General features: G+C 42.7%; 3 protein-coding genes across 8 annotated transcripts in view; all 3 read right to left on the bottom strand.

The window, feature by feature from the left end:
* Window positions 1-52,819: 52,819 nt before the first annotated feature.
* nrn1la (neuritin 1-like a) lies at window positions 52,820-183,506 on the bottom strand. The gene is made up of 3 exons (XM_034177266.1): window positions 183,132-183,506; window positions 89,653-89,803; window positions 52,820-54,031 (listed from the first exon to the last, which is right to left on the bottom strand). Exons 1-3 carry the CDS (start codon window positions 183,181-183,183, stop codon window positions 53,737-53,739), a joined length of 498 nt encoding a protein of 165 aa, XP_034033157.1. The 5' UTR covers window positions 183,184-183,506; the 3' UTR covers window positions 52,820-53,736.
* Window positions 183,507-184,180: 674 nt separating this feature from the next.
* On the bottom strand, window positions 184,181-270,814 carry edc4 (enhancer of mRNA decapping 4). 3 transcript variants are annotated; one of them, XM_034177262.1, is made up of 30 exons: window positions 270,610-270,814; window positions 260,938-261,100; window positions 259,980-260,091; window positions 256,851-256,950; window positions 256,521-256,707; window positions 253,839-253,986; window positions 253,179-253,283; window positions 250,554-250,666; window positions 250,341-250,424; window positions 250,153-250,248; window positions 248,851-248,950; window positions 246,032-246,212; window positions 244,025-244,091; window positions 243,644-243,729; window positions 236,542-236,717; window positions 236,005-236,081; window positions 230,777-230,906; window positions 230,398-230,693; window positions 230,018-230,248; window positions 228,863-228,964; window positions 228,086-228,229; window positions 227,372-227,408; window positions 220,835-220,982; window positions 220,357-220,512; window positions 217,121-217,236; window positions 216,871-217,036; window positions 204,834-205,020; window positions 202,708-202,927; window positions 198,276-198,439; window positions 184,181-185,120 (listed from the first exon to the last, which is right to left on the bottom strand). In XM_034177262.1, the coding sequence occupies exons 1-30, from the start codon at window positions 270,695-270,697 to the stop codon at window positions 184,934-184,936; spliced, it is 4,167 nt and encodes a 1,388-aa protein (XP_034033153.1). In that variant the 5' UTR covers window positions 270,698-270,814; the 3' UTR covers window positions 184,181-184,933. The 3 variants fall into 3 exon arrangements, with proteins under 3 accessions (XP_034033153.1, XP_034033155.1, XP_034033154.1); XM_034177264.1 differs by having other exon boundaries at window positions 228,086-228,160; XM_034177263.1 differs by having other exon boundaries at window positions 236,542-236,714.
* A 10,344-nt stretch (window positions 270,815-281,158) lies between these two features.
* nutf2 (nuclear transport factor 2) overlaps window positions 281,159-288,358 on the bottom strand; it is a 13,088-nt gene continuing 5,888 nt past the window's right edge. For all 4 annotated transcript variants that reach the window (XM_034177260.1, XM_034177259.1, XM_034177258.1 and 1 more), the window contains 4 exons: window positions 286,191-286,313; window positions 285,933-286,004; window positions 285,570-285,668; window positions 281,159-281,985 (listed from right to left, as the gene is read on the bottom strand). In XM_034177260.1, the coding sequence (XP_034033151.1) occupies window positions 281,872-281,985; window positions 285,570-285,668; window positions 285,933-286,004; window positions 286,191-286,289 (384 nt within the window). In that variant the 5' untranslated portion in view covers window positions 286,290-286,313 and the 3' untranslated portion in view covers window positions 281,159-281,871. The remainder of the gene's footprint in view (window positions 281,986-285,569; window positions 285,669-285,932; window positions 286,005-286,190; window positions 286,314-288,358) is intronic.

Below are 288,358 nucleotides of genomic sequence, written 5' to 3'. Positions count from 1 at the left end.
CATTCAGGGCTCTTGCTGGGAACTGCTTCCTCCCTTTGGTTGGGTCAGAGATAGCCTTCATGGCACACTTTGCAGAATTTGGAACTTATCTTGATATGAAGGCCACCAAGCTTGGCCTTCAGCATGCCACTCCTTTGCTACTGGGCCAGTCGAGAGGTCATCAACGGCCACTATTAGGTACATGCTGCAAAGTATTCTGTAAAGTCACAGATGGAACTGAAGTAAGAGGTTTCACATGAGTACAGTCATTAAATAGGCATCAGCCACAAAACAATTTAAGTGGTCTATACAATGGATATACTGGTCTACTACAGCAGAAGAAATATATTATTAAGAACAGCAGAAACAATGAGAATGAAATACCCCCAGCTGGGTCACACAAGGACAGCGTGCTGACCCAGGGCAAGTACAACAGCATGTTGAAATGCTGTGACCATGCAACAATACCAACAGACCAGACACGACAAACAGACATGTCAGACACGTAATGGGACACAGACAGGGTTTGAATGGGACTCAGTCCATATGTAAGAGAGTCAAAGCTACAAATGGTCTTCCATGAGGGATCAGCAAGACTTCCCTTCTACCTGTTCAACTTGGCATAGCTGTGTCATGTGTAAGAGTCTGTTCACCAAGTACACTCAAATGTCATGGAAGGTGTGGGGTACCCAGGATAGTTGCTGGGCAAACGTTGTGTATACCAGGTTTATTTCCTCCTTTTTTGACAATTATATTCCTGATATTTGCAACTTTACTCTGAATGCACACGTGGATGTTGGCCCGGTCCAGTTTAAGAGTGAAGGGTTCGGTTTTGTACTCAAAACACTGTTGTGCTCCAAAATTCATGGGTGGCAGTGAACCGGAGGAGTGCCTTCTCCTCATACCAAACCCCCTCACTCTCAGCACTGAGACAGACCCTCTTTCCAGAAGCCTCTTGACCACCTGAGAGCAGGGAGATTGTGGCTTTCTTATGAGCCTCTTTAGGGCTTTCATGTGGTTTTCAAATCTGAAAGCACTGAAGGATTCTAGTCTTCCATGTACCTTGGGCAAAGTGCAAAAGGTTGCATGTTGTAGATGTGCATGGCTCTGTACAATTTTCTGAAGTGCTGCACAAACAGCACAAGAGCACTGTTGGCATACTCTGTGTAAAGGCCAAGCACCCTGTTGGACAATATTAACACTCCAATAAAAAGCAGCAAGAAGCGGTGGTACAGTGCAGTGTTGAGGAAATCCTTGAAGAGCACAGGACCAATGTAAGGGCCCTTCACACATAACATGATTTAAGTCGACTAGTGCACGAAGGAGGAATTGCATGCCAGTTGTGAAAAATTGGAGCTGCCTCCAACGCCTCGTACACGTGTCACTGCAACTATTTGCGCACACTAGTGACTGTGCATCTTGAGAGCCCATTTGATCCCTTTCGCAGCAGGTGTTGGCCAAATTCCAGGTGACACACACGAACATCGCTGACTTGGCACTTAGAAAATGTGTGGCCATTTGTGCTATTAACACGACAACAGTCAGCAAACGATCACTTCTGAGCTGGATGTGAAATTTGTCTAAGTGCCCCCACGAATGTGACTTTGCAAAAAGCAACACACATGCGGCCTGCATGTGTATCGCACGTGTGTCGCGCCCCCCCCCCCAAAAAAAACACATGTGGCATTCTTGTGGTTTGCCCCACTGGTCCCCCCAACACATGTGGTGTGCCAAGGAGGGGGCACACTTGCATAAAATGTTGGTATGTATGCTGCACAGACATGATCACATGGGAGCCAGACAGGCAGGCCTGAGCGCACACAGCACAGCGAGGTGCCTGTCAGCTGCTGACCAGAGACTCACTGACAGCTCACATAACACACAGTGACACATTGGTGTGTGTGCTGGATGGACAGGGGGTGTGGCCACCGACAGCCACAGCTATTAAGATTTCTGGTTCTGGACGTCCCAGTTGGAGAACACGTACCGTGTTTGGATGGACATAAACTGTCCACTGTGACACGCGTGCTTGCTTGTTGTCTTCATGTGTACATACATTGTTGTGACGGGCTGCAGCGAGCAAGCGCACAGCGCGCATATTGACAGGCTGCCCCAGGTGATACGGACCATCAGATCATAACACACAGCGGGCGATTTGAATGTCACGTCACCCACATGAGCTCTGTTCCACTTGATATGGTGTGTGTCCAGCGGCGCGGCGTCCACAAGACACTCGGGGCAGGCTGGACACGCTGTCAGCAGATGTGGACATGATAAGAGCGCCCTGCTTCATTCATGTCATTTCATGACTGTACGTCTGTGACCATGGGTCATCTACAGAGGAACAGATGGTTCATACTTGGACAACCCCAATTCCAATGAAGTTGGGATGTTGTGTAAAATGTAAATAAAACAGAATACAATGATTTGCAAATATTCAATTGAATACACCACAAAGACAAGATATTTAATGTTCAAACTGATAAACTTTATTGTTTTTGTGCAAATATTTGCTCATTTTGAAATGGATGTCTGCAACACGTTTCAAAAAAGCTGGGACAGTGGTATGTTTACCACTGTGTTACATCACCTTTCCTTCTAACAACACTCAATAAGAGTTTGGGAACTGAGGACACTAATTGTTGAAGCTTTGTAGGTGGAATTCTTTCCCATTCTTGCTTGATGTACGACTTCAGGTGTTCAACAGTCCGGGGTTTCCATTGTTGTATTTTGCACTTCATAATGCGCCACACATTTTCAATGGGTGATAGGTCTGGACTGCAGGCAGGCCAGTCTAGTACCCGCACTCTTTTACTACGAAGCCACGCTGTTGTTTCTGCTCACCCCCAGCGTTCTTTGTGGTTTGTGTCACTCTGTCTTTGTCAGGCCTGTGTGCGTGTGTGCATGTGTGTGTGTGTGTGTGTGTGTGTGTGTGCGTGTGTGTGTAAGTAAGTAAGTAAGTAAGCTTTATTTATATAGCACTTTTCACAGACCAAGGTCACAAAGTGCTTCACACGATATAAATAGACAATAAAAACAACACATACAAATATAGAACAATAAAATAAATTGACGCTAAAATGCCAGTTTAAAAAAATGTGTCTTTAGTTGCTGTCTAAAAACATCCACAGAATCCACTGAGCGAAGAGAACAGGGAAGCTCATTCCAGAGGCGAGGTGCCACAGCTTTAAAAGATCTGTCCCCTCGAGTTTTAAAACAAGTTCGGGGAACCATCAGCAGGTTCTGATTGGAAGACCTCAAACTCCTGCTGGAAACAGAAGGCTGGATCAGGTCCTTAATGTATTCCGGTGCCTGCCCATGTAGAGCTCTAAAGGTCAGCACGAGGATTTTGCAATTTATCCTGTAAAAAACAGGGAGCCAATGTAAAGACTTGAGGACAGGAGTAATATGCATTCTCCTGTGGGCGCAGGTAAGAAGTCGTGCAACAGAATTTTGCACTACCTGCAGGCAGGCCAGCTCTTTCTTATTGAGGCATGTAAAGAGACTGTTACAATAATCAAGTCGTGAAGAAACAAATGCATGCATGTGTGTGTGTTTGTAGGCATGTCTCTGTCACTGGTTCTCCCTCAGAGCTGTTTCACATTCCCAGTCACACCTTCCGTTACTCGTCTGCTCATCTCTGTCTCACTACTTAAGTTTGTGACAGTGTGGTCATCAGTTGCTGGGTTTTTCTGGTTCACTGTGTTCCTGTTTGGTTAGTTCTTCTGTGTTTGTTCATATCTACTTCTGTTGTTGCTGCTGACTCTCATCCTGTGATCCTGTTTGCTTGGACTGTTCAATACCTCTGGACCCATCAGCATATGGTAAACCAACCATTGAGCTTTTTTTCCTACACCTGTCTGGTCAGTGACTGCATTTTTGGGTTCAATACTGCCACACCCTGACAAATTTTCTTGTTGGTGGGACAAAGCACCGGTGTCCTCTGGTTCAGGCTGAGAAACACACCAGGAACAGAACAACACAGAAGGACTCAAGCCCAGTGCCAGAAAGAAAATATTAAGGGGGCAATGAGTATATCACAGGGGGCGGGGTCGCCCCCCCCCCCCCAAAAAAAGTGTGCACCGGAGAGGATGTGCCTCTGAGCGTGCGTAATGAATTGGGTGCACTCCTGGAAAGCTCATGTATTTAGGCTACACCGTTGTAAGAGACTGAGTAAGAGTAAAGAGTGATGACAGTACTTTTTTTATTATTATTTGAACGTATAGACCCTCGGTCAAGCGATCTCCTGCATACCACAAAACCAAACCAACTGATCTGAGAAACGACACGAGACAGTAGATTAACCCCACATACAGCCCTCCATCACAAGCGCAAACACAGCGCAATTGGGCATGTGCGCCACTCTGTGGCACAGAGCCCAACTACGCATGCAGTCACAAAGTTCTTCTGAAAAACTGGAGCGATCTGAATTCAGTTGGATGAATATGGGTGTGTGTGTGGGGACAATTCACCTCGTTCACAACGTGACAGAACTTAACGATGCGCTGTTACGCGCAATAGCGCGCAGCAACACAGAACACTATTCTTGACCGTGTGTAATGGTTCCTGATAATTCTCCAGCAACACGTGCCATTAATCGTAACGTGTTGTAACAGGTTGCAGCAGTTCCTGAGGACACCTGACGCCTCTGCCCCGAATCATCACATTCGTGATCAGCGGCCAAGAATGTGTACTTCGTGGCATTCGTGACTTGTCGTCGTTATGTGTAAACGCAGCATTAACACCCTCCCCAAGTGAGTCGTGCTGCATGATCTGCCTTTTGCTTGGTGGACTTGACGAATCCCAGGAACTCCAGCTCTGACACTGCTTGAATAAATCGAGCATGCATTAGTTCGTCCACCTTGCCATAATCACTGGACTCAGGATCCTCAACCCTCAACCTATCAAATTGCTTGAACACAGACACACGCCATATCTGTTTGTTTTAAAATTAATTACTTTAGCTAATTAATTTGGTTTATTTGTTAAATATGTGATATTATTGAATAACTAATATTTATATTTTCCAGTATTTCTTTTTCTTTCTTTTTTATTTTTATTTTTTGATAACTCTCACATCCGAGGGGGCCGGGTTGATGACGTGAGGGGGCATCGTCCCCAAACGCCCCCTCGTGGCGCCGGGTCTGGAAGGACTTCTTTAAAACCGCTGTGTTTCTTCCGCCATGACAAAGAATTAACGTATTTCCAGACGTTGTTTTCCAAAATAAGGGCGCTACATGTGGGACGTTTTCGTGAGGGTGTGATGATGAATCTGGTGTGATGATGAATCTGACTGAAATGGCATAACGGGTCAGATTAAGAGTTTATACTGACTCAGTGGTTATAATATTTGAAACAGTCTGAAATTTTGAACTGTTTCAAAATTTGAGGACTGCAGCTTTTGCTTTAGCTGCTGAGCCAATCAATAATCAATACATAGCAGCGGGTTAGCACCTCCCTTTTGTAACCATTCCATAATTTTGGGACCCCAGCTGAAAGGGTTGGTTATTTTGGTACCCATTCCTAAATCTGGATGTGGAAATGCACAACATAGCATGCCGTACCGCTAAGTGACAATGGGGCTATAGTGTGCACGCAAGAGAATGCGCATCAAGCGGCAAAGCCAACTGTGTGTCATCATAATTTAATGTGACCTGTGTTGTGCAGTCATGGTTTTTGATGCATCGCTCTGAACACCGTTTCGCAAAGCTTATTGAAAGTAATGGCTTTTAGAGGGGCGCTCGCCACATATGTGCACGCAGTGTAAAAGGCCCTTTACATTGAAAGAGAGGCCATGTGATCACATGTGTCAAATAAATGAATTAATTTGTTTCATGACTTCCAAAAACATCTCTATCCCAAGGCTACGCCCTATCAGACAACAGGTGGGAGCTCATCATTCAGCAGACCCTGCTAATGCTGCCTAGCTATCGTTAGCTGGCTAGGACATTTAAATGAAATGATAATGTCATTGTGGTTCGTATGCTGGAAACACATTTGGTTGAAGAATTTGCTGGCCAAAATAGACATTAGCTGGTACAACATAAGACTAAAATCATTTCTAAGGTGACTGACTGTTAAAGCTAAACAAAATGTCCGCGCACCATATACGGTTGCAACTGTAACTGGTTAAAGTCCGACACACCGGTTTGAGACTTACTACAAATGCATTTACAGTCACGTAATTCAAAACATATTTCAGCATTTAAGAGACAACTTACCTGAAATCTAAATTAATGCTGCTCCTCACGTCCGGCGTGTGCATCCTTCTGGTAAGCGGCAGTAGCTGAGTGAACAACACTGGGGCGGAATCAGAATCTGATGGTTTCTCAACCTATCTAGCAAGCAGCTCTCGTGGTGCAGGGAGGAACTGCTGCATCATCTAGCGAGCAGCTCTAATGGTGGAGGGGAAGAACTGCAGCATCGGCTCCTCACCGACCTAACCTCGATCAGTCTGAAACAAAGCCTGATGTATGATCTAAAACGGGCATTGCAGAGATGTATGTGTGGTGTCAGGGACATCTATGGATTGATAATCATGGGACCCTCATCCCTGACCTCTGTTCCTGATTTCGATCTTTCTTTCTGATTTAGATCTTGATTTGTTTGATCTCTCATCTTTTATCCTGATTGCTGAATTTTTGATTCCTTGACAGCTCTAGGTTTTCTTTGTCGTTTGTCTTTCTTTGAGCCTGCCTTGTGATTAGGGTTCTCACAATACCAAAAATTTAATAGTTAATACCAACATCGGTGAAATTACATGATTCTTGATACCTAATTCGATACCAGGGTTTAAATATAAATATATATATATATATATATATATATATATATATATATATATATATATATATATATATATATATATATATATATATATATATATATCCTGTAACATTTTGTTCCTCTGTGGGGATTTAACCCTTCATGCCCCAGCACTAATCGACACGGGGTCAGAAGGGAATCTACTGGATAGTAGATGGGCGAAGGAGGTAGGGCTCCCTCTAGTGGCCCTTCCTTCACCTTTGAAGGTATGGGCACTAGATGGCACCCTTCTTCCAATAATAACACACCAGACACAGCCCTTAACACTGGTTGTTTCTGGAAATCACAGGGAGGAGATTGTGTTTTTTGTAACACCTTCTACCTCCAGAATTATTCTGGGTTATCCATGGATGATTAAACACAATCCCCGGATCGATTCACTGACTGGGGTTGTGGCTCAATGGAGCGAAACCTGCCACCGGGAGTGTTTAAGATCCTCGGTCCCTCCCGGTGAGACTGCTAAAGAGGAGGTCCAAGTTCCCCCCAATCTTACGGCGATGGCGGCTGAGTACCATGATCTTTCTGATGTTTTCAGCAAAGATCTGGCACTCACGCTTCCCCCGCACCGACCGTATGATTGTGCCATTGATTTGGTTCCGGGCGCTGAGTATCCGTCCAGTAGGCTGTACAATCTCTCACGTCCTGAGCGTGAATCAATGGAGACCTACATCCGGGACTCTTTAGCTGCCGGGTTAATCCGGAACTCTTCCTCCCCGTTGGGTACAGGTTTCTTTTTTATGGGCAAGAAGGACGGCGGACTCCGTCCATGCATTGATTATAGAGGACTGAACGAGATTACGGTTTGCAACCGATACCCGTTACCTCTATTGGATTCAGTGTTCATGCCCCTGCATGGAGCCAAAATTTTCACCAAATTGGATCTTAGAAATTCTTATCACCTGGTTCGGATCCGGAAGGGAGACGAATGGAAGACGGCATTTAACACCCCATTAGATCACTTTGAGTACCTGGTCATGCCGTTCGGCCTCACTAACGCCCCCGCGACATTCCAAGCATTGGTAAATAATGTCTTGCGGGACTTCCTGCATCGGTTCGTCTTCGTGTGTCTGGATGATATCGTCATCTTCTCCCCAGACCCTGAGACCCATGTTAAGCATGTACGTCAGGTCCTGTAGCGGTTGTTGGAGAACCGGCTGTTTGTGAAGGGCGAGAAGTGCGAGTTCCACCGTACTTCTTTGTCCTTCCTGGGGTTCATCATCTCCTCCAACTCCGTCGCACCCGATCCGGCCAAGGTAGCGGCGGTGAGAGACTAGCCCCAACCGGTAAGCCGTAGGAAGCTGCAACAGTTCCTTGGCTTTGCAAATTTCTACATGAGGTTCATTAAGGGCTATAGTTAGGTTGTTGGTCTCCTTACAGCCCTGACCTCCACAAAAGTCCCCTTCACCTGGTCAGATCGGTGCGAAGCCGCGTTTAGGGAGTTGAAACGCCGGTTTTCGACTGCACCAGTTCTGGTGCAGCCCGATCCTAACCGCCAGTTTATTGTTGAAGTGGATGCCTCTGACTCAGGGATAGGAGCCGTGCTGTCCCAGAGCAGGGAGTCCGATAAGGTTCTCCACCCTTGTGCCTATTTCTCCCGCAGGTTAACCCCAGCAGAACGGAACTATGACGTCGGCAATCAGGAGCTCCTGGCAGTGAAAGAGGCCCTGGAGGAGTGGAGACACCTGTTGGAGGGAGCTGTGGTTCCATTTACGGTTTTCACTGACCATCGGAACTTGGAGTACATCCATACCGCTAAGCGTCTGAACCCCAGGCAAGCCCGCTGGTCACTGTTTTTTGGACGTTTTAACATCCAGATCACCTACCGTCCTACTGTCCCGGGTGCACGAAGAGGAAGTTAAGACAGAGCTGTCGGATCCACCAGACACCATCTTGCTATCGTTGCCACCCTCACGTGGGACGTGGAGAACGTCGTCAGGGAGGCCCTGACCCGTCACCCGGACCCCGGTGGTGAACCAGCTAACCGGTTGTACGTCCCACCAGACGCAAGGGCTGTGGTTCTGGACTTCTGTCACGGTTCCAAGCTCTCCTGCCATCCAGGGGTGCGAAGAACAGTGGCAGTGGTCCAGCAGCGATTCTGGTGGGTGTCGATGGAAACCAATGTCCGGGAGTACGTCCGGGCCTGTACCACCTGCGCCAGGAGCAAGGCTGTGCACCAGCCAGAAAAAGGATTCCTCCAGCCGTTGCCCGTACCTCGACACCCCTGGTCACACATAGGCCTGGACTTCGTCACGGGCCTCCCTGCATCCCAGGGAATGACCACCATCTTGACGATAGTGGACCGGTTCTCCAAGGCGGCCCACTTCGTAGCCCTCCCGAAGCTTCCGATGGCCCAGGAGACTGCAGACCTCCTGGTCCACCACGTCGTGCGTCTGCATGGTATCCCGACGGACATCGTTTCGGATTGTGGACCCAGTTCTCCTCGCAAGTCTGGAGGAGTTTCTGTAGGGAACTGGGGGCCACCGCAAGCCTGTTGTCCGAGTACCACCCCCAGACCAACGGACAAGCAGAGCGGGCTAATCAAGATCTGGAGCAGGCCCTACAGTGTGTAACCACCGCACACCTGACGACCTGGAGTCAACATCTGGCCTGGATCGAGTATGCCCACAACAGTCAGATCTCATCGGCGACCGGCCTCTCCCCATTCGAGGTATGTTTGGGGTACCAGCCCCCATTGTTCCCGGCCGTAGAGGGAGAGGTCGAGGTCCCCTCGGTCCAGGCCCATCTCAGAAGATGCCGTCGGGTGTGGCGGACAGCCCGCTCTGCCCTTCTGAGAGTCCGGACGAGGGCGAAGGACCATGCAGACCGTCGACGCGCCCCGGCCCCCGCTTACCAGCCCGGGCAGGAGGTCTGGCTTTCCACAAAAAACATTCCACTGAACATTGACTCACCCAAACTGACAGATCGCTACATCGGACCTTTTTCCATCTTGAAGGTCATCAGTCCAGCCGCAGTGAAGCTTAAACTCCCAGCTTCACTGCGGATCCACCCCGTGTTTCATGTGTCAAGAATTAAGCCATACCACACCTCGGACCTCTGCACCCCCGGACCAGCGCCGCCTCCTGCCCGACGGGGTCAGGGTTACCAGTATCTGGTGGATTGGGAAGGGTACGGACCCGAAGAGTGCTCCTGGCTGAACAGGAGCTTCATCCTGGATCCGGCCCACCTGGCCGATTTCTACCAGCGACACCCCGACAAGCCTAGTCGGGCGCCAGGAGGCGCCCATTGAGGGGGGGGATCCTGTTGTGTGGGCTGCCCGAAGAGGAGGTACTGCTGGCTCACCACCAGAGGGCACCCTGCCTGTCGTCTGGTTTCAGGCACCAGAGGGCGCAGTCGCCTCTCAGGAGCTTGTAGCTGAGTTTGTGGGAAGTTTGGAGGAGTTGACATCTCCACTCCTCACTTCTGACTAAGTATAACCATTGGCACTGCACATTCTCCAGTTTTCCTCTGCACTCTGGGAGTATTTGGATTTATTCCTACAAGAGGATTTCTGTGAGTTGCTGACTGTTTGCTGGGTGTAAACACACCCACCTTTAACCTGTGTCTGTTCCTGCCAGCAGTACCGGATCTGACAGCTGGAAGCAGTGGCCACCTGGGGACTCAGGACTTGGCGGGTCCGGTGTGTTGCCGGTCTCCGTGGGTAGCTCGTGGGTCCCGGCTCTTCTCTGGATAGGCGTCGCCTACCCTTGGGCCTGCCCACGCGTCATCTTTTGTGTAGCATGATTGACAGACTAAAAGCAGTATTGGACCTGTTGTGCACATTTGCAGCAATAAATTGTATTTATTGGCATCTCTATTGGCCATTCATTTACGCCCCCTGGTGTGGGTCCGTGCATTTCACTTTCCCCAACATATATATATATATATATATATATATATATATATATATATATATATATATATATATATATTTATATATATAATTTTCTTAGGGTTGTAAATTTTTACACTGTACACAGATGTTATGATATTAGCAAAATAAATCAGCATCTCATTGTCATAAAATGTAATTTCATAGACTGTCCACACTTAAAATTTTTATCATTATGGTTTAAGTGAAATTGTCTGAATATGAGGTCTATTAGAAAAGTATCCGACCTTATTATTTTTTTCAAAAACCATATGGATTTGAATCACGTGTGATTACATCAGACATGCTTGAACCCTCGTGAGCATGCGAGAGTTTTTTCACGCCTGTCGGTTACGTCATTCGCCTGTGGGCAGTCTTTGAGTGAGGAGTCGCCCACCCTCTCGTCGATTTTTTTCATTGTTTAGGAATGGCTCAGAGACTGCTGCTTTGTTTGATCAAAATTTTTTCAAAACTGTAAGGCACAACTGAGTGGACACCATTCGATAAATTCAGCTGGTTTTCGGTAAAAATTTTAACGGCTGATGAGAGATTTTGGTTTGTAAGTGTCGCTTTAAGGACGACCCATGGCACCTGATGGCGATCTGCGCTCCGAGGCGGCGGCGTCTCGCTGTTTCAAGCTGAAAACTTCCACATTTCAGGCTCTGTTCACCCAGGTCGTCGTCAGAGAACAGAGAAGTTTCAGAAGAAGTCGGCATGAGGAGTTTATGCGGACATTCCACTGTTAAAGGAGATTTTGTAATGAAAGAACGTGCGGGCAGATTCGCATGTCGGGCCGGACCCGACCGTGGGGGGTCGCGACAGGAAAAACACCTCCGTTGGAAACCTTAACGGACAAGTTGGAACATGCCCAGCTGTTAAACAATTTCTCAGATACTCACTTGTTGAAAGCCATCAAAAGCCGCCTGAATTTTACAAATGGTTTTCAACACGGAGGTGTTTTTCCTGTCGCGGCGCAGACGGATTTGCATCGTCGTCACGGAACCGACTCAGTGAATTTGCCAGCACGTTCTTTCATTACAAAATCTCCTTTAACAGTGGAATGTCCGCATAAACTCCTCATGCCGACTTCTTCTGAAACTTCTCTGTTCTCTGACGACGTCCTGGGTGAACAGAGCCTTAAATTAGAAAGTTTTCAGCTCGAAACAGCCAGACGGACGCCACCTCCGACCGCGCTGCGCCGATCCACTTTGTGAGCTGTCCTTAAAGTGAAAGAAACTCCACAATCTCTCATCAGCCGTTAAACTTTTCACCGAAAACCAGCAGAATTTCTCGAATAGTGTCCACTCGGATATCCCTCACAGGCCCTGAAAAAATTTTGATAAAGCAACGCGTGCCGTCTCCAGCAGCATCTCAGACAAAGGATTTCAGCTGAGAGAGCTGGACCAGTGCTCACTCAAAGACTGCCCACAGGCGGATGACGTCACCGACACGCGTGAAAAAACTCACGCATGCGCACGAGGGTTCAAACATGTCTGGTGTAATCGCACGTGATTCAAATCCATATAGTTTTTTTTTTTATATAAAACTGCCAGTTAATTTTCTAATAAACTTCGTATATGAAGGCACAAAAATTAAGTTAAAAAAAAAAAAATCACGAATTCCAGTGTATCCTTCCCCCAGTGCTGAGCTCACTGCTGCCCAACAAATGCAATGACAAATGTCAAAAAATAATTGTCTGTTTAAGAAAGAAATAAAGAAAGAAATAATGTCACTTGCCCCTTTATTCAAATCCATTTCTTTAATAGTTAACCACTACATTAGTCAGGCCTCATGGTTTATAATCATTTTATCACACATGTGTTTGTTTGGTTTCAGAGTGTTGATGCCTCGGGTACAGAAGTGTGGGCACCAGAGGAATATCATCTGTCTCATTTCTGGAACTTAAAACCAAGGGAACAAAGTAACAGCACATCTTGTGGTGTGCACATGTGCTACACTGAGTTTCTGTCCATTTTTGAACTCACCACCCAGAGAAATGCTGTTAAAAACAAGTTCACATACAGAAAAAAACACTGTGATTTATACTCCAGTGTGACTCATAATCCAAAAAATGTGGTACATAGTTTGAGGGGGGTTGTATGTTTTAATAGTGTTATTTCCTACTTTACTGTGTCGTAGTCTTCAAAGTTCATTCAGTAAAATTCCAGCTCCGAACAACACACATCAAAGATGGGTGTTTGTGTTTTTGTTGTTAAAAATACGTCATCATCAAGAGAACGATGGGAACAATCGTGTGGAAAGTGCCACCTGATTGGCTGGTCAGACACATACTGGAAGCAGCGTCTGTAAAAATTACACTCGTGTGTATTCTCTGTGGAGAGCCACGTCTGGGACCCCTGAATCACGCGGTGGCACTGCTGTGACGCAATGCAGCAGCAATTCTGGGGTGACACCAACTCTGGGTTGTGCAGCGCCCCTGGTGGCCAGATGGGAACTGCAACTTTACACACATTAAATTTCAAGTCCTATGATGTCACTATCAATATAATTTTACATATTTGTAGTATTTGGGACACCTATGAATTGTTTTTGAAGACATCATTATTCATTGTTTCTTTATTATTATCCAATATTTCATATAAATATTGAGCCTGTTGTGCAACAGATGAGCTCAAATATTCAAATCCTTCCTGATTTCACCCAGAAAAATTGGGTCAAAGTTGGACAGACTGAGCAAGGTTCAGCAGGAGCTGAAACTGGGTTTTCGGTTGCGTGGACATGTTTATGCACAGCTGGAATTTTACAGTCAAAAGCAGATTTTCAGCTGAACAAAGGCTGAACATTAAACAAGAAACCTGCAGTGTGTCGTTTCCCAGGTGAGTCGGTTTTGTCTGAATGTTGTATAGATTTAACTGCAGCATCTGCAGCGTCTGTCTGGACCTCACTCGGCTTTGTTACTGCTGAAAGGTGCAGAAGTGACAACGGGGCCAGAAAGCAATGATCTGATATTAATGCCTCTCAAATCTGCAGAAGAAATAAAAATCCTCTGTAGCAGAAGGAAAAAAGCAAATTACACATCACGAGGAGCTGCTGTGCCGAGAAACAAAGACTTTAAGAGGGATACTGTCATAACCCTGTGAAATGTATGATCAAAAAAGTGGTTTATCATAAATATATTGTGGTGTTAATGTGACAGTGATGTATTGGTTATAGAGGAGTTTCCCCTTCGCTGTCCAGTTGAACCTATTTGTTGGAGCAGAATGCTGCCGCTGGAGGCAATGAGGTGGACAAACCCACACGGAATGCTGGAAAATGATTCCCGGCTCTTCCCCGATCAATAACACTGCTGAAAATCACTCTGGAATCACATTTGTCCACCGACTCGACATTAAAACAAAGTTTTCACATCGGCGCCTTCAGTTTGTTAAGACATTTTCAGTGACAGTGGTGCTCCAGCACCGCGAAGAGTTTCAAAATGCAGTTTAATGAATTGAATACACGCCAACTTAAAGCTACATTGAGCATAATTTAGTGCCATCTAGTGGTGAGCTGGCAGATTGCATTATGCCATCCCCAGTCACAATTTTATTTTATTTGGTTCTTTGGCGATGGGGATTCATGCTCCCCGTGTCTTCTCTTGTGATAAACAAAATGTATCATCCTCAATTTTACAAAAAATTAGGGTTATTAACCGCACTAGCTTTCCCTAGCAACCACTAGACAGTGTTTAGTGAAGCAACCGCTGCTTCCTCGTCTTTTTTATTTTGTCAGTCTTCTGCCCGCATTGTAAAATGGGAAGGTGAAATATGTAGGTCCTTTTTAAAGCTACACTTTTAACATGGTGCTGCAATATGGCAGCCTCCACAAGGGGGCACAATCCAATGTAGATCTGAAGGGCTAACTCATGAAAATGCATCGACAGGCAGTTACAGGTAATTAAACACTAATGAACAGACTGTTATGAACGCTACATTGCATTTCTGTGAATAAACGCCCCTAAATCTTACACACTGTAGCATTAAGAGTGAGAACAGAACTCTTGAGGGCTGGAGTAATTTCTAAACCTTTGCACTCAAATGGGAATTTCTCATATAGTCTCCAGTGATAACAAAATGTGACCATAGGTCAGTATAGGAGTGTAAGTCTACTGGTAAATTGAGTGTTGGGTCCTGGCTCAGCTCCTTCTTCACCATGAGAGTCCGGTGTTGCCGACCGGACGGTCCCCCCTAAAAATCATCCACCCTGCCTTCATTGCGCATGTGTCATTTTGGAGATCAGCAGCATCATTTCTGAGTGTCATCAGCGATTCACTGATTATCACCTCGTTTCTGCTTCAAACTGACTTTAGACTGATTTAAGAGGTTTTACATTGTCATGTGACGATTAATAATCACATTATTCCCTTTGATTGGTTGACTACCCTGACGCATGCGCAATGAAAGCAGGGCAGACCAATTTTTAGAGGGGACTATTTGGTCGGCGACACCAGAACAGCATCCATAAAACATCATGCGTCGTCCCAACTCAACTATCGATCTCACACTTCAACTTATCCCTGCTTAGAAACAAGACCCCGAGTTACCTGAACGCTTCCATTTTCAACCAGATGCTGTCACAAAACCACCAACATGCACCAATCCATCATCATGACAACAAAACATGTCAAGACAGCGGGGATATTTTGTAAATACACCACAGTGTACTGACAGACATCTGCAAGATGCCAACATGACTCTTCAAGTCTTACAGTTGGGTTCTCATCATGGGAGGCAGTAAGCATGAAAGCAGTAAATGTCCAGTTTCATGGCCAAATGCTGGATTTTAGTTTTGTGCAGCTGCACCAATATGACAAGTACTCAAATGCCTCACAAAGACCTCGATGCATCAGTGGAGATACTGTGAATGTGCAGCAATGTGGAAGAAAAACAACCTTAAGGTGTGCACTGTCACATCGAACTAACAGCACAGCAAAGTCCGAGTCCAGCAACATTCAAAGATCAAGAACCTCTGGCTGTGAAACCACCACCGATTTGGCTAAGGCAAGCAACCTTCTGTAAAAAGGTTCTATGCAATTTCAGGCTGATGAATCCACAAGCACTGCTGCAACTGTACATGGACCAGGGACTTAAAATACATCTTAGACCTTCAGGGTCATGATTGCCTACTGTCTGACCACTTTCTCCAGTTAGCATGGTAACCATGGTAAAGTTTACTTTGCTGTACTTGTACAGGTCCTTCTGGAAGGTCATGTATGAATGTTCGTGTGCAGTTTTCTAAGAAGCCATCAAGAATCAGGCCAAAGATTAAGGTAAAAACTTTTACATAAAAACATCAGTGGGAATTTGCAACCCACAGATTAAATTGTAGTATACAGATCAACAACCACCTGAGATAAAGTTAACATAATGTAAGGTCACAAATCTCCCACTGTTAAGATATTGGAGCTAAATTGGATTTTATTTGTTTCTATTTCCTCCTTTCACACAGTTGTTGAACATCATTCTTTAACGTTGGGCTGCTTCAAGTTAAATTTGCTGAATTTCAATTCAATTTATTTTCATTTATATAGCACCAAATCACAACGAAGTTGCCTCAAGGTGCTTCACACAAGTAAAACTAGGAAATTGCTAAACATTGAGCTTTTCACTGATGCAAGGCAATCTTCAAAGGCTTTTGTGAGTATGAGATTACCAGCAGTTATTGGCATGTATAACTGAGTATCATTAGCATAGCAATGAAAGTTAATCCCAAAATGCTGCAATATGTGTCCAAGGGGTGCTATATAAACGGAGAAAGCAGAGGGCCTAAGACAGACCCCTGTGGAACCCCAAATTTCATGCCACTAAGGTGAGATGTAGTGTTATTGTACAAAACACAGTGAGAACGATTGGTCAGGTATGATGTCAACCATGCAAGGGCACCTGTTATGTGCCGACGCGGGTTCAGGAGCGGACCTGCGTCTGACTGAACCCAGCGCTAAATAACCAGAAAGCGGTTCCAGAAAAAACAAAACAATTTTATTTTCCCCCTTTTGTGCAATACTCTGTGTACAAACATAAAAGTGCGTTTATCTGGCGGAGTGAAGGACGGCGCGCTCTCCAGCGCCCAAAGGGATCGAAGCCCGGCGCTTCTGGACTCAGATTCACCGCCAAACACCCCCCAGGTGGACACGACAAACCGATTCTGTGAAGGATAGAAAAGGTGAGGTAAGTCAGCAGCTACAACTAATATCCTTCAAAGGCACACACTATCAGCAACACATTCAGGTCTGAATTTAAGCTTTATGTAAATGAGCAGCTTCTCACAACAGGTGGAGGATCATCAGTCCGCACGCCACGGCAGTGAGAAGCGAGCTGCACAATTCTCATCAATGTTCAAATATACTGCGTAACAAAATACCACATTACTATTAACATTTATTCAGACAATCAATCACCTCTGATGTGTGCTGACAGCATGTGTCCCTCACCCGTCCTCCTTCACAGGCACGATGTGTCAAACCCAGGCGCGGTCCTCAGCGTCTCACAAACGATCATCACAAGGTCGAGTTCCCGGCAATTCTGCTTGAATCACACATGGCTTAAATGCAGAACGCCATCTCATTATCTGCTTCAGCTGAAAGTCTTTAAGGTTGCACGTGAGCATCATCCACAGGTGCTGCATATCACGTTGATGAGGGTGAATGACTCTTCTGCCAGCACCTTCTCCACAGACAAATCAGTTTGCATACCACCTGGAGAGCAAAGAAAAGAAAAGAACACCAAAATGTCCAGCCACACCCCCCCAACACACAACACACGCCCAGTAATCCCAGAATGATTCTCCAGCCTATCGAATAGAATATGGTGATCTACGGTATCAAATGCAGCACTGAGATCTAACAGCAACAGAACTGTAGTGGTGTCTGAATCCATTGCAAGTAGAAGATCATTCACCACTTTAGTGAGAGCTGTTTCTGTGGAATGATATTTTCTAAAAGCAGACTGCAGTGGCTCAAAAAGATTATTCTCAGTAAGGTGGTCCACGAACTGCTGTGATACCACTTTTTCCAGAATTTTTTATATCAGCCTATATTTTTTCAATACCCTAGGCTCAAAATTAGATTTCTTAGGTAATGGTTTAATCACTGCAGATTTGAAACATTTAGGAACAGATACAGAGGTTAATGAGAGATTAATCATTTCCAGCGCAGTCGGCCCAAGAGTGGGCCACAGGTCCTGAAGCAATTTTGTTTTTATAGGATCAAATAAGCAGGTTCTGCTTTTTGTAGACATTACGAGTTTCATCAGCACACCTAGTGAGATACTATCAAATTCTGTAAATCTAGGTAATACCTCAGTAGTGGCGCCCACATCAATAGCAGGGTGTAGTGGCTGGATTAAGGCATGCCGGGATATGTTTAACCTGATGTCTTCTATTTTCTTCTCAAATTAATCCAGGAAATCTTGTGTTGTAAAAGGAGAGCGAACTACAGGTGGTTGTCCATGAATAAGTGTTGCCACCGTGTCGAACAAGAACTTTGAGTTATGCTTGTTTTTGTTGATCAAATCAGAGTAGTAGGTCCGCTTTGTAGCCAGTAGTGCATGCTTATAGTCTAAGATAGCATCACGCCACGCAAGGTGGAATACTTCTAATTTTGAACTACACCATTTTCGTTCTAGACCTCTAGCCTTATGCTTGAGGTCAAGCAGGTAATCATTGAATCAAGGTGACTGTGTTTTGGGGGGGCGTGGTTTTAATATAGGTGGCGCAATCATGTCAAGTGTTGTTTTAAGCACTGAGTTTAAAATGTCCACAAGACTGTCTCCTGATTGGGCATTTTGCAAACATGAAGCTAAGATATCAGGCAGTCTAGCTTTGAGGTCAGTTGTAGGTGAGGAGATGATGTGTGATAAATAGGGTTGTTGTTCCACTAAACACGGCAGCGACACTGTAAAACTAATAAATGAGTGATCAGACACCACTGATGTAAGAGGCATGATGTCAATATTCGTGACAGCAATACCACGTGCGAGAACCAAATCCAGGGTATTTCCACTAATGTGCGTTGAATCCTAAATGTATTGCTGGAATCCTAATACATTCATAATTTTCAAAAATGATTTACAGAGGGGATCAGAAAGCATTTTTCGATGAATATTGAAGTCATCAATAATCAGAATGTTATCTGCACTAGTCGAACAGTTTGAGTTGAATGCACCAAATTCATCTAAGAATTCAGAGTATGGGCCAGGGGGTCTATATACAGTGACAAAGTAATATGGCTAATTTTTATTCTTGTGACCTTGGCAATACGTAGCATCATGGGCAGAGCGGAGAATCAGATGTCCAAATGAATTATATTTATGACCCCCAACAGCAAATAAACAAACCTAGATTCATAAATAAGAGCCACACCCCAACCTTGCTTCACATCATGAAGGATGTGACTAAATGTGTACGCTGGTGGGCAGGCCTCATTTAAGGGGAGGACAGCTGTAGGTTTAAGCCAGGTTTCACATAACCCAAAAATATCTAAGTGGTGATCCATAATTAGATCATTAATCAACAGTGATTTTGAGGACAGTGATCTTATGTTAATAAGACCCAGACTAAAGACCTCAGTGGGGTTGATAGTTGGACTGTTTGAATTTAGGGGTGGTTCCAGAGTAGCATACGAGGTCTGTTAGAAAAGTATCCGACCTTTTTATTTTTTTCAAAAACCTGATGGATTTGAATCACTTGTATTTGCATGAGCCAACCTTGAACCTTCGTGCGCATGCGTCAATTTTTCACGCCTGTCGATTGTGTCATTTGCTGGTAAGCAGCCTTTGTGTGAGGATGGGTGTAGTCTCTCGTCTGATTTTCTTTGTAAGGAAATGGTGGAACAACTGGACCAGCGCAACTGCACCAAATTTTGCCAGAAACTGGACGACAGCCAGGTGGAAACCCATCCATCCATCCATCCATCCATTTTCTTCCGCTTTACCCGGAGTCGGGTTGCGGGGGCAGCAGCTCAAGCAAAGCCGCCCAGATCTTCCGATCCACACACACCTCCCCCAGTTCCTCCGGGGGAACCCCAAGGCGTTCCCAAACCAGCCGAGAGACGTAGTCCCTCCAGCGTGTCCTGGGTCTTCCCCGGGGCCTCCTCCCAATGGGACATGCCCAGAACACCTCTCCAGCGAGGCGTCCAGGGGGCATCCGAAAAAGATGCCCGAGCCACCTCAACTGGCTCCTTTCGACGTGGAGGAGCAGAGGCTCGACTCCGAGCTCTTCCTGAGTGGCTGAGCTCCTCACCCTATCTCTAAGGGAGCGCCCAGCCACCCTGCGGAGGAAACTCATCTCGGCCGCTTGTACTCGCGATCTTGTTCTTTCAGTCATGAGCCAACCACCTCATGACCATAGGTGAGGATCGGAACGTAGATCGATTGGTAAATCGAGAGCTCTGCCACAATTTCTTGGATAATCACATGACTGAAAAGCCACCGAAAGCCGTCTGTATCTTCTGAATAGTGGAAGAGGTGGGCATGTCACAACATGTCCTGTGAGACTTCAACACAAAGGCGCTTTTGCTCCTCCAGACACGGCTTTCTAAAAGAGCCATCCTCTGTCCCAGCATCGTGCAAGATTAATGTGAGGTGTAAAACAGTGTACTTTGTGCATCAGAAAATTCAAGAGTGTAGCCAAGCTAGCGTGAGCTAACCGCTAACGAAAATGCTACCTACTCCTAACATTCACACAGGAACAAAATAATCCACAATTCACGGCAGTTACACTGAAAAACTAACAGAAGTACTAGACTGGTAGTAACACTAACAACAACAGCAAAAAAAGCTGGCCTAGTTAGCGTAAGCTAGCTGCTAGCGATATGTTAACTACTCCTAAGAGTCACACAGGAATAAAATAATGAGCTAAAATTAACAGCAGTTACACTAAATGCTAACAGAAGTATTAGACTGATAACAGTAATAAAAGAAACAATTACAAAAAAGTGTAGTTTAGCTACCGCGAGCTAATCACTAGTGAAATGCTAAACAATCCTAATATTCACAACAGGAAAAATTTAGTTAAATAAGATTCACAATAGCTGCACTTAAAAGCTAAAAGAAATGTAAAACAGAAATAGAAGAATCGAATACAACCTTGTTGTGATTACAAGGGTGTCACTTCAGCACGCAGTCTGTTGGAAGCAAGTTGGCTGAAAAGAGGAATTAAACCTACAACCTCACAGTAAAGCAGGCAGAATGGCGTTTGTTTTCCGGGGGAGCACTGGTCTCGCTCAGCGCCTCTCTGATGTGATCACATTTCTGATCCCCGGCCAGACGGAAACATCTGTTACCCACCAACAGAATAACAAGCAGCCTCAGCAGCCTGCAGGGTCCCAAGGCATGAAAAACACTTGGCATCAGCGAGGATTGTGACTGTGGCTGGAGAAACCCGCTGGTAGAGCAGGAACCTCTGAGGACTTCACACCTGGGCCACATGAAAACAACCGCAGAACCTCAGTGTAACTTCTGCTCAAACAGCAGGTTATTCAGTCCATAGATAGTTTAAAAGCACAAAAGACTGCTTGCGATAGTTCAGATTTAGCATAGTGAGTATGCTAGGACCAACCCCTTTGCACTCCCCTGGAACCAAAGCACAGCAAATTTTTCTAGGTTCCTTCAACCCAAAACAGTCTAAGTTGAAAATCATTCTTCACTTTATCAGTGATGAAGTCCTTTGAACTCTTTCACTATAGTAGAGTAGCTGGGACAACCACCTTTGTCCCCCAAGGTCCAAGGTTCCTTAACTGAACAGAACATGCTTAAATGCACCTGTGACTTCGGGACGAAGTCAAAAATGGTGGGGAGATATGTAGCGGGATGAAGGTCCCGGGTCCTGATTGAAAAGACGTTCCTGCTAGCTTGGCTAATGGGGAATTCCCCTTTGGCTGACCTGGTAGAGGAATGGTCTTTAGTGCGAGCCGTTTGGGTTCGATCCCACCGCCGTCCCAGCCACAAAGGTCCTGCAGTCACACAAATATAACTGTGCGTTCCATTTGTACTCAAAGGTCTGAATTTCCCAGTTACACCCCTAAAGTCAGAATTCCAACTCATCAAGCCATTCAAGAATCCAAAACACAGTCTAAGCTGAAAATCTGTCTTGCTTCACATTGATCGTCAGTGCACAACTCCTTTCTAATAGTGGGGGGAGGTTCCTTTAAATAACTACATAGAAGTAGGATGTTACCAAAACTAACTGTGCGTTCCATTTGTACTCAAGGTCTGACTTTACCCGTTACACCCCCTGTGAACATCCCCTGAACTCAGAATTCCGTCTCATCAACTTCGAACCTTACATTCACCAGAGTTCATGATCTAATATAGCTGCTCCCAGCAGCAAGTCATGAAACGATTTACGGGTTTTTAGCATTTCTGTCTTTTTTGTTTGTGAGTGTCCATTTTAATAAACTGTGCAGACAGTACTGTCCTACAGCTGTCTGTGGACATGTTGCTGTGGTATTTATAATGCCCGTGTGAATGTGTTATCAACTGGCTGCTAATATTGGCTAAGGCGGTAGGTGTTGCTAACAATAATAATAATAATAATACATTTTATTTGTATTGCACCTTACATTTCAAAGAAATCTCAAAGTGCTACAGCAAGGATTTAAACATCACAACAACATAATGACTGTCTACGTCATTATGTTGACTGTCCTTCGCGTTGAAAGGAGCCAGCTGAGGTGGTTCAGGCATCTGGTAAGGATGCCTCCTGGGTGCCTCCCAAGGGAGGTTTCCCAGGCATGTCCATCTGGGAGGAGACCCCGGGAAAGACCAAGGACTTGGTGGAGAGATTATATCTCCACACTGGCCTTGGAACGCCTCGTGATCCCCCAGTCAGAGGTGGTCAATGTGGCATGGGAAAGGGAAGTCTGGGGTCCCCTGCTGGAGCTGTTTCCCCCGCGACCCAAACCCGGAAAAGTGGTTGAAGATGAGTACTTCTATTTTGTCATTTGAGGCTTAAATGGACCACAATGGAAATAAGTGTTTTCACTTTCTTGTGTCATCCATGTATTTTTAACATATTTACAATTATATGCACTTACACCCATGCTTTTAATATAAAAGATGATTTACTGTCCCCTATTGGAAAGGTGTGTGAGTCCAAAATGTAATCAGCAATGTCCATTGTTCAGTATTGTTAGTTAATATCCCTAATTTCTACAAAATATTAGTCCAATCAATGTTCCATTTTGGCAGCGTTAATCCTTGACTATAAATACATAAGCATACCACACGGCAAATGTCAGCTCACCACTGTTTGTCCACAATCAAAGTTATACGTAGCACACACCTGAGAGGTTTTTGTCTTATCTGTGGTCTACTGCAAGCAGGTGCTTTTAATTTTACACGCCCGCAAACAGAGATGTGGCGGAAAACATCAAACGCAGTACAGGCTTCACTCGTGGTAATGGCAACATGACACTTAACTAAACTGACTAAACCAAATGAACTACAAAAACACAATAAATCAATAACACTAACAACACTGTTAAAATACCATGAACCACAATAACAACTAAAACCCCCAAACCTCAAAGTCCCATAGTGCATTACAGCACAATGTCCATTGTTCACTGCTGTTAGCTAATATCATTCAATTCTCAAAAACTATTAATCCTATCAATTTTCTATTTTTGCAGCATTCATCCTTGACCCAAAATGCATAAGCATACCAAACGGTCAGCTCTTCTTAGTCTCTCTGTGATCGAAGCCGCACACACACCATGCCACCAAAACCATTTCTTCTTTAAAACACATTCCTTAAAACACATAAAGGACTTAATTTTTGGAAATACTCCATGAGAAGAAAGTATTAGGTTACAATAAATTTGTTTACTACTACCACTACTACTAATACGAGCGAAGCACCACGCAGTGGTGCGAAACTCACTCATGGTACAGCGAGTCCCAAACAGGAAGTGCCAAATATTGAGTCCACAGTGAAACAGGAAATGTCAAACACTTCCTGGATCAACACTTCGTAGATTGACAGATGAGATCCCATGGACTCTCATGGGACCTCAGTGGCAAGTTCACACTGAAAAAGAAAGCACTAAATTTTGAGTCCACAGTGAAACAGGAAATGTCGAATGTTGAACATGTCCTGGCATGGGTGGAGCTAGAGCGGAGGCCAGGGTTGTGCTGGACTCCCCTGAAATCTGACTGGACCCAGATGATTGACATGTCACATGACGAGTCACATTGACTACTAGGTTCTTCCTGTCTAGTTGGTGCTGTGTACCATTATAAAGTTCTAATCCACCTTAGTAGAAGAAGAAAAATGTTTGCCTTAGATTTGAACTGAACACGTCATTTGAACCATGGACTAATAATGACACCAAAGTTATATTGGTGAGTAAACAGCCGTATTTTATGCAAGAAATGAGGTTCAGGTTGTTAAAAGCGGCATTTCTCCTTTAATTCGGGTTGCCTTACATATCCATGTATCTCAAGTTATTTTTAAATGAGCAGACGCTGTTGATTAAAAATAACCTCTTAATTTTGATCTCTGAGTGACACCAAGATGATGCATTTCACTTAAAAATACACATGCCACTGACTGTTTCTCAACTGTAGAGAGTGACTATTGACCTGGTAACCCGGCAACCCACAGTGGAAGTTTGCTATTTGCCTGGCGGACGGCTATTGTCTCTCTCTGTCCAGTGTGAGGAGCTCAGCACTCCCCTCACACTGGGCGATTCAAAGCTACAAATGTCTACAACTTGATATAAATGAATTAAAAATATCAAATCAGCTTCCTGATGAAGTGGTGTAGAGGAGGACTTTCTTAAAAAGAAGACCTGAAAGTTCAGCTACAATTTGACATGAAAGAAACGTTTGTATTATTGTAAAGTCTAAGACATATTCAGTGACTTGGAAATGTTCATGTTTCCATCCCCTGACGTGTCTGAAGAAAACTGGCAATAAAACAATAAAACTTATTTACAGGTTTTATCAAGTTTTAGAGATTTACTTTCAGTTTGAGTTTGAGGAAGATAATTTCAGACATTTTTATTCTTTATATTTTTTGTATTTTAAATGGTATAAACAAATTAAAATGTGTGAAATTCCAAGTGTTCCAATACTTCTGGAGGGCACAGTATCCTAACCTTATAATGAGTGTGGTATTATTACTGTTGTTTTTAAAAGAATGTTTAATTTTCACTGTTGCTGCACTTTGCGTCAAATCATAGTCATATCGCGTATCAAATTGATATGACAATATTGAAATATGATAATTTGACCATATTGTGCAGCTCTACTGTCAACTAGCTGAAAACTTTGAATATTAATTTACATCTACATTTAAAAACTGCTTAAAGTGGCAGGGGGTTAAAAGGACTGTAATTAGGGGGTTCTGTGGGGCAGAGCCCCCCCCAAAAGCAGAATGGCAAAAAAAGAAAACTTCTTAAAAGGGAAGGGGGGGGGGAGCAGAGGGCCCCTAGAAGCTGAAAGGTTTTAGTCATACTCGTGCTCCCAAGAACCATTTTACTGAAAAAAGTCTGAAGGACCTAAATGACATGGTGAGATGGTGAGGAGCTTTGTTCTTTCATGCCCGCGTCATAGACATATTAATAATAAATAAAATAATAATTTTATTTAAATTATTTAATTTTATATAGCACTTTAACAACATACAAAGTTCTTTACAACATAAAACAGAATTTACTAAAATAAAAGCACACAAATAGGAACAAAATTTAAAACCAGTAAGATACAAGTTGGCCATCATCAGCAAGTCATCATTTGGACCTAAATAATGTCCTTTATGGGTTTTAAAATGAAAACAGCGTCCTAAATGGCTGCCAAACAACTTTTTTCTATTAAATCTCCCTAAACAGCAGAGCAACAAACAATAGAATTGACTGAATTATTGCAATATTGTGGCGGCCATATTGGATCCTATCTTGAATATCTGTCTCGAGACCCGTCTTTATTTTTTAGGAACATCTTGTGCTTTGAAGTCATCTAAGGACCATTAGACCTTTTTATTGGGGGGGGGGGGTCCCTAGCTCCCCAACTATAAGTTTAAAGTACTAGAGCGCTGATAATCAGTGTGAAGCTGGCCAGATTTTCAACTTGAAAAGATTAAATTAAAGATGCTGTTCAACATAAAAAAAAACAACTTATTTTGTAATAATGACAGAACATTACATCTCACTGCTTGTATGATGACATAACCTCGAATCTGAACTTCAAACATTGTATGTTTAACCACGGTTTTCTTCAAACCACTCGACAATAAGGAAAATATATGAAAAAAAAAAACACAGTTTCTCCAGCCACAGTTAATACACTGTACATAACTATAATCTGAAGGTAGAATTTTACATTTTAACGTGATTGAATTTACAAAATGATTTATGCTGAATTACTTCAATTCAAACTTTAAAAGTCAATTGTGTAAATGAATTAACTTTGGTTTTACATCATCCTGTTGGGAAAATGCGTCATTAGCTTAGCATAACTTTGACAGCTCCGATCACTTGGGTGACTATTCCTCAGTGAAAGCAAAAATCAGTGTCGTTACAAAATCAGGAAATACTGGGGCTGAATCCAAAAACATTTTCTATCTAATAAGTACACTTAAAGAGATATACAGTATCCTCGGGGTGACGCCTCTGCTTCACTATCTAATGACTTGGCCTTGGCTTAGTTCGGTGTCAACGACCGAACGGTCCCCCCTAAAAGTTGGTCCGCCTTTTGCATCTGCACATGCGTCATTAGCCGTGGTTCGTGGATTAAAACCTCGTTTCTGCTTAAAACTGCCTCCAGTCATCATCTATCTCAGCGACAGATATCTGAAGCTTTTGTACAACAATCATTTCCACATAAATTCAGCATTATTTCATCATAAAAGGCGGAGGAAGCGATCAGAGCACCACGGCTAAACAAACTTTTAGCTGATGCGTTCACTGCACGTCGGTTATGGAATTTTGATGAGTTTCTGCTTAAAATGGCCTTGTTTCTGCTTAAAACTGACTTTAGAATGATTTATCATCTCTTGGTTAATAATCATATTAATCCATTTGATTACTTTGAGTGAAGAGACTCCGTCTCAGACGTGCTGCTGTGGTCTAAAATGACGCATGCCCAGATGCAAAAGGCGGACCAATTTTTAGGGGTGGACCGTTCGGTCTGCGACACCGGGCTCGAGGCTGCTGTTTTTTGCTGTTTTTCGCATGGTTTACTTCTCAACAAAAAAGTGTCCCTGACAGTAACTTTCTGCATAAGATGGTCTATGTGCACAATGCTTGAATGCACTTTTTAGACACTGCAGTACTACAAATACATGGACGCATGCTATGCTATGCTACAAGTGCTAACATGTAAAAATCTTCTGAAACAGCCTTGTCACTACCCGAGCATGATTATCTTCCTTTGCCTGGGTAATGTATTGAGTCACAAAAGATTATATAAGGCCACGTACGACTCACTCGACTGTGGCTGGAAATTACGCATGAGTCTATGGGAACAGGCTGCGGCAACTACAATAGACTTTGTAGGATACTCGGCCTCGAGTTGTTGTGACTCTGTCTTGGTCTTGGCCTCAGAAACTCAGGACTCGACCAACACGGATCCTCAAACAGTTCATTTTCTTGGAGGAGAGTCAGCAGCAGAAGTCCCATTCGGGTTTTTGTTTCTGAAGCATTTGATGAGCCTCAAGTTATTTCGAGCATTGAGTCAGATTGTTGGGAAATGCTAATTTTAGTTCTGAAAAGACAAGTTGCATTTGCCATCTGGTTTCCACACTTTTGGCTGTACTTGGAGGCATTGAGCCTTTGGCAGCGTATCGTTCTGGGGAAGTACTTCTGCTGGAATTTTACACAACTTATTGTTGAGGCTCAGTGATTCACTAAAATCTGAGTCCAGACTGAACTGTTGCCAGATTCATCAAAGCCTGTTAACAGGTGCAACAGCTCAGTGGTTCTTGATTGGAGAAGGTACTGAGCCTGGACTCTGCAGACATGCAGCAGACACACCCCTGGAGCTCTGATGTCACAGATGTTACACGGATTTTACAAAAGGCCAACAAACTCAAACATCATTGCAGGCTTCATTCACACTTTTGTGCAACCACCCAAGGTCGCTTCCCTGCATGCTCCGCAGCCAGGTGAGGTCAAAAGTCAGGTATATGTGCATGCACTGGTGGCCTGAACTACCACACTGAAGAACTACACCGGGTGTTGAATGACGACCGTGATCCATACTCCTGACAGTATCCATCAATCTGTCACAGCCAGGTGACATCCAAGGCTCCTTTGAAGAGACCTCGTACCAAAGACCATCCGTTCAGCTCACTGATTCCCGTCCAAGTCTCACAACCATACTGTAAGTCTGGAATTGAGAGGACCCAAAGACTTGGACCTTTGATCTCCTGCAAAGGTATGAACATCAAGAAACACCTCTGTCCAGTGACATCATGATTCTACAAGATCTTCCAAATGTCCCTCACCCCCAAAAATCCCAGACACACGATCGCTACAGCCGAGGTCATCTCTCTACAAGTTCACCACATGCAAACTGATTTCAGGAAGTCACTGGAAGCCTTTAAGGTCAAACATCTGACAAAAGTCAGACTGCAGAGGTTTGTTGGACTTTTATCTGTTAGGCAGCAACCAACGTAAATTAAATCTGCACAAAGGGCAGTTTAGCTGTTGGCATTTGTCCTCTTCACCATGTTTTCAGGTTTATTAAGTAGGAATTTGTTAATATTCCCATTTTCATTGCTCCGCGAAGGCGGACTCTGCAGACTCCCTCAGACTAATGAGATGCACGGAGATGAAAACGGATGACTTTTAGCCACCATGTGGTTCTGTGTGTGTGTGTGTTTTCAGTGTCCAACAGACAGATTAATTCAAAGGCAGAGCAGAAGCAAGAAACAGCACAAACAGTTTAAGGAAATCTTATCAAAAGGACTGTCGGGTCTCTGAGCATGCAGTCAGAAGTATTTGACCCCGGAAGAGCAGAGGGGAACCGGAAAAGTCTGTGTGGACTTGTAAAAATACACAAAGTTCCCGTCTGTTGACAGTAGTCCCAGGTCTTGGCAGTAATTACAACCCGAGCAGCAGCAGCAGTGGAGGAAGCAGCACCAGGAGGCGGGCACAGCTCGGTGGCTTAGTGGCACTCCCTCGTGGAGACTCCTGGTTAACGTCTTGCTGGTTGGGCGAGTCGTGCGGGGAGGCCGCGGCTATGGCATATCTGTCGCGGTTAGAACACATGTCATACAGGTTTCCGGAGAACTGCATTTTCTTGGACTCCTGGCGGAGGGACTCCCAGACAGCCGCCGCTTCGTCCGGACAGCCGGCCATGGCCACGTTGGCGCAATCATGGAACTCATCCCAGGACCTGCAGAGGCAAAGAACGCGAGGGATCAAAACACCAAACGCAGTCTGTGGAGAACATCTGAGATGTTTGGTCAAAAATGCTTCAGCACTCAGTGGTTAGCAGATAGCGGGACGCTGCAGCGGGAACATGGCGTCTGATAAAAAAAACTACACTGCATCTGTTTGCCACATACAAACATACTGGACTGTTTGGCAACAGAAGTCTCTCTCTCTCTCTCTTGTTATAACACTCGCACAGCCCGGCTGTAAGATTTGGTAATGACAGTGATGTGGGAAATGTACGATGCTGTGTTTAATTGTGAGAGGGTCACTGTGAAGGACCAGGTGTTAAGTGCATGTCCCACCATTAGTGGGGAGTAAAAAAACATCAAGGGCCCAACCTAACAACAAAATCAACAGCTGCAATGGAAGACTTCAGTGTGGTGAGAAGAAAACACTTTGTAGGTGTCAACACCTCACCACGATGTGCACTGGCAACGTTCAACATCACTTTTATTTGAAGGAAATGAGAATTCATACAGAAATTCTGAGGGATTTCTGTGTGTGTGTTTGGGGGAGGGATATCATAAAACAGGTAATAAGAGCAATCAGAGATTTCTGACATCCACCAAACCTGATCTGGATCATCTCCAAAATTCAGTAGTCTTCATGGCCTAATATCTATCTGTGGTGCAAATTTGGTAAGAATCTGTGAAGTAGTTTGAAGTAATCCTTCTAAGCCTATATAAAGTAAAATCTTGATCCCGAATCTGGATCCCGATCCAGATCACCTCTAAAATTTAATGGAGTCTTCAATGGTCAGTTCTGGCGCACCCTCGACAAGACACATGCATGCGGGCTGGCTGGACACGCGCCAGCAGATGTGAACACAATGAGAGGGAACTGCTTCTCATTCATGTCATTTCATGACTGTATGTCTGTGACCATGGGTCATCTACAGAGGAATAGATGGATCATATTTGTATTGTCCGCTTGATAAGAGGGATTCAGTATAAAATGCTGTGTTTTTATTGTGTATGTTTTTTTTTGTTTGTTTTTGTTTTTTTAAAATATGTGAATCTCTTTGTTGATTTCAGGCATTTTCCCTGCACCATTTACAAACAAGTGATGGTAGCCTCAGTGGTAAAGTTTTCAGGCTGGCAATCAGTAAAATGCAGGTACAAATCCCGTGTGTGGTATTTTTTTAATGATTATTATTATTCCACATCAGCGGCACAATGTGGTTCCACAGGTACCAGCTCTCTCTCACACACACACACACACAGAGCAGGAGGAGGAAATCTCCTGCGCGCACACACACTGCATCAGGGAAACCATCTGTGCGTGCACACACACACACACACACACACACACACACACACCACACACACACACACAACACACACACACACACACACACACACACACACACACACACACACACACAGCATCAGCGAAACCTGCTGCACACACATATAACACCCTTCAGCCTGGTCAGTCAATTCTGTGGATTTTAAGGGGAACATGTGCATGCTGATGTAGTGAACCCACAGTTTTTGGTGTGCATGTGTGTGTGTCTGGCTTGTGTCCAGATCTGCACATTCTAACAGCTGCTGCTGCACCAGCGCAACTTACCTGCGGAGGGGCGGGACAACTGCGGAGTCATAGCATCTGGCTGTGTGTGTGTGTGAGAGAGAGAGAGACAAACAGTTTGTGTTTGCATGTGTGTGACGAGAGAGGGAGCGGTGGTGCCAACGTGCCCAGAGTGCATGTGAGTGTGTGTTGCTGTCACAGGTGGTGCAGAGGCAGCACAAACACGTCGAGGCCTCTGACAGACAACCAGCTGCTTCCACAGTAATAAATCCTCCTGAGGCCTCTTCTGTTCTCTTCGTGCTCCTGCTGACAGCCCAAAACCCACTTCTGAGCTGACTGATTCTTACATCCAGGTCATTTTACTGTTGACTCAGTTTTATGGAAAAAATATTTACATTTCAACTACAATCCAAAACTCTGAAGGAGTTCATCTTCTCCACTGTGTGCTTGCTCATGGGCTGACAAAGGTTTAGACCTCGCTCGTATGCAGTGCCTTGAAGTGAAGCTTGAATGGTTTGGAAAATGCAAGTTAAAAAAAATTGTAGCAATCCTTAAATTTATTTAGACTTCTGTTTCTTTGCAGACAATATGGACGAAAGATATTTCATGTTTTTTTTTTTTGTGCCAACGTCATATCATTTATTAATATTGATCCATTCATGCATTTCAAGCCTGCTATACTTTCAATTTCAATTTATTTAATTTATATAGCGCCAAATCACAGCAATGCTGCCTCAAAAAAAAAAGTTGGGACACTACATTGACCACTTTGTAATGTTGTTAGTCCTTCTAACACCTTAAGGATGTTTTGGCCTTGAAGATAAGTGATGAAGATTTTCCAGTGTTGTCCTGCAAAACATGTATTTTAAACAGGGTTGTTACTGTTGCATTTTTCCATTTTAAAATTCTTCACACATTCCCTGTTGGGGGCAGGTCAAAACTACAGGCGGAACAGTCCTGTATCCGTACCTTCTTCTGTGCAGCCGTGCCTTTGTAATGTGTGCAGAATATGGTTTTGCATTGTCTTGTTGAAAAATACATGGACGTCCCTAGAAATCTGTCTTGACGGCAGCATGTGTTGCTGAAAATGTCAAAGTACTTTTCTGCAATAAATCAATGCCACTTATGTACATAAGGCTTCTTTTTTGCACAGTAAAGTTTTAAGTGGCATTTGTGAATATAGTAACTCCAAATTGTAGTCCTTGACAAAGGTTTCCTATAGTAACCCCTTACACATGTGGTTTTATCAGCTATTGATGAATGGCAGTTCCTGATGCAGTGCCGTCTGAGAGATCAGCGATCACGGGTGTTCCATTTAGGCTTGTACACTTTTCCTTCACTCACTGAAAGTCCTCCAGATTCCTGGAATTCTTGAATAAGATTCTGTGGTATTAGCGGGCGAAATATGCAAATCCCTTGGAAAATTGTTTTTAAACATTTCTGTAATTTTTTCATGCATTTGTTGACAAATTGGATATCCTTTTCCCATCTCTGGTACTCAAAGGCTCAGCCTTTCCTGGATACTGCTTTTGTACAAAATCATGATTACAAATAGAATGAAGTTGACCAAGTTGTAAAGCAAACTGACCGTTTTTTATTCTACTGAGTAGTTGGCACCATACAAAAAGCACCACATCTAAACAGAACTAAGACCCGTCCCAGCAAATGTAATATTGTTACCTCTGCAAAGGAGGTTATGTTTTCGGTCGAGTTTGTTTGTTTGTTTGTCTGTCTGTCTGTTTGTCAACAGGATAACTCAAAACATTTTGAACGGATTTTGATGAAATTTCGTGGAGTGGTTGGAAATGACAAGAGGAGCAAGTGATTAAATTTTAGTGGTGATCCGGATCATGCTCAGGATTCTTCACCATTGCGGGATAGGGGGAATTTTGACATTCTAGTTTCTAACTCCACAAAAAATGGCAGAAAGGCTTGAAAAAAAATAGGGTGTAACATAGTCAAATGTTCTATCAAACAACAAAGTTTGGTGATGATCGGATCCGGATTCCGGATCTGGTGATCCAGAATATGCAAAAATATAGGGAAAATAGAAAATGTGTCAGTGTGAGGTGACAAATGAAGCTAGAGATGCACAACTAACACCAAATTGTAGCTGAATCTGTACTGATTCAGTAAGGTGTCATCAGATTTGATGTAGCTTCAAATGTTATGGAGCTAGATCCAGAAGAAAACCGCCATTACCGAAAAATCATTTTTATACAATAAATTTTGAACTAATAAAGACATAAAAGTGATTCCAAGTTCTTGTGGTATGTTTTCATGGTCAAGGATGTCAAATATAAAGGAAAGAAAAGTGTATGTATCATAGTTTTGGTTGTAACACAATTGTTGAATAGATCACTGTGCCAAGGAGGGAATCTCTTTAGGGTCAGTGACCCTATGGCCTTGTGTAGCACATGCAACACTTAAAAAATAGTTCTATTTCAGAATTTACTGTTATTTATTAGAGAAGTGTTTCATAAATGTTAAAAATTTATATATTTGCAGTTTAGTTGAATAATAAATGAATTTTGTCTCATTTGTTTTTGTCTATAAGCACATGCAATATCAATATCAGTGCTCAGATGACAGTAGCTTCTGGGAAAGGTGCAAGTTGCAATAAACTGTGATGCCAAGCATTAAGGATACATGCTATCCAGTCAGAGCAGATGAAACTTTTTTTTACTAGCAAACATCATTGTTAGACTTTTTTAGGTTCAATGATTCCACGGCGTGTAGATGTTATGGCGTCAGTGACCCCATGGCCTTGGCGGAGGTTTGCACTCTCTGAGTGCTTCTAGTTTATAATGTTACTGTTGTTCTTCTTTTAGCTTGAAGCACTTTTCATTTTTCTCAGTTTTTTCAATGAATTTTAAACAAGAGTCCCCTGACAGCAACAATATGCACCACTGGAAAATGCTGCTTTGGTACAAGTGCTTACTGCATTCTGATAACATTTCAAAGTATCTGATAGTTGATTTCAGAATGCAGACACCAACTCATGAAACTGGCAGAGTCTGGGTTTGTTAATCCAGTGTAAGGACGGGCGGAAGCCCGTCACCAGGAGTGGCTGGACCTGCAATACAGACTCCCAAACTAGGCCCAGGAGTGGAGGTAATCATGGTCTTTATTCCAGCATCAGGTTTGGTACACATGTAATCAGTCAGCGTGGCAGAGGTACAAGAAGGGTCAGGCTGAGACGCAGTCATAAACGAGCAGGGTTAGAGGCACAAGCAACACACCGACATCCGGGATGAGCCAAGAGGCATGGTCGAAGACAACAGTGAAGGACTGTGGGGTTTAAATACATGTGGACTAATTAGTAACAGGCAGTGGTGGGCACAGATTATTCGATAAAAATTAACTTCGATAACAGATAATAAGATAACTGAAAAGTATCTTTGCTAAAGATAAACCGATAAACCACCCAAAAATGTATCGGAAGTTACAGATAATTGATAACCGATAAATTCCGGTGTTGTCTATGGGACATTCGCAGTTACTAAAGAGCTGAAATTGATTTTTAACACGATCGCTTTTGAAAGCATCAAAAGCGGTAAAAGACCTAAAGAATAAGCAAGAAAGTTTGACCATGCTGCCCCCTGCAGGAAGCAGCACAGAAAAATCCTGAGAACACCCACAAATCAACTCTTTACTAATCATAATCACTTTTCTTTCAACATTCTGCTCCTACTGGAAGCTCTTGTTTACAACAGCGCTCCCACCACAGAGGCACCACCGAGAGCAGCCATAAGGTCAGCTCCCTATCAATTTCAACACTCCGGTCAGGTGGAGGTCTTGAAAAATAAAGTCATGCTAACTTATGGTTTTTTTTGAAAATACTGATAGAATAACTCCATTAATGTCAATTCTGGCATTTGTACAAAGTTAAAATATAACATATATCTTTTAATGTTGAATAAGGCACTAATTCTGAGGTTTTGTAACAAACACAGACCACAAAGCATTCTGGGTAAAAGTGCTAAACAGTGATTGGTTCAGTAATCCATTATGTAAACCAACACATTAATGTGACGTGTGTCGTGTGTTGGTTTAAAGATAATGTGCTTTTGTAAAATATTCCATTTTTTTATGTAAAAACAGGCATTTTTACGGAGCCCTGGAAGTGTCATTGCAATTGCATGTTAAAACTTTTATGATGTTGTAAAACATGCAGTCAATATTAGTAAGTAAGTAAATTTATTTATATAGTGCCTTTCACAGACATAAGGCCATGTACACACGTTGTCGGGTATTTGTAAAACCGAATATCTTACCCTTTCAGTTTGGGGAAAAAACTTCATCCACACTACGTTGTTTAAAAAAAAATCCATCCACATCGAACCGTATAAATGTGTTGTAATTAGTCTGCCAAACCTTTGGGTGGCTGGTACTGATTAAAATTCCATCCAATCAGGAGCCTTATTCTCTTGTCGTCACTTCCACAAAAACTAAAAACATTGCGCCAAGCAAAGTAGCAAAGCAAAATAGAACAGAATAAACCCAAGAAAAATAGCTAATAAAACAAAGCTGGAGCAGACGGTGAGTAAACAAAGGAGGAAAAATTAGGATTGAAGCCCAGAGCCAGCCAAATCGTGACAGTCCCCCCCCGCGGACAACCCCGGTGGCCGCAGAAAGGGACCACCAGCACCCCGAAAAGGGAGGGAGGCGGGGGACCCAGGACGGGGAGCAAAAAGAGGTGGGAGGCCCATCAAAGGCCGGGCACCCCAAGGGTGACCGACAACATGACCAAAAGGGGGTAAGGGAACCCCAGGCTGACAAACTGGACAAAAAACCCCAGTATGTGGCCGGACACCTCTGTACAACTTGGCACCTAAATAAGCCAGGAGGCTGATGTAAGACCAGGTCCGGGGGGCGGCCATGAGGCTTACCAACACTATTAACTGTATTCGGGAGCCGACTAGTGGGAACACTGGCCTCTAAGGCAGAGTCAGAAAAGCTCACAGGGGAAGTTGTAAGGCTGTAACACCTGAAACCCCATAGGGAAAGAACCAAATGTGTATAGGCGGAGCTCACAAAACAGGGAAGCCATAGAGATAGATCCAGAAATAGAACCCCAGAATTTACATAAACCCAACGAGTAACAAAACCATCATTACCCTCCAGAATACCATTCCTGACATCAATCGATTCCAACTGAGTATTGGACCCGGAGACTTACTATACTCGGTGGAAGCTTAACTAGCTTTATCAGAGCGTAATAGAGGACACCCAGAGAGAGTTCAAATGAGGTAATCAGGTGCTTAACCCAAAAGCACAATGCGTTTAATACCCAAATCATCTCAAATATCCAATTAACAGAAAATATGCAACTTAGCTCCAAACTCCGAACCCAGACAATAAGCCATTCAACAGAGTCTGAGAACCAGTATTGCAATATGTGCTGATGAGAGCTTAACCAGTCAGTCAAAATGCCACAGAGAGCATCTAGAAAAAGCTTCCAGGAGACAGTAAATTGCTCAATCCAAAAAAACAAAGAGTCAATTATATAATTGCATGACAGGGAACAAAGCGAAGAGAAAGAAATCTGCCCAATAAATGAGTGTATCTGGAAAACCTTTTCTCTCACAAAATAATGACCTTTTAACTGAGACAGCCCCCAGAAGGAAATACTGGGACTCATTACTACACACATGAAAGCATTAATTGCACCAGCAGCTTACATGAAGCACTTCTCAGACTCTGACGTAGCCAATCAAACAGAAATCCCACAATTTCACATGGAAACCGTTTCAGAGTCAGACGCAGTATCTTTAACAGATTTCTGATGGAGTTACAGGCAAGTAAACACAGCACCATAAACCAGATGGAAGAAGAAAAGTCACTAACCATCCCGCGGTCGCAGTTTACTGTGGTTGTGGTCAGGTCCGGTACTAGAGCAGGCTGATGAAGATCAGGAATGGCGGCCCCGTTTGGCTGCATGTGCATGTGAAACGCACTCATAGGTGCTGCTGTAGACCATGAAGCTGGGCGCGTGGCACCACCGGTGAACACCTGTGATGATTCAACTGAGATCTCGGGAGCAGCAGGTCGGAGCTGCATCTCCAGCAACCTCGCAGCGATGCACGCTGAGACTGAGTCGCCTTCTGATGATATAGGGGCGGTGCAGACAGATGACGAAGGTAAAAATGAGACAATAGTGGAGAACGCAGCGACGACATCAGCTGACGCCGCCGGGGTGTCCCTCACTGTGCGCGAGGAGGCGGGGCTGACTGCTGCCATTGAGAAAACGGCTGGACCGGCTGGGCTGGTCAGCAGTGTGTGTCATGCCCACGGGTGCCAACGCTGGAAGAGAAGAGGCTCTTTCAACAGCTGCTGCGGGTGGATCCGTGGCGGAGCTGGTCACGAACGCAGGCAGCGAACTGGCAGGAGCTTCACGTGCCGTCATCAGCGAGGTGGCCGCGATGCATGTGGAAGCAGTGTCTGTGCAGGCTGCTATTCCATGTGCCGCTGCGCCGAATATCACCACCAAAGGCGAGGAGTGCGCCGCGTCCACTGCTGGACCCACAGGACGTGGGCAGCTTGACTTGGTCAGGGAACATGGTCGCCTCTGGGTTCCTGGAAGACGTGATCTCGTAGTAGCTGGAGCTCGTGGTTCTGGCTGTGGTGTTCGTTTTTTCCGAGGCGCGGGGACCGGCGCTACATGGAGCGGTCGCGCTGTGGAACCAGCGACCAGAATGCACAGCTCAACAGGAACTTGCTGCGAGGCCTCGCGCACCACTTGGATTTTCCGTGGTGCTGGCTTTGGGGGAATCTGGAGTGTGGCTGGATCTTCTGACAGCATTTCAGGCACATAGGGCAGCAGGTAAGCAGCTTTCTTTGGTGTAATGTCGTACCAGGCTGGAGCGAGAGCAGCGTCTGAAAGCATAATGACGCGGCTCCTCGTAACAGGCGGCAGTGAGCTCAGACTCGACAAAATGTCCATGGGGTCCTCAATGCAGGAAGGGGCCTCACCCTGCTCAAACATCTTTTTAATGTCTCTCAGCTCAGAGAATCTGGTTAGTAGCTCTGGTTCAGCGAAAAAATGCGCTTTTTGCCCTGCTTACTGTAGCAGTCCTGACAATCAAAAAATAAGTCCTGTATCTTGAATAAGGATGTTGCCATGTTCTGTAGAGCTACCTGCTCGGACTCACAATCTTCATCTTCGTCACATCCGTCCAGTCAGATTCGTCGTCCTCTGACGGCAGATAGGCCTCCAGATGCATCATCCAATCTGGACATTTCTGTAGACAAAAATGTCATCCAGGCTCAGAAGATCTGGGAAATAATCAAACAGCCATGGATTTGAATTCACAAGATCCCAGGCTTGGTCAAGATAATCAAATTTCTCTCCAGGGGTGTAGCAGTCACAAAAACAGACAAAAAAAATGAGAGGTCAGAAAAAATCCTCTTTATCACCTCAATATCCGGGAGTATGGCAGCAGTGTCCTTGGCAGGAGTGGAGTCTGCGGAGTCAATATTCTGGCCAGATTGTACTGTCAGGACGGGCGGAAGCCCGTCACCAGGAGTGGCTGGACCTGCAATACAGACTCCCAGACTAGGCCCAGGCATGGAGGTAATCATGGTCTTTATTCCAGCATCAGGTTTGGTACACATGTAATCAGTCAGCGTGGCAGAGGTACAAGAAGGGTCAGGCTGAGACGCAGTCATAAACGAGCAGGGTTCAGAGGCACAAGCAAACACCGACATCCGGGATGAGCCAAGAGGCATAGTCGAAGACAACAGAGCAGGATTCGTAACACGGCAAGACACGGCAGGACTATGAAGAGTGCTGGAAAGTGTACAAGACAACAGTCTGGCAAGGAAGTGAAGGACTGTGGGATTTAAATACATGTGGACTAATTAGTAACAGGTGATGTTAACAAGGTGCATGTGAGAGAAGGAACCAGAAAGGGGGCATGGCTAATGAACAAAGATACTATGTTGTTCAAGACAGTGAGGAAGAGAACACAAGGTGGAGAGAAGGAAAGACAAAGATGTGTGAACAGGAGTCAACAGTGTGACTAAAGGGAGTGAGCACAGTGGCGTGATGTAAAAGACAAAGACACAGGAGCAGGTGCAAGAGCATGAGTGAATGGAAACACAAAGCAGACATAAACAAGGTGGGAGACAAAGACATGGGGCAGGTGCGTGAGTGAAGATAAATAAATGGGATGAGAGAGAACAAAGACTGAGACTTTAAGAGGGATACTGTCATAACCCTGTGAAATGTATGATCAAAAAAGTGGTTTATCATAAATATTTGTGGTGTTAATGTGACAGTGATGTATTGGTTATAGAGGAGTTTCCCCTTCGCTGTCCAGTTGAACCTATTTGTTGGAGCAGAATGCTGCCGCTGGAGGCAATGAGGTGGACAAACCCACACGGAATGCTGGAAAATGATTCCCGGCTCTTCCCCGATCAATAACACTGCTGAAAATCACTCTGGAATCACATTTGTCCACCGACTCGACATTAAAACAAAGTTTTCACATCGGCGCCTTCAGTTTGTTAAGACATTTTCAGTGACAGTGGTGCTCCAGCACCGCGAGAGTTTCAAAATGCAGTTTAATGAATTGAATACACGCCAATTAAAGCTACATTGAGCATAATTTAGTGCCATCTAGTGGTGAGCTGGCAGATTGCATTATGCCATCCCCAGTCACAATTTTATTTATTTGGTTCTTTGGCGATGGGGATTCATGCTCCCCGTGTCTTCTCTTGTGATAAACAAAATGTATCATCCTCAATTTTACAAAAAATTAGGGTTATTAACCGCACTAGCTTTCCCTAGCAACCACTAGACAGTGTTTAGTGAAGCAACCGCTGCTTCCTCGTCTTTTTTATTTTGTCAGTCTTCTGCCCGCATTGTAAAATGGGAAGGTGAAATATGTAGGTCCTTTTTAAAGCTACACTTTTAACATGGTGCTGCAATATGGCAGCCTCCACAAGGGGGCACAATCCAATGTAGATCTGAAGGGCTAACTCATGAAAATGCATCGACAGGCAGTTACAGGTAATTAAACACTAATGAACAGACTGTTATGAACGCTACATTGCATTTCTGTGAATAAACGCCCCTAAATCTTACACACTGTAGCATTAAGAGTGAGAACAGAACTCTTGAGGGCTGGAGTAATTTCTAAACCTTTGCACTCAAATGGGAATTTCTCATATAGTCTCCAGTGATAACAAAATGTGACCATAGGTCAGTATAGGAGTGTAAGTCTACTGGTAAATTGAGTGTTGGGTCCTGGCTCAGCTCCTCTTCACCATGAGAGTCCGGTGTTGCCGACCGGACGGTCCCCCCTAAAAATCATCCACCCTGCCTTCATTGCGCATGTGTCATTTTGGAGATCAGCAGCATCATTTCTGAGTGTCATCAGCGATTCACTGATTATCACCTCGTTTCTGCTTCAAACTGACTTTAGACTGATTTAAGAGGTTTTACATTGTCATGTGACGATTAATAATCACATTATTCCCTTTGATTGGTTGACTACCCTGACGCATGCGCAATGAAAGCAGGGCAGACCAATTTTTAGAGGGGACTATTTGGTCGGCGACACCAGAACAGCATCCATAAAACATCATGCGTCGTCCCAACTCAACTATCGATCTCACACTTCAACTTATCCCTGCTTAGAAACAAGACCCCGAGTTACCTGAACGCTTCCATTTTCAACCAGATGCTGTCACAAACCACCAACATGCACCAATCCATCATCATGACAACAAAACATTGTCAAGACAGCGGGATATTTTGTAAATACACCACAGTGTACTGACAGACATCTGCAAGATGCCAACATGACTCTTCAAGTCTTACAGTTGGGGTTCTCATCATGGGAGGCAGTAAGCATGAAAGCAGTAAATGTCCAGTTTCATGGCCAATGCTGGATTTTAGTTTTGTGCAGCTGCACCAATATGACAAGTACTCAAATGCCCTCACAAAGACCTCGATGCATCAGTGGAGATACTGTGAATGTGCAGCAATGTGGAAGAAAACAACCTTAAGGTGTGCCACTGTCACATCGAACTAACAGCACAGCAACGTCCGAGTCCAGCAACATTCAAAGATCAAGAACCTCTGGCTGTTGAAACCACCACCGATTTGGCTAAGGCAAGCAACCTTCTGTATAAAAAGGTTTCTATGCAATTTCAGGCTGATGAATCCACAGCACTGCTGCAACTGTACATGGACAGGGACTTAAAATACATCTTAGACCCTTCAGGGTCATGATTGCCTACTGTCTGACCACTTTCTCCAGTTAGCATGGTAACCATGGTAAAGTTTACTTGCTGTACTTGTACAGGTCCTTCTGGAAGGTCATGTATGGAATGTTCGTGTGCAGTTTTCTAAGAAGCCATCAAGAATCAGGCAAAGATTAAGGTAAAAACTTTTACATAAAAACATCAGTGGAATTGCAACCCACAGATTAATTGTAGTATACAGATCAACAACCACCTGAGATACAGTTAACATAATGTAAGGTCACAAATCTCCACTGTTAAGATATTGGAGCTAAATTGATTTTATTTGTTTCTATTTCCTCCTTTCACACAGTTGTTGAACATCATTCTTTAACGTTGGGCTGCTTCAAGTTAAATTTGCTGAATTTCAATTCAATTTATTTTCATTTATATAGCACCCAATCACAACGAAGTTGCCTCAAGGTGCTTCACACAAGTAAAACTAGGAAATTGCTAAACATTGAGCTTTTCACTGATGCAAGGCAATCTTCAAAGGCTTTTGTGAGTATGAGATTACCAGCAGTTATTGGCATGTATAACTGAGTATCATTAGCATAGCAATGAAAGTTCATCCCAAAATGCTGCAATATGTGTCCAAGGGGTGCTATATAAACGGAGAAAGCAGAGGGCCTAAGACAGACCCCTGTGGAACCCCAATTTCATGCCACTAAGGTGAGATGTAGTGTTATTGTACAAAACACAGTGAGAACGATTGGTCAGGTATGATGTCAACCATGCAAGGGCACCTGTTATGTGCCGACGCGGGTTCAGGAGCGGACCTGCGTCTGACTGAACCCAGCGCTAAATAACCAGAAAGCGGTTCCAGAAAAAACAAACAATTTTATTTTCCCCCTTTTGTGCAATACTCTGTGTACAAACATAACAGTGCGTTTATCTGGCGGAGTGAAGGACGGCGCGCTCTCCAGCGCCCAAAGGGATCGAAGCCCGGCGCTTCTGGACTCAGATTCACCGCCCAAACACCCCCCAGGTGGACACGACAAACCGATTCTGTGAAGGATAGAAAAGGTGAGGTAAGTCAGCAGCTACAACTAATATCCTTCAAAGGCACACACTATCAGCAACACATTCAGGTCTGAATTTAAGCTTTATGTAAATGAGCAGCTTCTCACAACAGGTGGAGGATCATCAGTCCGCACGCCACGGCAGTGAGAAGCGAGCTGCACAATTCTCATCAATGTTCAAATATACTGCGTAACAAAATACCACATTACTATTAACATTTATTCAGACAATCAATCACCTCTGATGTGTGCTGACAGCATGTGTCCCTCACCCGTCCTCCTTCACAGGCACGATGTGTCAAACCCAGGCGCGGTCCTCAGCGTCTCACAAACGATCATCACAAGGTCGAGTTCCGGCAATTCTGCTTGAATCCACATGGCTTAAATGCAGAACGCCATCTCATTATCTGCTTCAGCTGAAAGTCTTTAAGGTTGCACGTGAGCATCATCCACAGGTGCTGCATATCACGTTGATGAGGGTGAATGACTCTTCTGCCAGCACCTTCTCCACAGACAAATCAGTTTGCATACCACCTGGAGAGCAAAGAAAAGAAAAGAACACCAAAATGTCCAGCCACACCCCCCCAACACACAACACACGCCCAGTAATCCCAGAATGATTCTCCAGCCTATCGAATAGAATATGGTGATCTACGGTATCAAATGCAGCACTGAGATCTAACAGCAACAGACACTGTGTGGTCTGAATCCATTGCAAGTAGAAGATCATTCACCACTTTAGTGAGAGCTGTTTCTGTGGAATGATATTTTCTAAAAGCAGACTGCAGTGGCTCAAAAAGATTATTCTCAGTAAGGTGGTCAACGAACTGCTGTGATACCACTTTTTCCAGAATTTTTTATATCAGCCCTATATTTTTTCAATACCCTAGGCTCAAAATTAGATTTCTTAGGTAATGGTTTAATCACTGCAGATTTGAAACATTTAGGAACAGATACAGAGGTTAATGAGAGATTAATCATTTCCAGCGCAGTCGGCCCAAGAGGTGGGCCACAGGTCCTGAGCAATTCTGTTTTTATAGGATCAAATAAGCAGGTTCTGCTTTTTGTAGACATTACGAGTTTCATCAGCACACCTAGTGAGATACTATCAAATTCTGTAAATCTAGGTAATACCTCAGTAGTGGCGCCCACATCAATAGCAGGGTGTAGTGGCTGCGATTAAGGCATGCCGGGATATGTTTAACCTGATGTCTTCTATTTTCTTCTCAAATTAATCCAGGAAATCTTGTGTTGCTAAAAGGAGAGCGAACTACAGGTGGTTGTCCATGAATAAGTGTTGCCACCGTGTCGAACAAGAACTTTGAGTTATGCTTGTTTTTGTTGATCAAATCAGAGTAGTAGGTCCGCTTTGTAGCCAGTAGTGCATGCTTATAGTCTAAGATAGCATCACGCCACGCAAGGTGGAATACTTCTAATTTGAACTACACCATTTCGTTTCTAGACCTCTAGCCTTATGCTTGAGGTCAAAGCAGGTAATCATTGAATCAAGGTGACTGTGTTTTGGGGGGGCGTGGTTTTAATATAGGTGGCGCAATCATGTCAAGTGTTGTTTTAAGCACTGAGTTTAAAATGTCCACAAGACTGTCTCCTGATTGGGCATTTTGCAAACATGAAGCTAAGATATCCGGCAGTCTAGCTTTGAGGTCAGTTGTAGGTGAGGAGATGATGTGTGATAAATAGGGTTGTTGTTTCCACTAAACCGGCAGCGACACTGTAAAACTAATAAATGAGTTGATCAGACACCACTGATGTAAGAGGCATGATGTCAATATTCGTGACAGCAATACCACGTGCGAGAACCCAATCCAGGGTATTCCACTAATGTGCGTTGAATCCTAAATGTATTGCTGGAATCCTAATACATTCATAATTTTCAAAAATGATTTACAGAGGGGATCAGAAAGCATTTTTCGATGAATATTGAAGTCATCAATAATCAGAATGTTATCTGCACTAGTCGAACAGTTTGAGTTGAATGCACCAAATTCATCTAAGAATTCAGAGTATGGGCCAGGGGGTCTATATACAGTGACAAAGTAATATGGCTAATTTTTATTCTTGTGACCTTGGCAATACGTAGCATCATGGGCAGAGCGGAGAATCAGATGTCCAAATGAATTATATTTATGACCCCCAACAGCAAATAAACAAACCTAGATTCATAAATAGAGCCACACCCCAACCTTGCTTCACATCATGAAGGATGTGACTAAATGTGTACGCTGGTGGGCAGGCCTCATTTAAGGGGAGGACAGCTGTAGGTTTAAGCCAGGTTTCACATAACCCAAAAATATCTAAGTGGTGATCCATAATTAGATCATTAATCAACAGTGATTTTGAGGACAGTGATCTTATGTTAATAAGACCCAGACTAAAGACCTCAGTGGGGTTGATAGTTGGACTGTTTGAATTTAGGGGTGGTTCCAGAGTAGCATACGAGGTCTGTTAGAAAAGTATCCGACCTTTTTATTTTTTTCAAAAACCTGATGGATTTGAATCACTTGTATTTGCATGAGCCAACCTGAACCTTCGTGCGCATGCGTCAATTTTTCACGCCTGTCGATTGTGTCATTTGCTGGTAAGCAGCCTTTGTGTGAGGATGGGGTGTAGTCTCTCGTCTGATTTCTTTGTAAGGAAATGGTGGAACAACTGGACCAGCGCAACTGCACCAAATTTTGCCAGAAACTGGACGACAGCCAGGTGGAAACCCATCCATCCATCCATCCATCCATTTTCTTCCGCTTTACCCGGAGTCGGGTTGCGGGGGCAGCAGCTCAAGCAAAGCCGCCCAGATCTTCCGATCCACACACACCTCCCCCAGTTCCTCCGGGGGAACCCCAAGGCGTTCCCAAACCAGCCGAGAGACGTAGTCCCTCCAGCGTGTCCTGGGTCTTCCCCGGGGCCTCCTCCCAATGGGACATGCCCAGAACACCTCTCCAGCGAGGCGTCCAGGGGGCATCCGAAAAAGATGCCCGAGCCACCTCAACTGGCTCCTTTCGACGTGGAGGAGCAGAGGCTCGACTCCGAGCTCTTCCTGAGTGGCTGAGCTCCTCACCCTATCTCTAAGGGAGCGCCCAGCCACCCTGCGGAGGAAACTCATCTCGGCCGCTTGTACTCGCGATCTTGTTCTTTCAGTCATGAGCCAACCACCTCATGACCATAGGTGAGGATCGGAACGTAGATCGATTGGTAAATCGAGAGCTCTGCCACAATTTCTTGGATAATCACATGACTGAAAAGCCACCGAAAGCCGTCTGTATCTTCTGAATAGTGGAAGAGGTGGGCATGTCACAACATGTCCTGTGAGACTTCACACAAAGGCGCTTTGCTCCTCCAGACACGGCTTTCTAAAAGAGCCATCCTCTGTCCCAGCATCGTGCAAGATTAATGTGAGGTGTAAAACAGTGTACTTTGTGCATCAGAAAAATTCAAGAGTGTAGCCAAGCTAGCGTGAGCTAACCGCTAACGAAAATGCTACCTACTCCTAACCATTCACCAGGAACAAAATAATCCACAATTCACGGCAGTTACACTGAAAACTAACAGGAAGTACTAGACTGGTAGTAACACTAACAACAACAGCAAAAAAGCTGGCCTAGTTAGCGTAAGCTAGCTGCTTAGCGATATGTTAACTACTCCTAAGAGTCACACAGGATAAAATAATGAGCTAAAATTAACAGCAGTTACACTAAATGCAACAGAAGTATTAGACTGATAACAGTAATAAAAGAAACAATTACACAAAAGTGTAGTTTAGCTACCGCGAGCTAATCACTAGTGAAATGCTAAACAATCCTAATATTTAACAACAGGAAAAATTTAGTTAAATAAGAATTCACAATAGCTGCACTTAAAAGCTAAAAGAAATGTAAAACAGAAATCAGAAGAATCGAATACAACCTTGTTGTGATTACAAGGGTGTCACTTCAGCACGCAGTCTGTTGGAAGCAAGTTGGCTGAAAAGAGGAATTAAACCTACAACCTCACAGTAAAGCAGGCAGAATGGCGTTTGTTTTCCGGGGGAGCACTGGTCTCGCTCAGCGCCTCTCTGATGTGATCACATTTCTGCTCCCCGGCCAGACGGAAACATCTGTTACCCACCAACAGAATAACAAGCAGCCTCAGCAGCCTGCAGGGTCCCAAGGCATGAAAACACTTGGCATCAGCGAGGATTGTGACTGTGGCTGGAGAAACCCGCTGGCTAGAGCAGGAACCTCTGAGGACTTCACACCTGGGCCACATGAAACCAACCGCAGAACCTCAGTGTAACTTCTGCTCAAACAGCAGGTTATTCAGTCCATAGATAGTTTAAAGCACAAAAGACTGCTTGCGATAGTTCAGATTTAGCATAGTGAGTATGCTAGGACCAACCCCTTTGCACTCCCCTGGAACCAAAGCACAGCAAATTTTTCTAGGTTCCTTCAACCCAAAACAGTCTAAGTTGAAAATCATTCTTCACTTTATCAGTGATGAAGTCCTTTGAACTCTTTCACTATAGTAGAGTAGCTGGGACAACCACCTTTGTCCCCCAAGGTCCAAGGTTCCTTAACTGAACAGAACATGCTTAAATGCACCTGTGACTTCGGGACGAAGTCAAAATGGTGGGGAGATATGTAGCGGGATGAAGGTCCCGGGTCCTGATTGAAAAGACGTTCCTGCTAGCTTGGCTAATGGGGAATTCCCCTTTGGCTGACCTGGTAGAGGAATGGTCTTTAGTGCGAGCCGTTTGGGTTCGATCCCACCGCCGTCCCAGCCACAAAGGTCCTGCAGTCACACAAATATAACTGTGCGTTCCATTTGTACTCAAAGGTCTGAATTTCCCAGTTACACCCCTAAAGTCAGAATTCCAACTCATCAAGCCATTCAAGAATCCAAAACACAGTCTAAGCTGAAAAATCTGTCTTGCTTCACATTGATCGTCAGTGCACAACTCCTTTCTAATAGTGGGGGGAGGTTCCTTTAAATAACTACATAGAAGTGAGGAGTTACCAAAACTAACTGTGCGTTCCATTTTGTACTCAAGGTCTGACTTTACCCGTTTACACCCCCCTGTGAACATCCCTGAACTCAGAATTCCGTCTCATCAACTTCGAACCTTACATTCACCAGAGTTCATGATCTAATATAGCTGCTCCCAGCAGCAAGTCATGAAACGATTTACGGGTTTTTAGCATTTCTGTCTTTTTTGTTTGTGAGTGTCCATTTTAATAAACTGTGCAGACAGTACTGTCCTACAGCTGTCTGTGGACATGTTGCTGTGGTATTTATAATGCCCGGGTGAATGTGTTATCAAACTGGCTGCTAAATATTGGCTAAGGCGGTAGGTGTTGCTAACATAATAATAATAATAATACATTTTTATTGTATTGCACCTTACATTTCAAAGAAATCTCAAAGTGCTACAGCAAGGATTTAAACATCACAACAAACATAATGACTGTCTACGTCATTATGTTGACTGTCCTTCGCGTTGAAAGGAGCCAGCTGAGGTGGTTCAGGCATCTGGTAAGGATGCCTCCTGGGTGCCTCCCAAGGGAGGTTTCCCAGGCATGTCCATCTGGGAGGAGACCCCGGGAAAGACCAAGACTTGGTGGAGAGATTATATCTCCACACTGGCCTTGGAACGCCTCGTGATCCCCCAGTCAGAGGTGGTCAATGTGGCATGGGAAAGGGAAGTCTGGGGTCCCCTGCTGGAGCTGTTTCCCCCGCGACCCAAACCCGGAAAGTGGTTGAAGATGATACTTCTATTTTGTCATTTGAGGCTTAAATGGACCACATAGGAAATAAGTGTTTTCACTTTCTTGTGTCATCCATGTATTTTTAACATATTTACAATTATATGCACTTACACCCATGCTTTTAATATAAAAGATGATTTACTGTCCCCTATTGGAAAGGTGTGTGAGTCCAAAATGTAATCAGCAATGTCCATTGTTCAGTATTGTTAGTTAATATCCCTAATTTCTACAAAAATATTAGTCCAATCAATGTTCCATTTTGGCAGCGTTAATCCTTGACTATAAATACATAAGCATACCACACGGCAAATGTCAGCTCACCACTGTTTGTCCACAATCAAAGTTATACGTAGCACACACCTGAGAGGTTTTTGTCTTATCTGTGGTCTACTGCAAGCAGGTGCTTTTAATTTTACACGCCCGCAAACAGAGATGTGGCGGAAAACATCAAACGCAGTACAGGCTTCACTCGTGGTAATGGCAACATGACACTTAACTAAACTGACTAAACCAAATGAACTACAAAAACACAATAAATCAATAACACTAACAACACTGTTAAAATACCATGAACCACAATAACAACTAAAACCCCCAAACCTCAAAGTCCCATAGTGCATTACAGCACAATGTCCATTGTTCACTGCTGTTAGCTAATTCATTCAATTCTCAAAAACTATTAATCCTATCATTTTCTATTTTTGCAGCATTCATCCTTGACCCAAAATGCATAAGCATACCAAACGGTCAGCTCTTCTTAGTCTCTCTGTGATCGAAGCCGCACACACACCATGCCACCACAAAACATTTCTTCTTTAAAACACATTCCTTAAAAACACATAAAGGACTTAATTTTTGGAAATACTCCATGAGAAGAAAGTATTAGGTTACAATAAATTTGTTTACTACTACCACTACTACTAATACGAGCGAAGCACCACGCAGTGGGGCGAAACTCACTCATGGTACAGCGAGTCCCAAACAGGAAGTGCCAAATATGAGTCCACAGTGAAACAGGAAATGTCCAAACACTTCCTGGATCAACACTTCGTAGATTGACAGATGAGATCCCATGGACTCTCATGGGACCTCAGTGGCAAGTTCACACTGAAAAAAAGAAAGCACTAAATTTGAGTCCACAGTGAAACAGGAAATGTCGAATGTTGAACATGTCCTGGCATGGGTGGAGCTAGAGCGGAGGCCAGGGTTGTGCTGGACTCCCCTGAAATCTGACTGGACCCAGATGATTGACATGTCACATGACGAGTCACATTGACTACTAGGTTCTTCCTGTCTAGTTGGTGCTGTGTACCATTATAAAGTTCTAATCCACCTTAGTAGAAGACGAAAAATGTTTGCCTTAGATTTGAACTGAACACGTCATTTGAACCATGGACTAATAATGACACCAAAGTTATATTGGTGAGTAAACAGCCGATTTTATGCAAGAAATGAGGTTCAGTTGTTAAAAGCGGCATTTCTCCTTTAATTCGGGTTGCCTTACATATCCATGTATCTCAAGTTATTTTTAAATGAGCAGACGCTGTTGATTAAAAATAACCTCTTAATTTTGATCTCTGAGTGACACCAAGATGATGCATTTCACTTAAAAATACACATGCCACTGACTGTTTCTCAACTGTAGAGAGTGACTATTGACCTGGTAACCCGGCAACCCACAGTGGAAGTTTGCTATTTGCCTGGCGGACGGCTATTGTCTCTCTCTGTCCAGTGTGAGGAGCTCAGCACTCCCCTCACACTGGGCGATTCAAAGCTACAAATGTCTACAACTTGATATAAATGAATTAAAAATATCAAATCAGCTTCCTGATGAAGTGGTGTAGAGGAGGACTTTCTTAAAAAGAAGCCCTGAATGTTCAGCTACAATTTGACATGAAAGAAACGTTTGTATATTGTAAGTCTAAGACATATTCAGTGACTTGGAAATGTTCATGTTTCCATCCCCTGACGTGTCTGAAGAAACTGGCAATAAAACAATAAAACTTATTACAGGTTTTATCAAGTTTTAGAGATTTACTTTTCAGTTTGAGTTTGAGGAAGATAATTTCAGACATTTTTATTCTTTATATTTTTGTATTTTAAATGGTATAAACAAATTAAAATGTGTGAAATTCCAAGTGTTCCAATACTTCTGGAGGGCACAGTATCCTAACCTTATGATGAGTGTGGTATTATTACTGTTGTTTTTTAAAGAATGTTTTAATTTTCACTGTTGCTGCACTTTGCGTCAAATCATAGTCATATCGCGTATCAAATTGATATGACAATATTGAAATATGATAATTTGACCATATTGTGCAGCTCTACTGTCAACTAGCTGAAAACTTTTGAATATAATTTACATCTACATTTAAAAACTGCTTAAAGTGGCAGGGGGTTAAAAGGACTGTAATTAGGGGGTTCTGTGGGGCAGGAGCCCCCCCCCAAAGCAGAATGGCAAAAAAAGAAAACTTCTTAAAAAGGGAAGGGGGGGGGGAGCAGAGGGCCCCTAGAAGCTGAAAGGTTTTAGTTCATACTCGTGCTCCCAAGAACCATTTTACTGAAAAAAGTCTGAAGGACCTAAATGACATGGTGAGATGGTGAGGAGCTTTGTTCTTTCATGCCCGCGTCATAGACATATTAATAATAAATAAAATAATAATTTTATTTAAATTATTTTAATTTTATATAGCACTTTAACAACATACAAAGTTCTTTACAACATAAAACAGAATTTACTAAAATAAAAGCACACAAATAGGAACAAAATTTAAAACCAGTAAGATACAAGTTGGCCCATCATCAGCAAGTCATCATTTGGACCTAAATAATGTCCTTTATGGGTTTTTAAATGAAAACAGCGTCCTAAATGGCTGCCAAACAACTTTTTTCTATTAAATCTCCCTAAACAGCAGAGCAACAAACAATAGAATTGACCTGAATTATTGCAATATTGTGGCGGCCCATATTGGATCCTATCTTGAATATCTGTCTTGAGACCGTCTTTTATTTTTTAGGAACATCTTGTGCTTTGAAGTCATCTAAGGACCATTAGACCTTTTTATTGGGGGGGGGGGGTCCCTAGCTCCCCAACTATAAGTTTAAAGTACTAGAGCGCTGATAATCAGTGTGAAGCTGGCCAGATTTTCAACTTGAAAAGATTAAATTAAAGATGCTGTTCAACATAAAAAAAACAACTTATTTTGTAATAATGACAGAACATTACATCTCACTGCTTGTATGATGACATACCTCGAATCTGAACTTCAAACATTGTATGTTTAACCACGGTTTTCTTCAAACCACTCGACAATAAGGAAAATATATGAAAAAAAAAACACAGTTTCTCCAGCCACAGTTAATACACTGTACATAACTATAATCTGAAGGTAGAATTTTACATTTTAACGTGATTGAATTTACAAAATGATTTATGCTGAATTACTTCAATTCAAACTTTTAAAAGTCAATTGTGTAAATGAATTAACTTTGGTTTTACATCATCCTGTTGGGAAAATGCGTCATTAGCTTAGCTAACTTTGACAGCTCCGATCACTTGGGTGACTATTCCTCAGTGAAAGCAAAAATCAGTGTCGTTACAAAATCAGGAAATACTGGGCTGAATCCAAAAACATTTTTCTATCTAATAAGTACACTTAAAGAGATATACAGTATCCTCGGGGTGACGCCTCTGCCTTCACTATCTAATGACTTGGCCTTGGCTTAGTTCCGGGTGTCAACGACCGAACTGTCCCCCCTAAAAGTTGGTCCGCCTTTTTGCATCTGCACATGCGTCATTAGCCGTGGTTCGTGGATTAAAACCTCGTTATGCTTAAAACTGCCTCCAGTCATCATCATCTCAGCGACAGATATCTGAAGCTTTTGTACACAATCATTTCCACATAAATTCAGCATTATTTTCATATAAAAGCGGAGGAAGCGATCAGAGCACCACGGCTTAACAAACTTTAGCTGATGCGTCACCTGCCCGTCGGTTATGAATTTTGATGAGTTTCTGCTTAAAATGGCCTTGTTTCTGCTTAAAACTGACTTTAGAAGGATGTATCATCTCTTGGTTAATAATCATATTAATCCATTTGATTACTTTGAGTGAAGAGACTCCGTCTCAGACGTGCTGCTGTGGTCTAAAATGACGCATGCCCAGATGCAAAAGGCGGACCAATTTTTAGGGGTGGACCGTTCGGTCTGCGACACCGGGCTCGAGGCTGCTGTTTTTTGCTGTTTTTCGCATGGTTTACTTCTCAACAAAAAAGTGTCCCTGACAGTAACTTTCTGCATAAGATGGTCTATGTGCACAATGCTTGAATGCACTTTTTAGACACTGCAGTACTACAAATACATGGACGCATGCTATGCTATGCTACAAGTGCTAACATGTAAAAATCTTCTGAAACAGCCTTGTCACTACCCGAGCATGATTATCTTCCTTTGCCTGGGTAATGTATTGAGTCACAAAAGATTATATAAGGCCACGTACGACTCACTCGACTGTGGCTGGAAATTACGCATGAGTCTATGGGAACAGGGCTGCGGCAACTACAATAGACTTTGTAGGATACTCGGCCTCGAGTTGTTGTGACTCGTCTTGGTCTTGGCCTCAGAAACTCAGGACTCGACCAACACGGATCCTCAAACAGTTCATTTTCTTGGAGGAGAGTCAGCAGCAGAAGTCCCATTCGGGTTTTTGTTTCTGAAGCATTTGATGAGCCTCAAGTTATTTCGAGCATTGAGTCAGATTGTTGGGAAATGCTAATTTTAGTTCTGAAAAGACAAGTTGCATTTGCCATCTGGTTTCCACACTTTTGGCTGTACTTGGAGGCATTGAGCCTTTGGCAGCGTATCGTTCTGGGGAAGTACTTCTGCTGGAATTTTACACAACTTATTGTTGAGGCTCAGTGATTCACTAAAATCTGAGTCCAGACTGAACTGTTGCCAGATTCATCAAAGCCTGTTAACAGGTGCAACAGCTCAGTGGTTCTTGATTGGAGAAGGTACTGAGCTGGACTCTGCAGACATGCAGCAGACACACCCCTGGAGCTCTGATGTCACAGATGTTACACGGATTTTACAAAAGGCCAACAAACTCAAACATCATTGCAGGCTTCATTCACACTTTTGTGCAACCACCCAAGGTCGCTTCCCTGCATGCTCCGCAGCCAGGTGAGGTCAAAGTCAGGTATATGTGCATGCACTGGTGGCCTGAACTACCACACTGAAGAACTACACCGGGTGTTGAATGACGACCGTGATCCATACTCCTGACAGTATCCATCAATCTGTCACAGCCAGGTGACATCCAAGGCTCCTTTGAAGAGACCTCGTACCAAAGACCATCCGTTCAGCTCACTGATTCCCGTCCAAGTCTCACAACCATACTGTAAGTCTGGAATTGAGAGGACCCAAAGACTTGGACCTTTGATCTCCTGCAAAGGTATGAACATCAAGAAACACCTCTGTCCAGTGACATCATGATTCTACAAGATCTTCCAAATGTCCCTCACCCCCAAAAATCCCAGACACACGATCGCTACAGCCGAGGTCATCTCTCTACAAGTTCACCACATGCAAACTGATTTCAGGAAGTCACTGGAAGCCTTTAAGGTCAAACATCTGACAAAAGTCAGACTGCAGAGGTTTGTTGGACTTTTATCTGTTAGGCAGCAACCAACGTAAATTAAATCTGCACAAAGGGCAGTTTAGCTGTTGGCATTTGTCCTCTTCACCATGTTTTCAGGTTTATTAAGTAGGAATTTGTTAATATTCCCATTTTCATTGCTCCGCGAAGGCGGACTCTGCAGACTCCCTCAGACTAATGAGATGCACGGAGATGAAAACGGATGACTTTTAGCCACCATGTGGTTCTGTGTGTGTGTGTGTTTTCAGTGTCCAACAGACAGATTAATTCAAAGGCAGAGCAGAAGCAAGAAACAGCACAAACAGTTTAAGGAAATCTTATCAAAAGGACTGTCGGGTCTCTGAGCATGCAGTCAGAAGTATTTGACCCCGGAAGAGCAGAGGGGAACCGGAAAAGTCTGTGTGGACTTGTAAAAATACACAAAGTTCCCGTCTGTTGACAGTAGTCCCAGGTCTTGGCAGTAATTACAACCCGAGCAGCAGCAGCAGTGGAGGAAGCAGCACCAGGAGGCGGGCACAGCTCGGTGGCTTAGTGGCACTCCCTCGTAGAGACTCCTGGTTAACGTCTTGCTGGTTGGGCGAGTCGTGCGGGGAGGCCGCGGCTATGGCATATCTGTCGCGGTTAGAACACATGTCATACAGGTTTCCGGAGAACTGCATTTTCTTGGACTCCTGGCGGAGGGACTCCCAGACAGCCGCCGCTTCGTCCGGACAGCCGGCCATGGCCACGTTGGCGCAATCATGGAACTCATCCCAGGACCTGCAGAGGCAAAGAACGCGAGGGATCAAAACACCAAACGCAGTCTGTGGAGAACATCTGAGATGTTTGGTCAAAATGCTTCAGCACTCAGTGGTTAGCAGATAGCGGGACGCTGCAGCGGGAACATGGCGTCTGATAAAAAAAACTACACTGCATCTGTTTGCCACATACAAACATACTGGACTGTTTGGCAACAGAAGTCTCTCTCTCTCTCTCTTGTTATAACACTCGCACAGCCCGGCTGTAAGATTTGGTAATGACAGTGATGTGGGAAATGTACGATGCTGTGTTTAATTGTGAGAGGGTCACTGTGAAGGACCAGGTGTTAAGTGCATGTCCCACCATTAGTGGGGAGTAAAAAAACATCAAGGGCCCAACCTAACAACAAAATCAACAGCTGCAATGGAAGACTTCAGTGTGGTGAGAAGAAAACACTTTGTAGGTGTCAACACCTCACCACGATGTGCACTGGCAACGTTCAACATCACTTTTATTTGAAGGAAATGAGAATTCATACAGAAATTCTGAGGGATTTCTGTGTGTGTGTTTGGGGGAGGGATATCATAAAACAGGTAATAAGAGCAATCAGAGATTTCTGACATCCACCAAACCTGATCTGGATCATCTCCAAAATTCAGTAGTCTTCATGGCCTAATATCTATCTGTGGTGCAAATTTGGTAAGAATCTGTGAAGTAGTTTGAAGTAATCCTTCTAAGCCTATATAAAGTAAAATCTTGATCCTGAATCTGGATCCCGATCCAGATCACCTCTAAAATTTAATGGAGTCTTCAATGGTCAGTTCTGGCGCACCCTCGACAAGACACATGCATGCGGGCTGGCTGGACACGCGCCAGCAGATGTGAACACAATGAGAGGGAACTGCTTCTCATTCATGTCATTTCATGACTGTATGTCTGTGACCATGGGTCATCTACAGAGGAATAGATGGATCATATTGTATTGTCCGCTTGATAAGAGGGATTCAGTATAAATGCTGTGTTTTTATTGTGTATGTTTTTTTTTGTTTGTTTTTGTTTTTTTAAAATATGTGAATCTCTTTGTTGATTTCAGGCATTTTCCCTGCACCATTTACAAACAAGTGATGGTAGCTCAGTGGTAAAGTTTCAGGCTGGCAATCAGTAAAATGCAGGTACAAATCCCGTGTGTGGTATTTTTTTAATGATTATTATTATTCCACATCAGCGGCACAATGTGGTTCCACAGGTACCAGCTCTCTCTCACACACACACACACACAGAGCAGGAGGAGGAAAATCTCCTGCGCGCACACACACTGCATCAGGGAAACCATCTGTGCGTGCACACACACACACACACACACACACACACACACACACACACACACACACACACACACACACACACACACACACACACACACACACACACACACACACACACACAGCATCAGCGAAACCTGCTGCACACACATATAACACCCTTCAGCCTGGTCAGTCAATTCTGTGGATTTTAAGGGGAACATGTGCATGCTGATGTAGTGAACCCACAGTTTTTGGTGTGCATGTGTGTGTGTCTGGCTTGTGTCCAGATCTGCACGTTCTAACAGCTGCTGCTGCACCAGCGCAACTTACCTGCGGAGGGGCGGGACAACTGCGGAGTCATAGCATCTGGCTGTGTGTGTGTGTGAGAGAGAGAGAGACAAACAGTTTGTGTTTGCATGTGTGTGACGAGAGAGGGAGCGGTGGTGCCAACGTGCCCAGAGTGCATGTGAGTGTGTGTTGCTGTCACAGGTGGTGCAGAGGCAGCACAAACACGTCGAGGCCTCTGACAGACAACCAGCTGCTTCCACAGTAATAAATCCTCCTGAGGCCTCTTCTGTTCTCTTCGTGCTCCTGCTGACAGCCCAAAACCCACTTCTGAGCTGACTGATTCTTACATCCAGGTCATTTTACTGTTGACTCAGTTTTATGGAAAAAATATTTACATTTCAACTACAATCCAAAAACTCTGAAGGAGTTCATCTTCTCCACTGTGTGCTTGCTCATGGGCTGACAAAGGTTTAGACCTCGCTCGTATGCAGTGCCTTGAAGTGAAGCTTGAATGGTTTGGAAAATGCAAGTTAAAAAAAATTGTAGCAATCCTTAAATTTATTTAGACTTCTGTTTCTTTGCAGACAATATGGACGAAAGATATTTCATGTTTTTTTTTTTTGTGCCAACGTCATATCATTTATTAATATTGATCCATTCATGCATTTCAAGCCTGCTATACTTTCAATTTCAATTTATTTAATTTATATAGCGCCAAATCACAGCAATGCTGCCTCAAAAAAAAAAGTTGGGACACTACATTGACCACTTTGTAATGTTGTTAGTCCTTCTAACACCTTAAGGATGTTTTGGCCTTGAAGATAAGTGATGAAGATTTTCCAGTGTTGTCCTGCAAAACATGTATTTTAAACAGGGTTGTTACTGTTGCATTTTTCCATTTTAAAATTCTTCACACATTCCCTGTTGGGGGCAGGTCAAAACTACAGGCGGAACAGTCCTGTATCCGTACCTTCTTCTGTGCAGCCGTGCCTTTGTAATGTGTGCAGAATATGGTTTTGCATTGTCTTGTTGAAAAATACATGGACGTCCCTAGAAATCTGTCTTGACGGCAGCATGTGTTGCTGAAAATGTCAAAGTACTTTTCTGCAATAAATCAATGCCACTTATGTACATAAGGCTTCTTTTTTGCACAGTAAAGTTTTAAGTGGCATTTGTGAATATAGTAACTCCAAATTGTAGTCCTTGACAAAGGTTTCCTATAGTAACCCCTTACACATGTGGTTTTATCAGCTATTGATGAATGGCAGTTCCTGATGCAGTGCCGTCTGAGAGATCAGCGATCACGGGTGTTCCATTTAGGCTTGTACACTTTTCCTTCACTCACTGAAAGTCCTCCAGATTCCTGGAATTCTTGAATAAGATTCTGTGGTATTAGCGGGCGAAATATGCAAATCCCTTGGAAAATTGTTTTTAAACATTTCTGTAATTTTTTCATGCATTTGTTGACAAATTGGATATCCTTTTCCCATCTCTGGTACTCAAAGGCTCAGCCTTTCCTGGATACTGCTTTTGTACAAAATCATGATTACAAATAGAATGAAGTTGACCAAGTTGTAAAGCAAACTGACCGTTTTTTATTCTACTGAGTAGTTGGCACCATACAAAAAGCACCACATCTAAACAGAACTAAGACCCGTCCCAGCAAATGTAATATTGTTACCTCTGCAAAGGAGGTTATGTTTTCGGTCGAGTTTGTTTGTTTGTTTGTCTGTCTGTCTGTTTGTCAACAGGATAACTCAAAACATTTTGAACGGATTTTGATGAAATTTCGTGGAGTGGTTGGAAATGACAAGAGGAGCAAGTGATTAAATTTTAGTGGTGATCCGGATCATGCTCAGGATTCTTCACCATTGCGGGATAGGGGGAATTTTGACATTCTAGTTTCTAACTCCACAAAAAATGGCAGAAAGGCTTGAAAAAAAATAGGGTGTAACATAGTCAAATGTTCTATCAAACAACAAAGTTTGGTGATGATCGGATCCGGATTCCGGATCTGGTGATCCAGAATATGCAAAAATATAGGGAAAATAGAAAATGTGTCAGTGTGAGGTGACAAATGAAGCTAGAGATGCACAACTAACACCAAATTGTAGCTGAATCTGTACTGATTCAGTAAGGTGTCATCAGATTTGATGTAGCTTCAAATGTTATGGAGCTAGATCCAGAAGAAAACCGCCATTACCGAAAAATCATTTTTATACAATAAATTTTGAACTAATAAAGACATAAAAGTGATTCCAAGTTCTTGTGGTATGTTTTCATGGTCAAGGATGTCAAATATAAAGGAAAGAAAAGTGTATGTATCATAGTTTTGGTTGTAACACAATTGTTGAATAGATCACTGTGCCAAGGAGGGAATCTCTTTAGGGTCAGTGACCCTATGGCCTTGTGTAGCACATGCAACACTTAAAAAATAGTTCTATTTCAGAATTTACTGTTATTTATTTAGAGAAGTGTTTCATAAATGTTAAAAAATTTATATATTTGCAGTTTAGTTGAATAATAAATGAATTTTGTCTCATTTGTTTTTGTCTATAAGCACATGCAATATCAATATCAGTGCTCAGATGACAGTAGCTTCTGGGAAAGGTGCAAGTTGCAATAAACTGTGATGCCAAGCATTAAGGATACATGCTATCCAGTCAGAGCAGATGAAACTTTTTTTTACTAGCAAACATCATTGTTAGACTTTTTTAGGTTCAATGATTCCACGGCGTGTAGATGTTATGGCGTCAGTGACCCCATGGCCTTGGCGGAGGTTTGCACTCTCTGAGTGCTTCTAGTTTATAATGTTACTGTTGTTCTTCTTTTAGCTTGAAGCACTTTTCATTTTTCTCAGTTTTTTCAATGAATTTTAAACAAGAGTCCCCTGACAGCACAATATGCACCACTGGAAAATGCTGCTTTGGTACAAGTGCTTACTGCATTCTGATAACATTTCAAAGTATCTGATAGTTGATTTCAGAATGCAGACACCAACTCATGAAACTGGCAGAGTCTGGGTTTGTTAATCCAGTGTCAGGACGGGCGGAAGCCCGTCACCAGGAGTGGCTGGACCTGCAATACAGACTCCCAAACTAGGCCCAGGAGTGGAGGTAATCATGGTCTTTATTCCAGCATCAGGTTTGGTACACATGTAATCAGTCAGCGTGGCAGAGGTACAAGAAGGGTCAGGCTGAGACGCAGTCATAAACGAGCAGGGTTTAGAGGCACAAGCAAACACCGACATCCGGGATGAGCCAAGAGGCATGGTCGAAGACAACAGTGAAGGACTGTGGGGTTTAAATACATGTGGACTAATTAGTAACAGGCAGTGGTGGGCACAGATTATTCGATAAAAATTAACTTCGATAACAGATAATAAGATAACTGAAAAGTTATCTTTGATAAAGATAAACCGATAAACCACCCAAAAATGTATCGGAAGTTACAGATAATTGATAACCGATAAATTCCGGTGTTGTCTATGGGACATTCGCAGTTACTAAAGAGCTGAAATTGATTTTTAACACGATCGCTTTTGAAAGCATCAAAAGCGGTAAAAGACCTAAAGAATAAGCAAGAAAGTTTGACCATGCTGCCCCCTGCAGGAAGCAGCACAGAAAAATCCTGAGAACACCCACAAAATCAACTCTTTACTAATCATAATCACTTTTCTTTCAACATTCTGCTCCTACTGGAAGCTCTTGTTTACAACAGCGCTCCCACCACAGAGGCACACCGAGAGCAGCCATAAGGTCAGCTCCCTATCAATTTCAACACTCCGGTCAGGTGGAGGTCTTGAAAAATAAAGTCATGCTAACTTATGGTTTTTTTGAAAATACTGATAGAATAACTCCATTAATGTCAATTCTGGCATTTGTACAAAGTTAAAATATAACATATATCTTTTAATGTTGAATAAGGCACTAATTCTGAGGTTTTGTAACAAACACAGACCACAAAGCATTCTGGGTAAAAGTGCTAAACAGTGATTGGTTCAGTAATCCATTATGTAAACCAACACATTAATGTGACGTGTGTCGTGTGTTGGTTTAAAGATAAATGTGCTTTTGTAAAATATTCCATTTTTTATGTAAAAACAGGCATTTTTACGGAGCCCTGGAAGTGTCATTGCAATTGCATGTTAAAACTTTTATGATGTTGTAAAACATGCAGTCAATATTAGTAAGTAAGTAAATTTATTTATATAGTGCCTTTCACAGACATAAGGCCATGTACACACGTTGTCGGGTATTTGTAAAACCGAATATCTTACCCTTTCAGTTTGGGGAAAAAACTTCATCCACACTACGTTGTTTAAAAAAAAATCCATCCACATCGAACCGTATAAATGTGTTGTAATTAGTCTGCCAAACCTTTGGGTGGCGGTACTGATTAAAATTCCATCCAATCAGGAGCCTTATTCTCTTGTCGTCACTTCCACAAAAACTAAAAACATGGCGCCAAGCAAAGTAGCAAAGCAAAATAGAACAGAATAAACCCAAGAAAAATAGCTAATAAAACAAAGCTGGAGCAGACGGTGAGTAAACAAAGGAGGAAAAATTAGGATTGAAGCCCAGAGCCAGCCAAAATCGTGACAGTCCCCCCCCGCGGACAACCCCGGTGGCCGCAGAAAGGGACCACCAGCACCCCGAAAAGGGAGGGAGGCGGGGGACCCAGGACGGGGAGCAAAAAGAGGTGGGAGGCCCATCAAAAGGCCGGGCACCCCAAGGGTGACCGACAACATGACCAAAAGGGGGTAAGGGAACCCCAGGCTGACAAACGGGACAAAAAACCCCAGTATGTGGCCGGACACTCTGTACAACTTGGCACCTAAATAAGCCAGGAGGCTGATGTAAGACCAGGTCCGGGGGGCGGCCATGAGGCTTACCAACACTATTAACTGTATTCGGGAGCCGACTAGTGGGAACACTGGCCTCTAAGGCAGAGTCAGAAAAGCTCACAGGGGAAGTTGTAAGGCTGTAACACCTGAAACCCCATAGGGAAAGAACCAAATGTGTATAGGCGGAGCTCACAAAACAGGGAAGCCATAGAGATAGATCCAGAAATAGAACCCCAGAATTTACATAAACCCAACGAGTAACAAAACCATCATTACCCTCCAGAATACCATTCCTGACATCAATCGATTCAACTGAGTATTGGACCCGGAGACTTACTATACTCGGTGGAAGCTTAACTAGCTTTATCAGAGCGTAATAGAGGACACCCAGAGAGAGTTCAAATGAGGTAATCAGGTGCTTAACCCAAAAGCACAATGCGTTTAATACCCAAATCATCTCAAATATCCAATTAACAGAAAATATGCAACTTAGCTCCAAACTCCGAACCCAGACAATAAGCCATTCAACAGAGTCTGAGAACCAGTATTGCAATATGTGCTGATGAGAGCTTAACCAGTCAGTCAAAATGCCACAGAGAGCATCTAGAAAAAGCTTCCAGGAGACAGTAAATTGCTCAATCCAAAAAAACAAAGAGTCAATTATATAATTGCATGACAGGGAACAAAGCGAAGAGAAAGAAATCTGCCCAATAAATGAGTGTATCTGGAAAACCTTTTCTCTCACAAAATAATGACCTTTTAACTGAGACAGCCCCCAGAAGGAAATACTGGGACTCATTACTACACACATGAAAAGCATTAATTGCACCAGCAGCTTACATGAAGCACTTCTCAGACTCTGACGTAGCCAATCAAACAGAAATCCCACAATTTCACATGGAAACCGTTTCAGAGTCAGACGCAGTATCTTTAACAGATTTCTGATGGAGTTACAGGCAAGTAAACACAGCACCATAAACCAGATGGAAGAAGAAAAGTCACTAACCATCCCGCGGTCGCAGTTTACTGTGGTTGTGGTCAGGTCCGGTACTAGAGCAGGCTGATGAAGATCAGGAATGGCGGCCCCGTTTGGCTGCATGTGCATGTGAAACGCACTCATAGGTGCTGCTGTAGACCATGAAGCTGGGCGCGTGGCACCACCGGTGAACACCTGTGATGATTCAACTGAGATCTCGGGAGCAGCAGGTCGGAGCTGCATCTCCAGCAACCTCGCAGCGATGCACGCTGAGACTGAGTCGCCTTCTGATGATATAGGGGCGGTGCAGACAGATGACGAAGGTAAAAATGAGACAATAGTGGAGAACGCAGCGACGACATCAGCTGACGCCGCCGGGGTGTCCCTCACTGTGCGCGAGGAGGCGGGGCTGACTGCTGCCATTGAGAAAACGGCTGGACCGGCTGGGCTGGTCAGCAGTGTGTGTGTCATGCCCACGGGTGCCAACGCTGGAAGAGAAGAGGCTCTTTCAACAGCTGCTGCGGGTGGATCCGTGGCGGAGCTGGTCACGAACGCAGGCAGCGAACTGGCAGGAGCTTCACGTGCCGTCATCAGCGAGGTGGCCGCGATGCATGTGGAAGCAGTGTCTGTGCAGGCTGCTATTCCATGTGCCGCTGCGCCGAATATCACCACCAAAGGCGAGGAGTGCGCCGCGTCCACTGCTGGACCCACAGGACGTGGGCAGCTTGACTTGGTCAGGGAACATGGTCGCCTCTGGGTTCCTGGAAGACGTGATCTCGGTAGCTGGAGCTCGTGGTTCTGGCTGTGGTGTTCGTTTTTTCCGAGGCGCGGGGACCGGCGCTACATGGAGCGGTCGCGCTGTGGAACCAGCGACCAGAATGCACAGCTCAACAGGAACTTGCTGCGAGGCCTCGCGCACCACTTGGATTTTCCGTGGTGCTGGCTTTGGGGGAATCTGGAGTGTGGCTGGATCTTCTGACAGCATTTCAGGCACATAGGGCAGCAGGTAAGCAGCTTTCTTTGGTGTAATGTCGTACCAGGCTGGAGCGAGAGCAGCGTCTGAAAGCATAATGACGCGTGGCTCCTCGTAACAGGCGGCAGTGAGCTCAGACTCGAACAAAATGTCCATGGGGTCCTCAATGCAGGAAGGGGCCTCACCCTGCTCAAACATCTTTTTAATGTCTCTCAGCTCAGAGAATCTGGTTAGTAGCTCTGGTTCAGCGAAAAAATGCGCTTTTTGCCCTGCTTACTGTAGCAGTCCTGACAATCAAAAAATAAGTCCTGTATCTTGAATAAGGATGTTGCCATGTTCTGTAGAGCTACCTGCTCGGACTCACAATCTTCATCTTCGTCCACATCCGTCCAGTCAGATTCGTCGTCCTCTGACGGCAGATAGGCCTCCAGATGCATCATCCAATCTGGACATTTCTGTAGACAAAAAATGTCATCCAGGCTCAGAAGATCTGGGAAATAATCAAACAGCCATGGATTTGAATTCACAAGATCCCAGGCTTGGTCAAGATAATCAAATTTCTCTCCAGGGGTGTAGCAGTCACAAAAACAGACAAAAAAAAATGAGAGGTCAGAAAAAATCCTCTTTATCACCTCAATATCCGGGAGTATGGCAGCAGTGTCCTTGGCAGGAGTGGAGTCTGCGGAGTCAATATTCTGGCCAGATTGTACTGTCAGGACGGGCGGAAGCCCGTCACCAGGAGTGGCTGGACCTGCAATACAGACTCCCAGACTAGGCCCAGGCATGGAGGTAATCATGGTCTTTATTCCAGCATCAGGTTTGGTACACATGTAATCAGTCAGCGTGGCAGAGGTACAAGAAGGGTCAGGCTGAGACGCAGTCATAAACGAGCAGGGTTCAGAGGCACAAGCAAACACCGACATCCGGGATGAGCCAAGAGGCATAGTCGAAGACAACAGAGCAGGATTCGTAACACGGCAAGACACGGCAGGACTATGAAGAGTGCTGGAAAGTGTACAAGACAACAGTCTGGCAAGGAAGTGAAGGACTGTGGGATTTAAATACATGTGGACTAATTAGTAACAGGTGATGTTAACAAGGTGCATGTGAGAAGAAGGAACCAGAAAGGGGGCATGGCTAATGAACAAAGATACTATGTTGTTCAAGACAGTGAGGAAGAGAACACAAGGTGGAGAGAAGGAAAGACAAAGATGTGTGAACAGGAGTCAACAGTGTGACTAAAGGGAGTGAGCACAGTGGCGTGATGTAAAAGACAAAGACACAGGAGCAGGTGCAAGAGCATGAGTGAATGGAAACACAAAGCAGACATAAACAAGGTGGGAGACAAAGACATGGGGCAGGTGCAGTGATGTGAAGTGAACATAAATAACTGGGCATGAGACGAGGAACAAAGACTTGATGGGAGGTGTGGAGTGGAAACAAATGGCAAAAGCAGAACAGAGCTAAAATGGAAATCAGGGGCAGAATATGATGCAATAGCAAACCAGACATGAACATGAGAACTGAAAGAAAACACCAAGACAAAACTGAACTGGACCAAAACTGACCAAAAATAAAACAGACTGTAATAAAACCTGACACCAAAACACAACAGATAATATAACAAATGAGAAGAACAAAATAAACAAATGGTAAACAATAGAAACATAAACTGGCTGAAAATACAAGAACAGAACTGGACAATGGCTAAAGTATAAAAGTAGCAAAGTTGCAAAGCAAAATATAACACAATAAACCAAAGAAAAATAGCTAATAAAACAAAGCTGGCGCAGACGGTGAGTAAAAGGAGGAGGAAAAATTAGGATTGAAGCCCAGAGCCGGCCAAAATCGTGACATCCAGGACCATAACTCTGCCAAAATGTGTCAATCTTGTACAATATGAAAATATGTGTATTACTAACCTATAACAAGGAATTGTCTAAGTTTCCCAAAATTACAACTAAAAATGTGAGAGGAGTTAATTTCAGAATGCAGGCACCCACTCATGAAACTGATGGAGTCTAGATTTGTTAATCAAGAGCCATAACACTCTTAAAATCGGCCCAACTTGAGCAATATGAAAATATGCGTTTTACTAACCTATAACGACTTGGACCAAGTTTCATGAAATTCCTCCTAAAACTGTGAGAGGAGTTGATATTAGAATGCTTCTAACCTTTTTGGGAGGGAGGGACGGACGGACAGACAGACGGATGGGCGGAAATCGCCATGACATGATGCAAAGCAGCGGGCCCCGGCGGCGTCTCCGGACGCGTGCTGAAAGACTGTGCAGACCAGCTTGCTGGGATTATCACCAAAGTCTTCAACCGGTCCCTGACACAGTCAACTGTCCCATCATGCCTGAAGACCTCCACCATAGTCCCCCTACCCAAGAAATCCCCCATAACCAGCCTCAATGACTACTGGCCTGTTGCACTCACACCGATGGTGATGAAGTGTTTTGAAAAAGTGATTGGAAGTCACATCATGTCATTCCTAACCTCCACTTCAGACCCAAACCAATTCACTTACAGGGCCAACAGGTCAACAGAGGACACCGTGACCGCTGCCCCCCACACCACACTGACCCACCCAGAGCAACAGGGTAACCACGCCCGTCTTCTCTTCCTTGATAATAGTTCAGCATTGAACATCATCCTCCCCTATGGCCTCGTGAGGAACCTGCTGAACTTTAGTCTACCTCATTCCACATGTCTTTGGATTAAGGACTTTCTGTCAGATTGCTCACAGACGGTCAGGACTGGCCCTCACATATCCACAGCTCTCACATTCAGCACCAGTTCCCCTCAAGGCTGCATGCTGAGCCCACTGCTGTTCACCCTCTACACCTCTGACTGCACCCCCATCGACACCAGCAACACCTTCATTACGTATGCAGATGCCACCACAGTGGTCGGCTGTATCACTGGAGGAGATGAGTTTGCCTACTGGGAGCTGGTGGAACAGCTGATGCTGTGGTGTAGAGAAAATAATCTGCTCCTGAACACATCCTTATGCAAGGAGCTAATCATAGACATGGGTCTTAATGTCTCAGGAGAGCAAACACCATCCTAAAGGACTCATCCCACCCTGGACACTCTCTGTTTGAGCTGCTGCCATCAGGCAGACGGTACAGGACCATTAAAACAAGAACAAATAGACTGAAAAACAGTTTCTGCCCAACTGCTGTTAGAGCTTTGAATGCCACTGGAACCAAACAGCCAGGTCACATGACACACTTGAAATGAGGGAAATATTTGTTTATGTGCAATATCCACTGCCAATGAAATATCCACAGTTTGTCCATACTTTTCTATTCAAAAAAAGTAATCTCTTTTTTTATGTACTTATACAGTATATATATTTTTTCCTTTTTTATTTTCTTCTTCAGACCTTTCGACTCAGGTTTATATTTGCAGTGAAAGGCTTGAACCTTACCTTTCGTTGTACCCATTACAATAAAGAATCCGTATCTGTATGACATAATCCCCCTTCGGGCCTTTGGGGGATAAATAAGCAGCGGTGGTCTTGGTGGCCACCAGACCGAGGCTGTAGAAATCAATAATTTGGCAAAAAGTTCAACTTGAGCTACATGCAGCGTCAACCCCACCAGCTCGTAGCTCCAGTGAGAGCCAGGATATTGTCTTTTTTTGTGGCAACTATTGAATCTGCACACAAAAGTGTGCAGAAGAAGCTGCATGACACTAAATGAGCACTGGCTCCGTGTCCCCCCCAGTTCCATTTGTGGCTCCTTTTCTGAACGGCGCAAGAAAAACATAAGACCGAAAATAACGATCGACACTACAACAGACATGATGTCATTTCAGCCAAGTTACAGTAACAGCTGGTTGTTGATGTGGGAAACCTGCAGGATGAGTCACAGCACAACACAGCTCCCATATCACCAAAAATATTATAGACTTTTCCATCAAGAATTTACAGCTTATGTGAACTTCTGTCCACTCAATATTCCAGCATGCACTGTAGTTACCCGAGTCTGACTTGTGCAACAAAGGTTGAAAAGAAAAAAATGACATACATGAATGGACCTTTATTAACAAATGAAATGAAGCTGACAAGAATAAAAATATGAAATCTCAGATTCACAGTCTGCAATGAAATAAAGTCAAAGTAAATATAAGAATCACTGGGTTTTTCCATATTGTCCCAACATTGTCTGATTTGGGGTGACGTTGTATAAAAGCCTCAGATAAAGGAACATAATGTAAATAATCTCACCATCATAAAGGAGAAGAACCCTCACAGACTTGATTACAGATAAAATTTTAAGGTTTGCAAAAAAATTAAGCGAAGTAGATCTTGCAAATATGACATAAACCATTTTGAAAACCTGTAGATGTTAAAAACAATCAATTGAATGAGTACAGGTCATTCTTATAGAACACATCAGTGATCAGGTTATTAATCCTGTGGATTTTAATAATTGATAATCACAAAGATTAAAAGCTGGAGCTGTGACACCGAACAGACGGTCTGCAGTGAAATGTTTGGAAACTCCTTTGAATTCTTACTGATAATATCAATCCATTTCGAAATCCTGCTGAAACCTCAAACAGTTTTGTGACTATTATGTCCAAGGCTGATCTCTTAAAAGCTGTACAAAGATGCTGCAGCCTTTCAGCTCTGCACAGTGACTGAAAATACAGCAAGATATGAAAAGAACCCACCTATTCTAAGAGTGTGACAAACTTTTTAGAATAAAACTGCCATGATTAAGCTACGGCAGTCTTCGCCAGACAGACCTCACCCCGTATGCTTTTTATTTCTTTAAGTGACTATTTTGAATATGTACACTTTTTATTGTATGTAAGCAGCCAAAGCTGTGGCAGATGTCTAAATCACATCTCCTGTTTCTGGGTACGTTTGACTTAAAAAAAAAGGGTGGGGGGGGGGGGGGGGGGACTAAATCACAGTGCATCCAGAACACAATGCAACCACCCTGAGTCCTTGGTCCATCCCACCCTCCTTAAAGTCGCCACTTCAAATTAACACCTTCATTCATGTGATCCTGGATTGTAGACTTTATCTACAACAATTGGAAACCCAGGCAGCGGGTGAAATATCTAAAAAACAAAAAACAAAATCGCTTTTACCCTTAAATCTCTAAAACCAAGCAGTAATGAGGGAAAGATGCAAAATTTGGGGGGAATATTATGGCATCTTTGTTTGGCGGTCGCATCCTAAATAAGCAGACGATGACTTTAAACCGAGACTAAAAAAAGAGCTATAACAAGATGCGATGAAAGCATGAAAGGCCTTTTGTAAATCTGTGGAGGATAAAAATATAAAGGCTGCTGTGAAAGCAAATGCAGCCTTGTGAAAGAGAACCTGTTGAGATATTCAGATGATTCAATCAATCAATCAATCAATCAATTTTTTTATATAGCGCCAAATCACAACAAACAGTTGCCCCAAGGCGCTTTATATTGTAAGGCAAGGCCATACAATAATTATGTAAAACCCCAACGGTCAAAACGACCCCCTGTGAGCAAGCACTTGGCTACAGTGGGAAGGAAAAACTCCCTTTTAACAGGAAGAAACCTCCAGCAGAACCAGGCTCAGGGAGGGGCAGTCTTCTGCTGAGACTGGTTGGGGCTGAGGGAGAGAACCAGGAAAAAGACATGCTGTGGAGGGGAGCAGAGATCGATCACTAATGATTAAATGCAGAGTGGTGCATACAGAGCAAAAAGAGAAAGAAACAGTGCATCATGGGAACCCCCCAGCAGTCTACGTCTATAGCAGCATAACTAAGGGATGGTTCAGGGTCACCTGATCCAGCCCTAACTATAAGCTTTAGCAAAAAGGAAATTTTTAAGCCTAATCTTAAAAGTAGAGAGGGTGTCTGTCTCCCTGATCTGAATTGGGAGCTGGTTCCACAGGAGAGGAGCCTGAAAGCTGAAGGCTCTGCCTCCCATTCTACTCTTACAAACCCTAGGAACTACAAGTAAGCCTGCAGTCTGAGAGCGAAGCGCTCTATTGGGGTGATATGGTACTACGAGGTCCCTAAGATAAGATGGGACCTGATTATTCAAAACCTTATAAGTAAGAAGAAGAATTATAAATTCTATTCTAGAATTAACAGGAAGCCAATGAAGAGAGGCCAATATGGGTGAGATATGCTCTCTCCTTCTAGTCCCCGTCAGTACTCTAGCTGCAGCATTTTGAATTAACTGAAGGCTTTTTAGGGAACTTTTAGGACAACCTGATAATAATGAATTACAATAGTCCAGCCTAGAGGAAATAAATGCATGAATTAGTTTTTCAGCATCACTCTGAGACAAGACCTTTCTGATTTTAGAGATATTGCGTAAATGCAAAAAGGCAGTCCTACATATTTGTTTAATATGCGCTTTGAATGACATATCCTGATCAAAAATGACTCCAAGATTTCTCACAGTATTACTAGAGGTCAGGGTAATGCCATCCAGAGTAAGGATCTGGTTAGACACCATGTTTCTAAGATTTGTGGGGCCAAGTACAATAACTTCAGTTTTATCTGAGTTTAAAAGCAGGAAATTAGAGGTCATCCATGTCTTTATGTCTGTAAGACAATCCTGCAGTTTAGCTAATTGGTGTGTGTCCTCTGGCTTCATGGATAGATAAAGCTGGGTATCATCTGCGTAACAATGAAAATTTAAGCAATACCGTCTAATAATACTGCCTAAGGGAAGCATGTATAAAGTGAATAAAATTGGTCCTAGCACAGAACCTTGTGGAACTCCATAATTAACTTTAGTCTGTGAAGAAGATTCCCCATTTACATGAACAAATTGTAATCTATTAGACAAATATGATTCAAACCACCGCAGCGCAGTGCCTTTAATACCTATGGCATGCTCTAATCTCTGTAATAAAATTTTATGGTCAACAGTATCAAAAGCAGCACTGAGGTCTAACAGAACAAGCACAGAGATGAGTCCACTGTCCGAGGCCATAAGAAGATCATTTGTAACTTTCACTAATGCTGTTTCTGTACTATGATGAATTCTAAAACCTGACTGAAACTCTTCAAATAGACCATTCCTCTGCAGATGATCAGTTAGCTGTTTTACAACTACCCTTTCAAGAATTTTTGAGAGAAAAGGAAGGTTGGAGATTGGCCTATAATTAGCTAAGATAGCTGGGTCAAGTGATGGCTTTTTAAGTAATGGTTTAATTACTGCCACCTTAAAAGCCTGTGGTACATAGCCAACTAATAAAGATAGATTGATCATATTTAAGATCGAAGCATTAAATAATGGTAGGGCTTCCTTGAGCAGCCTGGTAGGAATGGGGTCTAATAAACATGTTGATGGTTTGGATGAAGTAACTAATGAGAATAACTCAGACAGAACAATCGGAGAGAAAGAGTCTAACCAAATACCGGCATCACTGAAAGCAGCCAAAGATAACGATACGTCTTTGGGATGGTTATGAGTAATTTTATCTCTAATAGCCTTTGTGTGTCAGTAACCAAGGAAACTAATTGAAAAGTATTATTTTGCTCCTATTTGTGCTTTTCAAAAACATGATCTAGGATGCCAGCATGCGTTTGTGTTAGCTTGGGAAGGAGTCGCTGTCTGCAGACTTCATGGTGACTTCATTACGAGGTTTGAAGTTGATTTTAATAGTTTATGAAATAAAACCTTTCATTAAATGGACTGCATTTATATAGCACTTTTCCATCTGCATCAGATGTTCAAGGCGCTTCACAATAATGCCTCACATTCACCCCGATGTGAGGGTGCTGCCATACAAGGTACTCCCTACACACCAAGAGCAACTAGGGGATTAAGGACCTTGCATAAGGGCCCTTAGTGATTTTCTGGTCAGGCTGGGATTTGAACCGAGGATCCTCCTGTCTGAAACCCAACGCTTAACCACTAGAACATCACCTCCCATTTTCATTTTAAATTCATTTTCTGCCATTTATCCAGGTCCGGGTCGTGGTTGCAGCAGACTAGGCAGTAGGGATGTATCGGGCCCGATCACGTGGTTTCAGACTTGCTCGAAATCGGATGTTGCATCCCGATCAGGAATCCGATATAGATTTTATCCTCATTATTTTGATCAGCGCTATTTCAAGCTCATTATTGCAGTTTAATGGGCCTTTCACGTGTCGGAAGCGTCAGAGGCGTGAGACGCGTTGCTTTTTAGAGGTGTCAGAAGCGTCGCTTTAGCTCGCCTTTTGTCGCAACGCTTCTGACGTGAGCGCGCATTGCTGCTTGTCGGCAGGCTGACGCGGTCTAAGTTCAACCCAATCTTTTTTTTTTTTTTTTTTTTGAACAAAAGAAAAAACACGAGTTCAACCGGACATTCGCGCACATGTGTGCGGCTGAAACCGATTCCAGAGGAGAAAAGGGAACAAGAGTTGCGCAGTGAATTTGGGAAGAAGAGATGGAATTGTAACCCGGACAGAGGTGGGGGGAGTTACACGCGCAGTTTCTTTTGCAGAACTGCTGTTAGTGTGTTTACGCGCTCAGCCTGACGCCTCGATGGAACGACAAGAGGATGATGGACACTTTCCCACTGAAACTCTTGCTCAGTCAAACTTCTGTGCGCAGCAGGACCCGGTGCTGACCAAGTCCTCAGGACAACGATCTGTCATCTGATTAACAAAAAGTAAAAAACAAATTGTCCTGTGATCGTTTGTCTGCAAAACGGAGCGAGAGATGGTGTGCGCACGAGCGACGTGCACACTCATCACATTTAGGAGCGCGTCTTAAAGAGCTTCCGTCTTCATTCACGTTCACTGCGCTGCTCTGAACTTGTTGAACACTGATAAAGCATCAGAGCGACACTGAGGACTGTCAGGACGCCAAATGTAAGTTGTTGTTTTTTTTTCCTTTTACTTTTCAAGTTGACTTTTGAACTTTTGACGCTCTGAGCTGTGACGTAGCTTCACGCTGTCCAATAGGAACGATGCGTCGGGCCAAAACACGGAAGACTAGTGGCAGAAGCCACTGATCTGTACAAATGGTAAATGGACTGCATTTATATAGCGCTTTTCCATCTGCATCAGACACTCAAAGTGCTTTACAATTATGCCTCACATTCACTCCAATGTCAGGGTGCTGCCATACAAGGCAGCTCACTACACACCGGGAGCAATAGGGGATTAAAGACCTTGACCAAGAGCCCTTAGTGATTTTCCAGTCAGGTGGGGATTTGAACCACAGATCAGTGGAGAAACCACGTGTCTGAAGAAAAATCCTTGGAAATGTTTTCTGTTGTTGTTGTTTGTTACCTCAAAATTTCTGATTACTGTTTAAAAAAGTTTAGAACACTTGTTATTAAAATAGCTAAATCAATAAATGGTTCTTTAAAAACCTTTCATCTATAAATTAAAACCACCTGTTATTTCAGATTAGATAATTTCTTGTTTAACATAAGGAACCTTTGACATTTATTTGTAGACAAATAAAATAACGTCAGAATTTGTACATTTTTTAAGTCTGGTAGATTATTACTTGATTGTTCAAGCTACCTCAAGGAGAAGTGCACTGTTTAAGTGATAAATAATAAAATAAGGTGATTAAAATGAAATTATTATATATTTAGCATTTGTTCATTGTTCATTCAGTTTTTTAAAGTATTGGATCGGGACTCGGTGTCAGCAGATACTCAAAATCAGATGACTCGGAATCGGATCGGGGCCAAAAAAACCTGATCGGGACATCCCTACTAAGCAGTTAATACCACACTTCCCTATCCTTGGCCAAATCCTCTAACACTTCCTTTGGAATCCTGAGGCATTGGGCCTCATTCTCCTAATTGGACTTGGCTGGAAGACCTCCCTAGGGAGATGACCAGGGGACATCCTCAACCAGATGCCTGAACCAACTCAGCTGGCTCCTTTGGATGTGAAGAAGCAGAGGTTCTACTTCAAGTCCCTCCTGGATATCCAAGCATCTCACCCTTTTCCAGAGTGTAAGCTCAGATACTCAATGCAGGAATGTCATTTCCACTGCCTGCATTCCTGACCTTGTTCTTTCGGTCATTGATCAGAACATAAATTGACTGGTACAACCCCAATTCCAATGAAGTTGGGACGTTGTGTGAAATGTAAATAAAAACATAATACAATGATTTGCAAATCCTCTTCAACCTATATTCAATTGAATACACCACAAAGACAAGATATTTAATGTTCAAACTGATGAACTTTATTATTTTTGTGCAAATAATTGCTCATTTTGATATGGATGCCTGTAACACGTTTAAAAAAGTTAGGAGAGGGCAACAACAGACTGGGAAAGTTGATGAATGCTCAAAGTACACCTGTTTGGAACATTCCACAGGTGAACAGGTTAATTGGAAATAGGTGAATCTGGAGAACTTGCACTTAACTGTGTTAACTGACATTGGTTTTCTGAAGTGTTCCTGAACCCACGTGGTAAGATCCTTTACACAATGATGTCAGTTTTTAATGCAGCACCACCTGAGGGATCGAAAGTCACGGGAATTCAATTTCGGTTTTCAGCCTTGCATACAGTTGTATGCAAAAGTCTGGACACCCCTGATGATTTTCAGGATTTTCCTTTATAAATCACTGGTTGTCTGGATCAGCAATTTCAGTTAAATATATCATATAGCAGACAAACACACTGATATTTGAGAAGTGAAATGAAGTTTATAGGATTTATGGAAAGTGTGCAATAATTCTTTAAACAAAATTAGGCAGGTGCATACATTTGGGCACCCCAACAGAAAAAGCATATCAATATTTAGTAGAGCCTCCTTTTGCAGAAATAACTTCGAAACACTTCATATAGCTTCCAATGAGAGTCTGGATTCTGGACGAAGGTATTTTGGACCATTCTTCTTTACAAAGCATCTCAGGTTTGTTGGTTTCTGAGCATGGACAGTCCGCTTAAAATCACACCACAGATTTTCAATAATATTCAGGTCTGGGGACTGAGATGGCCATTCCAGAACATTGTACTTGATCCTCTGCATGAATGCCTTAGTAGATTTTGAGCAGTGTTTAGGGTTGTTGTCTTGTTGAAAGATCCAGCCCCGTCGCATCTTCAACTTTGTCACTGATTCATGAACATTGTTCTCAAGAATCTGCTGATATTGACTGGAACCCATGTGACCCTCAACTTTAACAAGATTTCCAGTACCTGCACTGGCCACACAGCCCTACAGCATGATGGAACCACCTCCAAATTTTACTGTAGGTAGGTTGGAATACTGTGTTCTTTTTCAGCCATGCATACCGCCCCCCTTGTTATGTCCAAATAACTCAATTTTAGATTCATCAGTCCACAGCACCTTATTCCAAAATGAAGCTGGCTTGTCCAAATGTGCTTTAGCAAATCTCAAGTGACTCTGTTTGTGGCGTGTACACAGAAAAGGCTTCCTCTGTATTACAGCATCATACAGCATCTCCTTGCGCAAAGTGTGCTGTATAGTTGAACGATGCACAGAGACACTATGTGCAGCAAGATCATGTTGTAGATCTTTGGAACAGGTCTGTGGGTTGACTATGACTGTTCTCACCATCCTTTGCTTCATCTTATCTGAGATTTTTCTTGGCCTGCCACTTTGGGCCTTAACTAGTACTGTGCTTGTGGTCTTCCATTTCCTCACTATCTTCCTTACAGTGGAAACTGACAGCTGAAATCGCTGAGATAGCTTTTTGCATCCTTCCCCTAAACCATGATGTTGAACAATCTTTGTTTTCAGGTCATTTGAGAGTTGTTTAGAGGCTCCAATGTTGCCACTCATTAGAAGAGATGCAAAGAGGGGAAACATTCACAATTGGCCACCTTAAATACCTTTTCTCATGACTGAATTCACCTATGTAAGGAGGTGAAGGGTCACTGAGCTTACCAAAACAATTTTGTGCCTAATTTTGCTCAAATAATTATTGCACACTTTCTGTAAATACTAGAAACTTCTCAAATATCCAACCTGGTCTCACGGCAAGTTGTGATTCTGCAGCACGAAATATACATTAATCTATTGGTTCATGATATTGTGATGAAAAGCTCCTCATTTTCGTCACAGCAGCACAAATTCATTCTAATTCATTACATGATGGCTGCATGAAATTAAATGTGAAATGGGAGGGTCGGGGTGGTTATGGTTAGGGTTGGGGGAAGGAGTAGGGTTAGGTTATGGTTAAGGTTATGGTTGGGGTAGGAGTAGGGTTAGTAATAGTGAGTTTAAAAAACGCTGTCACGAAAATTGGACTCATTTCGTGACAGGAGCACGAAAAAAAAAGCGTGAGACTGGGCTGCAAATATCAGTGTGTTCGTCTGCTATATGATATATTTAACTGAAATCTCTGATCCACACAACCAATGATTTATAAAGTAAAATCATGAAAATTATCAGGGGTGCCCAAACTTTTGTATACACCTGTATGTTCTAGCAGGAATATAGTAGGGATAATGGAATAAGTGTGTGTGTGTTGAGGGGGGGGCACGGCATCACAATTGTGACTCCACATCAGGATGTCGGTCAGTGGTCAGAAATGGAGGATGGAATCATATAACGACCAATCCAGTGGCAAAATGGAAATGGACAAATCCCAAATGCACTTGGACTGTAGACCATGCACCTCAAGATAGAGCCCTAAATGCACAATGTTCATTAGCATACAAAATTAACATTTTATAAACAATGCTTTTACGGTCACAATTGTATTTTGTCCTTATGTGAAAATAATCTCACACACACACATGCATATATATATATATATATATATATATATATATATATATATATAATGTATGTAAACAAAGGTAAGTTAGTTAGTGGACATTTTTGTAAATATTTGTAATTGTTGTTGACCTGAGGGTTTTATATAAAATATACTGTACCTACATGGGTTTAACATACACAATACATTTATCATACATTTTCATAACGGCACTTGCACTTTTTGATTCACATGCCCTTCATGTAATATTTGCACATTATAACTGAATGTGTATTTTTGTTTGTAATTGCTGCACAGAGTGTTCATTTTTAGTTACTTATCTTCTTTGCTTCCTGTGTTCAGCCAAAAGAGTCCTCCTGACAGCACAAACACCTTAAAGCCCCCGTCACACACCTTTTATTGTGGCCAGCCTGAGGCACACCTGTGCAAAAATCATGCTGTGTAATCAGCATCTTGATATGCCACACCTGTGAGGTGGGATGGATTATCCTTACTCTGATCCTTACTCTGGATGGCATTACCCTGACCTCTAGTAATACTGTGAGAAATCTTGGAGTCATTTTTGATCAGGATATGTCCTTCAATGCGCATATTAAGCAAATATATAGGACTGCTTTTTTGCATTTGCGCAATATCTCTAAAATTAGAAAGGTCTTGTCTCAGAGTGATGCTGAAAAACTAATTCATGCATTTATTTCTTCTAGGCTGGACTATTGTAATTCATTATTATCAGGTTGTCCTAAAAGTTCCCTGAAAAGTCTTCAGTTAATTCAAAATGCTGCAGCTAGAGTACTGACGGGGACTAGAAGGAGAGAGCATATCTCACCCATATTGGCCTCTCTTCATTGGCTTCCTGTTAATTCTAGAATAGAATTTAAAATTCTTCTTCTTACTTATAAGGTTTTGAATAATCAGGTCCCATCTTATCTTAGGGACCTCATAGTACCATATCACCCCAATAGAGCGCTTCGCTCTCAGACTGCAGGCTTACTTGTAGTTCCTAGGGTTTGTAAGAGTAGAATGGGAGGCAGAGCCTTCAGCTTTCAGGCTCCTCTCCTGTGGAACCAGCTCCCAATTCAGATCAGGGAGACAGACACCCTCTCTACTTTTAAGATTAGGCTTAAAACTTTCCTTTTTGCTAAAGCTTATAGTTAGGGCTGGATCAGGTGACCCTGAACCATCCCTTAGTTATGCTGCTATAGACTTAGACTGCTGGGGGGTTCCCATGATGCACTGAGTGTTTCTTTCTCTTTTTGCTCTGTATGCACCACTCTGCATTTAATCATTAGTGATTGATCTCTGCTCCCCTCCACAGCATGTCTCTCCCCTCAGCCCCAACCAGTCCCAGCAGAAGACTGCCCCTCCCCGAGCCTGGTTCTGCTGGAGGTTTCTTCCTGTTAAAAGGGAGTTTTTCCTTCCCACTGTCGCCAAGTGCTTGCTCACAGGGGGTCGTTTTGACCGTTGGGGTTTTTCTGTAATTATTGTATGGCTTTTGCCTTACAATATAAAGTGCCTTGGGGCAACTGTTGTGATTTGGCGCTATATAAATAAAATTGATTTGATTTTGATTATCTCAGAAGAGAAGTGCTCGCTAACACACATTTTAGCAGATTTGTGAACAATATTTTAGAGAAATAGGTCTTTTGTGTATATAGAAAATGTTTTAGATCTTTGAGTTCAGCTCATGAAAAATGGAAGCAAAAACAAAAATGTAGCGTTTATATTTTTGTTTGGTGCAGATGATAGGTATGTGTGTGTGTCTGCGTGTGTGTGTGTGTGAGCGAGAGAGATCTAGCGAATAAAGTGGACCCCGCTGGGTGATAAGAGATGTACAATAAATAGGATTTCTATTTCATAACAACTTTACATTTTGGTAAATCTATTAGAAATGCACCCTTTATTCTGTAAAAGGTTTTAAAGTGGGCACTATTAGTAACAATGTTCCTTCATAAGGCTTTGCAGCATATCAGGATTTGGAGCCATTCTATCTGTGGCACTAAATATTTCTTTTTCACTTTATCTGCTGGATGATTTATCAAGTGAATGTTGTGGAAGCTGCATAATGCCTATTGTGAATAAGTGGAATAAAAGCAGCTCTGCGCTCCCGAGAGAGCGCTGACAATAGTGCAGCCTTGGCCTAGATGCAAATCGGAGTGAACTGTGCATGTGCATGTTTGAATGTGCATGTGCACGTGGGCCTTCAGAGAGCGTGCAGTGTGCTCGCTATTCATTAAGTGGCTGTGATAGAAGCGCTGAAACCATGCAGCAGGAAGAGAAGAAATGACAGAGGAGAAGAGGAAGAGGACAGAAGAAGGTGAAAAAAGGGGGAAAGGTGTGAAGGAAGTAGTGAGAACAAAGAAGAGGGAGAGAAAACGAGAAATGAGTGAGGCAAGGACACAGTGTGGATATGAGGGGTCTTTGTTTCTTTTGTTTGTGCCGTTACGTCCCCGCGTTAGGCGCCCGGGTTTGTCGGCTGATGTGTCTAATTGGTACCTCGAGGAATAGAAGAGACTTAACAGCAGTAGAAAGTTACCACGGCTGAGCTGCACACACTTCATATACGTCCTCATCATTAATACAGACTGACTGTGACTTCAGGTCACACAGCGGAACCAGACAATAACCAGTCAGCTACGTCTGTGGGTCACCTGACCAAAAGCTGACAAATATACTAAGGTAATCCACGTGGATAAAGCCAATGTAATCTAGCCAAAAATCCCCCAAATAAAAATACTTAAAATATAATTTAGTAAATTTATTAAATTCATGAGGTATATATTTAAAAAATAACAACAGCAAACTATTTTAGTAGGTTTCTTATTCATAGTATTTATGAACAAGAGTGCTCTCAGAATACAAAGTCCCCCGTGGACAGAAGTACTTGCGACATTCTGATAACATTTCAAATACTTGTACTAAGTTTCATGAAATTTGTTGTAAATGTGCAAGGAGTTGATTTCAGAATGCAGGCACCAACTCATGAAACTGGTGGAGTCTAGATTTGTTAATCAAGGGTCATAACTATGGTAAAATGAGCCCAACTCGAATGATATGATAATATACGTGTTACCAACCTATAACAAGGACTTGTACCAAGTTTCATGAAGTTCCTCCAAACAAAATGTGAGAGGAGTTGATTTCAGAATACAGGGACCCTTTTTGGGACAGACGGACAGACAGACAGATGGAAATCGCCACAACATAATCCCCCTTCGGGCCTTCGGCCAGACGTTTGTTTGCCTCCAGTCCCCCTGCTGTCCCACCTTTTGTCTTGTGCTCCTGTGACGGTGTTAGAACCCCCCTAGAATTCCCACATGTCATTCTCCCTCAACTTCTGCTCCACTTTTCTCCTGTAGGTGTCCTTTGTATCACCTCCAGCTCCGCTGATTTTATTGCATCTCTGTCTTTGATCTTGAAGGCCACCTTCTTCCTTCCATCTTCTTGTTGAGGACAGCTTTGACCTCCTGTGTTTGTTATTAGGGTAACAACGTATCTTAGCAGGACAGACCAGACGTTCAGGTAGTCTCTCAGGCAGTGTGTAGACACCTCAATGTCTTTGCCATGAGGGTCATCAGCATGTCCCAGGCCGTGGCTTCAGAGCAGTTCATCAGAGTGTCCATCTACTGTGACTGCAGATGGACCAAGTTATGAGCTGACTTTCTAAGGTGGAGGGAGGAGGGTGACTATGTATGCATTTGTAACCCAGATGGTTACAAATGTTGTTTATTTAATTTCACCTTTCTCTTAATATTATTGTTAATATTATTCTTAATAATAATAATCTTAGTGTTGTTGGTATTATTCTTGATAATAATGAGTGATAATGGTTAAACCTTGCATTGATGTCAATGAGTCACACGGTCACGTGACCGGGCAGAGACACTTGGTTGGGCTTATAACCCGGAAGTGAGTTGCTGCCGGTAGAAGCGCAATTGAGGGACACGCTTGGGGAAAGTTTGCTGCAGTTGTTGTCCACCAGAACCGTCGTTGCCGAAATGGAGTTTAGAACCATTTAGAAAGACGGAATTGGTAACTGTTGCCATTGTTAGCTTAGCATCCTATTTGTTTCAATGGATTAGCTTACCCTGGCTGCCTCTTTCATTTTATATGGCGCAGTTAGCATTGGATTCTAAGGGCCCTGTCCCACTGGGGAGAGGATTAATTGCGCATGAATTGAGTATACAAATTGCGGGCGTTCGTTGTCGTCCGCAACAAAAATGGCCAAAAATGACAAATGTCCCAGTATGAATTACGGATATATTAATAATATATAGCGAATATATGATGAACAATCACGGTTATATAACGCATGTAGTGAGGAAACTGATCCGACACACTGAGATTATCACGGCAGTATTACGGGTGTATTATGAATGCATCGCGCACGTGTTGCGCGTGCACGGCATCTGCATTGCGGTCATAAAATAAGCGCACTCGGGCCGTCGGCATCACTATTCACACCAACAATACAGCCTCTGGAGCAAGTGCTGGACTTAGACAAGTTGATCACAGAGTGTTGTCATACGAGGGTTAACTGTTCATGAGTTTGAGGGGGAGGGGGGAAGCCGCTCGGGGTGTGAGACAGTGTTTTTTTTTTTTTGAGTGAGTTGTGGCTAAACAGCAACTCTTCCTTTTGTTGGTGTTAAATAAAAGTCCTGGATTGCAGCAGCTATGTCTTTGTGGATCTACACAGCTGGACCGGCACTGACTGGCAGGTATGTCGCTTTCTGCCACATATAGTACTTTGGGTTTACGTGACGTGTTTGTTTTGCATTCACAGATTGGCTGCAAAGCAGATGTTATAAAAACGCTTTATTCGTGGCCAATCTATATGCATTCACTACAACATATTTTAGTTTGTGATGTGGACATGATGGGCACGATATATATCTGTTTTACACACTGTCCCAGTCCGCTGTCAAGCCGCAAATCCCCGTTAGTTGCGGATATCAGAGGTTAATGGCAGATATACAGCACATAGAGTGAGTATGTATTGTGTATGAATTGAGTATGAATGGAGTATGTAAGGCGGATGTCATCTGCAGACATGCGTGCCTCTGCGGATGATCACGGGTGTGTTCGGATGACGGCCGACTCATACAGGCATGTTACACAGATGTTGCGGATGTTTGGCGAATATGGGCCAATTTTGTGCGCAATCCATACGCAAATCCTCCTAAACGCCAGTGGGACAGGGCCCTAAGCCCGATTTCTCCAAATGTTCTCAATGAAACTACTTGATATTAATGGTTTATGTCTACTTTAATTGTGATTTGACTCTGAATGTATTTCAAGGCATTTTAGCACAACTTTTAATCAACCGTTGGTGCCAGTAAGTTAATGCACTGTTATACTTTGCACTGAGAATGCACTTTGGTTTTGATTAGTGCTTGAATATTTGACACTGTTATTTATTAATAAAGTGAATACTTTTTGATATAACTATTTATATGGAAACTTATATTGTACAGTACTGGATTTTGATACATTATTTATAATACAACTTGTATTATTTATTGATATTGTTAATGATGATGTGCACATGGATTTATACTGGTCCTGTTTTATATTGGCCAGGTGTTGATGGCGAGCTGGGATCTGTCTGCTTAAAGTCAACAAAAGCCTGAAGCCTGAACTCAGCCCAAAGACCACCTGTTGAACCACATCTGCTCTGCTCTGGTCGGGTAGGAGGCTTTGCAGCCGTCCTTTTCCTGAAGTCCCACCACGACTCACTGTTCTCGCTCCCCCCACTTCATAGACTGTCACAAATTCCCCCATTTGTGCTTGGATATACCTCTGGACACTTTTTTTTCCCTCATTTGGGCCATGAACTGTTGTGCTGTGGACTGTGACAGAAAGCCACATGGACTCTTTTGTGGTTTCATGTGAAACTTTGAAGTTGCATTTACAAGAATGTGAGTAATTTATGTGAATGGCCATTTGAATTCAATTCAATGTATTGTATGTTTTGTCTGTCATATTTTTTTTAATACATGGTACCAATTAAATTTAACGACTTGTGTTCTGTCTCACTCTGCTCCAAGAGTCAAATCTAATATCTGAAATCAAGCCCAGAAAAAAAATCTATATTATCCAATAGTTACAGATTAGTACATTTACTGTACTTTATTTAGTGTAACATCCTGGTTATACATTCCTGACATGAGCGTACAGTAAGTCAATTGTCCTGTTATTCCTGGTGGGACAGTCCACAACCTGATGGAATGCTGCCAGAGCAGAGTCCAGGGTAGCATGATTAAAATGCCCTGAAATAGTCACAAACACCCCCGGGATGCTGTGTCTGCAGCCTCACTGTGACTGTGTGGACGTGCAGGCAGCGGCTGCAGCGGCACACGGGGGGATGTAAACACAGAGTGCAATCACACGACTGAACTAACGTTAGTACGGCCGCAGGCTCACGGCTAACTAACAAAGAACAGACAGATTTGTGCGTTACAGAATTATTTTATCAAGCTAGCTAACCTGGTAACCCACTGAAGCACGTTGGTAAGGCTAGTTAGCTTGCGTTGTCACAACCTAGATAATAACATTAATTACTTGCAGCAGGTTCTGGCGTAGTCTCCACTTTAAGGCCCGGTCGCATGGCACACGGCGATCGCTGAACAAAGGAAAAAAAGTCCTAAAGTCACAAACGGTCGAGAAAAAGTGGATGAATGAGCTGGCACTTCTCCCATCACCAAAAAGCCTGCGAGTGCAGAGCGCATAAAAGAACGAAACAAAACTGAAACTAACAAAAGAAAAATGAAGCGAACGGCGACATTGACGCTTTAAACAAAATCAAAACATTCATGATGATGTTACTTGACAGCGAGTATCAGACCAAGCACCAGCCTGTGAGCATTTCTGCAGCCAACGTGTGCTCTCCATAGCACCTGCAGGTGCGAGAGTTGTCTTGACAACAGGTCTGTCACAAAAAAACGTGTGCACACATGTTGTCATGCCGTCTGTGGCTGGAACGTTCCAGCCACAGACGGCATGACAACATGTGCGCACAGCCGTCTGCAGCGCACGTTGAAGTAGTTAAATAGTTAAAGTAGTTGATCAAACGTTCTTGCCGCTATTGTTTCTGTGTGAAAACGTTGCTTTTCGTCCCACACATGGACGAATCACGTTCAGCTCTTCGGATCTTTAGTTATTGATCTGTTCAGTTATCGTCAATGTTCGTGCAAGACGACGGACTTAAGATGTTGGACGAAGTTGGATGACAATCAAACGGAACTCTGACGGTACAGAAACTATGCAAACGACAAGGAACCGTCAGGACAGAAAGCAAAATGGATTACGGACACTCTGAAGTTGTCGTCAGGATTCGTTCACATTTTTCAACAGTTTGAAAATTCTGACAAAACGCCAGCTACAGGAACGAAGCTGGACGACAGTTAAATGATGTCTCCAAAAGTCAACGTAAGTCCAGATTTTTTGTTTCATTTTGTCCTTCGTTAGTGCCGTGTGACCGGGGCTTTAATATTAGATCATCCCTGTCCCTGGAGAGTTTTAAATCCTCTTCAAAAACCTATTTCTTTTGTCTTACGTTTCCTGAATGAGCGATTACATCTCTATTTCCTACTACTTTGTACTCTTTATTTTACCTTGTCTTTTATTTGATTTACTGCCTGTTGTAATTTTGTTATTTTTAATTTATTTATTTACAATTGGGGGTAAATTAGTGCCCATTTTTTAATTATGTACAGCACTTTGGTCGACTGCTGTTGTTTTAAACATGCTTTAGAAATAAAGGTTTAGTTGAGTTGAGTACTTAACGCTACAGCATGTAGGATTTAGGGGTGTTTATTAGCAGAAACGTAGCATCCATAACCATCTGTTCATTAGTATATAACAGCCTTTCTCAAAGAGTTTTCCACAGACCACCGGTGGTCTATGAGCGATCCCTAATGGTCCGTAAGTACATTGGTTAAAAAAAATTCTTACTTCAAAGTGTTTCCCAAATTGTTTAAAAATTAGTCCAAAGTCTTATAGATAGTAGCGTATGTTATTTTCATATGCAAATCCAAACATTTGAATTTGAATGGCCTGTTTTGTGACACTAGTACGGCTATGTTTTAGGTTGTAATTCATAGTATCCTGATGGGGTGGTCAGCAGACCTGTTGTTTTTGGATATTTGGGGAGTGGCCAAGTGGTTAATGCGCTTGGTTTCAGTTCAGAAGGTTCTGGGTTCAAATCCCACCCCTGCCACATTTCTCCATGTAATGTGGAGTTGCGTCAGGAAGGGCATCCGGCGTAAAACTGGTGCCAATTCAACATGCAGATCCACCTTGGATTTGCTGTGGCGACCCCAAGTGCAAACAAGGGAGCAGCCGAAGGGACTTACTAGTTGGTCCGAAAGACTTTTAAAATTGGTTAAAATGGCCTTGGTCTGCAAAACTTTGAGAAACACCGGTGTACAATTACAAGCAAGAACAAGTCAATGTGTTGTCATGAGCCGAGAATCTTTCCTTCATATTCCTTCATGTTTACATGGAGGCTGCCATGTTGCACCACCATGTTGGTACAGTAGCCCAAAAGGGTCAAACTTCCACATTTTGCAGAACGGTTTCAAGACCCTGGACATAAAAAGAGAAATCCCTGGTCGATTCCCTGTATGCAGTTTCCTGGATGCTAGTGCAGGTAAGGGAGCACGAATCTCTGTCACCAAAGACATAATGCAATCTGCAACCTCACCACTAGGTGACACTAAATCTGACATACTGAAGCTTTAAAGGGAATTGCATTGCGCATTGTGAGGGAAGATTTGCAATGCCATTTTAACCCTCTGACCTGTTTGCCGGGGTATGATCCCTCACGCAGGTGCCTCTGTTTTGAGGACTCCAACAGCTGGAGAAGGTGAAGGACACACCCACCTTTCACCTGGCCGTGGCAGATAGACTCTTACTTTCAAATGGCGTGGATGCAGGGTGCAGACCTGACCTTAAATATCAATAAACATCAAGAACTTGAATTTAAATTTTTTTCTGCTAGAAAAACGTTTGACACTTTGGAAGCTGATAAAGAAACAGATATTTGGGTGCCCAATAAAGTGACTGATTCCACGTCCACAGTCACATTCAGAATAACACTGTTAAGTTTTCTTCAAAGACTGTAACATCGTGCTTTGTAGAGCTTGAAGAAAATTTGACTGAACAAAAGAAAATCCTGCCAGGATTCCCTGGAGTTCATTTCTGGGAATCACACAGAATGTGGTACGAGGAAACGGTGCTCTGTTAAAATAGCTAGTGTACCAGCTGTATTATATAGAGCAAACAAGTTCTTTTAGTTTGCAGAAGCATCATTCATAACTTATGTGTGTGGGGAGAAAAAACACGGCCGGTTCTGTTCTACTGGCTTACTTCATCACGAGAAACTGTTTCAGCTGTCAGTTTCTGCAGCATAAAGCGGTTTGAGTGGAACCACTTTGGTAGGTGTTTGTAGTATTTGTGTACAATCTGCCAATATGATGAGTTTAATATGGATAAGGTATAAATTTAACTAGACAGAAAAACCCATCTCAAACCAGAGATCCTATTATAAGAGTTTTCACACATTTATGCCTCCTTGCTTTGGAGCTACGGCTTCATAGAAAGATGGATGGCAGAGGAATGTATTAATAGAATAGTGAGCGGAGATGACAGAAGGGCAGAAATGATGAATTGATACGGGATGTAAAGATTCGGAATCGTGAGCAAAAAGGAAGAAAGGACAGAGATGTTCTGCATCTTTAACCAACATCATCACTGCTCGAGCTGAAACAGTGACAGAGTTACAGAGGCAAAACATTCTGGAAGTAATGGAAATGCAGTGCAAGAAACGCAGTGCAGGAAACACAGTACAGGAAACGGAGCACAGAAAATATAGCAGAGGAAAGTGCAGGAAACACAGTGCAAGAAAGGCAGTGCAAGAAATGTAGCACAGAAAACACTGTGCAAGAAACGTAGTGCAAGAAAGGCAGACAACACGGCACAGGAAATGCAGTGCAGGAAACACAGCACAGAAAACACAGCGCAGGAAATGCAGTGCAAGAAACGCAGAACAGAAAACACAGCGCAGGAAATGCAGTGCAAGAAATACAGTACAGGAAACAGTGCAATAAATGCAGTGCAGGAATTCAGCACAGGAAATATAGCAGAGGAAACGCAGTGCAGGAAACACAGCACAGAAAACAGCGCAGGAAAGGCAGTGCAAGAAATGCAGCACAGAAAACACAATGCAGGAAAGGCAGTGCAAGAAACACACCACAGAAAATACGGTGCAGAAAATGCAGTGCAAGAAACACAGCACAGAAAACAGCACAGGAAATGCAGTGCAGGAAACACAGCCAGGAAATGCAGTGCAGTAAACACAGCACAGGACACAGTGCAAGAAAAACAGCACAGGAAACACAGGGCAAGAAAGGCAGTGCAAGAAACACAGAACAGAAAACGCAGCCAGGAAATGCAGTGCAGGAAACGCAGCACAGGACAAGAAATGCACCAGGACACCCTGAGCCGGAGGTCGATGATCGACTCTGTAGTCGTATCATCTGACCTTCGGTCACGTGTCTCAGACACTCAAGTGAAGAGAGGGGCTGAGCTGTCGACCGATCACCACCTGGTGGTGAGTTGGATCCGCTGGGAGGAGAGGAAGCCGGTCAGACCTGGCAGGCCCAAACGTATTATGAGGGTCTGCTGGGAACGACTGGCGGAACCCTCTGTCAGCATGGTCTTCAACTCCCACCTCCGGGAGGGCTTCTCCCAGATCCCAGGATAGGTTGGCGACATGGAGTCCGAGTGAACCATGTTCTCCACCTCCATTGTCGATGCGGCCGCTCATAGCTGTGGTCACAAGGTCCCTAGTGCCTGTCGCGACGGCAATCCCCAAACCCGGTGGTGGACGCCGGAAGTAAGGGATGCCGTCAAGCTGAAGAAGGAGTCCTACTTGTCTTTGTTGGTAGGTGGGACCCGAGAGGCAGCTGACAGGTACCGGCAGGCCAAGCGTGCCGCAGCACGTGCGGCCGCAGAGGCAAAAACTCGGGTCTGGGAGGAGTTCAAGGAGGCCATGGAGGAGGACTATCAGTCGGCCTTGAAGAAATTCTGGCAAACCGTCCGATGCCTCAGGAGGCGGAAGCAGCTCTCCACCAGCACTGTCTACGGTGCGGGTGGGGAGCTGTTGACCCTGACTGGGGATGTTGTCGGGCGGTGGAAGGAATACTTTGAGGATCTCCTCAATCCCATCGTCACATCATCCGAAGAGGAAGCAGAGACTGGGGACTCAGAGGCAGACTAATCCATTACCCAGGCCAAAGCCACCGAGGTGGTTAGAAAGCTCCTCGGTGGCAAGGCTCCTGGGGTGGATGAAATCCGTCCTGAGTACCTTAAGTCTCTGGGTGTTGTGGGACTGTCTTAGCTTAGCTTAGCTTAGAGATAGGGTGAGGAGCTCGGTCGCTCGGGAGGAGTTCGGAGTCGAGCCTCTGCTCCATGTCGAAAGGAGCCAGTTGAGGTGGCTCGGGCATCTTTTCCGGATGCCCCCTGGATGCCTCGCTGGAGAGGTGTTCCGGGCACGTCCCATCGGGAGGAGGCCCCGGGGAAGACCAAGGACACGCTGGAGGGACTACGTCTCTCGGCTGGCTTGGGAACGCCTCGGGGTTCCCCCGGAGGAGCTGGGGGAGGTGTGTGTGGATTGGGAGGTCTGGGCAGCTTTGCTTGAGTTGCTGTCCTAGCGACCCGACTCCGGATAAAGCTGAAGAAAATGGATGGATGGATGGACTTTGCACAGGACACGGAGCTCAGGTATGTTGTGCAGGAAACACAGCACTTAAACTAAGCATTTGAGAGGAAATGTGGATAGCATCTTTCAGTTTGAGGACTGGTTTTTACTTATGCACTTCAGTCAGAGAATTATGGGCAATCAAACAAAGCAGAATTTTGATGCACTGATGTGCATTCTTGCAAACTCTGTCTCAACAGTCCACCATCACTGGTGAGTGTTGAAATAATCTGAATGGTGGAATTTACTGCTGTGGTCACGTGATGTTTGGACCAGAAGAAATTAACAGATGGGAGTTTCTCAATTTACCAAACATCAAGAAACACAGACAAATTTCAGCTGCATTAATTCTTCATGGCTGACATTCAACACAGAACAAAAAAGGTATCCCAGTGCAGTAAGGAGTTGGGATGCCAATTTGTAGACCTAGATTGAATTCTAGGTCACGCTACCTGTCTGCAGTCTTCACCAAACACTCCATCTGCATCATCCCAGTCTATCCAGCAGGAAGTGAGTACCAGCCTCAACTGGAGAAGTAACCTGTGATGGACTAGCCTCCCATCCAGGGGGAGTCGTAGACTCTCATCCAGTTGAGTGACCATGCTGACAAATGAGGGAAGCCACTCATACAACTCTGAAAGAATTCTAGGCTTCTGTTGATGTGAGTTGAGAAACTGGGAATGGTGCATCATTTTCCTGCTGCATCCCCATTCAGAGCTTCATGTTGGAATGCAGTAGAGAAGGCTTGTAAAACAGGAAAATAGATCAGATCTAGGCTTGGATTTCCAATGTACCTTCTGGCAAACCAGCTGCAATTTCGCATATTCTTTTGAAGAAAATATTCCTCTGTACCACTTCATTGCAAAGCTCTATAACTGGTGCTGCAACAGACAAAAGCTGCATGATGTACAATTTCTCCAACCACAACCACAGAAGCCTATAAGTCCTTCAGTGTTGTCTGGGTGTCTTGGTGGCTTCCCTCACTAGCCTCATTCCAGCAAGGTTCATTTTTGAGACCTACCTACTCTACGCAGATTTACCACATAGCAAAAAAAAGCTGTGTCTAAAAACAAGATAAAAACATAAAATCTGAGGGAAATTATTTTGCTGCATGGACAGATCATTTAACTTGACAAGACGTCTTGAATTAAGATGGTTAAATCTACGCATATCAAACACTTAAAATAAAAGAAAAGTAACCCGTAAAACAAGATAAATTACCTAACAAAATCTAAAGTTGTTTTTAATCTTGGTAAGAACCAAATAATCTGCAGTGTACTAAGATTACAAAAAAAATTAGATTTAGAAGTGTTAGATAAATACCTCCACCAATGTTATGTTTTCACCCGTTTGTTTGTTTGTCTATGAACAGCTTTTGAACTCACAATTTTTCATATATCATAATAAAGTTTTTACTGAAGATTGACATCCTGCTAGGCAAGAATTAATTCAATTTTCAAAGTCATAGGTCAAAGGTAAATGTCAGGGAAAATACTGGAAAATTGGAAAAATCCCTCTTTAACACTGAACAAATTTTCAGAAATTCATAACTGTCAAAAAAGATCAAATTTCTTTCATATTTGAGAGTGTTACGTAGGATGGTATGCTTTATCACCTGACAAAGTTTGATCTGGATCAGATCCAGATTACAGATTTTGTAGCCATTTAAATTTAACATTGAAAATCCCATTAATGTATATTTTACATATATTGCAATCAAAAGTGCCTCAGTCACTCTCATTTATGACAATGAGGTGCAAACTAGCACTCTCAACAAACCGTTTGATCCGCACCTGATCCAGATTGCAGATTTAGCGGTTATTTGATTTTAACATTGAAAAACCCTTTTGATCTATATATTTTGTATTATATTTTATCTTGTAAAAATCCACATCTAACAGGACTTTGGCCTTGAAATTTGTGTTGGTGGAGGTTTGTGCTCTGCAAGCGTGGTGCTGTGGTTCATCATCTTATTTTAAGTGTTTGACCTGGTTATTTCTACAGTTAACAATCTTAATTCAAGACATTTTGTCAAGTGAACTTATCTGTCCGTGCAGCCAGATCATTTCCCTCAGATTTAGTGTTTTTATCTTGTTTTTAGACACCATCCGGTTTCTGATTTGGCGATGCACATCCCACAGACTGTGATACATGTGACCCTAACTGGCTGAGTTCATGGTGCGCGCACACACACACACACACACACACACACACTTCGACCTCCAACGTTAAAATGTGCAAGAAGGAAAAGGAGGCCTTAAGGACACATGGTCGGTGTGGAACGCTGCAGGCTGCAAACTGCTGAGTGCTGCACCGTGAGTCGTGGCCTCAACAGTTTCTGTCGTCTCAGCAGGAGTCTCGTTTATTTAGTTCCCACCACTGAAGCGTCTGAATCAATGCGTTCAGCAGCTGTAACGCCTTTGATTGTTTTAAACCTGACCTCTGTCACTTTGTTTACACTCCATTTAACGCTGCACGTTGACCTGCAGAGAAGCTTTTCTTCTTGCATGAGAACAGGAAGCGACTATGAGGGATTAGAGAGCCGAGACTTTGATCTGCAGCCTGGACCTGCTTTATCGACGGTGGAACTGTAGAACGCTTGTCTAAACTTTTCTTTCTGCCAAACTTTCATGATTTCCCTCGGAGGAGGTCCACGCTCTCCCCACAGAGCTCCAAACCGGCTCTCCTGTTTCAGGCTCAGGAACTGAATATGCACAGCTTCGGCTGCATATCTGAATACTAAAACTCTGCACACCTCCAGTCTAATGCTGCTTTCTGGGGTTTTTCAGCAGGTTTTAACGGTGTAACGTGTAGCTGCACTGACCTGCAGATGGAGTGTATCTCGTGCGTGTCCTCGTCTTTGCGGGCGCTGTCCGTCAGACTGTCACCCAGAGCCATCAGACACTGAGCGAAACCTTTATAGATGAAGTGACACCTTCTGGGTGAAGACGCATTAACGGTGCACGGACCCAGCACTGGACAAAAAAAGAAAAGGAAAGACATCAGTGGGCTAATGTACACTCTGCACACACTACACACACTGCAAACTCTGCACACTCTCCACACTCTGAACACACTACTCTCTGCTATACACCTTACACATGCTGCACACTCTACACTCTCTGCACACTCTGCTCACTGTACACACTCTGTACTTTCTGCAAACTCTACACACTCTGCACACTCTACACACTGTACTTTCTGCAAACTCTACACTCTCTGCACACTCTACACAATCTACACACTGTACTTTCTGCAAACTCTACACTCTCTGCACACTCGACACACTCTGTACTTTCTGCAAACTCTACACACTCTGCACACTCTACACACTGTACTTTCTGCAAACTCTACACTCTCTGCACACTCTACACACTCTGTACTTTCTGCAAACTCTACACACTCTGCACACTCTACACACTCTACTTTCTGCAAACTCTACAGTCTACACACTCTGCACACTCTACACACTCTACTTTCTGCAAACTCTACAGTCTACACACTCTACACTCTCTGCTCACTGTACACACTCTGTACTTTCTGCAAACTCTACACTCTTTGCTCACTGTACACACTGTACTTTCTGCAAACTCTACACTCTCTGCAAACTCTACACTCTGTACTTTCTGAAGCTCTGCACACACTGCACACTCTACACACCGTGCACACTCAACACACAATGCACACTCTACACACTCTGCACACCCTACACACTCTGCACACCCTACACACTCTGCACAATCAACACACTCTGCACACCCTACACACTCTGTACATATTCAAAAGTCCATAATGGTGCTTTTGACTACTCATGATTTCATCTCATAACTTCTGTGTGACTTCATTATGAATCACTCACAAATATTTTTCTGATCAATGTATGCTTTTTGGATACGCCCCCTGCCCCCCGTGACCCTTAAATGAAGTGCATGGATGGAAGTTCATCCATTGTGGATCCTTGGTTGCTCAGATATACAAAAAAAAAATGTGGTTTTGGACCATGTTTCTATACCTTGATCTTTGACTAAACTACTCCACAATCTACCTCTGGATATCAATCTAAGTCATATCCCCACCACGTTTGATCCAGTGAGGCATCTTTTTTTTGTTGAGATATACATAAAAAGGTATTTTCAGACCATGTTTTCTTTATCCTTGACCTTTGACCAACCTAATCCAAAATGCAATCACCTCTAGATATCAATCCAAGTAATATTCCCACCGTGTTTCATCCGTGCAAGCATTTTGATTGTTGAGATGCACACAAAAAGCTATTTTTGGACAATGTTGTTCTTGACCTTGACCTTGACTTTAGACCTTGGCCCAAACTACTCCAAAATTTAATCACCTCTAGGTATCAACCCAAGTAATATCCCTACCAAGTTTGGTCCATCTCGACCTCTTGGTTGTTGAGATATACACAAAAAGTTGTTTTTCTGATCATGTTTTCTTGATGCTTGAATTCAAAATACACACAACAGTGAAAACGGTACCTTCTGTCTTCACTTTGCTGACACACAGCATCAAAATGACAAAGATTTTATTGCCACACAAAGACTGAGTGGAAGTTGAACTGGGAAATCAGTCGACAGCTGAGATGTGTGTGTGTCTGTGTGTTGTTGAAACACAATGATATGAGACAGTTTGTGCAGTGAGAGACTTGGCTGTTTGTATCAATAACAGACCAAGAGACTGAATATGATCCATCACACCCACAGAGTTCAGTGTCTCCATCCACATTTCTTTCTGTTGCTGATCTTTTGCTGTTTCAAATCCAAAGTTGACCGATTGCTTACTTCAAACATTAACAACTTATTCACCAGGAAATTCATTCTGATTAAGTTGGTACTCCGTGAATTCCAAAATAAGTCCAGAGAATCTGGGTGGACCATTTGCTTCTCAGGGGGTCTTTTCTGCTCTCTGGGACATCCTGAAAGTTCATAGGAACCCAAAGAAGCTACTGAACATAATAGTGAATGATGGTGTTCCTCTGGGATGTAGTCTGGCTCCTACACTGTTTCAAAGCCTGCACGGACTGTACGTTGGGTTGAGCTGTGAAAACCAGCGACTGTGGTGCTTTTGTTGGCGAGGAAAGGATTACTCACGATGCTGTGATCTTTGTGGAATCAACTGATACCCTGATTGCAGCACCTGAGGAGCTGAGTGAGGATCCAGAGTGTCTGGGTTTGTAATTGTCCTGGATCAAGACTAAGATCCAGGCTTTTTAAGGACTACTTGGACTCAGCCATCATAAGTGTATCTGTATGTGGTAAAAATGTTGAACTTGTAGAAGCATTCACTCAAGTCAGCAGTGATGTCCATGTCTCTGAGTCCTCAGCCTTTGACACTGGGAGGCCCCTGGGAAGATCTTGAGTCTTGATGGAGTCATGAGTCACCTGGACAGAGGTGTTTGGTGATGCCGATATCTTTGCAGGAGAACAAAGTTCCACGTCTTCAGAGTCCTGGTGTTACCTGTCTTAATGTATGGCTGTGAAACTTGGACGCTAACCAGTGACCTAAGTAGACAACTGGATGTCTTTGGGACAAGATCTCCAGAGGATTCTTGGGTATCGCTGGAATGAGTTTGTATCATGAGCTGTTACTTAGAGAGACTAAGATGAGGAGCATCACTTGCACTGAGAGGGAGTGTCAGCTTTGACATTCTGGCCATGTGGTGCGTTTTTCTGTGCGTGATCCACCACATAGATGTCACAACACTGAGGATCCCAGTGGCTGAAGAAGGCCAAGGGGACACCCAGAATTCAGCTGGCTGCAGCCTGTAGATGGTTACTTTTGAGATGTGGGGACCGGTTTTCTGCCGGGGCAGTTGCCAATTCCATGGTGTCATGGATGCAGTGAAGAACTACATCAGTGTGCGGTCCAAGACATGGCTTAACTTGGGGGGTTTTCTGACAAACTGTTCGAGAGCATACCAGGCTCAGCGTACCAGGGGAGAACTTGAACAATTTCAAAGTGGATTCAAGCAATGTAGTTGAGCATTTACTAAATTGGGATGAGTGCTGAAGAGATAATCCACATTCTCATCATTTCTCATGAAGGTCCAATGTGGCTTCATCTACTAGGCGAATGATGTCCACAGTTTCCAGGGATGCCATGGGCATAGCGGGCTTGGATGACATTCCAAGCGGCCAAATCAGCCTCTGACTTGGTGATCAACTGTAAACTGGTTTGTAGCTTTTGGAATTTTAGCAAAACAAGTCAGGTATCAAAGAAAACAAAATTAACCAGCACGTACACGGATGAGGTGGAATTAAGATATAGTGCTGACACCTGCCACTAGGAGGCGATGGAAAACGTGGGGCTTCTCACGAGCGTAACCCTTTTTGTGGCAGAAGTAATAAATGAGAACTTCCCTTTAATTATTCCTGCACTGAAATAAGTAAACTAAAGGGCCCAGAGAAGTTTCTTCCACAGCTTTTAAATCAAGTCAAGGACTCACGTGTGAACTGTGTGCATGCAAAAACGCCCCAAAAACGCAGTCTCACAAGTCATTTAGTTTGTACAAACCTATTTACAGCAGCTCACTAAAGCCCAGAGCTGTTTGTTGAATCCGGCTGCAGGAGGAGAACATTCAACTGGAGATGAATGTGTTTGCTCGATGTGTTTTAAAATAATAATTAGCAATCATTCAATGATTTTTGCTGTAGCACAGATGCTGTTGCCAAACTGGTTTGAAATGATGGTGAGCTCAGCTTTCCCATATACGGATACATCTTTGGATGTCGATACTGCTGTTTGACCTCAGTTTTTCATCTGCGTCCTTTCAGACCATCGTGGTGGAACGCTGTGTCAGATTTCAAAGTGGTCCGTGCTGGTCTCGAGTTTGGGAATGGCTCCTCCACGCAATCCAACCTTTAGGAGCAGTGGGCAGCCACAGTCTAGTACCTGTGGATGAACTCCACTCCACGGCTGAAAGCAGCACGAACCTAATGAGTATGTTTTTGTTTCTGCATGATGGGAGGAAACCAGGGACCCTGGAGAACATCCACACACACACGGGGAGAACACGCAAACTCCACAGAGAGAGAAAGAAGGACGGTGTGTGTGTGTGTGCCAAGCCACTTTCCCACCATACTGCCCAGAGTCATAGTGGAGTTCCTCTGTGGTAGAGAGTGGACCCGTCCAATTTATCAGTTGGTTATTGATATCGGCCGATATGAGGCTTTCACACACATATCTGTCTTTGTTGATTTGAAAACTTTAATTTTAACAAATGAACAATGCAGAAAATCCCTTTGGTTGTTGGAATTTGTGTCATTTGCAGCATGGCTGGGACCCATCACCCCTTTGTCACATTAGTTATAAGAGACAGAGGTAAAGCGATCAGCTGCCATTCATTTTCATTCAGAGGGGGCGTTTTATAGCAATAACAGACAAGTAGTCGCTATGCCGCCAGCTAGGTGGGGCCAAAATAGACAAGTCTATTTTATGCAAACGCTGAGTGATGCAACACGGCAACTTTATTTTTAACGTATAGTGTTGTAAAAAGTAAGTTCCTTTGGCTGCTCCCTTGTTTTCACTTGGGTGGATCTGCATGCTGATTTGGTACAAGTTTTACACCAGATCCCCTTCCTGATGTAACTCCACATTACATGAAGAAATGTGGCAGGGGTGGGGTTTGAACTGGGAACCGTCAGCACTGAAACCACCTGGCCACCACCCACCACCAATACCGATGTATCGATATTGTAATTTTTTTTCCAGCCTCCAAAAATCCATAGCAGTCAGGCTTTCATAGATCATTTAAACAATTCCAGCATCTCAGTTTGGTTCAAGCCAAAATTCTAACCATTTGTTTACTCTGTCAGAATAACCTGTAAATAAAGGAGCTCTGCAACAACGTTGAACATCACATCAATGTGACAGACAGCGGGTGTGAAAACTCTTAACCTGAGCTCCTGGGAAAGAAACTAAACTGGTCCCTCCTACCGACAGTGTCAAAGAAACAACGCGGCTAAAGAGCCGCATCACCCCAGCTGAGCTTCATCGTGACTTAACAGTCAAGAAGTCTCTCCGGAACCATAAGTTCAATTTAGAGCTCACAAGGAGTGAGGATGGACACGACAAGTGATGATTAGCACAGCATCCAGCAGGGACGGTGCTCCCAAACACGCCCGACTGTCCTGCAGAGTCTGACTGTGACGAGGAAAGGAAATGGCTATTCACACGGCGGCCATGCGAATAACTCTCATTCCACTATTCGGCCGGTAAGACCCTGGTAGCGAAGTCGGGAACTATGAAAGTGCTAATAATAATAATGATCTTTATTTTATTGAGGGTTTACAGTTAAGAGTAGAATGTAGATTGACAACAACCAGTTTAATTAATATTAATCTTAAACCTGACCCTCATTTTGTGATGGAGGGTTTATACAATATGAAATGGATGATTACATATTAAAATTAAACATGCAATTTACAATATAAGATATGCACAATAGACCTACAGTATTAATATAAATGTATAAAAGCATGGTAGTTGCAGTATATAAGATTAAACATTTTATTCTAAAATTGAGATATTAAAACTTCAGGTAGACATATAAAACTGATGGGTTTTTGTTGTAAAATCTTTGAGTCTCAGCAGTTCTAATACTGACAGGAAGATAACTGCATAATACAGCAGTATATGGTAAAGCTTCTCGTGTCAGAGTATCAAAAGACAGTGTAGGCCTATTCTTAGCCCTTTCTTACAGGATGTATGATATTTAAATAATTTTTACACGTGTAATCCTTAGGGATATAGTAAGTTCTCATTTTCAAATATCATTTTGTGATGCAGACTGTGGACTAGATCTAGAAGTGTGAGACATTTTCGCTTTGATGCTTCCTGTGATGCTCTTTTCGTTGTATGTATGATGAAAACTGTAAAGAAGACATCTTCAGCTTCAAAATAAAAAAAATCATCAAAATCGGACAAATATTAAAGAAGTTATGACATCTTGAACGCAATATGTTTGTTTATACAAGTAGTTCCACGGTTTGCCACCAGAGTCTTGCTGTACGAATAGCGAAATTTCAATTTATTTTCATTTATATTGCGCCAAATCACAACAGAGTTGCCTCAAGGCACTTCACACAAGTAAGGTCTAACCTTACTAACCCCCAGAGCACCAGACCAGACTCAAAGGGGTGACCCTCTGTTTGGGCCATGATACAGACACAAATTACAGAACAATTCACAGAACAGTGTCTATTGTTCCTGTTCTTCCTGTCTATGGCTGATGCTGAGACTTTTATTCATGCATTTGTCTCTTCTAGATTGGACTATTGTAATGCTCTATTTTCTGGCTTACCGCAGTCCAGAATTAGGGGTCTTCAACTGGTTCAAAACGCTGCTGCCAGACTTTTGACACAAAGCAGACAGTTGGACCACATTACGCCCGTTTTGGCGTCCCTGCACTGGCTTCCAGTTGCTGCAAGATCGGATTTTAAAGTTCTGTTATTAGTTTAAAAAATTGTTCATGGACTTGCACCTCCCTATCTGGCTGACCTGGTAAAGCCCTATGTACCAGCTCGGGCCCTGCGTTCTCAGGGTGCAGGACATCTATGTGTTCCCAGGGTGAATAAAAAGTCTGCTGGTCACAGAGCTTTCTGCTACTGTGCCCCAGCTCTGTGGAATGAGCTCCTGGCACACATACGACAGTCGACTACTGTGGAGACTTTTAAGTCACATTTAAAGACTCATTTGTTTTCCCTGTTTTATCATTAGTGTTATGATGTGTTTTTATTCTTGTATTCTTTTATGGTTTTGTCTTTTTATTGTTTTAAATTTTTAATTCAGTTTTTTATGTTGTGTGAAGCGCCTTGAGACGATTTCATCGTGAATTGGCGCTATATAAATTAATAAATTTGATTTGATTTGAAATTTGAACAATTCACAAAATGAATATACAGGAAATGCTGTTGGTGCACAGGACAGGAGGGTCTCCAGCACAAATACAACTCCCATCTCTGGATATAGCTGCACCTTAAACAGAGAGAAAAAACAGAATCAGGCATCAGAAAGACAAGAAATACTGTATAATTTGCCAGCATTAAACAACTAGAAAAACAGGAAATACTAAGGTGATCGCCGGCCACTAGCCCTAAACTTCACTAACAGACCCAGAATTTAGGTAAAGTTGAGGCTGCGTCACGCTCCGTTTATTAATAAAATGAATTAAAAGAGTAAAAAGTGTAAAACAAAACTATACCAGTATGCTAACCATACGAAAGGGAAAATAAGTGCGTCTTAAGTCTGGACTTGAAAGTCTCCACAGAATCTGATTCTTTTATTGATGCAGGGAGATCATTCCACAGAACAGGGGCACAATAAGAGAAAGCTCTGTGACCTGCAGACTTCTTATGCACCCTAGGGGCACAAAGCAGTCCTGCACCCTGAGAATGCAGAGCCCGGGCCGGTACGTATGGTTTAATTAGGTCAGCTAGGTAGGGAGGTGCCAGTCTGTGAACAATTTTATAGGTTAGTAGGAGAACCTTAAAATCTGATCTCACTGGGACAGGAAGCCAGTGAAGAGAAGCCAAAATGGGTGTAATGTGGATGAACTTTCTGCTTCGTGTGAAATGAGAGTTATGGACACGGCCGGCGTGTGAATAGGGTCGGCCGCGAGGAAGAGTGCAGCAGTGAGCCAACCGAGCGCGGCAGACACACAAGATGCTGATTGGTTAAGACACCACATCGTGACAACTGTTCCTCCTTTCCCCAGAGATCCGCTGGTTAATATTTAATAAACCAAAGCTTTTCCCAACCCCTTTTCCCTTTGCCTTAAGTCTGGAAAAACTATTGATTTCAGGCAGAGTTCACCGAGCCTGAACGTTACTGGCGTCAGTCGTCCCCATCAACTTTTAATGAAGACAGGAGGACAAAAAAAAAGAAAAAAGCTGCAGAAGAAACACAGAGGAAGGCAGGATACTGAAATAATGACAAATTATCCAGGAGAAGTGGCCAGGAACGTCAGATTCATGTGTGAAAAATACACATTCTGCCTTTGGATGAGTCAGGAGTTCATAAACCACTTAATCCAGCAGAAAAACCATCACGTCTCCTAAAAACAACTTGTTAAGCACTAACTGCTTCATAATTGATGAAAAAGTGGTTCCTAAGTGCCAGCAAGTCAGGATTTATGGAAGCTATGCGGATACGTGTGAATTATGTTGAATTCAGCTCATTATATCAAGTAAATGTCAATCAGGCTCGTCCTGGGACGCACTAATTTAAATGTCTAAGCTTCTTTAATCACACGGCACTCGTCAGAAAATGGATGTACGATTATCTGAACGAGCACCGTTCAAATCCAAATGAGTTCTGGCTGTGCAGTTGGGAAATCAAGGGGAAGGGTAGCGCAGCTGTTCCACTGGCAGGAACTTGTTTCTCTTTTGGCTTGTAAATTAATGAGTTCGATTTTCATGGAAGTTCAGTGGTTTTAATGCTAACAGCTCAGTGCTCCAACACGCTGACCTCAAAGGATCCAGAATCCATCAAGGACTTTAAATCTGTTTAATCTGTTTCCAGCAAACAAACAAAAACAATGAGCAAGAAACTGAAGAATAGTTTTTGCACTCTTTGAAGTTAAAGTCATTTACAAAATAATTAAAGGCATCAGAAGCCTGCACGCTCGGAACATCATGACACCACTTATACAAATCCATCACAAATGCTCTACTGGTTACAGAGATATGTAAAAAATGCAGAAAATGTATTTTGCGCCATGTTTTTGTTGACCTTGACCTTTGTTTGATTCCAAAAGTTAATCATCCCAAGGTATCTGTGCAAGTAATATTTCCGCCAAGTTTGGTAAAAACCTGTCCATCTTTTTTTAAGTTATCTTGTTCACAGTCTCTCTCACACACACACACAAACACACCGGACTGATTACAATATCCTGCTACGCCGCTTAGCAAAAGAGAGATGAGTTCAGATTGAGAAACTCTGAGGTCCTGTCATGCTTTACCTCATCCTGATGAGGACACCTTAGTTAGCGCCACATCATTGTTCAAACAGGTTTGTAGGTTTACAGTGGGATGCTGCTCCTGCCACCAATCTCTGTTAGGAGTTGAACCTGTAACTTGCATGTTTTGGTGGTAAAAACAAAACAAAAAAATCCAAACTTATACCCAGATACCATAGGGTCAAGGGAATGAGAGTTTAAGACTTCCGTCACTGGGACAAGGTGGACAAAGTGTCATCCAAGTGCAGCAAGGTGAAGTCCAGGTTGAAAAGATGTTCCCGGTACCTTGGCTAATGGGGAATTCCCCTTTGGCTGACCTGGTAGAGTTCTGGTCTTCAGTTCGAGCAGTTTGGTGTTTGGGTCCCACCGCCGCCGTGGCCACAAAAATCTGGTCACATTAGTATCAGTCGAAAGCTGACTGAGTCTAAAGCTAATCTGGTCTAACTTGGTCTAAAGCTGACTGAGTCTAAAGCTGACTGAGTCTAATGCTGACTGAGTCTAATGCTGACCGAGTCTAAAGCTAAATTAGTCTAAATCTTACTGAGTCTAAATCTGACTGAGTCTAAAGCTGACTGAGTCTAATGCTGACTGAGTCTAAAGATAAATGAGTCTAAATCTTACTGAGTCTAAAATGCTGACTGAGTCTAAAGCTGACTGAGACTAATGCTGACCGAGTCAAAAGCTAACTTGGTCTAAATCTGACTGAGTCTAAAACTGAGTCTTATGCTGACTGAGTCTAATGCTGACTGAGTTGAAAGCTAACTGAGTCTAATGCTGACTGAGTTTAAATCTGACTGGGTCTAAAGCTAATTTGGGCTATTGCTGACTGAGTCTAAAGCTGACTGAGTCTAATGCTGACTGAGTCTAAAGCTAACTTGGGCTAAATCGGACCGGGTCTAAAGCTAATTTGGGCTATTGCTGACTGAGTCTAAAGCTGACTGAGTCTAAATCTGACTGAGTCTGAAGCTAATTTGGGCTATTGCTGACTGAGTCTAAATCTGACTGAGTCTAATGGTAACTATGTCTAAATCTGACAGGGTCTAAAGCTAATTTGGGCTATTGCTGACTGAGTCTAAAGCTGACTATGTCTAAATCTGAATGAGTCTGAAGCTAATTTGGGCTATTGCTGACTGAGTCTAAATCTGACTGTCTAATGGTAACTATGTCTAAATCTGACTGGGTCTAAAGCTAATTTGGGCTATTGCTGACTGAGTCTAAAGCTGACTATGTCTAAATCTGACTGAGTCTAAAGATAACTGAATCTATTGCTGACTGAGTCTAAAGCTAACTTGGTCTAAATCTGACTGAGTCTAAAGCAAATTGAGGGTAAATCTGACTGAGTCTAAAGATAACTAAATCTATTGCTGACTGAGTCTAAAACTGACTGAGTCTAATGCTGAATGAGTCTAAAGCTAACTTGGTCTAAATCGGACTGGGTCTAAAGCTAATTTGGGCTATTGCTGACTGAGTCTAATGGTAACTATGTCTAAATCTGACTGAGTCTGAAGCTAATTTGGGCTACTGTTGACTGAGTCTAAATGTGACTGAGTCTAATGGTAACTATGTCTAAATCTGACTGGGTCTAAAGCTAATTTGGGCTATTGCTGACTGAGTCTAAATCTGACTGTCTAATGGTAACTATGTCTAAATCTGACTGGGTCTAAAGCTAATTTGGGCTACTGCTGACTAAGTCTAAAGCTGACTATGTCTAAATCTGACTGAGTCTAAAGATAACTGAATCTATTGCTGACTGAGTCTAAAGCTAACTTGGTCTAAATCTGACTGAGTCTAAAGCAAATTGAGGCTAAATCTGACTGAGTCTAAAGATAACTAAATCTATTGCTGACTGAGTCTAATGCTGAATGAGTCTAAAACTAACTTGGTCTAAATCTGACTGAGTCTAAAGCAAATTGAGACTAAATCTGACTGAGTCTAAATCTGACTGAGTCTAAAGATAACTGAGTCTAATGCTGAATGAGTCTAAAACTAACTTGGTCTAAATCTGACTGAGTCTAAAGCAAATTGAGGCTAAATCTGACTGAGTCTAAAGATAACTAAATCTATTGCTGACTGAGTCTAAAGCTGACTGAGTCTAATGCTGAATGAGTCTAAAACTAACTTGGTCTAAATCTGACTGAGTCTAAAGCAAATTGAGACTAAATCTGACTGAGTCTAAATCTGACTGAGTCTAAAGATAACTGAGTCTAATGCTGAATGAGTCTAAAACTAACTTGGTCTAAATCTGACTGAGTCTAAAGCAAATTGAGGCTAAATCTGACTGAGTCTAAAGATAACTAAATCTATTGCTGACTGAGTCTAAAGCTGACTGAGTCTAATGCTGAATGAGTCTAAAACTAACTTGGTCTAAATCTGACTGAGTCTAAAGCAAATTGAGACTAAATCTGACTGAGTCTAAAGCTGACGGAGTCTAAAGCAAACCAGGGATAAATCTGAATCTAAAATATTATATACGTAAGTATATAAATACTAGAATGTGCAAAGTAGTGCAGTAATGGTAAATGGACTGCATTTATATAGCGCTTTTCCATCTGCATCAGATGCTCAAAGCGCTTTACAAGTATGCCTCACATTCACCCCAATGTCAGGGTGCTGCCATACAAGACACTCACAACACACCGGGAGCAGGTCAAATGTAAACATGTACATAATATGGGGGTGGGGGAGGGGTGGAGGTCGGGGGTTACTGAGAGTTCAATGGGGAACAAGCTTCTGCAGAACCTGGATGTTCTGCTCCAAATGTCTGCCTGAGGGCAGAAAGGAGAACTGTCCGTGGATGGGATGTGGGAAGTCTGAAATGAATTTAGTGGCTTTTGACAGCGGCTGTGGGCAGTGTCCTTGATGGGAGTGAGGAGAGTGCCAATGACCTTTTCAGCAGCTCTCACCGCTGTCTGCAGGGCCTTATGGTCCATGGCAGTGCAGCTCTCATGCCAGATAGAGATGCAGTTTGTTGGGATGCTCTCCCTGTTGAGGATGTGTGGGGAAGGTGAGCTCTCCTTAGTTGTCTGAGAGCTGGTGGACTTTCTTGGTCAGGGAGGATGTGTGTTGGGTCCAGATTAAGACCCTGGAGATGTGCACCCACAGGAACGTCATCTCGACAGCAGCACCTCATATGGAGAGGGGCGCGTGGGTGGGCTGGTTCCTCCTGAAATCATCAGTGACCTCATTTGTCTTGTAGACATTCAGGTCCAGGTTGTTATTGGTGCACCAGATGTTCCACCTCCTCTCCATACGCCAGCTCCGCATTGTCCTGAATCAGACCCACCACTGTCATGTCATCCACGTTGTGTAACAAAGCTGTGTAACAAAGCTGTGTAACCTGCTGACTTCTTTTGCACCTTCAGAAAAAAAAAACTGATGGCTTTGAGAATGTAGGGCCAATGAAAGACTCGTTAGCAGACTTTTAATGAGACTTTCATTGGATTCAGGTGTGTTGGAGCAGGGAGACAACTAAGAGTGTCAGGAAGGTGGCTCTCGAGGACCAAACTTGGCCACCCCTGATGTAGGGCAAAAGAAAACAGATAAATCATTATGAGATTCTTCAGAGGATGCTTGTTGGTTCAATATTTTATAAGGCTACAAGAAATCCTTAATCTGAAGTCACATATGTAGGAGTGTGGCTCCTGTTGGATAACGGTGGTCAAATTTCCTGGTCTGCAGAATAAGTGGTCTGTGGCACTTGAGTTGAACTCCTAACCTGACCTAAAGGCTGCAGTCCAGTTCCATGTGTGACCCCTTGAGGCTCCCTGTGTGTGTCCTTGATTAGCAGGTCTTCCACTCAGAGGCCAACTGGCTTCCCAAACAGGTTTCTATGCAGGATTTGACGCGCGTTTGTTCGTGTTCCTACTTACTGCAATCTGCACGCTGGGATGGACTTAGTTTCCTTTCAGAGAGAACATGTAGGCAGCAAAGACAGTAAAACTGTGAACGAGTCCAATCACGTAGGTGACTGAATTTCAATAGACTGAGTCCACAGAGAATAATTCTGTCAAGGTTAGCACACATTCAGCTCACTGGCCCTTATTACAATCATATTTATAAGTTGTAGATGTGCAGGTTTATAATTTGCAGTTTTAAAAAAACTATATACTTTGCACTTTGACTTAAAATCAAAATGTGGCTGATGCACAGTAAGAAGAAACCACAGACACACTCAAACGTCTGTTTAAAAAAAACAAGGCATGAAAATACAAATGTGTATTGGAGCGATGAGTCGCGGTGTGTCAGGGTTCAGAGAGCGATGCAGATCTATGAAGAGACTCCTGATCAAATGCTGCCTCCCCCCCGTATGGATTAATATTTGATATCTGATGTCTGAGTGAGGAACCAATAAAAGCAGTAAAGAGTGAACGATAAACGGCTGCAATGACAGAGTGATAAACAGAGAAGGGAAAAAAGATGAAGATGTGCAGAAAAGTGATGGTAAGAGAGTATCAGGCTCTTAAACAGCATTTAACTCTCTAACTCAATCTAATGGAGCCCAGAATCGGGGCCAAAAGAACAAAAGCTAAACATGTGACCACAACTGAAATGTCCTAAAATAAACACTTTATTTGCCACCAATTCTTTGTAATTTAACAGTGCTGCATATTTTTTAATTGAGGTTATTGACGTCTTTTTATTTCCAACAGTACAAATTCAGTAACACACACACACACACACACACGCATGCACACATACATCAGTGGAGCTCACAACTCTACACAGCTCTATCACTCTACAGTATATTAAACTCATGTTTGCAAAATGAAATGGAAATACATCTGAAAATTTTGGAGTCATTTTATAATTGCAGAGTTGACTTCTACGTCATATAGTACATACACAACAGTAGGTGGTGATAGAAATCCTTGAAAAGAGTGTCTCCCTGTGGAACTATATTATATTAACAACCATCCACAGCCACTAAGAAGAAGCAAAAGTCACAGTGTGAGATATGTTGCCTACACAACTTTAACAAGATCACCACAAGAACCAGCATAAAACATTCACCAACAACACAATAAATCACAATTATCTGCACTTCTTCCATGAACCCTTGTGTTGCTATTCCCACATGAGTGAACTCCACCCCCTGACTACTGCTGCTGATACAAAGTGGCTGTTTTTTCCCCACTGTAATTTCATTTTGAAGCAGAACCGATGTTACTGTCGCTGCTCAAACTGCACCAGGAGAGATTTTATTGTAATAGAGCAACAGAATCCCACCACTTCGTATGCTCTGTACTTCCATCTTTATGGCCCACAGAACTTTGCACCAACCCCTCGTTACTAATAACAACTCCTCAGGTTCTAAACACCCAGTGAACCCACAGGATGTTCTGCTTGTGGACTGACAGACTGACGGACGTAATGCAAGAAGCCAAGGTTGGTCTGTTTGTTGTACTTCTGCTTTAAACAATGTATTGTTTTGTTATTAAGTATGCTTTTACTACATTATTTAAAAATATGTAATTCATATGCTATACCCACGCAGACAGACTGTCTGCAGATCTATGCTACGACCTTTATACCAATCAAACACTGCTGACAGTCTTTAATTTGATTCAAGGTTTTAAACATACAAAATGTCACAATCGCAAATCACAAAACGTTGTGACAATAGCCACCAAATAACAACATAAGTTGCACCAAGGTGCCTCACAGGTGTAACATCTAACCTTACATGACCCCATTCCAACATCTGTTCCTGCAACATATTCTACAGAAAAGCAATCTGAGATTTCTGACATCTGCCTAAGGTTGATGAGGAGTCAAAATAAAAGATATGTGATTCACATCGTGACCGGGACTTTACCTGGATCCAGATTCCACAACAGAATGCACTAATTGCATAGTGATCCAGAATAGTCCGACTGATCAAGGTGTTGCAAGCTGATATTTAATTCACAAGCTGAAACAAAAGAGTGTCTTCCTGATTTTGGTTTTACATTGTGAAGTTGTATCTTTCTGCTGCACAACCTGCATATTGATCTGGATCACTCCCAAGAAATCTTGAGCCAGAATCCAGATTACCTCCCAAATTCAGTGGAGTCTTCCATGGCCTAATATATATCTGTGGTAAAAAGTTTGGAAAAATCCGTGCAGTAGTTTTGACATAATCCTTAAAAGTCTACACAGTGAAATCCTGATCCAGAATTTCGATCCAAATCCAGATCACTTCCAAAAATTTAATGGAGCCTTCCAAGGCCTAACTTCAATGTGTGGTGAAAATTTGGTGAAAATCTGTAGTTTTGACATAATCCTTCAAAGCCTATATAAAGTGAAATCTTGATCCAGAATCCAGAATTCAGATCTAGATCACCTCCAAAATTGAATGGAATCTTCCATGCCCTAATATCGACATGTGGTGAAAACTTCGTCAAAATCTGTGCAGCAGTTTTGACATAATCCTGCTAACAGACAGACAAACAAAGAAATACGAGGTCTGTTAGAAAAGTATCCGACCTTTTTATTTTTTGCAAAAACCTGATGGATTTGAATCACGTGCTTGCATGAGCCAACCTTGAACCTTTGTGCGCATGCGTGAATTTTTTCACGCCTGTTGATTGCGTCATTTCCTGGTAAACAGCCTTTGTGTGAGGTCGTGTGTAGTGCGCTCAGCGGATTTTGATTGCAAGGAAAATGACGGAACGACTGGAGCAGCGCCGCATCAAATTTTGCCAGGAACTAGGCGACAGCCAGGTGGAAACCATTCGGAAGATTCAGACGGCTTTCGGTGACGATCCTCTGGGCATCACACAGATTAAGGAGCGGTACAACCGGTTTAAAGACGGCCGTACAATGGTGGAGAGCGAGCCGCGCTCCGGGCGGCCATCAACATGCTGAAATGACCAGATCATTTCCAAAGTGAACGCTGTGGTGATGTGGGACCATTGTGTGACTGTCCAAGAAATTGCAGAAGAGGTGGACATCAGCACTTTTTCGGCACATTCCACTGTGACAGAAGATTTGGCCATGAAAAGAGTGGCGGTGAAATTCGTGCAGAAGCTGCTAATGGCGGAGCAAAAGCACCTCCGTGTTGAAGTCTCAGGACATGCTGGACTCCGAAAAATGATGCCCACCTCTTCCACAATTTCTCAGATAGTCACACGACTGAAAAGTCACCGAAAGCCGTCTGAATCTTCCGAATGGTTTCCACCTGGCTGTCGCCCAGTTTCTGGCAAAATTTGATGCAGCGCTGCTCCAGTCATTCCGTCATTTTCCTTGCAATGAAAATCCACCGAGAGCACTACACATGTCCTCACACAAAGGCTGCTTACCAGCAAATGACGCAATTGACAGGCGTGAAAAAATTCACGCATGCGCACAAAGGTTCAAGGTTGGCTCATGCAAGCACGTGATTCAAATCCATCAGGTTTTTGCAAAAAATTAAAAGGTCCGATACTTTTCTAACAGACCTCGTAAATGCTGATGATTTTATTACGTCCATGACAGATGTAAAAAGTTGGGATGGGGGCAATTTACAGTTGTATGCTAAAGTTTGGGCACCCCTGATCATTTTCATGATTTTACTTTATAAATCATTGGTTGTCTGGATCAGAAATTTCAGTTCAATATATCATATAGCAGATGAACACACTGATATTTGAGAAGTGAAATGAAGTTTCTAGTATTTACAGAAAGTGTGCAATAATTATTTAAACAAAATTAGGCAGGTGCATAAATTTGGGAACCCTTGTTATTTAATTGATTTGAATACATTTAGCACTAATTATTGGAACACAAAATTGGTTTGGTAAACCCACTGACCCTTAACCTCCTTACACAGGTGAATCCAATCATGAGAAAGGGTATTTAAGGTGGTCATTTGCAAATGTTTCCCCTTTTTGCATCTCTTCCAATGAGTGGCATTAGAACATAGTGAGGAAATGGAAGACCACAGGTACAGTACTAGTTAAGACCCGAACAGACAGATAAGCTGAAGTGAAAGATGGTGAGAACAGTCATAGTCAACCCACAGACCTGCTCCAAAGACCTACAACATGATCTTGCTGCAGATAGTGTCTCTGTGCATCGTTCAACTATACAGCGCACTTTGCACAAAGAGATGCTGTATGATGCTGTAATGCAGAGGAAGCCTTTTGTGCGTGCACGCCAGTTGCTTAAGGTATGCTAAAGCACATTTGGACAAGCCAGCTTCATTTTGGAATAAGGTGCTGTGGACTGATGAAACTAAAATTGAGTTATTTGGACATAACAAGGGATGGTATGCATGGCTGAAAAAGAACACAGCATTCCAAGAAAAACACTTGCTACCTACAGTAAAATTTGGAGGTGGTTCCATCATGCTGTGGGGCTGTGGGGCCAGTGCAGGTACTGGGAATCTTGTTAAAGTTGAAGGTCACATGGATTCCAGTCAATATCAGCAAATTCTTGAGAACAATGTTCATGAATCAGTGACAAAGTTGAAGATGCACCGGGGCTGGCTCTTTCAACAAGACAACAACCCTAAACATTGCTCAAAATCTACTAAGGCATTCATGCAGAGGAACAAGTACAACATTCTGGAATGGCCATCTCAGTCCCCAGACCTGAATATTATTGAAAGTCTGTGGTGTGATTTTAAGCTGGCTGTCCATGCTCAGAAACCAACAAACCTGACTGAACTGCAGATGTTTTGTAAAGAAGAATTGTCCAAAATACATTCAACTAGACTCTCATTGGAAGCTATAAGAACCGTTGAGAGACTGTTATTTCTGCAAAAGGAGGATCTACTAAATGTTGATGTATTTTTTTCTGTTGGGGTGCCCAAATTTATGCACCTGCCTAATTTTGTTTAAAGAATTATTGCACACATTCTGTAAATCTTATAAACTTCATTTCACTTCTCAAATATCACTGTGTTTGTCTGCTATATGATATATTTAAATGAAATTGCTGATCCAAACAACCAATGATTTATAAAGAAAAATCATGAAAATCATCAGGGGTGCCCAAACCTTTACATACAACTGTATATGAAATATAGGGATTAAATCTTCACGTTTACAGCCTGTGTTCTTGAGACAAGTCAGGGGATTAACACATGAACACTTCAAAGTCACTGGATATGTTTTGGAGTTTGTTTCCATCAATCATTAAGAAATACAAATAGCATGTCACTGTACGGTAAATGTGTGTCAGGTGGACCATGCTGGAAGGAGACCTTTGTGAGTTTCGTGTCAGACAGAGCAATTAAACTGAGGACGCACTGGTCACAAACCTCTAACCTCTGGACCATCACCTCCCCTCAGTAGTACGTATCTGCCACAACAAGAATGGTCCAGGAGATCCCTGACTTTACTACATGATGAATAATGTGAGCTATAGACCACACGTTCTACCAAGAATGAATGAAACCCAAAGTTAGGCAAGACATATCAGCCAGCTGTGCATCACACTCCTGACATCTTGGAAAGCTGAAGCTCTCCATGGAATGTACTTAGAGCTATGAATGTACTTCAGCACTGACAGGAAAAGTATCTGACAGCCAGAAATACCATCAGTCTGAAAGAAAGCACAATTTTTCTTGTGCTATCTTTAATATCTTTTGTGCTACCTAATTTTTCTTGGCAGGAATCAAGCATACCAGACAAAAAACAAGATGTCTATGAGACCATCCAGAAGGTTCAGTGGAGTAATGCAAGTGACAACAGCAAATGTGCAACAAAACCAAATAACTGCAGGTCATGAACTCCACACCCCAAAGTCCAATTAGGAGATGATGGAACAAGTGGTTGAAGTGTGATCCTGCAGGATTTACATATTGAGATCAACAGTTCTGGAGGACTATAACCCCCTGACTCAGACCGGCTGAAGGAAAGACCAGTATCTGGAAGCTCTGTCTTAGCGTGGGGTTGTAGATAAGTGTTTCCAGAAGTCTAGAAGTTCTATCCAGGCTTCTGATGGAGGATCTGACCTTCAGACAGATATATTTAACCTGCATTGTGAGACTGTTCATCAAGTCCAAAGAAGAGTGAGACAGTTTATGTCTACTTTGGCTAAGGAGTTGGTCACACCAAAGATATGACGAGGTTACAACTCACTCAAAATCTTAAACTAGAGGAATCACCAGATAAATCTTGAGAAGAAAGCGGGACTGGTTGCAGATGTCATGGTTGCCTACTGGACAAACAAACCAATTGTGGGTTGAGGATGTTCAAATTCCACCTGCAATTTACAGTAAATGGAAATTCTGAGAGCACAGGAGCTTGCAAGAACATTGTTCCACCAGTCCTGGTTCATCACAACCAGTCTTATATCATTGCATGGCAAATTGTGGCACAATTCCCCATGGAACGGTTCGTGCCACCTGATGATTGGTGGTGCCACCAGTAATAGGACCTTATAATGTTATGGTTAGTGGTGTTTGTAGAACCCAGATATGCAGACATGGAAAATTCAGAGGATGTGACAGTAACTCAGTGATTTATTGCTGAGCCCAGTGAAACAGTTCAACAGTCTACAGAGTTCAGTGTACAAAAGTATATCCAAAAATGATGGCGGCAAAAGGCACCATAAACAACCGGGAGAACAAACTGACAAAAACATGGGAAACTCTACTAACACAGGAAATACCCATGGACCACAAATATATATAGTCATGAAGCACAGAGCAGGCCAAGGAAAAACAGAGACCGTGGCAAAGATCACGTCAAACATCATGTCAAACAATGAAAATCCAAAGGAACAACAGAACAGATGTGCTTCAATACAGAAATAGTAAAGGAGAACAGGTGTGCAAAATGAAGGCAGGAACCAAAAACGCATGTGGAAAATAAACGGAGGAAAAAGTGACAGAACGAAAAAGATAAGGCCAGGGATAAACAATACAGCGGACAACAAATGGGTGAGTGGAAAAATATTGTAAATTACACTAACCAAACATAACCATCGAGGAAGAGAAATAAAAACACGGAAATAAATAAGAGGTGAGTGAGTGCAGCAGAATAAAAACAAATATGGACAACTAAGAAAGAAAGCAATAACCTGATCAAACACAAATGACAATCAGTACAAAAACATGACCAAAACCAAAATCCAGAAACCATAGAAAGCAACATGGAACTCAGAATAATAATCACACATGAGAAATACATAAAAGACACCAAGACGCCGGACTGGGAACCGGACAAGAACAGAATAATAAAACAACACGCTAGGGACTGGACACACACAAGACACAGAGGAGGAACGGATACAATGTAAACCACACACACACACACACCAGATGCAGGGAGATGAACAGCACACACACACAAACACACAAGCAGGAGCACACGATGGACGAAGGGGAGACACAGCCACACACAGGGAGCAAGGAACAAGGCACATATGACAAATGAAAAGCGACACACCCACACAGGAGACCAGGAAGCAACAACAGATGAAAACCCAAAATCAAACAAGAACTGAAACCCACGGCCAAACGGACTGATAGGCAGTACTGGCACTTGCCATGATCTCTTCCAGCTTCTGTCAGACGTGTTCATGCTGTCAGATCAGCAAATGGCATCAATTTGTTGAGTCTTACAGCCATGTTGGAAATTGTAGAACAAAAGCATAATTAATACTACAGCATGTGCCATGCTTTTTCATTCGTTCTGCAAGTATTCTTGTGTCTACATGTACAAAAATAGCTCTCCTTTTAAACACACACGCAAATATGCTCCGTGTGTGCATACGGCTGGGAGTGTTTTGGAACATCCCAGAGAGAGAGTGGAAAGGTGTGTGGGTTTTTGTTTGTTTTTTTTTTTTTGCTGGCTGCAGTCAGGATCATGGACAGGTGTTGGCATATTTCAGTCACAAGTACTCAGGACCAAAGGCAAAGATACGCCACTACACATCATGGGTCAAATATGCAATCAAACAGTCGTGTGTGTTGGGAATGACTGTTTGTTTGATCTTAAAACCTTTTAGTTTTCCCCTCCTACACATATTCCTACATATAAATTTTCTTACAACCCCAATTCTAATGAAGTTGGGACATTGTGTAAAATGTAAATAAAAACAGAATACAATGATTTGCAAATCCTCTTCAACCTATATTCAGTTGAATACACCACAAAGACAAGATATTTAATGTTCAAACTGATAAACTTTATTGTTTTTGTGCAAATATTTGCTCATTTTGAAATGGATGTCTGCAACACGTTTCAAAAAAGCTGTGACAGTGGTATGTTTACCACTGTGTTACATCACCTTTCCTTCTAACAACACTCAATAAGCATTTGGGAATTGTTGAAGCTTTGTAGGTGGAATTCTTTCCCATTTTTGCTTGATGTACGACTTCAGTTGTTCAACAGTCCGGGGTCTCCATTGTCGTATTTTGCGCTTCATAATGCACAACACATTTTCAATGGGTGACAGGTCTGGACTGCAGGCAGGCCAGTCTAGTACCTGCACTCTTTTACTACGAAGCCACGCTGTTGTAACACGTGCAGAATGTGGCTTGGCGTTGTCTTGCTGAAATAAGCAGGGACGTCCCTGAAAAAGACGTTGCTTGGATGGCAGCATGTGTTGCTCCAAAACCTGGATGTACCTTTCAGCACTGATGGTACCATCACAGATGTGTAAGTTGCCCATGCCATGGGCACTAACACACCCCCATACATCACAAATGCTGGCTTTTGCGCTGGTAACAATCTGGATGGTCTTTTCCCCTTTTGTCCAGAGGAAACAACATCCATGATTTCCAAAAACAATTTGAAATGTGGACTCATCAGACCACAGCACACTTTTCCACTTTGCGTCTGTCCATTTCAAATGAGCTCAGGTCCAGAGGAGGCGGCGGTGTTTCTGGATGTTGTTGATGTTTGGCTTTCACTTTGCATGGTAAAATTTTAACTTGCACTTGTAGATGAAGCAACGAACTGTGTGGTTTTCTGAAGTGTTCCTGAGCCCACGCAGTAAGATCCTTTACACAATGATGTCAGGTTTTAATGCAGTGCCGCCTGAGGGATCGAAGGACACGGACATTCAATGTTGGTTTTCGGCCTTGCTGCTTACGTGTAGAAAGTTCTCCAGATTCTCTGAATCTTCTGATTATATTATGGACTGTAGATGATGGAATCCCTAAATTCCTTGCAATTGAACATTGAGAAACATTGTTCTTAAACTGTTGGAACTATTTTTTCATGCAATTGTTCACAAAGTGGTGATCCTCGCCCCATCTTTGCTTGTGAACGGCTGAGCCTTTTGGGGATGCTCCTTTTATACCCAATCATGACACTCACAATTAATGTCCTCAGTTCCCAAACACTTATTGAGTGTTGTTAGAAGGAAAGGTGATGTAACACAGTGGTAAACATACCACTGTCCCAGCTTTTTTGAAACGTGTTGCAGGCATCCATTTCAAAATGAGCAAATATTTGCACAAAAACAATAAAGTTTATCAGTTTGAACATTAAATATCTTGTCTTTGTGGTGTAATCAATGGAATATAGGTTGAAGACGATTTGAAAATCATTGTATTCTGTTTTTATTTACATTTTACACAACATTCCAACTTCATTGGAATTGGGGTTGTAAATATCAACTAAAAACAACTTCACTAAGAATACAAATCAATCAATCAATCAATCAATTTTTTTTTTATATAGCGCCAAATCACAACAAACAGTTGCCCCAAGGCGCTTTATATTGTAAGGCAAGGCCATACAATAATTATGTAAAACCCCAACGGTCAAAACGACCCCCTGTGAGCAAGCACTTGGCTACAGTGGGAAGGAAAAACTCCCTTTTAACAGGAAGAAACCTCCAGCAGAAACAGGCTCAGGGAGGGGCAGTCTTCTGCTGGGACTGGTTGGGGCTGAGGGAGAGAACCAAGAAAAAGACATGCTGTGGAGGGGAGCAGAGATCGATCACTAATGATTAAATGCAGAGTGGTGCATACAGAGCAAAAAGAGAAAGAAACAGTGCATCATGGGAACCCCCCAGCAGTCTACGTCTATAGCAGCATAACTAAGGGATGGTTCAGGGTCACCTGATCCAGCCCTAACTATAAGCTTTAGCAAAAAGGAAAGTTTTAAGCCTAATCTTAAAAGTAGAGAGGGTGTCTGTCTCCCTGATCTGACTTGGGAGCTGGTTCCACAGGAGAGGAGCCTGAAAGCTGAAGGCTCTGCCTCCCATTCTACTCTTACAAACCCTAGGAACTACAAGTAAGCCTGCAGTCTGAGAGCGAAGCGCTCTATTGGGGTGATATGGTACTACGAGGTCCCTAAGATAAGATGGGACCTGATTATTCAAAACCTTATAAGTAAGAAGAAGAATTTTAAATTCTATTCTAGAATTAACAGGAAGCCAATGAAGAGAGGCCAATATGGGTGAGATATGCTCTCTCCTTCTAGTCCCCGTCAGTACTCTAGCTGCAGCATTTTGAATTAACTGAAGGCTTTTTAGGGAACTTTTAGGACAACCTGATAATAATGAATTACAATAGTCTAGCCTAGAGGAAATAAATGCATGAATTAGTTTTTCAGCATCACTCTGAGACAAGACCTTTCTGATTTTAGAGATATTGCGTAAATGCAAAAAAGCAGTCCTACATATTTGTTTAATATGCGCTTTGAATGACATATCCTGATCAAAAATGACTCCAAGATTTCTCACAGTATTACTAGAGGTCAAGGTAATGCCATCCAGAGTAAGGATCTGGTTAGACACCATGTTTCTAAGATTTGTGGGGCCAAGTACAATAACTTCAGTTTTATCTGAGTTTAAAAGCAGGAAATTAGAGGTCATCCATGTCTTTATGTCTGTAAGACAATCCTGCAGTTTAGCTAATTGGTGTGTGTCCTCTGGCTTCATGGATAGATAAAGCTGGGTATCATCTGCGTAACAATGAAAATTTAAGCAATACCGTCTAATAATACTGCCTAAGGGAAGCATATATAAAGTGAATAAAATTGGTCCTAGCACAGAACCTTGTGGAACTCCATAATTAACTTTAGTCTGTGAAGAAGATTCCCCATTTACATGAACAAATTGTAATCTATTAGACAAATATGATTCAAACCACCGCAGCGCAGTGCCTTTAATACCTATGGCGTGCTCTAATCTCTGTAATAAAATTTTATGGTCAACAGTATCAAAAGCAGCACTGAGGTCTAACAGAACAAGCACAGAGATGAGTCCACTGTCCGAGGCCATAAGAAGATCATTTGTAACCTTCACTGCTGTTTCTGTACTATGATGAATTCTAAAACCTGACTGAAACTCTTCAAATAGACCATTCCTCTGCAGATGATCAGTTATCTGTTTTACTTACAACTACCCTTTCAAGAATTTTTGAGAGAAAAGGAAGGTTGGAGATTGGCCTATAATTAGCTAAGATAGCTGGGTCAAGTGATGGCTTTTTAAGTAATGGTTTAATTACTGCCACCTTAAAAGCCTGTGGTACATAGCCAACTAACAAAGATAGATTGATCATATTTAAGATCGAAGCATTAAATAATGGTAGGGCTTCCTTGAGCAGCCTGGTAGGAATGGGGTCTAATAAACATGTTGATGGTTTGGATGAAGTAACTAATGAAAATAACTCAGACAGAACAATCGGAGAGAAAGAGTCTAACCAAATACCGGCATCACTGAAAGCAGCCAAAGATAACGATACGTCTTTGGGATGGTTATGAGTCATTTTTTCTCTAATAGTTAAAATTTTGTTAGCAAAGAAAGTCATGAAGTCATTACTAGTTAAAGTTAATGGAATACTCAGCTCAATAGAGCTCTGACTCTTTGTCAGCCTGGCTACAGTGCTGAAAAGAAACCTGGGGTTGTTCTTATTTTCTTCAATTAGTGATGAGTAGAAAGATGTCCTAGCTTTACGGAGGGCTTTTTTATAGAGCAACAGACTCTTTTTCCAGGCTAAGTGAAGATCTTCTAAATTAGTGAGACGCCATTTCCTCTCCAACTTATGGGTTATCTGCTTTAAGCTACGAGTTTGTGAGTTATACCACGGAGTCAGACACTTCTGATTTAAAGCTCTCTTTTTCAGAGGAGCTACAGCATCCAAAGTTGTCTTCAATGAGGATGTAAAACTATTGACGAGATACTCTATCTCCCTTACAGAGTTTAGGTAGCTACTCTGCACTGTGTTGTTATATGGCATTAGAGAACATAAAGAAGGAATCATATCCTTAAACCTAGTTACAGCGCTTTCTGAAAGACTTCTAGTGTAATGAAACTTATTCCCTACTGCTGGGTAGTCCATCAGAGTAAATGTAAATGTTATTAAGAAATGATCAGACAGAAGGGAGTTTTCAGGGAATACTGTTAAGTCTTCTATTTCCATACCATAAGTCAGAACAAGATCTAAGATATGATTAAAGTGGTGGGTGGACTCATTTACTTTTTGAGCAAAGCCAATAGAGTCTAATAATAGATTAAATGCAGTGTTGAGGCTGTCATTCTCAGCATCTGTGTGGATGTTAAAATCGCCCACTATAATTATCTTATCTGAGCTAAGCACTAAGTCAGACAAAAGGTCTGAAAATTCACAGAGAAACTCACAGTAACGACCAGGTGGACGATAGATAATAACAAATAAAACTGTTTTTTGGGACTTCCAATTTGGATGGACAAGACTAAGAGACAAGCTTTCAAATGAATTAAAGCTCTGTCTGGGTTTTTGATTAATTAATAAGCTGGAATGGAAGATTGCTGCTAATCCTCCGCCCCGGCCCGTGCTACGAGCATTCTGACAGTTAGTGTGACTCGGGGGTGTTGACTCATTTAAACTAACATATTCATCCTGCTGTAACCAGGTTTCTGTTAGGCAGAATAAATCAATATGTTGATCAATTATTATATCATTTACCAACAGGGACTTAGAAGAAAGAGACCTAATGTTTAATAGACCACATTTAACTGTTTTAGTCTGTGGTGCAGTTGAAGGTGCTATATTATTTTTTCTTTTTGAATTTTTATGCTTAAATAGATTTTTGCTGGTTATTGGTAGTCTGGGAGCAGGCACCGTCTCTACGGGGATGGGGTAATGAGGGGATGGGGAATCACTCAAGTAAAAGTTAATTTGTGTACAATTGTGAAAACAATTGCCTTTTTACCTCTGAATGATCTGCCCTTTTTCCCAGTTCCTTGTTCTTTCTCACTGATCAGATTTGTAGTTTCAGTGTCGGCACTTTCAACTGCACAGATGGATTTAATGTTTTTACACCCGACACTGTAACAATGCATTATGCCATAAATCAAGGATTATGTGATAAAAAAATTATGTGATAAAATCCACATTTTGTAATAAACAGCCTAAAAACATACCCAATGCACTATCTTCTTCTTTGTCTTTCGGCTGTTAGGGGTCGCCACAGCAGATCAATCGTTTCCATCTCACCCTGTCCTCTGTATCTTCCTCTGCCACACCAACCACCTGCATGTCCTCCCTCAGCACATCCATAAACCTCCTCTTTGCTCTCCCTCTTCTCCTCCTGCCTGGTGGCTCCATCCTCAGCATCCTTCTCCCTATATACCCTGGGTTCCTCCTCTGCACATGTCCAAACCATCTCAATCTTGCCTCTCTGACTTTGTCTCCAAACCGTCCCACCTGAGCTGTCCCTCTGATATGTTCATTCCTAATCTTGTCCATTCTCGTCACTCCCAAAGAGAATCTCAACATCTTCAGCTCTGCCTCCTGTCTTTTTGTTAGTGCCACCGTCTCTAAACCGTACAACATAGCTGGTCTCACTACTGTCTTGTAAACTTTCTCCTTCACTCTTGCTGATATTCTTCGGTCACAAATCACTCCTGCCACCTTTCTCCACCCAGTCCACCCTGCCTGCACTCTCTTCTTCACCTCTCTACCACACTCTCCATTACTTTGAACAGTTGACCCCAAATATTTAAACTCATCTACTTTCACCACTTCTACTCCTTGTAACGGCACTATTCCACTGGGCTCCCTCCTGTTCACACACATGTACCCAGTCTTGCTTCTACTGACTTTCATTCCCCTTCTCTCCAAAGCATAGCTCCACCTCTCCAGAGTAGACTCAACTTGCTCTCTACTCTCACTGCAGATCACAATGTCATCTGCAAACATCACAGTCCATGGGGACTCCTGTCTGATCTCATCCGTCAACCTGTCTATCACCACTGCAAATAAGAAAGGACTCAGAGCTGATCCTTGGTGTAATCCCACCTCCACCATGAATGAGTCTGTCATTCCGACTGCGCATCTCACCACTGTCACATTATTCTTGTACATGTCCTGCACTACCCGAACATACTTCTCTGCCACTCCAGACGTCCTCATACAATACCACAGCTCTTCTCTTGGCACCCTGTCATAAGCTTTTTCTAAGTCCACAAACACACAATGTAACTCTTTCTGGCCTTCTTTGCACTTCTCCAACAGTATTCTCAAAGCACACATTGCATCTGTAGTGCTCTTTCTCGGCATGAAACCATATTGCTGCTCACAGATCTTCACCTGTTTTCTAAGCCTAGCTTCTACTACTCTTTCCCATAACTTCATGCTGTGGCTGATCAACTTTATGCCTCTGTAGTTACTGCAGCTCTGCACATCACCCTTGTTCTTGAAAATAGGAACAGCACACTTCGTCTCCACTCCTCAGGCATCCTCTCACTTTCCAAGATTTTATTAAACAATCTGGACAGAACCTCTACTGCCATCTCTCCTAGACATTTCCATGCCTCCACTGGAATGTCATCTGGACCAACTGCCTTTCCACTCTTCATCCTCTTCATAGCAGCCCTCACTTCTTCCTTACTAATCTCTTGTACTTCCGGATTTACTCTCACCACATCATCCAGCCTTTTCTCTCGCTCATTTTCTTTATTCATCAGCTCTTCAAAATATTCCCTCCACCTTCTCAGCACACACTCCTCACTTGTCAGCACATTACCATGTGCATCTTTTACCACCCTAACCTGCTGCACATCCTTTCCAGCTCTGTCCCTTTGTCTGGCCAATCGGTACATGTCCTTTTCTCCTTCCTTACTATTCAACTTCTTGTATAGCTCGCAATATGCCTTTATCTTCGCTTTTGCCACTTTTTGCCTTACGCTGCATCTCCTTGTAGTTCTTCTTCGTCTTTCGGCTGTTCTTGTTAGGGGTTGCCACAGCAGATCAATCGTTTCCATCTCACCCTGTCCTCTGTGTCTTCCTCTGTCACACCAACCACCTGCATGTCCTCCCTCAGCACATCCATAAACCTCCTCTTTGGCCTCCCTCTTTTCCTCCTGCCTGGTGGCTCCATCCTCAGCATCCTTCTCCCTATATACCCTGGGTCCCTCCTCTGCACATGTCCAAACCATCTCAAACTCGCCTCTCTGACTTTGTCTCCAAACCGTCCCTCTGATATGTTCATTCTTAGTCCATTCTCGTCACTCCCAAAGAGAATCTCAACATCTTCAGCTCTGCCTCCTGTCTTTTTGTTAGTGCCACCGTCTCTAAACCGTACAACATAGCTGGTCTCACTACTGTCTTGTAAACTTTCCCCTTCACTCTTGCTGATATTCTTCGGTCACAAATCACTCCTGCCACCTTTCTCCACCGATTCCACCCTGCCTGCACTCTCTTCTTCACCTCTCTACCACACTCTCCATTACTTTGAACAGTTGACCCCAAATATTTAAACTCATCTACTTTCACCACTTCTACTCCTTGTAACTGCACTATTCCACTGGGCTCCCTCTCATTCACACACATGTACTCAGTCTTGCTTCTACTGACTTTCATTCCCCTTCTCTCCAAAGCATATCTCCACATCTCCAGACTAGACTCAACTTGCTCTCTACTCTCACTACAGATCACAATGTCATCTGCAAACATCATAGTCCATGGGGACTCGTGTCTGATCTCATCCGCCAACCTGTCCATCACCACTGCAAACAAGAAAGGACTCAGAGCTGATCCTTGGTGTAATCCCAGCTCCACCTTGAATGAGTCTGTCATTCCGACTGCGCATCTCACTGCTGTCACACTATTCTTGTACATGTCCTTGCACTTTGTCTGGCCAATCGGTACAAGTCCTTTTATCCTTCCTTACTATTCAACTTCTTGTACAGCTCGCAATATGCCTTTTCCTTCACTTTTGCCACTTCTCTTTTCGCCTTACGCCGCATCTCCTTGTACTCCTGTCTACTTTCTTCATCTCTCCGACTATCCCAAAACTTTTTCGCCAACCTCTTTCTCCTTATGCTTTCCTGGACCTCTTCATTCCACTACCAAGTCTCCTTGTCTTCCTTCCACTGTCCAGATGTCATACCCAGTACTGCCTTAGCTGTCTCCCTCACCACATCTGCAGTACCTTTCCAGTTGTCCAAAATTGCTTCCCCTCCAACTAGTGCTTCTCTCACCTGCTTGCTAAATTTCACAGTCTTCCTCCTTCAGCTTCCACCATCTGATCCTTTGTTGAGCTCTCACTCTCTTCTTCTTCTTTACCTCTAAAGTCATCCTACAAACAACCATCCTATGCTGTCTAACAACACTCTCTCCTGCCACCACCTTACAGTATTTCTTTTAGCTTGCATCTCCTATAAAGAATGTAGTCCACCTGTGTGCACCTTCCTCCACTCTTATATGTTACCCTGTGCTCCTCCCTTTTCTTAAAGTAGGTATTCACCACAGCCATTTCCATCCTTTTTGCAAAATCAACTACCAGCTGTCCTTCCCCATTCCTATCCTTGATACCATATCTACCCATTACTTCCTCATCACCTCTGTTCCCTTCACCAACATGCCCATTGAAGTCTGCTCCTATCACCACTCTTTCATGCTTGGGCACACTCTCCACCACCTCATCTAACACACTCCAGAAATCTTCTTTGTCCTTCATCTCACAACCTACCTGTGGGGCATATGCACTGATGATATTCATCATCACCCCTTCAATTTCCAACTTCACACTCATCACCCTGTCAGACACTCGCTTAACCTCCAACACACTTTTAACATACTCTTCCTTTAAAATGACCCCAACACCATTTCTCTTCCTGTCCTCACCATGGTACAACAACTTGTACCCACCGCCGATGCTCCTGCTCTTACTTCCCTTCCACTTGGTCTCTTGCACACACAATATGTCTACCTTTCTCCTCTCCATCATATCAGTCAGCTCTCTCCCTTTACCAGTCATACTACCAACATTCAAAGTGCCCACTCTCATTTCCACCCTTCTAGTTTTCTTCTCCCGCTGTTTGTAGAAACGTTCTCCTCCTCTTCTTCGTCATCTTCGCTCAGCAGTAACCCAATTTCCACAGGCACCCTGTTGGGCAACAGCACTGGTGGCGGACGTTGTTAACCTGGGCCTCGACCGATCCGGTATGGGAATTCAATTCTTAGTCTGCATACTTCATGTGAGCAAGAGGCAGTCAAGGCGTATATGTAAAAAAAAAATGTCAATATAAAAAAAAAAATTGATTGATTGATTGATGTATAGGTCGGTGGCCTATAGGTGCCACAATACTTCCAAATTAAAAGAACAACAGTAAAAGCAGAAAACAAAAGGGCAAAAAAAAAAAACCCCGAACATCTGCATTGATTCAACAGCAGGTAGCTGCATCAAAAAATGTCTTACAAACTGAAGAAAAAGCCTGCAAACACAGAGAACATAAAAGAATATCACCGACAGCACATACAACAGTTTATTTTGATAACTCGTCTGCTGCAATTTCACACAAACACAGAAACGCTTTGCAAATTTTCACCACACAAACAGAAGTTTGTTTGTTTGTGAACAGCCTGGAGCCCACAATTTTTTATATATCATTATGAAATTTTTACTGAAGATTCATATCCTGATAGGCAAGAAATTATTAAATGTTCAAGGTCATGGGTCAAAGGTCAAAGACAGGAAAAACCTTGGAAAATCTGAAAAAAAAATCACTATTCTTTAACATTGAATGAATTTTCAAAAATTCATAACTCTGTCAAAAAAGGTCAACTTTCTTTCATCTTTGAGACCATTATGTAGGATGGTATCCTTTATCAACTGACAAAGTTTGATCCAGATCTGATTCAGATTACAGATTTTGTGGCCATTTAAATTTAACATTGAAAACCCCATTTATAATGTATGTTACATTATACCTTAATCAAACGTGCCCCAATCATTATCACCTGACAAAGTTTGATCTGGATCTGATCCGGATTGTGGATTTTATGGACATTTGAATTCATATTGAAAACCCCATTCGTTGTACATTTTGTACTGTATCTCATTCAGAAGTGCCTCAATTACTCTCATTTTTCTGTTATGGATTTACCCACACCACCAAAATTGGATGCAGGTTCGAATTTTATGCCTGTTTGTGTTGTGGGCTGGGGTGTTTGGCTGGCTTGGTTTTTGTTTTTGTGGTATGCATTCAGGACTGAGTGGCTGAGCATTAGGACCTCACCCTGAACACCTGAGGCTTGTTATCACATGCAGGTCATCAGGACTCACAGCTGTGGTGTATTTTGTCTTAATCAGAGATTGCTGCATTTAAACCTTGAATGCACAGTGTGTGATTGCCAGAGAATCGACCTTGTGAGCAGACGTGTGAGATCGACGTCAGGAGAACAATCTCACCATCACGGACGCAGAGACCGCTCCAGGTTTGACGCCACAGTCTGTGAAGGAGGATTGGGTGAGGTCTCACGCTCTTCAGCACACTTCCTGAGGTAATTTGGTTTTGGTGACTTTTATGAAGTAATGACAGTGGATTTGGTGTCCCTCACACCTTGTGTTAGTGAGCTGTCACGTTATGCTAATTGTCTAATCAGCTTCTGCTGCAGTGGAGATTTGAACTGAGTTGTTCCGTGCCTGCAGGGTAAGAAGCTGATGTATAGATTTAAGCCAGGAAGTGTTTGCTGATTGCGTGCACCTTTGAGCTGTCTCTCTGTGTGGAGTTGGACTCACCTCCATGTTTTCTTTCTTCACAGACTTGGTTTGTCGCGGCCACCTGGGGGGTGTCGGCGGGGTCCCTGGGTCCGAACTGCTGTGGCTCCGGACCGTTTGCGCTGTTGAGAGCGCGCCGTGTTTCCACCTCACCAGACCGCAGACTTTTTGGTTGTTTAGCACTTCACTCACTGTTATGTTTATTAAATTCTGTTATCTTTTGAACCGTGCTCTGCTTATTTTATGCTGGGTCCTTTCAAACGATGGGTCGGTGCTCCGACCGCGTCCGAAACATAACAGTTTGTCTCTAGTTATCAGTCGGAAGCCAAGTGCCAAAAAGAAATGACAAATTGTGTATAGCAGAGATAATCAACGTTCTGCGAAAATTATCTAAAAAGAATTCAGAAACCGAAAAATTTGAAAAAAAAAAAAACACCACAAAAAACTTTGATTCAAGTGCATGAACTAAATAAATCCTCCTGACATTTCATCACATGTTATTTAGCTTGTGAAAAGACACTTCTAGGAATTTTACCTTGAAATTTTTTTCCAAGGTAAGATTTTTTTGGAATTGGAAACTAGTGTTGGCGGAGGTTTGCGTTCTACGAGCACAGTGGTCGAGTTTCATTTTTTTCACCGCAGCATAAACATTAAAAAAAAAATAAAAAATTTGCAAGAAGCCAAGGGGCACTCTGATGATGTCAGTATGTCTCAATGAGCATCTCATGGATTTATGAGCTGTATTTGGTGGATTCAACCACCAAATACAGTGTGTGTGTGTGTGTGTGTGTGTGTGTGTGTGTGTGTGTGTGTGTGTGACACAGTGTTGAGTGTAATGCCTGACAGGTGTTGAAATGTTACAGTGAAACATCTCTGACACGAGACAAACTCACTGTAAGGTAACAATTTTCCAAAGTTACTGAGGTGACTGAAAACACCCACATGCAAAAACACACACTGCATGTGTGCAGCACAGTGTGTATGTGTGCAAACACACACTCACTCAAAGACACTGCATACTGATCTATTCATGAGCGTGTGCGTGCAGAGGCTGGCAGGACGGTTGCTGACTGGACTGAAATGCTGCTGATGCCTGCTGATAACCTCACCTGACAAACGCACACGTGCACGCACACGTGCACGCATGCCGCATCTCAAGGCAGAATGTTCAAACTGACTGAACCTGCAGCTACTTTTCTTCAGGTGTCAATCCATCTCCAAATGATGCACGTCAAGATGCCGCTGCCCGCTCATCACCTCACACAGACGCCGTGAGAAAAACGCTTCAATCACATCAGGATTTCCACAAAAAACACACACACACACTATTGTGATGCGAGGGTGAAAAAAAAACCATGAAAATTTATTCTGTAGCAGAAAATTAAATGAATAAAAGGGCACTCATTAATTATTGACAGTAATTCAGACGATGGGAAAGTAGTGAGTAATATTACTGTGTCTGGACGACCTCGCCTCAGTGTCACTGTGTATTTTTGCAGCAAAATATCAAACTACATTTCAATAATTCTGACTTAATTTGCTGCAACCCCATTGTGTTTTCTTAAAAAGTGCACTTGAACTCACCTCAGTGCCAAACTACAAACCTAATGCTGCATTCAGGTGTTGACGGGAGAAAATCTGTCATTATAGTAACAAGCGACAGAAAATGACTGAATACATAAATATGTCTTGGGTGTCATTTCCAACAATCATCAGGAAATACAAACAGTACAATACTCTGGTTTATCTGTCTGGACAAGTGAGGGAAGCCACCAAGCGTTATCGACTTCTTTGGGTGTTTTTGGAGAAAATGTGCCTCGTTTTTATGTTGCATCACCATCATGCAGCATCATGTTGGAGCAGAGCAGAAAAGGATTTCAGCTGCAGTTTCCCAGCAGCCACATAGGGGGCAGACTCGAGCCTAGACTTCATCTGTTTTCTTGGATATTCTTCATCTTTATAAATATATATACGTATATATGTATATCACTCACTCAATCATCTTCAACCACTTACTCCAATGAAGGGTCATGGCGAGTTGGAGCCTATGCCAGCAGTCACAGGGCATGAGGTGGAGTCTCCCTGGACAGGACGCCAGTCTGTCGCAGGACCACATACAGACAAACAAACACATTCACACAAAGAGGTTAATAATGAGAACTAGAGGCCACAGTCGCACTGAGCCTTGTCCAGGCAAGAAGGCGTGGTCGCCATTTTAATTCCGGGCAACTTAGTGATTTGCACCCACAGACGCTCAATTAGTCTCCTCAAGAAACAGATGGAATATGACGGAAAGCTGCACATGTTGGCAAAGCTTACAAATGGAGGAAGAAGGGAGACAACTTTTCCTTCCATAAGTAAGTGGTTTTATTCTTGTCACTTTGTCTGTGATATTTGGTCAATAAACAGGTGTGTGTTTCCTGCCATGCCTGTGTCATCCGAGGACATGGACCATTAACTCTTCAATTAGATCTTGTTGATATTTTCTCCTGCTAGACTGATGTCTAGTTCAAATACTTGTTGTTAGTGATTAAAACTGTTCGACAGGACCGGCGATTTTTTAAATTTGCACCTAAAATAACCAAGCCGCTGCCCTGAGATTATAATGCCTGTGGCGCTCAGTCACAGCATCACACAGCAGATGTGCACACACACACACCACTGACGTCATAAATGAAACTCGGTCAATAAATGATAACTGTGTAACAATGTAATATATATAAATGTACAACCCCTGGCAAAATTTATGGAATCACCGGCCTCGGAGGATGTTCATTCAGTTGTTTAATTTTGTAGAAAAAAAAGCAGATCACAGACATGACACAAAACTAAAGTCATTTCAAATGACAACTTTCTGGCTTTAAGAAACACTATAAGAAATCAAGAAAAAAAGATTGTGGCAGTCAGTAACGGTTACTTTTTTAGACCAAGCAGAGGGAAAAAATATGGAATCACTCAATTCTGAGGAATAAATTATGGAATCACCCTGTAAATTTTCATCCCCCAAATTAACACCTGCATCAAATCAGATCTGCTCATTGACATTGACCCTATGTGTCTTTTTGCAAGGAATGTTTTCACAGTTTTTGCTCTATGGCAAGATGCATTATCATCTTGAAAAATGATTTCATCATCCCCAAACATCCTTTCAATTGTCCAAAATATCAACGTAAACTTGTGCATTTATTGATGATGTAATGACAGCCATCTCCCCAGTGCCTTTACCTGACATGCAGCCCCATATCATCAATGACTGTGGAAATTTACATGTTCTCTTCAGGCAGTCATCTTTATAAATCTCATTGGAACGGCACCAAACAAAAGTTCCAGCATCATCACCTTGCCCAATGCAGATTCGAGATTCATCACTGAATATGACTTTCATCCAGTCATCCACAGTCCACGATTGCTTTTCCTTAGCCCATTGTAACCTTGTTTTTTTTCTGTTTAGGTGTTAATGATGGCTTTTGTTTAGCTTTTCTGTATGTAAATCCCATTTCCTTTAGGCGGTTTCTTACAGTTCGGTCACAGACGTTGACTCCAGTTTCCTCCCATTCGTTCCTCATTTGTTTTGTTGTGCATTTTTCGATTTTTGAGACATATTGCTTTAAGTTTTCTGTCTTGACGCTTTGATGTCTTCCTTGGTCTACCAGTATGTTTGCCTTTAACAACCTTCCCATGTTGTTTGTATTTGGTCCAGAGTTTAGACACAGCTGACTGTGAACAACCAACATCTTTTGCAACGTTGCGTGATGATTTACCCTTTGTTTCAATTGACATCTCTCATGTTGGAGCCATGATTCATGTCAGTCCACTTGGTACAACAGCTCTCCAAGGTGTGATCACTCCTTTTTAGATGCAGACTAACGAGCAGATCTGATATGATGCAGGTGTTAGTTTTGGGGATGAAAATTTACAGGGTGATTCCATAATTTTTTCCTCAGAATTGAGTGATTCCATATTTTTTTCCTCTGCTTGGTCTAAAAAAGTAACCGTTACTGACTGCCACAATCTTTCTTTCTTGATTTCTTATAGTGTTTCTTAAAGCCAGAAAGCTGCCATTTGAAATGACTTTAGTTTTGTGTCATGTCTGTGATCTGCTTTTTTTTCTACAAAATTAAACAACTGAATGAACATCCTCCGAGGCCGGTGATTCCATCATTTTTGCCAGGGGTTGTATAGTAATGGTTGTAGGAGCTGCACTGAACACGGCTGCAGGACGTCTTCAAATCAAATCAAATCAATTTTATTTATATAGCGCCAAATCACAACAAACAGTTGCCCCAAGGCGCTTTATATTGTAAGGCAAAAGCCATACAATAATTACAGAAAAACCCCAACGGTCAAAACGACCCCCTGTGAGTAAGCACTTGGCGACTGGGAAGGAAAAACTCCCTTTGAACAGGAAGAAACCTCCAGCAGAACCAGGCTCAGGGAGGGGCAGTCTTAGCAGCGCAGCTTGAACAGATCAGATCCATGTAACTTTCAACACTAATATTTGGGAACGTGTGGCTGTCAGAGTAAGTTTAATACTTTCCTGACATAATGTTATGTAATGTAATGTTAATTAATTTTACTGAATCAATATCCAGGTCAGAACAGCATTTTTACACGTATTTTGAGAGTGTTTTTCTGAGCGTGTTCAGTCTGGAATCCGCATTGAAAATGCATTAACATCAGGGCACTTCGTCAATATTCTGCCCGGTTAGGAGGCGTCATGTTGCTGTCCATGAAGGGACGTTCACATTTAGTGGGCAGCATTGGGAGTGCGGACTCTAGTAGTCATACAGTAGTGTTCAGAATAATAGTAGTGCTATGTGACTAAAAAGATTAATCCAGGTTTTGAGTATATTTCTTATTGTTACATGGGAAACAATGTACCAGTAGATTCAGTAGATTCTCACAAATCCAACAAGACCAAGCATTCATGATATGCACACTCTTAAGGCTATGAAATTGGGCTATTAGTAAAAAAAAAAAAAAGTAGAAAAGGGGGTGTTCACAATAATAGTAGTGTGGCATTCAGTCAGTGAGTTTGTCAATTTTGTGGAACAAACAGGTGAATCAGGTGTCCCCTATTTAAGGATGAAGCCAGCACCTGTTGAACATGCTTTTCTCTTTGAAAGCCTGAAGAAAATGGGATGTTCAAGACATTGTTCAGAAGAACAGCTTAGTTTGATTAAAAAGTTGATTGGAGAGGGGAAAACTTATACGCAGGTGCAAAAAATTATAGGCTGTTCATCTACAATGATCTCCAATGCTTTAAAATGGACAAAAAACAAGAGATGAGTGGAAGAAAACGGATGAAAAGAAAACGGCATGTTTCTCCTACTATGGTGTTGGGCCTATATATCGCATACCAGGTATCATGGATCAGTTTGGATATGTCAAAATACTTGAAGAGGTCATGTTGCCTTATGCTGAAGAGGACATGCCCTTGAAATGGGTGTTTCAACAAGACAATGACCCCAAGCACACTAGTAAACCAGCAAAATCTTGGTTCCAAACCAACAAAATTAATGTTTTGGAGTGGCCTGCCCAATCCCCGGACCTAAATCCAAGTGAGAACTTGTGGGGTGACATCAAAAAAGCTGTTTCTGAAGCAAAACCAAGAAATATGAGTGAATAATGGAATGTTGTTAAAGAATCTTGAAGTGGAATAACAGCTGAAAGGTGCCACAAATTGGTTGACTCCATGCCTCGCGGATGTGAAGAAATCATGCAAAACTGTGGTTATACAACTAAATACTAGTTTAGTGATTCACAGGATTGCTAAAAAAGCAGTTTGAACATAATAGTTTTGAGTTTGTAGCGTCAACAGCAGATGCTACTATTATTGTGAACACCCCCTTTTCTACTTTTTTTTACTAAGAGCCCAATTTCATAGCCTTAAGAGTGTGCATATCATGAATGCTTGGTCTTGTTGGATTTGTGAGAATCTACTGAATCTACTGGTACCTTGTTTCCCATGTAACAATAAGAAATATACTCAATATACTGGATTAATCTTTTTAATCACATAGCACTACTATTATTCTGCTCACTACTGTGTATAACCTCTTTGCATTCACACCTACGGACAATTTAAAGTTTCCAGTCCATCTAACCTGCATGTCTTTGGATGTGGGAGGAAACCAGAACACCTGGAGGGAATCCACGCAAACACCATGCAAACTCCACACAGAAAGGCCACAGGTGGGAATTGATCTCATAACTTTCTGTGAGTCTAACCACTAGGCCGTACTCTTCCACTGACATTGATCAAAATAATCAGGATTCTGTTCAGCCGTCAGGCAGCCTTGAAATGCAGCACAGCGGAGACTTTCTTTTTCCTCCTGGTGTATTCACAGTTATTCCACAAACAGGATGAATGCGCGTGTGCACGGTGCTTTTGCTTACATTTGGAGCACTGTGCAGTGAAACGATTAAGGAAGTCGGAGTTCAGGGTCAGTGAAGCTGTCTGAAAGACGTGTTTGTTTTGTATTTTAATATAAAACTGTTGCACAGCTGAGGTCTCACTGTGTGCCCTTATTAGTGTTCAGATCCACACAGGGTCACCTGAAGGCTCAACGTGCACAGTGTGATTAGACTTTCATGCTGTGGTAACTCTCTCTCTGTGGAAACCTTGGCCTTGCGTGCTCGGCCTCTTACAAACACTCAGAGCTAACGACTGTGCTCATGGTGACGGGCGTCATCACGGACAAAAGCTCCACCCCCTGAGACCGTGAGGACAGTTTGTATTTACAGTACTTCCCAGCTGGGAGATATCACATGTTACACATTGTTATTTAACACATGAAGAGCAGAGATCAGTGCACTCTGCACACACATATGCAACATGTATTTGTGCATGCATGTTAACATGCACATGTGCATGTTAACATGCACATGTGCATGCACGTTGAGGTTCTGTGTGTGTTCATGGGACCAGAAGCTTTATAATTAGCCCGGTGCAGGTCAGGTGACGGGGAAACCTTTTACACGGACGGGTCCATTAACACATCGTTACCTCCACAGGGCAACAAAAGTGCACAACAGAGCGACAATAAAAGCAAAAAGCGACAGAGCATCATCCAATCAGAAGCCTGCTCCTCGGTGGTTTGAGACGATCGCCTCAGACAAACCTGTGGAAAGTGACAAAAGGACACAAAGAGTCCACTGTGGGAGGTTCGACACTCGCTAACACAAAGTGGGAAAAACACAGAGTCACGGATTCATGTTTTACTCATTTGGAGTCTGATTCTAATAAATTAGTGTAAGAGTAGCTCAGTGTTTCCCCTCCAGTGTTACTGGCCTGGTGGGCCACAACACAATCGTCTGTGCAGAAAGTGTGATTTATACAGAGGTGTCAAGTAAGGAAGTACAAATACTTCGTTACTGTACTTAAGTACACTTTTTAGGTATCTATACTTTACTCCATTACTTATTTTTCTGCCTACTTCTGACTTCTACTCATTACACACAAGTATCTGTACTTTCTATTCCTTACATTTTTAAAACAAACAGCCTCGTTACTTTTGGCTTCAGTTTAATGTTTATATATATATATATATATATTTCACGTCATGTGCGCCGGTAATCAACTTTTCTGCAGCGCGGCTTTGCTTTGAACCGTGAACCAATCGAAGCAGTGGTAGATTGAAGCAATGCTTCGACCTATTGCTTCGTTTATTCTTTCTTTCTTCCGCTTAATTTTCCCCCGCTAAAACGCTAAAGAGCATACTTCTGTGAGTATTATTTACCTTTTCTATGTTAAACTGACCTGTTATGGTCTTCTGAAACAGTTGATAGATGTATTTTATAACTTAAAAACGGGAGCGACGCTAACGCGTTAGCATGTCTATGGCATTTTCAATGTTAAAACTTAGCATTAAGCAATTGCAGCTCTCATAACGTTCGGGTGCATTTGTTTTCAAATTGTAATATTTCTTACATTTATTTTTGTTTATATATTAATAATCTAACGATTATTATATACAATTTTAGAGAAAGAGGCAAAAAGAACCTGAATAGAAACACAACAGAAAATATAAAAGCAATGAACATACATAAATACATACATACATACATAAATAAATAAGTGTTTCCTGTGAACACCTAGTGACTTACACCTCCACTTCATCCCTGTCTTATTTAATGACAGTTTGTTTCGGTCAAAACATATTTTCAATGTGTTAATTTTGTTGTGTGGGCCGCTGAAGAGGAGGTACTGCTGGCCCACCACCACCAGAGGGCGCCCTGCCTGGAGTGCGGGCTCCAGGCACCAGAGGGCGCTGCCACCTTACGGGAGCAGCCAGGGTGACAGCTGTCACCCATCACTGGACACAGCTGTTCCACTCAGCACGGAGGTATATCAGCAGGACGGCGTCTCCACCTCAGTGCCGAGATATCGCCTTAAGATTGAGGTAACCTTCTCTGCAAGCATATTCTGTATAATCTGATAAAACTTGTTAAACCTTTTCAGGACAGCTGACTACTGAAAGCTAATTACTTGGATAAGTACTCACCTTCCTGCTTTATTGTGACAAGAGGTGGAGGCGGCTTCTCCCCTCTCCGTTTACTGGGTGCTGTCGCATCCACACCTGTGTGTTTGTTGCTCTCTCCCGCCAGCAGTACCGGATCCGACGAGCGGAGGCAGTGGCCACCTGGGAATTCGGGACTTGGCGGTTCCAGTACTTCTGGGGTTCGGTGGCAGAGGAGATCTGGGTGGTTCCGGTTCGACTAGGACGGACGTCTCCTACCTTCGAGCCTGCCCACACGACACCAGCAGATTTCGGCTTAAACCCCAAATTATTGATTGTTGTATCGGTTGTGCTCGTTTCACAACAGTAAAACTTGTTATTCACCTTTCTCCATTGTCCGTTCATTGCGCCCCCTGTTGTGGGTCCGTGTACCTACACTTTCACAACAAATTTCTTCAGTGATTTCCTCCAGAACTATCTGCCAAACTAGAAAACTGCTGCATCCTAGTAAGAGCAGAATACTACTGGAATGAATTTGAGTAAGGAAAGTTGTGTTTTGTTTTGTTTTTTCTTCACTAAATGGATGCTGCACACACTGCAGTTTATTGTCTGGAATAGTCCCAGATTGCATTTTTGTTTTTTGTTTTTAAACTGCAGTATCTATACTTCTACTTAAGTAACAAATGTGTGTACTTTTGACACCACTGGATTTATATATATATATATATATATATATATATATATATATATATATATATATATATATATATATATATATATATATATATTGTCATATACGGTAACAGATGTGCCTGCACATATACTGTGTCATATCGGTAATGGGAGGACACGCGAGAGAAAGCGTGTGGTTGTGCTGTTGAGATGTGGAGTGACGGGGAGTAAAAGCCATAAAGACAAATAGCCTCTGGAGCAATCATTTACATGGTGTCAGAAGTGCAAACCGGTGAGACATGGCGAAGTTCAACCCCCCGATAAACTTCACATTTGACAAACCTGCTGAGTGGCCCGACTGGAAGCAACGTTTTGTGAGATTCAGAACTGCTACCAAACTTAGCACTGAAGATGGCGCCGTGCAGGTGAGCAGCCTGATATACGCAATGGGAAGCCAGGCTGAGAAGGTGTTTCGTTCGTTCACGTTTGGGGAAAATGAAGATGACGAAGACTTCAATTGCGTGCTGGCTAAGTTTGACGAGTACTTTGTGCCGCGCAGGAATGTAATACACGAGCGGGCCTGTTTCCACCAACGCGTTCAAAGACCTGGGGAAAAAGCAGAGACTTTTATAAGGGCTTTGTACGAACTGGCAGAACACTGTGATTTCGGCGCAAGCAGGGAAGAGAACATTCGCGACCGAATTGTTGTTGGTATACTGGACAAGGACGTCTCAAAAACAGCTCCAGCTAAAGCAGCAACTGACCCTGGCGGTGGCGATAGAAACTGTTAGGCAGTCCGAGGAGATCGCCTCACATGTTAGCATGCAAGGAGCAGAAACTGGGCTCGTGCATGAAGTGAATAACAAACCTAACAACAACGTAAAATTCCGAAGACAAAAGAAAAAGGGGAATAGCGGACATAACGGAGATGGCAAATGCGGAAAGTGCGGGAAAATGCGTCATAGCAGAGACGAGAACTGCCCTGCGCGGGAATCCACATGCAATTCGTGCAACAAAGTGGGGCATTGGAGCAGGGTGTGCCAGAGTAGGAGGGCTGTATGCGAGGTCACGGAGCAGCAGCAGCAGCAACTGTCATATTTCCTTGGGGCAGTGAGCAAAGCAGTTGCGGAAGCATCAGAGCAATGGACAGTCAAATTGCGCATAGGCTCCACTCCAGCTGCGTTCAAGATCGACACGGGAGCCGACGTGAACATCATCTGTGAAGAAACCTATCACTCACTCAGACTCAAAACCTCACTCGAGCCTGCAGACATCCAACTGGATAGCCCAGGAGGGGAGTTACAGTGCATTGGACAGTTCCAGAGCACTGTGGCTTACAAAGGAAAGAGACACCCACTCACAGCATACGTCGTCCGGGGCCGCACAGTCAGCAACCTCCTCAGCAGATCACTGTGAAGCTGAACCTGGTGAAGAGAGTGGAGGAAGCGGTGTGTAACACAGGACACCTGCAAGCATTTGGCGAGCATGGAACTCTTAAGACTGAACCTGTAAGAATACAGCTGAAAGACAATGCTCAACCGTACGCTGTCCACGCAGCTAGGCGTGTGCCAATTCCCATGCTCCAGAAAGTCAAAGAGGAACTTGAGCGTATGGAGAGGAACGGCATCATAGAAAGGGTGACGCAGCCTACCGACTGGTGTGCATCCATGGTGCCAGTCTTAAAGAAAAACACTGGTAAAGCACGTATCTGTGTGGATCTAAAAAGACTGAACAAAGCAGTTAAGAGAGAACAGTACATCTTACCTACCACAGACGAAATTATAGCTAAGTTGAGTGGTGCCACGGTCTTCACGACGCTCGATGCAGCCAGTGGGTTCTTCCAAATCCCACTACACCCAGACAGCTGCAAACTCACGACCTTTATCACCCCGTTCGGCAGATTCCACTTTAAGAGGCTGCCGTTCGGAATAACCAGCACTCCCGAGATTTTCCAAAGGAAAATGATGGAGACAATGGAGGGGCTGGAAGGAGTGGAGATCTTCATGGACGATGTGCTCATCTATGGGGCCACAGTGAGTGAACACGACCAGCGTCTGGAAAAGGTCATGCAGCGCATCGAGATAGCTGGGTTGAAGCTCAACCGCGACAAGTGTTCCATCAGACAACACCAGCTGCGCTTCCTCGGGCATCTCATTGACAAGGATGGGATTCGGCCCGACCCAGACAAAGTCGAGGCTATACAACAGCTGCCACCACCAACGAACGTGCCAGAACTGAAGAGGATCCTGGGCATGGTAAACTACCTCAGAAGGTACATTCCCAACCTGTCCACAGTGGCACAGCCGCTGTACGAGCTCCTGAAGGGCAAAAACGCATGGACATGGGGTCTCGTACAACAAACAGCTTTTGAACACACCAAACAGCTACTGACAACGGCACCAGTTCTTGCCTACTACGATGTCAGCAAACCTACGGCCGTGTCAGCCGACGCTAGCAGCTATGGACTGGGAGGAGTTCTCCTCCAGCTTCATGGGCAGCAATGGAAACCTGTCGCATACTGTTCCAGACGACTCACCGACGCAGAGACATGCTACGCCCAGATTGAAAAGGAATGTCTGGCCGGCGTGTGGGCGTGCGAGAAGTTCGACAGGTACCTCACTGGCATTGAATCATTCAAACTAGTAACTGACCACAAGCCACTTGTGCCGCTCATAAACAGCTGCAACTTGGACAACGTACCTTTGCGGTGTCAGCGTCTCCTAATGAGACTGATGAGATTCAGTCCCGTGGCAGAGTATGCTCCTGGGAAAACTCTGATAGTCGCAGACACTCTCTCACGTAGCCCGCTGTCCACATGTACCGAGCCGGATACTCAGAGTGATGTGGCGTGTTATGTTGCTAGCATAGTGGGGGTAATCCCTGCTAGCCAGAATAAGATGGAAGAGATAAAGATGGCAACTGCAGAGGATGCTGAACTGCAGTCACTCATAAAGTTCATACGGACAGGATGGCCAGAACACAGCTGCAAGGTGCCTGTGGGTATAAGACAGTTCATGCAGGTCAAAGCAGAACTGTCAGAGCACGATGGCCTGGTCCTCAGGGGAAGCAGGATCATGGTCCCGCAGCTGATGAGAAAAGAGATTCTCCAGAAGATTCACGAGGGACACCAAGGACTGACTAAATGTAGGGAAAGAGCCTACTCATCAGTGTGGTGGCCCGGTCTCGCTACAGAGATAAGCGGCCTAGTGTCATCTTGCCAAGTGTGCTTTGAACTGAAAAGAACACAACAAAAGGAGCCACTCATCTCTACACCACTTCCAGATCGTCCGTGGAAGAGAATCGCAATGGATTTATGTGAGTACAATCATCAGAACTACCTGGTTGTCTCAGACTATTACTCTAGATTCATAGAAATACTGCACATGCCATCCACAACCAGTACACATGCAATACGTAAGTTGAAGGCAGTCTTTGCCAGGTTTGGCATCCCAGACGAAGTAGTGACGGATAATGGGTCGCAGTTTTCTAGTGCTGAGTTTCAGGAGTTCGCGAAGCAATTCGACTTCAGACACTGCACGTCCAGCCCACACCACCCACAGGGCAATGGGCATGCAGAGAGGGCCGTGCAAACAGCTAAGAAGATCCTCAAACAAGCGGATCCAGTGCTGGCCTTGATGATCTACAGGTCCACTCCGTGCTCCTCGACCGGCTTCAGCCCTGCAGAGCTGTTAATGGGGAGAAAGATCAGGACAACGCTCCCTACCCTGGAGAAGAATCTTCGATCACGGTGGCCGAGCAGAGCAGCGGTGAAGGAAAAGGACGACCGAGAAAAGGCCAAGCAGGCCTACTACTACAATCGCCGCCATGGAGCCCGATCTTTACCTGTCCTACAGCCGGGCGATGTGGTAAGGTCCAAGTTAGACCATGAGAAATCGTGGTCACGGTCAGCAGTGGTTTCAGGAGAAAGCACCACTCCGAGATCACTCGTCATAAAGACACAGCAGGGGGCTGAGCTTCGGCGGAATCGCCGCCACCTTCGACCTGAACCGGTTTCCCAGTCTTCCCTACCAGCGATCAGCGACAATACTGAGACAGACACTCACTCTGCCGTGTCAGAAACGGTTCCCTCCAGTCAGAGTGTGACTCCACCTGTAAGCCTTATACCCGGTCAGACTGTGACAAGATCTGGACGGGTGTGCAAACCAGTCAACAGGCTTGACCTGTAGATGGTACCTATGGCCTTTGGGGGGGGGGGGTTATGTAAAAAAAAAAAAAAAGGGGGGAAACGTAGAGATGGAATGTGAACAGAAAAGAGAACGTTTGTATTGAAATGGCATTATTGTTGTGAATGCTGATCCAAGTTCTTGCGGAGTTGAATCTGTAATAGAAGTTACATAAATGGGTTAATATTGATTTGAGATAGTTCACAGTAAATGTAAGGAGATTGGTTCCAAATATAAGTAAGCAACGGGTTGTTTGTTTTAAGGGGAATAATCCATTTTGAAGGGGGAGATGTCATATACGGTAACAGATGTGCCTGCACATATACTGTGTCATATACGGTAATGGGAGGACACGCGAGAGAGAGCGTGTGGTTGTGCTGTTGAGATGTGGAGTGACGGGGAGTAAAAGCCATAAAGACAAATAGCCTCTGGAGCAATCATTTACATATATATACTGATCTGATGGTTACTTCTCCAGCTGAGGTCAGTTAGCTTTTCCAGCCGCATGGATGGAGAAGTCGTCTTATCCAGGGACACACACCGCGTGTGTGACCATGAATGAACTCAGGTCTATGTGATGGAAGCCCAAATCTTTATCCCACTGAGCTACCTGCTCTGGATGAGAGAGACTGAATGAATGAACACATGCAGAATGTGTCTTGACATTGTCTTGCTGAAATAAGCAGGGACGTCCCTGAAAAAGACGTTGCTTGGATGGCAGCATATGTTGCTCCAAAACCTGGATGTACCTTTCAGCATTGATGGTGCCATCACAGATGTGTAAGTTGTCCATGCCATGGGCACTAACACACCCCCATACCATCACAGATGCTGGCTTTTGAACTTTGTGCTGGTAACAATCCGGATGGTCTTTTTCCTCTTTTGTCTGGAGGACACAACGTCCATGATTTCCAAAAACAATTTGAAATGTGGACTCATCAGACCACAGCACACTTTTCCACTTTGTGTCTGTCCATTTCAAATGAGCTCGGGTCCAGAGAAGGTGGCTGTGTTTCTGGATGTTGTTGATATATGGCTTTCACTTTGCATGGCAGAGTTTTAACTTGAACTTGTAGATGTAGTGACGAACTGTGTGGAAGTGTTCCTGAGCCCACGCGGTAAGATCCTTTACACAATGTCGGTTTTTAATGCAGTGCCGCCTGAGGGATTGAAGGTCATGGGCATTCAATGTTGGTTTTCGGCCTGCCGCTTACATGTAGAAAATTCTCCTGATTCTCTGAATCTTCTGATTATACGTATTATGGACTGATGCTGGAATCACTAAATTCCTTGCAATTGAATGTTGACTATTTTTTTCACGCAGTTGTTCACAAAGTGGTGATCCTCACCCCATCTTTATTTGTGAATGGCTGAGCCTTTTGGTGATGCTACTTTTATACCCAATCATGACACTCACCTGTTTCCAGTTAGGTGTTCTTTGAGCATTCATCAACTTTCCCAGTCTTTTGTTGCCCTGTTCCAACTTTAAAACAATATTTACTAATTTTCATCCCAGTGTTCACCTGTTAGCATCGCATTATGTGACGGCCATTAGTGCTGCATTACGTGATTCTAGCGAGTTTTTATGCTAACATTAGCCTGTTAGCATTTTCTTATGTGATGCTAGAAAAGCTTGCATGCTAAAATTAGCCCATTAGCATCACGTTATGTGAGTTTTAAAGACACATGAAAGATAAAATACATCGTGAATCACTGCTTTTCCTCTGCTTGGGTCCTCAGCCACATTTATTTTTTCTGCACGTTATAAATTGTTTTGCTCACAATGGTGGCACTCAGTTCATGCTAACATTAGGTGTGATGTCTAGCACTATCAAGCTAAACCATCAACTCAAATTTTACAAATACTATGACTAGAAACCTGCTAAAATAGTGAGCTATTGTTATTTGGGAGGTTTTATAGAGTTAATAAATGAAATTGAATGAATTTACAAAAATATGCAATTCAAGTATTTTTATTTTGTGTAATTTTGACTAGATTATTGTGGATTTTTCTGCAGGTATTGTGCCTGTACAACACAGTGCCTGAAAAGTGACTTTATTGCAGTAGGTTTTCTCTGTGGAAGCAAGCACACATGTGGACACGCGCGTCTCTGATCTTAATGCACTTGGTGCATCAGTGAGGATGTTTAATCCCAATGAGGCGGCGAGGCACAGCTTCCCCTTCAAGGAGAGGTAAAATAGAATGAGTCTACTAAGTCTTGTGATCGCTGATTAAATTGGCTTTAACAGCACAGACATCTGTGGGTTCTGCAGTTTGATATAAACTGGACAAATTGGGGCTGTGGTTGTTTTGTTTTTTTTTTGGGGGGGGGGGTTCATTCTCTCCTTTGCTTGTTTCCACACCAGGTGCTCATAAAGGATGACAACTTCACCTAAAAAGTCTAAACTTTTTGTGCCTCCTTCAAACACATTAAGAAGCCAGACTGAGGAGCCGGATCGCACCCTATTCTCACCTTTACAAATCAGCCACTTTCAGTGTTGCTCTGTGAATGTGTCATGCTCCCTCAGACAGCCAGAATCAGAGGCAGACGTGTCACAGCAGCCAAAAACAAAATGAGCCCAGGACCGCACTCGTTCCACTTCTTAAGAACGGATTTACCGTATTCTCAGAGGATATGGTGCATCCAGAAAGTATTCACAACGCTTCACTTTTTTCCATATTTTGGTATGTTTCAACCTTATTCCAAAATGGCTGAAATTCATTTTTTCCCTCAAACGTCTACACACAACACCCCATAATGACAACATGAGAATGTTTTTTTTTTTGCAAATTTATTAAAAATAAAAACTAAGAAATCACATGTACATAAGTATTCACATCGTTTGCTCAATACTTTGTTGATGCACCTTTTGCAACAATTACAGCCTCAAGTCTTCTTGAATATGATGCCATAAGCTTGGTGCACCTATCTTTGGTCAGTTTGGTCCATTCCTCTTTGCAGCACCTCTCAAGCTACATCGGGTTGGATGGGAAGCTTCGGTGCACAGCCATTTTCAGATCTCTCCAGAGATGTTCAGTCGGATTCAGGTCTGGGCTCTGGCTGGACCACTCAAGGACATTCACAGAGTTGTCCTGAAGCCATTCTTTTGATATCTTGGCTGTGTGCTTAGGGTCATTGTCCTGCTGAAAGATGAACCGTCGCCCCAGTCTGAGGTCAATAGCGCTCTGGAGCAGGTTTACATCCAGGATGTCTCTGTACATTGCTGCATTCATCGTTCCCTCAAACCTGACCAGTTCCTGCTGCTAAAAAACAACCCACCCTTGGACAGAATATAATCGTTCAAGACAAAAGTCTTATTTGTAACAGAACGTGCATTTATCAGTGCCATCCCAAAAGTAGCTGGAGCCAGAATCACCTCAGAGGACAGCCTGAGCAAGGTGCGCAGGACCCGCAGAGAGGATCCACTGTGTCCCGAGGTTCTGCGCGCCAGCGGGGAGTCATCACAGCCAGGTCAGGAAAGTCAGGAAACACCTGACGGAGACAGCAAGGCCTCCTGTGATGATCCAGCGAGGAAGACCAGCCGTACATCTGCACGTCTGGAGACAGCAGGTTGATCAAGAAAGAACAAGGACATCTTCCCACAACCCACAACATTACAGCCTCAGCCTCACCTGGACACCAGCTCTTTGCCTCCTCCACTACCTGCATCTACAGGAGCTTCTGTAGCGCTGACTGGCACAAACATTGCCAGCTAACGGCACAAACGGAGGCCACCGAAAGCGTCTGTGGCGCTAAATTCGCGGACAGTGTGCCAAGTCAATACTGAAAGTTAGCGGTTAGCTGTAACTTATACTAATTTTTTTTAGGAGTTTATTGGTTTAGCGTTATAAAAGTTAACTTTTCAGTTAGAGGATTAATGGGTATCAAAGCTAACTTTTTGGTTAGCTGTGTCCACCACTGATCAGCATATAAGTCACAGGGCCTGGGGTCAGGGTCTTTGCATTCTGTGGATTTAATTGTACCGCCCACATACACGTTTTATTTTTTCCTATGCAAAAATGTCCTGCAGCTGTGTGAAAATGTTCTCTGCAAATAACGGAATAAATCATTTAAAAATCCTTTTCGTTCATTTGAAAGGAAAATTTAATATTGGTCATAAGGAATGAATGACTAGTTAAAAGAAATGTATTTATTTATTTATTCATTTAGATTCATTCATTTAAATAACTTAATTGTCCAAATATTTGATGTGGTCCAGCTTGACCTTTGTTTTTGCCCCTCACGTTTTTTTTTTTTTTTTTTGTGTAATAGTGTGCTGTTCATTGTTGATCGTTGTGCAGTCTGGCCTGCCCTTACAGAAGAAAAAAGTAAAAGCAAATATTAAGGTAAATTAAAATTAATATGATCAGGAAGATAAATGTGGCCAGCAGCAGATTCAGACTCTTTCATTCAGGTGACTCACGCATATATTCACAATATGTGAGCATTTTGACTTTTTAATCCATTTTTGTAACCAAAAATCAGGTAAAAGTTTAATTTGACTGTGAACTATCAAATTGGACTTTCTGTAACTTCTGATTCTCTTTGTGTTGGTTCTCGCTCGCGTTCCGTCCGTGTGTTGATTCAGTTATGTTTGAAGACGCCGTGCATATTAAAAAATGACTCGGTGAAGTCAGTTATCTTCAAAGAGCAGCTGCAGATGAACTCTCTTGATGATGTCACTGAAGATTATTTTTTGCTTCTTTTCTTCCAGAAAAGCTGAAATTGCTGCATTTGCAAGTGCAGCGTTGTTGCTCTGTGAGCGATTAAGAATGTATCTGCAGTGAATCACATCAGACGCCTTCAGTGCAAGTCCATCCTTTCTGTGCACCACGCACTTCAACAAAACTAATGCCTGGTGTGCGTGCTGCACGTGGCTTTCCTGTTGCTCTGCAGGGCGGCGCAGGTGTGATGCTAATAAATGAAAATCATGTGGAAAAGTCTTAAAAAGTTTCTGCTTTTTTCCTTCATTACCACCACACGCTGCAGCACTAGCATCATTGTTAGCTTCCAACTGATGCACTTTTCATTTTCATACTACAAACAGCCAGTGTACGTACGCTTGTCTGTGCGCCCACAGGCGCGTTAGTAGTAAAATGAGGTGCAGTGTTGATGCATTGGTATCATGAAGCGATGCACCATGCACAGTCGAAATGTTATGCATGGTGCATCGTAAAGCCAAGTGCAGTCCTTTTTTTGGTACTAATTTTAGCATGTACACACAGGAAAGCTCATTAGCGCATCAAACTACAACAAAACCGAACATATGCTAGTACTAACCACTAAAACAAAACTTTAAAAATCACGAATGGAAAATACGAAACTTACATATAGTTTTTAATCACTTTTTGTTGTTGTTGTCATTTCGGCTGTTCCCATTTGTTCTGGGCCGCTACAGCCAAATCCCCATTGGTATTTGGCACAAGTTTTACGCCGGATGCCCTTCCTAACGCAAGTCTATTTTTACCTAGAGAAACACACACAGCCCCTGGTGTTCCGAAGACGTCTCCCATCCAGGTACTAACCAGGCCCCGCACAGCTTATGAGATCTGACACAAGATGAACACATGTTAGCATTAACCGCTAATGCATGAACACATGTTAGCATTAACCCGCTATTACATGACTCCATATGCTAGCACTAACCACTAATTCATGAACACATGTTAGCATTAACCCATTAATGCATGACTCCATATGCTAGCACTAACCACTAATTCATGAACACATGTTAGCATTAACCCACTAATGCATGACTCCATATGCTAGCACTAACCACTAATTCATGAACACATGTTAGCATTAACCCACTAATGCATGACTCCATATGCTAGCACTAACCACTAATTCATGAACACATGTTAGCATTAACCCACTAATGCATGCCTCCATATGCTAGCACTAACCACTAATTCATGAACACATGTTAGCATTAACCCGCTATTACATGACTCCATATGCTAGCACTAACCACTAATTCATGAACACATGTTAGCATTAACCCGCTATTACATGACTCCATATGCTAGCACTAACCACTAATTTATGAACACATGTTAGCATTAACTGCTAATGCATGACTCCATATGCTAGCACTAACCACTAATTCATGAACACACCTTAGTGTTAACCGCTAATGTGTGACCATCTTTGATGAGCATTTTCTTAAATAAAACGCATCACCCTTCAAATGTGCCACATTAACGTATGAATCTGATGGCACACAAGGAAACTCAGAAACTCCTTCAAACTTTCATCCCTGCTAAATCAGAATCAGAGTATCTACTGGAACACAAGGAATTTCACTCCGGTTTGAACTGTGCACTCTCTGTATGAGCACATATAAATATACACTAAACACTGAATAATTCACAGTAAAAATGTGCAAATAAAGTGCACAAAAAAAAATAGGAGAAAGTGTGCGCAGAAAAAAGAAAGTTACATATGGTAACATTTTAGGATCAACTGTTAATGCTATTTTGTTTCAACTGAATTTCAATTTAATCAGCTTATAAAGCGCCAAATCACAACAAAAGCTGCCTCAGGGCGCCTCACACAGAACACTTCATTATAAAATTTAAAATAAATAAATAAAAATTAAAAAATTCAAATACTTAATTAAAAAACAGAAGTAAAAGAATCAAACAGATAAAAAAAAAAAAAGCTATTCATAAGAAAGAGAATAAAAATAGGTTTTAAGTCTTGACTTAAAAATGTTCACGGACTCCGACTGCCTCACTGTCGCAGAAAGACTGTTCCACAGGGTGGGTGCACGATAAGAAAAAGCTCTTTGACCTGCTGACTTCTTCTTCACCCTGGGAACACAGAGAAGTCCCGCATCCTGGGACCGCAAAGCCCGGGCCGGGACGTAGGGTTTCACCAGATCAGCCAGATAAGACGGCGCCAGTCCATGAACAACTTTATAAGTCAATAACAAAACCTTAAAAACTGCTCTCACAGAGACAGGGAGCCAGTGAAGAGATGCCAAAATGGGTGTGATATGTTCAAACCTTCTGCTTCGTGTCAAAAGTCTGGCAGCAGCATTTTGAACCAGCTGAAGACCTCTAATGGTGGACTGCGGTAACCCTGAAAATTACAATAATCTAATCTAGAAGAAACAAAAGCATGAATCAGGGTCTCAGCATCAGCCATAGATAGGATGGGACAGATTCTCGCTATATTTCGCAGATGGAAAAAAGCAGTCCTAGTAACATCCCCGATGTGGAGGTCAAAGGCCAACGTGGGATCAAAAATTGCCCCAAGGTTCCTCACTTTGTCTGTATGATGTTTGACACACGAACCCAGGCTGAGCACCAGCTGTTCAAACTGATGCCGATGTCTCGCTGGACCAAGAACCATCATTTCAGTCTTATCAGAGTTTAAAAGTAGGAAATTACTAGACATCCAACTTCTCACTGATAGAAGACAGTCCTCCAGGGATTTTATTTTGTTCACGGATTCATTAACGTGCAGGGTTTATGTATTTGTTAATGTGATGTTTGTGCATGCAGTGTCACACTGGTTCATTCATCCGTTCACTCTTTGCTGCAGACGAGTTAAATCCCACTCCGGTGCAGGACTTAGTGAGGACTCGCCGGGTAATCAGGCTTCATCCGGGCTTTAGGTTGCTGGTGCAAAGCCAATTACAGTGACGAGTGTCTTCAGTGCAACCTGACAAACAAACTATTAAGGTGGAAGAAGAATCCCGAAAGCAACACCAACAAAGATCAGAGAGTCTGACATCAGAACCAGCCGACATGAGCGGATTCCAGCCACTCCGCCAGACAGTCAAACCACAAACTCATCAGGAAAAGAATCTAAAAGAACACGGCCAGAGTTTTGGCTGTAATCTTCTGTTTTTACCATCACTGTGGAAGCCATGTGAGGTTCCAACATTCTGCAGCGATTCGGCGCCATGCTCGCCATCACTCAGGGAAAGTCAATTCATGCTTTTTTGTCTCTTCTTTTTTGCAAAGCCGACCACAAATCTCCCGTCCAGGGCTAACCCTCGCTGCAGAGCCATCCCAAGGCTGGATTTGTTGCACAGAGATTTCCTGTCCAAGGTTCCTGGACAGGTAGAAGATGACAGTCGCAGTAAGGTCGATGAAAAAAGCAGCCTGTGAACGACAGTCAAGGTCGAATATATTTTAGCTTTTGTTTTTATGACATTTTGTTGGATGGAGGTGGATCAGATATCAGGAACGGTTCTGAGTTATTGTATGTGTTTGAGACTTGGGCACTAATGAGTGATCTGAGATACACACCTGAGTTTTTGGAACTTGAGCTCCTCTGAGAATCTTTGGTATTTCTTTTGTATTAAATTAACAGTTACTTAGGGCCCTATTTTGATGATCTATGGCGCAGTCTAAAGCACATTTAGTCCAAGTGCATTTTCATGTTCTCGCAGCGTGTAATCTGAGTGCATGGTCAGGTCCATGGTGCAAAGGGGTTGTATTTAGTCACTTAATGACTCGTGGGTGTTTTTTGGGGGGGAGGGGGGTAACATGAATTAAACATATCAGGTGTCAAAATCCAACCACTCACCTGCACCGTGACACCTGGGTAACGGCTCAAGTAGGGGATTGCCTGTTGGAGTGAAATATGGTGGGGAACTGGTGCCCAGTGGCTGCTACAGTAACCACAAAGACGCAACAGGAACCCTGAACAGGAGATGACTAACGGGACTCTGGTGAAACAAGAAATCCCCAACGGGAGATCAGGCGGAGGAGGTGATGGTTTGCAAGCCAACAGCTGTGAAGGCGGATGAAGACTTCAGCAGGTCTTCAGACCCGGGTCGTCTGGGATTTCCCGGCCATTGGACCAGACTATGCATCTGTCAAGGACAGTGTGTTTGTCGGCGCGTAATGACATTCTCACGTTAAAACGAACTCACATACAGGCATCTCTTGATCAACCCTGGATCTAGACATCCCTTCTGGGAATCAATCAAGAGACCATCTTCCTCACCACCAAGGGGTTGCCATGATGTCCGGCGTATAAGTCGCAGGACCTCACAAACTAGTAAAAGAAAATAATCCTGTGATCTCTTACTCTAGAAAATTTAGTATGTTATTAAAGATTGAGCTCAGATTTCTACGGCAAACAGAGTTCCACAAATAAATCCACTGAGTCAAATATCAGGTGGATTTACCGCCGCTGTGTGATGTCATCACCCCGAACGGGAAGACATCAGACTTCCCACAGTTTGGAACATGATGAGTCCCATTTGTTGAATATGTACAAGACTCAGGTTAAACTGTGGCAGCACACATGTAACTCAAATTCCTCCAGAGAGCGACTCTGATGGGTACAACCTCACTTTCACACGGGGCGATCTAACAGCGGTGCTCCTCAGGGTGGGAGCAACTGACACACTTATCTGAGAGATGAAGGCAGAAAGAATTTTAAGAGAGGACCGGAAAATGGGGGGGAAAAAGTTTGAGGAGGCTCCGGGGAAAACTGAACTGATGGAGGGAGGAAGAAAGGATGGTGGGGGGGCAGTCGTGGTGAAGAAGTGAGGAGTCGGGGACACTTTGAGAAGGAAAATGACAGCAAGGAGTTTGTGGGAAAATGCAGCGCCTCCTCTCCGGTTTCCATCTGTACATTAATAATGTTTAAGTTGCAGCTGAGAGGGAGGACGACGAATAAAAGTGCTCACAGCCGCCGTGATCGCAATGGAGGAGGAGGAGGAGAAACGGAGCTTCACGTGTGGGTTTTATGTCTCGCAGATGCGTCCATTATTCTTACACGTTTTCATGTCAGAGACTGAAGTTTCAGGGCCACTGAAGGACAAAACTGATCTGAAATTAAAGCATGAAACCACACAGGTACTTTTTAATTAGACATCTGCTCACATGTCTGGGTTATGTTCTTGCACCCTGACACCAACTTGTAAATTAGCACATTCACTGCTATTTCCTGGAGAAAATTCACACACGTGCAACTTCCTGCTCACCGCTGTTCACGCCCTTCAACAACTTCCTGCTCGTCTAAACAGTTTGTTCCATTCGCTGACTTGCTGTTTGTCTAAACTGCTCATTCCATTGAGCAAATTCCTGTTTGTTCCATTGCGTGACTTGTTACCCATCTAAGATGTTGGTTCCGTTCACTGACTTCCTGCTTTTCATTCTGTTCATTATGACTTCCTGCTTGTTAAGATGCTCTTTCTTTCAGTGACTTCCTGCTTGTCTAAGATGCTAGTTCCTCGCAGTAACTTCTTACCCATCTAAGCTGTTCATTCCATTCTACAACTTCCTGCCTGTCTAAGATGTTCATTTCGTTCAGTGACTTCCTGCTCGTTAAGGTGTTCTTGTCTTTCAGCAGCTTCCTGTTGGTCTAATCTGCTCATTTCATTCACTGTGCCTTCCTGCTTATCGAAACTGTTCCTTCTGTTCACCATTATAATTTGTTGTTCTCTAGTTCCAAAAAGAGCAGCCACCACTCTGCACATCAGCAAAATAACATAGATCTGAATGATTTCTTTGATTTTGCACACACACTAAAAAGGTGAAATGGATGGAGAAGACTGAGATGCTTTCTTCAAGGATTTTGAGAAGCTGAGCAGAGTAGGCCCTGGTTAGTACTGGGATGGGAGACCAGGGGCTGTGTGTGTTTCTCCAGGTAAAGCTGAAGGAAGGGCAGCACATCTGTACTGAGGTGAATTTGTCACTGTGTCTCAGAAATTTCCTGGCAACAAACAATCTTCCAAACAAGGCTTTGGCTCAAACTGTACAAAATGACCCCAAAACACAACTCTGGCAGTTCTGTTTTCATCTGTGATCCCTGCCACACTGTGATCAGACAGACTGCTGTCTGAGCCGTCAGATTATTGCCTAATCAGGCAGAATATTGTGTGATCAATCACATTATTGTGTGATCATTCACATTATTGCCTGATCATAATATGCATATGTCGCAGACATGAACGAGCGAAGTTCGTCAGCATCTCACCATGTCATTTAGGTCCTTCAGACTTTTTTTTAGTAAATATTCAGGGGAGCATTAGCATGGCAAAAACCTTCCGCCTTTTTAAGCATTTTCCTTATTTTGCCTTTCATCATCTGGAGGGGCTCTACCCCTCATACCCCCACCTTTTGAAGCATTTTTCTTTTTTTGCTTTTCATCTGCCCCCCCCCCATTACAGCCCTCTTAACCCCTGCCACTTTAAGCATTTTATTAATGTAGATGTAATGTAATGTTAATATTCAAGGTTTTCAGGTAGTTGACAGTAGGGCTGTACAATATGGACAAATTATCGTATCTCAATATTGTCATGTAAATTATGCCTGGTCAGATTATTGTCTGATCAGTCAGATTATTGTCTGATCAATCACATTGTTGCCTGGTCAGATTATTGTCTGATCAGTCAGATTAGTGTCTGATCAATCACATTACTGCCTGGTCAGATTAGTGTCTGATCAGTCAGATTATTGTCTGATCAATCACATTACTGCCTGGTCAGATTATTGTCTGATCAGTCAGATTATTGCCTGGTCAGATTATTGTCTGATCAGTCAGATTATTGCCTGGTCAGATTATTGTCTGATTAATCAGATTATTGCCTGATCAATCAGATTATTGCCTGATCAATCAGATTATTGCCTGGTCAGATTATTGTTTGATTAATCAGATTATTGTCTGATCAATCAGATTATTGCCTGGTCAGATTATTGTTTGATTAATCAGATTATTGTCTGATCAATCACATTATTGCCTGGTCATATTATTGTCTGATCAGTCAGATTATTGTCTGATCAATCAGATTACTGCCTGGTCAGATTATTGTCTGATCAGTCAGATTATTGTCTGATCAATCACATTGTTGCCTGGTCAGATTACTGTCTGATCAGTCAGATTAGTGTCTGATCAATCACATTATTGTCTGGTCAGATTAGTGTCTGATCAGTCAGATTATTGCTTGGTCAGATTATTGTCTGACTGGTCAGATTGCTGCAGTGAAGCGATGGACAGACTGTTGAGAGAAGACAAACACTGCCGTCAGCCTCTTGTCCTCCTAAAGCAGCAGAAGGAGGTGATAATTGTTCCGTCTGATTTTCTGATTCTACACAAACTTGTTGTTAGAGGCTGTTGACATTTTGCCTCATTTTCAGTCCCCTCAGACGAGCACGAGGTGATTAAAAACACAAAGGGCTGAAGAAATGTCTTCATCACTTCACAAAGGTGTGTGTGAGCAAAGGGTTTGGGGATCCTCCAGGAAGTCAATGCGCCCCTGGAGGCGGAGATTTAATCATTTCTGTCTTCCAACATCAACACCAGCGTTTTATTCACCCGATTTTATAAGGCGGCGTGTCAGAAGAGCGAGCCGCCATAAAACAAACACACGAAAGCTCAAAGACGATCCAACCCGCATGATGATGAAATATCTCAATCACCAGCTGATACACATTTTTTAAAGGGGCCACATGCTTTGACTTGTATAAAAAATAAAAATGAAATGTATTGAAAAAGTATTTTATTACCGGGTCTATTTTTGTTTAGTTTGGACCACAGTGGATGCTGTCCGAGCCGCTGTGCAATTAAAACCTAATTAAAAAACCCTGATCGCAGCGGTTTGCGGCTGTCGGCTCCTCCAGGTGTTAACGGGAACCCAAAGAGCCATAAACTGACAACATAAAAAGACAGAGAGGAATTTAATACTTCCAACATTTTACAACAAAATTACAAATAAAAAACCCAAATTCACTGACGGGTGCTGAAGATTTCACCTCTGTGGCATAAAAAATAAGAACATCAGTGAGATGAAGCACTTCAGTTTAAACCTTGAGATAATCACTGTATTTATAATCTGCCGCCAGTGTTGACCATTCGTGATTCCACTCAAAGCGAATGCAAACTTAGTCGTGATCTAAAAATAGTCAGCACACTTTCCATCGGAATTAATCACATAAACAAAACCGACTTTATTCCTCATTGCCGGGAAAGCAATATGAGGGTTTGATTCAACAATGTAAAACCGCACATGAGCCGAGCAGAGAGCGAGACGGAGGATGGACACCTCGTCCGTCACTGCAGTTATGACAAGAAAACACCAAACATGACTCATCGCCGTTACAACTTTCAGGCGCATCATCGCATCGTGGAAATCTCACTGACTGAATCTGGATGGACATCTGTTGCTCCAGGTTACTGGATCAGGATTTGTGGTGACCGCGTTTGCTATCAACAGATTATCTGGAATCGATCCGATCGGAGAATCCATGTGTAACGTTTATCTGACTGTCAGGAAAATATTCAGATACACACATCTGTACTATGTGCACTGTTGTTGTGTATTTTTTATTATTGCCATTTATTCTTTTATTATTAGAGTTTATTTTGTTTAGTGCTTTGATTCCTGTGAAAGTCCAACATAAATAGTCATTATCATTTATTATTATTAATACCAAATGTGTAATTTCTCAGTTTGTAATTCGCACCGGAGGATACGTCGCATGGCCTCCCGAACTGGTAAAAAAAAATGCAGATTATACTCCAGGAAATACGGTACGTACTGCTCAAAACAACTGCCTCACCATTTCCATAAAATAGATTTCTAAATTTTTTTTTAGACTACTTTGCCCCATTTAGCTAGCGGCATAGCAACCACTTGTCTCATTGCTGTAAAATGTCTACTCTGCTTGAAAATAAATGGCAGCTGTTCACTTTGCCTGTTGCTTATATATAATGTGACCACGGGGTGAAGGGGTCCCAGCCATGCATTATAAATAATGCAGCTGATGCACCCTCTGCTGAACAAACTATGCAATGACACCATTTCCAACAGCCAAAGTGTTTTTTTGTGAATTTTATTCATCTTATTTACTGTAAAAGCACACCTATGGACAATTTAAAGTTTCCAGTCCACCTAACCTGCATGTCTTTGGATGTGGGAGGAAGCTGGAGCACCCGGAGAGAACCCACGCAAACACTGGGGGAACACGCAAACTCCACACAGAATGGCCACAGGCAGGAATCGAACCCATGACCTTCTCGCTGTGAAGCAACACTGCTAACCACTAAGCCAACAGAAAAAAAAAACTGAAACATTTTTATGCGGTTTCATGTGGGTCCACATGCCAGTGGGTTGGCAGACGTATGCACTCTGCAGAGTTCCGTTGGCGTTGCAGTGTGTGATGAAGAACAGTGTTCTGTGAAGGTATATGTGCTGTTTTAACGGTCAGCAGCCCTCAGAGGAAACCAAACAACTGCACAGCAGTCAACACGCAAATTAAGCTCTTTACTGATTCTCCTCTTCTTCAGGAAACCTCCATAAAAATGCATATTTTCATCCATCAACTGCTGCAGCGTCTTCACTTCGCCCAAATGCCCTGCCGGTGTGCCCCTGAGCCAAGACACTTAACCCTGCAACCTCCCTCCAGGAGCAGCGCCGTCCACTGCAATGCAGCAGCAGGCAGATCAGCGGAGCCGCTGCACACTCGCCGCTGCACACTCGCCGCTGCACACTCGCCGCTGCACACTCGCCGCTAAATTAATCTGATCCAGGAGGCTGTTAATCTGATAAAACCCCCCCACACACACACACCAATGCTCCTGCAGCAGAGGCACCGCGTGGTGCATTATTCAGCCTAAAAGCTTGTTAAGGAGAGTTAACAGAGGAGCTGTAATAAAAGATTGATGTGTTAAAAACAGTTTAGTCTGTGTTATGTAAAGCAATAATAAAGAAGGAAAAGGAGAGCCGGTACGGAATTACAGCACCGGAACAGGACACAAAGAGCGCCAAGGAGCACAAGAACAAATGGAATTTTTTAAAAAACAATTTTAAAAATAAGTCAGATTTGCAGTGTAAAATTAACACTTTCTGCAAAACAATTCAGAACAACTGACATAATTTTTCTCATCAGGACTGTCAAACAACTCTCAAAATCACACATTAACATGTGCTAATGATGCAACAGTCAGTCTAAATGTCACAAAACAGCTTTTTGACTGGCTGAGGAAATATGGCAAAAAATATCTTCTTTTTTTTTATACATACTGATGTGCAGACAAGGGCCACAGGTTATATAGAGAAAAGGATGCTGAGGATTGAGCCACCAGACAGGAGGAGGAGAGGGAGGCCACTGAGGAGGTTTATGGATGTGCTGACAGGGGACATGCAGGTGGTTGATGTGACAGAAGTTCTCTGTTCAGGGGTTCTCAGTCATACCACAATCGTTACTAGTAGCTTGATAATGAATGAAACCTGAAGAAACTTAAGGACCATTGGTTAGGGCCCCTTCACACATAGTGTGAATTTGGTCAAATTGTGCATGAAGTGCACATGAAGCAGGAATCGTATGCAAAATGTGTAAAATCGTAGCTGCCTCTAACACCTCGTACACCTGTTGCTGCAACTATCTGTGCACACCAGCAACTAAAAGACAGAGTGTGCGCAGGTGTCGGCCAAATTCCAGCTGACAAACACGAACATCTATCATGCTCACATGGCACTTAGAAAATGTGTGACTGCAGACAATCACTGTCAAGCTGGATGTGAAATTTGTCTAAGTGCCCCCACGACTGTGGAGTTGTAAAAAGCCAAACACGTGGTGCACGTGTGTCGCATGTGTGCGCATGTGTCACAACTCCCGCCCCCCACTCCCCCCAACACATCTGGCATGTTGGGGGGGGCACACTTGCATAAAATGCTTATATGTATGTACAGATGTACAGATCTGATCACATGGGGGCCGGACAGCGAGGTCTGAACGCACACAGCACAGGGAGGGACCTGTCAGCTGATCACAGCACACTGACAGCTGGATGACAGCTCAGTACTCACATTACAAACACAGAAACCACCACCAGTACAGTTATATAAATAATTATGACAATACCTACATACACAATTACATAACAAATAATGAAAATGAATGACCACATAACACAGAGTGACACGTTGGTCTGGGCACTGAAAAGACAGGGGGGGGTGTCCGCTCACAGCAGCGGCTGTAAAGATCTCTGTTCCTCGACGTCCCAGCTTGAGAACACGTTCCATGTTTGGAAGGACATGAACTGACAACATTCCTCTGTGAGGCATGTGTCTCTGCCTGCTGTCCTCACGTGGAAATATATAAAGATCTTTTGCCTTTGTGTCGCACACAGCGCACCTCGTCCATGTCTTTATTGATTTCAGACATTTTTCCACTCTGATTACAGGCCAGCGATACCAGTGCAGTGGTAACGTTTCCATCTGGTAATCAGAGCTTATTGGTTAGAATCCCGTCAGTGCCATTTTTTAACCAGGGTTATTTAACCGAAGGGTTCTGTACTGCATCCCCTTTTATGTATTATTTATATCACCCAGTGATATTCATTAATTATACAGCTGGTTTTTATTTTATTCTCCACATCAGGGGCGTGATGTGGTGCAGCTGCTCACACTGTGTTCCTGCTCGAAAGACAGTGTCGCGTGCACGAACTGCCGCACCGGGATCATGCATGTCTGCCCGTCGGCACGATGTCATACAAGCTGTTTTGCTGTGAGTCGCCCTGAGTTATACTTATGTGTGAAGGGGACCTAAATCTTCTTTTGTTGCATTTTACTTAGAGCATCACATTTAACATTCACAAACATGCATCAAGTTTAGGGTTAGAATAACAGAAATAATAAGACAAATTTCTGCCATTTTTTTCCAGACGGAAAATCCACCACTTAGTTTTCAGTTATATCATCGCCACCTGCTGGCTGACAAATATATGTATGAATTTTTGTGCATTGCTTTTCGTACTTTTTATTACAAATTTTCTACATTTTCTACACCCGCTTACTCCAATCAAAGATCATTTGGGGGGGCAGGAACCTGTGCCAATCCACTTTCAATTTACTTCAATTTGCCCAATTGGGGGGGGGGAACCTGCCTAGCAACACAACACTTCTATATGTTTGGACACAAGGGTTAACTTTTATTTTGTGGAGTTTTATCCAAATCAGGTGGACAAGTTATTAGAACACAGTGTGAAGGAGCTGTCCTCAAAAATGGAGCGCACAATGGAGGAAAAGTGAAGGAAGCCACCAAGACACCAGTTACAGCTTCATGGTTGAGTGACCGTGAAGAAGACATAACTAGAAGGGCACTCAGTAAAGTGCACCCACAGTGAAACTAGAATTTACAGATCAGATCCGGATCCAGATCACTTAAACCGCTGTAAAACACTTTTGCTGTGGCTTTGGATGGCAGCATCCAGGTCCAAACTGGAGGTGACGCATGCCGGTGGGCACCTGCAACAGGCAGCTCTGGATCATTACCTGGACCTGAACTAAAGTACATGCACAGATCAACAATCCCGGGATGTCAGAAGTCTTCTCATTAGGATTGGTGTCTTAATTTTGGAGAGAATTTTTTTTTGTTTGTTTTAAGGCAACCCTATCCTGGATGTGCCTGTTGTTTCGGATCCATACAAACATTTATTGGAAGTGATTTCTTGTTTGGTGAAACAGCGCCCCCCCCCACTGGTACTTTGGCACAGACGGACTGTGGGACTTCGGAGGATTTGTGGGCTTCTTGTTGTTGTGTTGATGCTTCATCGTCATAGCCATGATGATTTCTTTCTGCCCACTTTCCACCTGTTTGTGAAGTGACAGGAAATGAAGCGTGCATTCGCATGAAGAAGACAAAGTGGGCGGCGTATTGGGACGGATGGAGTCACTGACCCTCTCGCTCAGTTAATGAGCTTTTATTGACTTCTGGACCTCGAGCCGCTGCTGTAACTTATCACCCTTAGTGCTTCAGCGCACAGATGCACAACACCCAGAGGAGCGCTCACTCAGAACACACACCGCGTGTCTCCATGGGCACTCACAAACACGCTCTGGGTGGCAGTGGGAGTGATGCTGTTGATGAGTGATGTTGTCGAGTATTTTACTTTTTTGAAAGCACTGTGTTATTTTTGTTATTATTACTAGTAGTAGTAGTAGTCGTCGTAGTAGTATAAAACTATCATTCAAACATTTATTTCTCTGTAATTGGCTGATTTCCAATAAACTTTAATTACCCATAAAGGGTTTGTTTTGGTAAAGGTCAAGGTCATTGGGCAAAAGGTCAAATTTTCAATTTTCATTCAGTTTATGCAGCTGTGGTTTCATTAATAAAAACCCCTCAGGAATCAAATGCACTTGTGACTGAAACTATTTCCTGCATAAACAGCGATATGAACCACATCCAAGAATCCAGTAAGTCTCAAAACACCTTTATCTTTGAAAGGCTGAAAGCTTACTGAATAATATCTACAAAAATAATTACATAATTCATAAGTACAGTTAGTTATTAGTCATCTGTCTTCATCTCACCCTGTCCTCTGTCACAGCAACCACCTGCATGTCCTCTCTCAGCACATCCATGAACCTCCTCTTTGGTCTCCCTCTTCTCCTCCTGCCTGGTGGCTCCATCCTCAGCATCCTTCTCCCTGTATACCCTGGGTCCCTCCTCTGCACATGTCCAAACCATCTCAATCTCGCCTCTCTGACTTTGTCTCCAAACCGTCCCACCTGAGCTGTCCCTCTGATATGTTCATTCCCAATCCTGTCTATTCTCGTCACTCCCAAAGAGAATTGCAACATCTTCAGCTCTGCATCCTGTCTTTTTGTTAGTGCCACCATCTCTAAGCCGTCCAACATAGCTGGTCTCACTACTGTCTTGTAAACTTTCTCCTTCACTCTTGCTGATATTCCTCAGTTACAAATCACTCCTGCCACCTTTCTCCACCCACTCCACCCTGCCTGCACTCTCCTCTTCACCTCTCTACCACACTATCCATTACTTTAGACAGTTGACCCCAAGTATTTAAACTCATCTACTTTCATCACTTGTACTCCTTGTAACTTCACTATTCTACTGGGCTCCCTCTCATTCACACACATGGGCTCAGTCTTGCTCCTAATGACTTTCATTCTCCTGCTCTCCAGAGCGTATCTCCACATTTCCAGGCTAGACTCAAACTGCTCTCTACTCTCTTTACAGATCACAATGTCATCTGCAGACATCATAGTCCATGGAGACTGATCAACCTGTCTATCACCATTGCGAATAAAAAAGGACTCAGAGTTGATCCTTGATGTAATCCCACCTCCACCTTGAATGACATGCACATCTGCACATCTCACCTCTGTCACACTGTCCTTGCACATGTCCTGCACCACCCTCACATACTTCTCTGCCATCCCAGACTTCCTCATACAATACCACAACTCTTCTCTTGGCACCATGTCATAGGTTTTCTCAAAATCCACAAACACACGATATCACTCCTTCTGGCCCTCTCTATACTTCTCCATCAGTATTCTCAGAGCAAACATTGGATCTTTAGTGCTCTTTCTCAGCATGAAACCATATTGCTGCTCACACATCATCAACCATTTTCTAAGCCTAGCTCCTACTACTCTTTCCCATAAGTTCATGTTGTTGCTGTTCAACGTTATGGTAAATGGTCTGCATTTGTATAGCGCTTTTCCATCTACGCGTACTCAACAAAAATATAAACGCAACACTTTTGGTTTTGCTCCCATTTTGTATGAGATGAACTCAAAGATCTAAAACTTTTTCCACATACACAATATCACCATTTCCCTCAAATATTGTTCACAAACCAGTCTGAATCTGTGATAGTGAGCACTTCTCCTTTGCTGAGATAATCCATCCCACCTCACAGGTGTGCCATATCAAGATGCTGATTAGACACCATGATTAGTGCAGAGGTGTGCCTTAGACTGCCCACAATAAAAGGCCACTCTAAAAGGTGCAGTTTTATCACACAGCACAGTGCCACAGATGTCGCAAGATTTGAGGGAGCGTGCAGTTGGCATGCTGACAGCAGGAATGTCAACCAGAGCTGTTGCTCGTGTATTGAATGTTCATGTCTCTACCATAAGCCATCTCCAAAGTCGTTTCAGAGAATTTGGCAGTACATCCAACCAGCCTCACAACCGCAGACCACGTGTAACCACACCAGCCCAGGACCTCCACATCCAGCATGTTCACCTCGAAGATCGTCTGAGACCAGCCACTCGGACAGCTGCTGAAACAATCGGTTTGCATAACCAAAGAATTTCTGCACAAACTGTCAGAAACCGTCTCAGGGAAGCTCATCTGCATGCTCGGCATCCTCATCGGTGTCTCGACCTGACTCCAGTTCGTCGTCATAACCGACTTGAGTCGGCAAATGCTCACATTCGCTGGCGTTTGGCACGTTGGAGAGGTGTTCTCTTCACGGATGATGCGAAGGAGATGTGTTGCACTGCATGAGGCAAATGGTGGTCACACCAGATACTGACTGGTATCCCCCCCCAATAAAACAAAACTGCACCTTTCAGAGTGGCCTTTTATTGTGGACAGTCTAAGGCACACCTGTGCACTAATCATGGTGTCTAATCAGCATCTTGATATGGCACACCTGTGAGGTGGGATGGATTATCTCAGCAAAGGAGAAGTGCTCACTATCACAGATTTCGACTGGTTTGTGAACAATATTTGAGGGAAATGGTGATATTGTGTATGTGGAAAAAGTTTTAGATCTTTGAGTTCATCTCATACAAAATGGGAGCAAAACCAAAAGTGTTGCGTTTATATTTTTGTTGAGTGTATATCAGAAGCTTAAAAGCACTTTTCAATGATACCACACATTCATCAATTCACACAGACACACTCACACACCGATGTCAGAGTGCTGCCACGCAAGGCGCTCACTATACACCGGGAGCAACTTGGGGATTAAAGACCTTGCCCAAGGGTCCGCAGCGATTGGCCGGCCACACTTGGGTTTGAACCGTGGATCCTCTGGTCTGAAGCTCACTGCTTAACCACTAGACCATCACCTCACAAGCTTTATGCCTCTGTAGTTACTGCAGCTCTGCACATCACCCCTGTTCTTAAAAACAGGAACCAGCACACTTCGTTTCCACTCATTAAGCATCCTCTCACTTTCTAAGACTTTAATTTCCATTATTAAAAGCATCATTGTGTTTAAATAACAAAAAGGGCAAAAGCTCCTAAAAAGCATAAAATGGGTTTTACAGGTTTTTTTTAAATGAAATTACTTATTAATTTCTCTGCGCCACAATGACTCCTAATTTCATCATGTTTTATGCTTTTAAATTTTAATAAAAATATTTCAAAGGGATCATTGTGTGTGTGTGTGTGTGTGTGTGTGTGTGTGTGTGTGTGTGTGTGTGTGTGTGTGTGTGTGTGTGTGTGTGTGTGTGTGTGTGTGAGGCGGGGGGGGATTTAACAAGACGACCTTCAGGGATTCGTTGAATCACACTGCAGGTTTGTTTGCATCCTTCTTTGCTTCTCCTTTGTAAATAACAGAAAGTTTAAAGCTTTACAGAATGTTACAGCTTCAGATCAAACAACGGGAACGACTCGTTAAGATTCCTTAATGGAAAAGGACTTTAAAGTGTCTGAGCGAGTTTATTCAGGCCGACCCACCGAGCCGGCAACCTTCACATCAGCACAATCTCTGGTTTCTCTTTGACTCGTTCGGTTTTATTCTTCTTCTGTCTGGTTCATTTCATTTGTCTGGTTTCTGAACGACTCATCTGTTGATTGTGAACTGAACTTCATGCATGCTCACACACACACACACACACACACACATATGGAAGCAAGCACACATGCAGGCATGCACATACACAAATTCACAGATATGCACAAACATAGACAGACAGACAGGCAGGCAGGCACACACACACACCATCGCATGCACACATAAGTAAGCACACACACATAAACATGCAGGCATGCACATGCAAACACACATTTAGATTCATATATGCACACACAGAGATATGCACAAATACATGCACAGAGACAAAAAACACATGCACACACACGCACACATTACATTCATACACGCACACACATGCATGTACACACACATACAAATACACACACACAGACACACTGATACAAACACTCTTATCTGCAAAAACTCTGCAAAAAAAAAATCTGCACATCTTTTCTTTTGAATGCACGAGTTCCTTCACACCTGTGCAGGTTCTTACTCAGACACACTGCTCTTTATTTTGGTTGTTTGTGTGACTAAAGTGTTAAAACTCTAACTACACAAAGTGCCTAATGCTCAACACTGGATTGTTCCAAAGCGGATGAGAGGAGCAGATCTTCACTAACGCGCAGGTTGACCGCCCACACAGAATAAACCTGCCGGCCAGACCCGGCGCTACGAGGGAGCGTTTGGGGGCGACGCCCCCTCATGTCATCAACTCCACCCCCCTCGGATGTGAGAGTTATCAAAAAATAAAAATAAAAAAGAAAGAAAAAGAAATACTGGAAAATATAGCAAAATATTAGTTATTCAATATCACATATTTAACAAATAAACCTAATTAATTAACTAAAGTAATTAATTTTAAAACAAACATATATGGCGTGTGTCTGTGTTCAAGCAATTTGATAGGTTGAGGGTTGAGGATCCTGAGTCCAGTGATTATGGCAAGGTGGACGAACTAATGCATGCTCGATTTATTCAAGCAGTGTCAGAGCTGGAGTTCCTGGGATTCGTCAAGTCCACCAAGCAAAAGGCAGATCATGCAGCACGACTCACTTGGGGAGGGTGTTAATGCTGCGTTTACACATAACGACGACAAGTCACGAATGCCACGAAGTACACATTCTTGGCCGCTGATCACGAATGTGATGATTCGGGGCAGAGGCGTCAGGTGTCCTCAGGAACTGCTGCAACCTGTTACAACACGTTACGATTAATGGCACGTGTTGCTGGAGAATTATCAGGAACCATTACACACGGTCAAGAATAGTGTTCCGTGTTGCTGCGCGCTATTGCGCGTAACAGCGCATCGTTAAGTTCTGTCATGTGTTGTGTGGGCCGCTGAAGAGGAGGTACTGCTGGCCCACCACCACCAGAGGGCACCCTGCCTGGAGTGCGGGCTCCAGGCACCAGAGGGCGCTGCCGCCTCACAGGAGCAGCCGGGGTGACAGCTGTCACTTATCACCTATGACAGCTGTCACCAATCATCTGATCCGCATCGGTATATCAGCAAGACGTCATCTCCACCTCTTTGCCGAGATATCGCTCTACCGAGGAGGTAACGTACTCAGCCAATTGTGTTCTTGACAATAATACTTTGTTGCTTGTGTGTTGGATAGCAGATAGTGAGTAGTACAGCTGGAGACTGTATTGGACTTTTTGGATAAGTACTCACACTCCTGCACTTACCAGTATTTTCCTGACGAGAGGTGGAGGTGGTTTTTCCACCATACGTGTTGCTGGGTGCAAACGCACCCACATCTAACTGTTTTTGTTCCTCGCCAGCAGTACCAGATCCGACAAGCGGAGGCAGTGGCCACCTGGGAGTTCGGGACTTGGCGGCTCCAGTATTCCCGGGGTTCGGTGGCGGAGGAAATCGTGTGGTTCCGGTTCTGCTTTGGACAGACGTCTTCTATCTTCGAGCCTGCCCACATGACACCTTTTGTGATTTGACTTCATTATCTACTATTGTAATTTGTCGTGTTTGTTGTGCTTATTTCACAACAGTAAAAGTGCTATTTGACTTCCTCCATTGTCCGTTCATTTGCGCCCCCTGTTGTGGGTCCGTGTACCTACACTTTCACAACAGGATATCTCGGCCAACGTCATGGACCCCGAGGGGCGTCAACCGGCTGTTGAACGGCCAATGGAAGAACAGGGCGCACAGGCGTCCGCAGGAGGAATGATCGGTGAGTTGCAGCGAATCCTCACCGCCTTCACGGCTCGGTTGGATCTAATGACCGAGCAGAACGTCCTCCTTAACCGCAGGGTGGAGGCTCTCGCCGCGCAGGTGGAAGCGCGCCCTCAGGGCGCTGCTGTGGCTCTCCCTCCTGTCGACCCTGTGCGTAACAGTGACGTTCCACAGGTCGTTCAACGACCCCTCCCACCTTCCCCGGAAGCATACATAAGCCCTCCAGAGCCGTACGGGGGTTGTGTGGAGACGTGCGCGGACTTTCTTATGCAGTGTTCGCTCGTCTTCGCACAATGTCCTGTCATGTACGCGACTGATGCTAGCAAAATAGCTTATGTGATAAATCTGCTTAGCGGTGAGGCACACGCTTGGGCTACAGCGCTCTGGGAGCAAAATTCACGGCTCCTTCAGACATATGATGGGTTTGTGAGGGAGTTCAGAACAGTGTTCGATCACCCAAATAGAGGAGAGACCGCTTCAGCCGTGCTGCTGTCAATGAGACAGGGGCGCCGGAGCGCAGCTGCTTATGCAGTCGACTTCCGCATCGCGGCTGCGAGGTCTGGCTGGAATAGCACTGCCCTCCGCGCCGCCTTCGTAAACGGACTGTCGTTGGTCCTGAAGGAGCACCTGGTGGCTAAGGACGAACCGCGGGATTTAGACGGGCTTATTGATCTCGTTATACGATTAGACAAACGGTTAGAAGAACGCCGTCGGGAACGAGACGAAGGGCGTGGCCGGGCACGCGCCGTCCCTCTCCCTTCCAGCTCCGACCGAGCTCCGCCGTCCCCACACTCCACGGCCTCTACGCTCCGTGTGGTTACAGCTCCCCCTGCTGATGAAGCTATGGACACGAGCAGGGCCACATTTAGACCACCGGATAGACAGAGGAGGCTGGTCCACGGAGCGTGCTTTGTTTGTGGCTCGATAGAGCATCAAGTGAGGGACTGCCCCAAGCGGTTAAAAACCAACGCCCGCCCCTAGAAACTGGGCTAGGGGTGGGCCAAGACATTCACATGGGACACACCCATATTGCCACACGACTCCCAGTTGCAATCCTTTATGAGGATTTAACCCTTCAGGCCCCAGCACTGGTGGACACGGGCTCTGAAGGGAATTTGCTAGACAGCAAATGGGCCAGGGAGGCAGGGCTCCCTCTGGTGGCACTTACTTCACCTGTGCAAGTACGGGCACTAGATGGCTCCCTACTCCCTTTAATCACACATAAGACACCTCCAGTAACTCTGGTGGTGTCAGGGAACCACCGGAAGGAGATCGAGTTTTTTGTGACTACTGACTACCGGTGGAGTACCATGACCTTGTGGATGTGTTCAGTAAGGATCTGGCGCTCACCCTTCCCCCGCACCGCCCGTACGATTGTGCCATTGATTTGGTTCCAGGCGTTGAGTTCCCGTCCAGCAGGCTGTACAACCTCTCACGACCGGAGCGCGAATCAATGGAGACCTACATCCGGGACTCTTTAGCTGCCGGGTTGATCCGGAATTCCACCTCCCCGATGGGTGCAGGTTTCTTTTTTGTGGGGAAAAAGGATGGCGGACTACGTCCATGCATTGATTACAGGGGGCTGAACGAAATCACGGTTCCTAACCGATACCCATTGCCCTTGTTGGATTCAGTGTTCACGCCCCTGCATGAAGCCCAAATGTTCACTAAGTTAGATCTTAGAAATGCGTATCACCTGGTTCGGATCCGGAAGGGAGACGAGTGGAAGACGGCATTTAACACCCCCTTAGGTCACTTTGAGTACCTGGTCATGCCGTTCGGTCTTACAAACGCCCCTGCGACGTTCCAAGCATTGGTTAATGATGTCTTGCGGGATTTCCTGCACCGATTCGTCTTCGTATATCTGGACGATATACTCATCTTTTCTCCGGATCCTGAGACCCATGTCCGGCATGTACGTCAGGTCCTGCAGCGGTTGTTAGAGAACCGGCTGTTTGTGAAGGGCGAGAAGTGCGAGTTCCACCACACTTCTTTGTCCTTCCTGGGGTTTATCATCTCCCCTAACTCCGTCGCTCCTGATACGGCCAAGGTTGCGGCGGTGAGAGACTGGCCCCAACCGACCAGCCGTAGGAAACTGCAACAGTTCCTCGGCTTTGCAAATTTCTACAGGAGGTTCATTAAGGGCTACAGTCAGGTAGTTAGCCCGCTGACAGCCCTGACCTCTCCAAAAGTCCCCTTCACCTGGTCGGATCGTTGCGATGCCGCGTTCAAGGAGTTGAAACGGCGCTTCTCGTCTGCACCCGTTCTGGTGCAGCCCGATCCTAGTCGCCAGTTTGTGGTTGAAGTGGACGCCTCGGACTCAGGGATAGGAGCTGTGCTTTCCCAGAGCGGAGAGACCGATAAGGTCCTTCACCCGTGTGCCTATTTTTCCCGCAGGTTGACCCCGGCCGAATGGAACTATGACGTCGGCAATCGAGAACTCCTTGCGGTGAAAGAGGCTCTTGAAGAGTGGAGACATCTGTTGTAGGGAACGTCCGTGCCATTCACGGTTTTCACTGACCACCGGAACCTGGAGTATATCAGGACCGCCAAGCGGCTGAACCCCAGGCAAGCCCGCTGGTCACTGTTCTTCGGCCGTTTTGACTTCCGGATCACCTACCGTCCCGGGACCAAAAACCAGAGATCGGATGCCTTGTCCCGGGTACATGAAGATGAAGTCAAAACGGAGTTGTCGGATCCACCGGAACCCATCATCCCGGAGTCCGCTATCGTGGCCACCCTCACCTGGGACGTAGAGAGAACCGTCCAGGAGGCCCTGGCACGAAGCCCGGACCCCGGAACTGGGCCGAAGAACAGACTTTACGTCCCACCAGAGGCCCGGGCTGCAGTCCTGGACTTCTGTCACGGCTCCAAGTTCTCCTGTCATCCAGGGGTGCAAAGAACCGTGGCAGTTGTCCGGCAGCGCTTCTGGTGGGCGTCCCTAGAGGCCGACGTCCGGGATTATATCCTGGCCTGCACCACCTGCGCCAGGGGCAAGGCTGACCACCGCAGGGCATCGGGATTGCTCCAGTCGCTGCCCGTGCCTCATCTCCCCTGGTCCCACATTGGCCTGGATTTTGTCACGGGCCTCCCGCCGTCCCAGGGCAACACTACCATCCTCACGATAGTGGACCGATTCTCCAAGGCGGCCCACTTCGTGGCCCTCCCGAAGCTCCCAACTGCCCAGGAGACAGCGGACCTCCTGGTCCACCATGTCGTCCGGCTGCATGGGATTCCAACAGACATCGTCTCCGATCGCGGTCCCCAGTTCTCCTCGCAAGTCTGGAGGAGCTTCTGCCGGGAACTGGGGGCCACGGTGAGTCTCTCATCCGGGTATCATCCCCAGACCAACGGGCAAGCAGAACGGGCTAATCAGGAGGTGGAACAGGCCCTGCGTTGCATGACGGCCGCGCACCCAGCGGCCTGGAGCACCCATTTGGCCTGGATCGAGTATGCCCATAACAGCCAGGTGTCGTCAGCCACCGGCCTCTCCCCTTTTGATGTGTGTCTGGGGTACCAGCCCCCTTTGTTTCTGGTGGTTGAGGGAGAGGTCGGTGTGCCCTCGGTCCAAGCCCACCTGCGGAAGTGCCGTCGGGTGTGGCGTGCCGCCCGTTCTGCTTTGCTAAGGGCCCGGATGAGGACGAAAGCCCATGCAGACCGTCGGCGGACCCCGGCCCCTGCGTATCGGCCAGGGCAGGAAGTGTGGTTGTCAACAAAGGACATTCCCCTCAAAGTGGACTCACCCAAACTGCAGGATCAGTACATCGGTCCATTCAAGATCCTCAAGGTCATCAGTCCAGCCGCAGTGAGGCCGGAAGCTGAAGCCTCACTGCGGATCCATCCCGTTTTCCATGTGTCCCGGATAAAGCCGCATCACACCTCACCCCTCTGTACTCCGGGTCCGGCACCACCTCCTGCCCGGATCATCGATGGCGAGCCGGCTTGGACTGTGCGCCGGCTCTTGGATGTCCGTAGGATGGGCCGGGGCTTCCAGTATTTGGTGGACTGGGAGGGGTACGGACCCGAAGAACGCTCCTGGGTGAAGAGGAGCTTCATCCTGGACCCGGCCCTCCTGGCCGATTTCTACCGCCGCCACCCGGACAAGCCTGGTCGGGCGCCAGGAGGTGCCCGTTGAGGGGGGGGTCCTGTTGTGTGGGCCGCTGAAGAGGAGGTACTGCTGGCCCACCACCACCAGAGGGCACCCTGCCTGGAGTGCGGGCTCCAGGCACCAGAGGGCGCTGCCGCCTCACAGGAGCAGCCGGGGTGACAGCTGTCACTTATCACCTATGACAGCTGTCACCAATCATCTGATCTGCATCGGTATATCAGCAAGACGTCATCTCCACCTCTTTGCCGAGATATCGCTCTACCGAGGAGGTAACGTACTCAGCCAATTGTGTTCTTGACAATACTTTGTTGCTTGTGTGTTGGATAGCAGATAGTGAGTAGTACAGCTGGAGACTGTATTGGACTTTTTGGATAAGTACTCACACTCCTGCACTTACCAGTATTTTCCTGACGAGAGGAGGAGGTGGTTTTTCCACCATATGTGTTGCTGGGTGCAAACGCACCCACATCTAACTGTTTTTGTTCCTCGCCAGCAGTACCAGATCCGACAAGCGGAGGCAGTGGCCACCTGGGAGTTCGGGACTTGGCGGCTCCAGTATTCCCGGGGTTCGGTGGCGGAGGAAATCGTGTGGTTCCGGTTCTGCTTTGGACAGACGTCTTCTATCTTCGAGCCTGCCCACATGACACCTTTTGTGATTTGACTTCATTATCTACTATTGTAATTTGTCGTGTTTGTTGTGCTTATTTCACAACAGTAAAAGTGCTATTTGACTTCCTCCATTGTCCGTTCATTTGTGCCCCCTGTTGTGGGTCCGTGTACCTACACTTTCACAACATCATGTTGTGAACGAGGTGAATTGTCCCCACACACACACACCCATATTCATCCAACTGAATTCAGATCGCTCCAGTTTTTCAGAAGAACTTTGTGACTGCATGCGCAATAGCAGCAATCTTCCATTCCAGCTTATTAATTAATCAAAAACCCAGACAGAGCTTTAATTCATTTGAAAGCTTGTCTCTTAGTCTTGTCCATCCAAATTGGAAGTCCCAAAAACCAGTTTTATTTGTTATTATCTATCGTCCACCTGGTCGTTACTGTGAGTTTCTCTGTGAATTTTCAGACCTTTTGTCTGACTTAGTGCTTAGCTCAGATAAGATAATTATAGTGGGCGATTTTAACATCCACACAGATGCTGAGAATGACAGCCTCAACACTGCATTTAATCTATTATTAGACTCTATTGGCTTTGCTCAAAAAGTAAATGAGTCCACCCACCACTTTAATCATATCTTAGATCTTGTTCTGACTTATGGTATGGAAATAGAAGACTTAACAGTATTCCCTGAAAACTCCCTTCTGTCTGATCATTTCTTAATAACATTTACATTTACTCTGATGGACTACCCAGCAGTGGGGAATAAGTTTCATTACACTAGAAGTCTTTCAGAAAGCGCTGTAACTAGGTTTAAGGATATGATTCCTTCTTTATGTTCTCTAATGCCATATACCAACACAGTGCAGAGTAGCTACCTAAACTCTGTAAGGGAGATAGAGTATCTCGTCAATAGTTTTACATCCTCATTGAAGACAACTTTGGATGCTGTAGCTCCTCTGAAAAAGAGAGCTTTAAATCAGAAGTGCCTGACTCCGTGGTATAACTCACAAACTCGTAGCTTAAAGCAGATAACCCATAGGTTGGAGAGGAAATGGCGTCTCACTAATTTAGAAGATCTTCACTTAGCCTGGAAAAAGAGTCTGTTGCTCTATAAAAAAGCCCTCCGTAAAGCTAGGACATCTTTCTACTCATCACTAATTGAAGAAAATAAGAACAACCCCAGGATTCTTTTCAGCACTGTAGCCAGGCTGACAAAGAGTCAGAGCTCTATTGAGCTGAGTATTCCATTAACTTTAACTAGTAATGACTTCATGACTTTCTTTGCTAACAAAATTTTAACTATTAGAGAAAAAATTACTCATAACCATCCCAAAGACGTATCGTTATCTTTGGCTGCTTTCAGTGATGCTGGTATTTGGTTAGACTCTTTCTCTCCGATTGTTCTGTCTGAGTTATTTTCATTAGTTACTTCATCCAAACCATCAACATGTTTATTAGACCCCATTCCTACCAGACTGCTCAAGGAAGCCCTACCATTATTTAATGCTTCGATCTTAAATATGATCAATCTATCTTTGTTAGTTGGCTATGTACCACAGGCTTTTAAGGTGGCAGTAATTAAACCATTACTTAAAAAGCCATCACTTGACCCAGCTATCTTAGCTAATTATAGGCCAATCTCCAACCTTCCTTTTCTCTCAAAAATTCTTGAAAGGGTAGTTGTAAAACAGCTAACTGATCATCTGCAGAGGAATGGTCTATTTGAAGAGTTTCAGTCAGGTTTTAGAATTCATCATAGTACAGAAACAGCATTAGTGAAGGTTACAAATGATCTTCTTATGGCCTCGGACAGTGGACTCATCTCTGTGCTTGTTCTGTTAGACCTCAGTGCTGCTTTTGATACTGTTGACCATAAAATTTTATTACAGAGATTAGAGCATGCCATAGGTATTAAAGGCACTGCGCTGCGGTGGTTTGAATCATATTTGTCTAATAGATTACAATTTGTTCATGTAAATGGGGAATCTTCTTCACAGACTAAAGTTAATTATGGAGTTCCACAAGGTTCTGTGCTAGGACCAATTTTATTCACTTTATACATGCTTCCCTTAGGCAGTATTATTAGACGGTATTGCTTAAATTTTCATTGTTACGCAGATGATACCCAGCTTTACCTATCCATGAAGCCAGAGGACACACACCAATTAGCTAAACTGCAGGATTGTCTTACAGACATAAAGACATGGATGACCTCTAATTTCCTGCTTTTAAACTCAGATAAAACTGAAGTTATTGTACTTGGCCCCACAAATCTTAGAAACATGGTGTCTAACCAGATCCTTACTCTGGATGGCATTACCCTGACCTCTAGTAATACTGTGAGAAATCTTGGAGTCATTTTTGATCAGGATATGTCATTCAAAGCGCATATTAAACAAATATGTAGGACTGCTTTTTTGCATTTACGCAATATCTCTAAAATCAGAAAGGTACTGTCTCAGAGTGATGCTGAAAAACTAATTCATGCATTTATTTCCTCTAGGCTGGACTATTGTAATTCATTATTATCAGGTTGTCCTAAAAGTTCCCTAAAAAGCCTTCAGTTAATTCAAAATGCTGCAGTTAGAGTACTGACAGGGACTAGAAGGAGAGAGCATATCTCACCCATATTGGCCTCTCTTCATTGGCTTCCTGTTAATTCTAGAATAGAATTTAAAATTCTTCTTCTTACTTATAAGGTTTTGAATAATCAGGTCCCATCTTATCTTAGGGACCTCATAGTACCATATCACCCCAATAGAGCGCTTCGCTCTCAGACTGCAGGCTTACTTGTAGTTCCTAGGGTTTGTAAGAGTAGAATGGGAGGCAGAGCCTTCAGCTTTCAGGCTCCTCTCCTGTGGAACCAGCTCCCAATTCAGATCAGGGAGACAGACACCCTCTCTACTTTTAAGATTAGGCTTAAAACTTTCCTTTTTGCTAAAGCTTATAGTTAGGGCTGGATCAGGTGACCCTGAACCATCCCTTAGTTATGCTGCTATAGACGTAGACTGCTGGGGGGTTCCCATGATGCACTGAGTGTTTCTTTCTCTTTTTGCTCTGTATGCACCACTCTGCATTTAATCATTAGTGATCGATCTCTGCTCCCCTCCACAGCATGTCTTTTTCCTGGTTCTCTCCCTCAGCCCCAACCAGTCCCAGCAGAAGACTGCCCCTCCCTGAGCCTGTTTCTGCTGGAGGTTTCTTCCTGTTAAAAGGGAGTTTTTCCTTCCCACTGTAGCCAAGTGCTTGCTCACAGGGGGTCGTTTTGACCGTTGGGGTTTTACATAATTATTGTATGGCCTTGCCTTACAATATAGAGCGCCTTGGGGCAACTGTTTGTTGTGATTTGGCGCTATATAAAAAAATTGATTGATTGATTGATGCGTAGTTGGGCTCTGTGCCACAGAGTGGCGCACATGCCCAATTGCGCTGTTTGCGCCTGTGATGGAGGGCTGTATGTGGGGTTAATCTACTGTCTCGTGTCATTTCTCAGATCAGTTGGTTTGGTTTTGTGGTATGCAGATCGCTTGACCGAGGGTCTATACGTTCAAATAATAATTTAAAAAATACTGTCATCACTCTTTATTCTTAGTCAGTCTCTTACAACGGTGTAGCCTAAATACATGAGCTTTCCAGGAGTGCACCCAATTCATTACGCACGCTCAGAGGCACATCTCCTCCGGTGCACACTTTTTTTGGGGGGGGGGGGGGGGGGGGGGGCGACCCCGCCCCTGTGATAAACTCATCGCCCCCTTAATATTTTTTTTCTGGCACTGCCGGGCTTGCGGCAACACAGCTCCAGAACCACACCAGTGGAGTCTGAATTATGACAGTTTGTAGGTCATTTCAAGAGCTTTTTCAGCCTTAGCCTCTCACACGCCTATAAATTACGCAAAAGAAAATTTATCAATCAAGTGTGCTGCACGCATGACAAGATTTTAATGGAGGCAGCAGATGATGAGGAAACAATTTGAAACCAGACCCGTTTTTGACCCAAACGTTGCTGACTGAAGACTGTATTATCCAAGAAGGAATAAATTCAGCAATAATCCTTGAACAGAATAACTGCATGTCAGTGATGTGACCTACAGGTTCCATGCTCCAGTGCTGTTTGTGTTCATACTACATGCATACCGCACCGAAGCCAGGTGGTCCACGCAGCGCACTACTTATGCAATTTAGGCCAGACCTAGCACAGAGCTCTCACATACGTCGCTCAAACTCCATGTTGGTGGTCCAACATGCTCGGTCACTGTGTGGACTGCCTAGTGTCAAGTCAATTTATTTCAATTCAAAGTTGAGGCTGTGACCCGCTCTGTTTACTAATAAAATTCATTTAAAAGGATAGGAAGCATAGTACCATATGTATACCAGTATGCTAACCATACAAGTGGGAGAATAAATGCGTCTTAAGTGTGGATTTGAAAGTCTCTAAAGAATCTGACTGTTTTATTGATGCAGGGACCCACAAAACAGGTGCACGATAAGAGAAAGCTCTGTGACCCGCAGACTTTTTATTCATTCTAGGGGCATAAAGTAGTCCTGCACCCTGAGAATGCAGAGCCTGGGCCAGTACGTAGGGTGTAATTAGGTCAGCTAAGTGGGGAGGTGCCAGTCCGGGAACAATGTTATAGGTTAATAGCAGAACCTTAAAATCTGATCTCACAGGGACAGGAAGTCAGTGAAGAGATGCCAAAATGGGTGTAATGTGGTCAAACCTTCTGCTTCCTGTCAAAAGTCTGGCTGCAGCATTTTGAACCAAGTGGAGACCCCTAATGCTGGACTGCGGGAAACCAGAAAATAGAACATTGCAGTAGTCCAGCCTAGAAGAAACCAATGCATGAATCAGGGTCTCAGCATCACCCATAGACAGGATGGGATGAATGAGCTAAACAGCAAGGGTATCCCCTACAGTATTATAGGACCGGCAGCTGTCAGGCCTATAATACTGTATACCTTATAATATTTTCCCAATAGTATTGTACGCCTGGTGGGCCGCCGGGCCTATAATACTGTCGGGGAAACACTGGTTATGGCTCAACAACCCCAACTACGTTCATCAGTAAATACAAATGTTCCACATAAAGGATATGTAATTTATCACACGTATAATTGAACTGACTTTTCCTTGCGTGCTGCGGGGGCTTCCACTGCTGACACCGAGCGGCTCATTTGACTGATTAATGCCGCTTTGGGAAGCGGCGAGTTCATCAGTGAAACCACCTGCTGATTTAAATCCAGACCACGTGGAAGTCAACAGGCAACATTTTCTCTTAATGTCGTGCTTTGATTTGCACGTAATTAGTCCTGATAAATGTTTGGTGGGTTGAAACTCTGCCCTTCAGCAGAGAGACGTGACACATTATCAATCTGAGGATGCGGCGCAATCCGGCCCTTTATTACAACAACCGCTTTTATCTCATTTTCTGCCCGTTTAAAGGCTGTTTGATTGCATTTTGACTAATGAGTACATTATCAGTCTCATCATGTCTCCACTCAGCCCAGACAGCAGGATGGAGTCTCTCTGAACCTGATTGGGAAACTGATCTGTGAGGACACTGCAGGATTTCTGCGCATGCCGTCATGCCTTTTTTTTTTCTTTTCTTTTCTTTTCTAGTCGTGTGTTTTTGTGGATTGTTGCTTTCTGACGGTGTTGAATTGAATCGTCCGGCGTTTGCGGTCAGTGATCCATGATGTTCTGCCTGATGGTGACGACTGTGATAAATACTGGTCCCAGTTTCTGGGCTCGCTCCGTCTTACTCTCGCTGTCCTTTCATCCTCTCTGTGCTCCGGCTGTAATTCTTCACTTTTCTCTATTTTTAAGTCCTACAATTGTTCTTCTTCAAATAGAAAATCATTTTTTGTGTGTGTGTGTTTGTGTGTGTGGGGCAACCTTGGAAACTTGGACAAGAGATGTAACAATTCACCCAACTCATGATAGAACTCTGAATTCCCCATAAGATTTCCTCACGATTTCTTTTTTTTTTTTAACGGAATGAGCTGCAGATAAATTATGACTGAAAAATATTATTTTATTTGTATAAACTGCGCAAAACAACATGTGTCCACAGCGTAAAAGTGCAAGTGAAAATTTTTATTTTATCTTAAATAACAAAAATAAAAATTGGATTTTTAAAACAAATCCAACATAAAAATAACTACCGCATTTCCTGGAGTATGAGTTGCATTTTTTGTTTTTTTATGAGTCTGGGAGCTCCGGCGACTTATACTCCAGTGTGACGTATATGCAGATAAATCACAAGTTCATTATTAACAATAAAAATAATAAACTAGAATAATTTATATAAGACCTTCCCAAGAAACAAAGCATTAAACAAAACAAACTCCACAATAAAAGAACAAAGGCCAATAATAAAACAAAAACTGTAAAACAAATAAAAGTGCAATGTATATTTTTGCCTCTTCAAGAGGCATTTTTTACCCGAGGCCATCAAATACGGTCATCATGTATTGCAAAGACTTTGGGTCCATCCGTCCATCTGTGTATGTTCAGCTTAAGTCCAGTTCTGTTAATGCCACAGTCTTCAAATTCACAGGGAACATTCCTGATGGCTAACTTTGACCTATTTTAAGAAATTAAAAAGTCACATTCTGTTTCAATGTGTTCAATCTTTTTGTTGTTGTTGTTTTAGTGGCGGGCGTGATAGCCACTCAGAGTACAGCTGCTTTCTATGGGGTTAAATTTGTAGCCTGGAGCCTAGAGTCCCTTGATTGAGAGAGTAATGACAAGTCCAGACAAAAAAAAAAAAAAAAAAAAGGGTCACGTGACTCATGGTGCCATCTTGGGGCAAAAATAGTCTTGGCTGTTAATGTGTCTGCATGTAAATCCAGTTATTTTATTTATTTATTTGCTGAAAATGCTGGGATGTTGTGCATTTGGATGCACAAATAATCACAACAAGGGCTTCAAGATATACAGATTCCCTTCAGATCCAAACAGAAGAAACATTTGGGAAAATAAAGTCAGCTGTGTAGGATGAAAGCCAACATCATCGTCAAAGCTTTGAGAAGTAAATTTATTGTTCAGTCCCATGTACAATAAAACTCACCTAAACTGTCATCGTATAAACCAGATATTCACAGTCACTGGACAAAAAAAGGTCCCAAAGTTTTTGTATTGTTTTCCATGTAATAAACATCGTACGCAACTGATTTTTCACTCACATCAGATAAAATGTCCCGTTCGATCGCAATATATTTCCATTAAAAACTCCGAGCAGTCTGGATGTGCAAAGTAACAGAGGTACAAATTAAAGTTCAGCTCTGACACTCACTGATTTGAGGAAAGTGGGACCGGAGTCATTTCTGTGATTTTTTCACCTTTATTTTTTCCGTTTATTTTTCACCTGTGCTCAGACTTTGACCCACAGCCTGACGTGCACCTGTTAAATCAGACACAAAATGCTGTGATTTGACACTTTGCTGCTTTCACTCTTTCATATCATAATATTTTTTTTTTTTTGCAGTGCGCACGCTGATAAATAGATCAGAAAAGTCTACAACTTTAAAGTATGAAGTTGGTAAAAAAGGAAATTGTTCATCTTACCTTTGATTTGGAGGTGATGATTGTAGAAAGAAAAAGATTGTTGAGAGATAAAAATTAATACAGAATAAAACATAATCCAGAGACGGAGAACTTTAAAACTGTCACGCACATCACTGCATGACACGGAGTTACAGAGCTGCAGAAGAATAAATCAGGCTTTACATTAATTAAATTAATCATCAAAAATTGTAAATTTGATAGCTTAACTATTTTTATATTTATTTTGATAGTACTTGTACCTGGATGTGTTGCTGTATGTGGTGAAATGATTTTTAAAAATGTTGAAAACATAAAAGGTTCATTCAGTAGTTCAGTGCAGTTGGAACCAAAATGGTGCCGTGTTCTGAGCTGACATTATTCTCCTCAATCAAGGGACTCTACTGGAGCCAATCACAGCACTCATAGGGGATGAGGCGGGTTCACCCTGGAACAAGACACCAGTCTGTCGCAGGTCCACGTAGAGACAGACAAACTCATTAAAGTGTCCAATTAACCTAAAATGTATATTTTTGGAAGTGGGACAATGCTTTAGCACCTGAGAGAACCCACGGGGAGAACATGCAACCGCCACACAGACAGGACCAGACGGGAAGCAAACCCACAACCTTCTTTTTGTGCAACAGTGCCAACCACTAAGCCACCGTGCTGCCCAAGGTTGATCATATCTGCCAAAAAATAAAGCACACTGCAAATGGACTGGACTTATATAGTGATTTTCCATCTTATCAGAAGCTCAAAGCGCTTTACAATGATGCCTCACATTCACCCATTCACACAGACACACTAACACCCTGATGTGAGGGTAATGCCATACAAGGCGCTCACTACACACCGGGAGCAACTAGGGGATTAAGCACCTTGCCCAAGCGCGTGAAGCGACTGTCTGGCCAGATTGGGGTTTGAACCGAGGATCCTCTGGTCTGAAGTCCAACGCTTAACCACTAGACCATCACCTCCCCAAATCCAAGCTGTACCATAAACAAACATTCAAACACATTCAGAGGAAACGACACAGACAGATATTGATTTCCTGCTAAGCTGTGCTCAAACACAGCCGCTAAAAATTAAAGCATTCCAAAGTCATCAGTGTCCATGCGACCAAACAAACAAACAAACAACATGGATCCAGTCTGATTTGACATGTGACCATAAGGACAGCTGCTGCACTGACATTCCATTAGATGGCAGTGCTTCCCTTTTGGGCCCTATCTTGACGATCTATAGCACACAGTATGCATGCATTCATTGTGTGTCCACACCCCACTTTGGTTGTTTTAACCCGGATGTCCTTCCTGGCGCAAGTCCACATTACATGGAGAAACGTGGCAGGAGTGGGGTTTGAACCGGGAACATTCTCCACTGAAACCAAGTGCACTAACCACTTGTCCACCACCCCAGCCTTCTACCCTGAACTTTCAGTCCACCTTCAGCAGACTGTTCTGGTAGACTTTGGCTCAAAGTCTGGTATCCTGAGTGATCTCCTTTTCCTGAACTCTCCTGGACGTCACTGTGGGCTCCAGGTTCCTCCGGCAGCTCCGGTGATTCCAAACAGACTCCCCAAACGAGGCCGGTATCCAGGTACCGCTGGGTGGACAGGGCCCATCCAGATCAAGTGTCCAAGCACACAGACAGGTAGCAGGACCGGGAATCAAACCCAGGTCTGCCTACTGATGGACCAACTCCATCTCGCACTGAGCTACCTGCACAGTTTTTTAAATGGGCGGAGTTAAAAAGAGGGGCTGGATCATTGAGACAAGGTGACTCACTGTGCCCTCTACTGGCAGACAGTAGAATAAAAAATTAATTATCTCAGTTTGTGTTTTAATTTTTTTCTTTCTTTTTCACATGTCGACTCGCTCAGCAGTAAATCTTTGTTCTCTTTTGAAAATTGCTGCTGTGATGTTTACTGACTTCAGCTCCACAGATCACACGTCAGTCAAACCGTCCGACTTCTGAGACACAAGAAAAGTTTTCTATTTGGGGGGGATTCTGAATTTTTTTTACTTTGATTTCAAAGATGTGATGCAAATCGTAGATTTATCAATAATTGCGGAGCCCCACTGAAAACAAGACAGCACAGAAATCCCTGTGTGTGTGTGTGTGTTTTCAGCTGTGGTCTTTTTGAGAGTCTCACAGTAAGGGGGGTAGTTATGGGTGAGGAGGGGAGACAGCACGACTGCGTTACTGTGAGTCTTTTTAAACCAGTTTTAATGAGGAGGATTCCGCTGTGTGTCTGCAGAAAAAAAACCCAGCCCAAAAATACTGCAGTGGAGGGGGGGGTTCCTGGAGAGAGAACTCAGAACCTTTAATGTGATCATGTGACCTGCACCCAAAGGTGACCTGCCTCTCTGCAGCTCATTAAATACAGAAAATATTTTTCCTGCATTCTAATAATAAATCGTGTTACTTCGGGGAGGATTTAATACTATAAACACTGTAAACTGTGATAACCAGTTTAGTGCAGAACTCCCTCCAGGACAGAAATATTTTTAATGACTCCAATGACAAATAACACCAATCACACAGAGCTGTGTGATAGGACGACATAAAAACATCTATGATTTCATATTATGCAGTATTGTATTTATTTCGTGGTGTGCATTCTGTTTGCAAACTGCTCTCATTTCACCTGGTGGATAAATCAAGCGCACCCACACGCATTAGCCCCGCCCTAAAAGGAAAAGACTCCATGTCAAATTTCAGAGTGCGGCTGCAGATCAGACGGACACATGTATACATACAGTGAGGAAAATAAGTATTTGAACACCCTGCGATTTTGCAAGTTCTCCCACTTAGAAATCATGGAGGGGTCTGAAATTTTCATCTTAGGTGCATGTCCACTGTGAGAGACATAATCTAAAATTAAATCCCTAAATCACAATGTATGATTTTTTTTAAATAATTTATTTGCATGTTACTGCTGCAAATAAGTATTTGAACACCTGTGAAAATCAATGTTAATATTTGGTACAGTAGCCTTTGTTTGCAATTACAGAGGTCAAACGTTTCCTGTAGTTTTTCACCAGGTTTTCACACACTGCAGCAGGGATTTTGGTCCACTCCTCCATACAGATCTTCTCTAGATCTTTCAGGTTTGGAGTTTCAGCTCCCTTCAAAGATTTTCTATTGAGTTCAGGTCTGGAGACTGGCCAGGCCACTCCAGGACCTTGAAATGCTTCTTACAGAGCCCCTCCTTAGTTGCCCTGGCTGTGTGTTTGGGGTCATTGTCATGCTGGAAGACCCAGCCATGACCCATCTTCAATGCTGTTACTGAGGGATAGAGGTTGTTTGCCAAAATCTCGCAATACATGACCCCATCCATCCTCCCTTCAATACGGTGCAGTCGTCCTGTCCCCTTTGCAGAAGAGCACCCCCAGAGTATGATGTTTCCTCCCCCATGCTCAAAGTCAAAGTCGGCTTTATTGTCAATTCTTCACATGTACTAGACATACAAGGATCGAAATTTCATTTCTCACCTTCCCTCAGTGATGACAGGACAAGACATTTCAACAATAAGGACAGAAAAGTGCACAAGCTGATGATGGCGGCGCAACTCGGGGTTGCTGTGTGGCCTTCACCCACTTGCCTCAATTCGGATAACGGACTTCTTCAAACTTAGTGCACATAAACAATGTCAAATGTGTATGTGTTGCCTTTAATTCTGATGTGTGCCATTATTACAGTAAACAAGTAATAATTGTGGACTAATTGCTGTCTGAGGTAACTGGAGTGTAAATGTAATTTCTCCATTGTGAGATCAATAAAGTATATCTAATGTAATCTTTGTGACTGTGGTCCCAGCTCTCTTCAGGTCATTGACCAGGTCCTCCTGTGTAGTTCTGAGCTTTCTCAGAATCATCCTTACCCCACAAAGTGAGATCTTGCATGGAATCCCAGACCGAGGGAGAATGACAGTCATTTTGTGTTTCTTCCATTTTCTAATAAATAATCATAACAGTTGTTGTCTTCTACCAAGCTGCTTGCCTGTTGTCCTGTAGTCCATCCCAGCCTTGTGCAGGTCTACAGTTTTGTCCCTGGTGTCCTTAGACAGCTCTTTGGTCTTGGCTATGGTGGACAGGTTGGACTGTGATTGATTGAGTGTGTGAACAGGTGTCTTTTATACAGGTAACAAGTTCAAACAGGTGCAATTAATACAGGTAAAGAGTGCAGAATAAGAGGGCTTCTTAAAGAAAAAATAACAGGTCTGTGTGAGCCAGAATTCTTGCTGGTTGGTAGGTGATCAAATATTTATTTGCAGCAGTAACATACAAATACATTATTTTAAAAAATCATACATTGTCATTTCCCAAATTTTTTTTAGATTATGTCTCTCACAGTGGACATGCACCTAAGATGAAAATTTCAGACCCCTCCATGATTTCTAAGTAGGAGAACTTGCAAAACCGCAGGGTGTTCAAATACTTATTTTCCTCAATGTATCATTATTCGAATATGAGATTTTGGTCATATCACCCAGCCCTGTGATGGAATTTTAAAAAAGCAAAATATCAGAGCGGCACTGAAGTTTTTTGTGAGTCAAACACCTGCTTTTCTGATCGATGTCACTGTCCATAAAGCCATTTTCACATGAAGACATAACAGTCATTGAAAAGGTTAAACAGTGATTCTGTTGTGTGAAGCAGCAGACTTTAGCGCTGCACAATCATTGACCTTTTAAACACACAAAACTGTGTAAAACAAATCTTTGATTCCTGATGTTTTTCATCCAGATTTTAGCTCTGAAGAAGCAGATTTTAAACTGAAAATAGCCTACGTTAAACTCTTGATCAAATAAGGTCATTTTTAAAGAGGTCATACAGTGCAAAACTTATAATACCATCAACGTCCAAAAAGTGAAACACACAGTTGTGCTGAGTTTAGGTTATAACACCCACCCCTAAATGTAAGCAGTCAGTTTTTGGATATAGAGCAATTTGTAATAATTATTTAAGCATTCAATACTGTATTTTTAGATGTTAACACATGGTCACCAACCACTTCATTAGGCACACCTTGACATGACGTAAGCACAGTTTGACTTGTCGCCGTGGGGACAAAAATAACTTTTCCTGCACAGGTGGATAAAAAAATGAGGTTAAACTGAATCAAATGAGCATCAAAGGCATGGTGTTTGGTTTAATTAAATAAAATGCTATTCAGTCAAATTTAAAATAAAATAAAGTATTAGTTGATATGAAACATCATGGTCTCTCTATTTAAATAATTAGAATATTTCTTGCTATTACATGTTTACAGAAATTGTGCTATGTGGCCTCCAGCTTGTAATGTCACAGTAAGTGTGCTATACATGACTTCACCAGTAGATGTCGGCAGCATTTTAATGAGCCTTCAGATAGTGAAGCTTTTGGTGAATCAAATGGCTGAGAGGCTCATTGTTAACGTGTCAAATCCTCGACATCACGGCTCCACGTTCTTAGCTGCATAATGTTCAAAATCCTAAAGAAAACCAAACACAAAGTTGCAGTTTTCTGAGACATAAACACGAGAAGTAAAACGGTGTCCTTCATACAGTCACACAACAGAGACGTTACAACCAACAGCGCCGCCACAAAGCTCCGCCTACAAGCAGCAGCTGACTGTGACTGATGAATTCACCCGTAAACGTGTCACTGTGAGCTTGCATTAACGAGCAGCAGGTGTACCTAATGAAGTGGCCTGATTGTTGCTCTGATGCTGCACTATTCTTGAAACCAGCAGGTGGCAGTAAAATGCAAAACTTAACTGACTAACCAGATGTGAAATGTGATATAAAATCAATTCCAGATTGCATTTTTTAGTCACACATAAGGACGTTTCCAGACACCTGTGAGGGGAAACTGGTCCACGCTGAAGTCCACCAATCATCTGGACCTACTAAGAACATGTCAGCCTGTGTCCCCTCAACAAATGTCATGACTCAGAGCTGAACGTCTGGAGATGTTGAAAAATCTAAGAATGCATTTGTGCAAAAGAAAATAGAAAACTTCAGAGTGGAACACAATATAAAATTCTCAAAATGTAATAACATAAGTTTGAACAAAGACGATGAGACGTTGCAAGAATCCCCCTGCTGGTGCTGCCATCGAGTCCCGACGAGGCCACGCTGTGCGAGTAGCAGCTGCAGTCCCGCTGCTGGCGGTGCACCTTCACCCGTCCACTGCTCGTCCGACAACCGGCCCGAATTAGGCTGGATACTGACTGCCATTTAGGAATAGGAATTCCCACTCTGCAACGACCAATAGGAGAGCAGCGCTTGTGCTACACCCCCAAACTTGACTAAAGTGAGGCTGAGCGCCTCGGCCGCCAACCATTCACAGGCTAGGAGAGATAGCTCTGCCTAAATTAGGCCGGTTGTCGGACTAGTCCACTGCACACCCGTTATTTAGTCACATGGCTCCACTCGTCACATGCTGAGGGACCTGAACTGATGACAGTGTGAGACACGGTCTCGTATGTTTACTTCTTTCCTTTGTTGCCTTAGCCCCTCCCACTCCCTGTACAAACTTTGACAAATCATCAGAATGTGACAACGCTGAGAAAATGTCACAAAAAAAGGCTTCAGTGCTTTCCAGTCGACGCCGTGCTTGCACCTCAATCCAACCACGAATCTCTGGGATCCATCATAATGAGAGACCGGCAGGATGAACATGCTGCCAACAAACACGCATCAAGGCCGCGATACCGTCAATGCGGCCGCTAATCTTTAAGTAATGTTTTCAGCAGCATGCCACAGAGAATTCAGGCTGCTCCAAAGATACATCACAGCACGTTTTGACAAGCAGCGTGGTTCCACTGACAGCTTGTAGAATATCAAAGAACCTTCGCTGCCGTGGGAGACACCGAGCCGCAAGCGACACCGAGCCGCAAGCAGAGACGCCGTTCACGTTCTCTTTTAGCCTCCAAGTGAACATATTAGCGTGCATAATACAACCTGCCAAAACCCAAAAACTCCCTGTCGCCTAACAGTACAATAAGATTTTTAAATGCCCCGACATTCAAGGCTTTTGAGTTGCTGACCAAAGAATCATCCTGCAGCGCGGAGAAGCAGCAGCGCTGAAGGCAACGCTTCTTGATCACACTGCAAACCTATTGGTTGGCGTTAACACAGCGACTTTCTGCCATTTTAAATCTTTACGAAACACTTTAAACGGTTCCCGAGGGGAGTGCAGGTTCACACCACAAACCAAACAACGCAACTTCTGCTGCAAATGTAAAGTGGAAATGTTGCCAGATGGTGGTGAAATAAGTACAAACTGTACCCACCTTTTAAACCTTGTGAAGGACTTTTGAAAGACTTTTTATGTTCGAGGTCAAAAGCAGCTCCAGAGTTTGTGACCAGGAGGTTAATGTCTGACAGATTCCGGTTCTGTGTGTTTCAAGAATTTGATCAGTACTGTCCAAAACTCAACCACTGAATCCTCGCTGAACACAGAACCATTCCACCACGTTTAGTCCAAACTGGCTCCAAATACTGGAGCAGATAAGTTTGATTTTTGGCCAGAATTGTTCAGTTGGTGATACAAGCATCAGATTTGGCATGAATGTTCTTCATAAATCAGTGTTTGGGAAAAAAAGTGCGGCCACTTGAAAATCCAATATGGCGGCCAGGTAGGGGTCAAAATTTAAAAATACTCCAATCATATTGAAAAGTATATATATGTGTCTGATCATAAGTATTCCAAAAAGGTATAGTTTGGACTATCTATGTTTGACTGTTATGGAGTTATGGGGTAAAAACAGCAAGAATGGTGACAAAGGTCACTTTCAGTTTGTATAGGGGTCAAAAGATAAAGTTGCTCCAATCTTTGTAAAATGTGATGCAAATTATTGGTTGAGTTAATAGGGTTTTAAAATGAAATAGTTTGCCCCATGTGTCATGCTCAGTTGTCATGTTACAGGGTAACATATGTCACATGTCATAAAATCCAATGGACGTCGACATTGTTTGACATGTACTTTGCAAACCAAGCATTCAACACAGTCAAAACTATTCCATGTATTAATCCTATTAGCGCAACCAATAATGTGCATCACTTTTTACCAAAACTGGAGCAAGTTTAACTTTTAACCCCTGTACAAACTGAAACTGACCTTTGTCACCATTCTTGCTGTTTTTACCCCATAACTCCATAACATTCAGTCATAAATAGTCCAAACTATACCTTTTCGGAGTCGTTGTGATCAGACACATAATGTGGTATAGCTTTCAATATGACTGGAGCATTTTTAAATTTTGACCCATGTAATTCCTCACTGACCCCTACGTGGCTGCCATATTGGATTTTCAAGTGGCCGCACTTATTTCTCAAACTTTGATTTATGAAGAACATTCATGTCAAATCTGATACTTGTAACACCAAGTGAAGGATTGTTTCAGTTATTTGCTGCACTAAAAGGGTTTGAGTTCAACAATTAGAACTATTCAAGGTCACCAAAGGTCAAAGGTCTTGTGACAAACATAAAGGAGAAATATGACATCATATTCGAGTTTGTCACAAATCCAGAATTAAGAGACATTTGTATCATGTGTTTTATTCTATTTTAACTACGTCCACCAAAGATGTAATTAAAATAATCTGCATTTATTCATTTGTCTGTTTGTCTGTCTGTTAGCAGGATTACGTCAGAACTACTGCACGGATTTTCATGAAATTTTCACCACAGATAACATTAGGCCATGAAAGACTCCATTAAATTCTGGAGTGGATTGGGATCAAGATCCCCCCATCCCGGATCATTTCTTAGATTTTCATAATTTCAAGGGTCATCTCAAATCTGCTTGATGGATCTTGACAAAATATAAATCACATGTGGCCACTGTACAAAAGATGACCCTCTACGTGTTAGATGTTGGGAGTGATCCGCATCAATATGCAGGTTCTGCAGCAGAAACATACAACATCAAGATGTAAAACCAAGATCAGGAAGACACTTTTTTTTTTTAGCTTGTGAATTAAAATATCAGATTGCTACATCTTGATCAGTCGGGTCATTCTGGATCAATATGCAATCAGTGCACTGTGTTTTGGAATCCGGATCCAGGTAAAGTCCAGGTCAAGATGTGAATTACATATCTTTTGAGTCCTCATCAACCCTTTGTGGACATCAGAAATCTCCAATTGCTCTTGTTTTTTTAATATATATAATTTTAAAAATATTTTTATATGTTATATTGATATTTTTTAAATAATTTTTCTTTTCAAAGTATATTTTTTCCATGTTTATGGAGCTCTGTGTTATCAATGTGCAACATAGATGAGTCCACAATAAAGTTGACTGATTGTTCAGTTGATTGATGGATTTCAAATTAATTGTAAGTACATCTTTATCATTCATTCATCTTCTACTGATTATCCAGGTCTGGGTCACAGTGACAGCAGACCAAGCAGCTCTCCCATACTTCCCAATCCTCAGTAAAGTCCTCTAACTCTTCCTGGGTGTTCCCAAACCAGCTGGAAAATATAATCCCTCCAGTGTGTGCTGGGTATTTCCCCAAGGGAGACAACCGGGGGGGGGGGGGGGGGGGGGGGGATATCCTCATCTGGTCCTGTAGCTTTAACAAGTTCCTTAAAATACCCATTCTGCATGAGTAACTTTTTGAGGTCACCAAAGGTCATTTTTAATAATTACTCATATAAGGCCAAAATTTTGTTCTTGACTTTTAACCGATTTTTCTCTAAATTAAATCACTCTGTCTTTGGCTGATCCTCAATCACTCTAACGAGTTTGGATCAAATCTAGTCACAAACGCACACAGAGCTTCAGTTTAAGCCAATGGCTCTGCGTTGCCATAGAAACGTCTGCTTTGATGCCGGGCGCATGAATGACGGCGTGACAGGAGCCTCAGCGTGTTTCCCCATACAGGTCCTGATGTGGCGGCGAGTGGATTCTCTCGGGATTCATTCATTTTTTACATCCTTCAATGTCCCGCTTTGTGTCACAGTCCAGAGGGAATGCCCTCCACGCCATCCACCATCATCATCATCATCATCAACAGTCTCACCCTGTCCTCTGTCTCACCTGCACGTGCTCCCTCTTCTCCTCCTGCCTGGTGGCTCCATCCTCAGCATCCTTCTCCCTATATGTGTGATTCTTAGACTACGGGCACTTATGTCTTTTGATCATATTGTATGAAAAACAGAAAAAACGGGAAATTTCACACTTTAATAGTTATCTTTACAATGAAAGTGTTTTAAGAAATTTGTTCTAGTAGGCTATGATGAGTTTTTCACCTTTTTTCAGCATCATTATATGCAAATATTGCCGTTTTGTGCTTGTCCCACACCCAGACTTTTGATCTTCAATGATAAAAATGAATGGTAAAAAAACATTTTTTCTAATGTTTTAAAATATCTCAATAAAATATCAGTAAAATAATCAAAACAAAATTGGGGTATTCAATGTCATACAACTGTTGTGATTTTTTTAAACAAAATGTAGTTGTCCCACACTATTGCCGTAATTTCCACCACAACACTGTAATGTCCCTAAACAGTTTGTATGAAAGATTGTTTGGGTAGTTTCTATGGAGATAAACAGTGACATCAGAGCACATGTATATAGCGCCAAATCACAACAAACAGTTGCCCCAAGGCGCTTTATATTGTAAGGCAATGGTGTGGTGGAAATTACATTTACAAGGCCAATAGTGCCCGTAGTTAAAGAATCACCCATAAATTCCAAATTCAACATTTTCAGAAAAAAAACCTAAACAATACAAAAACAAAAAACTACAAAAAACAAAGCAGCAAATCTGGTCATCTGTGCAGAAACAGTCGGACCAGGGAACAGCTTTTCCATCACAGAATCTGTAGAACTCTGCCATGAAATCTGTTTAAAAAAAATCTAAACAGATTCAGCAGATATTCACATTTGAATGACAATTTTATGAACAATTTAACTTTACATCTGTGTATAAAACACACAGATAAGACAGAGCTAACTGTGATAAAAAAAGTGTTTATTTCAGCAGCTCAGAGGTTCTGCACAAGTTTAAATTTTGCAATTTCATTAAGAAAACATGCCTGCTTATTCTGCAATGTACGTACATACCATCCAGGCCCGTGCACCTTACCTTCTAATGTTTACATTGTGTGTGTATATATATTTTATAGTTATTTGATACTGCTGCTTTTCTTCTTACTTGACTGCACTGATTTTGGAGTTGGCTTTTAATCTTGTTGTACATTGTATAATGACAATAAAAGGCATTCTATTCTATTCTACAACCAGTCTTAAAAATAGTACAGATAGTGACTGAAATTTTACCTGTGAATGTACACGACCAGAAATCATGGAAAACTTTCCCATGTTTTCTTTACACGGTCAAAAAAAAATATTCAGTGCCTAAAACACGTTATGTAGTCAATTTCACAACTTCCCATAACGCCTGACACATGTAGTAGTTCTGGCCCGGCCTTTGAGTGGAAAAACTGAGCTCGCATCGTGTCGTGGGATTTACAGCGATGAAAATACATTTGTTGTCTTGTCGACAGTCCTTTAAAAAAATAATAATAATGCTGCTGCTGCACTGGAACTACTGCGTGTGCAGGGCATTATGGGAAGCTGTGAAACACACTATAAATGCAGAGGGTGAATTACTGCCGCCTACTGGGGTGGAATGTACAGCAACCGCGTATGCATGCGCGCATACACACATATATATATATATATATATATATATACATACATATACACACACATATATATACATACATATATATGTAGTGTCATGGGTAGCCCTGGTGGTGGCGGTAATGAGCGGGTTTGCCCAGCGTTAATAACAAAAAATACTGAAGTTCTTATTAATCATTGGATTTAAAATACCAGAAGCTCAATCACAAGTTTTTTTTTTTCCCCCTTAACTGCCGGGGATACATGAAAAAATGAATTTTGTCGAAAAACAGTTTGTAAAGTGACTTTTTCCACAGTAAAACGAAACCCACGTGTTAGACTGGTTTTGCAGATTCAGTTCAGGTCTGAAAATCCAGACTGCGGTCGGTGAGTCCAGCAGAGCTCCGGTAACGCTTTACCGGGTCAAGTTCCGCCGGACAAACGGAACCAAACACCCCGGTGCGCTCTGTACCATCCCGTTAGGCACGGACCAGAATCCTCCGAACCTGTATGTATTTATTTATTTTTTTTAAGAAGTTGATGTTTTCGGTACTTACTCAGAAGAGCAACAGGCAGGAGGAGGCACGCGCAGGTCACCGGGGACGCCATGCTGACCCGCCTGCACGCGCAGGTTCCGAACCTAATCCAGTCAGCGTTCAGGTGACGGAGTGTCCCGGTCCGCTCCTGTCCGCGTGGCTCCGCAGTCCGGTGTGCGCGGCGCCTCCGCGCGCTCGGCTGAAAGGGAGGGCGCGGAAACTCCCCGGTGATCCACGCGGGAGCCGCGCCGCACCGCGCACACGAGCGCGTGCTGGGCGGCGCGTGACGAGGACCCGTGAGCAAGGCAGCGTTTTAACACCGACACGGACACGAGGGTTCAAATAAATGTGTTTTTATTTTAAAAAAAAAATGCGGGGTAAAAGTAACTGTAAAAGAGAACGTCATCAGAGCAAAACAAAACAGGTCATCCAAACCAGCAGTTATGCAAAAACCACACCAGCCTCAAAACCGGTCTAAAGGTCGAACCAGGATCCAATGTAAACGCATAAAATCCAATAAGGCACTTTCTAGACAAGTCCAACTTACATTCTACACACAAAACTGTTTATTTTACAAACAAACTGAGGCAAATCTGCAACAAAACGCAGTGAGCTGTATACACACACACACACACACAAAACAGGACAGGCTTCTTTGTCCGAGTCTGGGTGCATCTGAATAAAAGATTCTGCAAAGACCAGGAATGATTTCTGTCTCCAAAACTGGCAGGAGGCGTGGTGCCCCCTAATGGCTATGGGATGGAACTGCACACTATGACCTCAAACAGTTATCAGTAATAATTCTGTGAATAAAGTTTGACGCCTTATAAATACGTTTCCAAGTCTTACAAACACTGCTTATATAAAATGACATTATAAATCCCAGCGTTAAACAGTTACGTTTCAACAACTAACGCCAAGTTGTATAAATCGCAAAAACAAGAAATTGCAGTCGTAAAGCAGAATCAAAGACGTTGGATTAAATAGTTCAACGTGTAGAAAGCAGAGTTCTTTTTAAGTGGAAAAACATTCAAACAAAAAAATGGCTTTTTTTTATGTTTGGGTGCAAATTTTTTTGGTTGCCAGGACAAACTTCGTCGTTGCCACAATTTTTAAAGAAACAAGCAACACAGCAACTGAAGTCCAAACTAACGAAGGTGCAATCAGAAAATGGCACGCGTTTCTACGAAAGGCATGATTAATGAGGCTAAACTCGCCGACAATGACCTCGCCTTTTACTGTTGTTCAGTTCGGTTCTGGTGGGTCAGTGGGTCCAGACTCACCGTGGACATTCTTTGAACCCTTTGCACATTTTGGATGTGACGTCAAACAAGTGAGACAGACGTTCCGTCTCTCTGGATGTCTTTTAAGGTATTACAGGAAGAAGAGGAAGAAAAAAAAAAAAAAAGAGTGAGGCTTCTGGGACGCTGTTCAGGAATAAATCAACACAGACTGATCTGGAAGAACCTCCAGCAGATTTAAAGAGTCCAACAGAACTCCAGAACTATCTTGGCGTCCGGGCCACGGATGTATCAGAGAGAAAAGACAGCTTCTACTCTCTAAGTTTAGAGTTTTGGAAGGAGGTGGGAAGAGGAGGATGGATGGATGAACTGAAATTCTTCTCAAAACAAAGGATCTGAACTTAACAGTGCCTCCTGCTGGAGCTGGGAACAACACCATGATTCCCGTTCTTCCACCCGAAGATTGCGCGTTGCTTCATTGAGTCATGGGTTTAAAACAATAAGAAACTATTCAGGTTGGGTGGTTCTGTCCTGTCCAATATGTCCTCCGAGGGTTCCAGCTGACGCAGCGAAGCCGCGTCTTTAAATGAAGGGCTGTGGGTTGACCAGACCCTGCAGCATGATCAGCAGGCGCCGTGCCTGGTAGTTGTGCAGGTCCTGCTGCAGGAAGGCGGAGACCTTTGGTTTCACCTGTGCCAGCACAGAAGCCATGTGGTCTCTGGTCAGCGGGTCACTGTGGTCCAGATTCATCACCGCATCCTCCAGGTAGCTAAACAGGAAGGAAGAGAAGCATGTGTTAAGGAAGACCAGAACCAAATGTGCAGGTGGTTTAATATTTGCAATATTATTTGTAGATGTTGCGTGTTGTCTGTGAGGCTGCAGCTTTGCTCTTCTGGAAAACAACAAAAATGGATCTGTTAAAGTGGTCTTTGAACACAATTGACACTATTTTTTCTACAAGACATTCGGGGGCGGAGGACCCGACCTGTCCTGCCGGGACACGTGATGGGCTACATGATGGACTCGTGGAGGAGATGGCAGGTCATGTGCCTTTACATTCTTTCTGTGGAGGACGTCGAAGATGTGTATATATTTGGCTTGGTGGTGACCAGCTTTCTGCTGTGTGGAGTGGGCATGGCGCTGGTTTACCGGAAAATCAAGAAAGTGGAGGCAACTTTGATTGGGCCGTCCAGACTGGCCTACATGATTGATTCGATTGGGAAGGCAGTGGCTGCGCAGTCGGCAGGTGTTAACCGCACGCTGGAAAACATCTCGGGCAGGATTGCAGCTCTGGAAACCTGCTTTGACCGTCTGTAAAGACCACATTCTACATTCAGATACATTGAGAGCCACTCTGTTCTCAGAACTGTGAAATCTTTCAGGCGTCTGCTAATCTGGATATTCATTTGGCCTCCCCAAAACACAGCTGCACTCCAAGGCCGCTGTGATAAAAAACCTCCTCAAGATGATCAACACTTAAGCCTCGCTCCCCTGGTCATCCCCCTCCCTTCAGCTTCTCCAGTTCTGACGTTGACTGTGGACAGTGGACTGCTCAGGGCTGAGCCCCTCCCCCTCCAAGATTGTCGGACAAGGCCATTGACGGCGCCTAATAGGCTGCCTCCGGAGTGTTCTGATAAACTGGACCTTCAAATCTCGGTTGTCGTCCTGCGTCTTTGTCTGTGTGATTGTTTTTCTGTGCTGATGGGTGTTTTTTCCTCATTGCTGCAGTGTAACGCAGCGGCTATGAGGGTTTTTTTTCTCTCCTTTTTCCCTCGTGTGTGCTTTTTTAATGTGTTTATGTACCGGGCCGGCCTATGTGTGTTGTGTGTCGTTTGTTATGGGTCGGTCTTGGTTTGCTCAGCCCTGCTGTTGACCAAGGCAGGGATGTACATCTGGAGCTGGTCCCCGGGCGCCTAATGGCGACTTCTGCTCCTACAGGCAATTAGGATGGGTTAAATGCAGTAGACATTTCATTGTGCAGGGAACATGTTCTTTTGTGCATATGACAATAAAATTCTTTTGAATCCTTTGAGATCAACTTCAAGCATGTCTTCTTGCGAACGTGATATATGGAGTAATATATGTCCGAACGTCCGTAAATCTGAACTGGATGTCCTGCAGGTGGTTGTCTTGGATAAATTCTAACAAGACAATGATCAGATGGCAGTGAGGACTTTGAAAGCCCCAACGTTCTTAGAACATCTGAACTCTGTATACAGTGGGGGAAATAAGAATTTGATCCACTGTCAATTTTGCAGGTTTTCTCACCTACAAAGAATGTAGAGGTCTGTAATTTTTATCGTAGGTTCACTTCAACTGAGAGAGACAGAATCTTAAAAAAAAAAAAAAAAAAAAAATCCAGAAAATCACATTGTATGATTTTTAAATAATTAATTTGCATTTTATTGCATAAAATGAGTATTTGACCCTCTACCAACCAGCAAGAATTCTGACTCATAAAAAACCTCGGTGCCGCTCTGATATTTTGCATTATTATTATATATTTTTTTAATTCCATCACAGGGCTGGGTGATATGACCAAAATCTCATATCCAAATAATGATACAGTGAGGAAAATAAGTATTTGAACACCCTGCGGTTTTGCAAGTTTGCAAGAAATCATGGAGGGGTCTGAAGTTTTCATCTTAATCAATTCAATCAATCAATTTTATTTATATAGCGCCGAATCACAACAAACAGTTGCCCCAAGGCGCTTTATATTGTAAAGCAAGGCCATACAATAATTACGTAAAAACCCCAATGGTCAAACGACCCCCTGTGAGCAAGCACTTGGCGACAGTGGGAAGGAAAAACTCCCTTTTAACAGGAAGAAACCTCCAGCAGAACCAGGCTCAGGGAGGGGCAGTCTTCTGCTGGGACTGGTTGGGGCTGAGGGAGAGAACCAGGAAAAAGACATGCTGTGGAGGGGAGCAGAGATCAATCACTAATGATTAAATGCAGAGTGGTGCATACAGAGCAAAAAGAGAAAGAAACACTCAGTGCATTATGGGAACCCCCCAGCAGTCTAAGTCTATAGCAGCATAACTAAGGGATGGTTCAGGGTCACCTGATCCAGCCCTAACTATAAGCTTTAGCAAAAAGGAAAGTTTTAAGCCTAATCTTAAAAGTAGAGAGGGTGTCTGTCTCCCTGATCCGAATTGGGAGCTGGTTCCACACGAGAGGAGCCTGAAAGCTGAAGGCTCTGCCTCCCATTCTACTCTTACAAATCCTAGGAACTTCAAGTAAGCCTGCAGTCTGAGAGCGAAGCGCTCTATTGGGGTGATATGGTACTATGAGGTCCCTAAGATAAGATGGGACCTGATTATTCAAAACCTTATAAGTAAGAAGAAGAATTTTAAATTCTATTCTAGAATTAACAGGAAGCCAATGAAGAGAGGCCAATATGGGTGAGATATGCTCTCTCCTTCTAGTCCCCGTCAGTACTCTAGCTGCAGCATTTTGAATTAACTGAAGGCTTTTCAGGGAACTTTTAGGACAACCTGATAATAATGAATTACAATAGTCCAGTCTAGAGGAAATAAATGCATGAATTAGTTTTTCAGCATCACTCAGACAAGACCTTTCTAATTTTAGAGATATTGCGTAAATGCAAAAAAGCAGTCTTACATATTTGTTTAATATGCGCTTTGAATGACATATCCTGATCAAAAATGACTCCAAGATTTCTCACATCTGCATCATTTCTGCATCTTAGGTGCATGTCCACTGTCAGAGACATAATCTTATTTAAAAAAAAAATCCGGAAGTCACAATGTATGATTTCTTTTAGTAATTTATTTGTATGTTACTGGCTCACACAGACCTGTTAATTTTTCTTTAAGAAGCCCTCTTATTCTGCACTCTTTACCTGTATTAATTGCACCTGTTTGAAGTTGTTACCTGTATAAAAGACACCTGTTCACATACTCAATCACGCTCCAACCTGTCCACCATAGCCAAGACCAAAGAGCTGTCTAAGGACACCAGGGACAAAACTGTAGACCTGCACAAGGCCGGGATGGACTACAGGACAACAGGGAAGCAGCTTGGTAGAAGACAACAACTGTTATGATTATTTATTAGAAAGTGGAAGAAAGGATGGATGATTCTGAGAAAGTCCAGAACTACACAGGAGTACCTGGTCAATGACCTGAAGAGAGCTGGGACCACAGTCACAAAGATTACATTAGTAACACATGATGCTGTCATGGTTTAAAATCCTGCAGGGCAGCAAGGTACCCCTGTTCAAGCCAGCACATGTCCAGGCCTGTTTGAAGTTCACCAGTGACCATCTGGATGATCCAGAGGAGGCATGGGAGAAGGTCATGTGGTCAGATGAGACCAGAACAGAGCTTTTTGAAATCAACTCCATTTACCATGTTTAGAGGATGAGAACAACCCAAAGAAAACCATCCCAACCGTGAAGTATGGGGGTGGAAACATCATACTCTGGGGTGCTCTTCTGCAAAGGAGACAGGACGACTGCACCGTATTGAAGGGAGGATGGATGGGGTCATGTATCATGAGATTTTTTTTTTTTTTTAAACAACCTCCTTCCCTCAGTAAGAGCATTGAAGATGGGTCATGGCTGGGTCTTCAGCATGACAATGACCCCAAACACACAGCCAGGGCAACTAAGGAGGGGCCCCGTAAGGTCCTGGAGTGGCCTGGCCAATCTCCAGACCTGAACTCAAAAAAAAAAAAAAAAATCTTTGGAGGGAGCTGAAACTCCAAACCTGAAAGATCTGGAGATCTGTATGGAGGACTGGACCAAAATCCCTGTTGCAGTGTGGGAAAACTTGGTCAAGAACTACAGGAAATGTCTGATCTCTGGAACTGCAAACAAATGTTTCTGTACCATTTGTTAAGGTCTGTTTTAGTAGGGGATCAAATACTTATTTCATGCAATAAAATGCAAATTAATTATTTAAAAATCATACAATGTGATTTTCTGGATTATTTTTTTTAGATTCTGTCTCTCACAGTTGAAGTGATCCTACGATAAAAATACAGACATCTACTTTCTTTGTAGGTGGGAAAACCTGCAAAATTGACAGTGGATCAAACACTTATTTCACCCACTGTATGACCCTCTAGTATTTTCTAGTGGCCAAAGGTTCTTTAAAAAAATCTTTTATACCAAATACTGTCACCATTATGAACTCAACAAAGTGACCAATCCACAGACAAAACCTGAACTGCTTTACTTCTGTTTTATTTATTTTACTAGATGTCATTTTACATCTTATTTATCTTACTAGATCTTATTTTATTCCTATGTATTTCACTATATCTTTGTTTTATTGTGTCTATTATATGTTTTTATGTATGACGATGTTTGTATTTATGACGATGTTTGTATTTTAGTGTTGTCTTTTTTGTGCTGGTGAGCCGAAGACAATTTTCCACCTCGGTGGACAATCAAGATTTATTCAATTCTGTCTCAGATCCAGACTCGAGTATGGAAGGGCAGCACATTATTAGTCATTCTTAGATACGAGGACTATTTTATAAATGTAGGTATTAGGTTTAGATGTGTGAAGCTGGACAAATGAGTGAATGAAATAGTGAAAGAAGTTGTTAATATTGTAAATTGTAGAAAGGGCCAATCAGGGACAGGAGTTCTAAATTAGCATTAGCTATAAACTCTTTGTACATCACATCAGCTGCAAATGTTTTTTGTACCATGTTTGACTGCATTGTTCCTGTCAAATAAACAAATAAATAAATAGTCCACCCTGGGATCTGGAATGTCTCCAGCAGCAGCTAAATGGGTAAAGTTGCATTGAAAATGGGGGAAAAAAAAGAGACCCTAAAAGGGTCCGTTTTTTTAAATTTATATTAATGACTTGCAATTCATCTCTGAAAAACTGAAATTTATCCTCTTTGCTGATGACACAACGATAGTATGTTCTGGGGAAAACCTGGAACAACTTGTGATCGAAATGCAAATAGAAATTATTAAATTAAAAAAAATGGTTTGATAGTAATAAATTGTCACTTAATACACAACAAAAATATAAACGCAACACTTTTGGTTTTGCTCCCATTTTGTATGAGATGAACTCAAAGATCTAAAACTTTTTCCACATACACAATATCACCATTTCCCTCAAATATTGTTCACAAACCAGTCTAAATCTGTGATAGTGAGCACTTCTCCTTTGCTGAGATAATCCATCCCACCTCACAGGTGTGCCATATCAAGATGCTGATTAGACACCATGATTAGTGCACATGTGTTCCTTAGACTGTCCACAATAAAAGGCCACTCTGAAAGGTGCAGTTTTATCACACAGCACAATGCCACAGATGTCGCAAGATTTGAGGGAGCGTGCAGTTGGCATGCTGACAGCAGGAATGTCAACCAGAGCTGTTGCTCGTGTATTGAATGTTCATTTCTCTACCATAAGCCGTCTCCAAAGGTGTTTCAGAGAATTTGGCAGTACATCCAACCAGCCTCACAACCGCAGACCACGTGTAACCACACTAGCCCAGGACCTCCACATCCAGCATGTTCACCTCCAAGATCGTCTGAGACCAGCCACTCGGACAGCTGCTGAAACAATCGGTTTGCATAACCAAAGAACTTCTGCACAAACTGTCAGAAACCGTCTCAGGGAAGCTCATCTGCATGCTCGTCGTCCTCATCGGGGTCTCGACCTGACTCCAGTTCGTCGTCGTAACCGACTTGAATGGGCAAATGCTCACATTCGCTGGCGTTTGGCACGTTGGAGAGGTGTTATTTTCATGGATGAATCCCGGTTCACACTGTCCAGGGCAGATGGCAGACAGCGTGTGTGGCGTCGTGTGGGTGAGTGGTTTTCTGATGTCAATGTTGTGGATCGAGTGGCCCATGGTGGCAGTGGGGTTATGGTATGGGCAGGCGTCTGTTATGGATGAAGAACACAGGTGCATTTTATTGATGGCATTTTGAATGCACAGAGATACCGTGACGAGATCCTGAGGCCCATTGTTGTGCCATACATCCAAGAACATCACCTCATGTTGCAGCAGGATAATGCACGTCCCCATGTTGCAAGGATCTGTACACAATTCTTGGAAGCTGGAAATGTCCCAGTTCTTGCATGGCTGGCATACTCACCGGACATGTCACCCATTGAGCATGTTTGGGATGCTCTGGACCGGCGTATACGACAGCGTGTACCAGTTCCTGCCAATATCCAGCAACTTCGCACAGCCATTGAAGAAGAGTGGACCAACATTCCACAGGCCACAATTGACAACCTGAGCAACTCTATGCGAAGGAGATGTGTTGCATTGCATGAGGCAAATGGTCACACCAGATACTGACTAGTATCCCCCCCCCCCCAATAAAACAAAACTGCACCTTTCAGAGTGGCCTTTTATTGTGGACAGTCTAAGGCACACCTGTGCACTAATCATGGTGTCTAATCAGCATCTTGATATGGCACACCTGTGAGGTGGGATGGATTATCTCAGCAAAGGAGAAGTGCTCACTATCACAGATTTAGACTGGTTTGTGAACAATATTTGAGGGAAATGGTGATATTGTGTATGTGGAAAAAGTTTTAGATCTTTGAGTTCATCTCATACAAAATGGGAGCAAAACCAAAAGTGTTGCGTTTATATTTTTGTTGAGTGTATTTCAAAGACAAAATTAATGCTCTTTGGAAACCGAGAAATGAAAACAAAAGTAAATCTTAAAATTGACATGGTTCCTATTGAAAGGGTTAGGAATAATAATAGATCACAGGATGTGCTGGAAACCCCACATTGATAGCATACAATCCAAAATGGCCAGAAGTATTTCCATAATGGGGAAAGCCAAACATTTCTTAGATCAGGAGTCCTTATATATTATTTATTGCACATTAATATTACCATATATTAGCTATGGCATTGAGGTAAGGGGTAATACATATAAAAGTAATGTAGACACACTTTTTAAGTTACAGAAAAGGGCAATAAGAATCATCCATAATGTAGGCTTCAGAGATCATACGAGTACACTGTTTTTACAATCCAAAATACTAAAATTTAGAGATCTTGCAGAATTTAAAACTTTACAAATTATTTTTAAAGTGAAACAAAACCTACTATCAGATAACCTCCAAAAATTGTTTAGTGAAAGAGAGGGAGATTACAATCTAAGAAGGAAATATAATTTAAAAAAACAGTGTGCTCGTACAACAATGAAACAAATGTGCCTTACGAGACATGGGGTGGATTTATGGAATAACCCAACTGAGGACATCAAAGTATGTACTACAGTACATCAATTAAAAAGAAATTTAAAACTCAAAATATTAAAAAAATATGAAACTGAATAACAATTCTTAGTATACATACAGGTGTGCATGTTTGTGGATCTAAACTGTTATATTATTTGGTCATGACGAATGTATGGGAAATATGAATGCACACGAGTTGCCCATGATACGTGTGGGGGAAAAAAACAAACTGTTATATTATTATGTCATGTTGAGTACAGGGAAACATGCATGCATGGTCATGGGCTGCATGAGTGCATGTATGTGGAAATGGGTGCATGTATGTGGAAAAAAAAAGAAAAAATTATATCAAGTTTAATCGAATATAGGTAAATGTGCATGCATGCATGGGTGTTCATGGGTGCATGTATGTGGGTTAGAAGTTTTATATTGTCAAATCTCATTGAATCTAGTGTGTGTATTTGTGTATAGAGGTAGTGTATTTATGTAAATACATGTTGATATGTATAATGCAAGGTGTGTGTTTATATAGGTATTTATCTCAATTTTTTTTTTTTTTTTATTCTTGTCTGCGTAGTCGAAAATAAAACATGTGAAAGGGGGTAGAAAATATAAGTTTTACTTCATTCTACTCCCTTTGAGTAATGTACGGATTTTCAAAGATGAATGTGCGCAATGTATAAATGTTTTTAACTTGCTCAAATAAAGTATTCATCATCATCCTTCAGATAAAATAGCTTTTATCACATATAGAGAAAGTTTCATGAAGTGACTTATTTGTATGTATTCATTAAAACTGTTTAGCCTTTTTTGGCGGGGGGGGGGGGGGGGGGGGGGCACACAGATCAGAAAGTCCAACTTACCACAAACAGAATCATTTGTGCCAAATTTCAGAAAAATTCTATGAACAGATTTTCAGGAAAATCACCAGCGGGTGTACTGCACATAAATCTTGGTCTAAGAACTGAAACTTCTGTCTACAGCTCACGTCTCTTCCCAGATCTGTCCTCCTAACTTGGGTGCACAATAAAAGATGGGACTCGTACTTTTTTAGGCCACATGGGACTTTCCCAGGAAAGGAGCAATAAAATTCCAAAGTACAAGTTACTGGTACTGGTGGGGGATTATGGACGCCCCAGTGTGCCGTGTTGTTTATGGATTTTCCTGAGAAACAGTCATCAGAGGAAAGTCTTTATCAAAAGTAAAAACTCCGTGGTTTCTAAGGACTGAGGACATCATGAAGTCCCGTCACCTCGCTGCTCCAGTTCCTCCTGATCGGCTGCAGCAGACTGGATCATTAGATTTGTCCCCCCTCCCCCCAAAATGCAAAACCTGCAGGATTTTGATCCTTTCAGTCAGTTCTGACCTTTACAAAAAAGGTCTGACTTAGAGTGTCATTTCCACCCCACCTGATGGAGAATAAAACCATGAATGGCTCTATTTCCTGGAGGGCAAAACTTGTCGATTGTCTTCAAGAAGTCCCTATCATAAAACAGAAAATGAAAGTGGTGTACCGTCTCTCAAACAAGCAAGGTTTCTGCCTACAGTTGACATGCACACATTCACATACGCAACGCCAAATTCCACCTCCCTGCCCCGTCAGTCTGCTTAAAAAACAACAAAAAAAAAAACCCTCCTACCAGATGGGGTTAGACATTTAAAGGAGTCACTTTAATCAACAATGAAATGGGCTGTTTGTGGCAGAAAACCCCAAAAAGGAGAGTCGCTGTGTAACGGTTCTGTGCGTGGACTGTGTGCCGCTTTTTCACGGGACTCTGGCTCCAATGCTGGAAATGGCTCTAACACTGATTGACACTTGGTGTAAAGAAAATAATTATGTCATTGCTGGATATTACCAAGCCAATGAACGCAAAAAGGACTTAAGATCTAACCAGGTTGCGGAAAAAGTTGCTGCCAGGATTTCTGAGAACTTCAGTGAAGCTCCGATTGTAATGGTGCAGCTCCGTCCAGAGATAGGAGTTGTATTTGTGTTGGCGACCCTCCTGTCCTGTGCACCAATAGCATTTCTTGTATATTCGTCCGTGAATTGTTCTGTGAATTGTTCTGTAATTTATGTCTGTAGCATGGCCCAAGCAGAGGGTCACCCCTTTGAGTCTGATCTGCTTGAGGTTTCTTCCTCAGAGGGAGTTTTTCCATACCACTGTTGCTCTGGGGGTTGGTAAGGTTAGACCTTACCTGTGTGAAGCGCCTTGATGCAACTCTGTTGTGATTTGACGCTATATAAAGGAAAATAAATTGAAATTGAAAGTAAGAGCAGAACAAAAGTGATGAAACACTCCAACAGAAAGTGATTTTTTTTTAAGGGGGCAAACTAGTCATTCTCTACATACACAAACTTAACTATACCATTAGATTTTTTGGGTGGGGCTTTGATCACTGGATGTCAATGACGATCACTGAAATGTCAAACATTCCAACACAAATCAAGTGTGAAATCTTTGCAACATCTGGTCTCCCTTTGATCAATGCTATTCCACCTGGGTGGTCATACAAACCCTGTCCTGTCCCACTCACTCACTCACACACACACACACACACACACACCTGTGTCCTGTTTGTAATCACACACCTGTCTTCTGTCAGTGAACGTGTCTTTGGTCAGTGGGTTTCACTCGGTCCTTGTCCACTAGAGGTCTTGCTGTGCTTCAGTCACCTCCTGAGTTCGTCTTCTCTGATGTTCCTGGTCTCCTGTTGCCCACCATCGTCTCTGGTCTAGTCCGTCCTCCCGCTGTGTCCACACTGTATTTGCTCCGAAGCCGTTTTTCAGGTCTGACCATGTTTCATATCCTGCGGCGCTGAGACCATTCTTCACCGCTTCCACTCCCAATATATAAATTCTGCACTCCCACTGTGTCCACTGTGTCAGTCTACTGGTGGTTGGCTCTCACTGCGGTATTGTATCACTTCCTGTTCCGGAGCACAGCGGTATTTTGCTGTATCTGTTAGCTGTTTAATGTGCGCAGTTAGATTGATCTAGTTACCTAGATAACGATTTGTTTCACAGTGTAATCTTCACGTGCCTTAACTAAAGCACTCCCTCTGCTGAATCACCTCTAAATTATTTACACATTATTCACTTTGTGTGTTTTTAGGAATCCGCTAGCTTAGCGCAGCTACTAGCTCTTAGCTGGTTTAGCATGGCGGCTTCTCCTGTCTCTCCTGCACTTTTCTGCGCTGGGTGTGAAATGTTTAGTTATTCCTCAGCCTCCTTTAGCAGTAATGGTACTTGTAATAAGTGTAGCTTATTCGTAGCTTTGGAGGCCAGGCTGGGCGAATTGGAGACTCGGCTCCGCACTATAAAACTGCTCTATAAAAAAGCCCTCCGTAAAGCTAGGACATCTTACTACTCATCACTAATTGAAGAAAATAAGAACAACCCCAGGTTTCTTTTCAGCACTGTAGCCAGGCTGACAAAGAGTCAGAGCTCTATTGAGCCAAGTATTCCTTTAACTAGTAATGACTTCATGACTTTCTTTGCTAATAAAATTTTAACTATTAGAGAAAAAATTACTCATAACCATCCCAAAGGCGTATCGTTATCTTTGGCTGCTTTCAGTGATGCCGGCATTTGGTTAGACTCTTTCTCTCCGATTGTTCTGTCTGAGTTATTTTCATTAGTTACTTCCTCCAAACCATCAACATGTCTATTAGACCCCATTCCTACCAGGCTGCTCAAGGAAGCCCTAACATTAATTAATGCTTCGATCTTAAATATGATCAATCTATCTTTATTAGTTGGCCATGTACCACAGGCTTTTAAGGTGGCAGTAATTAAACCATTACTTAAAAAGCCATCACATGACCCAGCTATCTTAGCTAATTATAGGCCAATCTCTTCCAAAGGCCAATTAATTAATTAATTAATTAATTATAGGTCAATCTTCAAAAAATTCTTGAAAGGGTTGTTGTAAAACAGCTAACTGATCATCTGCAGAGGAATGGTCTATTTGAAGAGTTTCAGTCAGGTTTTACAAATCATAGTACAGAAACAGCATTAGTGAAGGTTACAAATGATCTTCTTATGGCCTCAGACAGTGGACTCATCTCTGTGCTTGTTCTGTTAGACCTCAGTGCTGCTTTTGATACTGTTGACCATAAAATTTTACTACAGAGATTAGAGCATGCCATAGGTATTAAAGGCACTGCGCTGTGGTGGTTTGAATCATATTTATCTAATAGATTACAATTTGTTCATGTAAATGGGGAATCTTCTTCACAGACTAAGGTTAATTATGGAGTTCCACAAGGTTCTGTGCTAGGACCAATTTTATTCATTTTATACATGTTTCCCAGTATTATTAGATGGCATTGCTTAAATTTTCATTGTTACGCAGATGATACCCAGCTTTATCTATCCATGAAGCCAGAGGACACACACCAATTAGCTAAAGTGCAGGATTGTCTTACAGACATAAAGACATGGATGACCAGGTCCCATCTTATCTTAGGGACCTCGTAGTACCATATCACCCCAATAGAGCGCTTCGCTCTCAGACTGCAGGCTTACTTGTAGTTCCTAGGGTTTGTAAGAGTAGAATGGGAGGCAGAGCCTTCAGCTTTCAGGCTCCTCTCCTGTGGAACCAGCTCCCAATTCAGATCAGGGAGACAGACGCCCTCTCTACTTTTAAGATTAGGCTTAAAACTTTTCTTTTTGCTAAAGCTTATAGTTAGGGCTGGATCAGGTGACCCTGAACCATCCCTTAGTTATGCTGCTATAGACTTAGACTGCTGGGGGGTTCCCATGATGCACTGAGTGTTTCTTTCTCTTTTTGCTCTGTATGCACCACTCTGCATTTAATCATTAGTGATTGATCTCTGCTCCCCTCCACAGCATGTCTTTTTCCTGGTTCTCTCCCTCAGCCCCAACCAGTCCCAGCAGAAGACTGCCCCTCACTGAGCCTGGTTCTGCTGGAGGTTTCTTCCTGTTAAAAGGGAGTTTTTCCTTCCCACTGTTGCCAAGTGCTTGCTCACAGGGGGTCGTTTTGACCGTTGGGGTTTTTCCGTAATTATTGTATGGCCTTGCCTTACAATATAAAGCGCCTTGGGGCAACTGTTTGTTGTGATTTGGCGCTATATAAATAAAATTGATTTGATAAATTGATTTGTCCTGCATTCTGGCTTCTGCCAGAACTGTAACAGGTTGTCCTTGGTGTGACCTTGGACATGACTGGGTCCAATGCATGCTGGTCATGATGTGAACTTCAACTCTTCGGCGACAAAAAGTAGCAAACAGTGTGCCAAATTTTAAAGCGACGACACAGGAGTTCCTCCAAAATGCCTGGAAGTGCTGATTTCCAGCGACGTTTAAGTGGGTTTATTTCCACAGACTACACGGTTAACATCTGTATTATCATAACCAAGCACAGAAGAACCGCCATGGTTTTCAGAAGCTGTTAAACATTATTTGAGGGTTCAGTGTTTGGGTGCCTGGCGCTCATTAGCAACCAGGCAGCACAACTTGAGGCAGCCAACTCGTGCTATTCCTCGTCCTCTCCGCCGAGCCATAGCTAAACCCGCAGTTAAGCTTCTGTTAATGAGAAAATTCACACTCCGTGTCGCTGCTTCTCAAATGAAAATCTGCATCAGCCAAACACAGTGAGCAGCTACGGCTTTACACCCCCAAAACAAAACGCCACCACCAGTATGGCTCACTCTGACTAACTTGACCAAACCTCTGCGTTCCTCACCTGAGCTTGAGCTCGGAGCGGGTGCTGAGGTTGGAGGAGAGCTGCTGGATGAGCGACAGCAGCACAGGCTGGCTCAGAGGACACGGGCTCTGCCCAAACACCTGCTGACAGTCGATGGTCTCGCACACATACAGCACCAGGTTCAGATCTGTTGCCGAGAGAGCCTGGACGCACAATAAAGACGAACCACCGACATGTTCAGAGATCGAGTCATTTTTCCCTACAATCACAGGTGCTAATTAACATCGGTTCTGTCAATCAGCCAAACTACAAACATAAAGACACTCATCTGTCTGTGATCGTTATATTAGAAGAAAAATAGAGAAAGAACAACCATTACGCTTAAAATTTAATATATGTCAAACATTTCATTAAACTAAAAAACTCCTTAGAAACCTAATTTTCAAATGCATAAAAAAAAAACCTTTATATCAGCACACACACACCACAGAGGCAATTTAATTTTTTTTCTACAAGTACTTCCACAAGACATAACACAAAGAATGCCAACATAATGAAAAACCTCTCTTAAAGAGGCACTGGCATTCTGTGAATGACCCCTAGTGGTCACAGAGGATATTGGTAAAACATCACATTTTTTTTTTTTATAAACATTGCATAATTTATTACCACCCTTGAAAAAATGTCAGCTACCTATTTTATAAACACTACCCAATCTCAAACCCATGGATCCCCATGGGTAACATGCTAGGTTTTAATCAATACCATATTCTAAAGTGTGATAGATTGCAACATATTGTCATGATTAACATAACTCATATGTAAATTATTGTTGTTTTTGGATGTCAGAGTGAAGTGGTCCATGAGATGAGTTTTTTAAATTGGTTTAGTGGACCATGGTGAGAGAAAGTTCGAGAAACACTAAAAAAGACAAAATACATTTTAATTAACTGCAGGATGCAATTTAAAACAAATAATATTTTTAAAGCTGAAAAATCTAAAATTTCAATTAGATTTATTAATAATGGTTTTTAAAAGGCTTTAGGCTCATTAAATGTCCTCAATCCTGTTGAACAGTGCTGTTTGTTAATCATTAAGGTTTCAGACAGACAGCTGGTTTGCAGTGAAGTTGAATATATGAAGATAATCAATACTATTTGATTTTTATTCATTTTTTTCCCCACACAGAAGTTTGTGTTTGTAACTAGGGTCTGCAGGTACATGCAAACACACCATATTTCCTTGATTAAAATACGGGCCTACCTCATTTAATTGCCAGGTCAAAACTCCACCAGAAAATAAATAAACAAACAAACAAACACACACCTCCCTGAAATATGCACCGGTCTTGTGTAAAGGCTAGGTCACGTATGTTAGCCACCAGACGTTGCTGCCTGGCTGATTGTCTGCGTGAGCAGTTGTGGGTCCAAATGGCCGACTCCTGCTCAAGCATGTGTGCTGACAGACAATATACCGGTAATATGACTCCGTCTACCAGTGATGTAAAAAAACAAACAAACAAAAAAAAGTACAGTTCCTACACCGTTGAGACAAAGCTGCAAGCTACTGCATTTAGGGCTGGGTATAGAGCTGAAACAACTAATCGAGTTAATCGATTAAAATCGATTATTAAAATAGTTGTAAACTAATTTAGCCATCGATTAGTTGCTATATAACTTTGTTTTCCCGCAAATGTTTCATTTCTTCCATATAATCAACCGAGCTTTGCTTTGAATCTTGAACCAATGGAGTGCTTTGAGCTGCTGCTTTGTTGGTTTCATTTGTTTTATTTTGCTTTATCTTAACTTTTCCCCACTAAAACCCTAAAGAGCATATGTCTGAGGAATATTTACCTTTTTTATGTTAAACTGACCTGTTATGGTCTTCTGAAACAGTTGATAGATGTATTTTATGCTAATGCCGATGCTAACGTGTTAGCATGTCTATGGCGTTTTCAATGTTAAAGTTACCATTAAGCTGCTGGCATTTCAAAATGTTTGTGCATTTATTTTCTGTATAATTAATGGCTCAGCGTTTGTTGTCGTAAAAGAGTCAAATGTATTACAAATTATAATTTGAATTTTTATTTATATATTAATAATAATAGTAATAATAACTAATAATGCTACAATACAATTTTAGAGAAAGAGACATGAGTCACATGTGTCATTGTGAAATGACCACATAGTTTACAAGTTATACAGAGAATGTTGCACATATGAGTCAGGCTACAGTTTTTGACTTAGGTTTTATGGTTAAATGGTTATGCTAATTGCTCATTTGCAGCAACAAATACAACTCTTTCACCATATATTTTATAACATTTATATGTTTCAATGTTTTATGGCAACTCAGCACTTTGATAAAGCAATGTCATTTGAAATAATTATTTTTGTTCTTTATTATAAACTTTTATTCTTTATTATTTTATATTTCAACAGCCAAGGGACATTTGATGATTTGTTGATTTTCAAGTATTTTAAATTTTCAAATAATGTTCTGTTGTTAAATAAAGTGATGGAACGAGAGAAAAATTGTTTCCCTGGCACATTTTTAAAAAATTCCCCGCTAATCCAATTAATTGTGTCGAAACCCCATCAAATTCATCGATGATCCAAATAATCGTTTGTTGCAGCCCTAGTTGGGTATCAATCAAAAATTTTCGATACCGGTTCCTGAACAATATTTTTTTCAAAACTGAATTTATAAGATCAACTCTAACAAAAAGAAAATTACATTACACAGAGTACAAATCTTGAGTTTTATTTTTCAGCTTTGGTAATGTTCCACTCCAAGCAGTTTTCTTACAGAAAAAATAAGCAACAAATCATTTCCAGTGCAAAAGAACACTTGAAAACACTCTGTAGTTTTTGTCAAAAGCATTTCCTTTCAGACATTTTGGCATGAATGTCTCAATAGAATCTAAGCTGAGCTCAGCCACCTGCAGCACGTCAGCACAGAACGTCTTTGTTTTCTTTTTGGGGGGGTGGGGGGGTGGGAGGGCACCTTTTGATCGATTGCAACTTGTTTGTATTACAATGTTTGGAAAGAGGTGTTATTTGATTTAAACGGCAACTTGCTTTGAAGTTATTAATTCCAACAGGATTTTATCTTTCTAACTTCACTCGCTCAGCAGAGAGCCGCGCAGCTGTTTGAACAGAACGTTTCTTTCTCGCAACAAGACAGGAGTCTTGCGGTCAGTGATTCACAATTGACATTTTATTGGCTAAGAGGGGTTAAGAAGCAAGATTTGCCGCTTCTGAATGGCAGCGATGCACGTATTAAGTTGCAGTTGAAGTGGAGTCCGGTGGTGGAGATTTTGAACCAGGCTGCTCGTGCTCTGTAACGTCTACAGGCGGACTTGAATGCTGAGAAGAGGACGGCTGTGGACTGCACACGATTAACCTCTGGGTACCGAAACTTGGCACCGAAAAAAGAGGCATGTTTCAATACTCGGTACTACCAAATTATTTCGGTTGGTGCCACAAAAAAACGAAGTTCGGTACCCAGCCCTAGTTGTGTTTGCAGGGAAAAAACAGCAAGGTACATACTGCTTAAAATTAATTGTCATTAAATGAATCACAATGAAGCACAATGTTAGCAGATCCATTTTGTCAGCTTTGGAAAAAAAAAGTGCCATAAAAATATTACAGGTGAGCCCCGTTAACTCACGCATGCACAAGTCGCGATTCGGCTTAACTCATGGACAAGTTGTGGAATCTGAAAATTTAGACTACTGTATAAAAGTTAATTTTGATTTGACCATTTTTTGGGAGGGATCGTCAGTGCGGACGATAATTTCTTCTTTCTCCTCCGGCTGTTGCAGGTCAGCCATGAGTGAGCGGGCATAAATTCCAGCCAAATCTGAACCTGCAGTAAGGATCTAAAGAGTCACATCCAAAAACTTTGAATCATCAAGAAGAGTCCACACTGACGATACCCTCATTTGTGACCTGCAGCAGCCGGAGGAGGAAGAAAAAGATCCTGAACCCACTCCAGATGAAGAAATCATCACCATCCAGGTAGGAATCACACTTCAAATGGTTCAAACTATTATAATACGGCAAGGTAAGCTGATTATAAGACACTGAGAACGTCTCACTAGACGTTACATGACGGATGTAAAGCAGTTGTCTTTGGTTTGCCACACTCAGGGCCATGTGAAACTTCTAAATTACAGAGCCGACAGCAAGCTATATTTTGTTAATACGAGGCCGCTTCGTTCAGGCGCCGGGTCTGCACACGGTTTGAAAAAAATAAATGCTATTAATCAAGGAAATACAGTACAGCCTGGAAAAGTGGAACAAGGGTGGAAAACAGACCACAAATACACTTTCAGAGACAAATAAAACATTAAGAACTCACATAATGTGGATTTAAATTTAACCGACATGAATACAAGTGTGGCCGGTCAGATGACCCAGGCCGCGTGGCCGGTCAGACCACCCGGGCCTTCGGGGTGGTGGTTTACCTGCTGGAAGGCCTGGTTGATCTGGCCCTGCTGCAGAAGCTGCAGGATGTTGGCCTGCTGTGTCTGGTAGTCGAGGTGCGCCGTGGGGACGGGTGTGCTGGCTGCAGACCTCATCGCCTGCATGATGCTGGAGGTGACGATGACCTGCTGCTCCTTCATGGCCATACTGACCTCCCCTTTGACGACCCGCTGCACGTGGCTTATGATGGATTCCTGCATACTGGAGAGAGCGAAGAATCAGCAGCGGCCAAAGTCTTTGATCTCTATGAGCATAAACGAGTCGAAACAAACGATGAAACAAAGCTCACACAGACAGTCAGACGTCCTGTCAGGGTGAAGGGTCGTAGGTCACCTGCTGAAGTAATTAATCGTTTCAACGACACTCTGGTGCTGGCATTCCTCCTCTTAAGTTCAAAAAGTTCTCGTAAAGTTCAATAACTACTCTCTTGTCTTTCCACTCGGCCCCGGACAAATTAAAACAAAATAAAAACAAACTCCAGAGTCTGCGAAATTAATTGCAGAGGGAACAAGAGACCTGATCGAATTTATGCTCTTACATTAGCTCCAGGATTAGGCTTTACTCGTTTCCATTCCACAATCCATTATGCAGCTGCTCAATAAACAGTGAATACGGCCCGGACAGCTGGCTTAGCAGGTGCCCTCGTGCATAACCAATATCCTAAAGATCAGTGTTTGTTCTGATCCAATCACCGCACGGAATGTTACTAATCAACACCATGTAACTACCCCCCCCCCCCCCCAAAAAAAAAGAAGTCAATGAAATGCTGTAGTCTTTAAAACGTCAAACATAAAGTGCAATGTATTCACACTACATAAAACATGTCTGCAGCTGACACACACACACACACACACACACACACACACACACACACACACACACACACACTTACTTTTAGGGACTTTTTTTTAATAAACCGCATAAAAACAGATGGAAAAAATTAGAAAAGCGCAAATGGTTCATCTGTTTTCTGATGCTTGTCCAGGTCGCGGTGGCAGCAGCTCACCCCACACTTTCCTCTCGTCTGCCAAGTCTCTAACTCTTCCTGGGGATCCCGAAGCGTTCCCGAGCCAGCTGGGAAATATAATCCCTCTAGCATGTCGTGGGTCTTCCCCAGGACCTCCTACCAGTTGGACATGCCTGGAAGACTTCCCCAGGGAGACGACCAGGGGGCATCTTCAACAGATGCCCAAACCACCTCAACTGACTCCTTTTGATGTGAAGAAGCAGCGGCTCTACTCAGAGGCCCTTCCTGGATAGTCGAGCTTAACCTGTCCAGGAGTGTAAATCTAAATACCAGATGGAGGAATCTCATTTCTGCCACTTGTGTCCACGACTTTCTTTTAGTCATTACCCAAAGCTTATGACCACAGGTGAGGCTAAGACTGTAAATCTAGAGTCTTGCCTTCTGGCTAGACTTTTTTCACCATGACTGTCCACTACAGACACCACTCCAATCAGTTTACTGATCTCACGCTCCAGCTTACCCCCATTCCTAAACAAGATCATGAGATATTTAAACTCCTGGACTTGGGGCAGTAACTCTCCCCTGACCCAGAGGGGACAATCCATCCTTTTTTGACAGAGAACCATGGTCTCAGATTTGGAGGCATCAAATCCTCATCCCAGTCACCTCACACTCTGTCTCAAACCTGCTCAGTGGACATTGGAGGTCACCGCCTAATGAAGCCAACAGAACCACATAAAAAAAAACAGAGATGCAACTCTGATATCCCCAAACTGGACACCCTAAGGTCCCTGACCACACTTTGAAATCCTGTCCATGAACATCACAAACAGGACTGGTGACACGAGGCAGCCCCGGCACAGTCCAACACCCACTAGGCACACGTCTGAAGTACTGACGAGAATGTGGATACAGCTATTCTGGTCGTATGGGGACCGGATGGTGTGTTGCAGTGGTTCAGATCCCTCATGCTACTGCAGCACCTCTCACAAGATATATGGAGGGACCCGGGTGTAAACCTTTTCCCAAGTCCACAAAACACAGAAATCCAGGACCATCAGGAATACCTGCATCACTGTTACAGTTAATCAGATTTTCCAAAACACACCGCTATCAATGAAGGTTAGTCTGATTACATACTTTCCCATCATCATCTGGACCTGATGCTGGACCTCCGCCCGGACGCTGGCCGTGACATTACTGGCGAGCTGATCAGTGGAGTTTTGGAAGCTGTCAATCATCTGTTGGAGCTGTCCAATCACAGGGTCCCTTGATTCCTGTTCTCTCTGCTTTCTGCTCTTAATGTGGGTCTCAAGTTGTTGAATGTCTGCAAAGAGTAAACAAAGTTTTTTTTTTAATATGTCAAAAATTCAAACATCTGCATAAAACTACATTTGTGCCTTCAACAAACACCCTCCCCTAATTAACAAATGACTGCAGATCTATGCGTGATGCAACGCGGTGGTGCAATCGATCAGTACGCCTGGAGACACCAACGCCCTTTTCTACTTGTACATCTGTAGCTGCATCAGGAAGGACATCCAGTGTGAAACGTGTTCCACACACCCAAATGCAGATCCATATGGGATCTGTTGTGGTGAACCAACTGAAGGAGAAAAACAACAACAACAAAAAAACAGATTGTGTAGATCTGTGCAGCTTTCGGTTGGTGGTGTTGCTTCCTGGCTCGCAGAGACCATCACTAACTCTCACCACAATCACCAAACACATGGCTGCAGAATAAAGTAGAAGACCAAGCAACAAAAGCCCAAAAGGTTTAATCAGCGACCAACTGATTCCAAAGGTAAAACTCAACTAGAACGTTCGATTTCCAAACATTTCATTTGCTGGTGGCCAAAAACAGTTTAATGTATGTTTAAGTTGTAGCCTAAATGTCCCGCCACTGGACCACTCTTCAACCACTTATCCAGGATCGCATTGCGGGGTATTTAAGGTATAATGAATTATAAAATAATTTAGCTATGGAAATAGTTAAATCTGAACCACTAGTCTTTTTACCCTGAAGACATGTTTAAGTCTTAATCGTGAACACTTAGCCAGAGATCTTTTAATATACATCTATATCTATTTAATTCATTATGTTTTTCAGCCATATTTGAATGGAGAATCAGACTTTAAAATTAATATAGTCCAACTATATATATATATATATATATATATATATATATATATATATATATATATATATATATATATATATATATATTTTTTTTTTTTTTTTAAAGGGGTCACATAATGGAAAACTCATAATACCTAGTATAATACAATCGCCTTCCAAAAAGTGAAAAATACCACGATATGAATTTTACATCATATCGCCCACTCCTAATCTGACAGTTTATGGTACGTTATGTGTCGGCTAGTTTTATATTGCACTATAGAGATGTTTTCTTTTCATTTAGAATCAGCATGATTTATGAATTAGTTATGTCACAACGCCTGTTCAGAGGGTAAAGAAGATATCTGTACATGTAGAGACGTTGCTCATTGGGAAGTTAGGAACAGTTTACCAGCCAAAATCAGACACACAAAGCTGTCAAATCAAGGCGTAAAAACAACTATTTTCTATTTTTTGTAATTTTGGATTGGTAATAATTTATTCCTTGCACAAGTCCCTTTGGCTGCTCCCCTGTTTTCCCCCTGGGTCACCACAGCAGATCTGAGGTGGATCTGCATGTTGAATTGGCACAAGTTTTACACAGGATGCCATTCCTGATGCAACTCCACATTACATAGAGAAACGTGGCAGGGGTGGGGATTGAACCGGGAACCTTCCGCACTGAAACCAAGTGCGCTAACCATTTGGCCACCACCCCTGCAATTTATTCCTTACAGTGAGTTTTATTTTGTCATGTCTTTGTGTGAGTTTGATATATTTTCATACAAAATGGTAGAAACCATAAAGCACATTTTGTATGTTTGAAAATACTTTGAAATACATTTGATCTGATGTGAATCCATAACCACATTTTTGTTCTGCGTGAAGCCACAATACTAATACTGGTATGCACTGCTGAGATTTGAGACTGAGGCTGAAATGAGCTATGATATTGCTGTGCAACAACAGCAGCTCAATGGTATCAGTCTTGCACCCGAGGCCTCTTACGCATGTCCAAACAGCTTTGCAAAACTTCCACAAATATATTAACCTACAGTACACAAATGTTTCAAATGTAGACATGAACTCAGCATACACCTACGTAACTGATAATCCAAGCAAACTAAACATGGGAGGAAAAAACTGCACAAACGGCACAGACAAAGTACTGAACACTGGCTACAATAAGTGAAAGCACAACAGCGAAAAGCAGCAAATTTAATCAAGATTTATAGACAAAACCTCAGACTACATCTCTGATTATGGATTCAATTAAAACAGTCTGAAGAACTCAAACACAGATGCTGTCAGTGTTTACTGAAAGCCCGTCTGCCCTCTGCACAGATCATATCCTTGGTAATTAAAAATAAAAGACATCTCTCTGCCTGCTTCTGTATGGTGACACCAACACAATCTTAAAAAAAAAAAAAAGTCCACTTTCAAAGCATCACAGCCACAGTTCATTATGAAAAGGAACATTTTCAAATGCTGCCCCTGAGTTAGATAAAAACGTCAGATACACAATTAGATTTACTGATCAACAGAATCCAAATTCAGGGCGAAACCCGGGACACAGCCATCATCAGAAAATGTTTGAGTAACAACGTTAAGATCTATCTGCACGGCTGCAATGGAGATTTCTAAACTGATATAAAACCAAACAGCAGAGAGACGTGAACCTGACTCCTGTGTGTCCTGGTTCTTTTCTAACACTTCTTACAGCGCATCTGGAAAGTACACATCAACTGGCCTAAAGAGAAATGGAGGAATATTTGGGGGTCGTCTCACAAACTGTCTGCGGCCCTTGGACCCAAAAAGAACAATTTTACTCTCATCAGTCCACAAAATATTCCTCCATTTCTCTTTAGGCCAGCTGATGTGTTCTTTGGCAAATTGTAACCTCTTCTGCACATCTTTTATTTAACAGAGGGACTTTGCAGGGGATTCTTGCAAATAAATAAGCTTCACACAGGCGTCTTCTAACTGTCACAGCACTTACAGGTAACTCCAGACTGTCTTTGATCATCCTGGAGCTGATCAATGGGTGAGCCTTTGCCATTCTGGTTATTCTTCTATCCATTTTGATGATTGTTTTCCGTTTTCTTCCATGTGTCTCTGTTTTTTTTGTCCATTTTAAAGCATTGGAGATCATTGTAGATGAACAGCCTATAATTTTTTGCACCTGCGTATAAGTTTTCCCCTCTCCAATCAACTTTTTAATCAAACTACGCTGTTCTTCTGAACAATGTCTTGAACGTCCCATTTTCCTCAGGCTTTCAAAGAGAAAAGCATGTTCAACAAGTGCTGGCTTCATCCTTAAATAGGGGACACCTGATTCACACCTGTTTGTTCCACAAAACTGACGAACTCACTGACTGAATGCCACACTACTGTTATTGTGAACACCCTTTTTCTTTTTCTTTTACTAATAGCCAAATTTCATAGCCTTAAGAGTGTGAATATCATGAATGATTGGTCCTGTTGGATTTGTGAGAATCTACTGAATCTACTGGTACCTTGTTTCCCATGTAACAATAAGAAATTTACTCAAAACCTGGATTTATCTTTTTAGTCACATAGCACTACTATTATTCTGAACACTGCTGTATGTGGCTGCTGCGCCCAGTGTTTTTTTTTTCCAGGGAAGTGGTGAAAAACCAAAAAAAAAAAGCTGAAACCCAAGATTCCCCCCTCCAAATTTTTGAATTCTAGAACCTCTGAAATGCAATCTGGGGTTATTGCAGTAAATGCAGCATCCCTTTTGGTGAGGGAAAAAACAAACAAACAAAAAAAAAAAATTTCCTTATTCAAAATCACTCCAGTAGTATTCTGCCCTTACTAGGATGCAGCAGTTTTGTAGCTTGACAGATAGTTCTGGAGGAAATCACTGAAAGAATGAACACACTGAAAATAGTTTGATCAAAACAAATTGTCATTAAACTTAAATAAAACAAAACTAATGTTATTTGGGAACTGCAGAATGAATGAGCAAGTATAAATACAGATAGATGGGGTGGAGTTTGAAAGGGGTAATTCATATAAATTTCTTGGGGCAAAGATAGATGAAAAATCAGTTGGAAACCACACATCAAATATATATACAAACCAAATTATCAAGAAACATTTCAGTGTTAAAAAAAACATGTTCTGGATCACAAATCACTCTGCATGCTGCACTGTTCCACTGTCTTACTGGAGTTCAATGACTGGAGAGTCAGATCTGGAGCAATAACTACACGAGTTTAATTAAATCACTAACTATTCTTCAAAAAAGGGCAATATGGGTCATTCATAATGTCGCTAACAAGACTCACTCACTCGTCTTAAAGTTAAAACTATTCAAATTAACAGACAGTAAAATTCCAAATAAAACAGACCTTGTACGAAGCAAAAATAACCTTTTACGGAAACCACATAGCAGGGCAGATATGTGACAAATATGCAAGAATTGTGCATTTTGGGTTAAAAGCATGAAACTTTGCATAAACATAGAAAAATTTATACCAAAAAATATTAGGATGGGAGCCAAGCTGAATTTGGATATTTATGGCAGCCATATTGGATTCCAATATGGCCGCCATTTTTGGTATATTCGGGTGATTCTTTAACTACGGGCACTATTGGCCTTGTAAATGTAATTTCCACCACACCATTGCCTTACAATATAAAGTGCCTTGGGGCAACTGTTTGTTGTGATTTGGCGCTATATACATGTGCTCTGATGTCACTGTTTATCTCCATAGAAACTACCCAAACAATCTTTCATACAAACTATTTAAAGGGACATTACAGTGTTGTGGTGGAAATTACGGCAATAGTGTGGGACAACTACATTTTGTTTAAAAAAATCACAACAGTTGTATGACACTGAATCCCCCAATTATGTTTTGATTATTTTACTGATATTTTATTCAGAGATATTTTAAAACATTAGAAAAAAACGTTTCTTTACCATTCATTTTTATCACTGAAGATCAAAAGTCTGGGTGTGGGACAAGCACAAAATGGCAATATTTGCATATAATGATGCTGAAAAAAGGTGAAAAAGTCATCATAGACTACTAGAACAAATTTCTTAACACACTTTCATTGTAAAGATAACTATAAAAGTGTGAAATTTCCTTTCTGTTTTTCATAAAATATGATCAAAGGACATAAGTGCCCGTAGTCTAAGAATCACCCATTCATAGAGAATTCTGTTACATATACCTTTACTTAACTATAGTTTTTGTAAGTATTACACTGGTATCAGTAGTGCAAGATACTAAATCTATATTGAGAAATTAATTTAGGGTTCCTATAGGCCAATATAATTGTTGACAGTCATATCAAATTTCAATATGGCTGCCATTACAAAGCACTAAATTAAGTACTACAATATAAGAAATTCATATACTATGCTGGTTAGAAACTGAACATCCTAAATTTAAGAGTCAATAATTATGTTTCACACAGTCCTATATAATGATTGGGTGAGAGAAATAAAATAATTAATTAATCCATGCTTCTCATGCAGACAGTGATGGACATGACAAAATAACAATTCAGACAGTTGATACAGATGTTGTGGTACTAGCTATTTCACTGTACAGCTCATTTCATTTCTCAGAATTGTGGATAGCATTTGGGCAAGGAAGAAATCTTCGATTCATTGCAGCCCATAAGTTAGCCCAGATACTGGGTGAAGACAAATCACAAGCCCTATTAATGTTCCACAGCTTCACAGGATGCCATACTGTGTCTTCCTTCAATGGAAAGGGCAAGAAAACTGCTTGGGAAGTGTGGAGAGCTTATGCAGATGTTACCAGGGTATTCTGTGGCCTTTCCTCAACACCTCAGTCACTAAGTGAGGAGGACTTCGCCATATTACAACGTTTTGTTGTACTTCTGTATGATCGCACAAGTGGAGACCAAGAAGTAAATGTGTGTCGGAAACATCTTTTCACAAGCAAAGGAAGAGCCATCGAAGGAATTCCACTAACACAAGGAGCTCTACTTCAACACACCAAGAGGGCTGCCTATCAGGCTGGTCATATCTGGGGCCAGTCACTTATCCTGAATCCAGAAATAGCATCTCCAAGTGACTGGGGATGGCAGCAAAATACATCAGGATCATGGCAACCCTTGTGGTCCATGCTGCCAGAAGCAAGTAGAATATGCCTAGAACTACTGAAATGTGGCTGCAAGAAAGGTTGCCAAAAGAACTGCAGATGCAAAGGGGCCCACCTTAAGTGCACTGTGCAACTGCCGTAGCGAGTGCCCACAGCCTTAATTAACTGATTAATTATATACTATTAATGAAGACATATATTATTATTACTAGGCAAATATTATTAGGATAATGAAATACTGAAGAAATACAGTGACATTTAAGATATTTATAAAGGTGACAGGTTTTAACAGCACAGAAGAATCATTAGTTAACTGACAACTTCTGGTGCTTTGGTGCTGAGGTATACACTGTTGTATAGTATTTTGCAAATACTTTTCCACTGGGAAGCCATTTTGAAATTTGATATGGGCACTGCAAACCAGCCAAAAACAAAATCTTAAACTAATTAAATGTAAATCAAAGTATTAACATTGCTCTCTCTTCTAAATAATGATAATTTTTGGTATATTTTTTCCTAACTTCATGCAAAATTTCATGCTTTTAACCCAAAGTCCACAATTATTTCACATATCTGCCCTGCTAACAGAGATTGTTCAGGGATGGAGAGGAAGGATATCAATTGAGAGGGAAACAACTTTAAAATTAATCAAAGCCGTACAAACAAGATTCTGCATTTCATTATGTGGGATGAGACTCCGGAACAGTGTGGGTGAGGAGTTAAAGCAGTGTCCAAACATTCAACAGTTTAAAACAAAACATAAAGTGTTTTCACAGGATACAGGGATGAACTGTGGGTGTGAAAGTCACTAGGTGTTCACAGGAAACAGTTATTTCTATATTTATTTATTTATGTTCATTGTTAGTTGGTCCTCCTGTGGGTTCACCACCTGCAGAGGGGGCCAGGGGGGTCGGGTGCAGAGAGGATTGGGTGGCGGTCGAGGGCGGGTGGCCCGGTCCATGCTCACAGCCCCTGGCTGTTGGGACATGGAATGTCACCTCGCTAGGGGGGAAGGAGCCTGAGCTTGTGCGGGAGGTTGAGAGATACCAACTAGAGATAGTCAGGCTCACCTCCACGCACAGCTTGGGCTCTGGTACCCAACTCCTGGAGAGGGGCTGGACGCTTCAATTTTCTGGCGTCGCCCACAGGGAGAGGCGGAGAGCTGGGGTCGCATTGCTTATTGCTCCCCAGCTCAGTCGCAAAGTGTTGGAGTTCACTCCGGTGAACGAGAGGGTCATGTCCCTACGCCTTCGGGTCGGGGACAGGTCTCTCACTGTTGTCTCGGCCTACAGGCCGAGCGGCAGTGAAGAGTACCCGACCTTCCTGGAGTCCCTGGGAGGGGTACTAGATAGCGCTCCGACTGGGGACTCCATTGTTCTCCTGGGGTATTTCAACGATCACGTGGGCGGCGACAGTGAGAACTGGAGGGGGGTGATCGGGAAGCACGGCCTCCCCGATCTGAACCCGAGTGGTGTTCAGTTGTTGGACTTCTGTGCTAGTCACAGGTTGTCGAGCACGAACACCATGTTCGAACACAAGGGTGTCCAGTGGCACGTGGCACCAGGACACCCTGAGCAGGAGGTCGATGATCAACTTTGTAGTCGTATCATCTGACCTTCGGCCACGTGTCTCGGACACTCGGGTGAAGAGAGGGGCAGAGCTGTCAACTGATCACCACCTGGTGGTGAGTTGAATCCGCTGGGAGGGTAGGAAGCCAGTAAGACCTGGCAGGCCCAAACGTATCGTGAGGGTCTGCTAGGAACGACTGGCGGAACCCTCTGTCAGCGAGGTCTTCAACTCCCACCTCCGGGAGAGCTTCTCCCAGATCCCGGGGGAGGTTGGAGACATGGAGTCAGAGTGGCCTATGTTCTCCACCTCCATTGTCGATGCGGCTGCTCGTAGCTGTGGTCGCAAGGTCTCTGGTGCCTGTCGTGGCGGCAATCCCCGAACCCGGTGGTGGACACCGGAAGTAAGGGATGCCATCAAGCTGAAGGAGGAGTCCTACTTATCTTTGTTGGTAGGTGGGTCCCCAGAGGCAGCTGACAGGTACCGGCAGGCCAAGCGTGCCGCAGCCCGTGCGGTCGCAGAGGCAAAAACTCGGGTCTGGGAGGAGGTCGGGGAGGCTATGGAGGAGGACTATCGGTCGGCCTCGAAGAGATTCTGGCAAACCGTCCGACGCCTCAGGAGGCGAAAGCAGCTCTACACCAGTACTGTTTACGGTGCGGGTGGGGAGCTGTTGACCCTGACTGGGGATGTTGTTTGGCGGTGGAAGGAGTACTTCGAGGATCTCCTCAATCCTATCGTCACGTCTTCCGAAGAGGAAGCAGAGACTGGGGACTCGGAGGCGGACTCATCCATTACCCAGGCCGAAGTCACCGAGGTGGTTAGAAAGCTCCTCGGTGGCAAGGCTCCTGGGGTGGATGAAATCCGTCCTGAGTACCTTAAGTCTCTGGATGTTGTGGGGCTGTCTTGGCTGACATGCCTCTGCAACATCGCGTGGCGATCGGGGACAGTGCCTCTGGATTGGCAGACCGGGGTGGTGGTCCCTCTGTTTAAGAAGGGGGACCGGAGGGTGTGTTCCAAATATAGGGGGATCACACTCCTCAGCCTCCCCGGTAAGGTCTATTCCAGCGTACTGGAGAGGAGAATTCGACCGATGGTCGAACCTCGGATTCAGGAGGAGCACTGTGGTTTTCGTCCTGGTCGCGGCACACTGGACCAGCTCTACACGCTCCATCGGGTGCTCCAGAGTTCATGGGAGTTTGCCCAACTAGTCCACATGTGTTTTGTGGATCTGGAGAAGGCATTCGACCGTGTCCCTCGGCGCACCCTGTGGGGAGTGCTCCGGGAGTACGGGGTCCTTTGCTAAGGGCTATCCGGTCCCTGTACGACCGCAGCAGGAGCTTGGTTCGCATTGCCGGTAGTAAGTCAAAGCTGTTTCCAGTGCACGTTGGCCTCCGCCAGGGCTGCCCTTTGTCACTGGTTCTGTTCATTATTTTTATGGACAGAATTTCTAGGCGCAGCCAGGGTGTAGAGGGGGTCTGGTTTGGAAACCACAGAATCTCGTCTCTGCTGTCTGCGGACGATGTGGTTCTGTTGGCTTCGTCAAATCAGGACTTTCAGCGTGCACTGGGGCAGTTTGCAGCCGAGTGTGAAGCATCCGGGATGAAAATCAGCACCTCCAAATCCGAGGCCATGGTTCTCGACCGGAAAAAGGTGCTTTGCCCTCTTCAGGTCGTTGGAGTGTCCTTGCCTCAAGTGGAGGAGTTTAAGTATCTCGGGGTCTTGTTCACGAGTGAGGGACGGATGGAGCGTGAGATCGATAGACGGATCGGTGCAGCATCTGCAGTGATGCGGTCGCTGCATCGGACCGTCGTGGTGAAGAGAGAGCTGAGTAGGGGGGCAAAGCTCTCGATTTACCGATCGATCTATGTTCCGATCCTCACCTATGGTCATGAGATTTGGCTCATGACCGAAAGAACGAGATCGCGAGTACAAGCGGCCGAGATGAGTTTCCTCCGCAGGGTGGCTGGGCGCTCCCTTAGAGATAGGGTGAGGAGCTCGGTCACTCGGGAGGAGCTCGGAGTCGAGCTGCTGCTCCTCCACGTTGAAAGGAGTCAGTTGAGGTGGCTCGGGCATCTTTTCCGGATGCCCCCTGGACGCCTCGCTGGAGAGGTGTTCCGGGCACGCCCCACTGGGAGGAGGCCCCGGGGAAGACCCAGGACACGCTGGAGGGACTACATCTCTCAGCTGGCTTGGGAACGCCTTGGGGTTCCCCCTGAGGAGCTGGAGGAGATGTGTGTGGATCGGGATGGTTTTATCTTTTTCTGTTGTGTTCGTTTAATCAGGTTTTTGTTTCTCTAAAATTGTATTTTAGCATTATTAATTATTGCAATTATTGCTTTTGCTATTAATATATAAATAAAAATAAATCTAAAAAAATATTCCAATTTGTAATACGAGCGAAGCGCTGCAAAGCTTGCTCTGTGGTAGATGGAGGCACAATCTGGAAATGGCACCAAAAAAAAAAAAAAATGTCCAGTGGGGAAAAAGCAACAAACCGGACAACACTAGTAAAAAAGCTACAAACTGATGGTAGACGAAGCAGCAAAGCCACAAACCGGACAACACTCTCGCAAAAACTTTGCTTGTTCATGTCCGCGACATATACATATTACATTTGACTCTTAAAACAAATTCTAAGCCATTAATTATACAGAAAACAAATACAAATCTGCTGAGATGCTAACAGCTTAATGTTAACTTTAACATAGAAAATGCCATAAACATGCAAACGCGTTAGATGTATTTTATAACTTAAAAATGGGAGCAATGCTATCAATTGTTTCAGAAGGCCATAACAGGTCAGTTTAACATAAAAAGGTAAATGGGTGATTCTTAGACTACGGGCACTTATTATGTCCTTTGATCATATTGTATGAAAAACAGAAAAAAGGGGGAATTTCACACTTTTATAGTTATCTTTACAATGAAAGTGTGTTAAGAAATTTGTTCTAGTAGTCTATGATGACCTTTTCACCTTTTTTCAGCATCATTATATGCAAATATTGCCATTTTGTGCTTGTCCCACACCCAGACATTTGATCTTCAATGATAAAAATGAATGGTAAAGAAACATTTTTTCTAATGTTTTAAAATATCTCAATAAAATATCAGTAAAATAATCAAAACATAATTGGGGTATTCAATGTCATACAACTGTTGTGATTTTTTTTTAAACAAAATGTAGTTGTCCCACACTACTGCCGTAATTTCCACCACAACACTGTAATGTCCCTTTAAACAGTTTGTATGAAAGATTGTTTGGGTAGTTTCTATGGAGAAAACTGACAGAGCACATGTATATAGCACCAAATCACAACAAACAGTTGCCCCAAGGCGCTTTATATTGTAAGGCAATGGTGTGGTGGAAATTACATTTACAAGGCCAATAGTGCCTGTAGTTAAAGAATCACCCAAATATTACAGACATATGCTCTTTAGGGTTTTAGTGGGGAAAAATTAAGATAAAGCGAAATAAAACAAAAGCTTTGTTCCAAGGCAGTGAAGCTGCCCAAAACCTGCCCGATCGAAAAGTACAGCACTTAACGCTTCCTACTGAACAATACTGATCTAAAAAATGACCCAGGCAACTGGCAAAAAAAAGCAGAAATCTGCCAAAAAGTGGACATTTTTCATCCCTGTTTTTCAGAGCAGAATTTGTGCAGCCACTCTGAGCGGTTTTCAGTTGAAAATCCCAGAACTTTTGATAAAGAAGTTGTGATGTCACTACAGAGCCTTTCAAGCAACCGGCAGAAGAGCATTATTTTCACATTTTTGTCACTAAATCCATCACAACAGAGACCAAATAAGTAAATAAAAGCTCCGTGATAGACTGGACTGATGCTTGGGTCTTGCTGAGGGTGAGTACTTTTAAATCCCTGTACAATATAAGATAGCCATTAGCTATTCATTGTGGTCACAGAAACATCCCCCGCACACACAGGCTCCACCCTCCACTGAAAAGAGGAGGAAGCGTCTGTGGGCTGTTTCAGCAAAGACGACTTAACTTCAATGCTTCATTTCACACACACACACACACACACACACAAAAAATCAGCAGGGTTCAGATGAAACTAACAACATAATAGACCAACTCCAGACTTCTAATTAACTGCAAAATTATCAACACTACATTGTGCTGCTCCACGACCTTTACATGTTCATATTTATATTCTCTTGAACTTCTGGAAACCTATGCAGCCCTTTGCCCAGAAACTGAAAATCAACTAAGAGAAGACAAACAAGGAGTGTCAGAACAGTGAAGATCAGAAGTTTTTTGTTTTTAAATGTGATTTTTGTCTTGGTTTGAAATCCACATTCCTTGCACATACAGCCATAATTATTCCTGTGACCCACAGCTAACGGCTTTGTGAAGTCTCCTTACATTCTTGTGTGCCCTGCTTGAAGCTGTCGTTGATCTGCTGAAACATCGACTGGCAGCCTCTCTCAAAAACAGGCAGCACGATGCTCTGGAACGTGTCTTTGTAGGCCGACTGGATGGGTCCCTGCATCGCCTCCGCTGTTGCTCGCCCAATGGCATCCGTTGTATTCTAGAACACAGGAAGCAGGGACAGTATGAAGCATAGTGGAGAGTGGAAAACTGAGACATACTGTGATATGGATCAATCACCGACCTTTGATTTGACCATCTTGCACACATTTTCCTTCAGGACGCCCTCCACAGCGGTCATCTTAGCAGCAATTGTGCTGTTCAGCTGACCCGTCACTGGCTCCAGGCTCTTGGAGACAGCTACAGTGGGATTAAAATAAATAAATAAAAGTCATTAGAGCTTCCAGGAATCATGGGGAGAATAATCCTCAACCATCTCCCTTATATGACGGCGGAAAAAAGTCAAAACATCAAGTCAGACAGACGTCTGTTTCAAACACACAATTCAGAACATCTCCAAGCAGAAATACCTTCCAGGGGAAAACGGATATAAATAACATGAATTTAAGGCCCTCAACGTGAACAATTCCACTGAAAATCTGAGAGTCACATAATTTCAAATGGAATTTATTAGTTTAGAATTGAATCCCAATAAAACTGAAGCTGAACATAATGTAACAATTGAATTCACTCTGAAATTGTATTTGAACCTCTCAGAAAATTCCACACTCAGTACTTCTACATTCAGTTCTCATAATTAAATTTTTTAAAAACTGTCATTTGCTCACACGATGGGGAATAGAAATGTATCAGATTTGTGGCAAGAAACTATCTTGTGCACACACACAAGCATTCTGACTGCAAGGCAAATTAACTTGGTTTGTCGCAAACAAACTGTTGTTGCTTTAAGATTTCTTAGGTATGCTTTGGCTGCATTATGTTTTAATGATACATTAAGCAACCACAACGGTTTAAATATTTACATCTAGTTAAACTAATATATAATATTTATATAATAAATAATTCATTTTATACTTTTAAAGTTCTGTTCTATAGTTTTATGTTCATTCTGAAGGTTTTCTATCAGCTTTTGTGCTGGAAACAATTAGCTATAGCTGGCAACACTGATGGTTATGTCCAAGCACTGCTTGCAGTAAATTAAAAAAAAATAAAATACCTGATGCATGTCACTTCATAATGTCACTGTAAGGGTAATTTGTCACTTTATTTTGTTTTAAATTAATAAGAAGCTGTAGTTTTGTATATATTAGAGTGTATAAAATAAATGTCAAAGGACCCGTAAAATGGTAAATGGCCTGCATTTATATAGCGCTTTTCCATCTGCATCAGATGCTCAAAGCGCTTTACAATTATGCCTCACATTCACCCCGATGTCAGGGTGCTGCCATACAAGGCGTTCACTACACACCGGGAGCAATAGGGGATTAAAGGCCTTGCCCAAGGGCCCTTAGTGATTTTCCCGTCAGGCGGGGATTTGAACCCATGATCTTCTGGACTCAAGCCCAACACCTTAACCACTAGACCATCACCTCCCCTAACCTGTAAATATTATTTTCCACAGAAGGGGGCCCTGTTAAAAATGTTTGGGAACCATTAATGCAGCGTATGGTGCACTTTAGCCTAACAACGCCTCTGCTTAAGTGGTCGCATTTGTCATAGATTTGGGTGACAACTTTCAGAGAGGATTGGCATTGCTAAGTTATAATAATAATAATACTCCCCCTCTAGCTGCCACCTTTTGCGTACCCGGATGATCCTAGGAGCTATGTTGTCCGGGGCTTTGTGCCCCTTGTAGGGTCTCCCAAGGCAAACAGGTCCTAGGTGACGGGTCACTCTAAGGGCAGCTCAGAACCTCCATGACCAAAAAAAAAAAAAAAAAAAAAAAAAAAAAAAAATCAAGGACCGAGACGTCACCTGGTATGGCGGAGCCGGGGCCCAAACCTGGAGCCAGGCCTGGGGTTGAGGCTTGCAGGCGAGCGCCTGGTGGTCGGGCCTTAGCCCATGGGGCCCGGCTGGGCTCAGCCCGAAAGAGCGACGTGGGCCCGCCCTCCTGTGGGTTCACCACCTGCAGAGGGGGCCATGGGGGTCGGGTGCAGAGAGGATTGGGTGGCGGTCGAGGGCGGGTGGCCTGGCGGCCCGGTCCATGCTCACAGCCCCTGGCTGTTGGGACGTGGAATGTCACCTCGCTGGGGGGGAAGGAGCCTGAGCTTGTGCAGGAGGTTGAGAGATACCGACTAGAGATAGTTGGGCTCACCTCCACTAACAGCTTGGGCTCTGGTACCCAACTCCTGGAGAGGGGCTGGACGATTCATTTTTCTGGCACTGCCCACGGGGAGAGGCGGAGAGCTGGGGTCGCATTGCTTATTGCTCCCCAGCTCAGTCGCCATGTGTTGGAGTTTACTCCAGTGAACAAGAGGGTCGCGTCACTACGCCTTCGGGTCGGGGACAGGTCTCGGCCTACGGGCCGAGCGGCAGTGCAGAGTACCCGACCTTCTTGGAGTCCCTGGGAGAGGTACTAGGTAGCGCTCCGACTGGGGACTCCACTGTTCTCCTGGGGAATTTCAACGAAGCACGGCCTCCCCGATCTGAACCCGAGTGGTGTTCAGTTGTTGGACTTCAGTGTTAGTCAGTTTGTCCATCACGAACACCATGTTCGAGCACATGGGTGTCCATAAGTGCACGTGGCACCAGGACACCCTGAGCCGGAGGTCGATGATCGACTTTGTAGTTGTATCATCTGACCTTCGGCCACGTGTCTCGGATACTCGAGTGAAGAGAGGGGCAGAGCTGTCAACCGATCACCACCTGGTGGTGAGTTGGATCCGCTGGGAGTGGAGGAAGCCGGTCAGACCAGGCAGGCCCAAACGTATCATGAGGGTCTGCTGGGAACAACTGGCGGAACCCTCTGTCAGCGAGGTCTTCAACTCCCACCTCTGGGAGAGCTTCTCCAAAATCCCGGGGGAGGTTGGAGACATGGAGTCCGAGTGGACCATGTTCTCCACCTCCATTGTTGATGCGGCCGCTCGTAGCTGTGGTCACAAGATCTCTGGTGCCTGTTGCGGTGGCAATCCCCGAACCCGGTGGTGGACGCCGGAAGTAAGGGATGCCGTCAAGCTGAAGAAGGAGTCCTACTTATCTTTGTTGGTAGGTGGGACCCCGGAGGCAGCAGACAGGTACCGGCAGGCCAAGCGTGCCGCAGCCCATACGGTCACAGAGGCAAAAACTTGGGTCTGGGAGGAGTTCGGGGAGGCCATGGAGGAGGACTATCGGTCGGCCTCGAAGAGATTGTGGCAAACCGTCCAGCGCCTCAGGAGGCGGAAGCAGCTCTCCACCAGCACTGTTTACGGTGACAGTGGAGACAGACACTGAGAATTTCAATTTTCTGCATGTCACAGAACAGCTGCTCTCTTTGTTAAGCCCTTCGGTCATCTGAGGTTAAAGGTTAAAGTGTGCGTTTACTTTGTGGGACCGTTTTCTTCATTTCATCTCTGAGCACTTTGTCCATTCTGTTGGTTAAGGTGGAGCAGAGGGAATGGCTTAGCTGCTGGATCAGTTGCTCCTGAAGCTGCTGCTGCTGATTCTGTCTCTCTGACAGCAAGCGCTCCAGTCTGAACTCTGAGGGCAATGGGTCAAGGGTCATGAAGTGCTCAAGATGAACATCTGCACTATAATGACATCTGTGAAGGAATCTGTACAAACTGAACAATCTTACCAATGAAAGGCATCAGAGGACTGAAGAAAAGCCAACACACTCTGAACAAACAGGACTTCACCATGACACCACTTATACCAATCAATCAATCTCCATCCATATTTCATTATCTTGTTCACAGACACACAGGACCGATTACAATATGATACCTCGTTTTACCGGCACACAAGGTAAATGTATAAAAGAGACTAAACAATATGTGTGCAAACTAAGACTGAAGGATACGTTCTTGTTCCTGGTAGTTGGCCATGACACGTTCAACCTGGGTCAGAATGGAGCTCTGCACGGCTTCGATCTGTCCTCGCAGGTCTGCTAGCTCCCTCTGCTGACTACGCAGGAGCATCATCAACTCCTCCTGCACGTCAACTTTCATCTGCAGTCATTGGAGAGAATATCAAAAAGAGACAAAAAGAAGGAGACATTGTAAGCATACGGTGTGCAACTACTGTGTGAAGCTTCATCCAACGGTTTAGGAGATCTGATTGTGAGATTCATGGTCAGACAGGTTGATTGTTCTTCTTGCTTGCCTCTACTGGTGGTTGGCTCTCACTGCGGTATTGTATCACTTCCTGTTCCGGAGCACAGCAATGTTTTTCTGTATCTGTTAGCTGTTTGATCTGCGCAGTTAGATTGATCTAGTTACCTAGATAACGATTTGTTTCACAGTGTAATCTTCACGTGCCTTAACTAAAGCACTCCCTCTGCTGAATCACCTCTAAATTATTTACACATTATTCACTTTGTGTGTCTTTAGGAATCCGTTAGCTTAGCACAGCTACTAGCTCTTAGCCGGTTTAGCATGGCGGCTTCTCCTGTCTCTCCCGCACTTTTCTGCTCTGGGTGTGAAATGTTTAGTTATTCCTCGGCCTCCTTTAGCAGTAATGGTACTTGTAATAAGTGTAGCTTATTCGTAGCTTTGGAGGCCAGGCTGGGCGAATTGGAGACTCGGTTCCGCACCGTGGAAAATTCTACAGCTAGCCAGGCCCCTGTAGTCGGTGCGGACCAAGGTAGCTTAGCCGCCGTTAGTTTCCCTCTGGCAGATCCGGAGCAGCCGGGAAAGCAGGCCGACTGGGTGACTGTGAGGAGGAAGCATAGTTCTAAACAGAAGCCCCGTGTACACCGCCAACCCATTCACATTTCTAACCGTTTTTCCCCACTCGACGACACACCTGCCGAGGATCAAACTCTGGTTATTGGTGACTCTGTTTTGAGAAATGTGAAGTTAGCGACACCAGCAACCATAGTCAATTGTCTTCCGGGGGCCAGAGCAGGCGACATTGAAGGAAATTTCAAACTGCTGGCTAAGGCTAAGCGTAAATTTGGTAAGACTGTAATTCACGTCGGCAGTAAAGACACCCGGTTACGCCAATCAGAGGTCACTAAAATTAACATTGAATCGGTGTGTAACTTTGCAAAAACAATGTCGGATTCTGTAGTTTTCTCTGGGCCCCTCCCCAATCGGACCGGGAGTGACATGTTTAGCCGCATGCTCTCCTTGAATTGCTGGCTGTCTGAGTGGTGTCCAAAAAATGAGGTGGGCTTCATAGATAATTGGCAAAGCTTCTGGGGAAAACCTGGTCTTGTTAGGAGAGACGGCATCCATCCCACTTTGGATGGAGCAGCTCTCATTTCTAGAAATCTGGCCAATTTTCTTAAATCCTCCAAACCGTGACTATCCAGGGTTGGGACCAGGAAGCAGAGTTGTAGTCTTACACACCTCTCTGCAGCTTCTCTCCCCCTGCCATCCCCCCAATACCCCATCCCCGTAGAGACGGTGCCTGCTCCCAGACCAATAACCAGTAAAAATCTATTTAAGCATAAAAATTCAAAAAGAAAAAATAATATAGCACCTTCAACTGCACCACAGACTAAAACAGTTAAATGTGGTCTATTAAACATTAGGTCCCTCTCTTCTAAGTCCCTGTTAGTAAATGATATAATAATTGATCAACATATTGATTTATTCTGCCTTACAGAAACCTGGTTACAGCAGGATGAATATGTTAGTTTAAATGAGTTAACACCCCCGAGTCACACTAACTGCCAGAATGCTCGTAGCACGGGCCGAGGCGGAGGATTAGCAGCAATCTTCCATTCCAGCTTATTAATTAATCAAAAACCCAGACAGAGCTTTAATTCATTTGAAAGCTTGACTCTTAGTCTTGTCCATCCAAATTGGAAGTCCCAAAAACCAGTTTTATTTGTTATTATCTATCATCCACCTGGTCGTTACTGTGAGTTTCTCTGTGAATTTTCAGACCTTTTGTCTGACTAGTGCTTAGCTCAGATAAGATAATTATAGTGGGCAATTTTAACATCCACACAGATGCTGAGAATGACAGCCTCAACACTGCATTTAATCTATTATTAGACTCAATTGGCTTTGCTCAAAATGTAAATGAGTCCACCCACCACTTTAATCATATCTTTGATCTTGTTCTGACTTATGGTATGGAAACTGAAGACTTAACAGTATTCCCTGAAAACTCCCTTCTGTCTGATCATTTCTTAATAACATTTACATTTACTCTGCTGGACTACCCAGCAGTGGGGAATAAGTTTCATTACACTAGAAGTCTTTCAGAAAGCGTTGTAACTAGGTTTAAGGATATGATTCCTTCTTTATGTTCTCTAATGCCATATACCAACACAGTGCAGAGTAGCTACCTAAACTCTGTAAGTGAGATAGAGTATCTCGTCAATAGTTTTACATCCTCATTGAAGACAACTTTGGATGCTGTAGCTCCTCTGAAAAAGAGAGCTTTAAATCAGAAGAGCCTGATTCCGTGGTATAACTCACAAACTCGCAGCTTAAAGCAGATAACCCGTAAGTTGGAGAGGAAATGGAGTCTCACTAATTTAGAAGATCTTCACTTAGCCTGGAAAAAGAGTCTGTTGCTCTATAAAAAAAAGTCATCCGTAAAGCTAGGACATCTTACTACTCATCACTAATTGAAGAAAATAAGAACCCCAGGTTTCTTTTCAGCACTGTAGCCAGGCTGACAAAGAGTCAGAGCTCTATTGAGCCGAGTATTCCTTTAACTTTAACTAGTAATGACTTCATGACTTTCTTTGCTAATAAAATTTTAACTATTAGAGAAAAAATTACTCATAACCATCCCAAAGACGTATCGTTATCTTTGGCTGCTTTCAGTGATGACGGTATTTGGTTAGACTCTTTCTCTCAGATTGTTCTGTGAGTTATTTTCATTAGTTACTTAATCCAAACCATCAACATGTCTATTAGACCCCATTCCTACCAGGCAGATCAAGGAAGCCCTACCATTAATTAATGCTTCCATCTTAAATATGATCAATCTATCTTTATTAGTTGGCTATGTACCACAGGCTTTTAAGGTGGCAGTAATTAAACCATTACTTAAAAAGCCATCACTTGACCCAGCTATCTTAGCTAATTATAGGCCAATCTCCAACCTTCCTTTTCTCTCAAAAATTCTTGAAAGGGTAGTTGTAAAACAGCTAACTGATCATCTGCAGAGGAATGGTCTATTTGAAGAGTTTCAGTCAGGTTTTAGAATTCATCATAGTACAGAAACAGCATTAGTGAAGGTTACAAATGATCTTCTTATGGCCTCAGACAGTGGACTCATCTCTGTGCTTGTTCTGTTAGATCTCAGTGCTGCTTTTGATACTGTTGTACATAAAATTTTATTACAGCGATTAGAGCATGCCACAGGTATTAAAGGCACTGCGCTGCGATGGTTTGAATCATATTTATCTAAGATTACAATTTGTTCATGTAAATGGGGAATCTTCTTCACAGACTAAGGTTAATTATGGAGTTCCACAAGGTTCTGTGCTAGGACCAATATTATTCACTTTATACATGCTTCCCTTAGGCAGTATTATTAGAAAGCATTGCTTAAATTTTCATTGTTACGCAGATGATACCCAGCTTTATCTATCCATGAAGCCAGAGGACACACACCAATTAGCTAAACTGCAGGATTGTCTTACAGATATAAAGACATGGATGACCTCTAATTTCCTGCTTTTAAACTCAGATAAAACTGAAGTTATTGTACTTGGCCCCACAAATCTTAGAAACATGGTGTCTAACCAGATCCTTACTCTGGATGGCATTACCCTGACCTCTAGTAATACTGTGAGAAACCTTGGAGTCATTTGTGATCAGGATATGTCATTCAAAGCGCATATTAAACAAATATGTAGGACTGCTTTTTTGCATTTACGCAATATCTCTAAAATTAGAAAGGTCTTGTCTCAGAGTGATGCTGAAAAACTAATTCATGCATTTATTTCCTCTAGGCTGGACTATTGTAATTCATTATTATCAGGTTGTCCTAAAAGTTCCCTGAAAAGCCTTCAGTTAATTCAAAATGCTGCAGCTAGAGTACTAACGGGGACTAGAAGGAGAGAGCATATCTCACCCATATTGGCCTCTCTTCATTGGCTTCCTGTTAATTCTAGAATAGAATTTACAATTCTTCTTCTTACTTATAAGGTTTTGAATAATCAGGTCCCATCTTATCTTAGGGACCTCATAGTACCATATCACCCCAATAGAGCGCTTCGCTCTCAGACTGCAGGCTTACTTGTAGTTCCTAGGGTTTGTAAAAGTAGAATGGGAGGCAGAGCCTTCAGCTTTCAGGCTCCTCTCCTGTGGAACCAGCTCCCAATTCAGATCAGGGAGACAGACACCCTCTCTACTTTTAAGATTAGGCTTAAAACTTTCCTTTTTGCTTAAGCTTATTCAACCCCTGGCAAAAATTATGGAATCACCGGCCTCGGAGGATGTTCATTCTGTTGTTTAATTTTGTAGAAAAAAAAGCAGATCACAGACATGACACAAAACTAAAGTCATTTCAAATGGCAACTTTCTGGCTTTAAGAAACACTATAAGAAATCAAGAAAAAAAGATTGTGGCAGTCAGTAACGGTTACTTTTTTAGACGAAGCAGAGGAAAAAAATATGGACTCCCTCAATTCTGAGGAATAAATTATGGAATCACCCTGTAAATTTCCATCCCCAAAACTAACACCTGCATCAAATCACATCTGCTCGTTGACATTAACCCTATGTCATGAAATTGACCCTATGTGTATTTTTGCAAGGAATGTTTTCACAGTTTTTGCTCTATGGCAAGCTGCATTATCTTCTTGAAAAATGATTTCATCATCCTTAAACATCAGAAAAGTGTCCAAAATATCAACGTAAACTTGTGCATTTATTGATGATGTAATGACAGCCATCTCCCCAGTCCCTTTACATGACATGCAGCCCCATATAATCAATGACTGTGGAAATTTACATGTTGTCTTCAGGCAGTCATCTTTATAAATCTCATTGGAACGGCACCAAACAAAAGTTCCAGCATCATCACCTTGCCCAATGCAGATTCGAGATTCATCACTGAATATGACTTTCATCCAGTCATCCACAGTCCACGATTGCTTTTCTTTAGCCCATTGTAACCTTGTTTTTTTTCTGTTTAGGTGTTAATGATGGCTTTCGTTTAGCTTTTCTGTATGTAAATCCCATTTCCTTTAGGCGGTTTCTTACAGTTCCGTCACAGACGCTGACTCCAGTTTCCTCCCATTCGTTCCTCATTTGTTTTGTTGTGCATTTTCGATTTTTGAGACATATTGCTTTAAGTTTTCTGTCTTGACGCTTTGATGTCTTCCTTGGTCTACCAGTATGTTTGCCTTTAACAACCTTCCCATGTTGTTTGTAATTGGTCCAGAGTTTAGACACAGCTGACTGTGATCAACCAACATCTTTTGCAACATTGCGTGATGATTTACCCTCTTTTAAGAGTTTGATAATCCTCTCCTTTGTTTCAACTGACATCTCTCGTGTTGGAGCCATGATTCATGTCAGTCCACTTGGTGCAACAGCTCTCCAAGGTGTGATCACTCCTTTCTAGATGCAGACTAACAAGCAGATGTGATTTGATGCAGGTGTTAGTTTTGGGGATGAAAATTTACAGGGTGATTCCATAATTTATTCCTCAGAATTGAGTGAGTCCATATTTTTTTCCTCTGCTTCATCTAAAAAAGTAACCGTTACTGACTGCCACAATCTTTTTTTCTTGATTTCTTATAGTGTTTCTTAAAGCCAGAAAGTTGCCATGTTTGTTTTGTGTCATGTCTGTGATCTGCTTTTTTTCTACAAAATTAAACAACTGAATGAACATCCTCCAAGGCCGGTGATTCCATAATTTTTGCCAGTTAGGGCTGGATCAGGTGACCCTGAACCATCCCTTAGTTATGCTGCTATAGACTTAGACTGCTGGGGGGTTCCCATGATGCACTGAGTGTTTCTTTCTCTTTTTGCTCTGTATGCACCACTCTGCATTTAATCATTAGTGATTGATCTCTGCTCCCCTCCACAGCATGTCTTTTTCCTGGTTCTCTCCCTCAGCCCCAACCAGTCCCAGCAGAAGACTGCCCCTCCCTGAGCCTGGTTCTGCTGGAGGTTTCTTCCTGTTAAAAGGGAGTTTTTCCTTCCCACTGTTGCCAAGTGCTTGCTCACAGGGGGTCGTTTTGACCGTTGGGGTTTTTACGTAATTATTGTATGGCCTTGCCTTACAATATAAAGCGCCTTGGGGCAACTGTTTGTGGTGATTTGGCGCTATATAAATAAAACTGATTGATTGATTGATTGATTGTGATATAACCCCCATTGCCCAAATAATTTCTGCTTGTGGTGGGTACAACAAAACCTTTCCACTGAATTTTTCTTACTGTTATGATAAAAAGCTCAGATTTGTCATCTTACCTGAGTAGAATCCATTTTGCTGCCTTGAGGAGATTCACTGAAGACAGACAGAAGGAAAAGGACTGTAATGCTTTAATTGCCAATGTCAAATAACCAAGGACTTCCCCCCCACACTCCAAAAAAGCATATATCAAATGTTGAATTTTGCCATTTATACTGTCCTAAAATTGTAGCAAATACAATTTATATGAACAACGCCTTTAAGTAATTTTCTCAACTCATGAAACATCACCTGTGAACTTTTAACCAATTCTACTTTTTAGTTTGTATGTAAAGAGTCTGGACTATATATATATATATATATATATATATATATATATATATATAAAATCACTTTCTGCAATAATTGACAAAAAATAGTGATCTTTTTCCACTTATTCTAATGAGGTGCACTGTGCAAATTGACAGTTCATTTTACAAAGAATAATGAGGAAATGTGCAAATCTGATCCAGACCTAAACTGCGTAAGTAGAGGAACATGAATGCTGTGAAATATAGACCTTATGGTGATGAATATTTCTGATTTATTTATTCAGCATTTGTATTAAGGGGGAAAACAGATTGCCATAATACTGAAGCTAAAAAAAAAAAAAAAAAAAAAAAAGTCCAAGTCATTTCCTTTGGTGCTGAATTGAATTACAGTCAAATATTGAAGTTTTTATTAATTTCTTCACCAGAAAACACTGATTAGTTTAATAGCAGTAATCAATGAACCTGTCCTCCTTCTTGGACCTCCTCCTGGCTTTTGGCGAGCCTCGTGGCGAGGTCTTCCAGTCTTTACCAGTCATTCTGTGAGAAGAGCGAGTGGCACAGTTCCCTGTGGAAGATGCCAGGCTGGCCACCTCATCATCGGGGTCACTGACACAGACAGACATTTAGGAAAAGGGCAGCAGCTTTAGTCCTCATGAAAGAGGTTTTGTTGGACAAAATCAATTTTTATCTACATCATACATGTGCATGTTAGGGGTATAATGTTATCAAATGTTATGACTGTGCATGCATGTCTTGAGAACCATCCCTGCTTCTCCAGACCAGGCACCTAAGTGGCTCTGCTCTACTCTTTTCTACTTTATTTTACTCTTCCTTTTTAGATATACCTTTGTATACTGGCATAATTCCACCTTAGAAATGAAATATAATATATAAGATATACCTTACTGAATTTTCATGCAGACATGCTGTCATGGAACAGCTATTAAAAAAAAATATGAAATTAGTGAGGGACTCATTTTTTGATTCCTGGTGTCAATCTTCTGATTTACAACATACTGTAAGTAACATAGATGGTAGCTGATACCAATTAATTCACGTGTCTTAGAGAAAGTACTAAATTCAGAGTTTTGCACAACTTTGTGGTACCTCCTAAAACTAAAATTAGCAGAATTTGGTCAGTTATTTCTTCATCATCATGCCAGGAATGCGCTGACTCTGCAGCACACAGACTATATGGAATATGATCGGCAGGTGTGTCCACTTGCATCTGTGCGCTACCTCTGCTCTGCACTCTGGTCCTGACTGTCAGTGTTTAAGAGATGGTAAGTGCGTCGGTGGAAAGGCGAGCTCAAGTGTCTGCCATTGGAATCCTCTCGGGAGCTAAAACACAACAGAAATGCAACAAAGACATATGTTGGAAAGTTAATGAATGAAATTAATAAATCGCCTTCATACTACTTGGCACTCCACTTCACTTGTTTGAACCAAAACAAGTAACATAAGGAAAGGTACCTGGCATAAAACTGTACCAAATCAACACACACACATACACACACACACATAAAAATCAGCTGTGGCAACCTCATGTGCAAAAAGGAGGAGCTGAAAGAATTTTTTTCAAATTTACATTTAGTGAGGTAAATGTGCAAATGTTTCTTTGACATTTTCATCTGTTAAATGACGAGGACGGTACTCAAAGTGTTTTGTGCCTCATGCAATAACCTTAATTAGCTCGTTAGCTTCTACTCACTAATGCAGCATTTGCATTATAAATAAATAATGCAAACAAATTCATTTTGCTTCTTGTTGCATAAAGCGGTAGCAGCACTTTTTAAAAATAAATGTGAATCACAGACTGATACCATTTACATGTTTTTTCATCTTCATGACATCTTTTTTTTTTAACAGATGTGACTAATACTGAGACGCAACATATCGTTCTTTAAATTTGGTACATCCAATGAAAATAATTAATTCATGCACAGTCCCCATTATGTATGAAGCCAGAGATGAGTAGTCATAGAAACTGATCATCATAAAAGTAAAAGGGTCAGGAAACTGTACTCAATTTGTCAGTTTTGTTTATGCCATTTTTCCCAACCATATTACTGGGAGAGGTGATGGTCTAGTGGTTAAGGTGTTGGGCTTGAGACCAGAAGATGTTCGGTTCAAATCCCCGCCTGACTGGAAAATCACTAAGTGCCCTTGGGCAAGGTCTTTAATCCCCTAGTTGCTCCCAGTGTGTAGCCTTGTATGGCAGCACCCTCACATCAGGGTGTTGTGAAGGCATAATTGTAAAGCGCTTTGAGCGTCTGCTGATGCAGATGGAAAAGCGCTATATAAATGCAGTCCATTTACCATTTACATATTTTGTAGCCACGTAATTTTCTTGTAAATGTGCCTGTAAATACATTAAATGAGCATAACTCTTACCAGTCCCCAAGACCATTGTCTCTCAGACTGTTCCTGGTTTCTCTGGTGATGTCAGGCGCAGCAGGCCAAGGCGTGTGTGTAACAGCACCGTCGGAGGCCCCGCCCCCCACCACACAGTTCTCCTGTGACAGGGCATTCTCCAGGAGGGATGGGGTGTGGCTGAGTCTGGGTTCTGACTCTGCTGTGCCAGTCACTGACCCATCTGACCGTCCAAGCTCCAGGGGCAAAAGGCTGTGATCAAAAACAAAACAAAGCATCCGATTAGCTCAATCGTGAACCAGTCCAGTGTTTTTGTGAGTTTCAGTTACAAGTGTGAATCATAACCTACTAGACGTTCATGTCAGTTTTAGAAGAGGTCCTGTCCCCACCCCTCTGTATACCTGTTGTTGTTGGCTGACCGTGGTGAGGTAAGAAGGTGCAGAGCAGAGGCAGCAGAGGCCATGCTGTCTGTCTGGAGGCTGGACAGAGGTAAGGACTCCAAGCTGGGTACCATTCCACGCTGAAGCTGCAGCGTCTGGGACGCTATCTCCGGCATGTCTTGCGACAACGCTGTGGAGGCTGACGAGATGACATCAGGGGAGCGGGCCCTAGTCGGAGAGGCCAGTGGTGGAAGGATGGAGGAATCCAGAACCTGGGGGTTGTCGAGCACCAAAGGCCCACTAGGTGATGCTAAAGACTGAAGATGAACAATTTACTGAGCCACAATCCTAGAAAACCAGTGACAACAGGCTGTTGGATGCAAAAGAAGTGTAGTCCTACCTGTAAGTTCTCCAGTCCAGGCAGCAATACAGGTGCAGCTCTTGGACTGCTGGCAGAGGCTGAATGCAACAGACTGGAGCTGCCATTGTTTTCTGCTCTGCCTGGACTCTGACTCACTTCCTCTATCATTCTGTGCACAGTGAGACAGACAGTAGTTAGGTGTACATGTTCACAGCTGCTTTTGCAGTAGTTTTCAGAGTATGAGGTCAATGATCTGGAGTAGAAGGTCGAGCTCCATGGGTGGCCACAGAGCAGTGTAATGCACCACTTTGACAACTCATGAATGAATAAAAAAGTTACAAGTTACATGATTATCCCCCGACTACCTAAAAACAAAGGCAAACCAGCAGGGGATCTTGTTTGACATGAACGTTTTTAAGAATTGTACCAGTAACCTGCAAGATTCACTGGAAAAGTGCTTACATCAATGAGACCAAACAATAAAAATACGCTTTAATCCTCTGAGGTCCAGGGTATAACTGGCCATTTTAACTACTTTTGGTTTTACCTTCATAATTTACCTTAAAAACTGTTTATCGTGCCTTGTTTGGTGTCATTTGTTTTCAGCACAACCTCACCTGTGTGACGGTACAGTTTTTCTTTCATTCTGACATACTTTATTAACACAATGAACCTAAATTCACACAAAAACGTAATCGGAAGTTTTGTTTTGTTTTTTTACTGTGAAAACCACTTACATGCTTAACAAACCATTTTTATAACTTAGAATGCAATCAGAAATTGTAAATTTCAAAAACATATGTACAAAGGTAGCAAATAAAGTTATGTACAACTATTTACATTAAAATGAGATGCTTCAGGTGTTTTTTGTACAACTATTTACAAAACAATAAGATGCCACACAAATTATTTGTGCCACTCAAAAACAATTCCTGTCCAAAACAAGAGATTGGACACAGGCCTCACCCACAGGAGTGCCACTCCTCCTATTGTCCACTTGGAGGCAGTGTTGGTACTTTTGTCTGCCTTTGATGACGTTTTGACCGGTATGCTCTCAGTGAATAACCCACATGGGGTTAGTGATTTTGTTTGGTTTAGGTCATGCATTTTACCCACCAATGATAAAGGGGAAGTAGTGGCTTTTTTCTCTGCTTCTCCTGCAGCAAGACAGAGCTCAACCAAGCAATGAGACTCCCATTTGCTGTGCCTTTCTGCAAATACGCGCACCAAAAATTATCATAATATTAAGGAAAAACATTCCAGAAAAAACTAATCAGAATTCAAATTATACTAGGCCTATGAACAGAATTTAAAAACTGGTATATAGTTTGAAGTCTGCACTTTCAACACATTCAAACGGAGACTCGGAGTCTGGTGGATCTGATGGGAGGACCGTTTAATTTGGGCATGTGACTTTTATGCGGACATGTGTCAGATGACTCCAGAGCATTAAATTATTTATTTAATGACATGACAAAATTCTGTGCATCTTTTTATCTGAGCTCTGGACTTGTGTATAAATTTGAGGTACTTGTACTTTTGAGTATTTCCATTTTGCAGGTCACTGGTCCACTTAAAACAGCAGTTTAAAAAAATAAGATAAAATTATATGGAACCTTGGTTGTTATGTGGAGCTGACTGCTCAACAATTAAAGAGCTGAGCAACCATTATGTAGACCTGGGTTCGATTCCCGCTCCCGCTACCAAATTGTTTCTCTGGGCAAGACTCTTCACCTGCACAGTCTCATTCAGGGATGAAAGAGGTGAAACACAAAAAAAAAAAAAAAAAAAAAAAAAAAAAAAAGCTGAAACCCAAAATTAAACCCCCCTGAAATTTTTTGAATTCTAGATGCTCAGAAATCCAATCCGGGGCTATTCCAGACAATAAATTGCAATGAGTGCAACATCCATTTTGTTGAGAAAAAAAAAAAAACTTTCCTAATTCAAAATCACTCCTCTTGTTGTGTGGGCCGCCAGAAGAGGAGGTACTGCTGGCCCACCACCAGAGGGCGCCCTGTCTGAAGTGCGGGCTTCAGGCACGAGAGGGCGCTGCCGCCACGGACACAGCCGGGAGTGACAGCTGATACTCATTATGTCCTGACAGCTGTCACTCATTCTTCATCATCCCACTCCATAAAACCCAGACGTCATCTCCACCTCATCGCCGAGATATCGTACTTCACTGGAGGTAATATCCTCAGCCGTTTGTGTTGCAATATATCTGTATATTGTGAGTGTTTGCAGGAGTACCAGTCCCTCTTTCTGTGGAGGCTGAGTGAGTGCAGGACGGCACTCTTTTTTCCCCCCTGAGGAATCACTGCGGTACTCTTCAGCATATTGAGTGAGAGGTGGAGGTGGCATTCCCACCGTTGTTGTTACTGGGTGTACACACACCCACACTTGACTGTTGTTGTTCTTTGCCAGCAGTACCAGATCCGACAGTCGGGGACGGTGATCACCTGGGAATTCGGGACTTGGCGGCTCCAGTATTCACCAGGTTCGGTGGCGGCGGAAATCGTGTGGTTCCGGCTCTTCTCAGGACAGACGTCTTCTATCCTCGAGCCTGCCCACACGTCACCTTTGTGGATTGACTGTAATCACATTCTGAGATTGTCTGTGTATTCGTTGTGCACCTTCACAACATTAAATTGTTACTTTTTGGCTCATCTATTGACCGTTCATTTGCGCCCCCTGTTGTGGGTCTGTGTCACTACACTTTCACAACACCTCTAGTAGTACTCTGCCTTACTGGGATGCAGCAGTTTTCTAGCTTGGCAGGTAGTTCTGGAGGAAATCACTGAATAAATGAACAAATTGAAAATGTGGTTTGACCGATACAAACTGTCATTAAACTTAAATAACTAATATGAGAAAATCAGTTGGAAACAAACCAAATTATCAAGAAGCATTTCAGTGTTAAAAAAGCAAAATGTTCTGGATCACAAATCACTCTGCACTTATTTCTTTTATGTTCAAAATGAATCTTCAAATAAATAGTTCAACAGTAAGATGTTCACTGTGAAGCTCACTGTGAAACTACAATGTATAAATAAAAAAAAAAAAAGAATTTGCAATGCATCTGACTGTTTTATGTCAGCAAATGCTGAGTCAATGATTATACTGAACACAAATACACAAACATGCTGACAAGCGACAGCTTGATGCTAACTAACGTTATAAAATACATCTATCAACTGTTTCAGAAGACCATAACAGGTCAGTTTAACCCTCTGGGGACCGAGGGCATTTTTTGGACAGTTCACTCGCGTGGCATAAATGTTTTATTACTGCTGTTAACAGCTCTCCCTGCAATCCCACAATCAGGTTTTGTGTCTTTTTTTTCGGGACAACCTGTGCTTTCAGAATATATATGTTTTGTTGTGTTTTATAAGTGTAATAAAGGTTTACAATTAAAAATACGTATCCAAGGAAAAAACAAAGCGAAAAATAATTTATTGAAAACACACAGCAAACTATAACAAACAACTGTTTTGACACTTTATAAAGGTAATTTGAGGTCTTGTGTGAAAGACTGTGCAACAAAAATATTCAAACGATAAACACAAATGCACATTTTGAACAATATATACAAAATGGTCTATGAGTTTTGTTAATTTGATATGGTAAACAGTGCTTTACACAGAGAAAGCAACTGAGTTATCCAGTAACATTCACATGCAAACTAGCGGAGCAATAGTTACACTCTTTGTTTGAGCATGTGAGATTGCCATCAGTGGCTCTCCGTCTGCTTTCACTTTCACTGTGTGTAATGTCGCAGGGCGCACCAAGTATGTACTAATAGTACAGTAGTGTTCAGAATAATAGTAGTGCTATGTGACTAAAAAGATTAATCCAGGTTTTGAGTATATTTCTTATTGTTACATGGGAAACAATGTACCAGTAGATTCAGTAGATTCTCACAAATCCAACAAGACCAAGCATTCATGATATGCACAGTCTTAAGGCTATGAAATTGGGCTATTAGTAAAAAAAAGTAGAAAAGGGGGTGTTCATAATAATAGTAGCATCTGCTGTTGATGCTACAAATTCAAAACTATTGTGTTCAAACTGCTTTTAGCAATCCTGTGAATCACTAAACTAGTATTTAGTTGTATAACCACAGTTTTTCATGATTTTGTCACATCTGCAAGGCATTAATTTTGCACAAACTGTCTGCGGCCCTTGGACCCAAAAAGAACAATTTTACTCTCATCAGTCCACAAAATATTCCATTTCTCTTTAGGCCAGCTGATGTGTTCTTTGGCAAATTGTAACCTCTTCTGCACGTCTTATTTAACAGAGGGACTTTGCAGGGGATTCTTGCAAATAAATCAGCTTCACACAGGCGTCTAACTGTCACAGCACTTACAGGTAACTCCAGACTGTCTTTGATCATCCTGGAGCTGATCAATGGGTGACCCTTTGCCATTCTGGTTATTCTTCTATCCATTTTGATGGTTGTTTAACATTTTCTTCCATGCCTCTCTGTTTTTTTTTTGTCCATTTTAAAGCATTGGAGATCATTGTAGATGAACAGCCTATAATTTTTTATAGAAGTTATTTATAATAAAAGTTATTTATAATTCAGCATAGCTTGGTCTTAGCCGTCGTATATGACGGCGTCGGCCCCAGAGGGTTAACATAAAAAGGTAAGTAGTAAACACAGAGATATGCTCTTTAGGGTTTAATGGGGAAAAAATGAAGAGGATGCAAAATAAAAAACAGCTTTGCTTCAAGGGATCCTTGCTGCCCAATAAGATGCCTGATGGGAAAAAGTGGGAATCCGCCAAAAAGCAAACATTTTTTATCCCTGCTCATTCCATACAGCTGCAAATGGCCAGAATTGTTTAGGCTGTGAAGGATACATCTGTTGTATTCTTTGATTTTGAGGGAAAGTAGGTTGTATTCATTTGCTACATTCCATGTAGCCTAGTCACGCCACTAAGACACATTTGACGAATGCAGCCTTTCAAAAGGATCCAACCCATGAACTGGAACACAGCTACCGACTCTCATATCCTTCATACTGTGGAGCCTGGAGATAAGCAGCGACAGACTCCGGGCCTGCGCTGGAGTTATTCTTCTTGTTATTATGTTTGATCTCCACAACCTTTTAGCAGACAACACTTTCAGTACCACCAATAAACAAATGGTACAATGCAGGAAGATGATAAAAGAACACAGCATAAACAACTGGTAAGACAGTTTCTTGTTTTTACATATTCAAATTTCAGCAGAGAGGCTAATAAGTACTATGAAACACCAACCTGTTTGCAGAGTCAGAGTTGCTGCTGATGGCTGTAATGGTCAGATTGCTGGCGCTGCTGCCAGGAGATGCTGGTACCTGAAGATTGAAAAGTCCACATAATACATTAGTGCTACAATCATATTATACATTATCCTCCTGTTAAACTTTGTGGAGTAAATGTGTCTGTTAAAATGTTTGCAGTAAATCAAAGATCTATAAGGAACATTGAGCTTCTCTGAGTAGCACTCTGCACATACTGAGGATGAGGTGCAATTCATGGAAAATGATGTTGCTAAGCAACTAATGAAAACCTTTTTGAAGCACAGCTGAGATAACGTCGACTTGCGGTGGGAAAACAGACTTCAATCCATAACAAAATTCTATTCATTAATAAAAAAAAAAGCAAGCAGTGATCAACAGAAAATGATGGACATGGCAACACTATCTCAAAAGAAGGGATGCACACAAATTTAAGTTACAAGAGGATTGTAAAGACACTGCGATGTCTTTGTCCTACCATGACTTGCATCACGACTACGCCAGCAACAGCACTTACCGAAGTGCTTGAGGTCATGAAGGCATCAGGGGTCATCAGCTTGGGCATTGCACTGCCTGAGCTTATCAGGAAGTCAGTAGGAGCAGGAAGTGACAGAATATTCCTTAGGTCAGTCTGAGAGCCACTGCCAGACTCCTTGTCAGAGGTCTGGTCTGTCAGAATATCAGAAAGCCCTACTGGACAAACGAAATATAAAGAGCAGTTCAATTGTGTGCCAATATAAATACACGAGACATCTCACCACATTAAAAGACTAAATAAAACAAGTGGTTTAACACCACCTGTATCTCACAGCCCAGTTATTCACCAACAATTGCATGCTGACAACACCACTGAGCAGCATTCACACCGGACAAAATGCGACGCCACAAATTTGCGTCTCTCGCCTGGCGATGGATGCGCCACCATTGCCGGTGTGTCGCTCTGCTTTTGCTCGAAAATTCGCCCCAATTCGTCATTGAATAGGAAGAGCTTCCATTCCGCTCGCCATCAAGTCAACACAGTGGACCTTGATCACATGGAGCAAGTTGCGGTGCTCTATTTGTTGTGGAAAGCTGACAAACATCCCCAGCGGCGCTGTCCCTGAGTTCACAACATCCCCATGAGAAGTTCCCAATTCTGAGAGTTTCATTATTTGCTGCAGGAGCTGCGTCTGGATGACGGCGACTTTCAGCGGTACTTCCGCTTCTCCAAGACCCAGTTTGAGGACCTCCTGTCCCGTTCGTGCGCGTACATGTGAACAATTAAAAAAACAAGACAAAACAAAAAAACTGGCTGCTACTGTAGTTCCTCGCTCTCCCCTCAAACTCTGTCATAATTGTGTTATAAACCAGTTACCATTTGTTTTATTATACATTTGTGTAGTTAATAAAATTATCTCACGGACAATTCGTTTGCTCGCACGTAAAAAAACAACTGGCTGCTGCCACTGCTGGTGCGGTGCTGCTGCTCGCTCTCCCCTCAAACACTGTCAAAACTGTGTTATAAACCAGTCACCATTTGTTTTATTATACATTGTGTAGTTAATAAATAAAACAATCTTCATAGACGATTCGTTTGCGCGTGCACGTGGGGAAAAAAAACTGGCTGCTGCTGTAGTTCATCACTCTCCCCTCAAACTCTGTCATAATTGTGAAACAGAGGACAAAAGGGACATAAGTCCTGCTTACAGGCTGGCTGCCAGAGACAGGACATGTCCACATGAAGTATAAACTCCAGACATCTCCACGTCACTACATATCCAGTCCCTGCTTGGTCATCGCCAGTGTTGCCACAGTTACTTTGAAAAAGTAATCCAATTACTGATTACTCCTTGAAAAAGTAACTTAGTTACTTTACTGATTACTCAATTGTAAAAGTAACTAAGTTAGATTACTAGTTACTTTTTTAGTTACTTTTCCCAGCTGTCGACAACAACCCTCTGCCACCTCAACATGACAATGATACCTGTTTTGCCAAAACTCACTTTATAGTCACCCTTTCTTGACGTCAATGAAAATAAATACTTATTTTATAAAAAGTAAAATAAAGACCTCTTTCTTGACCTCATATTTAACTGTTGACAGCACTGTAACAGTAAAACTTGCAATTTCTAACCTACATTGTTTATAAATGTAACTATTAAATTCTTTCTCACATTTTTCTAACATTTAAATTCTCTCTAAACATTTTACTTCTTGAAATTATTATTCTAAGTAGTATTAGTAGTTGTAGTAAAAAAGGCTTCAAAACTGGACCTTTAATCTAGGGGTGTTGTGGGGGGGAGCACATCCTTGCCCCACGCCCCCATTCCATCTGGATTCGCACCTGCTTTGGCATTTGAGCACAAAGAATGGATAACATTTATTTAAGCAGAAAACATGACCAGATTTACAGGTAAGAAAGTTTTATTGTGTTTTCACATCATGTGGTCCCCAGAAAGAGAGTTTAGGTGCATTTGAGTGGAAAATAATGTTAGTTGTTAACGCGTCACGGAGGATCAGCTGTTTTTAGCGAGCAGATATGGAGCGGTTCAGCTCAGAACTCTAAATAAAGGAGAAAAAATATATAAAAATGTCTTTGTAAAGTTCAGTGCTGGTGTGCTGTTGTCACCGCGCTTTAAGAAGTGAGAACGAGTCGTAGCTGCTGCACAAAACCGCAGATGAAAAGCTCACAGCTCGCTTAAAGTGGGCAGTGCAGTCGAACCCCGACCCCCTGCCCACGGACCAAGTTTAACGCTGCTATCGACCCACAATGCAAAAATAATAGTAACGCACAGTGAATTGGAGAAGTAACTATAATCTGATTACTGATTTGGAAAGATTAACGCGTTAGACTGTTCGTTACAAAAAAAAGTGGTTAGAGTAACGCGGTACCGGCATCACTGAAAATGTCAGAGGAAAAATCATACAGAGATCTGATTGTAAGAAAAAAAAAATGGAGTCCAACTTTCTGACAAAGGAGGTGAAAAAAAAACCTTTGTAACTAGGTCAACCCCACCCCCACCCCAGGAAACTATGTAATGGAGACCCTACGTATGTGGGGAGACCGGGACCAGCTTCCCAAGGAATATTTTTGAATTTAGAACCCACTGAAACACTATTGCCTGCATTTTGAGCGCCAAATTGTATGAAGGAAAGCCATAGTTTTTTAATTCATCTTTGTTACAGCCTTACTTTAAAGCCAAAAGAAACAAGGCATCAGGCCAAAACACAGAATAGTGTAGACGTGTCAGAAACATCAGAACTGCTAATTTATACCCAGCACTTTATTCAAGAAAATCCTTATGGGTTTTTTTCTTACATTTAATAACTTGTAATCGAAATAGTTTTAAGCAAAAAAAGGACACACCTAAGCATCCCCAAACCCCCGGTTTTTAATGGTGATTTTTGTATCCCATTACGTTGAGAAAAAAAAAACTTGCTGAGAACCCTGTTAACTGCAACTGCATAAACAAAATGCTGTTGCAGAACAAACATTATGGCACTTTCATTCATTTAAAATAAAAACATTTAAAATAAAATTGTGTTACGCACTACTTTTGAATTAATTTTGTGGATTTTGTGTATAAAAATTTGATTAACTGTGGAAATCAAGTGATAAAACATTTTAACCGCTGTCCAGCTCTTTATATATATATATATATATATATATATATATATACTCAACAAAAATATAAACGCAACACTTTTGGTTTTGCTCCCATTTTGTATGAGATGAACTCAAAGATCTAAAACTTTTTCCACATACACAATATCACCATTTCCCTGAAATATTGTTCACAAACCAGTCTGTCAGCATCTTGATATGGCACACCTGTGAGGTGGGATGGATTATCTCAGCAAAGGAGAAGTGCTCACTATCACAGATTTAGACTGGTTTGTGAACAATATTTGAGGGAAATGGTGATATTGTGCATGTGGAAAAAGTTTTAGATCTTTGAGTTCATCTCATACAAAATGGGAGCAAAACCAAAAGTGTTGCGTTTATATATTTGTTGAGTATATATATATATATATATATATATATATATATATATTTGAACATACATTAAGATTTCTTTAAACAGCAATGAACAAGTCAGTCATTGAATAAAATACAATACCCCAAGAAGACTAGATATAATACCAAGACAAGAGCACTCAGATTTCTGACATCTGCCAATCCAGATCACCTCCGAAATTCAGTGGAGTCTTCCATGCCCAAATATCTATCTGTGGCGAAAATTTGGTGAGAATCTGAAGTAGGTTTAAAGCAATCATTCAAAGCCTACATAAAGTGAAATCTTGATGCAGAATCCGGATCACCTCCGAAATTCAGTGGAGTCTTCCATGACCCAATATGTATCAGTGGTAAAACATTTTGTCAAAATACATGCTGTAGTTTTGACAAAATCCTGCTAACAGTTAGACAGACAGAAAAATAAACAAACACCAATGATTTTTATTATGTCCTTGGCTGACGTAATAATTATCAGAAACAAACTATGTATGTGCATTTTTAACTTTAAATATTAGAAAATGAATTGAAAACAAAATAGAAATACCAAATCAAATCAATTTTATTTATATAGCGCCAAATCACAACAACAGTTGCCCCAAGGCACTTTATATTGCAAGGCAAAGCCATACAATAATTACAAAAAAACCCCAACGGTCAAAACAACCCCCTATGAGCAAGCACTTGGCGACAGTGGGAAGGAAAAACTCCCTTTTAACAGGAAGAAACCTCCAGCAGAACCAGGCTCAGGGAGGGGCAGTCTTCTGCTGGGACTGGTTGGGGCTGAGGGGAGAGAATCAGGAAAAAGACATGCTGTGGAAGACAGCAGAGATCAATCACAAATGATTAAATGCAGAGTGGTGCACACAGAGCAAAAAGAGAAAGAAACACTCAGTGCATCATGGGAACCCCCCCGCAGTCTAAGTCTATAGCAGCATAACTAAGTGATGGTTCAGGGTCACCTGATCCAGCCCTAACTATAAGCTTTAGCAAAAAGGAAAGTTTTAAGCCTAATCTTAAAAGTAGAGAGGGTGTCTGTCTCCCTGATCTGAATTGGGAGCTGGTTCCACAGGAGAGGAGCCTGAAAGCTGAAGGCTCTGCCTCCCATTCTACTCTTACAAACCCTAGGAACTACAAGTAAACCTGCAGTCTGAGAGCGAAGCGCTCTACTGGGGTGATATGGTACTAAGAGGTCCCTAAGATAAGATGGGACCTGATTATTCAAAACCTTATAAGTAAGAAGAAGAATTTTAAATTCTATTCTAGAATTAACAGGAAGCCAATGAAGAGAGGCCAATATGGGTGAAATATGCTCTCTCCTTCTAGTCCCCGTCAGTACTCTAGCTGCAGCATTTTGAATTAACTGAAGGCTTTTCAGGGAACTTTTAGGACAACCTGATAATAATGAATTACAATAGTCCAGCCTAGAGGAAATAAATGCATGAATTAGTTTTTCAGCATCACTCTGAGACAAGACATTTCTAATTTTGGAGATATTGCGCAAATGTAAAAAAGCAGTCCTACATATTTGTTTAATATGCGCTTTGAATTGAAGGACATATCCTGATCAAAAATGACTCCAAGATTTCTCACAGTATTACTAGAGGTCAGGGTAATGCCATCCAGAGTAAGGATCTGGTTAGACACCATGTTTCTAAGATTTGTGGGGCCAAGTACAATAACTTCAGTTTTATCTGAATTTAAAAACAGGAAATTAGAGGTCATCCATGTCTTTATGTCTGTAAGACATTCCTGCAGTTTAACTAATTGGTGAGTGTCCTCTGGCTTCATGGATAGATAAAGCTGGGTATCATCTGCCTAACAATGACAATTTAAGCAATGCTTTCTAATAATACTGCCTAAGGGAAGCATGTATAAAGTGAATAAAATTGGTCCTAGCACAGAACCTTGTGGAACTCCATAATTAACCTTAGTCTGTGAAGAAGATTCCCCATTTACATGAACAAACTGTAATCTATTAGATAAATATGATTCAAACCACCGCAGCGCAGTGCCTTTAATACCTATGGCATGCTCTAATCTCTAATAAAATTTTATGGTCAGCAGTATCAAAAGCAGCACTGAGGTCTAACAGAACAAGCACAGAGATGAGTCCACTGTCTGAGGCCATAAGAAGATCATTTGTAACCTTCACTAATGCTGTTTCTGTACTATGATGAATTCTGAAACCTGACTGAAACTCTTCAAATAGACCATTCCTCTGCAGATGATCAGTTAGCTGTTTTACAACTACCCTTTCAAGAATTTTTGAGAGAAAAGGAAGGTTGGATATTGGCCTATAATTCGCTAAGATAGCTGGGTCAAGTGATGGCTTTTTAAGTAATGGTTTAATTAATTACAGCCACCTTAAAAGCCTGTGGTACATAGCCAACTAATAAAGATAGACTGATCATATTTAAGATCGAAGCATTAATTAATGGTAGGGCTTCCTTGAGCAGCCTGGTAGGAATAGGGTCTAATAGACATGTTGATGGTTTGGAGGAAGTGACTAATGAAAATAACTCACAGAACAATCAGAGAGAAAGAGTCTAACCAAATACCAGCATTACTGAAAGCAGCCAAAGATAACGATATGTCTTTGGGATGGTTATGAGTAATTTTTTCTATAATAGTTAAAATTTTATTAGCGAAGAAAGTAGTAAGATGTCCTAGCTTTACGGAGGGCTTTTTTATAGAGCAACAGACTCTTTTTCCAGGCTAAGTGAAGATCTTCTAAATTAGTGAGACGCCATTTCCTCTCCAGCTTACGGGTTATCTGCTTTAAGCTGCGAGTTTGTAAGTTATACCACGGAGTCAGGCACTTCTGATTTAAGGCTCTCTTTTTCAGAGGAGCTACAGCATCCAAAGTTGTGCTCAATGAGGATGTAAAACTATTGACGAGATAATCTATCTCACTCAGAGTTTAGGTAGCTACTCTGCACTGTGTTGGTATATGGCATTGGAGAACATAAAGAAGGAATCATATCCTTAAACCTAGTTACAGCGCTTTCCGAAAGACTTCTACTGTAATGAAACTTATTCCCCACTGCTGGGTAGTCCATTAAAGTAAATGTAAATGTTATTAAGAAATGATAAGACAGAAGGGTGTTTTCAGGGAATATTGTTAAATCTTCAATTTCCATACCATAAGTCAAAACAAGATCTAAAGTATGATTAAAGTGGTGGGTGGACTCATTTACATTTTGAGCAAAGCCAACTGAGTTTAATAATAGATTAAATGCAGTGCTGAGGCTGTCATTCTCAGCATCTATGTGAACGTTAAAATCGCCCACTATAATTATCAAAATACCACTGGCCCACTCCCTCTTCGTGGACTGCTTTTATGTAGCACTTTTCCATCTGCATCAGAAGCTCAAAGCGCAAATAATGCCTCACTTTCACCCCGATGTGAGGCATGCAGAAATTCATACAGAATTTCGCATGGAATGCCCAGGGCACTCCCACACACTTCAAGTATATTGGAACTTTTCAATAACTCTGCACCAAGCGGAAACTATTAAAAAAAGAGATAAATAAACATGGCATCAGATTTATTTGTTGTATTTGGATGCAGTCTACAGGTCTTCATGGATAAACTTAAATATAAGTGATTTTAGTGACTCACCTAAACCATCTTGCAGGTCAGAATGCGGTACAAAGGCTGTGGAACCAAGATTAGGCTGGAACCAGATCTGGACATCCTGCAGAATTCTAAAATCCAACAGAGAACAAAAACATTACAGTTGCAACACAAACGCTATTACTACTGCTTCATGCAAGAAGAGGCAAAATGAATTTTAGTCTGTGCATGAGGTTAATCAAGAAAATAATTGTTAGTTCTAATTTTCAAATTTCTGCAGATGTCTTTTTGTAGGACTTAAACTAATTCCACTCGTTGAGCCATAAAGTACCCCACAAGTAAGGTACTGGTTCCCACATACCATGAAAATAAGCAGAACGGCACCATTATTTGATGACACAATGAGGAGCAGGAATAGTAACTTACTTGGTATGAACACAGTAAAGTTTAATCTGGATCCCAGACTTGGACTCTGTGGGTCCTTGATTGCCCTCTGCAAACAAACATTATACATGGTTACATATTCTCCATCTTTTCAGATCAATTCTGACCTCTACTTAAATCAACCCTCTTCACTAATATAAAAGAGAATGGAAACATAATTTCTGAAGGTGTGATCACAACAAAGACACTTCAGTGTTGATGACCCTAGCAACTGGAAAAGGCCAAGAACACGCCAAAGTTTCTCTTGGCTACAGCCGATAGATTGCTATTTTTGCCACGCCCAAAATTTCCTGTACATTTGTTTCTGTTAATTGTGTCAGTAGCATGGCCCAAGCAGAGGGTCACCCCTTTGAGTCAGGTCTGCTTAAGGTTTCTTCCTCAAATCAGAGTTTTTCCTTACCACTGTCACCTGTGTTCTTGCTCTGGGGGTTGGTAAGGTTAGACCTTACTTGTGTGAAGCGCCTTGAGGCAACTTTGTTGTGATTTGGAGCTATATAAATGAAAAAGTGAAACTGAAAAATTGGTCGCCATCAAGGACCCAGGGTGGTTTTGATACATGGTTCCAGACCTGACCTTCTTTGTCTTTCGACTGTTCCTGTTAGAGGTACCCTGGGTCCCTCCTCTGCACATGTCCAAACCATCTCAATCTCGCCTCTCTGACTTTGTCTCCAAACCGTCCCACCTGAGCTGTCCCTCTGATATGTTCATTCCTAATCTTGTCCATTCTTGTCACTCCCAAAGAGAATCTCAACATCTTCAGCTCTGCCACCTCCAGCTCTGCCTCCTGTCTTTTTGTTAGTGCCACCGTCTCTAAGCCGTACAACATAGCTGGTCTCACTACTGTCTTGTAAACTTTCCCCTTCACTCTTGCTGATATTCTTTGGTCACAAATCACTCTTGCCACCTTTCTCCACCCACTCCACCCTGCCTGCACTCTCTTCTTCACCTCTCTACCACACTCTCCATTACTTTGGACAGTTGACCCCAAATATTTATACTCATCTACTTTCACCACTTCTACTCCTTGTAACTGCACTATTCCACTGGACTCCCTCCTGTTCACACACATGTAGTCAGTCTTGCTTCTACTGACTTTCATTCCCCTTCTCTCCAAAGCATATCTCCACCTCTCCAGACTAGACTCAACTTGCTCTCTACTCTCACTGCAGGTCACAATGACATCTGCAAAGATCATAATCCATAGGGACTCCAGTCCTGCACTACCCTAACATACTTCTCTGCCACTCCAGACATCCTCATACAATACCACAGCTCTTCTCTTGGCACCCTGTCATAAGCTTTTTCTAAGTCCACAAACACACAATGTAACTCTTTCTGTCCTTCTCTGTACTTCTCCAACAGTATTCTCAGAGCAAACATTGCATCTGTAGTGCTCTTTCTCAGCATGAAACCATATTGCTGCTCACAGATCTTCACCTGTTTTCTAAGCCTAGCTTCTACTACTCTTTCCCATAACTTCATGCTGTGGCTGATCAGCTTTATGACTGTAGTTACTGCAGCTCTGCACATCACCCTTGTTCTTGAAAACAGGAACCAGCACACTTAGTCTCCACTCCTCAGGCATCCTCTCACTTTCCAAGATTTTATTAAACAATCTGGTTAGAAACTCTACTGCCATCTCTCCTAGACATTTCCATGCCTCCACTGGAATGTCATCTGGACGAACTGCCTTTCCACTCTTCATCCTCTTCATAGCAGCCCTCACTTCTTCCTTGCTAATCTCTTGTACGGTTCCAGACCTGACATGATTTCCCCAATTCACTCAAAATTTATTAAGCAGCTGGGAAACTAACTTTTTGAAGTTGAAGAGAAAAAGTATCTTTTATAATGTATGCATCAAAAACGATCATGCAACAAGAACAATAAAAGACAAGGAGTGAGAAGACCACAGTGTGTGTGTGTGTGTGTGTGCGCGCGTGCGTGCACACACACACACACAAACACACGTTTATGTATCAACTCACACACCTGTTGTCATGCTCTCGCTCTCCTCCTCTGCAGTGAGGACCTCAGTGTGTCGTAACCGGCTCTGAGTGACATCTCGGACACCAAAACTGAGCACTGGGTGGGTCAGCAGGAACTCGGAGACGGCAGTGAAGCTGGCCTTACCCTTGTCCAAATCCTGCTGCAGCTCCATCACATAAAGAACCTGTTGGGGGGGGTGCAGCTGATGCAAGATCACTCAAAGTAACAAGGCAAAAGTTTGCCATTGGCAAAATAACCAGTGCAAAATTAGCAGGATGTCAGGTAAAACATCTGCTAAACTAGAGCGCCAAGCTTGTAGAGCAAACCTCAGCCAACACTAGTTTCCAAAGCTGCAAAATTTTACTTTGGGGAAAAAAATTTCAAGGTCCAAGTCCTGTTAGAAGTGACTTTTCAGAAGCTAAATTAGATGTGATCAAATGTCAGGATGATGTATTTAGTTCATGTGCTTGAATCAAAGTCTTTTTGTGATGTTGTCAGGGTTGTTAGTTTTTTGTTTTCCAACTTTTTCAGTTTCTGAATTCTTTTTCAGATATTTTTCACAGAGAATTGGTTATTTTTGCTGTGCACAATGTGTCATTGATTTTTGGCACTTGGTTTCCGACTGATTACTGGAAGTTAGACAAACAGGCATAAAATTGGAACCTCTATCCAATTTTTGTGGTGTAGGTAAATCCATAACAGAAAAATGAGACTGAAGCACTTCTGATTAGGATATAATGTAAAATAACCATTAAATAGGGTTTTTAAATGTTACATTTAAATGGCTATAAAATCTGTAATCTGGATCAGATCTGGATCAAACTATCTGTCAATAAAGGATACCATCCTACATAATGCTCTCAAATATGAAAGAAATTTGATCTTTTTTTGGCAGTTTTCTAAGATTTTATTCCTGACTTCGACCTTGAAAATTGAATCACTTCTTGCCTATCTGGATATGAATCTTCAGTGAAAATTTCATAAGGATACATGAAAAATTCTGGGCTCCAGGCTGTTCACAAACAAACAGCAGGGGTGAAAACATAACCGTAATCCACCCAACTTCGTTGGCGGAGGTAAAAATGTCAGAGAGCTCTCTAACCAACTCCCGGCTTACAGGTTTGTCACACCATGACGACTTTACCAGCGTACGCCAATGTATGAAAAATAGGCCAAATACACTGGTGTATGTCTAATAAGTTATGGTTAAGTTTTGTGTAAGTTCAGCGCACGTTGAAGCACGCTGGTATACAGCGTAGTATGGAGAGTACGTTGAAAAATTTTGGGCATGCACAATATTTTCGATGTATACCAGATACGTCCGGCATACATGAGCCATAAGTTGTAGGTAAGTTATGTGATTGTTGACACATATTTCTTGTGAGTTACTCATAAGTCGAAATACGTCCACTGATGCTCTCCATTGATTGGCTGAATAACTGAAATTTGCAGTCCTCATTTGAACAGTTCAGCCTGTTTCAAATATTAAAACCATTCACACACACAGTATATAAAGTCTTAACCTGACCTGTTCGTTTCAGTCAGATTCATCATCACAGCCTGACGAAAACTTATCCACATAAAGTGTCCTGATTTTGGAAAAAGATGTCTGAAAATACTTTAGTTCCTGGTCATGGCTGAAGAAATGTAATGTTTTTAAAGAAGTCCCTCTGGGTTTTGTGCATTTCTCAGCCTGAACCAGAGAACGCCGGCACTTTGTGCCACAACAAGAAAATTTACTTTTTTTAAAAGCTGAAAGGGTCACAGTGCCTCTTTCATTCACATCAGCGTTTATCATGACTCTTCAGCATTCTGTACGCGATGAAATTAAATCCCATGATCCACCAAGACAAAAATAAAATTAAAATTACTGTTTGACCTCTGTGTGGAGGGGAGAGGTTGCGCAAAAGCGTACGAGTGCTTGATGACGTGCCTGTCATCTACGTGCACCGCTTACCAAATAAAATGGTTTTGTCGATGGTGACAATGCAAACCCAGCCAGACTTAACTGTTCTGACCCGTACCGACATGGACCATTTGGTGGAAATGGGGCTGTCAGCATACACTGGCTAAACCATCATGGTGTGACAGCTCCATAACGCATTCGACGTATCCAACGTACTTGCCAAATTTTTCATAACTTGGCATACGCTGGCTAAACCGTCAAGGCATCACAGTGCCCTTAGCAGCTGTATAATGACCGCTATGCTATTTAACAGCCCAAACTGTGAAAACGGAAAAACAAATCACTGACATGACAACGTAACTAGAGATCAGTTACAAACTACTTTTTTCTGTCACCTGGATCTAGAAAACATTACGTTATACAGATATGACAACAATTCCACACCTTGCCCAATGGTATTAAGGCTGTTACTACTTTAAAAACATGTTTAAAATATTTGAAAAGGGTGTAAAATGTGAGAAAGAAATTTCTTTAAAAACGTTTAAAATGTTTACAAAGGCTGTAAAATTTGTAAATGCATAGATAAAAATGGACAAATACTTTTAAAATGTGTTTAAGATGTGCAAAAAAGAATAAAAAGAAACACAAAGATGTTGAAATTGTGTGTGTGTGTGTGGGGGGGGGGGCAGCTATTCATTTGTTCTGAGGGGGGCTCACTCTCCCACACTTTGAAAACCCCTGATTTAATACATTAACTAATGTGCATCATTAGTGTATCATGAAGATTATTTCCATTTTACCGAATGTGTATTATAGGATTGTATTAAGTCTGTTAAAACCCTTATTTCAAATTTTCTTAAAAAATGATGCCCCACGGGAATTATAATGTCAACCTTCCCAAAACCACACAGCTGACCTTTCGCTGTACATCAGTGAGGATAAGGTACTCAGCAGACAGATCCAGACTGGCCTTCAGACCTGGAAGTACTGATGAATTGAAAGGATCTGGAGAGAACCTAAAAGAGAGAAAATGCTTCTATCATTAGTACAATTAAGACTTAGTGGAAATAAACAGTCTGTGCTTCAGATGACAAAGCACTAACCTCACCAAAGCAATGTGTGCCACAGACAACAACAATGCAGCCTGTCACTGCACAGGGATGCACCAAGTGAATTACGAAGTACATCACGAAACCAAAATTTCTATAATGTCAAACTTGTGTGAAACTTACACAGAACATAATTTAAATTATTGTTAATCTGGCTAACAGGTTAGCCTTCAGTGGTTTAACACACATGGTAATAATGCTGTTTTTGTAAATGGACTGCCTTTCTATAGCACTTTTGCATCTGAAGCAGAAACTCAAAGTTCACCGATGTCACTCAACTATACATCAAGAGCAACTTGGGGATGGCCATGGACCCTTCATGATTTTCTGGACTAACATGGACTGAATCCCGTGAACCAAGGATCCTCTGGTCTCAAGCACACTAGTTTAACCTCTAGACCACACTCCTTGTGTCTCTTCAAGAAGCAAGCAGACCTCGAGTTTTCTTTAGTAGATGGAGAACAGAATTAGGTTTTAAGCCTTTTGTTAGCATTAATTTTAACCCTGAATGAAAATGTGGATTCCAAAAGGAAGACGCTCATCCTCAAAATGTTTACAGACACCTACAGCAGACAACTCGACAGGAAATGTGGTTGAAAGCCTGGTGTTCATTATATGTCGCAGAACACAACTCTCCCTGACCCCACAACAGGGCATTGTAATTCCATTTTGGAGTTCTGGGCATGTTCAAAACTCCAGAGTAAGCAAAAGATGTTTTGGTACACTTTGTTATAAAATTGACCCTTATAATGTGCCATTAGTAATGTCCATAGTCCCAACTGCTAAGTAACCATGGTAGAAGAAGCAAATTCTATATAGGCCCTGAGGCCCCTTTGTGCCGGTGCTCATCTCCTGATTTGGTTGTGTCATGCAGAGGAGAGTTTATGACTCCCCTTGGACAGGATGCCAATCCAACACAAGTTAGTTCCCCAGCCAAGGCTGGTACCCATTTACAGTTGGGTGGAGTGGGACAAAGCAAAGGACGTGTCAGTTTCCTTGGATCAGACAGGTAGCTTGACTGGAGATTGAAAGCAAGTCTACATATGGGTAGCGCAACACTTATCCCAGTTATCTCAAACATAATTTAGAATGATGTATCAAAACATAACCTGATGGTCTGTAAACAGGTCCAAGAAACTGTACACCACATCTTCAGCTCCTGGTTCTGATCCACTCCTGTTATTAAGAACCGCCAGAAAGGAACCCTTAAAAGACACAAAGATACAGGATACAGATCTGACAAAAGATGACAGAACACGGGTGAAATAAATGGACACTCGTATGTGTATCTCCTTACTCGGGATCTTGTCTCTTATGGTTGTCACAGAAAAGAAGGCAAGAAAGAGGTCGTCCTACATGAGGTCGCAATTCATGAAGGCATCTTGGCGACAAAAAGAAAAAAAGAGGGGAGAGTGAAACTAAGGAGGGAAACCAAGGTGAGAGAAGATACAATGATTTACAGTGGCATCAGCTACTTTTTGTTTTGTTGAATTTATATTATTTTTCTCACCTGGGCTTGTCCTGTGTCCCTTCTATGTATATTTGCCAAAACTTGATATAGCCATCATGGCTAGCTGTGGCTAACACAGTTCCATCTGGAGATAGGGCACCTTCACTCACTCGCTAAAGGGATAAACAGAAAATTAATTAATGAGAAGTGTCAAAGAGAAGAAAAAAACATCTATCCTGAGATTAAAAAAAAAAAAAAAAAAAGCAACTTTCAGATATAGCCTACCACCCCAACAAAAAATATTTCTTGTAAAGAGTTTTATATGCAGTCATCACCTTAAGCCCCTTTCACACCGGGCTTGCATACAGTTGCGTTGTGATGCGTATGGTATAGTCTCTGTGTAGCCTGTGTGGGTTTGCGTGTGGTTGCATTCCTAGTCTTGCTTTCAGTTGCTTACTGCCACGTACGTAGCTCTTGCGGTATTTTTCTGTCCACTCCTGCTTGCTTTTTTTTTGACTGTGTGTAAATGCATTCAGTTCTCAAAACGGTACATGAACGGCACTCACATTACATGGGGTCCTCGTGTGTGTGTGCTACACCTTAAAAGGTGAAAGTGCCTGGAGCAGCCACCGGCAACTGCGCGTGCATATACCATGCATGAGGAGTGGACATGTCCTTCTGCTGGTGAGTTGTCCGTGAGCAGGAGTTAATGGACTACTTAACTTGCTGCACTCGTGAGAGAACTGGAGGAGGTGAAATAAAAGTGAAGCAAAGCGGAGCTACATGTGGCAGTAGCGCACGCGATCCCCCGTGAGAAGTGGACGGTAGACATGTCCTCCTGCTTAAGATTTGTAGTATGTGAGCAGGAATTAATGGACTTTATTAAGATGCCACAATCATGAGAGAACTGGAGGAGATGAAAGCAAGATGCGAGCTGCAGTGGCGATGTCACACGTGATCCGTGCATGAGAAGTGAACGGTGGACGTGGAAATGTCTTCCCGCTGGAGATCTGGATTTGGACATGTCCTCTGAACGTGGAAGTTTGGCTCGCCTCCTCTTCTTCCGTCGTTTTGAAGCTTCACTGCCGGTAAAGTCCAGCGGGATGAATAGAATCTATCAATACAGGTATGTACTGATAAAAGGATTTGTCCCCCTGGAGTGTAGCGTGGCGGAGACTTGTACATTAGCGCGGTGTTGTGTAGACTTGCTTAAAAACTGCATACTTTCTGCATCCAGTGTTCTACGCCGAAAGAATTAAACATTTAATTTTTTGCAACCACCATGCATACCGCTCAGAATACTGCTACGTAGGGGAGTAAAAACTAGGCGTAGAGCTGCTTAAACTCAGCATAGACAGCATGATGCAATATGCAATTCTCCATTGGTCCCGGTGTGAAAGGGGCTTTAGGTCACTGATGAGTGTCCAAGTCTGACCACTGCATAGACAGGAATCACCAGGGCAATCATTTGTCAAAGTGTGAGGAGAAACGGTTCTAAATACTGTCGTATGAATCAAACTTACTGTGTGCACGCAAGTACACGCACACACAAATCTGTTTTTGTTAAACAGATGGCCGAAGGTCATACGCACATCAGTAAGTATCACTCACCCACCCAATCGTGCATGTACATGGCCATCTGTGTTCAAAAACTCCCTCAGTAAACTAAATACAGTAACAAAACATCCGTTTGTTGCTTGTGTTCCTCAACAGCCAAGAGCAAAGAAAATCAATTTTGTAAGATGGAGATTGAGGCACCTGAATGTTTGTATAGCACAGATATGGAAAACATCCATCCATCCATTTTCTTTCACTTTATCCGGAGTCAGGTCGCGGGGGCAGCAGCTCAAGTAAAGCCGCCCAGACCTCCCGATCCACACACACCTCCCCCAGCTCCTCCGGGGGAACCCCAAGGCGTTCCCAAGCCAGCCGAGAGATGTAATCCTTCCAGCGTGTCCTGGGTCTTCCCCGGGGCCTCCTCCCAATGGGACATGCCCAGAACACCTCTCCAGCGAGGCGTCCAGGGGGCATCCGGAAAAGATGCCCGAGCCACCTCAACTGACTCCTTTCGACGTGGAGGAGCACGTCGAAAGGACTCGACGAGGAGTCGAGAGGACTCCTTTTGGACGTCGATATGGAAAACATTTTTTTAAAATAAATAAATAAATGTGCCACAAGGTGGTGACAACCGATCCACCAGTAGGTTTGAATCCCACCATGGGTAAAGAACATTCGCTTATGGTGTTATGCTGTTTCTTAATTTAGATATGATCACAAACCCAGCAACTTGAGAAACTCCATGTTTCTCAAGTCATGCAATCAGGGTATCCACTGACACTGCAAAGTACAAAGCATTGCATCTGCTACAAAGATCAAGGTTGGTATCTTTTACTCGACTCCATGACCCAACCCAACACCAATTCTATGTAAGCACCAAACCCACGAGAAACCAGAATACATTCTGATAACTCACAGAATTACCGGCAAACATTTTTAGTGTTGAATGGCGTATGTGGTGAAATGCACAGCTGTAGAAGTCAGTTGTGCAACACAATCTAAATTTTTTGCAACAGGTACCTGCAAATATTTTAAAATGGTAAATGGAAACCAGATTGCATTTCTATAGTAGTCAAACTGCTTTATAACAATGCCTCACATTGTCAGCATTTTTAATGACCCCCCTACCTGGGTGTGTCCCTTGATTGTAATTAGGCCTTCTTTCAACTCTGTGTCCTCCACAGGCCAACAGCTGACATTGGCTCGTAAGACTTCCAAGTCCCAAACCTCTGCCTGGAAACCGCAAGGGCCAGGGGTCCATGAGGGAAAGAGAATCAGAACACGAACACACACAGAGAGTGAGAGAGAATAGAATAAAAATAAAAGAGAGAGATCAGATTCACTGAGCACTGCACTGAGACCAACACAAACTATTGGCCAAATGCAAGTATATTCAAAATGCACAATTCCCACAGCTCAACTGACTGGGAGCACTTTTCTGAAGTTATATATATATATATATATATATATATATATATATATATATATATATATAAAGGCTAAAACTTTACATGACTTCATAAGTAGAACAATACGAGCATCTCCACTTTTTAAGGTTGCATATATTTTACAGAGTTTTATAAGAAACACAATGTAACTGTGGCAGTTTTAAAACAATGAGCCACACGACTGTCTACAACTACATCACAGCAACAGTCGGAATCAAGAGCAGCTGTCAATTAACACATGGGGGGGCATCATATTTTAGTTTCATCACTTTGCCAATATCAACTGCTCAACCACCCAATCACCACCCGGCCCTCTGGTATGGGTATGAAACACTGGTACCCTGTCCTCATGTAGAAGGGCCAAAGTCTGAGTGATGTCATCCTGGTTTTCTTCGTTGTCATCCAAGATGAATGGACACCATATGAGGCGACGATGGGAGCTCAGCGTTGTACCCTCTGGCCGTCTGACATGAACCACCACCTGATCTCTGTGGGCAACACGGGTTAAGGGACGTGGAATGTCTTTCTGTGACTGGTGCAGTGTGAGAGGACAGGCTTTTGTGCAAGATTAAAAGATGGATTGTCTTGAGGTCATGAGTGCACTCAAGCATGCACAGAAATGCGAGAACGTCAGTGCTGGTCAGAGTTGATTCTCATACTACAACCCCTGGCAATAATTATGGAATCACCGGCCTCGGAGGATGTTCATTCAGTTGTTTAATTTTGTAGAAAAAAAGCAGATCACAGACATGACACAAAACTAAAGTCATTTCAAATGGCAACATCTGGCTTTAAGAAACACTATAAGAAATCAAGAAAAAAAATTGTGGCAGTCAGTAACGGTTACTTTTTTAGACGAAGCAGAGGGGAAAAAAATATGGACTCACTCAATTCTGAGGAATAAATTATGCAATCACCCTGTAAATTTTCATCCCCAAAACTAACACCTGCATCAAATCACATCTGCTCGTTAGTCTGCATCTAAAAAGGAGTGATCACACCTTGGAGAGCTGTTGCACCAAGTGGACTGACATGAATCATGGTTCCAACACGAGAGATGTTAATTGAAACAAAGGAGAGGATTATCAAACTCTTAAAAGAGGGTAAATCATCACGCAATGTTGCAAAAGATGTTGGTTGTTCACAGTCAGCTGTGTCTAACCTCTGGACCAAATACAAACAACATGGGAAGGTTGTTAAAGGCAAACATACTGGTAGACCAAGGAAGACATCAAAGCGTCAAGACAGAAAACCTAAAGCAATATGTCTCAAAAATCGAAAATGCACAACAAAACAAATGAGGAACAAATGGGAGGAAACTGGAGTTAACGTCTATGACCTAACTGTAAGAAACCGCCTAAAGGAAATGTGATTTACATACAGAAAAGCTAAACAAAAGCCATCATTAACACCTAAACAGAAAAAAACAAGGTTACAATGGGCTAAGGAAAAGCAATCAGACTGTGGATGACTGGATGAAAGTCATATTCAGTGATGAATCTCGAATCTGCATTGGGCAAGGTGAAGATGCTGGAACTTTTGTTTGGTGCCGTTCCAATGAGATTTATAAAGATGACTGCCTGAAGAGAACATGTAAATTTCCAGTCATTGATGATATGGGGCTGCATGTCAGGTAAAGGCACTGGGGAGATGGCATCAATAAATGCACAAGTTTACGTTGATATTTTGGACACTTTTCTTATCCCATCAATTGAAAGGATGTTTGGGGATGATGAAATCATTTTGCAAGATGATAATACATCTTGCCATAGAGCAAAAACTGTGAAAACATTCCTTGCAAAAAGACACATAGGGTCAATGTCATGGCCTGCAAACAGTCCGGATCTTAATCCAATTGAAAATCTTTGGTGGAAGTTGAAGAAAATGGTCCATGACAAGGCTTCAACCTGCAAAGCTGATCTGGCAACAGCAATCAGAGAAAGTTGGAGCCAGATTGATGAAGAGTACTGTTTATCACTCATTAAGTCCATGCCTCAGAGACTGCAAGCTGTTATAAAAGACAGAGGTGGTGCAACAAAATACTAGTGATGTGTTGGAGCGTTCTTTTGTTTTTCATGATTCCATAATTTTTTCCTCAGAATTGAGTGATTCCATATTTTTTTTCCCTCTGCTTGGTCTAAAAAGTAACTGTTACTGACTGCCACAATTTTTTTCCCTGATTTCTTATAGTGTTTCTTAAAGCCAGAAAGTTGCCATTTTAAATGACTTTAGTTTTGTGTCATGTCTGTGATCTGCTTTTTTTCTACAAAATTAAACAACTGAATGAACATCCTCTGAGGCCGGTGATTCCATAATTTTTGCCAGGGGTTGTATACAGCTTAATGAAATGACACTGTAGCGAAAACTCTTCAACAGCCGCAAACTGCCTCAGAGTCCTTTTAGCATTTACACTCTGATGTAAACAGACTTTCGAATGAAACCTGAACTACCAGGTGAACTGTATCCAGCAGTGTGTAAACAGTTTAGGGCATAGTCATTTAGGTAGTTGCAGTTCTCTTCCAAAACCTGTACAACAATGTGTAGGTTTTCTTGTGTATTTTACTGATCCCCTCCACCCTCAGCAACCATGCAATTTGGAAACATGCCCTACTTTGGGTCAGTTACAGTATTCACCACCAGAAGTCTGTATTTTCCCAAAATTCATGATTCTGAGAGGTCAAATCGTGAACAGATGAAGCAAACAAAACCATCTGAATCAAAATCAGAAAATAAGAACTGACTTATTTTTGATCAACTGTAGACAGACTGATGACGGACACTTCGCCATGGTCACTAGAACTTTTCACCCATTTCAACCCATATTCTGGCAGCCAAAAAAAAAAAAAAAAGTCAGAAATACTTCATCCAGATCATCCTAAAAATCTGTAATTCAAGAAAGTCCTGAGAATTCCCCTGCCTGGAATACAGTAACACCACACAGACATACAAATCTAGACCCCAGGCCATCCAAAAAAAAAAAACATAAAAATTTAAATCCTTTTCAGTTTTCGTGTCAGGATACAGGATTTTGCCGCTTGTGTAGGTTAGCTGCCAGACCATCAGATTGCCTGCTTCATCCACACATCCCAACAAGGAGGAGTCAAGGTGAGCAAATGCGAGATCTGCCACAATCCCAGTGAAGCCTTTCAGCAAAGAGCGCTCTGCAAATTCCACGCTGAGGACACGGATCATCGGGTGGTTGTTGGTGCCTGAGGAAGAGATTTTTGACGTATCAATCATTCTACCCCATGTGTGCTGGATTCTTCAGGTTCAAGGATGTCTGCATTATCATCTCACCCTTTTTTGTTTTTTTGTTTTTTGCCATCAAATGTCGAAAAGAATAGACACGCACCTCTGATGGCGTAGGCCAGGAAGTTGTTGGACACAGCTATTAGTCTGCCGTAATAATACTTGTGTTCCCAGTCATACTTGGCAACAGGTTGGATCTTCACCTGGTAAGAAAACATACAATTAATTAATAAGTTAATATAGTAAAACGCACCTAAACAGTCATCGTATAAACCAGATATTCGCATTCAACAGACAAAAGCAAAGTCCCAATGCTTTTATATGTTTTTCCATGTAATAAACACCGTATATAACAGATTTTGTCTAACAGATTTTCGCTCACATGAGACAAAAGATCCTGTCTGATCGCAATCTATTTCCATTAAAAACCCCTTGCGTGTACTGAACAGAGCAGTCTGGACGAGCCCAGTAACAGAGGTATGAAATCAATTTCAGCACTGACACTAGCCGATTCGAGGAAAGTGGGCACCGTATTTCCTGGTCATTTATTTTTTCCAAACCGTGCTTAGACCCGGGACCTAAACGAGGCAGGGCATAATTTAAGGCTAGAGATTATTAACAAAGTGCTGTTTGCTGCCTGCACAGTAATATGGTGTTGAGTTTCACACATATCCCTGGGTATGACAAACCAAAGCGCTTTAGATCAGAGCCCTCTGTGTGGCTGTGAACCTGCGCACCTGCCAAATGACAGTGACTTTTCCATTTTCACTCTTTTCTCTCCTGTCATATTTTAATAGTTTTTGCATTGCACACGCTGATTACATTCTGATCATTCATCAAATACGTTTGGCAGAAAAGTCTCCAAATATGACCAACTTTACAACACGGAGTCAGAAACACGCTCAAATGACCTGCAGTTCAAAGAGAGAAATTGCACGTACCGCTAAAGTTGGTTTGGAGATTGATGATTGCATGAAGAAGTGGAACTCGCTGAGGGAGAAATTGGGCAACGCAGTCTCATTTGAGGGCGGGTGCTATAGGGTTAAAATATGACAATAATCCTACATCCGGGTAGGGATGGGTATCAATAAGATTTTATCGATACCATTATTGATTCCGCTTATCGATCAGATTCCCTTATTGATACCTCTTGTGAATTTTCTGTGTACTAAAAGTAGACTTTACCGGTTTTCTACCTCAACAACATTTTATTGTCTTAAAGTAAATAAATATGAAATTGGTCACTGGATCCTTAAACTCTGGACATAAATAAACTCTACATGGCAGATCCTTGATCTCTGGACATAAACAGAAATAAAAGCTGTAGTTATTGTCAAAAGCATTTCCTTTCAGACATTATTGGCATGAATGTCTTTCCATACATCTGAGCTGAGCTCTTGCAGCTGGCTGTGCTGCACGTCAGGATGTAATTCATGAAGAATGCAGGACATCTCATTTTGTGAGGGAAAAAAAAGTTTAATCGATTGTAGTTTATTGTCTGTATTACAGCGTTTTTAAAGAGGTGTCATTTTATTTAAGGCGACAATTCGTTTTGAAGTTATTAATTACAACCGGCCTCTGTCTCAGAAGAGAGCAACGCAGTGTTTGGAGCTGTGCCAATGGAACGGAGGACGATTCTCATTTCTTGACTGCTACAAGACAAGAGTCCCAGTTAGTGACTTTAATCCACACAAAAGTGACTCACAATTAACATATTTTAATGGCTTTGAGAGGGGTTAAGAAGCGGACTTGCCGCTTCTGAAGAGCAACGAATCAAAGAACCAATGAGCCAGCAGATCGAAGCATTGCTTCATTGGTTCATGCTTCACACTGGAGTTACGCTGCAGAAGCGGTTGATTACAGAGCCGCTGCCGGGTCTGTAATCAACGTAGAGAAATGATCATTTTCCCAACGAACACCCTCAAAAACAACGGCTGCTCTGAAAGACCAATAAAGGAATCGTTAAGCAAAAACAAAATTGATATCGGTGGATTGAATAATTTCTTAATGATACCCAAAAAGAACCGGTTCTCGATATCCAACCCTAATCCGGGGACAGTCCTCTCTGAGTTTTTGGGCAAATTGCACAGCAAACAAAGTGAAAATGCAAAGAAAATGTTGCGATGCGGTGGAAAGTGGACACGCGTTGCAGTTTGCTTATGACCCGGATCTCAAACATGTTGAAGAGGTTGTGCAGGCACGAGAACACAGCTATTCTGGCTAGCTGCATAGGCTAACACTTACCAACACAACCTCTCCTATTTGCCTCATCTTCCCTTCTCCACTGGGCACCAAAAAAAAAAAAAAAAAAAAAACCTCCACTTTTAGCAACTGCTTTGGTGACTGCAGCCAAAAACAAAAACAGTTCACCATTTATCTGTGTGAAGTTATGTTGTGTTAGTATTGAGCAATGGGAGGCTGTCCGCAGAAGTGGTCAAATCCCGCAATATCATGCAGGGGTTCAAACAAGACTGCCCTGCCCTACTGATCCAGAAAAAGCCACTGTTCCTGTGGAAAACTGCAATAAGACGCAACAGAGAACTTTAAAGGGCCATGCGCACATCTAAGCCATTGCATGTCCACAGCTGGAGCTGGAGAAACATAAATCCACTCCACAGTGGACTCAACCAAATGTAATCTTTTTAATGCACATCATGGTCGCCACTTATTTAAGGCAGGCGTTTATTTTTTCAGACGAAGTTTTGACCCAGTCATTAAATGAGGCCAGTCCCAATTCAAGATCAGGCATTTAATCAAGGAAATACATAAACTTAATTGGTGCTGGGGATTCCTCGTAGATCGTTCGGCACCTCCTGACTGTAACTAATCCGTTACATACATAACGGATTTTATCCGTTTTATGCGTATAATGAATTTTGATATAACTGACAAAATTCGCTGGAACATCTGAATCCATTATATGCTAGTTTTACTGTATTCTGAACAAATATTTTGGCAGATGCTTCTTGTGCTCACATTCTTCCATTTCAGTTTGATTTTGTTGTATTCACACAAGGCGCTGCTTCTGACCGCAATGAGGAAACAGTCGAGTTGTTCTTAAACAAATCCAGCACTGAGATAAAAGCTTAGTGCCGCTGACTTTGTTTTTTACATCACAGTCAAGGAACAAAAAAATGACAATTCACACCTGCATCTAATTAACAAAGGTTTCCTTCATCTTCTGTGAAGTTAACTTCTCAACATAAATGACAGCAGATGACTCGACTCTTACCTTGTTGCTGCCTCGAGCCTTGCTGTTGATGCTGGACTCCTGACTGGCCATAATCTCCACGTTGTTAGAGATGATGGGGATGCAGGTGGACTCATCATCACCAGAAAGGCAGCTGAGGGTGCATCAAAGCAGTTAATACAGGCAGACGACGTTACACATTCATGAAAAAAAAAAAAAAAATTTTATAATGTTGAACAGTTTTCCCCCACGTGTCACCAAACACAGAGCACATCAAAAAACTGCTAGACATGATATCTAGACAAAGACTTCATGTATCAAGGTGAAACCCAGTACACAAGGTCACCCAGGACCTTGGACAAGTTCCACTTTTAGAGCATTTTCACTCCAGTTGAAGCCACCACAGGGCCAAGCTTCAGAAACCTCGTGTACATGATGTCTTGACAAAGGTTTCCTATACTGGCTCAGTGAAACACGTCAGGGTCAGCCTTACTCGTGTATTTGAATTGCTCCAAAACAGGTTTGCATGGTTACTTTTTATGCCTGATAGTTCATGTTTTTGTTGTGTTCCAAATAGGTTTGCTGGTCATGACACTGAGAAGGTAAGTTACGACAATTCTGCATACTGAGAGTGTAAATGCATGCAATTTACACTTACAAGCTACTGAAAGATACAGAACTCAAAATCAAACTTTAGCAAACATGTTTTTAAATGTATGGCGTCAAGCTGCTTAGTAACTACAGCAGATTTTCTAAGATCACCTGGACAATGTTCAAATCTATTCTGGGGGATTTTGAAATGGTGACACCTCTAACAAATAAGACAAAGCTGGTATAGATGAAAAATAGAAATCTCATGTGTGCTGAAATTATTAAGGCTAACAATCTGCATCTTTACACTCCATAACTGAAATACAAAGAACACAGACATGTAATATTTTATACAATATACATGACAATATCTACAGCAACAATAATCAGCTATTTGTCACACACTCACATTATCTGACTCTCCTGAGTGTTGTTGATGTCTGCTGGCACCGATCCTGCAGATTCTGCCATGGTGGACTGATCACTGCCTCCGAGAAGACCAGCTGCTCCCAAGAGCCCGTTCAGCTCTCCATTAAAAGAAGGCTTCCTCTGACCATCACCTGACGGCACATCTGAGGAAAACAAATGAGTGTGCAGTAGTTATGCTGGGAGTCAGTAGTCAAACTCACTCACTCATCTTCAAAAGCTTATTCCGAGTAAGGGTCACGGGGGGGTGGAGCTGGAATCTATAGTAGCCAGACTTGTAAATTAAAAAATTTAAAACTGTAATGATTGTGACCAATGCTGTGTACCAGTGCTCAGGTGATGCTTCATTTCTTAAAAAAATAAATAATCAAGAACTCTTCAGAACACCTAGAGGTTGTGGCTATAAATTAAAAACAACTTGCAATCTTCCAAAATCAACCTACTTTGGGTAGTGGTGCTCCGATCGACTGGCCATCGATCATTATCAGCCAGTTTCTGTAAAAAGCAAGTGATCTGCTTCTGTCGATCAATATGTTTCACTGCCAATCACAAAAACTGATCACCTGTAACTAATGCTTTCCAACAGTTGGTGATGGCACAGTGTTGGTTTGCAATCTACCAATAAACTCACAAGAAGAAAGAGGAGGCGGCCCTGCGTGCAGTATCGCGCAGCCGCATGACAGCAAACCCCCAAAAAACATGTCTGCCACGTGAAACGTTTATACGGTTTGTGAGCGATGGAAAGGCTGCATCCTTGTGGGGGAAGTAAAATGCTTCAATACAACAAATTTAATCAGACATTTAAAGAACAAACAAACACTTGTCGGAGTATGGTGAGTTTTCTAGGCTCATGGCAGAGAATGAAAAGACAGCTGCAGCTACAGTCAGACGGCAGCTAACACAGTCCACGCTCAAGCAACACTCGTCCGTATGAACGTAACAGTCAGAAGGCTCAACAAATAACGGAATTCATCAAGTTAGATGACCAGCCTTGCTCAGGGGTGGGAGACATCGGATTCCGCCGACTGCTCTATCACTTGGAGCTCCGCTACGTGCTACTGGGACCTTAAAGAAAGAAAGGCAAACACTTGCTTTTTCTTTGACAATGCATAACAGTGTTTGCTCATGCCCAAAACAGTAAGCCACACTCTCAGGTATTTTTCATTAAGTAACTTATGATAGCTTATTTGAATGCAATCTGCATGTGACTTTGAATATTTCCCTTTTTTTACTTGACATTATTTGATTTAAACAATGTTGTGAGATATATTGCCTTTTATTTATTTGATTTTTGGCACTTTGAGAGCCTTAATGTTTTCAGTGTGTTAAAGATTGTGTTACTGACAGCAGGTAAATTTAGGCGTTTTTCAGTTGTCCTTTCAATAGAATAGTTGCCACATGGTGCCTGCAAGGTTTTTGTATGTTTTTTCCTTGAAGAATTAATGAGCAGTTTCAGAGAAAATCATGCAAAAAAAAAAAAAAAAAAAAAAAAAAAAAAAAAAAAAGAGAAGTTGGCTGGATGACCATCACCAATTTCCATGAAACTTTCCAGAAGTGAAGAACAATGATAAAAATTTGGACCCATAACATTTTTTACTCCATAAAACGTTCTGAACAACTTTAGACAATTTTTAAATTGATCCACTTTTGGCCATGCTTGCCATCTCTACATTGAAATATAGAATAAAAGAGCTGATTTTGAAAGCGTATGTTCTCAATTGTCAACACCTATATTGCTATTCCCTGTGTACCAGAATTTAGGAAATATATTTAGGGCCCGAGTAGGCAACGTCCTACGAGGACCCTATTGTAATTGCGCTGTTTCTTCTTATTATTATTATTATCATCACTTTTGAAATCGAAATTTCGGCCTCTTCCCATGCTCAAAAACTCACCAAACTTTCCAAAGTTGTCCGGCCAGATCCGAAAATCGATATTTTGGGGGCGTCGCACATGGTCGCAGAAAAATCGTGAAATAGCGCCCCCTACAAATTTTCCAAAGCAAAGCCCCTCCTCATTGGGCTTTTTTCGTCGTAGCTTCACGAAATTCGGTACACATATTTACCATGCCAGGACGCACAAAAAAGTATCTTACTGTCATGGTGAAATATCGACAGGAAGTTGGCCATTTTGATTTTAAGTTTCGATTTTGAGCAAATTTTTGCCATTTTTGGCCATTTCCACTACTTACATTTGAACGAACTCGTCCTAGGGATTTTCATCCGATTGTCTTCAAATTTGGTCAAAATCATCACAACACAATTCTAATTAAGTCAAAAGGCGTGGCTGCTAGGGGTCGTCAAACTTTGGCGAGCTTTTCAGAGCACGCCATTTCACTTCGAACGGCTGTCACGCCCACATACTTCATCGTAGATCCTTCAAACTTGCTGAACATGATGAGGGCTCTGCCCTGAATGTCTACATATCTTAAGTTCCCACCTGCGCCATAGCGCCCCCCGGTGGTGGCGGGAAATGTCCAATTTTTACTTTAAGAGGTCCTGATGTCACATGCTTAATCCAATCAACTTCATTCCACTTCTAAAACATGCAGAACAAATTGGTGAACGTAGGCGATGAACGCCGTGAAGTTACAAGTAACGGCGTCCGTGTGGCGGCGTGCCGAATATTGCCCATTCGCCATGAAATTACATTCTTCCTTTTGACGGCTTTAATTTTGTCACATCATCATGAAAATTGATACACGTCGAGCACGACAACCTCTTACAATTCATAGGGGCGACGCCCATGGGCGGGGCAAAATGCCTCAATACCGCCCCCTTGAAACCACACCCGGCCCCTCTGTTTGTACACTGAGCGCCCCCTACTGGATGAACAATCAACATGTCATAACTCCTTGATGCACTGTGTGAGTTGTTTAGAATTTTTACTGTGTGATGAGTGGTTGCTCCTGCATGCACATGCCCACATGTGGTCACAATAGCACCCACTGGCCTGGGTAGGCGGTCGCGCAGACGAGGGCCCGTATATGACTGCTTGCAGTCCTAGTTTCAAAATGTTTTTATTGTCTGTAGCGTGGCATAATGCAGTGTAAATTAGCAAAGTGACCTTTTCTGAGGGAATGTCAAATTCCCGAGTTACCATCTTTAAACACAGAGGGTGTGACCATCGAATCCGAGGCTGCAAATACTATATTGACAAAGCAGACGGTAACAAGATTCCCAGTACCCGCACTGGCCACACAGCATGATGGAACCACCTCCAAATTTTACTGTAGGTAGCAAGCGTCTTTATTGGAATGCTGTGTTCTTTATAGCCATGCACACTGCCCCTTGTTATGTCCAAATAACTCAATTTTAGTTTCATCAGTCCACAGCAGGCAAAGCTCTCGATCTACTGGTCAATCTTTGTTCCTACTGTCACCTGTGGTCATGAGGGTCGAGTCATGGCCGAAAGAACAAGATCGCGGGTACAAGCAGCCAAAATGGGCTTCCTCAGGAGGGTGGCTGGTGTTTCCCTTAGAGATAGGGTGAGAAGTTCAGTTATCCGTGGGGAGCTCGGAGTAGAGTCGCTGCTCCTTTGTGTTCAAAGGAGCCAGCTGAGGTGGTTCGGGCATCTGGTAAGGATGCCTCCTGGGTGCCTCCCTAGGGAGGAGGTGTTCCAGACACTTCCATCTGGGAGGAGACCAAGGGGAAGACCCAGGGGAAGACCCAGGACTAGGTGGAGAGATTATATCTCCACACTGGCCTGGGAAGGCCTTGAGATCCCCCAGTCGGAGGTGGTCAATGTGGCACAGGAAAGAGAAGTCTGGGGTCCCCTGCTGGAGCTGTTGCCCCCACGCCCGAACCCGGAAAAGTGGTTGAAGATGAGTGAGAGTGAGTGAGCAGTCCACAGCACCTTATTCCAAAATGAAGCTGGCTTGTCCAAATGTGCTTGAGCATACCTCAAGCGACTCTCTTTGTGGCATGTATGCAGAAAAGGCTTCTTCTGTATTACAGCTAAGGATGGGACCAATCCAATCCCGGATCGGTATCGGGTTCTGATACCGCCGTAATTCACGTATCGGAAAATACCGATCCAACCCGCGACATTTTCCGATACCAGAGAAGAGCCACTGGGAATCCTCTCAACTACTGTTATTTGCTCTTTGTGTTAGATGAGGTGGTGGAGAGTGTGCCCAAGCATGAAAGAGTGGTGATAGGAGCAGACTTCAATGGGCATGTTGGTGAAGGGAACAGAGGTGATGAGGAAGTAAGGGGTAGATATGGTATCAAGGACAGGAATGGGGAAGGACAGATGGTAGTTGATTTTGCAAAAAGGATGGAAATGGCTGTGGTGAATATCTACTTTAAGAAAAGGGAGGAGCACAGGGTAACATAGGAGTGGAGGAAGGTGCACACAGGTGGACTACATTCTTTATAGGAGATGCAAGCTAAAATAAATCACAGACTGTAAGGTGGTAGCAGGAGAGTGTCACTAGACAGCATAGGATGGTTGTTTGTAGGATGACTTTAGAGGTAAAGAAGAAGAGAGTGAGAGCTCAACAAAGGATCAGATGGTGGAAGCTGAAGGAGGAAGACTGTTGTGTGAAATTTAGCGAGCAGGTGAGAGAAGCACTGGTTGGAGGAGAAGCAATTTTGGACAACTGGAAAAGTACTGCAGATGTGGTGAGGGAGACAGCTAGGGCAGTACTGGGTATGACATCTGGACAGTGGAAGGAACACAAGGAGACTTGGTGGTGGAATGAAGAGGTCCAGGAAAGCATAAGGAGAAAGAGGTTGGCGAAAAAGTTTTGGGATAGTCGGAGAGATGAAGAAAGTAGACAGGAGTACAAGGAGATGCGGCGTAAGGCGAAAAGAGAAGTGGCAAAAGCAAAGGAAAAGGCATATTGCGAGTTGTACAAGAAGTTGAATAGTAAGGAAGGAGAAAAGGACTTGTACCGATTGGCCAGACAAAGGGACAGAGCTGGAAAGGATGTGCAGCAGGTTAGGGTGGTAAAAGATGCACATGGTAATGTGCTGACAAGTGAGAAGTGTGTGCTGAGAAGGTGGAGGGAATATTTTGAAGAGCTGATGAATAAAGAAAATGAGCGAGAGAAAAGGCTGGATGATGTGGTGAGAGTAAATCAGGAAGTACAAGAGATTAGCAAGGAAGAAGTGAGGGCTGCTATGAAGAGGATGAAGAGTGGAAAGGCAGTTGGTCCAGATGACATTCCAGTGGAGGCATGGAAATGTCTAGGAGAGATGGCAGTAGAGTTTCTAACCAGATTGTTTAATAAAATCTTGGATAGTGAAAGGATGCCTGAGGAGTGGAGACGAAGTGTGCTGGTTCCTATCTTCAAGAACAAGGGTGATGTGCAGAGGTGCAGTAACTACAGAGGCATAAAGCTGATCAGCCACAGCATGAAGTTATGGGAAAGAGCAGTAGAAGCTACGCTTAGAAAACAGGTGAAGATCTGTGAGCAGCAATATGGTTTCATGCCGAGAAAGAGCACTACAGATGCAATGTTTGCTCTGAGAATACTGTTGGAAAAGTACAGAGAAGGACAAAGAGTTACATTGTGTGTTTGTGGACTTAGAAAAAGCTTATGATAGGGTACCAAGAGAAGAGTTGTGGTATTGCATGAGGACATCTGGAGTGGCAGAGAAGTATGTTAGGGTAGTGCAGGACATGTACAAGAATAGTGTGACAGCGGTGAGATGCGCAGTCGGAATGACAGACTCATTCAAGGTGGATGTGGGATTACACCAAGGATCAGCTCTGAGTCCTTTCTTGTTTGCAGTGGTGATTGACAGGTTGACGGATGAGATCAGACTGGAGTCCCCATGGACTATGATGTTTGCAGATGACATTGTGATCTGTAGTGAGAGTAGAGAGCAAGTTGAGTCTAGTCTGGAGAAGTGGAGATATGCTTTGGAGAGAAGGGGAATGACAGTCAGTGGAAGCAAGACTGAGTACATGTGTGTGAATGAGAGGGAGCCCAGTGGAATAGTGCAGTTACAAGGAGTAGAAGTGGTGAAAGTAGATGAGTTTAAATATTTGGGGTCAACTGTTCAAAGTAATGGAGAGTGTGGTAGAGAGGTGAAGAAGAGAGTGCAGGCAGGGTGGAGTGGGTGGAGAAAGGTGGCAGGAGTGATTTGTGACCAAAGAATATCAGCAAGAGTGAAGGGGAAAGTTTACAAAACAGTAGTGAGACCAGCTATGTTGTATGGTTTAGAGACGGTGGCACTAACAAAAAGACAGGAGGCAGAGCTGGAGGTGGCAGAGCTGAAGATGTTGAGATTCTCTTTGGGAGTGAGAAGAATGGACAAGATTAGGAATGAACATATCAGAGGGACAGCTCAGGTGGGACGGTTTGGAGACAAAGTCAGGGAGGCGAGATTGAGATGGTTTGGACATGTGCAGAGGAGGGACCCAGGGTATATAGGGAGAAGGATGCTGAGGATGGATCCACCAGGCAGGAGGAAAAGAGGGAGACCAAAAAGGAGGTTCATGGATGTGCTGAGGGAGGACATGCAGGTGGTTGGTGTGACAGAGGAAGATACAGAGGACAGGATGAGATGGAAACGATTGATCTGCTGTGGCGACCCCTAACGGGAACAGCCGAAGGACAAAGAAGAAGAAGAAGGGGGGAGGAGAGAGGGAGGTTTTTGAAGCTGGGCTGTTTGAGAGAGCTCTCTTCCGCAGTGTTCTAGCTGCGGTTAGTGGCAAAGATCTGCGCGGCTCTATGGTTCAAATTGTCTGTTCTTCAAGCACGGATTTTCCGAAAAATTGAACTTTAACTTATTTATTTGGCACACAACTCGTCAATAACAAAAACTGATATACAAGATAATTCCACAGTGACATGTGATCAAAAAGGGGGTGAGCAGAAGCAAAGTTTATAAACGCCCACCCCATATATACATACATATATATACACATTACCTACCCTAAAATTAACTGAATTGTTGCTGAAAATGTGTGCTAAAAAGTTAGCCGCTTCACTGTCTCGAGGCTGTGAAGAGCCAGCTCAGTGTGTAGCTGAGGAGGAGAAGCCGAACAGAGATTCTGTCCGCTGAAAGGGAAAAGGGAGAAAACAGCAAGAGAGAAAGAAAGAGAGAGTGCGAGACAGAGGGAGAGAGAAAGCAAGAGAGAGGGAGAGAGAGAGCAAATGAGAGAGACAGGCAGAGATAGAGATAGACAGAGAGAAACAGACAGGCAGAGAGAGGACTTAATTTTAAATTTTTACTCTAATACTTGCTTTGACAATGTAAACATATGTCTCCCATATAAATAAAGCTACACTGAAATTGAAAATTGAGAAGGAGAGAGAGAGAGAGAGAGAGAGAGTGTGTTGCCTTTTCTGTTTAGTCTATAAAAATAAGGCTATAAAAGTCTATAAAAAAATAAAAGTACTTAATTCTTTTACTAAAACATCAAATCTAGGCTTTCATCTTAGATACACCTTCTGGCAAATCGCTGCTGAACTTTTAGGTCTGCTTTTTAAGAAAATCCTCATAAAATCAACAATAATGATAATAATATTAAAGCAAATAGAGCTCTGGTATCAGATCTGAAAAGTATCGGTATCTGCAGATATCCAAATTCAGGTTATCAGGATCGGATCAGAAGTGGAAAATTGTGGATCGGTGCATCCCTAATTACAGCATCACACTGCATCTCTTTGTGCCAAGTGTGCTGTATAGTTGAACGATGCACAGAGACACCATCTGCAGCAAGATCATGTTGTAGGTCTTTGGAGCAGGTCTGTGGGTTGACTATGACTGTTCTCACAATCCTTCGCTTCAGCTTACCTGAGATTTTTCTTGGCCTGCCACTTCAGGCCTTAACTAGTACTGTGCCTGTGGTCTTCCATTTCCTCACTATGTTCCTCACAGTGGAAATTGACAGCTGAAATCTCTGAGATAGCTTTTTGTAAACTTCCCTACACCATGATGTTGAACAATCTTTGTTTTCAGGTCATTTGAAAGTTGTCTAGAAGCTCCCATGTTGCCACTCATTAGAAGAGATGCAAAGAGGAGAAACATTTGCAAATGGCCACCTTTCTCATGATTGGATTCACCTGTGTAAGGAGGTCAAGGGTCAATGAGCTTAATTAGTGCTAAATGTATTCAAATCAATACAATGACAAGGGTGCCAAAATTTATGCACCTGCCCAATTTTGTTTAAATAATTATTGCACACTTTCTGTAAATATTAGAACTTCATTTTACTTCTCAAATCCATCTGCTCTATGATATATTTAACTGAAATTTCTGATCCAGACAACCAATGATGTATAAAGGAAAAATCATGAAAATTATCAGGGGTGTCCAAACTTTTGCATACAACTGTATGCCATTTAAGTAACAATAGGTGCTTTCCTAATAACAATTCAATGTTAGTGTATACCGTATCAATACCAGCCTTTTTTTTTTTTAAATGATTGAAGTAAAAAAAAAAATCTCAGACATTCATCTACTTAGAAACATTGATGTATCCATCAACTAGCTTTTTAAAAAACAAATTAAAAGAAATAATAATAATAATAACAACAAGGGATGGGGGAGCTGTAAAAGTGAAAATTACTATTAACAGTAATTGTACCAGTGGCTGCACATTTTGAAATATCACATCTCGAGTGCATGATTTCATAAGAGACCTGCGAGGGACAGCTTCTGGTTTGCTAGTTGTTGGTTCTTTGTGTGGGAATCTGTAGTGTGATCTCTTGATTCCAAGCACATTATCCTTCCCACGAGTTGTGGTACAATAGAGCATCAAAAAAAAAAAAACAACAAAAAAAACCCAAACTGCATTAACCACTTTCCTTCTTTTCAGACAACGGGCACCTTCTGTGACCACCGTTTCTTTCATCTTTACCGGAAATTGCTTTATGGGGAAATGGCAGTGAATTTATGGAAATGCAAAGCCACTGGATTCAGTTTGTCTAATTACTTAACAGCCCTGAAAATGGAAGAACACAAAAATGATTACTCCTAAATGCTTAGCATGACTTTTTTAACTCTGAGGAGCAGTTTTCTTGTGTTAACCTCTGGGATTATTTTCTCCCATGTTACTTTTACTACCAAATCAAATCCTTGACTTCAAGCTCAAAGTCTGCATGACAAGCACAGCTTGTTTCATTTAAACTTCACTGTGATGTTGTGCAACAGCAAAATGACAACAAAAAACGTCACTGTGCGGCTTTTTATCGACCTGAAAATAAGCATCTAGGTGACTGTCAACTCTGTAAGACCATGCACGCGCACGAACATATTAAAGCCTGAAAATCTGTTACGGACATACGCACTTTCTTCAACATTTCAATAAAACAAGTTTAAAGAAGGGAGAGGTTATTACTTTGGAGTCACAAATCTGGAGGTTAAAGTTAAACTATTTCAGATATTTTTCCCGAGACGTCATGTGCAAAATGTTCACCTTTAGCGAGCTAACAAACGCAGCTAACGCCACACGGCGTAGCATTTTAAAAAAAAATCGCTTTCTTTTTTCCACATTCAATATTTTCTTATTACATGATGATATTTTGCTACCAAATATATATATATATATATATATGTGTAAACTAACAGAAAACAAGCATTATAAAGTTTCTCGACTGTAGTTTCAACAGCGCGTTAGAGTCTCATGCTAGCTGGCTAACGGGCCACTAGCTGCTGCGGCCTGCAGCTGCTTTTTAAATCCCGCTCTGATTTACCGGTGCTGCTCCCAGGCCGGTCGAGTTTGAGGATATCCCGCAGATGCTGAGTCGCACCCTCGATGTCCATGTTGGAACTGGACGCCATGGGTGCAGGTAAAACTGAGTTAATTTAAGAAAAATGTGTCACTCAGGGATCACTTCTTCCTCAGCAACCGTCTAAACTTCCGACTGGAATCGCTGTCGACGCAGCTCATTGGTTCCGACTTCTTCTTCTGGCTACGAGCAGTCAGACTAGTTGCTGTGTGGAACGTTGCTGCCCCTAGCGGTTTGGAATGGGCATAACGAGACACAAAAGCTCAAATTTGATCGACAATCCAAATTTTAGAAATAGGGAACGGCTCCCCTTCCAACCTTATGGAGCTTGAGAGGTGCTGCAAAGAGGTGTTTTTTTTTATAGAAATAGAATTGTCATTGTATCTACAACGAAATTTGTCCCCTGCATTTAACCATCGTCAGTTAGACACAATCCAACCTCTAGGAGCAGTGTGCAGCCACAGTCTGGCGCCCGGGTACCAACTCCAGATGTAGAGACGCTGCGTTGTCAGTGGCAGAGAAAGGAGCAGACCATACATAAGCAGGTTTTTGATTGTGGGAGAGCCCACACCGACACAGGGAGAACATGCAAACTGGAAACAGGAAGCGAACCCACGACCTTCTTGCTGTGAGGCACTAGTGCTAACCACTACGCCACCGTGCCGCAGAAAGATACCAAGTGCTGAAGCCATCCAGGTGTTGCTTTGTCCCATTCTTAATACAAGACATCTTAAGGTGTGCAACTACAGGGTTGTCATTGTTGCATTTTTTTATTTCAAAATTTTCCACACAGATCAGAGCTGCAGGCAAGGCAGTCCAGTACCCATAACCACTTCTTCTGCAGCCATGCCTTTGTAATGTGTGCTGAACGTGGTTTTGCATCATCGTGTTGAAAAAGATGTCATCGTGCATCAGCATACATTGTGCTAAAATCTCAATGTACATTTCTGCATTAACGCTGCCCTCACAAAAGTGTTAATGACCTCCTCCAAGGGCACTGACACAACCCTCACAACCATGGCAGAACCTGGCTTTTGGACTTGTTGGCTGATAAGAGTCTGGAGGGTCCTTTTCACCTCTGGCATGGAGCACATGGCAGCATTTTCTTCCAAAAAGATCTGGAGCCTCATGTACAACCAGGGTCCTGTGTGCCTTCCCCCAGCAGTCTGCTGTGGAGAATCCAGCTGCAGCTCCTCTCAGGATGGCGCTGTTAAATGCACGCTCCGTTGCTAACAAGACTTTCATTTTGAATGATTATATTCGCTCCAAGGACCTGGAATTTTTGTTTCTAACTGAAACCTGGCAGAGGGAAATAGAACACGCCCCCCTCATTGAACTCTGTCCCAAAAATTTCCGATTCTTCAGCTCGCCACGTTTGTGTGGACGTGGTGGAGGACTTGCTGCGGTCTGGAGGAGCAGCTTTGTGTGTCGACGTGTGAGTTCAGAATCGTTTCCATCTTTTGAATCACTGATTTTAAAAGTTGGGAGAACTAATCCTTTTTATCGTGTTTTAATATATCGTCCACCTGGTCAATGCACTTCCTTCCTCAAGGAGTTTAGTGACTTTTTATCTACAACTCTCAAGCTGTCCAGACTTTTAATTGTTGGTGATTTTAATTTCCATGTTGATGATGCTTCTGATAAATCTGCTGCTAAATTCATCAGTCTGATGGAATCTTTCAACTTGATCCAACACGTGTCTGGCCCCACACACAGCAAAGGTCATGTTTTAGATCTTGTTTTTACTCTGGGTCTTAATATTGAGTCTATTTATTCTGAGGATATTTTTATTTCTGATCATGTTTGTATTCTTTTTAATTTGTCTCTTAATCTGGATTGTCCGTCTGCTCCTCCTGTGATCTGCTCTCGCATTTTTAATCATTTTACTGCAGATGTATTTTCTGCTGCTTTTAACCTTGATGAGTTGTTTAGTTCAGATGATGTTGATATTTTAGTTAATTCTTTTAATCATCATTGTCTCTCAATTTTGGACAGAGTGGCTCCTTTTAAAACCAGACACGCCCCTCTGAATAACTCCTCCCCCTGGATGAATGACAGTTAAGAGATCATGTGGAAAGTGGAGCGGTTGTGGAAATCTACAAAGCTCCAGGTCCACCTCCATTTAAAGGAGCTTTTAATCTCTTTTAATAATATGGTGAAAGATGCGAGGGCTGCTTATTTTTCCACTTTAATTTCTAACAGCCAACGGAATCCAAAAAATTTTGTTTGACACAATCAGAGACATTGTTACACCTGCATCTCCTGCTGCTATCATTCAGTCAAATGAAGACTGACAATTTTTTGTCCTTTTTTTATCAGCAAAATTCGTGATATCAGGGCAAATATTAATCCCTCTCTTTCTTCTTCTGTTCCCTATCTTACCCGGCCATCAGTTCTGGATAGTTTTAAACCTATATCACTGAAAGAGCTCACTGGTCTGGTGGACAGATTGAAACCTTCCTCCTGCCCACTTGATATCGTCCCTGCCTCCTTTTTTAAAAAGGTCTTCCATTCTATTGGCCCGGTTGTCTTATTGATAATAAATAGATCACTGCTTTCCGGCTATGTCCCTCAGTATTTTAAACAGGCAGTTATTCACCCTCTTTTAAAAAAGCCTAATGCTGATACTTCACTCCTTCAAAATTTTAGACCAATTTCAAAGTTGCCTTTTATTTCCAAAGTCTTAGAGAAAGTGGTGGCCAAACAGCTTAATGAGGTTTTAGCTGAACATAATATTCTTGATAAATTCCAGTCTGGGTTCCGCCACTTGCGCTCTACAGAAACTGCCCTTCTCAGAGTTTCAAATGATATTTTAATGCGCAGAGATGCAGGTGAATATTCTGTGCTTGTCCTTTTGGATCTCTCTGCAGCTTTTGACACGGTGGATCATGGAGTCTTAGTTGAGAGACTAAGGACTTGGGTGGGCATTTCTGGGTCTGCTCTGGACTGGTTTTTGTCTTATCTTTCACACAGGACTTTCGCTGTTGCTGCTGGTAAATTTATGTCCTCCTCTGCCATGCTATCCTGTGGTGTGCCTCAGGGTTCTGTTCTGGGACCTGTATTGTTTGCTCTATATTTGCTCCCACTTCGTCATGTCTTGAGTAGTTTTAAAGATGTCTCCTACCACTGTTATGCGGATGTCATCCAGCTGTACTTCTCATTCACTCCTCAAACAGTCTCTAGGGTATCTGCTCTTCAGAACTGTGTTGAGGTTATTGGTGACTGGATGGCGGCCAACTATTTGTCCTTAAATATAGTAAAGACTGAGGTCCTTGTTTGTGCCCCTGATGAGTTTGTTCCCACTGTGGTTGGGAATATTGGTTCTCTGGCCCCTTTTGTTCACTCAGCAGTGAGGAACTTGGGTGTTACGTTCGATCACTCCCTCAATTTTGACGCGTATGTTACCTGCCTGGCACAGTCTTGTTTTTTCCATTTGCGCAACATTGCCCGTCTGCGCAGCATTGTGTCTCGGGCAGAGATGGAGATGATCATTCATGCATTTGTGTCATCACGTTTGGATTACTGTAACTCTCTATTTTTTAGCCTTAGCAAGTCCTCTTTGGACCGCTTACAAACGGTTCAGAATGCGGCTGCGAGGCTGCTGACGAGGTCATCAAAGAGGTCACATATAACCCAATCCTCTCCTCCTTGCACTGGCTCCCCACCCATTTCAGACTCCAATTTAAAATTCTAGTACTGACTTTTAGAGCTCTGCATGGTCAAACGCCATCTTATATCACCGAGCTATTACATCCATATGTGACAAGTAGGTCTCTGAGGTCTTCGGACCTGGGCCTATTGGTTGTGCCTAGGACAAGACTGAAGACCAGGGGAGACTGTGCTTTCGAGGTGGTGGCACCTAAAATATGGAATGCATTGCCTTTGGACCTACGCTCCGTGGACTCTGTTGAAACATTTAAAGTGAAGCTAAAGACCCTTTTGTATAGGCTGGCTTTTACCTAGTTTTTTTGGTTTTATGTTTCTGCTGTTTTTAATTTCTCTGTTCTTATGTGAAGCACTCTGTGATTTCTATCTTGAAAGGTGCTATATAAATAAACCTTACTTACTTACAAAAACTTGCAAGGATTTCCTACTGAAACGTAGCTCACAGCAAAAAAATTCAGATGTATCAAAGTGTGTGTGGGCAGGGATCCACGCATGTTCAGTTTGTATATCCCAGTCAAAATGGAATTGAGCACACATGCACATGCACCAAAGTCCTCCCTGGCTACGACTTCATCTGAATATGCAAATTTATTCAAATAGTTTGGTTATGTCATGCTGACGGTACCATAAGTGTGAGGTGTAATGTGTTTGATGACGTACCTCATTGTCTGTGCTGTTGTGTGTGCAAATTAATTAAAGCACTTTTAGAGGCAGTGTGCAAAACAGTGAAAGCTGTGACTGGGTCACTGTTCTCTCACGCAGCTCACCGCAATGTAAATCGAAAAATTAAATGAGTGTGTCCGTGTGTAAATGCTGAGGTTCAGAGCAATGCACACATAGTGTAGTAAAAAAAACATATTAGATGCAAGGTAGCTGACAGTATGACTAAGTGTAGTGCCCATAAGAAGTTTGTACTCCTGTAGAAAATTGGGAGCTTAAGTAGATTTTTCATGGATGGTCATATGAGGCTGTATTTGAAGGTGGGATGTACAAGGAGATCTTCTTACTCTTACATAGTTTTAACAGATAAAACGTACATTTGTTAAGACATGGTTGACATTGAGATACACGCAGTTACTTTAAGAAAAAGATCAACATTCGTCCGACATGGTCAGACATACACTGAACCAAAACTTTAATGCAACACTTTTGTTTTTGCAACCAGTTTTTCATGAGCTGAACTCAAAGATCTAAAACATTTTCTATACAAAAGACCTATTTCTCTCAAATACTGTTCACAAATCTAAATGTGTTAGTGAGCACTTCTCCTTTGCCGAGATAATCCATCCCACCTCACAGGTGTGGCACATCGAGATGCTGATTAGACAGCATGATTATTGCACAGGTGTGCCTTAGACTGGCCACAATAAAAGGCCACACTGAAATGTGCAGATATGTCAGTAGTGGAACAACAGCTGCAGAATGGCACGTACACCAGCCATGAATGTTGCGTGACGCACCACACCTTTCCAGTCATTTCACTTATGCACATCTGAATGTTGGCATGGAGACTGATGTACGCCACGTTTTTGTGCACAAGCGCGCTTTGTACACGAGGCCCCTGGAACATTAATTCCTCTGACCATCGTACACATATTGTGAGTCCAACCCAGATACCTCCAAGTCCAGAGAAGTCAACTCCACTTCTGTACATTTTTTTGCACATTAAAGTCTTAAGTGGCACTTATGAATGTAACTCCATATCCTAGAGCTTGACAAAGATTTCCCAAAGTAAATATTTGCCCATGTGTGGTTATATCAGCTACTGATGAATGACTTTTCTTGATGCAGTGGCACCTGAAGGATTGGAGATTACAGGTGTTTTTAAGCTTGCACCTTTGCCCTTTGCCCACTGAAAATCCCCCAGATTTGAATTGTTTATTATCCACTATAGAGGGAGAAATCTGCAAATCTCATCCAATCTTTCTTTAAAGGACATTACTGTTTTAAACACTTCAATAATTTTCTCATATTAGCTGACAAACTAGAGATCTTCTGCTCATCTTTGCACCTCAAAAACCCAGCCATTCATGGATACTGCTTTTTTTGGAATGTGTTGTAGGGCTTAAATGTGGGAAAGGATATTTGACAAAATGACAATCTGCAGGTGGAGGTTACCCATCTGCCCCCCATCAGTTTGAAGAGGTACAAAGCAAACCTTTAATGGTAAAACAGACATAGATGCTTTCTTTGATGGTCTTCACCACCTTTCTCTTTTCCTTGAAGAATAGACACCTCTCACACATTAAGCCTCAAAGTCACTCCGGCAGCCAGAAGAGTGGCGTCGACCTCAAACACAGCATCAAGCTGCTCTGTCGTGTTGTGTGGGTGTTTGGTTCTAACAGGGTATTAACACTTTCTGCAACATGAACCTGACTGCTGCTCCTCAAACATGTGGCAGCTCAGCAAAGCAACACCATGGAGATCTTGGACTTAAGTCAAGTATGCTCCAAAACCAGAGTAGTGGGGTGGGTGAGTTATGTCTGAATCTGGACAGTGGTAAACAGCTCAGGATCATCAGCACTGCTCACTAGTAAGTACAGAAAACTAACTGTGCTCAGAAATTACCATGGGATCATCTGGATTAGAGAATGCAAATGTCCAGTAATTACCAATAAAGAAAAATGCTTAGTCAGTGAATGAACACATTTACAAGTCACCAAACCTCTTGCACTTCTTCTACATGAATCATATCATATCATATCATATATATATATATATATATATATATATATCAAAAACGGTTCAGAAAACCTGTCTGGAGCAGTCAGTTCTCAAGAACTGTGTGACTCCACGAGACTAGTGAGGGAAGCCACCAGTAACTCTGAAGGGGCGAGAGGTTTCTGTGGTGAGGGAAGCCACCAAGACAACCGTAATTTTGGAGTTACAGGATTTTGTCGTTACGGAAGCCACCAGTAACTCTGAAGGGGCTACAGGGTTCAGTGGTGAAGGAAGCCACCAAGACAACCACAACTCTGAAGGAGTTATAGGCTTGTGAGTGTAATTGGACTGTTCTGTTGCATCACCAGTTACAGGGTTTCAAGTCATCAAACAAAATGCAAGTCCTACACTGGCTCCAATGCTCATTAGTGCCACTTCTTATTTTCAGACACAGCAACATGAAGCAGTTAACAGTGTCTCCCCTTGGACGAAACCCCAGACCATCATAGGTTACTTCCCCAGCCAAGGCCGGTACACATTTGCAGCTGAGTGCTCTGCACAATTCCACAACCCCAACCACAGAAGCCTGAAACTTTCAGAGTTGTCTTGATGGATCCCCGCTTTAGACTCATTCTCATCTTCATTTGCCAAAAGAAAACTGGCTGTAAAACTGATTATTCACTGCAAGTCCAGCAAACTGGGACAATAACTGTCAATGGGGCAGCAACTGATGATTTTCATAATCCATTATCTCAATTGGTCTGCAAAAAAAAAAAAAAAACTTTAAAATGAATAGATGCTTTTTGCAGTTGTATGTGCCACATTTTCACATCCACCATTTTTAACACCACTATAAAGGGGAGGTGATGGTCAAGTGGTTAAGTGTTGGGCTTGAGACCAGAAAATCACCAAGGGCCCTTGAGTAAGGTCTTTAATCCCCTAGTTGCTCCCGGTGTGCAGTGAGTACAGTAGTGTTCAGAATGCAACTACGAGTAAAAAGATTAATCCAGGTTTTGAGTATATTTCTTATTGTTACATGGGAAACAAGGTACCAGTAGATTCAGTAGATTCTCACAAATCCAACAAGACCAAGCATTCATGATATGCACACTCTTAAGGCTATGAAATTGGGTTCTTAGTAAAAAAAAGTAGAAAAGGGGGTGTTCACAATAATAGTAGCATCTGCTGTTGACGCTACAAACTCCAAACTATTATGTTCAAACTGCTTTTTTTAGCAATCCTGTGAATCACTAAACTAGTATTTAGTTGTATAACCACAGTTTTTCATGGTTTCTTCACATCTGCGAGGCATTAATTTTGTTGGTTTGGAACCAAGATTTTGCTTGTTTACTAGTGTGCTTGGGGTCATTGTCTTGTTGAAACACCCATTTCAAGGGCATGTCCTCTTCAAGTATTTTGACATATCCAAACTGATCCATGATACCTGGTATGCGATATATAGGCCCAACACCATAGTAGGGGAAACATGCCCATATCATGATTCTTGCACCACCATGCTTCACTGTGAACTGTGGCTTGAATTCAGAGTTCGGGGGTCGTCTCACAAACTGTCTGCGGCCCTTGGACCCAAAAAGAACAATTTTACTCTCATCAGTCCACAAAATATTGTATAATGTGTTCTTTGGCAAATTGTAACCTCTTCTGCACGTCTTTTATTTAACAGAGGGACTTTGCGGGGGATTCTTGCAAATAAATTAGCTTTACACAGGCGTCTTCTGTCACAACACTTACAGGTAACTCCAGACTGTCTTTGATCATCCTGGAGCTGATCAATGGGTGAGCCTTTGCCATTCTGGTTATTCTTCTATCCATTTTGATGGTTGTTTTCTGTTTTCTTCCACACGTCTCTGGTTTTTTTGTCCATTTTAAAGCTTTGGAGATCATTGTAGTTGAACAGCCTATAATTTTTTTTCACCTACGTATTAAGTTGTCCCCTCTCCAATCAACTTTTTAATCAAACTACACTGTTCTTCTGAACAATGTCTTGAACGTCCCATTTTCTTCAGGCTTTCAAAGAGAAAAGCATGTTCAACAGGTGCTGGCTTCATCCTTAAATAGGGGACACCTGATTCACACCTGTTTGTTCCACAAAACTGACAAACTCACTGACTGAATGCCACACTACTATTATTGTGAACACCCCTTTTTCTACTTTTTTTTTTTTTTACTAATAGCCCAATTTCATAGCCTTAAGAGTGTGCATATCATGAATGCTTGGTCTTGTTGGATTTGTGAGAATCTACTGGTACCTTGTTTCCCATGTAACAATAAGAAATGTACTCAAAAGCTGACTACTGTACCTTGCATGGCAGCAGCCTCACATCAGGGTGAATGTGATGCATTGATGTGTAAAGCGCTTTGAGCGTCTGATGAAGATGGAAAAGCGCTATATAAATGCAGTCCATTTTAAAAAAATGTTTTCTTGTTGTTCAGTAACTGGAGTCTGACTAATCTGATGACACAAAATTGGACCATTTGTTATGTCTGAACATTTTAAATTCTGTATTTCAAGTCCAGCAGTGACTATTTGCCTGAATCCAAAGCCAACGTGCAGTTTACTCCATCAAACTACAATCAATAAGTAGTAGAGCCCGACCGGTATGGCTTTTTTTGGTGGACAGACACCAATATAAGGGAGAAATCAAACCCTTATGACAAAGAAATATAATTGAGTATTCATGTTTTAGTTTAATCAATAACTTTATTATAAATAACTAAATATAAACCAATCAACCAGTGAACGCCAAGGTGCCTGCACTTGGAGTGGCAATCACTGTCACATTGCTCAGTGTTTGGATAAAATAGACAAAGTCTGTTTTGCCACTGCCCAGCTGGTGGTATAGTGAGCACTTGTGTCTTTTGCTAACACCCACTGATTGACAATGAATGGCAGCTGGTTGCTTTGCCTCTGTCTCTTGTAGCTGATGTGACCAAAGGGCAATGGTGGTCCCAGCCATGCTTGACAACATTGTAAATAATGGCATCGGCACATGCTCTGCAGGACAACCTATGTCATGGCACCCTTTCCAAAAGCCAAAGTGTTCAGTAAATGTAAAGAAGATACCCAAGAACTGGTGAATGGCTCATATCAGATATTATCAAGCAACGAATGTATCAGTTGGGCTCTGATAAGGAGCGATAATTAGGTTGTCCATCTCCAGAAGTCACATTGCCCAAAATGACAACTATATACACAAAAAAATGATAGAAATAAAGCTAAAGCATGACATCACAGAGGCTGGACTCCCACTGCCAATTTTTGACCCCAATTGATGTCTGGAGTTTCTTTTACAAGGTAATCAACAGACTGCTCATAACAGTTAACTGTTATCCTGTCATCCAAGTGGGACAAACCAGTCGATTACAAGCAGCACAGTGTGCACACGCACTAATATTTGTGGTATAACACATTATAAATCTAAAATGTATCTGTCACATCTGAAAAACATGTTCTGAAGAGTGTGACATGTCTTGCACGAGATTATACTTCCAAAGATTTAAAGAGGTTGGTGTACAGTAGGTCTTTGAACTAACACATTGACCACTGTGCTCACTTCACAAATAATCTGCGATGTAATTCATCATCAAAATAAGTGAGCTGCCCAAGCCATATTCAAGTAGACATTATATCACATCATTTGTACAAGTAACAGACGCATGGTGTGTAGTCCAGTACTGTATACAACAAATACTCCATGCAGCCTGCAAGCAAACAGTGAGTTTTTCGTCACGGGGGGCCGTCCTAAACGCCCCAAACACTAGCTACTGCATGCCATCACTGCCCACTCAGGTCAGTGAACACAGAAGTAAACCTGCATTATAATTTTAATTTCAGTCTGTAACTTAAATTTTGCATGAGCAACTGTGCAGGTAAATCCACATTTAAGCAGAAATTATTTACTGCAAATAAATAATTTCATCTAAGCACAGATTACAAAGAGATTATTCACTTTTGTGAATCAAAGTGTCTTTTTCCTCTTCATTTTCAAAACCCTTCACTATGGGTCACAATCTGCAATGCCAGATTGCCACAGAGTACTCACAAAAGAACACACCGATTGGGTAATCTGATTATAATTTTTTTTTAAGCCATAACAGCAAAACTATCAGGTGCCAAAAGACCCCCTTTAGGATCAAAGTGAAGAGCAGAGAAAAGGCCACAAAATTAAGAAAAAAGTCCAGGTTTTATTTTGCGTCTTGGCTGCAAGTCCATGTTAACTGCCAGACAGAGACAGAGAGAGGTAAGTGTCAAAACGAACAGAATCAGTGCTAATCACACAGTAAGGTCAAACTGTATGTCCTCACCATGACTCTTTGGTTTGCCAGAGCAAAACCTGGTGTCAGAGTATAAATCATGGCTAAGCCAACGACTGTGCAAAAGGAGAGTTAAAAAAAGTTAAACACTAAAAGTGGCACCTAAAGAAGAACTGAAGAAGCTGACTGAACACAGGATGGTGGATTTACAAAGCGGGCGACGGTGCTCCGTCGAGGTGACCGCAGGCGAGTAATGAACACTAAAGTAGAACGAGTAAGCGAGCAGAGGACGAGTTAAACACAGAGTCAGCCATTTGTCTTCTTGGCAGCTTGTGTGTAGATGCAGTAATGGGAGGGGCAACATGCAAATAGATGAGGAAAACGGGGTGTGATTGGTCAGCCGGCTCTCATCGCAGCACGTGGCATTTCTACTGGCTGCGGTGGTCTGAAAACTTGCCTCGATGACGTCTAGAGTCTGTTTTGCTTTGTTTGAAAACAAGCAAAAAAATGAGGTGGCAAGAGAAGAGGGATGAGTGTTCTCTCATTTCCTCAGCTCCTCCCTTCTACTTCAACACAAAGTGCCCTTCGTCACGGCCGCCCCTGCCCACCAAGGTGGGGAGGGGTTTAGCCAAAGTTGTGGATGGCCAGCCTGAACATGTCATTGGTGCACACCCAAGCTTCATTAATGTTTTTCAGGATGAAACTCTGGTGGAAACCCATGATGGGGTCGTCATCTGCCTGCAAACCCAAAGAGGAGAGAGGTTCAGGACAAAGTCACTGGTGATTGCTGCCAAACAGTTTCACTCAAAACTACAGCAGGAGGAAATATTTGTGAGCTGAAGAGGTTCCTAGGCAATGACACACAAGCAACTTTAAAAACAGGAGAGAGGACAAAAACTCAAACATGCTTGTACAGTACTCAGAAAAGGATATGCTTTACTCCATTGGTATGTGTATCTCATTATGGATTTTTAGGTTTCATTTATTTGTTTGTTTAAAATTACAGCTCAACGATGTAGATTTTTGGGGGACATACAATGCAGAATTGGGCTACTGCTGGGAAAAGAAGAAGAGGAAAACATGTCCAAAGACAGCTGGAAAAGACGAAAACAAGAAGGGTGGAAGTGAGAGTGGGGACTTTGAATGTTGGTAGTATGACTGGTAAAGGGAGAGAGCTGGCTGATATGATGAAGAGGAGAAAGGTAGACATATTGTGCGTGCAAGAGACCAAGTGGGAGGGAAGTGAGAGCAGGAGCACGGCTGGTGGGTTCAAGTTGTTGTACCATGGTGAGGACAGGAAGAGAAATGGTGCTGGGGTCATTTTAAAGAGTATGTTAGGAGTGTGCTGGAGGTTAAGCGAGTGTCTGACAGAGTGAAGAGTGTGAAGTTGGAAATTGAAGGGGTAACGATGAATATCATTAGCGCATATGCCCCACAGGTAGGTTGCGAGATGAAGGCAAAAGAAGATTTCTGGAGTGAGTTAGATGAGATAGTGGTGAACTCAAGCACGAAAGAGTGGTGATAGAAGTGACTCCAATGGGCATATTGGTGAAGGGAACAGAGGTGATGAGGAAGTAATGGGTAGATATGGTATCAAGGATAGGAATGTGGACAAACAGATGGTAGTTGATTTTGCAAAAAGGATGGAAATGTCTGTGTTGAACACCTACTTTAAGAAAAGAGAGGAGCACAGGGTGACATAATGCCGCATCCACACCGGGCGCAATCAGATGCTACAAATTTGCGGGGGTCGCGTGGCGACGGACGCACTTCCTTTGCCCGGTGTGTTGCTCTACTTTTGCTGCGAAAATTCGCCCCGGTGCGTCATCAAATAGGAGGAGCTTCCATTCCGCTCGCTGGCTCCTGTTGTCAGTCAAGTTAACATGACGGACCTTGATCACACGGAGCGAGTTGTTGTGTAAAGCTGACAAACGTCATGAGACATTCCAAATTCAGGGAGTATCATTATTTGCTGCAGGAGCTGCGTCTGGATGACGGCCGCTTTCAGCGGTCCTTCCGCCTCTGCGGGACCCAGTGTGAGGACCTCCTGTCCCGTTCAGAGCTCAACAAAGGATCAGATGATAGAAGCTGAAGAGAAGAGTTGTGGTACTGTATGAAGTCTGGAGTGGCAGAGAAGTATGTGACAGTGGTGCAGGACATGTACAAGGACAGTGTGAAGCGGTGAGATGTGCAGTAGGAATGACAGACTCATTCAAGGTGGAGCTGGAATTACACCAAGGATCAGCTCCAAGTCCTTTCCTGTTCACAATGGTGATGGACAGGTTGACTGAGACCAGACAGGAGTCTCCATGGTCTATGATGTTTGCAGATGACACTGATCTGTAGTGACAGCAGGTTGAGTCTAGCCTGGAAAGGTGGAGATATGTTGTAGAGAGCAGGGGAATGAAAGTCAGTTGGAGCAAGACTAGAGTACATGTGTGTGAATGAGAGGGAGCCCAGTGGAATAGTGCGGTTACAAAGAGTAGAAGTGGTGAAAATAGACTAGTTTAAATACTTGGGGTCAACAGTCCAAAGTAATGGAGAATGTGGTAGAGAGGTGCAAAAAGTGCAGGCAGGGTGGAGTGAGTGGAGAAAGGTGGCAAGAGTGATTTGTGATCGAAGAATATCAGCAAGAGTGAAGGGAAAAGTCTACAAGACAATAGTGAGACCAGCTACGCTGTACGACAGAGAGGTGGCATTAACAAAAAGACAGGTGGCGAGATGGAAAGATTAATCTGCTGTGGCGCCCCCTAAATGGACCAGCCGAAAGAGATATGATGCAGATATCAGTTTAACAAAAAAAACCAAAAACATTTCAATACAACTATATACACAAAAAATGGAAATGGTTGCTGACATTCCATTATAACACCCTTATGACAAACAAATGCAAATGAGGCTTGATGTTTTACATCGTAAACAAACTTTATTATACTTTTTTGGTCCAAAAAAAAAAAAAAAGGAAAAAAGAAAAAGTTTTAATAGACAAAAAAGTAACACAGATACCGATATGTTCATATCAGCCGATATTATTGGCCAACCAGTCTATCGTCAGACTGTAATTTCTCTACATTCAAAATGTACAGTTTTACCAATCAGTCACAGAAGTCATGGAATGGGTGCAAGAAACTTACAAACACGGCACAGGTTTCGGCATGGGCCAGTTACCACATTTACAGGATACTGCAATTTGACAATGAACTGGTCACAGTTCTAAAACCATGACAAGTACCTCTTTGAAAGTATGAATCGTTCCAACCTGACATTTACTACATTCGCCTTACTGAGGTTTCAATTCTCGCGCAAAATCTCAGAGGTGGCTGCACTGCAAGATGTCAACAACATGGAGAACTGTGGAAGAACGCTCTGATAACACTGATAACAGCAATTTAACCACTGCACACAGACAATGGCATCAACATCGCAAGGTAAGGCAAGTCCCTTCAGCTGCTCCCTTGTTTGCACTCGGGGTCACCACAGCAAATCCAAGGTGGATCTGTATGTTGAACTGGCACAGGTTTTATGCCAGATGCCCTTCCTGACGCAACTCCACATTACATGGAGAAATGTGACAGGTGGGATTTGAACTCGGAGTCTTCTGAACTGAAACCAAGCGCATTAACCACTTGGCCACCACGCCTGCTGCATCAACATCGCAAGGTAAAACTCTATATTGTCCCCCAAGACTTTTGTGACTATATTATCTTGTTTTTGTTTTTTTTTACGTTATTGTGTTTGTTTTGTTTGGAATGGTGAGCCGCAATCGCTTCCCGTTCATGTCATTCTGATGGGAAGTTGCTCTGTTCACTCCCGGCTTATTGACCTTTACAACGTTTGTTCCAGAGTAATATATATGTCTGAAATTCAGTTTGCGTTTATGAAGTTCCACCCGGGTTGAAGTTAGCAGACATGGAATATTTGTTTTAGCAAGTGTTCAGGGGTCTCATGCATGTAGCCTCTTATATACGTTATGAAATGCATAAAAATTTTTATTTTGGTGGTAGAATGTTCGTTTGGAATTGTCGTCATGTGGTTTCTCCATGTTGTTTTGATTGCAGCTCCTATCTGGTGCGCAAGGGATTATGGGGCACGCCAATAGGGGGAATGGTTGGGTGAGTGTTGCGTAGCTAAAACCTGGACACTACAGGCGAGATTGCAATTGTGCGTTGCTTTAGCAATAATAACTTCACAATGAAAGCAGGACAGATTGATTATAAAGTTTGACAATACTGTTTTCTGTACATCACAGTGATCACAACAATGTGGCTGCTACAAGGTGAAACAAATCGCTTGTGCATGTCCATAATGATCGTGGTGCTTACTTTTAGTTGTCCTACAACCATGCTTAAGATGCAGCTATCTGGCGTGGGCTGATGGTCCTGCGCCGTTATGCTGTGCACTATACTGTTGAAGGGGAGACTCTGGCAGAAATAACAAGATAAACATTAATGCAGGAATCAGCGTAAAAAAAGACATACAAACTTTCATCTACTGTGAAACGATTACAGTGTGGTTCCCCCTGACTCATGATATATGGATTTTGAAACTACTTGCAAACATCTTGTACATCTTGCATACATCAGTTCCCGCCAAATAACCTTTAGCTAAAGCAGTTTCATTGCAAAGTTTTCTTATGTAGTGGCTTTGCCCATGTGAAAAATTTGTAGCAGTAAGAATACACTCACAGAGAGTTTTTCAACAATTGCTTTTTTCCCTTGGAACTGTTGTCCCTCCCATGTAAGGCATGACGAGTCAATCTGGGAAGGGCAAAGGAGCGAAAGAGAAACTGGGGTATTAATGATGTTACTGCACGGGAGTAAAATTCAAAGTAACCAGAACAAAGTCATTACTCAACTGAAACAGCCTTACTTATGAGACTAAATGAACATTGTGTGCATGACTCTGCTCGTTTAATATCCCTTTTAGATGCAAGGCGTACTCACATATATATTTCCCAGCGACTTTCGGTCACTGTCAAACACCTGGTAGTAGTGCTGCACAAAGCTGGATCCTATCTGCTCCCACAAAGGCTTTTCCATCATCCTAAAAATCAACTTGCGAAGACACTGAGAGACAAAGAGAAATGGTCAGAAAGCAGACAAGAGCCAGAAAAGCCACTAACAACAGTGAAAATACCCAAGAAAACCTAACAGGACCAATCTTGATTGCACACCAAATGCCACCTAAAGGTGTATAGCCTTTTTTTTTTTTTTTTTTTTTTTTTTTTTTTTTTTAAGATTCAAGTCAAAAAATTCTTTGGCACCATTATAATTTTATTTATTAGCCTTTAAATAGGGGGTTCATAATATGACATTGCCAATATGACCAAAATTCACATTGTCTATAATAAATAAACAAATGAATAGTTCCTGTGAAAGGAAATTTTCAAAAGAACAGAAGCCTTGAACTATGTTCAGCTGCAACCCATACAGTCTATAATAGCGACATCAGATCACATGGGGGTGTCCCCGACTTGCGCAAGGGATGCTGGGAAGCACACGGTAACAGCCAATCAGAGGAGAGATGCATAGTGAAGTCACCTGGTTTTTCGCTCAAACAAAATAATCAAAGATGGCGGAAAACACTAAAACAGCTTATTTCTGCCTATAATATGTTTCTCATATATGTTTTAAAAGCTAGTGAGAAATAAACATTTCTAAATCTAAAAATGCTGTTTTTATGACCAGATAACACCTCGGATGTGATTTTCTAGACATCTTATGAATGTAAGTGCACACCCCGTATACGTCCATCACGAGAGGTTAAAAATAACTTATTCTAACAGGTAATTTCAAAACATCATGCATGCGCACACACACGTCCCCTAGTAGTCGGCATTAAAAGTAAAAATAAAATATTCTTTATTGAATCTCCCCCCAGTAAATGCGTTTACTTCATCAAAATGAGTTGTAACTGTGCAACACGTTTCAAAAAATAAATCAACATTATAATGCTTGGATGTCAAAAGAAACTAAATATAGTCAGTTTTGTGAAATTTGAAAGGCCGTACAGCTTTAATTCACTAGTGGTGTAACAGATCAAAGTTGATCCATGGTCCCCCCACCCCACACCATGCATGTGAACCACAGATTAATTGCAAAATTTGTAGACATGAGATTTAATGACAGTGACTTATTTTTAACAAGTGATAGTATTAATTTCAATGCAGGTCCGGTAAGAACTAGTCTGAGTGGAGGTTAAAGCAGCTGTGCATGCATATCATACAGCTGTGAATGCAGCCCCTTTAAAAAATAGCCTTGTGCTCTACTTGCTGTATGCTTGGCACACTTCTGGATCAAAAAATAGAAACTCAAAAAAATAAACAGGAGTTAAGACCAGTGATGCCGGTAGCGACGCGTTACTCTAACCACTTTTTTAGTAACAAGTAATCTAACGCGTTAATCTTTCCAAATCAGTAATCAAATTAAAAGTTACTTCTCCCAGTCACTGTGCCTTACTATTATTTTTACATTGTGGGTCGATAGCAGCATTAAACTTGGTCCGTGGACAGGGGGTCGGGGTTCGACTGAACTACCCACTTTAAGTGAGCTGTGAGCTTTTCATCTGCGGTTTTCTGCAGCAGCTACGACTCGTTCTCACCTCTTAAAGCGTGGTGACAACAGCACACCTGCACTGAGCTTTACAAGGACATTTTTATGCTTTTTTTCCACCTTTATTTAGAATTCTGAGCTGAGCTGCTCTGTATCTGCTCGCTAAAAACAGCTGATCCTCCGCGACGCGTCAACAACTAACACCATTTCCCACTCAAATGCACCTAAACTCTCTTTCTGAGGAGCACATGATGTGAAAACGCAATAAAACTTTCTTACCTGTAAATCTGGCCATGTTTTCTGCATAAATAAATGTTATCCATTCTTTGTGCTCAAACGCCAAAGCAGGGGCGAATCCAGATGGAATGGGGGCATGAAGCAAGGATGTGCCCCCCCAACACCCCTAGATTAAAAGTCCAGTTTTGAAGCCTTTTTTTTTTTTTTTTACAACTACTACTACTTATAATAATTTCGACAAGTAAAATGTTTAGAGAGAATTTAAATATTAGAAAGAATTTAATAGTTACATTTATAAACAATGTAGGTTAGAAATCGCAAGT

Source organism: Thalassophryne amazonica, chromosome 8 (assembly GCF_902500255.1).
Source record: "Thalassophryne amazonica chromosome 8, fThaAma1.1, whole genome shotgun sequence".
NCBI lineage: Eukaryota > Metazoa > Chordata > Actinopteri > Batrachoidiformes > Batrachoididae > Thalassophryne > Thalassophryne amazonica.
This window is presented reverse-complemented; position numbering and strand designations above follow the sequence as displayed.

Coding starts and splice junctions, on each gene's coding strand:
- nrn1la (XM_034177266.1), bottom strand. CDS start 183,183: ATGGCGTCCCCGGTGACCTGCGCGTGCCTCCTCCTGCCTGTTGCTCTT. Junction 89,804..183,131: donor CCTGCCTGTTGCTCTTCTGA/GTAAGTACCGAA, acceptor TTTTTTGTCCAG/TGCTGGGTCCGTGCACCGTT. Junction 54,032..89,652: donor GAGATACACTCCATCTGCAG/GTCAGTGCAGCT, acceptor TTGCCTCTGCAG/GTCCTGGGATGAGTTCCATG.
- edc4 (XM_034177262.1), bottom strand. CDS start 270,697: ATGGCGTCCAGTTCCAACATGGACATCGAGGGTGCGACTCAGCATCTG. Junction 261,101..270,609: donor CCGGCCTGGGAGCAGCACCG/GTAAATCAGAGC, acceptor TGTTTTCCTCAG/ATGTGCCGTCAGGTGATGGT. Junction 236,082..236,541: donor TCATGACCTCAAGCACTTCG/GTAAGTGCTGTT, acceptor TTCAATCTTCAG/GTACCAGCATCTCCTGGCAG.